Here is a 277360-nt window from a genome sequence, read left to right on the forward strand (position 1 = left end):
AAAGAATAAGAAAAGTAATAATTATTACGACGAGTTATATGTTTTTTGAAAAAACATTTTTTCAAAGCATGATCCCTTTTCTCTTTGAACTCAGGAAACTGTTACATAATACCCTCTGGGGCTCTGGAGGAGCCCAAATTCGACAAAGCTACCCGCTTGATTGTGTCACTGAGGTCGGTTTGGACTGAGCCCGAGGAATTTCACACCAGAAACACCAAAGTAGAATAATGAAATGTACATTTTGATTTTACAGCAACAGAGAAGCTACAAAAATATCTAACCTCTCTGCTATACATCATAAATTCTTGCATTGTGGAATTCTGTTATTACTGGTAATAGACTGGTAATAACGCCCGTTTTGCTATGCAAACAGCGTATCCACAAAGAGAGACATGCAGAACTCTACAAATTCCTGCTACCAGTTTCACTTTGTTCTTCAACAGTTGGTGGCAGTAATGTCTCAACAGGCAGTGTAGATAAGCGTTTTGAAAAGAAACACATGGAGATTTGTCACATCACGCAGGCTTATAGCTTATCCAGCTATAAAAGAGCACAAGTTCACTGAGGGGCCAAAATGTCTTAAATGAATTATTGTACACCGTATAAATGCAGTGCTGCACTCTGTCTAACAGACACACAGACATACTTTCATACAGTAAACAGTGCCATCTTCTGGAAATACTATATAACACTTAATTAGCTTTATTAAGCATTTCACAATGACAAGTGGTGCAAAACCGCTGATACATGGTCAGTTGCTTCCATTAGATGTAAAAAGAAAACAAAAGAAAGGCACATTCAAACAGCAAGATGTGTGAGCGATGCAGAAAGGAAGTATAAAAATTCATCGAGGGGACTCCTCACTATCCTGAGAGCAGTGTGGTACCCTGGAGGAGTCCTCTGGTAGTGTTGTCCCTCCCTCAGACCAGATGCAGAGTGGGACAGCTATGACACTGACTCTTCAGGGTCTCTGGGAGAAGTCTGACGCTGCTCAGCTTATGGCCACAGAAACCTGGCAGAACCTCAGTGTGTCTAAAATTAAATCAGAAGGGGTGGGGGTTGGGTGGGTGGGGGTACAGAAATAGAAGTCTGGTTCCAGTATTTTGTCCTCATTTTCTTACTTTTTTTTGGTGCATCAGAGACAGGGTTTCGCTGAGCATGCATGTCTCTATCTGGCTGCAGAACTCTCTTGTAATTGCAAACACTCATGCAGGAGTTGCACAGTACAACCTCTTTTTTTGACTGCAGCTGGAATAAATGAGGCTCAAGGATTTTTTTCAGAATTAATGGTTTTCAGCCCTAGTTTCCAACTAATCTGCCCCTTTCAGTCCCAACCTTTTGTCTAGTGGCTCTTCCTTTCCCTCTGTTCCACTTTTCCTAACCTCTCTCCATTAAGCAAACAGGACAATAATAAAATGAATATCTACAGTGATTTAGTGCAGACCCATAGCACCAGCCTGCCCACACACACCGCTGCTGTCGCCATGTTCACCCACTACTCGATGGGCACTTAGCATTCTGAGCTACTCTGACAGACCAAAGGGAATCATTAAGGCCTCAGTCAACACCCACTTGTCTGTGGCCCATTAGGATACAAAGTGAGCGTGTGTGTATGTGTGTGTGTTAGGGAGCGTACCTTTCATCTTCAGCCACAGGACCCATGATATTTTCTAGGCTTTTTTCCTGAATTTCATGAGCCACAATGACCTAATGTAAACACACAATCTCCATTACCAAATCTATTTCTTCTTGGCAACAATCACATATTTCCTGTCTCTCTATCCACTAAACACACACATAGCATATACCTTAGGATAGCACTGGCAGAGGCTCCACACAGTCCCAGCGCACACCATAGTGACACCCAGAACGCACAAAGTAGCAAAAACATGTGGCCGCTCCTGCATCATGATGAAGAGGCCAACTGCCAAGACACACAGGCCGGCCACTATCAGTCCATAACGATATGGTTTCCCCTCTACCATCGCACTGCTGCCTTGTCTCAAAGCGAGGCACCTGTCACGCAGAAAGGAAAAATTCTGTCTGGTACAGTTTCAGGGCTTGAAGGTGAGGGTGGAGAAAACTCAGTTAGAGTTCCACTCTGCTGCTTATTACAGCCTGCAGACAGCCTGCCCAGGTCGGGTATACAATTGCAGGTGTGTACTTGTACCTGGTAAGTCACCTTGCCTCAAGCTGCTGGCAAAATGAGTCTCACAGCTCTGCTTGGGAACAGAGTTGAGTCTACATTTATGTTTGCTTGGATTAGAAATGATTTTAAATATGTAGACATTTACATTCTTTGCCTTTCTGGCATTAATTTCTTTTTAAAATAAACAATCTCTCATTTATAAGTGCAACACCACTCGCAGGGAGCCTCGTGGCTAATAATTCACTCACATTTATAGTGAAATCACAACAGTATAAACAAAGCTGAGTGATGAACAACACTTCCCTGTTAAGGTTCTGCTGCTGTTTGGTAAGGCACTTTGCTTTGGAATATTCTACAGATACAAAGTGCAGCCGTGAGAAGGGGGGGAAAAGAAAGTTATTACGTGTGGAGAAGAGTGCCATGCAGCCACAGTAGTAGGTCACATAAATTCATGCAGGCCAATAAAATCCATCCATGAACTTGGTTGTAAAAGTTGAGCCTACAACATGTTGGTCTCAAGAAAGCCCCCCCCTTAGTACAAAGAGTAAAAGCAGTTGTAGTAATCATTTCAATTTCTTTCACAATCAGTCAGAACACACATAGTTATTAGACAAAAAGGCCAAACTGGGGCCCAGTCTGTAAAAATATTAAGTTGTTAACCAGCTGCAGTCTGTCGCTGTTTTTTGTCTTATGTTTGGGATCAGCGTGTCTGTGCTAAGGCACCTAAACGTCCCGCTGCAACGAGTTCACTGATAGCACCGGCTGTTCTTTCAAAGTCCTTGTGGAGAACCGCGGACACAAAAGGCACTGACATGAATTTAGCATGTCCACCTGAGCTTAAAGCTGTTCATTGCGCTCCTGGCTTTTCATCACTGCGTCGTAGGATGGAGGCGGCTCCATGGTCCACGGCGGAGGGGTGGACGGCATGGTGGGTTCAGGCTCTGGTGACCTGTTGACAGTGTCCGCCGACATCTCGCGACGTATTCTGTCCAATCTCCTAAATACATGGAGAAAGAGAGCCAATGAGAAGTTATCAAAAATAAATTAATTGAAAGCTCTGTGGTCGACTCTTACTTCACTTTTCACTTCAAATGCTTTTAGTGGGTTACATTTGATCTCCTTTCACACTTTCACACTCCACAGCTGCTTCTTATCTCACTGCTTTTCCAGCAATGTGTTTCAACTACAGGTGTTCGCTTCCTTTTGGGAAACACATTATGTAGATAACATTACTGCACGTAGAACCCCGAATTCTTTAATCCCTCAGACAGTACGCTGTCACAATGAAGCGTTACTTTGCGTTTAGAAATACTTATCAGTCTGAGTTTTGTCAGTGTCTGGGGGGAGAAAAGGCCCTGATGATGAAAACTCTGCTCTTGTCATCTCTCTTCCACAGACAAAGACCAGACTGTATCTTGTTTAAATTTGCAAGCTATCATAGATTACTGCAGACAGTGCCAAGGGGAGTCATTTCTCCACATTTACATGTTTGCTGTTTTCTCCATGACCTACTTCTACAATCAGCACATAATCAGAGAATCTGTTGCTTTCCAGTTCTTGGCATGTCAGACTGCACACTAAAACTAACACAAAGAGATCTGTTCAACAAAAAGACACTTGGATGGTGTGTTTGTGTATTGTTTGGAAGTGTGCTCATTTGTCACCAGCAACAGAGAAAGGGAAGTCTGAATAGCGACAGGATTACAGAAAAAGAGAGTTTTTCTCTTTCCTGAGATAATGTTGCTCCCTTTTAGCAAAGTTTTTACAATCCACCGAATCCCCTTTAGTGCCATCATTAGGCCCATTTGTGGTTCTGAGATAAAAATCTCGACAAAGACTGGACAGATTAGCACATAAATTGATACACACACGCTTCTCGTTATCAGCAGAGCTGAATCATTTGCCCAACTCTGGCTTATCAAGTTCCTGCAAAAACTAATGACAGCACTGTTATTTAAGATGGTCAACATGTTACACATACCTGCTGACTAAAAGCATGATGAGCATGTTTGCATGCTGACGTTGACACTCAGCACAGCCTTACTGAGCTGCTACAACTGTAGATTTCTAGTATTGTTGACTTATGATGCTGTCACAAGTTGCCATGTTTTTTAATCTTCGTTAGAAATATCAAATATTTTACACTCGACAAACAAAAGCATGTCTTGTGTTCTTTGCTGTCCTTATTTCTAATTTATCATCACAAATGGAACTTGTATTGAAAACCACTGCTCCAGGATATCCCTCACACTTTTTTTTTTTTTTTGTTTTGTTTTTTTAAAGGTAGTTTATAAAAGAGACTGGAAATACCCTTCCGAATATGATCAGGGATGGACTGTAAAGTGCTGAGTGGACAGTAGTAAAAACCTAACGACATGGGACCTGTAAAGAGGTGGAGGGGAGCTCCCCCAGACCGAGCAGATCTGCGGGCTTCACTGTGCCATTATGTTATTGTTAGAGCGTAGTATCTTTGTTTGTTTGGGGGTTTTTTCCTGGGGGGGCTGGGGGGGGGGGGTTGTTTGTTTGTTTGTTTGTGTGTATTGCTAAATTAAAGTACCTTTTTAAAAAAGAAAGAAAAAAATATTACAACACCACAAAAGAACATCTGTGTCCAAACGACTGTGAGCTTCTGTCTCTTTCAGCTCTGTAGGTACCTTTGTATTGCCAGAGCCTGCTGTGGGCTGAAGCGTGTGCCTGTCCGTGGGTGCAGCAGAAAGTGTCCAGGCACAGCAATCTGAAGATTCTTCATGGCCATGCAGAGTCCACTGACCAGCAGACCTATGCCCCCCAATCCCAGGAGCAGCCCAAGTCCAAAGAGCAGGCCTGGCGGCTGGACCCCTCCACCAAGGGCCATGACCGCCCCAGCAGTCATCATCAGCACGCCCAGACAAAGCAGCGTGCCATGGTGGACCGACATCTCCAGAGCTTCTGCGTTAAGGTGTTTACTTCTTCCAGCTACAGCTGTACCTTCACCTCAACCACAACCTGTCTGAGGGGAGAGAAACAAAAAGGCTAAGATGCAAGACTACAAAAGAGAAACTACACAGATGCAACATTACAAAATGAAAGCGACTTGAAGAGGAAAAACCGGATTGCGTGCAACATGTAAATGATCTCTCGTGCGTTCTCGTTGTGATAAACATCGATCCCCTCTCTACCTGATAGGAAGTCGCGGTGAGAAGATGTTCAGCTAATGCGTGGACTGAAAGTGTGACCATCACTCTTCTCCTTGCCATCAACTTTAACACGTGTGCCTGTTTCCCGATCTGTGAATAAAATGTGGGGAAAGCAGTCCGTCCGGTTCAGTCCGTATATCCTGAGAATCCGCGGCGCCTCTCTCATGATGTGCTCCTCTGCGTCTCTGCTTTATTCCCTCCCGGAAGAAGCATATCCGTTTTTGTTTTTTGGAGGGGAACGATTACGATACCGAAAATCTGTTGGATAGCAGCTGATGTCGCATGCTTGAAGAATACTGTGTGGCTTTCATCTGGCCCCAGCAACAGCAGCAGCAGCAGGGACGTGCGCTGTGAGGAAGTGTGTTTTTTCCCTCCTCACTAGGAAGGGTTTCGGTGACGAGGAATGGAGGGCAGGGCGTCCACTGGGTCTGAACATTGTCACTTAGCCTATGTTTGGTAAAGCTGTTTGCACAGAGAGAGAGAGAGAGAGAGAGTTATAGCCCTCTCTTATACACGGGGCGATAAACTCTGCGTAAAGCAAGATATATAGGGTAGGCTATTAAGCCGAGCTGAAGAAGCGCCTGGTGGGGAGCAGGATGATCACAGCCTACAAATGAAATACAGGCTGATAGTGGAGGAAATGACTGGCTTATTATTAATGATTGATTCGGAAAAAACTGAAAATGCAGCTCCGTGACGCACGACTGCGTTAGTAATCGCTCCATTACTGATCATTATCTTTGATCTAACTTGTTACCTAAAGCACAAGTCTTAAACAAGGGTGTCAAACATGCAGTCCAGGGGCCAGAAACTACCCGCCCAAGTAGACCAATTTGGCCTACTTGATGCCTGGAAACAGGGGCTTTAATGATATGGGGAGAAAGTAGGTACACTGAAAAAAGTGATATTGTCTCCTTTTAAATATAGCATATTATATTTTGGTATATCTTTTCAATTCAAATGAGTAATTCCTGTCTACATATATAATTCGAGTAACTCCAGAATACATTCCCTGCGTTTTAATCCAATTAATTTTAGTTAATTAAATGTAGCTCAAAATGCTTAAGTATGTTTTTCATAGCCTCCTGCTGGGCCATTTTGCGCATGCGTTAGGACAGGCCACCATTTTGCGCGCGGACTGAAGAAGCGGACTCTTTGTGTGCTGCAAGCGGGCTTAAGTTAATCGCACAACTTCATATAAAGGTGGTCTAGCTTCGGTAAGTAAACCTTTTACGGTCGTTTTTGTTTTATTTTTTTACCTCAGTCAAAGCATGTTGACTCTTTAAGACGTGTGCACATGGAGAAAGAAGTCTAAGTAGTTGTACACCTCTGAACTTTGTCATGAATTTGACTTAAGCTAGCTATGTGCTCTATTAGCTACTGCTCTATTAAAAGAGTAATTGTATTGATGCGTTAAAATGTCATATGTTTTTAGCTTAGTTCTTGTGGCACACTTTGTACTAACAAATTATGGAACGAGGCAATTTCTCTGTAGTTAGCTGTAAAGTTCACTGTACAGTCGCCTGCAGTTTTAAGTGGAGAAATCGTCCCTCCCGCCACAACATTGGCATTAAGGAATAGTCGGGCGGGGGAGGGGGCTTCTGAACGCACCTGCACAGTCAGGGGTGCAGTAGGAAATAAGTAGGATTGGCGTTGCACAACGTCTTTTGTGCAGAAAAAAATAATGGTTGTAAACTGTGGAGGAGAATAACTCAGTGGTTGCCAAAAATGTGAGATCAAAAGGCACTGAGAGTGATGTTTGTCAGAACTGAAATTAACTCAGAAAAGAAGTTGCTTCACTTGATAGAGCTGTTGAGTGCAAGACCTGTCAGCGGTCTGGTTTAGCATTTGAAGCCTCGCTACGTGCTTCCAAACCGCTGCATTTAATCTCAGAGAAAACTAACACAGAGAAGTAAAGCAAGTGTGTAAGTTCATCTCTTTATGTTTGCATAGTATTTCCATGTTGAGCTTAACAACCGATGTATGGAGCCACAGCTGGACTGGCTGTCGGAGTTTTGTATTGAGGGGGAAAGGAAGCGATTTGTTTTATACTTCAGCTAGAATGAAAAAAGACACAAAGCTGGAGTTATTCGGTGTCTTCATGCTGAACAGCTAAAACTTCTTCCCTCATTCTCCCCCCTCCCTCTCCTGTTGCTACTTCAATCATGAAACTGATCGATTATCAGGTGATCGGCTTTTCTGTCGCTAGTCTCTCTCATTTGTTAGTCACCCAGTTTGCGCTAGAAAGAGGAAAACGGCAGATAAACAACAGCAGCACGTTTAAGCTTGATAAGCTGTTGCTAGAATTTTTTTAATATTACTTCTAGTATCCGCTTATGTTTTCTGGAGCCACAGCCGTAATAGCTGCTGGTCATGATAGTTTGGATATGTGGTGAGAAGGAAACATGAAGGTGAAACCAGGAGAAGTTTTTACTGAATCATTAGAGCTGAACAGGTAATGAAGAAACAGGTTTACATTTTAGGTCACATGAATGAGTTGAAGGGAAGTTATGAACTGTTTCTGAGAGACAAATAACTCCAGGATCCTTTTTTAGGTAGCTGACAGCTGGTAACTGTGCAGGGGCGGATCTAGCAAAGTTTTGCCAGGGGCCAGGTAGGGCATTAACAGGGAAAGGGAGACACAAAGACATAATTTTCTTTCTTATTCTCATTTAAAATGTCTAGCTTTTAATAAATAATTATTCTAAATCTTACTACCAAAGTGGTGATCTGGTTAAATGTATAGAGATCCATTATTGTATGTAGTAAATATTAAGTTTAATATATGCCCTAGTAATAGTAGTACATATAGCACTTTTTCCTTTGGGAAGGTACGCTGTCTGCGCTGTCTGCAACTGTATTGAAGAAAAATGTTGAATCAAATTATTATAGAAAAATAATTGATTTCTGTGCATTAAAGTAGATTACGTCAATTAAGCATTATCAGGCGGAGGGTGCGGGGTGGTTTCCTAATATTTTTGCTGGGAGTTGGCAGTCCTATTAGTTAGTTTAATATTTCTATGTACTGTTTAGAATACCTGAATAAGGAGGATGGTGTAAGTTTTTTAGGTTGATCAGTATTGCTGAAGTATAAAATATTTTGGGTGCAGTGTATTTTTTGCATACAGGTATAACAGAATAGCTTTAATGTTTTGTTTTTAAAACTGAGTATGAACTTATACAAAATGCAGCAAAATATTTATAAAAACAGTTTTATTTATTATAAAATACACTATCGGATTCATATCGGCATCGGCAGATAATCAAATTTATGATATCGGTATCGGACATAAAAAAGTGGTATCGTGCCATCTGTAGTTTGCACAGAGGCACAAGTAAGATTTGTTTTGTTACAAGGGAGTATCATGAAGTAATGCACTAATGGCTTGGAAACGGTAACTGTTTGTCTTTCTAAAGTTTTTTTTTTTTTTTTTATTTGTCTTCCTTTTCTGGCAGATTTTCTTCCCCTTATGTGTTACTGTTTATTCAAGAAGATGGTGTTATTTTGGTAAGTACATGCAAATTCCTTACATATTTATCACAACAGTATTTGTCACAGTATTGCAGGGACAAGTTTATCTATCTCATCTTAAGGGTTCTTGTGATTATTAATATTGATATTAATTAATATCAATTAATATATATGATTAAATTTCTTTTATCCAGGACAAAAGAAAAAAAAAACTTGCGAAAGTGAAATGAAAAACAGGAATTTAGTTCTTGTGAGTTAAGAGGATGCAGAGCATAGGGTTAGATGGAGGTGGATCATTCACTGTGGTGATCCCTGAAGGAAACAGCCAAGAGAAAAAGGATCAGATTGCAAAAAAAAATGTGGTTTGTTTGCATACATGAGTCTTTACGGTACCCACAGGACTCCTGAAGTATAAGTACTCTGAAGTTTGCAGAGCAATTTCAGAGATGTTTGGGGCTTACATGGCAAGCATGTTTTTAGTTGCACATCTAAATTTTCTCTGCTCTCTGTTGCTGATGGCAGAGTTCTGCCCCGCTGACCTCACAGGTGAGACACTCCCACCAGTGGACAAAGAGCACAGGAAAATGTGTTGCCAACCACCTGAAACAGACAAATATCTGCTTTTTAAAACCCTTTAAACCCGTTAAATGGACTGATGCCATTCATTTCTTCTTTGATTAACAGTAGTAACATCCTTCATGCACTGTATACTAACCCATATGATAATCATGCTTTATGAAGTGATGGCAATTGCATTGTAGCATTTAATGAAGAAATAACAAAATAATCATACCAATGATTAAGCACCAGTCTTCTTTTTTTCGTGTGTGTGTGTGTGTGTGTGTGTGTGTGTGTGTGTGTGATACAGGTAAATGCTGAATTCCAGTGTATTACAACACTTCAACTGGAGATGACCTTCGCGGCACAGTTAGACAGAATTACACCTCAGTTGATGACAGTTTTCCAGAAGAAGGGCGGTGTTTCTGGGCAGAAACTTGCCCACCACTTGCAGATCATGCAAGAGGTAAATCTGAATATTGCAAATTCTATTTGGATTTCTTTTGTCTTAAGTGGCAGGTCACTGGTGAGTCCAATAAGCCGTTTTAGGTGACCAGCCAAGCAATCTAAATTTTGAAATTTCATATATAAATTTTATTTACTATGTTTGAACTGACATATGATAAAATTTACTTATTGCGAATGTCAGACATTGTTCTTTTTTCCAAATTGGTTTAATCAGCAACTCTCTTTAAACAGGCTGAAAGTGATGTTAAAGTGAAAAGGGAAGCAGTTCTCAGGGCACTTTGCCTCTACCTTGGTGAAGAGGACGGAAGCCTTATTCGGGAGTTCTTTGTAAGTCATTTAAGTCATTGTAAGCAAGTCATCTATACACACACTTTTTAGATAGATATCTGTGTGTGTGTGTGTGTATTACACACACACACACACACACACACACACACACACACACACAAACGACTAGATTGGAATTTAATTGTAGAGTTAATTGTTTTTTCTTTTACCTTTTTATTAAATGTTTAGGACATTGAAGGAGATGATATCCAGAGAGACCTGAAGAAGCACACCATGGGCATTTATGTCATCAACAGGGAGGATGGACAAAATGGACATTATGATGACATTGGAATATTTGTTGAAGGGGAGATAGTCATGGACAACATTGGATCTCTGGCCCAAGCTTGTGCATTGATGCTTGGAGTAATCTATGCACTAAACCTAGCCTTCCCCAAGGAATTGAAGGACTATTATGAATTCATTTAGAAAGTGTTGATGGGATTCGATGGTGAAAAGCTCTCCCCCAAAGTCTTTGGGCTGAAGAACAAAATTGCTACTGGATAGGAAGATTTCTAAAATAACACATCAAGAGAATGCTGTTATGTAAATTACCAATGACTGGTGCTCTTGTGAATAGGAGTGAAACTCTTGTACAACCATCATTTGTTCTGTGTTATGTTTCGATTGAACATTTTAACTTTCAATAATGAATGTTTCACGTGTGGTACATTTGAGTAGCTTGAAGAGCAACTTTGTAATTATTCAGTTATAGCTGCTGCCCTGCGTATAATCAGTGTTAACTCAACCGGATAAAAAAAAAAAAAAAAAAAAAACATTCATGATTACCACACTGCAGCACACTGGTAACACTTTAAAGACTATTAATTGTTTTGAAGCGAGTATGTTAGGTCCGAAAATATGTAAAACATTCAGAATCTTCAAGGAAGGACTAGAATGGAAAGACAGTGGTCAATAAGCAGTAAGGAAAACACAAGTTTAATTTTAAGTCTAATTACCTTATTAAAATGCAATTTCTAAATATGGATCGCAGAACAGCAAGTCTGAAACTGGTTAGTTTGTGGATGCATCAGTTTCTAATTGTGATACATTATACTGCTGGTAGTGTTTTATTCTTTTATGTAAGGAGTTTTTTTTTTTTTCTTTTTTAGAGGAAGAGAAACATTGGTTAACATTTCTCTTGTCTGTTGTTTCTGTTTTGTTTGAATACAGCTTTTTAAAGCTACTAGTTCATAGGCAAAAGTTTTGTAATTTGTATTATACAAATTGCAGCAATTTCCCTTAGAGATGTGGATTCTTATTCTGTTTGCAACAAATTTTGCATTAATAAATGATGTGAAAGAATGTTGTAGTTTTCATTATTGACGTTTTTAAAAACTACAAATCAGGGTAAGCAATATTTTTTAAGTAAACTTAACTTAATTGAAATAGAGAGAAATTAACAATTTGATTGATTTGAATATAAGTTTGGGACATAAGTGTAAAGGAAACAAATTATTCTGGTACATTTAACACGACCTTAGTTGGACTTACTAATAATATTTGACTAAGATGTATCCACAACAGTTAAGTTAAAGTAGCTTAAAAATATATGTTGGTTTTACTCGCTTAAATTAAATTCAGTGTACTTAAAAAATATTTCTGGATTCAAACAAATTTATTTCGTGCAACCACTTGTCATAAAAAAATTGAGTAAATTGAACAAAACATTTTTTTCAGTGTAGGTCAGACTACCCAGGATGATGGCAAGAGGGGCCCCTGCAAGCCTGTAATAAAAGTTTGTTTTTATTTTTCTTTCTTCTTTTTTTTTTTGTATTATTATTTATAAATGGTTAGGGTCATAATTAAATTCCCTGAATAAATCAGTTGGGTGACTGAACTTTGATTCCAAACAGATTAAATGGAAGTCTCAGTGCAACAGAAACGGTGAGAGCCAAATGATGCAGCACTGTGTGAGTAAAAGTTGCTCTAAGCAATCACTGGTATTGATAGTGGTCTCAGCTGAAAGCTCAGCAACATCAAGCTGCATTAAGATTTATTGAAAGTTAGACCAGTGGCTCTCAGCCAGTATGCTGTGATGTAAACAGGGCATTTTGGGGAAGCCAGTGTGTTTCAGGCTGATAACACTGTTTCCTGATTAAAAGATTAAAAACATTCATTTTGATAGTTTTAGTGAAACCCCATCAGACAACACATCAACATACATTTATATGCTCGTCTGCTGCTATTTTTTCTGATCTGTTCTCTATCAAATGTATCAATCACACAAAAAAGTCTGCAAATTGCATTTATAAATGCAGTATTTTGGAAACACGCTTATACTTGCCAAAAAATGCTAAATGCTTTATTTTCAGTTATTACACGGCAGTGTGGCAGTACAGCCTTAAATCCTGTCATCTTTCCTGGTTAATGAGACAACCAAACATCTGAGACTGTCAGCTTTTTTGTTTTTATTAAACAAAGTTGAAATCACACTCTCACAGAGACTGAAATCAATGCACAGTTCTCTCTTGAGTTGCCTTTTCCAAGCGCATAGCAGATACATGCATATTCAGAGCTAAACAAACAGTTCCAAGCTACACGGGGAGACAACCATGATCCTGTGACTCATGTAAGCTGAAGCCAGCTGTTCCGTTTGAGAGGTGCTCATATGTCACTGTAGTTTATAATATAATAAACTGTGAAGAATAAATGACGAGCAGTCTGATACGCGGCAGATGACCAAGAACAGAAAAAAAATCCAGGGCTTTTTTTTTTTTTTTTTTATTTTACGATAGAATGAAAACGAACTTGGAGAGACAAAAGACACAAACATAATCATGATTAACACCATAGTTTTGTCTAGTTTACTATCTTTGATTGATATGTTATAAACACAGAAGGGTACTTTTCTGCTTCCGAGTTTGAACTGTTCTGAAAAGTCTTTCTTGCTCAAAGTCTCCTTTCCCTAACTTCCTTGTTCAATTTTTATTCTATTTAAAAAACTAAAAGCATATAAAGGCATTTGGGGTTTTTCCATTCCTCAAATCTTTAAAGTTGTAGATTTCAGACAGCACCTGAATGTCACATGCTTAAAGAGAAATATGTTTAAGGCCTCTAATAGTTGATTTCCATGTTGCACTGTATTACAACAACAGTAGTCATGTTAAAATGTTTTAAAAATGCGAACGCACAAAGGGATCCTACTAATGACAGCAACTGTGAGGGCACAATAGGTCATTTTGTAACCCTTGAAACTCATGCAGCATTGCCAGTGAGCTGCAGTGGTCTATCAAGCAGTGGAAAAACTCATATGGTTAGACGAGTCATCGTTCCCCTGCCCTCACCGAGCTGATGAGTACATGTGTGGCACATGAACTGAAGGATTGCTATTCCCAGAGAACATCTGCATTGTTTGAAAGCCACAATCCCCATCCCACAGAGGAGGATTATCCAGTTGTCCAGATCAGTTAAACAGAAATTTAAAGAAATGATGAATACAGCATTCCCAGTACTTTGTAGGTTTTCTTTTTCATTAAGTCTCCATGGCGCTTAATGTTTCTGGTGTGGGAAAGCTTAGCATAAAGGCTGGAATTTAAACTAACATGTAGCCTCTCATAAAACCATGACTTTTGTGTACATTTTGACTCAACAAAATGCAATATTGGCACTATTGGGTGAACATGTTGAACAGAGGCAGCCACAACCATGGACGACTGTGCAGCTGCAGACTGCACTCATCCAGGAATGGAGAGCAATTCCTCAGCAAAAGATCCAGACATTTAGGTAGTCCAGGCATAGATGGGTGACTGCCTGCATCACATCCACAGGACCTGGCATTGAATTTCTTGTGTATAAATATATCAGTGTTAGTTTAAAAAGCTTTAATTTGGTCAAATAAAGATGAATTTGGTATCTTATGCATTTAACCAAGACCAGCACAATGGTGCTGTTATTCAGATTTTACTTTGCAGCAACAAGGTCCTGGTTTTGAATCTAGCTGGTGCCTTTCTGTGTGGAGTGTGCATGTTTTTCATGTGCCTCCCTTTGTGAGTTTTCTCCTGGTACTCCGGTTTCCTCCCACAGTCCAAAGACTATGAAAGCATCTTAGCTTAATGTTTCTTTGTGTTAGCCCCACCTCTTGTCCCAAGACCACTGAAATAAGCTCCAGCCTCCAATGATGGATAGAAATTTAACCAAGTGGCAACACCATGGGTTGAAAAATGAAGCCACATGGAAGTTCCTTTAAAGACTACATAAGGCTGGCTCCAAACCTGAGGGGTCCCCATGTTGAAATGCTTGTTGATGAAATATGAGAACATGAGAGGAAAAAGTAAATGTTTTCATCGTGGTAGAGCAGACGGTTTTGATCTTCATCTCTAAATCTCGCCTTTTATCAACTGTACATGTTAAGGCTTAAAGTTGTAATTATTATTGCAGGTGGGGGTGAGCAGATGGCGCTTTGGTGTTTGGCTTCAGCTCTGATAATTCAAGTCACTCCATTGATCTAAATCTCTCTATGAGGTTTTGTGCCTTTTGGAGCATTTTAAGCAAATTATTTGTGCTCGTTGTGCTAAAGTTGAGGCTTCAAAATGGGACTTTGCAAACCAGTGTGTGGCATCCCTTCAGCCCCTTTTATATATACTCTCAATGCATTTAACCTTAGCATCATTGCATAATTTAAATTACAGGAAACTTGCAGAAAGCATGCTAAGACCAAGAAAGACCCATGCTTCAAGTGAGTGAAAAAGTTTGTTACTATGAAAAGAAAACTACAGCATAGTCTGAGCAGGATCCCCAGTCATCACACCTCAAAGCTGATCTCCCTTGACTGTCCAAACAAGGGCTCTGATGCCAGGTGTGTGTCTGAGTATGCACGCCGCAGGTGTGTGGAGCTACATGTTGTCTTGATGGCAACCTCATATGGAGGTGGGGGTCCCAGCCATGGAGGAGGATGAGGAGTTGGACTGAAACCACCAGATTCCATAATCATTGGGGGGTAGTCGAAATCTTCACCTCGAGCAGCATGCCTGTGGCGCTCCATCGTCCTACATTCAGAGAAAGTAAGACATCGTGTGAGATCATTCACATGTAACCATAAACTGATATGTATTACCGAATTCTGAGGTATCAGGGGTTGTAGAGATGATATGCAAGACTGTCTCTAGTGCTGCTTCCTGCCAAACAGAGGCCTAATTGTCACATTGACATGTTTAAAGTGATGAAAAGCTTTTTAGTCACCTCTGTAGCCTTGAGTCTTGCACATGTTTATTTCACTAACCGCCTCTAATCAAACAGCAGCAGCAGGTTGGCTGCCTTTGGATCACTAAGGTGCTTATTCCTGAGGCATGCTTGATTAAAGAAATAGCATAACTTTCTAAAATAAAGCAATATTTGAAGCTTTGCACAACACGAGTATTCATACTTGGAGAGAGACATCTAAGATCAGAATATTGTCATTTCTGATGTATAAATGTAAACTTAGACACTTAGTTCATCATAAAGACATAAACGGGGAAACTGTTAGTCTGCAGGTAGCACATTTTGCACACACTTTGCATCAACCAACCCCCTTCAAGACACATTTCTCTGTCAGGTTAATTGTAGATCTTTACTTGATGTAGGATTAAATCTTAATAAACAGACAATTGCCTTGAGTTGCCCAACATCATTAACTGTGACTTCCGTGTTCATTTATCAGAGTGCAAACAAGTACTTATACTAATCAGTCAGTAAAGCTACTTCCTTTATCCCCTGGTGGATTGAAAAAGCACGTTCTCCATAGGCCCACCTCAGTTCGAACACAGTTTCTCTTGGGATGTTTTGTGGTGTCTGGCACTGGGGTAGTGGATCATTTGCAACCTGATAATTATGGGTTGGGTTTTTAGTGCTTCTTCTGGCCCATCCTTTGGATGCTTAAATGCATCTATATCTGGGAAGTTGGAGACCAATGCAAGCCTTAGGTCTAGGACTAAGGGAACACTGTCCTGCAACAGTGTGTCACTGTTGCCAGGTGTGCTTGTTCTGCACCTTTTAGGTGGCTGGAAAATGAGGAAATAACACACAAATGAATCAGAGGATTCGGGTTTTCCCACCAAAAACACTGCATTGTAAGGAAATTATCTGTGCAATTCTCAGTGGAAAAACCCATTATATTTATACACAGCCAAGTCATGAGTCAGCATAGCTGTAACCAACATGTATAGTCTTTATAACAGGCAGTAGGGTGTTCTTGTTAAGTCTGTACCTTACACTATAAAGCACCTTGAGGAGAGTGTGTTGTGAAGTGGGGCTATATAAATCTAATAGAATAGCATAGAATTGAATTGAATTGAATTGAATTGAATTGAATTGAATTGAATTGAATTGAATTAATCTCCTGGTTCTAAATGTACCTTTAGCTACAGACACCAGTCTGGAGTCTGAGTCTTCTCATCTAAAGAGCCTGAGAACAAATAGTCTGTTTCTTTTAATTTGTAGTCACTTTATTTAGACCATTTTCTATCTTGTCTTTATGGTGTTAAAGTAATCGGGTATTTTGCAAGGTTGTTCACAGTCATCAGTGTGAAAGATGTCATTTCTTTCTCTTTAGATTTATTCGACCTTGTTTGTGCTTTTTGGCTAAAATAAAATTAAAAAACAGTACAAAAAGGGTGTGTCTAGAATAGACGACAATGTACTGTCATTGTATTTAAGCCTCTTTGACATTTAATTGTATAGAAGGATGCCTCTGTCCAAAAAGGACATGGATGACTGGGAAGTGGACAACAAGACAAAGCAGACATTAGCTGTGTAGATAACTGTCTCACGATAAGATCTACTCTTTGGATTAAATAAATGTCTTTTTTCATTTCTTTGTTTGTTTAGAAAACCTGCTATGAATAGTTGGACTCATAATTTCTAGTTTATGGTAACAAGATCAACAAAAGCAGATCTAATAATACGAACTGAGCTTATTTTTCTTTCACCCACCTGGGCAGAAACACTGACTGGGACTCTGGGAACCGATTCCCTGGGGAAGTGAAGTAGGCTTGGCCGGGGTAGTTGGTGTATTCGTACGAATAATGCGGGCACTCTTGGTCGTACTCGCTGTGGTTGTAATTAGCAGCACTTTTGCTGTTCATAGCCCAAAATAACCCAAGGATGAGCATGACCACCCCCAGCACCACACAGCAGAGGGAGAAAGCCTGCAGGCGACTCTGGGATGAAGTCAGGAAGGCTGTGGACCCCCCAGTCACAATGAGGAAGGCTCCGGTGAAGATTGCTCCATGATGCAGGGAAGGCATCCTTCTCCAGGACTGTTAACTGTTTCAGAGGTTACTGTGTGGCTGTGACCGGCTGGTTAGTGTCACTCACACATAAACAGACTCACAAAGTGTGTTCCCCATGCGCTCTGACACTGACCAGGCATCCAAAAAATTTACTCCACAGTTCCAGAAATCCTGTGACATGGAATTCCTCCTAATTTTTACTCTTTTGATCCCGTCATTTCCATCTCCATTACTGATAAAATACTCCTGATCATTCACCATGTGTGTTGGTTCTTGCTTTGTTGGTCTCCAGCAGCGGAAAAGTCCTAAAAGTGACAGTTTGTTGAAAAATAAAGAGAAATAAAATGTCGACTGCTTTGAGGCGCATCAAGCTAATGTTGAGTAGCTGTGTGTTTATCATCAAGGCAGATGGACGAGAGAGCGGCCGAGCCCATTAAGAAATCTTTACTGGCGCCCCACCCTCCCTCTGTCTAATGTGTCTGAAGGCTGAAGGGTACCACTTTAGCCCTGTGTGTGTGTGTGTGTGTGTGTGTGTGTGTGTGTGTGTGTGTGTGTGTGTGTGTGTGTGTGTGTGTGTGTGTGTGTGTTTCAGAGAGAAAGAGAGTAAGAGGGAGAGAGAGAGAGTGCCAAAACCACTTCTCTAAACATAAATGGACGTACTGGATGTAAAATAGACACAAGTTCAGTCCTATATCCTGTAACAATAATATGTTTTCCACATTATGAAACAATCAACATCACAGCAGCAGATCGTGAACAAGTTAGAGTGACATATAAAGGATGCTTCCTTTTAAAAAAAATTACTTGGAAGAGGATTTTCCATTTTTGCTTACCACATAGTTTGATGAAAAACACCTACTGAATTTGTTACAGGGTTAATTACTGACCAATGTAAACTTAATAATGGACACATTATTAAATACACCTTGCTGGCACCATGTTTGACCCCCTTTTGCTTTAAGAGTAAATTTAGTTCTTTATGGCAAAGGTGCTGGAAACATTCCAGAGATTTTAACCGATGTTGACATGACAGCATCGCACAGCTGCTCCAGATTTGTTGGCTGCACATCCATGATGGGAATCTCCTGTTCCACCACATCCCAAAAGTGCTCTATTGGATTGAGATCTGGTGACAGTGGAGGCCACTTGACGAGACTGAACTTATTGTTGTGTTCCAGAAATCATTTTTGAAATGACTTGGGATTTGTTACATGATATGTTATCCTGCTGGAAGTAGCCATCAGAGGATGGGGACACTGTGGCCATTAAAGGATGGCAACAATACTCAGACAGGCTGTGGTGTACAGATGATGCTCAGTTTATACTAAGGGGCTCAAGATAATGCCCTAATCATTAAACCATTACCTCCAGCCCAAAACAATGATACAATGCTGCATGGATTCATGCTTTTATGTCATTTATGCCAAATTCTCACCATACCATCTGAATGAAAGCAGCAGAAATCAAGACTCATTAGAGCAGGCAGCATCTTTCTAAACTTATGTAATGCAGTTTTGGTGTACCTGAATTGCAGCCTCAATTTACCATTCTTAGCTGACAGGAGTGGCACCTGGTGTGGTCTTATACTGCAGTCCATCTGCTTTAAGGTTCGATGTGGATGTAAAGTGCATTCAGAGATGCTCTGCTGCATATCATTGTTGTAACGAGTGGTAATTTGAGTTATTGTTGCCTGACTATCAACTTGAAGCAGTCTGGCCATAGTCCTTTGACGTCTGATATAAACAAGCCATTTTCACCTGGACCTTTAGGTTGTTGTTATGGACTGAGACCTGTCAATCTGGTATTATATTGTAGGAGGTATTTGTCAGGAGCAGATGAGGTTCAGATGAGGTTAGGGCGCTCAGATCAGAAATGACAATAGAAGCTACTTGATTTGCCTTTATGAAGACATCCCAGTCATTTGCACCAATGCATCCTAAAACTTAACGTGATGATAGATTTAGTCATAGTCTGTCTAAAAGTTGGCTGTTAAGCTCCTTCCCCTTCTTCTTTTCTCTGCTCCTTTTAAATCCCCACTGCAGATCATCTGCCTCCATCTAACCCTATCCCTCACATCGTCTTATGTCACACAATCTTGTGGATTGTCCTCCTTCACTACATTTTCTCTGTGGTCTTCCTCGTCTCTTCATGGCTGGTAGCTCCATCTTTTACATCCTTTGTCGAGTCTATCTGTCCTCTGCACATGTCCAAACCATCTCAGCTTTTCTTCTCTAACTTTGTCTCCAAACCGCTGGAACCTGAGCTGGCTCGATGTCATTTCTAATCTGTCCATCTTGACCACTGTAGAAAAAAGCCTTAACATCTTCAAGTCTGCCATATCAAGTCCACCACCTATTGCCCCTCAGAGACAGAAAGTTCGAACAGCAAGTGTGTGGGGCTTGTGAGCTCACAGACACAGCTGTATGGCTGAGAGGACCAAAAAAAGGGATGTCCAATCTAAATGCCAAAAATAATCTGAAACTGAGTGTCTACTTTCATTTGGCTTCAATTTTTATTTTAAACTCCAAAATAAAATTTAAAAAAAATGAATTTAAAAAAGACCACACTGTGAACCTTGGTGGCCTCATAGCTGGCTAAGCGCATGCTTGTGAAAATGTATTCAGATATAGGTCAGCTTTTATTTTAAAAGGTGTAATTGTGACAATTTTAGCTTTTTAATTTTGCTATTAGTAGTAAACACAAACTCCAGACATTTAACCTAATGATGCCAATACTGTGGAAAGGTAGGCTGCTTTGATTCGACCAGAAAGGATCATTAATGTCTCTCCTTTCAACAGCTAATCTGCACCAAAGGGGGTAGGCGCACTTAGATTTATTACTATCCACTGATTTACATGCGCACACTATAAATGAACATGTATCAAATGGACCAGTTACTTTATAAAAGATGGGGAAAACAATGCATGTAACTGACCTACAGCCATGGACATGTTGGGAGTGCATTCATGCACTGATTATGACAAAGCCTGCTTCTGCAAGAAACTACAGAAGTTAATTTAAACTTAAAGTGTCCGCATTAAACTACAGGGTCCAACCTGTGATACTGTGTAAATACAGTGTTGTAACACAGTCTTGAGGACAGGGTGCATGGTGTGACAGCCTGCGTGCTCCGTGATTGGGTAAACAACAAAAAGGCTACTTTTCTGGCATTCCCTTCAGTCACTTAGTGGACCAGTTAACTTAAAGCTTACATGACAGGTTCCGCCCCTTTGGTATTATCGCCCAATCAATGTTAAGCAGGGGAGGGGCTTGCCTACCACCTAGCCGTGCTCACCTATCCCAGCGAAGGGGTGATCAGAAATCGAGTTTTGAGGGTTGGGATAATCAATACAGAGTTCACCAAAGCGCTACTTAACCAGCTGAGAAGTGAAGCGGATATCTTTAGTTTGGAAAGAGAGGAGAGTGAGTGCCGATCTGCCCGGACACGATGGTTCCACTGTTGTATTTAGGAGGTTTGGTGGTTTTGTTCCTGCTGTGGATCAAAGTCAAAGGTCTAGATTACGTGATAGTTCACCAGAGGTGGATATTTGTGTGCTTGTTCCTGCTGCCGCTCTCCGTTATATTTGATGCGTATTACTATGCGAGAGCGTGGCTCATTTTCAAGATGTGTTCTGCGCCCAAACTGCACGACCAGCGCGTGCGAGACATCCAGAGACAGGTGAGCGTGTCCGCGTGAACAGGTGTCAGAGCTGCACTGTCCTTTTCAGTCATTACTATATAAATGCAATCCATCATTACTAAACTAATAAGGCACGCAGCTTCATTTCTATTACATCTCAATGTTTCATTCATGTTGCAGAGTCGTCCCTTTTAATTTGGGCCACCGTGATATTTAATGATCAATAACAATTACAGTCAAATAGTTAGTGATCATAAAGTTTCATGTGTTGTTTGCAGTGAGTCATGCTTGTGAAAACTTTAACAGGCTGCTTTTGATTCAGATGGGATAACATGTACTGTGTGTGTATATTCTGTGGATTACAAGCAGCTTTGTAAAGTTAAACAGTGGTGTGGCTTCACCTCAACTAATTAGACTCATTTAAAGGGAATCAGTTATTCAATAACTTAAACTTATTAACTGATCACTCAACAGCTGTATCACTAAAAGGATTTTGCTTATCCCCATGTCATGCAGGCTTTCATATACAGGAAAACTATCTTAGGAAAAATGTCCTCTCATATACATTGTCACCTAATGGATACCAACCATGACATCTCCATATGTGACATTTCAGGTGCGCGACTGGAGAAAGGAGGGCACTAAGACCTACATGTGTACAGGTCGCCCCGGCTGGCTCACCGTGTCTCTCAGAGTGGGCAAGTACAAGAAAACCCACAAGAACATTATGATCAACATGATGGACATTCTAGAGGTGGACACAAAGAGGCAGGTATGAGGGGGCAACAAACTCAACTCCAAGTGTTTCGTATCTGTGAACTCAACCAGAAATATTTGTAACTGATGAAACAGCATCAACCTGGGCTCAGTTCTGTCAAGTTCCCCAGATAGTAAGTCAGATAGTAATGAAAATACAATAGAGGTATTATTTTAAAAAACTGCACTTTGACATCTATCATTAAAACATATTACCGCAATAATAAAAACTTTCTATCTGTAGGGAAAAGAATGGCTATGTTAATTTACCACGTCTTGTTTTATGATGTGAATGGCAGCTATTTGATTGATTTTGTCTGTTTATTTATAAAACTCAGCAACAATGAGCCAATCAGATAAAAGTTGAGTGAATTACTGCAATATCTTAACCAGACATTAATGTTAAGTGTTAAAACTTTGAGAGAAATTGAAGACCTAATTAAAAGTGGAAAACTATTCTCGACCAGCGACTGAAAATTATTGATCGTCCTTAACCCTTAGTCTTTAAGGTAGACTGAGCAGTTTATAAATGTCCATGTAGTCCATGCAGTCCAAATAGTCCAGACAGTGTTGGAATCAAACAGTTTGTACATGGATGGATAGACTGAGGCCATTTCTTACATTCACAGAAAGTGTTTATTTCTGCAAGGCAGATTGTCTAATTATTTGGCTCAATACTTTCATGCAGGCACGAGTTCCACGTAAATTGTGAGGATCTATCTTTTGAGACAAAGATAGAGAGGCAACATGATTTGGACATGTGTTTGAGGAGGGATAGTGTTGAATATAGAGTTGGCAGGCAGAAGCAAAAGAGGAAGCTGTAGTGAAGAATGACATGCAGAGGGGTTGGTGTGACAAAGGAGGGTGAGATGGAAGCAGGAGAACCTGCTGGTGGATTGTTACTTAAAAATATATTTGTTTTTTAGGTGGTTAGAGTTGAACCGCTGGCAAACATGGGTCAAGTCACCGCTCTCCTCAATTCCATCGGCTGGACATTGCCAGTGCTGCCAGAGCTGGATGACCTCACTGTGGGTACGTTGTGCTTTATTTTCATTGGAATCATGGATCGGCACCTTCTGTGGTTTCTGCAAATAGAGAGATGTACCGATGATGTCGACACCGATTTCACTGATGTAAATCCTGCATTTCCTCTGTCAGTCACTGCATCCTGTTTAGAGCCTCAACGACTTTTCTAATCGCATTAGAGGACTGATGTTGTAGCTCAAAAGACGAAACTGGGAGGAAATGGCTGCAGTGTTGGAAACACCCCTGGATTGGGTTTCATAATGGATTTCCTGATGTTATAAACAACGCATCAACAGTCTAATGTTTTCCAATCAGGCCGCAGTACATTCATTTATCCTCATGTCCACACACGCGCGCACACTCACAGCAGGCAGATGTTCCTGTCTGCTCATGTGTCCGCCTGGTGTTGTACTCACCTGGGTAGAAATTGAATTAGTAAAGGACGTTTATGATTCTCTGTCCTCTCTCAGGTGGGCTAGTGATGGGTACCGGCATAGAGTCGTCATCCCATATTTATGGGCTGTTTCAGCACATCTGTGTTGCCTATGAACTGGTTCTAGCTGATGGCAGTTTAGTACGCTGCACAGAGGTGAGTATTGATTTTGTGTTAAGTATATAGATGATATATGTCTGAGTCCAGGAGCTTGTATTCTAAAGAGAGTTTTGTGGGTTAGTATGCCATCCTTGCACTCATGCGTTACTAAATTATCTCTGCTTTTTGAGATAACAAAATTATGATTTCAATTACGCTGTCTCTGCTTTTATATTTGAAGAAATATCCATAGGCAGTGAAATCAGCTTTGCTCAGATGGAGTATCTGGTGTTCACTATATTAGCATGGTTTTAATTCATGGTAGAAGGTTCATTAGCAAGAAAGCACTAAAATTCCACCATGAAAAATAACTATGGAAACTTTTACCCTCAGTTTCAGTGGATAGAAACATTTCTCCTTCTTAGCTCACCTGGTCAAAGGACCAGTGAGCTAATCTGTTTCTGCACAGTTCACAAATCAGTACTCCTCCTCAAGTTATGATCAGATTTTAGTGAAACTTGTGCACACTGATCACCTAATGCAAGGGTGGGCTATTAATTTTCCTAATAGGCCACATGAGAAACTACGACTGTTTCTTCCATTCTCTTCCACGTATCCTTAGCAGGGTCGCATAGGAGGGTGCTGGAGCCTATCCCAGCTTAAGCTGAACTCAGTTCTGCTAAATAATAACTTCATCTCTTTATAAGTTTGATGGTTTTGCCCTCTGCAGCAAGCCTAGTTTTTCATGTGGCCACTTGGGAAAATTAATTGCCCACCCCTGATGAGTCTTCATCCCAATTGTGCTTAAGATCAGTGTCACATTGGTCATTTTACAGGCAGTTTTACATTTTTCATAACAATCGCTAGTAGTCCTAGATTTTAGCTAAAGGAAATTCATTTGTCCTGGATATGATTCTGAGCCTCAATGACAATAGATTTGTATTCTCATTAGTTTGTGTAATACAGCCAACCAATAACAACACAAACTATAGTTTTCTTTCTGTACTTCATACATTTCAGTAACCTCTGAATTGGGGTGAGCTACTATGTCACTGATGTTATGATTATCATTTTTGTCTCTGTTTAGTCTATTCTAGTTAATATTATCTATTTTAAGTCCTTCTGTTTACCAGAAATGGGCAAGAATTGAGTAAAAATTCCTGCGTAATTCCCTCTAACGCTCTCGAGCTAAAAATAGGCTATTTATCAGACGTTGTTCTATAATGTAGAATCAAAAGATGACAACTGTTTGCTGGTAAAATAAAATAACTAAACACAGTAATGTGGTTCATCAAAGACAAATACACTGTGTTCCAAGCCCCGTTTCTGGTTTGTCACACTTGCATGTTATGATTTTTCACCCCAAAAGCAGACAGCGTGATCTTTGTGAGAAGATAAACTGGTCGCTACTGTGAAGTATGTGAGAAAAACTGAGACAAATAGCCTAATCTCAGAAAGCCTGGCTCTTCACCGTCATATTCAGAAGAGGGCCACACACTTTTGAAAAAAATTTTCTTCTTCATAAAGGAGGAGAACACGGATCTATTCCACGCCGTCCCGTGGTCCTGTGGCACTCTGGGCTTCTTGGTTGCCGCTGAGATTAAAATAGTCCCAGCTAAGCCTTGGGTGAAGCTGCACTATGAGCCAGTCAGAGGGCTTGAGAACATCTGTAAACGCTTCACCGAAGCTTCTGCGAACAAGCAGAACACATTTGTTGAGGGACTCCAGTATAGTCTGGATAGTGCTGTTATCATGACAGGAACCATGACTGACCACGCAGAGCCTGACAAGGTAAGGCATCTTTGACTGTGCTTGCGATTTGTTTTCATTTGTTTTATCATATTAACCTTCCCGTTTCCTCTTCAACATCAGATTAACAGAATCGGCCTGCACTTTAAACCCTGGTTCTTTAAACACGTGGAGGGCTACCTGAAGAAAGACTGCGTTGGAGTTGAGTACATCCCTCTGAGACACTACTATCACAGACACACACGCAGTATCTTCTGGGAGCTTCAGGTACTCACACACAACAGATTTTATCTGCTTTAGGATTATATTGAGGGGGTGCATAAATCTGTCACATTTTAGCTTGTCATCATCTTACCAATTTGCTGTCTTACTTCTCTTTAGTAGGCTCTAATGCATTCTCTTTGTCTCTTTCTGTCTCTCTATCCCTATCCCTCACCCTCACACACCATTAGCCATTAGTGAGGAGGGCTTGGCATCCTTTGTTTCTGTAACAGTAAATGGTGTGATGAATTATGCATTGTATTGGTTTGACAGATTTAGTTGAGTCACCTCTGGGCTTTTGGATGCTCTGTTTTCCAAAGGATTTTGTGTTTGTTGACAGTGCAGGGAAAAGCAGGCAGAAACAGGGCTTAATGATGATTTGATTAAATCGCTAACTGACAATCTGTGATAGGAATCGTTTTTGTTGTTGGACATGGTGGCGTCAGACCGTGATTGGTAGGTTAACACTGCCCTCCGGTGGAAAGTAAGAAGACTAAAGCCAGTACTGATGCTACCATGCTATTTGACACACTGATCAGGCACAACATTATAACCACCTGCCTAATATTTGGTCGCCCAGTCGAGACATGGACTCCTCTGGACCCCTAATGTGTACTGTGGCACCAAGATGTTAGCAACAGATCCTTAATCCTGAAAGTTGTGAGGTGGGGCCTCCATGGATTGCATTTAATTGTCCAGGATTTGCTTGTCCCACAGATGCTTGATTGGATCTGGGAAATCTGGGGGCCAAGTCAACAACTGAAAGTTTTTGTTGTGCTTCTCAAACCATTCCTAAACCATTTTTGTTTTATGGCAGGACGCATTATCCTGCTGAAAGATATCACAGCCAGCAGGGAATACTGTTTCTATGAAAGGCTGTAAATGCTCTCCAACATTGCTTAGGTAGGTTGGTACCTGTCAAAGTAACATCCGCATGGATGGCAGGATCCAGGGTTTCCCAGGAGAACAATGCCCACAGCCTCTGCCGGCTTCCCTTTTCCCTATACCACATTCTGCTGCCAGGTATTCATCAGATAAGAGATGCACACACATCTGGCCATCCATCAGAACCACCATTAAATTTTTGGGCAGTTTGAGCTACAGCTTGTCTGTTTGATCAGACCACATGAGCAGGCCTTCGATCCCCACATGCATCAGTGACAGTGATTCTTGGCGGCCCATGACCCTGTCGCTTCCTTGGAGCACTTCTGATAGATACACAGATTTGGAGATGCTCTGACTCAGTCGTCTAGCCATCACAAACAGTTGTCATAATGTTATGCTTGATCAGTATATGTCAGAATCAATAATATGTCAAATGTAGGGTCAACAGTTATCACAATATCCTAGTACATCTGGTCACAGCTTGCTATTCTAACCCTGGTCTGTGATTATGAATCAGTTCTCTGTGCAGCTTACAGTTTCAAAGCAATTACTTTTTACTTCTAATTTTGGGCTACAGACTGTGATTAATAAGAAGAATCCTAATGTTAGGTTTTGTATTGTTGATTGTCATTTATGCTTAGAAATATTTAACCATATATGCTTAGAGGTGTATAATCAATTGTGTAATGATAGGACTGTGATCTTTAGCAGGCTGCAAAGGCTTGGTGTGTATTCCACACTGGAATGCACACCTACATCCTAGGAGCATGGAGAGGTCGTACCTTGTTTTATTGTTTTATGGTAGGATTAACGTAGCTACGTCTGTTCTAGTCTAAGTGCTTTTTGTTTAGATGAACTGTTGGATTTTCCAGACCAGCAGGTTAAGAAAGTCGTTTATGGGGTCACACTTTGACCACACACACACACACACACACACACACACACACACACACACACACACACACACACACAATTCTTTGTTTACATGTATACCTATGTAAGATGTTATATGTTAATGACCCTATGCATATTCATGTAACCACAATAAAAGGAGTGCTATGGGGAACCTGGCTGAGAGTCTGACGGAGGTCGAGTGGTGGAACGACACTTGGCTCCAGGCAGGACTCCCTCATGCATGAGTAACATGAAGAACTTTGCCTACTTGTGTCTTGCTTTGCAGTGTAATTATATTGTCTTCAACGTTCCAGCGGATGGGTTCAAGCTACAAACCTATCACCTAAAATCCTGTTTTTATATATTGTAACTTATTTTGATAGCAGAGTCGTGGTATACTGTATTTTCAGGACTGTCATATTTAATTAAAATTCTCACTGTGATAGAAAGAAAACTTTCAAGAAAGAAGAGTTTTTTAAAACCTGATTTTCTTTTATTTTTACGTATGTTTGTGTGTCTACATGTTCTGTTTCTTTTGAATTTTAAATTTTAAAAATATATAAACAGAAAAAAAAGGATGTGATCTGTGATTTTAAAATCAGACATTGAATCATGAAAATCAAGTACAGGGAATTCTCCACTTTAAAAAAAAAAAAAAAAGAGTCAGCACTCTATTACAGAGGGACGTTTTAGTATCTCTGCGTACATTTGTGCCTTTTCTGCAGGATATTATTCCGTTTGGCAACAACCCCGTGTTCCGCTGGCTTTTCGGCTGGATGGTGCCTCCCAAGATCTCGCTGCTGAAGCTCACCCAGGGAGAAACCATCAGACGTCTCTATGAGCAGCACCACGTGCTCCAGGACATGCTGGTACCCATGAAACATCTGCAGGATGCCATCACACGCTTCCACAAGGACATTGAAGTAAGATGTGGATATGGATATGGATCAGTGTGCCGGGCACTTAGTTTATGTATGAGGTACTTGTGCTTTAATATTGAAATTGTTTGTGTTGTTTTAGGTGTACCCACTGTGGCTGTGTCCATTCCTGCTGCCACCAGGCAGAGGGATGGTTCACCCCAAAGGTCAAGAGGAGGAGCTGTATGTAGATATCGGGGCTTATGGGGAACCTAAAGTCAAACATTTTGAAGCTAAATCGTCAACAAGCCAGCTGGAGAAGTTTGTCAGAGATGTTCATGGGTGAGTCTCAAATTAAGCAAACAAATTGAAGCATCTGAAACAAAAGTGATATGAAATATTTTGCTTTAATTCACACTGCTTTTGCTGTTTCGTTGGCATGTAGATTCCAGATGTTGTATGCAGATGTCTACATGGAACGAGAGGAGTTCTGGGAGATGTTTGATGGACAGTTGTACCACAAATTGAGAGATGAATTAGGTTGTAAAGAAGCCTTTCCAGAAGTCTATGACAAAATCTGTAAATCTGCCCGACATTGACCCCTATCTCCCATCACCTGGTGCCTGAATTCAGCCCCGTGTCGCAGATACACGAAGCTTCTGTCGGCAGCTCACGCTTTCGTGAAAGCTGCTACATTTTGAATGTTTCTAGGAAAAAAAGAGAGCTCAAAATTTTCTAAAGTGGGACTAATCACACTGAAATACTTATTTTGGAAACCAGCCTGTGGGGACATTTTTATCAGTGTGACAAAGAAGCAGAAGCATTTTATTATGAAGGGTTTTTTATGACTTTTTTGCCTTCATATGAAAATGCAATGCTTAGTTCATCTTCAAACTGTTTAATACTGCACATATTATGCAACTTCTCCCTGTTTGGCAATTTTGTCTTATTGTTCCCCTAAGTGCCATACACTTTGAAGACATGTATAATACATGGTTCCTGTTTTTCAGTTTTAAAAAGTATATATTGTAACTTATTTTGATATCAGTGTATGGTTATACTATATTTCCAGGTGTGTATAACATGTAATTATAACTTTTCCTACAATAAAGCTCATTGCCATGCCTTTTTCCCATCAGTTATTTCACATTATTTGAAATGTCAGATAAATTATAGCCACCCATTTTATAACTAGTTTTTAACAAGGTTATTATAATCAACTGAAACTATACTAGGAATTAAAACTACGTGTGAAAAAATACTATCTGAAATAAATACATTAAATAAAAATACAACAGAAACATATTTAGTTTTGTCATTCTGGTAAAAGTCTGTACAGTGAGTATGAGGAGGCATTGTTGTTTTTATTTAACATTGAGGCTGGAATGTTTACTTTAATGAGTGTCCAAAATACGTCCCGTTCCTCTCCTTGAGGAAAAGACTCAAAAGAACAGGTGTGGTTGTGAACTGCTCCTGTGGTTGTGAACTGATCGTGGCTCAAGAGTTGGAAGTTCGCCTTGTAATCGGAAGGTTGCCGGTTTGAGCCCCGGCTTGGACAGTCTCGGTCGTTGTGTCCTTGGGCAAGACACTTCACCCGTTGCCTACTGGTGGTGGTCAGAGGGCCCGGTGGCGCCAGTGTCCGGCAGCCTCGCCTCTGTCAGTGCGCCCCAGGGTGGCTGTGGCTACAATGTAGCTTACCATCACCAGTGTGTGAATGGGTGAATGACTGGATGTGTAAAGCGCTTTGGGGTCCTTAGGGACTAGTAAAGCGCTATACAAATACAGGCCATTTACCATTTACCCAAACCTATGCACAACTTTACAGACTACCATCTACATGCTGTAGCTGCTTACTGTCACCAGAGGGCAGAGCATGTAAAGCTGATAATCGAAACAGAGATTATACTGAAATGCAAAGTAAGACCTGATTACATTAAAGATAATACTGCAAGAGGCATTCCAATACAATTACAGGCTACACAAGATAAACGAGACACTTTAAACCACATCATAGATAAATGTAGCCGCAGCAAAATATCTGCCTTCAACTGCAAAGTATACAAAAGAAGACATGCAGAGGTAGATTAATGAACTCACCACATACTTAGACAGTTGGGGGTCACCGACTGTGTCTGCAGAATATCCAATCCTACATTCCTATGTGGTCTGTAAATTTGTGGTTTGCCAATTTTGAAGATCATGCTTTAAAACTAGTGTCATGAGCTATTAAATTACATCGTTTTACTTCTAGAGGGACACGAGGAGTGGGCTATTTTCCAAAGTCATCCTAGTTACCACAATTAATTTTTTAATTTATTTTTTTCTTACTGCAGAGTGTATGGAAACTTTTACCCGTTGAGGGGGAACGAGTATCTGCTGTTAAGACTACACGGGAAGTTTTTCCAGGGGACATCTTCGCGGGTCCGCCCTTTCTACAGACAGCGATAGTAGCTGCCAGCCGGTTTGGTAAGTTTACTATAAAGTGAACTGCAGCAAGGCGCCCGCAGTCTTTTGCCAGCACAGGTAGGTTCTTCACATTGTTTATAGCATTAAGTCTTCTTTCTTTTATCATTATAAAGCTCTCAGTTAGCTATTCAGTAAACGTTTTATAAAGTGAGTCACACAGTTAACCTTAGCTACCTGTTAGCTGTCAGTCAGTGTAGTTTTGTTACTACAGCTACCCAGCAATTTTCGTTAGCCGTGACTTATTATTGTAAAGGTGACTTTGACGATTTGTAGAAGCCACACGACTCGTTAAAACTTAAAGCTATCGAACCACCTTCGAGTGAAAAATTATCACAGCACTTCTGAGTTGTAGCTGAAGTTCCCTGTGTAGTTTTATGTGCAACAGAGGTGTTCCAGATTAACTGAATATTTTCATGCCCAACACATTAGACACCGCCTCTGCAGCTCCTTAAAATAAACTACGTATTAAATAAGATGTATCTGTTGTCGGTTTACTGTATTTAGTACGATTTTCGTAATTTTATTAATTTTGAAAATATATTAGTTTCCGCAACCTAACAGGAAAGTTTCTAAAATCGTTTATTGCATGTATTGTTATTTGGAAAGATCGATAAGCTTTGTTTGTAAAGCTGTGTCAAAAGTTTATTGCTACTGTGGAAGATTTGCCACAGTAGCAAATAATTTGCTGATAATTCGGCATTTAAAGCCAACATTTGTAGCTAATGGCACTTTGATTTTGCATGTTTGCAGCTGAGTACTCCTGCTAGTCCTCCATTCAGGGGGGAAAAAGAGGAAAACCCCAGGTGGTGGGAGAAAAAGCATTACCTGTTTTGCACACTTGATCCTAGAGGAGAGGGAGGCCGTGGAGAAAGCATGCCCACTGACCAAGAGCCCACCTTCACTGTGAAGCTACTGCAGCTGATTCTGATCTCCACTTATTGGGGGATGCAGATTTGGGTCACGTTCGTTTCAGGTGGGTATAAACATGCACACAAATACAGGATAAGAGAATGATAGGAAGTACAAGTGGTCAATAAAGAGATACCTGTTTAGTTTATAATCATTACTGAAGCACAGTTTTTTTTCTAGTGAAAACTGGAGAAAAAACCCTGGTATCAGTGTAGTCTCAGCCATCCTGAATGTGACACAATTGGATCAGAGTGTGTGTTCAGTATGTCCGGGGGCAGGGGGGGTTGTAACAGTTCTGCAAAACCCCAATTTATGTCATACTTCGGTTTTTAGGTTTTGGTTCTTACAGGCCCATCACTTGGCCATGACTAAAAGAAATTAGTGCCACTATTCTGACATATTTGAATTTCACTTGGTAACTTTACAGTCTCTAAACATGATTGCTTTCACCAGATTACTCATTAACACCACCACATGCATATCATGGGACAGAAAGATGAGGACAAAACGATACCGTGGATGTTTGTGACACACTTTTAGTTTCAGAATCATCAAGCATACAATGCTTTTAAAGTGCAATACATTGGTTGCACCTGGCTTTTTGTAGCTTGCAAAGTTTACACATATTGAATTTGTTATTATAAGGTGTGTACATTCCTTGCTTATGGAGGAATGCCCTTCACAAACTTGTGACCTGACCTTCCTGTTAGCTTTAACGCTGCAGTATGTTTCTTTTCTTTAGTATAACTGTGGTCATATTATGTCAGTGCCACTAAAAACTCTTCATGTAAATGTATTCCTGTATCTATATTATATAATTATAATTTTGAGATGAAACTTGATTTCAGACTTTGTTGTTACTGCTGTGAGATAATAAAAAAAAAATTTTTTTTCTTTAAATAAAATAGTATTGATTTTGCCTGTGGAGTTAATGTCCTCGATTCTGCTCAGGTTTTGTGATGAACAACCACCTGAACAGACACACGTACGGCTTTATTCAGAGTCGTCTGGTCCCGTTCTATCTCCACCTCGGTTCAGCCTGTGCTTTCTTTAACCTCACTATCTATGCTGTGTATCACCCAAGTGACATGTTGGATGACAAAGAAGCCTTTCAGGTATGTTTTGTTTTATCATATCATTACATTGCATGACACTCATTTTGAAACATTTCCTAAATCTTTTTCTCTGCTTTTGCCACCAGATCTTCATCTTCTTTGTGTCCGTGACGGTTTCGGCCGTCAATGCTCAGTGGTTTGGCCAAATGACATCAGAGATTATGGCTGACATGCATCTTATTGAGCAGGCATGCGGACTGGGTCAGGATATCGGGCTGTCATCCAACCGTGAAGCTTACGCTAAACTATGTGAGACGGATGTCAAATACAGACACCTCAGCAGCCGCCTTTGGCTCTACAGACTGCTGTCCTCTCTGTGCAACCTCTGCTGCATTGGCTGTAACTTCTACAGCCTATGTTACATGGCCGAGAACCTTGTTGCACTATAAAGCTGACACATCAGGACTGTTGGAACCTTTAAATCAGTCCCTTACAAATCGACAAACACTTCATTTTTTAATTGAACCTATAACTTATATATTTAATTCATATTGTCTTCCTCTGTAAAGTGTGCAATGAAATGTCAGGTAAGCCTAGTTGCCCCTCCTAGCGCCAGAGGTGTGGACTCGAGTCACATGACTTGGACTCGAGTCAGACTCGAGTCATTAATTTTATGACTTTAGACTTGACTTGAAAAAATGTTCTAAGACTTGTGACTTGACTTGGACTTTTACACCAATGACTTGGGACTTGAATTGGACTTGAACCGGTTTACTTGAAAAGACTTGATATTTTACCCCAAATATAAAATTTAACATGCATATTATATAGAGATTGAAAATGTGACGTCATTCACGGGTAGAACCGCAAAGGATTCTGGGAACTCGTGGCAAGCGGTACTAGCGCACGCAGGCTTTCAATTGAAATCAGTTATACAGCGATAAAAAGAAACACAAAAATGTCAAGAAGCCGTTGTATTATTAACTGCAATAGCCGGTCGCATGACAGCCACGGGAAGCCGACGGGTAAAGAGATCGGTTGTTATCGGATTACGTCGTTGAAGAGAAATTGTTCGAGCCGTGTTTCCGAAGTAACAAAGACGCGACGGATGGCCTGGATTGCAGCCATTCAAAGATCAAATATAACGTCCCAGAACCCTCCAGCTCATAGGTTAGTCTGCTCCAAGCATTTACACAAAGGTCAGTCTGCTGTTGTAGTTAATACGTCATTTTCATAACATAATTAGTGATATAGGTTACAAGCAAGTCTGGCACTGAACAGAAATTGTCGCGCTATGCTCCTTTGTTTATTGTGCATAAATAGTGAATTGTCCTGACACAATATTGCGTTTTGCTTCTGTTATTATGGTACACTGACAAAAACACATACTTTTATTCACAGGATAAAACAGGTTTTTTGTATCACTAATTGCCCAGTACGATTACAGCATACAATATTGTTGTCACTGCTACATTTCTGTGATGCTACCAGAAATTATTTCCACTACTAATTAATTACCGTTGAGCTCAAAGGTCCTATTAATAAACGGTTAAGGAATGTGTATTTATGACGATTTGTGAGACTGGTAAACTTATGATACGTACGATGGTCTTTCGTTCTACACCAGGGGTGTCAAACTCAAATACACAGTGGGCCAAATTTCAAAACTGGAACAAAGTCGCGGGCTAACGTTAATATTTATTGAATGAATCTTTTCTTATGGACTCAAACACGTTTTGCTGAAAAACTGAATATGGAACAAGCAAAGCTTAATACTAAACAATATATATATTAGCTGTATAATACCAGTAGGCCAGCTCTGATAGTAATTTGGTATGGCTTCGCGGGCCAAATGTAATTAGGCTGCGGGCCAAATTTGGCCCGCGGGCCAGAGTTTGACACCTATGTTCTACACGGTGCGTTTCAAGGTCCTGCACCCATCCGTCGGTAAACTGTACCTGGGCTTGTTGCAGTGACCTGAAGTTACTAAACTTCATGAGTGTATGCACTCACTCCAAGAACCGTATGATTATAAATATGCATATAAATATGCTACGATGAGATAGCTGACTTCATCTAACTAGCAAATGTTGTCCAGGCTACGTTGGTGATACAGTTTTTTTTAATGTGTATGATATTTTTGTCATGCGATTTTAAAGCCGGTCCTACAACCGCATCCAAGAATAACATGCAGCTTATCTCAGAACTGTCGGTGAAAATTATTCTTGGAGCTAGGTTTAATTGAGCTGCATTTTAAAGAGGTGCAATTTCACAATTTGTGTATATTTTCTAAGTTCACTATTTTGTCATGTGTTGAGAAAAACACAGATTTTAAAATTACATGGTCTAATATTTACATTTAGCATATAACTGCAACATTATTTTTTCGTTTTGTTTTTTTTAAAGACTCGAAAGGACTTGAAATTCAAAGTTTCAGACTTGTGACTTGACTCGGACTTTTACACCAGTGACTTGAGACTCGACTCTGACTTGCCTGACATTACTTGAGACTTGACTTGAGGATAAAGACTTGAGACTTACAAAACAATGACTTGGTCCCACCTCTGCCTAGCGCCTTTGGGAGTAATGAAAGGACACTGCCTTGTTTCTCTCATAAGGCTTGTGGAGAGGTGAGTCCGTGAGTGCAGTGTGGAATGCCTCAACTTTCACCTAGTTTGCGTTCACGGTGTCGGCAGCCTGTAGATTTCCTTTCACTACAACAGTTGCCTTAATAGTAACATCGAGCCAGTGGATTTTTTTTAAGCTTTGTTGTAGCAATACAGAAGAGGCCACATCAGAAAACAACCCAATCCACTTGATATTTTTATAAGTATGCAACAAAAGGGCCCCTTTAGTTAGGGAAACTGCTCCAATTCTGCTCACTCCCACTCTTTCTGGTTGGGTGGAGTTTTTATCCCATATTTAGGGTAGTGTCACAGGTTTGTTTAGCTTCCCTTTAAATTGCTTTAAGATTGTGTGGGTGTGCGTGTGTGCTTCATGCTTCAGAGTGCAAGGTTGTACTATCTTTAGTTCTCCTAGCTCCTGTTGAGATGAAAAAACACTTTTACTGTGGTATGCATTCGGCGCTGCTTTTAGCTGTGCTGTGCATTAGTTAAACTGTAAACAGCTCGTTTGTATTTATTGAGGCGAGGGAGGAAGACTATTCTGCCGTACAGCAGGTCAGTCTAGTTGTGAGAGTCGTCTAACAGGTAGACCCTTGATCTCCTGCTGAGATAATTGTTCTGTTGATCAGTGTAAATCAGTGGTGACAAATGGCATTAAATAACTATTTTTGTTTAACAGCTTTGATGGTTGTAGTGATCTGCTGTCTAGTGATGCATTGATCCAGAAAATAGTGTGGGGACATGTTTTTTGATGTGGTTGAAAGTATTGGAATTTGCTGAGTTGATGTGGGTCTACTTAGGCTAAATGTCTGTAATAGTAATAATAATAGTGCCCCCAGAATGTCACAATGAAACTGAAAGACGTACATTAATACATGTGCAGTAACGTTTCCATTACCCCTTGAATTTCCCTTGGCCGATAAACATCCTACAAGGTGTTGCATCCTACATTACTTGATATCATGTGTTCAGTGTGAAAGGCACTTGTACTGGCACTTACCAGAGGTGATGCTGGTTGAGCAGACACTCATTTGACCCCTTTTCTTCTATCCGATATGGCAGGAGACTTGCTAGTACACACGGCACACACTACTATGGTTCTAGTACATCTAGACTTGTAGCTCAGGCAGGTCTGTATTAATTTGCCAGCAAGGGTTCTGCCTACTTGTGGTTATAATCAGCAGCTCTAACACTTTACATAATTATTACATCATAATACATTCAGACTTTCTCTTTGGATCAAATGGGGAAGTGATGCATAGCATCGAGCATAAGAACACCCATTGTGACCTTCCGGGAGCCCCGTAAGCAAATGTCTGAAGACCTGAATGAATCTCTGCATTTGATGTTTTCACTTAATATCCAAGCATGGCCTCTGTAAAAATTTGAACCTTGCATTTTGTCTAAAAGGAGAATATTATTTTGTATATAATGGTGAAGATTTAAAGTATTGTTTGGTCTGTATCTTGAATTCCTTGTGCTTTATTTTATAAAACCTCAGTTTGTTGTACATTAGGGTGTTTATGCACTCTCTTTATGGGGAAAATTATGTAGGCTTGAAGTGAAATCAATTTATATTTAAGTTGTGTTTTTCCACTACAGTTTTATCAGGCTGTTTTAGTCATAGTTTGAATATCTCTGAAGTCTTTGTTTCACACTCTGAACACTGAGGATCTGTGCTCATTTCTTTTAAGCTGTGTCTTTGCACATTGAAATGTTAAATCCCTTCCTGCCAGTGACGGTCGCTCCTTTTTGTACCTGCCTGGTTGAAATGCATCAATGTGTTTCATCTTTCTTCTGTTTGTAGCACATGTCTATGTAAAACTGCCGTTAACACCAGCACTTCCATAATTGAGAATTTACAGCATAGTGTGGATGTTAAAACTGCTGTTTTGTTCAGACTGGACTGACGAAGGTGCCTTTTTATGTGCCCATTTGTGGGACTTTAAAAAAAAACAAAAAAAAAAACAAAGCAATGCAACATTTGATAGCTGCACATGTAAGACAGGACACTGCTGTCTGTAAGTTCAGCCGATTTTTAATGTGTATATTGTATATCAATTTAAATGTGGTATGAGTATTTAGTTTAGGTTACCTTTTACATTAATTTGTGGATATTTATGACAGTTTAAGTTTGAGGTAATGGGTTTAGTTGTACTCATTTAAGTTATGACCTGCAAGGTCAGAGAAGGTCATGAGTTGTTAATGGTAGTGGGTTTGTATCCATGATGTTTCAGCATGTGACTTTTTGTATTCAAATTATTTTCTATAAATTTCATGCCTCAACCAAAGCTTGCTGGTTTTTTCTTTTATCTATCTTTTATCCCTCCAAAGTTGTACACTAATATGTTGCACACAATGTAAGATGTTTTCCATTCAACTCACTTTTATTTTATTTATATAGGAGTAGCTTCAAGAGGGGAAAAAAAAAAAACCTCTTAACAGGAAGAAACCTCAGACAGAACCAGACTCAGGTAGTTGCAACCAACTGGTGCAACTGGCTGGGGGGAGGCTAAAAACACACTGGAGAGAGCAGAGCCTCAGCCTATGACTGAGGGAGGTTTCAGTGTCACCTGATCCAGCCTCAACTATGAATTGAATATTGGAGAAATATGCTCTCTTCTAGGCTCTTTGGGTTGATTAAGATGTTCTTTGTGCTGGAAATACATTTGATTTTAGGTAAGGGAGGTCCTTTGGCAGATTCCACATTCAGCAGCACACAAGGCCCTCTTCTTAGCTGTGGTGATCTTGTGTGGTACTGCCCATCAGACTTCTTGTAGTTTGCCAATGTAACAGTGAATATACTTATTAAAAAGTAATTCATAACAGCTCAGCTGCTGTGTTAGATCGTTTTTCTCCTCTTGGCCTTTTATATCCGTGAGAGAATATATCCTTAATGCCTGCTTCTGTGCTTCATGCACTAGATTGAAGTATGACTGAAACGACTTTGAAATTACTGACTCTGGGAGTCTTTGCATATTTGGATTGAGCAGCACTGGTTTACAGACTTGTACCAACCACATGCTTCCATAGAGTGCCAACTCATACTTCTGTACTGTCTGGTCATTAAGAGGAGTTAATAGTGGGATTTGTGAGGGCTTTGATGGTAACTGAAAAACAAAATCTTGCTTTCTACAGCATTTGCTGCCTCCTAGTGGTGGCAAATTAGAAAATAATTAAGGTAGAAGCCCTTTTGTTAAGCTTAGTGCGTACTAAACTCTACATTTATGCCTTTAAAATGCTAAATCGTTCCTGAGGAAAACAGTGTTTTAGAGTAGATCTCAGTGCACATTATCTAGTATAAAACTTTAAAAGTGAGCCAACAGCATTTTATTAAAGGTGTTGCAGAAGGGGGCGCCATCATGCTACTGTAGTTTGTGAAGAGCTGGAAACGTAATATTTAAACAGTCAGTTATAGAGCCGCGCTGAATTTACTTGGAGTGAGCATCAACATTTTTAAACTTGTTTTTGATAGTTTCTGTGAAACTAGAAAATGTTTTTACTTTAGAAACACAAAATCTGGCTAAACAGGGAATGCTAATGATGCAGATGTTAAAAAACATCAGTTTGGCTAACATTTTTATGGTGTGTCATAAAAAGGCACACAGCTAAGAGTCTCTGGTTGGAGCTGAACTAGAGAAGCTGGACTTAGCCTTGGAGGATAACTTATCAACCTGTGAGGTAAACTGGCAGATATTTAGTCTTTTCATCCTGCATTGCTGTAATCAATGTGGCACTTTCCCCACCAGGGAGTAACAAAGTCTGAAAAGTACAAAGACTGTAAAGTAACTCATCATAACTTTGAACATTTACTCAGCATAAATGCTATCTTACCACGCAATCCTACAAAACACTCAAGTGTGTACTCTGAACATTCTGTTAGATGCTGGAATGACATTACAGCAATGCAAACAACCACTGCATTAAGTCAAGAGTTTTTAATGTAAAAAATACATTGTGTTCCAGCTACAAGATCATGGGTACTGTGTTTGAGATGTGATCAGCATCTACAATTCACTAGCCACTCCACCTACAAATTAATAAGTCTAAAAAAAAAAAGTAATAAATATAAACTGATGATATTTATGTTTTGTTTTTTTTTAAAAGCAGACACTTGTACCTGATAATTGAAAAAAGAAGGGGAAAAAAGAGTTCCTCTCATAGTACTTAAAAAAACAACAACAACAATAAAAACCCTGAAACAAATTTCAGGAACATACATTAATCTCAATGACTGTAACAGGAGGCGTGGCTGTTAGTCACTCTTCTGCAGATGCTACCTCAGTTAAAAGTGCGATCACATTTTGTCAAAAAACACAAACGAATGATCCCCTTGTACAAATAACAAACCATATATACTGTTTGTTAATTCTGCATAGAGAGAACCAGTTACAGCTTTAAGAGTCCACAACAAACTTTCTCTAATACTGAAGGAGCAAAATGTAAACTGTCATCTCAAATTATCACCCCAAAAAAGAAGGCGATACTATTTAAAGCCACAATCCTTGATGAGAACTGATGGCCTGCTGCCCATCCGCTTTAGTTGTTTTGAAGGATGAGGTCCGGTCAGTGTCGTTACGTGTGTCTTTAACAAGCGTGTGACAGTGTTTGCGCAAAAAATAAAATAAAGTATGGAGACAAAGAGTTAAACGGAAAATGACAGTGTCAGTGCATCTCACTGTGCTCAGAAAGGCATCTATAGTTACATTCCTTGTAAACAGCAAAACTGAAAGGCAAGAACAAGGATTGTGCCTTTTTAAATAACTTCCTTAATATTCCCATTGACTCATAAGTACACACCAATGTGTAAAACCAGCTGATCGCGCCTGTGTTCCATAATCTCAACATTTAACTTTAAATGTTCTGTCTAAATATCAAATGTTTGTATAAATATTTTTCACCTAATGTTCCCTTATTCTCAAAGCTCACAAGAACAGTATCAAAATACAACATAAAAAAAAAGAAAACAACAAAGAAGCTTATCTAAAAATCAACCTACAAACACTTGGGAGGGTTTCGTCACCATGGTAGCAGCAGAGAGGCATGGCAATGGTACTGCTCCATTTCCACAAAAACACACTGCGGAAGTGTCTGAAACACTGTTCCCACCAATCCCATGCCTTTACTGCCAAAATACTCCATAAATTACACTTTTACTAAAAAATAGAGTTTTTTTTGTTCATCAGCATAAGAATAAAAAAAACAAAAAAACAATCCAGTGTCTGTCATACAACCACCTTGCCCTTGATATCCAGCTTGGTGTTTTCATTTGCTTTGCTGGACTGTTCCTCTGTAAGAGTGATGTACGAGTACACCAGGCTGCCAGCAATACTGCAACAAAATTGAGAGAGGTGACATGAAAATGTTGTATCAAAACAACATGCTACAGCACATCAAAGTTGTAGAACTAGAAATAAGATCCAGCTGACACATCTGAATTCCCGCAGGGCTGGAATACAATATTATCTGTGTTAACAGAAACTTTTTATTTTCCCACCAGAAGAACAGATGCTGAGAACAGTTTGTATTTAAACTGAGAAACAAGAATTATCATGCTAGTGCTCATCATGCTATATTTAATCAGACTGTTTCATTTCTGATTCTGTATCAGATTTTTCATACTTCAACAGAAGTAACATTTTGTGCACCACTGCCCAATCTGCATAAAACTGAACCCCTACAGCCCCTCCTGTAGGTGGTGGGATCACAGGAGGGCAGACTTGTAACTACTTCAGGCTAAGTCTGTTCAGGCCCCTGTGGGCCATTCCCAGTTCCATGGTGGGACCCTGGAAACCAAGTCCCAGGCAGGATAAGCTGGTCCATTGATCTTTTGGCTCATATTGGTTTTCTGAACCACTCCAAGTTTCCTTTAGGAGACCCAACCAGGGGAAGATTGCCATTCACAACATAGTTTCTGGGATATTTGGAAAACACAAACCCCTCTGCCACATTAAGGTGGCAATTCACAGAGGGGCAGTGGCCCAATCCTCAGTTTCTAGGACTAGCTAGCAATACATGGACTGTAACTTCTCTGGTGACGCTTGTGGTGTATGGGGTTGAGATACTGATTACATATAGTTGGGATCTGTAACCAGTTTCTTACAGAAGAGATATATATATATATATATATATATATATATATATATATATATATATATGCAGCTGGATAGCGTAGTGGTTAAACTACACGCCTTTGGAACAGAGGATCGCAAGTTCAATTCCTGCCTGGGGCGTCTGTATCCAGTAAGGGTCCTAAGGCTAGACCCCCTATGCTAAGCAAGCCTACCGCAGACATGAGCGACACAGATAAATATGAAGGCATGCCGGCTCGGACGTCGCCCGGATCAACAAGGTCCGCGTCAGGTGTTGAGGAACCAGGGCACCCTGACGAAAAGTGGGCTACTGGACGAAAACAGGGCGTTGTTGGAATGCTACTACGCAAGTAACCCCGGCGGAAGGGGCTACATGAATAGGATGAGGGACCTATGGATTCTTCGATACCCAACATCCACAATGACGGCGAAACAACTAGTAGCTCAGTGTTCCAACATTCGAAAGAAGGGACTGCTCTCACAGCTAGAGATTGACGAGGTACAACACAAATGCTACGGCAAGGAGGAGTCAGGACGCCAGGTCAGGGGGGAGATATCATCACCCCCACCCGAGATTGGGTACATAGCCCCAAGTGCGATAGGAGAAGGATCGTTGAGTGCGAGAGGAACTGACCTGAAAAATAGGATCATGGCCAAGCTTGAAACCTGGATCCCCCGTAGCCGGTTACCAAGATTACGTGAAGTACCCTCAGAAGGTCTGCTAGATGATGTTAATGCAGCACTACGGACAATACCTACAACCACGGTTACCGACACTAACAAGCTGATCTACAATACGGCAGCAGTGATCAGTGAGATGCTTGGCTACAAGTTGAATAGCCACAAGGGGCAGTACCCTCCATGGAGAAGGAGGCTAGAGGGCAAGATCAAAGTAGCACGGAGGGAGGTTAGCCAACTAACGGAGTTGCAGAAAGGTGCGACAAATAAGGTGCCTAAGAAATACAGCAAGCTGTCCATACCTGAGGCCTTGGAAACTGCCAAGCAAAGACTCACAGCCTTGGCCAGCCGCTTGAGGAGGTACACCAGAGAGATAGAAGGCAGGAGAATAAACCAGCTGTTCTCCACAGAACCAGCAAAGGTGTACTCTCAGTGGCAAGGGAACAATAAGAGAACAGCACCACCAAGGCTGGAGACAGAACAATACTGGAAGAGCATATGGGAGAAGGATGCAACCCATAACGGCAATGCTCAGTGGCTAGAGGATCTGAGGGCAGACCACAGCGACCTCCCTGAACAGGGTCCAGTAACCATCACAGTGGCAGATATCCAAGAAAGGGTCTCCAGTATGAAGAGTTGGACAGCACCAGGGCCCGACATGGTTCACACCTACTGGCTGAAGAAGCTGACTGCACTCCACGAGCGTCTGGCAGCACAAATGAACCAGCTGCTAGTTAACGAAAGACACCCGGAATGGCTAACTGAAGGCCGGACGGTCCTGATCCCCAAGGACCCCAAGAAGGGACCGGTCCCCTCCAACTACCGACCAATAACCTGCCTCAGTACTACATGGAAGCTCCTGTCAGGTATCATATCGGCTAAGATGAACAGGCACATGGGTCAATACATGAGCGGGACACAGAAAGGAATTGGCAAGAATACCAGAGGTGCAAAACACCAGCTACTGGTAGACAGAACAATCAGCCGAGACTGCAAGACCAGACTGACCAACCTGTGCACTGCCTGGATTGATTACAAGAAGGCCTATGACTCAATGCCCCACAGCTGGATACTGGAATGCCTAGAATTGTACAAGATCAATGGGACCCTAAGAGCCTTCATCAGGAACTCAATGGGGATGTGGCGTACAACACTAGAGGCCAACTCCAAGCCCATAGCACAAGTTACCATCAAGTGCGGGATCTACCAAGGAGATGCTCTGTCCCCACTGCTGTTCTGCATAGGCCTGAACCCCCTCAGTGAGATCATTAACAAGACTGGCTACGGATACCGACTACGGAACGGAGCAGTTGTCAGCCACCTCCTGTACATGGATGACATCAAGCTGTATGCCAAGAGTGAACGAGACATCGATTCACTGATCCACACTACCAGGCTATACAGCAATGACATTGGAATGTCGTTCGGACTGGAGAAGTGTAGTCGGATGGTAACAAAGAGAGGGAAGGTAGTCAGAACTGAGGGGATTGAACTACCAGAAGGCAACATTGCAGACATAGAGGACAGTTACAAGTACCTGGGGATCCCGCAGGCGAATGGGAACCATGAAGAGGCCGCTAGAAAGGCTGCAACCACCAAGTACCTGCAGAGGGTCAGGCAAGTCCTGAGGAGTCAGCTGAATGGTAAGAACAAGATCCGGGCCATCAACACGTATGCCCTGCCCGTGATCAGATACCCTGCTGGGGTAATAAGCTGGCCAAAGGAGGAGATAGAAACCACTGACATAAAGACAAGAAAGCTCCTTACCATGCATGGAGGGTTTCACCCCAAGTCCAGCACCCTGAGGCTGTACGATAAGCGGAAGGAAGGGGGCCGGGGACTGGTGAGTGTCAGCACCACAGTCCAGGATGAGACAAGGAACATCCAAGAATACATTGGGAAGATGGCCCCAACTGACCGAGTGCTCAGTGAATACCTCAGGCAGCAGAAACCCAAGAAAGAGGAGGGAGACGAGGAACCATCATGGAAGGACAGGCCCCTGCACGGTATGTACCACCGGCAGATAGAGGAGGTGGCTGATATCCAGAAATCCTACCAGTGGCTGGACAAAGCTGGACTGAAAGACAGCACAGAGGCACTAATCATGGCAGCACAAGAACAAGCTCTGAGCACAAGATCCATAGAGGCTGGGGTCTATCACACCAGGCAAGACCCCAGGTGCAGGCTGTGTAAAGATGCCCCAGAGACAATCCAGCACATAACAGCAGGGTGCAAGATGCTAGCAGGCAAGGCATACATGGAACGCCATAACCAAGTGGCCGGCATAGTGTACAGGAACATCTGTGCCGAGTATAACCTGGAAGTCCCGAGGTCAAAATGGGAGATGCCCCCAAGGGTGGTGGAGAATGACCGAGCTAAGATCCTGTGGGACTTCCAGATACAGACGGACAAAATGGTGGTGGCTAACCAACCGGACATAGTGGTGGTAGACAAACAGAAGAAGGCGGCCGTAGTGATCGATGTAGCGGTTCCGAATGACAGCAATATCAGGAAGAAGGAACACGAGAAGCTGGAGAAATACCAAGGGCTCAGAGAAGAGCTCGAGAGGATGTGGAGGGTGAAGGTAACGGTGGTCCCCGTGGTAATCGGAGCACTAGGTGCGGTGACTCCCAAGCTAGGCGAGTGGCTCCAGCAGATCCCGGGAACAACATCGGAAATCTCTGTCCAGAAGAGCGCAGTCCTGGGAACAGCTAAGATACTGCGCAGGACCCTCAAGCTCCCAGGCCTCTGGTAGAGGACCCGAGCTTGAAGGATAAACCGCCCGCAGGGGCGTGCTGGGTGTTTTATATATATATATATATATATATTTTTTTTTTTTGCACTAACTTGTCTTGTAGCACCTTGGTTCCTGGAGGAACGTTGTTTCGCCTCACTGTGTATTTTTAAACTGTATATGGTTGAAGTGACAATAAAGTTGAACTTGAACTTGGATATACTTGCATTCTACTACTACCAGAGAATATGCTCCAACTACACGGGTCCTGAGTTCTCACTCCCCTAGGGGAAGGTCTATGCCAGGGTATCAGAGAGGAGGGGGTGACATTATTTAACCCTCAGATTCAGGAGAAACATGAGATCTGTTTACCTTATGTTCAAACCTAAGAAGTTAGTCCATGAGAAAATGTAGTCTCCACTGAGTACCATTCCAATGTATGTCACCAGGACATTCTGTAAAAATGGAGAAAACATTAACAAACCTGAGCATTTTGCATTGTTTTGTATTCAACAGTTCCCTCAAGCACGCAGCTCACCTTAATACAACCCACGATAGTAGTTGTTAATGCTGAGTTGTACTGTGTACACAGCACAGTAGAATACATCAGAATAAACCTAGGAAAAATAAATAAGTAATCATGTTGTAAATCACTCAACGTTTATTGGAGCCTGAAATTGGATTTCAAAATGTTAATGCAACATTGTAGACAAGCTGCAAGACAGAACTGAGACTGCAATACCGATCTAAGAGCAAATCACAGAAATTTGCCATCATCCAGATGTTGCACTGATAGTGAATTCACGCATGCCACATTTAATCTCAAGCCTGTAACTTACCCCATGACACACGACAGGGTGAACTGGGTGAGGAACAATGCATCCGACCAGCCCTCATATTCCACTGCCTGAAAGGAGAAGCAGAGTATGGGAAACAAACTGACAACTAACAAATACATTAAACATTATATTTGTGTCAGCATTAAAAGCAAAGAAAAAAACGATTGAAACACGTTTGATTAGTAAAGTAAAATATTACATTAGTGGTTTTTGATGTGTAATGTCACGCATTCACTTAAAGAAAGTGAGCAGCCTAAAAACTGAGGCGTTTTAGTTTATATCCATGGTGGTTGCTCAGTCAAGGGAAGTACTTGATGCTGCTGTAATAACTCTGCTAGGTGCATAATAGCATCTTTGTGCCTTTCTGGCTGCTGGGCCCCAGCTGGGCAACCCAGAATGTCTGCCAACACTGACCAAATGAAAAGACAGCTCATATTTACGGCACACACCCATGCTTAGACATATGTTCGCTCACTTAAATGCAGAATTAAACCAAGCAATAACCGGTCGGTACTGAAATCATAACAGCTCTGGTAAAAAAAAAAAAAAGCATTAATTTAACAAATATAGTGTTAAAGTAGTAGAAGTAGAATAATAAATGCTAACTCCTCACCTTCTGCATATCTCCAGTCACATGAGCCAACAGCAGAGTGGGAATTATCATAAATAATGCATTGTAGTACAATAATCCATATTTCCCCAACTCCTGAAAAAATGAAAAGGGTAGAAAAGCAGGTGGGAAGGGAGCAACAGGAAAACACAAGTAATATGCAGAGCCAGAACAGAGTGCTATTCACAGGTCTTTCAGTGCATTCCTCACTAAGTAGCATACAGATGTCATGCATGGCACCACCTAAGACTTCTTGTGTATGCTCTGTTTCACATGGCTTCATCGGCTTCACCCCCTCACTCATACACACCCCTCTCGTAGTTGGAGCTCAGTCCTAGGAGATGGCGCTCCATAGGCGTCATACACTAAATTTGGATCGGCCCTTGCAGAAACGTGAGAACTGAGTAGTTCAGTTTGCCCTTGTGACATTAAATATGACTTGAACGAGCTTAAACAAGACATTTCGGAGTCAGTCCAAACAGATCTGAAGACTAATCTAAAAAAAAAAATGTTTAGTTAAGCACAATGATATTTTACCAAAACAATGAATCACAAATATTTTCTCTTAATCTAATCAAATTAGTGGGAGTAAAAAGAACTGACTCAATGTATTTCCACACGCCAAGTTCTTTTGAGCAAGATACTGAAGGACAGTTCGAGTTCTCTACATTCACACGTAATCAGCTCAATGCCAAATACAGCTCCCACCCAACAATGGTCACTATTCATCAGATGCTGCCATCACATACCTTTGCGTCTAATTTTTGCTTTACATAGGCTCCGTTGGCTGCAGTCAGGATGTCGTTCAGGAGAATGAACATGTAGCCTTGCAGGTCAAATGATAAGTCAGCACTAGGATCAGAAAGAAGAAAGGGCAATCGAAAGTGTCAAGAAAATAAATAATGTGTTCAGTTGGCTAACATTTAACATTTAACATTAGTTAAGCTGCATTTAGGCAGGGCTCCTTTACAACTTCCTTGAAGATAATGGCAACTAAACTTGGACCTATATCCCGACAAAGCACCTCTTTGTAGTGAAGGTAAATCTTGGTTAACAGCCAGCACACCTGGATTTAGTAGAACTTACCTCGCGGCTATAAATGCCCCAAGGATCATTGTAAACACTGTCAGCTGAACTGGTCTGGAGAATTTCTTCCTGCCACAAATTAAATACAGTAAAGAAATTCAATATGACCACTTAGAACTGGAACCGAACAAAAAAAGGACCAGTAAATGGCGAAGAAAAGTAGGTTATCTGTTGTGTGGGATCTTACTTGAGCAGAAATCCCTCGGCCAGCATAGTGAATAAGATCGAGAACCTCCTGAGGACTGTAAACATGGGCAGACTGGTGCACCAGGGCGTAAACGGTGACAGAAAATCCATTAAACGAAAAACATCAACATTAATAGCCAAATAGTTTTTAACTGTGTGAATTTTTACAAAATGTGGAGCTTACTTTAGCCTTTTGGTTCCAAATAAACCAGTGATTTGATTTCCCACATACAGGAGAGGTAGAGGAAATGTCTAGGAAAAAAAAAGGAAAAAAAGGATAGGGAGGTTTTGTTAAGTAGGAACAGCTCCAGCATGGTTAAATGAATTTTCTGATGGACAGGCAGCGATCACCATAAACCTGACCTATTCCAGTTTCTGGGGGGGGGGCAATGCCATTTTTCAAAGGGTGAAGAAAAAAATAAAGGCTAATATATCTAATGCATATAGAGTATGCTAGTTTTCAGCAATATATTTCAAAATCTAGTTAGACACAGCTTGACTTAATGCATAAATGCTTTGAGGTTACAAGCCACTTACTCTATGTGTACAGTGCTTAATGTGTCACACAATTTGGGGTTCAATATTTAGCCCAAAAACATTTATACCTTTCCAATTAAAAGATAATAACTCTGTATACTTTCTAAACCACAGTCACTTCAGGTACTGCAGACACTGCTAAACTATTTCTAATGAATCTGTTTTCTTTTTTTTAATATATGTCAATACTGATATGCTATTAATGGGAAAATAGTTGCTTATATTGGCCAAATTATACATGTTAGGCCTCTGCATTTGATATTTGGACTGTTTATTAAGAGATGAACAGACTGCATATGGACCTCTGGAAACTAGTAATAAATGACTGGTACTCTTCATTTAGAATATCTCACCTTGCGAGGTATGGTCTCATCGCAGTCTGGGAAGCTGATCACCCTTGCAGCCTTGCCCACCCACAGCACAATCACGGTGGCTAACATCTGCACAGAGATTCATGAAGAAATCAGTGTCGATACCTGCCTGGTTTTAAGGTGTGGTGTCAGCTTGGTTAACGTAAAAGAAGAAGTTACACGTATCACGTACTTGTCCTATTCCGACACATATCGACGACGGGAACCTGAAAAAGTAGATGAAACTCCAGTAAATTTTAATGCTTTAGAAGTTCAGCACACTGTAGTTAGTAAGCTAACCTCGTACTTAACACTCAAGGGTTAAAATGTTGCCCAACACAGGCAACAGAAAGAGAGGCTCCCTGCAGTGTGAACCACAAGATTACCATCACTGGATAAAAGTTGCCGTTAGGCTAATCAGCACCGTGGTGTTGCCTGCTCTGCTCAGCCTGCACAACTTCCACAAGCTAGGTTAGCTAGCATGGAAACAGCTTATCGACCGTAACCGTTACAGGCGTTACCGCTATGCCGTTACCTGTAGTTAGTGAGGACACTCTTGTTCACCACGACGATCAGGAACGAGCTGAGACCGTAAAACCCGGCGGCAAACAGCTTCACGACCAGCGTCGGAGGTTTGTCCGCCATCCCCGACAAGTTCTCATTCCTCTCTGAGAGTCGGCTCTTCCCCTGCCCATCACTTCTTCACTGTAGGCTCACCCACCCACCTACACACACACACACACGTTTCACAACTTCCGCCCCAAGTCTGAGCATCACATTACGCGCAACAAATTTAACCACGAAATTTAACCATGAAATGAACGAGTTTTTTTGTTTTTGTTTGTTTGTTTGTTTGTTTGTTTGTACAAATCTAGCACTGCGAATGAAATCACCAGCCAGGCTTAGCTTATTTTTTGCATTCTACTTTCTTTTGACATGGAGCATTAAACTTAAAGCAAGAATCGGACGGATATTTGATCTTTCCTGCAGCTTTATTATCCCCCAGCTTTCACAAACACATCTGATTTACAGGCAGGTCGGCACTTCCCGGTTTTTAACCTGACATGTGATGCGATTAGTCCAATCACAAATTAGAAGGTAGGCGAGATAAGTTATTTATTCACCACATTTCAAACACCACAGCTAGTCAAGATAAATTCAAAATCCAAGATAAAAGATAATAACGGCAATAACAATAAAAACAACAAAAATTAAAACAAGGGCGATGGCATAGCTACACTGTTAGTTAAAAGCAACCGTGAATCTAAAGCTGTGCTCTTTACAAAATAGCTAGGGTTGGAGACGATGTGACCGCAATGGGTAGCTGGTTCCAAAATGCCCAAATGCAATAGATATTTATTGAAAATGTTTATGGTGGCAACTACGAAGGCTATAACTAGGCATTGCCTCCTACAGGGCAATGGGTTGTTTGGAAGAATTATAATAAAAATACATTTAAAAAACAGAAATGTACATATGTGAACTGCTAGGTAACCAGATCTTGCAGACCTTGAGATCTACTAGGTTTGTATACATTAAACACTATAGATTTATATTTAGGGCCAAAATCATTCAAAGATGTATAAACAATCTGTAATATTTTAAATTTAATTCTGTATTTTACTGGAAGCCAATGCAGGGAGACGACAATTGGAGTGATATGGGAGGCCAAGGAAAAGATCATTGCAACAGTCTACAGAAAAACAGGCATGAATGAGCTTCTCCAGATAAAAATATCCCAGTTTAGCCAAATTACTAAGATCCCAAAAGGCTGATTTAGTTACAGCACAAATATAGTTAGTGAAACTAAAGCCCTCTTTTATTGTTGCACGAGGAAATCAGATCGTCCGAGGTGGTTAGGCATCTAATCAGGATGCCTCCTGGGCGAGGTGTTCTAGGCATGTCCAAACGGAAGGACGCCCCAGGGTACACCCTTGCCACAGAGAGATTACATCTCTTGGCTGGCCTGGGAACACCTCAGTATTCACCAAGGTGAGATGGAGGAGGTAGCTGGGGAGATGAAATCTGGGTTTTATGGTAACCTGCTTGCAAAAATGTATTTTCTGTGCAATAGCTCACAGTAGCTTGAGTCCCTCAGGGAAAAAGGTCTACACTGATTCAGTGTTAAAAATTATAACTATCTCCAATACATGCTTCAATTTACTATACAGACTCCAAGCTGTATAATCCTCATATATTAATTTTATCTAAAAATAAAAAAACAAAAACAAGAAACCCCCCAAGACTTTCAGTATCAAGAAATTCACAGTATATTTATTTCTTCTAGACAGAGTGGGGAGTCATTTTAACCTGAGCTTTTACAAAATGATGATAATAAATGATCACTGAATAAAGGCCAGCTTCGTGACCTTACCTTGAAAAAGCCCTTGTGTATTTTGGCAGGTGGTTGTGGGATAAAAACCCTGACGTGTCTCTGATAAGAATTGTGTCTGTGCATGTGCCACGTTGTCAAACAGCGAGTACAGTGGTAAATTCAGCCCCTCACTAATTTCATTTTCTTCAAAACACAGAAGGGGACATCTCGCATGAGCCATGTCTGGACTGAATGCGTCTCTCGGATACTTTGTGGCTGCTGTGACTTTTGTAGTCTCAGTTCGATTTCTCCTTAAAAAACGGCCACGGTTCAGCTTCATCTCAGAGTTTACATCTTCTTTTATGCTGGTGGCATGTTGGCTGGAGGTGCAGACCATCGTGGAGGTGGGCGAGTGGGCCGGGGGTTTGGGCCCTGATGTGACTTTAACCATACTGTTTGTGGTATTGCTCACACACGGTATAATCTGTGGTGATGCATCAGGGAATCCCAGCCTGGCTGTGCAGAAATTCATGAAGCTTGAGGCCACCACCGTAACCACACTGCTTGATGTTGCTGCCCAGTTTATTGGGGCTCACCTAGGCCTTCTTGCAGCCAAATACTACTGGAGCCTGGAGCTGACAGACATGCACATGATCAAAAACCTGATGATCAGTGAGTGCAGCACATCTCTGCTGGTTTCTGTGCTTCAGGGATTTTTTACCGAGTTTGCCTGTGCCCTCGTCTTGCACATCATCCACTTAAACCTATGCCGCCGATCTGCTCTGATCCGAGTGCCGCTGATTGCTGTCCTCCTAACATTCCTGTCCCATTCAGGTAAGCCTGGGAATAACTGGCTTTCCTTTTCCTTTCCTTTTATTTAAACGTTTTACCTTCTGCTTTTTGGGATCCATTATTTGCATTTTTTTTTTTTTTACTTTGAAAGTTCAGAGGACTTAAAGCTGGAAATTTAACGAAAACTGTATTTTCCTATTCTTTTCTTCAGCCAAAGGTTATACCTCAGCTTACATGAATCCATCACTGGCATATGGACTCACCTTCCACTGTTCTGGATTTACCTTTGCAGAGTATGCAGTGGTTTACTGGCTGGGCTCTCTCACAGGTAAACTGATTAAATGTGCATGTCCTTTCAGGTCTTAAAAAATTAACACAATACATAAAATAAACATTTGATTTCTAGGTATGACTTTGGCTGTTCTCCTGTACATGGGCCATATTCCCAGAATCTTTGCCAAGAATCTGCTATACTCCCAGAAGACACGTTTCAGAGTGCCCAAGACAGACAAAGCAGAAATGCAAATCTTTACTTACCAGTGCTCAGCTGTAAAGAGACGTTTGTAATTTAACAATTTATCAAAAATAAAGAAAGAAAGAAAATCTTCAAATTTTGTCCTCTGTTTCTTTTTTAATCATGACATAAGTTTTTATTTGAAAAAAACAAAAACAAAAAAAAAACAATTTACAAGATACATATGAAAAAAAATTTAGCAATGTTAGAGTGTTAGCATAAAAAACAAAACAACCCCCCCCCCCCCTTTGTAATCAGAAAAGTAAAAAAACAAACAAACAAGCTGTCAATAAAATGAAAAGAAGTAATTTCATTTAAATAACATTTAAAAAAAAAAAACCTTCTCTAGTCTGTGGGTGGATGTGACACAACAAAACTATATATTAGCTTTTATTAAGAACAGTCCTTTGTATGTTAACCCCTCTTAGGCCCTGGGACCATTTTTGGTCCTTTTAGTTTTTCAGTTACAAGCCATTTGCACTGTGTTGAATGGAATATAGCCAAATTCTCTAGAAAAAAGTTTGGCATAATTTCATGTCAAAATTCAATCTGACTTCCTTAAGCAAATAGAGCAGAGCCATGGCTGCTACGTGCTGGTAGCACCTGGAGCAGAACTGAGTTTTGATGTCTGTGACCCGTCATTCTTTGTGTCTTTTGGCTGATTTTTAGCAGAAGTGATTGAATCTGTATGAAAGAAAGAAAAAACAATCAGCACAAATTTTTTGTCATAAAAGTCCCGTGCAAGCAAACATGAATTTCTTAATTACTGAATTTGGCAGCATGCTTATATAAGCCATATTGTGTTAGGGTATGTTTCGTCTTAAATATAAGTTTTAAGTTTGTCACCTTTCTGCTTTTGCTGCTCCAGCTGAGCCTCGGCTCGGTCTGCCCATAAACAGTAATCTGGATTATTCAGTAAGGTCTTCCTCTGTCCACAACTGAGACATCTCATCACGGTAAAACGAGTCTTGCTGTTTTTTCCTTATTAAAGAAATTCAGTTTAAATAAATAAATAAGTAAATTTTTAATATTTATTCATTATCAACCATTTCTGAAACAAGAAAGTGACAGCCTACATTAAGTAGGGATTGAAAGATAATAGGGGCTTACGTTTTTGTCTTGTTGTAGCAGTTACACCTGGAATGAGCAAAGAGCAGCACCTCTTGCACAATGTCCTCTTCACCGATGGATCTCTACATATATTGAAACATTAAAATGTTAGTCCATCTTTAAGTACATTCTGATTTTACTACTGTCCATCAGCTCCTAGACCAGTCTCATGTAAATATATGTGAATCTTCACACAGCTACACATTAACATCATAACACTTGTCCACACATTGTCAGTGTGAGACTGCTCTCATTTGTTAATACAGCAGGGTAAACGTGGCAGATGTTCCAGACAAATGCCAACTGAGCTGCTGGTCTGTGAGCACAGGGCCCACTAAACGATCTCTGGTCCTTATGTGTGCTTGTGTAGTTCGTACGGTATCGTATATTTAACACTATTTCAATAACTTGTGTTTTTTTTTGTTTTTTTTTTAACTGTGACATTTTCATCTCAGTAGTTCAATACTTGATCTAAAGGGAGCTCTGTGGCACGCCGAAATATCCTGCATTACTCTTTTGCTCCCCAGACAATGTGATCAACGGGATTTGTTAAAAATCAGTATTTAAGTACACGTGATTATCATCTCAACTTACTGTCTGAGAACGAGACGCTTTGCAATCGTCTTCTGTGAGAAGCAGTAGAAACGAGCCAGCTCCACATTTTCCGGATTTTGAGCTAAAACACAATGTGCAGCCTGTGGACAAAACGTAAGAAACCAGCTGAGCGACCACATTCAAAACAGAGAGCATGCTAGCATTTATGTAGCATGTGACTGTAGCTGGAAGCATCGTGACGATAATTAACTAAAACTTTCTCCAACCTGGTAAAGGTAGTTCAGTCTCTGGTAAGCTTCTTTGTCTTTCAAGTGGAGCGCCATTACACACAAAAGTCAGATAACAAATTAGCCCTAATAGTAACAGCGGATTACTTCTAACCACAGCAGTATGACCCTCTGCAAGTAGCTACAACTGATATACTTCCGGGTTAATCCTTCAAAATAAAGGCACACAACGTGATTCACACCTCGGAAAATCAAAAATACAAAATCATCCGATTAGGAATTAACTGTCTACAACCATTCAAAGACCCGACAAGCATCTTGTATCTTTGTAGTTTAGTTATATCAACATCAAACGATATCACAGAGAAATTATTCATTGATTCTACAACCAATTAATTGCAGGGCTTGTCATTCTTGTTCTATACTACTTTGACTTTGTGTGGTTTAAGAAGTAACGGATGATCTCTTTACACATCAATCACATTCACATCCAAATCACAAAAGTAAAAACAGTTGAATTTATTTGAGTGTGCAGACAAAGTTGTTAGTTGTCCAGAAGAGAAACCGTTAACAAATTGTCTTTACCAGCCTTTGTATCCAACCAGTATCATATGGTCACGTTTTTCAAACTAGTTAAGTACACAATATACACATGGAAAAACAAGAGCATTTGTTTAGTCAACACGAACACAAAGGACAAAGTTCAACATACAATACTCATTTTTAATAACAACAGAGAAGAAAGTAGAAACCCTGTCAATCTAACATTTTAATTTACCTGTAAGGTGCGCCTCTGGTATCAGGAGACTATAAAGATACAGGGGAAGAACAGGTACAGTAGCTCTGTTGTGTGTAACAAATGTAGAACGACATAATCACAACACATGTTCATGATGATGACTCCACTGAAATCTTTCCTATAAAACCAATAAAAGAAATGTCCTTAAACAATGGGTGGATGTGGAAATAGCACAAGTGTTCACTGAATGAGACAATATGTGACAAGAAGGGGGACAAACATAAAATTCAAGTATCAAAATAACTAAGACACCAACAAGCTGAAAAGATCAATTACAAAGGTAGTAAAAATCACGGGAAGAGAGACACTGAGACAATCAACAATACATTAGGCAACATTTTGCATTTGTTTAAGGCAGTTGATTAAAAAAAACTAAGTAGAACTAGGCATCTTCTTCATTCCAAGTTAAATACAAGCCTAGCCCTAACTTATCACCAGAAGAGTTGATGTACAAAATTAACTATGCCCGACTCTGATACTACGCACTTGAGTTTGACTTGTCTTCTGACATCTGAGAATGAATAGAGTTCATATGGACAGCGGTGGGGTTGTGCTCTAGATTTTTGGTCTTCTTCACAGTGAGGTTTGTCAGGGCTTATAAGGCTGGTGCATCAAGAGTGGCACACCACTCTCAGCCTATTGTCTGGCACAAAATCTAAATAGTTGGCACATATCTGTGCACAGCATGGGAAGGCAGGATAGCTACTTTCATCAGCTAACGATTGCTCTTCATGGCCTCCTTGGCTGCCAAGATGAGAGGTGTGAGACTGGAGAGGGGTTTCGCCAGCTTCAAAAATGGATGCTGAAAAAGATGTGGATGTGAAAAGAGAATATTACTGGCCTGAAACACAAATATAGTAAAACACTGAAGAGTTCAAAGAGTAGCCAATAACTGGAATCGTTTGTAACCTGCAGGAGCTCTTTGCCACTGCCTCTTTTCTCTACATCCATTTCCAGGCACAGGTTTAGAAAATCTCTGAAAATTGGAGACAGCTTCTCAGGATTCTGAAGCTCAGGTGTGCCATTTGTAGCAATTAGGTATAATGCCTGCCAAAGGGGAAGAGACAAACAAACAAAAACTTTAAAAGCAGAGTTTTGGGAAACAACACACTTAAAGGAAATGAATCAAGTCAAACTGGCTGAGAGGGAAATGTACTACAAAAGTTAATGCTGCACAACTTTCTATATTTGCCTGGGGATATTCCAATCCACATGAGCACATTCCACACAAGAAGTGAAGCTTGTCACTTATAAAGTAAACAGACCAAGAGCGACAAAGTCAGAAAAAGCAAAGTGTGAAATATAGGGTAATAAAGTTCATTATAGTGGTAAAAAGGAGCAGGGTGTAAAATCAGAAAACGTTAAAAATAAACAAAGGCAAGTGTTTATCCTGCTTTTCTGTTGAATCATGGGAGTCTATGGCCCACAGTTATTTTCTAACTACACCAAAAGTCCGACAGACACAAATCACCGATTCAGTTTTAAGTGATTTACTGTGACCTTGTAGACACTGTACAGATGAATAAATTGGAAACATTTCATTTAAAAATGGTATATATTTCCCTACGCTGCTCTACACTATATTAAAGGTGTCTAAACTAAAATGTGTGAAAGTGTTCTGCACTCACTCGTAGTGGATTCTCATTCAGGTAGGGAGGTTCTCCTTCAACCATCTCAATGGCCATAATACCCAGTGACCAAATATCTACTTTAGGCCCATAAGCCTTTCTGGTCACCACTTCAGGAGCCATCCAGTAAGGCGTGCCTACCATGGTGCTGCGTTTGCTCTGCTCTGGAGTGATCTGGGCGCAAAAGCCAAAATCGGCTGTCGAAGACATGAAGAAGAGTGAAACAATTTACACCGGAAGGATTTAACAATGCAATATTTATCATAATTACAGCACAGGACTCACTCAGCTTGACAGAACCATCCATCCCAAGCAGCACATTGTCACTTTTGATGTCTCTGTGGATGACCTGATTTGCGTGTAGGAAATCCAATGCTTGTAAACACTGGGTGAAAAAAAGAATTGAGAGAGGGAAAGATGGCGTTTTTTATTATACCTTTTACATAAAGTGGGGGTCAGTTTGTTTTACAGGACTGCAAAATGTAACGTACCTCTCGGCAGACAGCAGCTATCTGGGCCTCATCCATGCAGGTCTCTGTAACCACATCTGTCAGCGAGCCACCAGCAAGATATTCCATCACCACAAATAACTCCTCCCCCATCAGGAAACTGGCACATAAAACAAACGCATGTGAACAATCAGACAAAAAGTACTGTAAAAAAGTTTAAAAACCTGCCAGGCTGTAGGTTTACGTTCACTCTCACCTGTCTAAAAAGTTGACAATGTTTGGGTTCTTGAGCTCCTTCATCACTAGAATCTCGTTGATGATCAGCTCCTTCTTCGGCTGCTTTTGTAAGTTGATCTGTTTAATGGCGACCTGGCAGTGTGAAAAAACATATATGACCTTTAGTTCACTCAAAAATGTTCAAAAATGTTTCCTCCTAATGTAAAGCGTCACACAGTAACCTATGAAAGACAAAGTAAAAAAACACATACGCATATGCCTTTAAGAGATAAAATGAGTTTCTAAGCAGTTTAGTGGATTTAGTGGTTGGTGCAGATGCTGGACTTTAGATACTTCTTGTTGCATAACAGATAGCTCTTGCTCAGTTTAACTTAATTCAACTTCTTCATTTTTTGTTTGCTACAATTAAAATAATAAAACTTTGTTTTTTATTGAGCTAGATTGTTTTTCATATTTGTGGCTACTATGACACAATAATTTATCATTTCTGGGGATAAATAAAGTACATCGTTCATCAGATCTACTTGTCAGGTGCATTGATGGAGACCCAATGCACTGCAGTTCTCACTTTAAAGTTGTTTGGATGGGTCTCCCTGTTATTCTGGCTACACAGCCAACTACTCACAACACTTACAAAATTCCTGGCAACCCAGATCATTACAAACTTCACTCCACAGCAACGTCTCAAATGTACCACCTGAACACCTTCACCATGTTATCTCTCTAGTAAAACTCCCTAAAAGCTCTTTCTAGCTACAACATGTTCAGTGTTCATCTGCTCACTATAAACTAAAACTGTGCACCTACGTATTACCACCCAAATAATCTTTTTAGTAACTACCAGCTGCCTCACAATCATTTTTATAAGCGAATAATAAAAAATAAACAAAAGGTGCAGTCCAATCCTTTCAAAAATGGCTTTAGCTTGTCACTCAGCCCCGCTTGCTATGATCCATATTATTTTTCTTTTTTTTGACACCACCTAGTCCATTACTGATTTAGTCTTTACCTCCTGTCCTGTGGATACATCAATGGCTGTGAATACTGTTCCTGATGCCCTGTAAAAAGAGGAAGATTATTTATTTACTTCAACACATATTCTAAGAAACTATATACTCACAATTATTCTTCAAATGCATTTTTACTCACTAAATGTTTTACTTAAGGTCAGTAATACTGAAGAGAATTTATGTTTGTATGAGTTGAGAGGAATCACATCTTGATTAGGAATGTACTACCTGAGAAAAACAAGTATTCATGTGTAACTTATAAATAACTTGTCAATCTTATAAACTAAACTTTGACATGAAACCCGATGCTGAAGATTCTCCGAACTAAAAGCTGGTTGTGAAATTTCACTTTGTTTTTGGGTGGGATGATCAGAAGTAAAAACAGAGTCAAACTGCTATACTGTTTTGTTTTTATAACACCTTCTGGAAAAAGCTTTTAAAAATCCTGCTCTGGAGAAACAAGGGATTTTAAAACATTAAACATATTAATCAACATTAATAATATGACACATCTGCTATTAATAATGAAAGTTATTAGTCTACTACTATTTTTTCTCATGGTAACATTGCTCCAGGGCCTTTTCACAACAGAAAAAAAGAACTTGTCAAACTAGAAATGGTGAAACTGTTACAGACAAGACCGCCCTCCTGGCAAAATTTGCCAGTAAATAACTTCACCAGTTTAAAACTCAGCTCCTCCTATTGTGAGTATCTACAAGAGACTAAACAATACCAATCTCTGGTGATTTAAAAATCTCATATCGCATATCAACTGATACCGTTTCTTTCAGATACAGCAAACAAACTTTCATTGTTATTTATTAGTTAATGTATCAGTCCCTGCCAAGATAATATAACAGTCCATTTTAAAAACAAACTTGTTCATACAGCTACAAGCAGATGTGAATTACTCCTTTACGTTGCTTGTGGCATTCCAAACACTTGCTCCCAAGAGGAAACTTGTAGAGCGGCCTCTGACGAATAAACTATTCAGTATCAGCACTACTAACGTGGACCAAGTGTGTTTTGCCTATCGCTTCCTCACTTTCTTATTTTGCATTTCAGTCATTCGAAATGTTATGTATATGCAAATGGATAATATTGATCAAGCCCTACAATCTGATATCAAAAAGGCTATTCGCTGTAAATATTTACTTAGGTCTGGACAATAAAGATTGAAAATCAACTGCCTGTTTTATAACATAAACAATTAAAACTGTAATATAAAAAGTAACTCACCCCTGGCCAATCTTTTCATATCGGGTGTACTTCTTCTTGGGATCCCCAATACTGACTATGGTTCCTGTAAACCACATTTAAAACGTGTTAAAAGAAAATGGCAAATGGAAGTGACAGGAAAAATGAATTATGTCTACTGTATTTATGCGAGACTAATGATGAAGTAAGAAAAATTTACTCAGTTTGTCCATGATCTCTTCGTCTGACATCTTGCCCTTCCTTTTTTGCCTGTCTGCAGCCTTGGAGGCCACATCTCCGTCCGGACACGTGCTTGGAGCAGGGATGGGGTCGATGACAGAGCGAGTATATACCTGCAAAATACAACAAACATTAGCCAAAGATTAAGATTATTTTTAAATTGTTATTTAAAAAAGGAAAAACAAAATCATTAGAATTAGAAGTTGAAATAAAAATATCTTATAATGAATTCTGATAATAATCGTTACGCAGTAAGGCCAACATCTGGCAGGTGACTTACACTCTTTGTGTGTTCTGGTCTTGGTGCCACAACTGGTGGAGGCGCTTCATCATCGTCATCATCATCTATGTCCTTGATGTTTGGAGATGAGGGTTCAGTGCCTTTTTTGGCAGCCTTGTATAAAGTCACAGCAGATTTTGTTAACATGTATTAGACAAAACAAATACATAAAAAAATACCTTTTAAAAGTCCCAAGATACTTACAGACTGAGGCCCTACTGTGAATGTGTCTTTTTCTGTGAATTTAAAAAAAGTGTGTTTTTAGTAACCATGGAGGTATAGTCAATTTAAAACTTAAAGTCTGAGTGTCATTAAGCTGTGACACTCACTGATCAGTTTACCCCTAAATAGGGTACCAAAAACATAACATTCTCACCAGAGGATGAGAAGCTGAGGTACTTCTGACGACCGTTGCCTGTAGAGTCATAGAACTTAAGGACATCAAGCACAGCCTGTGGGTTTTTCTTCTGCTCTGACTTGGTAATGTTTGACGTCTGGAGTAGTCGAGCCCATTGCTCTGGCATACCCTATGTATTAAAAACAGAAAGGAAAATGTGTCCAATAATGTAAGCTCTAATCTAAAGGACATGCTGTGCTTTGGTAACAAGAGAGCAGAGTTTAGTGAGTGAAAAATGAAAATAACCAAACAGCGAACTCACCGTGAACTCCCCTGTTACAGCGTCAAACCCAACATGTATGGTATGTTCAAAATCTGAAGGCGGTGAGATTTCTGGTCGCTCTTTGTCTCGATCTTTCTTCCTACCACCTGAAATTAAATGAACCTTTATCCAAATTGACCAGGACAACACTCGCTACAAACACTAGACTTGAACTTATTTTAGGCCAAACTTTTAATCTTTTTATCTCACTTTTTTCAGCCCCAGAGAAGATTGAGATGATCTTATTGCGCTTCCTCTCCTCAGGCACAGAAGGCAGCGGTTTAGAGCTGTGGTTGGCCGAAAGTGAGTCTTTGCCAGAGCCAGTGCTGAAGATAGTGCTGCTCATCCTGACCGGAGGGGCAGGGGGTTTATCCTCAGGATCTCCGTTATCACACATGGCCAGGAGGTGGTTACAAGCCTCAGAGGGCTAACCGGGACAGGAATACAGCGTGTGAGGATAGTAAGTGGTGAGGGAGGAAGGCGGCGCTCACATCAGCATGAGACACTAGTGTGTTCATGCACTGCAGGAGAAAGAAAACACCAAGAAGTACCTGGATAAAAAACAGATATATGAAAGAGTATAACTACGCTGTAATAAAGCTAGAAATACAACAGGGTGTAGTGACAAGAAAGCAAGCACCCTCTATAATAAAATAATAAGTTAAATTTGCTACAGAGGTTCAATAAGTAGGAACATTGGAAGGTGTAATGTTTCGTAAGAACCCTGAGCAGACAGAAAAGCCTACACAAAGCTTGACATGTTTTCAGAGACATCACACTTTCTCTGTACTTGTGAAAAAGCTGCTGCAGAGACCTGCTGCACCAACTTTACAAAGTTAACTGCGCATAGAGTCGACAGGGGTACCCAAGAATAAACATAAGCATGATACACAGCAGACTAACTCGAATAATCAGTTCGTATTCTAACATCTGAAAGGTGGAAGAGGAGCCCAGATGACAATCAAAGAACGAAGTTGCTCCTTATCTAGTGCACAAAAATGAAAAGCTTGCACCTACTTTCTTCATTTTAAGGTTTATAAAGTACGAGCACAACCTCATGAATGACCCACATATTTCCATATAACGGTGTTCCTACTGTAATGTCTACTCAAAATGCCCTTCAAGAGAGTAACAACAGGGGCGGCTAGCGGGCTAACGCTAGGATAACTACTTGGCCAACAAGTGTGCTAGCCAGAAGCTAACATTAGCAAGCTATAACAGCGACTGCAAGCCTTAAATAGAGCTTTCAGCTAACGCTAACTTGACAACCAAGCTTGAAGGTTCCTCCCCATGATCCGCCAAAAATAACACTGTTAAGCGGTGCTTTAGAAATCACTAAACATACCAATTCACAAACTATTCCGCACAAATGAGCTTTATTTAGCTAAAGAAGGCGACGCAGGAGCAGAGAAGCTTACCGGAGAATCCACACCAGTTAAACTTGATTGGAACTTCAGTCCAGAACGATCCTCGACGGTGTGCAAAACGTCTGTATATCCTTTAAAAGTTATTCCCCCGTAACAAGGGCTCCCCGGTGGTACAGCCGGCGTATAAATAACTTAGTACAAAGGTTATTCCAACTATTTACAGTGCAACTTTTCTTCTATCTTTTCGGCCCTTGGATAATTCCGCTATGGCGAAGGGGAAGCGGAACTACCGACCCAGCCCTGGCCTGTTCAATAAAATGTTTCAAATGAATGGTGTGTGAAAACCAGTGTTGGGCAAGTTACTTTGAAAAGTAATTCATTATAGTTACTAGTTACTTCTTCAAGTTAGTAACTGAGTTTACAGTTATGTTTTCATTTTGACATGCTGTATTAACACAATTGATCTAAAATCAGACAAAAAACATAAAATCAGAGTAGAAAAAAGTTATATTTTTTACTGTAACAACCACAAACTTGTTTAATGAATCATATTTCATAATTTTAAATGCAAATATAAATTGTCAATTTTAAAATCCTATGCACAAGTTTTGCAAACAACAAAGATATTTGCATCCATTTACCTTTTACCTTGATTTTTTAAATAACCATTTCAAACTATTTACAGAACAATCAGCTGTTCTGCATTCAATAAGATGCCACACAAATTATTTGAGCCACTCCAAATATTTCTGTCCACTATAAAGGAGAACATCACAGCCTGATATCTGCAGGTCTGACAGCAGCAGGTGTATCACTCCTTTTTGTACCTGAAGACAGCAGTCGCCTCATTGTTCTGACACTACACGCTAACCACACAAGACAACACATTAACTACATGGCGAAGACAGTCAGCTATCTGAAGCAAAGAAGAAAAAAAAGAAAGAAAGGAAAAATCAGAGCCCGTGTGCAAAACCACACGGATCATACCCGGAGCTCCAATAACACGTTTTTAAGCATTAAGAATAATAAAAATGTGAAACATGCTGAAACCTATTAAAGTGGACGTTTAAGGTAATGTAGTTCAGCATTTAAAGATGTAATTTTCCAGCTGCAGAGCAATTATTTTGTAAATTATGAATGAAATGTGGCAGGTTTCTCTCACTAATCTGACATTAATGTAACGTTTGTTTATTTTCCTGCCTTAAGAAATTTTAAATGGCCTAATTTTGAAAGCCTAATTTTACTCAGATTTTTATGGCGTAAATGAAAAAAAGCAAATAACATACTAGCAAATTTACTTTCTATACACGCATCATTGTTTCTCAAGCTGTGAGAAACGACAGAAAAATGTACAGACTTATGTTAAGTAACAAAGACTGAGGGCAAAATTTTTATAACAACAACAAAGGCCTATTTTGAGAGAGGAAAAACAATATAGACATATAATATATTAGTTATATTGAAAAAGGAAGATGATGGGTTAACTACTTATTAGTTTTCCTGCAGTATAGTTCATAAACTACTTAGAACATAAACTAGTTAGAACTTATAAGGTTCTTCATCTTCTTTCCCCTGCTTCCTTTAGGGGTCGCCACAGTGGGTCATCTGCCTCCATCTCACCCTATCCCAACATCCTCCTCAATTTCTGACTGTGCACTTCCTGGTCCCTTCTAATGACAATCTAAACATGTTCAGCTCCGCTACCGCCAGCTTGGCCTCCTGACTTTTTATCAGTGCCATCTCGTCTCAGGTCTCTCTACCATCATGTAAACCTTCACTTTCACTCTACTGCTATCCTTCAGTCACAAATCACCCTTGACACTCGTTTCCACCAACTCCAACAGATAAAACTGACTTTATAACAAAAATGTCTATATTTTGTGCATATAGTTATCAACTGAAGTTAAAATAGGGCTAGATCGTACTATTCTGTATTAACAGTTTGTTCCACAAGATGGTGTAGAAAGTCAACATGAGAGGAAGAGGAAATATGGAGAAGCAAAGGAAGCACCTGGAAAGTAACCGTTATCAGCAGCAGCATCACCTCCCAGAGGGAAATCAAGTAAAACAAGAGGAGGAGTTAATGAGGATGCTGAGTATATTACTGGTATGATAAAAGCTGTTGGTGCTAATTTTCCCAGTCAAAAATAGCTATGAAGCAGATGCTATTTGCAGTGCGTGTGCTCTTACTGATATGTGATTTAGACAAAAGACAGTTGTGATCCTCTCAGGTAGAGAGCATATCCAGATCTTTACTGGGGGATCTCAGGTACATTTTCTTACTACACAGGAGCTGATACTTACATGAAGTATTTCTAGTAAAATGCTGCACCTGGTGGTGAAAGTTCTAGTTAAATTTTACAGAGGGTGACTTCAAAAAACACTTCTACTGTGTTGACACTGTGTGACTATGCGCCTCTCTTTGCTCATTGGTGATGCATAATATGTTGCAGACTTAATTCTTTTTAACAAACTATGTGATTATACAATTTCTAAATTACCCTAAGCATTTTCTCTGCAAAACAAGAAAAATATTGGACTGGCTCTTCATTGACTGCATTGTTTGAAGGCGTTTCCATGTTCCATGTTGTGTAGTGCCACATGCACTACCCAACAGGGTCAAGAACATACAACTACAAATGGAGCCTTGTAGGAGACCAAAATTGGATAACAGATGTAATAAGACAAGACATAAGCTGAAAGAATAAAAAACTTAGTTTTTCCTGACAGCATGCACGGCAGCACAGTTTGTCACTCATAAATCAAACATCCAAACGTTGGCACAGGATGACACCTGGTACTCTGTCTCAAATGGATATGACCTTTACCTCATCATGGCATTCTTTAAACTGCCACAAGAAAAGAATACTGATAACATTGTTGTTATATTGTATTTATAGCAATCTGAACTATATACATTTTATTCAGTGTTAAAATACAGATTATACTACTGTAGACTCCAGTTTTATAATTGTGTTATTATAATAGCCCATTTTACAGTCAAAAATAAATGAAAATCACAACCAAATAGCCCAAAACTGAACAAATTAATTGATAAAAACATGTTCCTTAATTAGGTGCGCTAAACTGAACAGATAAAGAATCATGATCCTCCCAAAATGAGGTCATAGCAGGAAAAATGCTTGCACAGGTTGCAGGATTCACAAAGATAAACATAGTTACATTAGCTGGAATGGAAAAAGATAAATTCTGATATCTTTCAGCATTTATCTGTTGTTTCAGCAATATCTCAGTATTCTTTCCCATCTCAATTAGTCCTGTTCTCTGCTTGCAGCATTTCTGCAGATAAGATGACAACACTGAAAGTGCCTCTTCCTTGTCAGTTTGATAAAAAAAATAAATAATGCCAGTACAATTTTAGCTATTTAAATGACTTGATGTTTCCACATGTATTTGGACAGTGCCACACAGCAGATCATTGTGACAAGAAGAGTCCCTCCACATACGTGTGCCACCAAAGACCCATCACCCACTGGGAGCTGGAAACTCACTGGATTGAGATCCTATAAGGCAAAAGGGAAACAAGCGAATAATTGAGTTTTGTTGTTTTTTTTTTTATCACCTTTTCACTCAAGATTTGTTGAAATATTGTTCACAATCACCTGCTGAGGCTTGACTTTAACCCAAGAACAAGTGCTTGAATTGCTGGCAGTGCATGGTGCATCCACAACTGTGTGAGGCTCTAAGCTGCTGAGCTGTGCGCCTGGATAAGAGAAATAGTTTTAGAAGAAAGTGTTTCAGAAAGCCAACGTGAAAAGGCTTTAAGTCACGTTTTTGTTTTCACACTATAAAGTTTTGATCACTAAACTTATTATATGTATGTAACCTATGACTGTTGTATCCACAACCACAAAAGTGAAATAATTTGGTAATATTCATTGACACTCCACTTTCATAGAAAACAGATACAGATTTAGGTTTTTACGCTCCCACATCATTTAGTTTAATTATGCAGTCAGGTAAAATTGTATTGTGAACAGGTTGATTTAATGTATTTAGTTAATTTGTTTCATTACACATTATGACACAAAATTGTATTTTAAATATCACATTTGGTTAACATTGTTTTCCGTCTGTATAGATTTACACAGTGTCAGAAATTGCTATAAAATGAAATGAATCCACTTACATTTTTCTGACCGCAGCAGCAGCTCTGGAACTTCTATGTCAACAGATTTCAACATTTTTCCATCAAACGAGGGCTTGTGGTAGCGACCATGTATTGGAATTGTTACTTTGAATAACTTGGAAGTTGGTCCAGTGGAGAAAGGATACACATAGGTGACAAATCCTGAAGCTTTGTGAGCAGGAACCTCAAGGTCAATGGCTGAATCTAGTAATATCTTACAAAGTTTAACACAGAAATAATTAAATAAAAAAATATATATATACTATACACATGTTTTGTACATGACTGTGGTTTGTAGTAGAATTTTACACTGTGTTATGCTATATCTAGTTGCTCAGCATCTTACCTTCCAATCATTTTGATCACTAAGGGATGCAAGTTGATATGGATCAACATAGACATCTCTGGGCCATCTATGAATCAGCAAAACTTTGACACTACTGAGCTCTTTGGATCTGAACTCAACTGTAGTTGTCACCTCCCTAAAACATATTAGAAAATATCATTGGTTTTCCTGACAAGCATCCCCAAAGGCAGAACAGCTTTCTTTTGAGAAAACAAACAACCGAATACCTGTGGAAACCCTTTTTGTTGAGCTCCACTCTCACAGATGAGGGCGCAAGCCACTGCCTCAGAAGATCACAGTGGTTCTGAATCTCATCTGCACAAATTAGCAGGTTACACTGATCAGGTAAAAGCTTTTTGAATTTGAACAAGGTGCATTTGTTTTTCAAACTGTGCTAGATTATATAAGTCATGTTATCCATACAGGGGTATATTTACAGCACTTTTTTGTCTACTGTAAAAATACTATTGCTTCCTTCAAACTTTAACCGCCCCGCCCCAAAAAAAACAACCCACAAACAAACAAAAACAAAAAAACCCAACAACTTAATTTAAATGACCTTCAATCAATAATAATGAGAGCTTATTGAATGACTATCGAGTTTTCACGTAAAACCTAGTTCACGTACCCTTTTCGCCCAAACAGAGACATTTCGAGAATAAGCTCAACGCAGAAACAACATAGAACAGTTTAAAATACATTAAAAAATATAATGGCCAACGCTGAGGCGTGTTTATTTAACTCAAGCACAGCTACTACCGCTTAAGCGCTTCTTTCAAGTGTTTACGGAAGAGGATTTTTGAAGGCCCCTTTTGTAGTTTCAAGGAGCCTGCAAATGTGCCTGTGTAGAGATTGAAAAACACAAGCTTTTAAGGAAACATTTAGTAACATTTATAGACATAGAAAGTAGTTTTCAGGAATAAAATGAATAATGATGATACGTGAAAGTTAAATGATTTTATATTATTTTTTTAAATCCGAAATTTAACGTCAGGCATCCCAACAGACAGAAGCGTCTTTACGTGAAGGCTCTGCTGGCAACCTGGCAACGCGTAATCATCCCTGAAGCCGCTGCTCAATTTTTTAAACATGTTTAAATTGATGGTCGGATTGAGTTAAGTTTGTTTGTTGTAATAGAAGTACAGGATGCGTTTTGCGGCAAAGCGCTGCGGGGTGCAGTTCAGCCCTCCATCCATAGTTTTAATTTATGAGCACACGGAAACCAAAAAGGTGCGAAAAAGAATAATACCTGTGCGAAATTTCTCCAAATACTCCGGTAAGGCACCACGGACACGTTGGGACTCGTTCTCTTTGCTCCATGTCACATGTTGCTAGATATAAGAATAGAAATAGCTAGAATCAGTGTGAGAATATTATTTTAGCCTCGTTTGCTGTATATTAATAATTATATGATACTCTAGTAAATCTAACAAACCTGTCAGAGTCATGAGCCCCTGAAGTTTTAATTTCTATATCTTGTGGATAGCAGCAGGTAGATTACCTGCAAGCTGTTGAGCCTCAGGCTCCTATTTTTGACTAAAATAGGAGCATCTTACTTTGTTTAACTAAGGTCATTGCTAGTGAATGTTAATAATAAATAACTAATATGTAATACATGGAAATCTACCTTTATCGTACTGCGTTTTTTCCTTCCTGTTTTTGTTTTGTTTTCTTGTTAGCCCATTTTTTGAGACATAGTTGCTGTGATCAGAGCTGGAGTCATGAATGCACACTGCATTAACATATGTATGTAGCTTAGTTTGTTCTTGTAGATTGCCACAAAGTAACTGGGCAGGACTACAACCAACCTATTACCTCATGCTGTCTCTTCCAGACTACAGCATGGCTGCTGAAAGGCTGAAGAACAACCCTCGGCACAGGGACTACCTGGAGGGTGTCTCTCAAAGCCAGCTTGAGAAGCTTCACATTATCCTGCGCGATCACATGCAGGGCTTCAGTCTGGAGCACAGCCTCTCCTCGTTCTGTCTGGACCCTGACGAAGACCTGAACAAACTGGACGATGAGGACCTGGCACGCAAGAAAGGCCAAATGGACGAACTGTTTGAGAAAAACCGGAGACGCAAAGATGATCCTGACTTTGTTTACGACTTTGAAGTTGATTTCACTAAGACCACCTTAGAAAAGTGCAGCTGGGATGATGAATCAGATGATGGATTTTGAAACTCTCTTTTTACCAATGTTTTAATTAAGAATGTAGATTGTAAATCTATATTGAGACTGCAGGAACATACAACCCAACTGATGTAGATGGCAATGCTTCAATAAATGTCAATATAGTAGAAATACTATGCCTTTAATCAAACAAAAAACCACCTTGAACCTCCGTTAATGGCAAGCAAAGACCAAAGCCTGTTAATCAAGGGAAACTAGAGCTATGATTTGGTGTCTGTGTACCATAGCATTTATCTGTAAAATCTTCTCGGGCGCTGATAATTGGCATCTGTCTTGTGTCAGTGACGTAAAAGACTGATTTAATGCGACATGACCATTCAAACAGCAGTCGCTTTCTAAAACATCAGATATGTATCGGATTCAGTACCACATATGAAAGTGACCCAGATCGGATGTGAAAATATCAGATTTGTGCTGTTTACACTGTCATACCATAATCGGATATGGGTCACATAGGGTCAAAAAAAGTTGGATTTGATGCGCTTTCGCCTGCAGTGTGAACGTAGCCTTTGTGACAACCAAAAGACAGATATTAAATTTATGACATCCAGTGACTGCAGTCTCTAACACTGATGACAAAGCACCCATGTTAAGGCAAATTACTGCACCTGAAATACTGTTACCCAACTAACTAACCCATAGTTTAAGTTTGTTAAGAGTTTCCCTCAGGTCAGGGTTAATAAACTCCATTTTAACAACTTGCTTTTGGGAACAGGCCTCCAGCAACACCTAGACTTCATTCATGGAATGAAACAGGCAGAGTTTAGAGGAAGATTTCTAAATCAGGGGAAACAAAACCAAACAATGTTTGAGAACAACCTGATAACAAACATTAATTCCATTTTAAGCTGCAGTAAACAAAATCATGCATGGATAATAGTGAATCTTTATTTGTTATAAAATACTGAATTTTACAAAATACAAAGACTTTGGTTCTTTTATTTGTGGCTTACACCTAGATGAGTGATATTCACAGTTGAATATGAAGATTCTAAAATCCTATTAAATAAAATCTGAGTGTACACCAGGAAGTAAGCAATACAACAAATATATCTTTGGGGGAAAAAATGTGTGCACAAAATAGTTTTATATCATACAAAATATATATATACACTTCCATATATATGGTCTGACATGATGTTCTATGGCAAAGTTTTAAAAGAGATAAACTATAACATAAAACTAAGCCTGCATTATCAAACCTTGTAAGGGGAAAATGTCATTCAAAGTGCTTAAATACCTCATTCAGTTGACAATAGACACTGACTGACTGACTGACCATAAGTACCACAATACATTCAAAGATGTCGCAGGTTTTTGTTAAAATGCAATACAGAATGACTTTACATTGCTTTGCTAGTTTGGTTTAAGCTAATCAAAACAGTTTTTTACATTGTTATCAATTGCAGTCATTTTTGCAGTGCCGATGTATTCCCTAAGGAGGTAGTAACAAAAAAACTGACAATTCCTTTTCCCATCACCATTTACACATGGATTAGGGCATCTGAATTGTAAATTCTCAGCAGGCTGTTAATTTATTTTAAAAAGTCATTTATAAAACTGACATTTCAAGTATGCTTAAGACACAATCCGGGTTTTTGAGTTAGTCTTTACACATGCACACGCGCGCACACACACACACATACACACAAAGCAAATGACTTAAGAGGAACAACTTTCTGAATGACAATTTGTGAAAACTACACCCAGAAGATTACCCAGATTTACCCAGATTAGACAAATAATACATAGGTAAACTAGTCATTTTAGAGCTACTGGACAAAGACAGGCATCTTGAAATCCAATAACACGGACATAGTAAAGCAACAAGTATAGATATACTCCAACTCCGGATTAGGCCTTTAAAGAAAGCTTTATGATCCACCATTTATATGGTGCGCTGTACGAACTAAAATATTTTATATATTTATGACATTACGAAACTCTACCCAAAGTACAGATGTTAGAGAAGCACTTCTGGAAATATGAAAACTCATTTTTTCTTCCTGTCCTGGGTGCATCTCGGACAAAACCTGACAGAGTAAAAGGAGGGGAATATGTTAATTTGCTGCAGAAAGAAAAAGCGTAAGATTCCATGAATAACTATATTCTCATCACAGACAAAGAGAATAACACTGTTACTACTCAAAAACGTACCATTTTCCTTTGGGTTTTGTGGCGAGATCAACACAAGCAAAGTGAAACCACTCAATGGGGCACTAAAACCAAGAATAACAAAGAAAAATGTCAATTTAAAAATTAAACCTAAACTTGCTCAGTCAAAAAGGTTCTTACAATAAAGCTTAAGAAGAAATTATAAGTGAAAACCTACATCTGGGTTATCACATCCTATCATTTCTCCATATGACACCTGATGACACAGGCAGTATGTAGGTTCATTTGGATCGACCGGCATGTCCAACACATCTGATGGCTGCATAGGCAGGAGAGCGTCACTCAAGTCTGGGCTAAAAGACCAACATACAGAGCATGGTTAGAACTAAATATAAACATGAGCCAATTATCCAGTAAACTTGAGTTTGATTGAAGCACTGGTTCAAACTTACCTGTTTTTCATCTTTTTCTTTCTGGGAGAATCTTCATCTGAACCTTTCCTTCCTCTTCCCCTGGATCCACGCTTCTCTCTCAGCCCCCGCACATCATTTTCTGGGGAAAATATTTGCATTATTACACACTTAAAACTCTTGTCTTTTGTTGCGTTTATGATCAAAGGCGTGCAGTCACTCAGCTTACTTTTCAAACCTCTGCCCTCTGTACTGTCATAGCTCACTTCTAGTTTCTCCTTGAGTTCATTCTCAAACCGTGCCAGATCTGCATCCAGCCTGCGGATATGTTTGTCCACCTACGGTAGAAAGATATTGTGCATATTTAAATCTGAGTACATGTACACATTGATGATGTAAATCTGATAAACAGGGACAAAAAACAAAAATAATATGACATTAGAATCTGGACAGTGACAGGAGACACATTGTTTCGGACTAACCATTTCATATGTCTGCATTGCGAGCTGGACTTTGTCATCACTGAACTCTTTGCACTTGCTGTAGGCATTCTGGATCTTTTGCAGGTGTTCAACTCTCTGCTCAGAAGCTAGATTCTTGACATTTGCGATGTACTCCTCAGCCAGTTTGTCGATCTCTCCTTTCTTTTCTGCACAACAACATGATTATTAAAGTGCTGAATAAAACTAGTGATAAAATATTACATGTAAGCTTCCTATTTACAGTTATGGTCAGAAATTTTCATACAGTTATTGTAGGCATGAATGCCATGGTAAGTTTGCATAGAGCTAAAACAGGGTCAAATGTTTTATTCATTTAAGTTTAAATTTTGATATTTAAAAAATATAAAAATATATAAACTATTTTTTTAAAAAAAAATCAATTATTTTGTATTGAATAAATTATTTGTTTTCATGCAAATCTAACATATCAATATGTTGCAACCTAATGTTTGTAACATTGATATACATTAAGGTGGGAAAAGATTTACCACAGCAACAAGGAATACTGTTATCTGATTGGTTTGTAGGTCACTTTCCCACAAGAGCTCTGAACTCCATAGCAAAATCTAATAATTTAATAATCCTGTTCATTTCTGTATATTATACTGAAATTAGAATCTGCCAACTTAATATGCCTTTAACCTTAATGTATATATAGAGTTCGTATCTCTTGCTATGAATTAATAATTTCCTTTAAATGATTTCCTTGAACTGTTCTTATTCCAGGGTGGAATGACTGCATCGCATAAATCTTTAATACCCTTATCAAACAAGACTTGGATGCACAAGTTTGAATATATTTTGGATTTTCTCTAGTCACAAAGGGTCGAAAGTGAGTGGATGTAAACTATTGACAACTGTTTGTCTAAGACTACTGGTAAGTGGCACAACCTAATACATAAGGAGCCTGGCTAAACTGGGTTTTCAGGTATCACAGATTATACTGTCAGAGCCATTTGTTTATTTTGTATAAGTCCACAGAGCGTTTTATTGACTGTAATGTTAAGAGATTAAATGATCACCTTCAGTTCTGTTGTCCAGGTCCCGCATCAAAGTGAAGTTCCTTTGTAGCTCACATGGCAAGTTTTCAATACCTAAAGAAAAGATTAGACAATATTAATGCCTAACAGTTCATTCCAATTACATTTTCTGAACATAATCATCACACTTAATTAATTATAACCTGTGCTGTAATGCCTTTTAAAAAGGCAAATGCACAAACTCAACTGAATGCTTTAAAAATCAAAGAAATATAAATAAGAAGTAAAGAGCAGAGGTTATTATGACATTAATTACAACTTAGAAATCATTAAGCTTTACACTGAAGCCCTTCTTGTTCTACTTCCTCTCTTTATGAGTTTAATTCTGTCCAACCTGGTCACTCCCAATGCAAATCATAATCTTTTTGTTAGCGTTCACTACCACCTACTCAACCCTTTCAGTCTTCCTGCTATCCTTCTGTCACAAATCTGCCCTGACACTTGTCTCTGCCCACTCCATCCTGCCTGCATTCTCTTCTTCACCTTTAATGCTAAAGGCTAAAATTACTTTTGTCATTATACTTATATAACATTTCATACAACATTTAAAATACTTGAGGTCAAATCTGCACATTAAACACAACACAAATACCATCACAACCATACACTCACGTGTGCATGAATTGCAGAATGTTGTCGTGTAACAATCTGTCTGTACAAAATAACGCTTCACATGTATTACATTTGTCCCAAAAGCAGACATTATTAAGGGCTCATGATAACAACAACTGTCAAGTAAATACACTCTGTATGCCATGTGACACACTTCAAACACCCCGCCCAGGCGCGTAAACTGTTACGGGAAACGCGGCAACCAACAGGTTGTAAATGATTTCCTATATAAAAACACAAACTGTGACTAAAATGAACCTAGCTTAAATATAAAGACTGTTAATATAACAATTTATCTCTAAATGCCCTTATATAACTAATGCTAGTTGCGTAGCTACAGGCTGCTCCAACATTGCTAGCGCATGAATCAGAAACGGTTGCAACCTATAGTCAGTTTTCCTAAATATGTGAAAACAGTTAATTATTACATTCCCCTTTGACTGAATCTGACAAGACACATTAAGATCTTACCTACCCCACCTTTATCACTCCTAAGGTAATGCTAACCAGTTAGCTGGCGGGCTAATGACCTAACAGCTTGTTAGTTGCAAACGCACTGCATTGAAACCGCCGTCCAAAAATGTATAATAAATTAAACCTTTAAAAGTTGCATTTTCTATCTGTTGACAGAAATTTACCACATTCTGGATACTTACTGTCAAGGTAATGTTCCAAGTATATTGCAGTCGCCATTTCGAATTAGCTGTTTAGCTTCTGCGTTACCCTCGTTAGCTCCTCAAACTGTTGGCCAGAGAGGTTGGGTTTGTTTTGTAACCCTGGGTCGCCCGTTGGTCAGTTGGCTTGGCGTAATGCGAGTTTGTCTGCAGTCACAGGCTTCGCCGAATTAAATGAAGCGAGGCTCACAAAAACACAGGAAGTGACAGTTTACCCCAAGCGTGCCTTCACTCCGAACATGCGTGCTGGAGGACAGGGCACAACTTTTTAAGTTTGGTACCTCACATGTAATTAAAAAAAAGTTTCTAAGTACTATTCATTTACTCAAGTATTACGAACACGTAACTTTGCTCCCAATCTCCTCAGCTACTGTGTTTATACTAGTTTATACGCGTTCTATGCCAATTTAATGCATAATTAACCAAATGTATCATCCAGACATGAAGAAACCAACAGGCAAATTCGTTACACACACACACTCCTAATGGAATCATGTTTAATAAACATGAGGAATATTAACACAAGCCTCGCCGTCGGCCATGTGATTACCAAACGTTAGAAACGAACTTCAACAAGCGCGCCCTCGCTCCGTTTGCTAGCACTTTCCACCACTGTCAGCTGATAGGTTACGTCAAAACAAAAACCTCCCTCTCGCGGAAAGACTGAACATTCGTGAAGATGCTCTGTGGGCGTGGCTTAAGGCCTCCGTTGTGGACAGTAACAGTGTCAGCTAAGTTTAGCGGTCAGGGTTTTTCCTCTCCGTGGAAGGAGTCTTCTTCTTTTTATTTTTTTTGCATCTCACTTCCGTGTTTGCTGTTTCTCCACGAAAAGCTTGATATCACTCTCCCCCCAAAAAGCATACAAGAAATCAAGTAGGTAACTAATTTATCCAATGCGTTTACAAGTACGGGTAAAACGACAAGTTGTGGTGTTTTAGCGTATTATAAACACGGTTAACCGATAGGTCAGCTTTGTAATGGCGACGTGTTTATATTAAAAAGCCGCTAACGGTTAGCGATAACCTACATATCAAATAACTTATATCATATAAAATCCACATTATAACAGGGTTGCTATGGGTGGCATAGCAGTTATTAAACATGAGGACGACCTACTCACAACTGGCCTAGTCTGACTTAAAACCAGGATGACATCTAAGTAAATAGCCTAAACATTGGTTAAAGCAGGAGAACTGTCAGTTATCTGGCTTCCACCAATGTCATGTCCTAAACATTGTCTAACTAAGCATGGGGGGACTACAGAGTAACTAAACATGGTGTTAATATTTCTGGCCATGTGGCCATATTACCTTGAGCTGTTATTGTAACCTATCCTATCTTATCTTATATAAGCTTATGTTTCTGAAAATAGATTTGTGAACTTGCTAATAGTGCTAACAGTCACGAGGTTTGTGTTGGACATGCCACACCCAGTCATATGCTCCTAGTGTCTCAGTAATAACAGATGCGCTCTAATGTGTTTACATTTTATTCTGTAGGTGTTACTTCCAAGATGGCTATGGTAAAGAGTGGCTGGCTTCATCGACAAAGTGAGTATCCAGACACATTAAAGGAAAAACATGAATGCTTGACCTCCACAGTAATGGATCTATTAGTGTTTATGCTGTAAGTGGGGGCAATTGTGTGGTTTAGATGACCTGTATCCTACAATGAAACATTTTTAGCCTGATAGTAGTGATGAGATATGAAAATGATAACACAGGAGACTTTGGATCTCAACCTAATCGCAGAATATTTGTTGGAAGAATGATATTTCATTACTCCAGTAAAGAGGGGTCTTTTTTTCTTTTCATTTGTCACCCATCTATAAGAAAGCAATATAGCCATAAATATGTCAGATACTCAGATGGTTAAGATGATGTCACATTAAAAATAAACAAACTACCTTTACTATGTCAGGTACCATACTGCGTCGATGGAAAAGAAACTGGTTTGACTTATGGGCTGACGGACGACTTGTGTTCTACAACGATCAACAACGGCGCGACATGGAGGACGACATCCACATGAGGGTCAACTGCATTAACATCCGCAACTCCGCTGGATGTCAGGGTACATGTCTTACGCTTAATGTTGATCTCATGCGGCTGATCCCTATGCTATTATTACCCACCTCTTTGCACTAATTTTAAATGTTTCACCACCCCACTTGCATTTTTAGAGCTGAACCCACCGGAGGGAAAGACGCGTGATGCCTTGTTCCAGATAGTGTGCAGAGATGGACGGGTCATCAGCCTGTGTGCAGACAGTGCAGATGATGCTCTGTAAGACTGCACATACACACCAAGTCATAAAATTAGTTAGATGTATTTGAGTACAGGTAATTAGAACAGACATTTTTAACTCAAGATGACATAATGTCTGCTTTTGTTGCAGGGCATGGACAATGGCACTTCAAGATGCCAGAGTTAATATGGTGAGATTTTTATACGTTATTTAAAGTTAGTGTTGTTGTAACTGACGGTCTGTCATTTTCTGTCACATTACCTGAATAAGCTCTGAATAAAGCTGAACTAAGAGTGACTTGAGCACAGCAGAAGAACTGTCCTCCTGGGAGGAAAACTGGATATTTTTTTTATTGTTTTCACTTATCTTAATGTTATGTGCTTGAGTTTTTTTGGTGTTGGCAAGCTTCAGTTGCTGATTTTTGTTATTTGATACTTTTAGGTGGTCACTGCTCCTCAGATCGGCTTTGCACAGGAGGTGATTGCATCTGCTCCTCCCCCCTACTCGGAATATCCTCCCCAACCGGTGAAAAACAGTATTAATACATCTCTTTTCATGTTCATAACTGAATAAAATTACTTTTTCAGGTCTAAAGTCTTTTATGAAAATAGTGCTACTTACAACATTTGTCTGTGGTTTAGCATGACTATCTCAAGTGAAAATCAACTCAGTGATTAATGTAAAACAAAACAAAAACCAACAAATCCAGTCTTTCTTCTATAAGCCATCTAATACAAAGGGTTTATTAATACAGTAACATCCTTTGTGTCACTTTGTTAAATGTAATTTTTTTTGCCAGGTTTATGCCCCAGGCCCATATGGAGACTACACTGCACCGCCCCCACAGGCCACACAGGTCGTATACTCTGCTGATGGGCAGCCCTACACAGTTGCTTATCCTTATCAATACCAAGGTAAACAGCTGGACATTGCCCACCACTAGTTTATAGGAATCCTGGTAGCTAGAATAGAATAGAATAGCCCATTATTGTCACTGTAGATGTACAACAAAATTGCGGACTAACTAAACTCTGACCTAAATTTGATTGTCGACAAGCGGACATCTTCACAATATGCATATCCATAATGCAGTAAAGTGGCTGGATTTGATCCTTATAAAAGAAGTCTTCAGTATAAAAGTAAAATCTTTCCACTTTGAAAGGCCTAATATTTGTTTATCCGTAACTGGCTCATTTCAGAACGTGACTGAACTTAGTGGTTGTCAACATACTTCTGAGATTCCCATACTGAGGAAATGGTGCATAGAATGGGATTTCTGACGCAGTAATTACCAGTGCTGTCATCCTGATGCTTAACAAGAGTATTACATACCATCTTAGTTACTATAAGAACATTTGCTCATTAACAAATAGAAAAACATGCAGCTTAGTCTAAAATCTTTATTAGTTTTTCAGGTACTTAGATAAAAATGTATCATGGACTTTAAATTCATTCTTAAACAAATGGGTCACAAAAACCCATCTAGATGTTCTTATTTGTGACCAGAGGATAAAGTGAAAAAGTAGAATAGTTTAACAGAGTTTAAATTGTATGAACTTACCATTATAAAACTTGTGTTTTGTAGGTGGGTACGTTGCTCCTGGAGTGAACCATGTCATCATTCGGGAGCGACAGCGTGACGACGGAGGAGATGTGGCTTTGGGCATGCTCGCTGGAGCGGCAACCGGTTTAGCACTCGGCTCTCTCTTCTCTGTATTCTAGCGTCAGAACTAATGTACTTCTAGCAGCCAGTGACTCCCTCCCCCTGTATTTATATGGCCTCCTCTCTGTATCATCACGTGAGTTAGAATGAAACGTGTCTGATGGGCTACATCTATCTGACGCATAATTGTGATGTGCAGTGAATTACTCACCATGTATACTCAGCACTTTCAAATACAGTCTATGTTGCTGTTTACCAACATCTTTGTGTTATCTGAATATGAATATTCTTAACCAAAAAACATAATGTAATATAAGCATTACTTAATTTTCAAAGTTGTCAAAATGACAGAAAAGACACTACTCCTTTCATGCACATTTCAGGTTCTCTCCTGTCAATTTGCTTCCACTTCACGGTGCACAGATGTTTTTTTTGTGTTTATTTCCGTTTACTGTATGTTTTTCTATTTTAATGTTTTGTTGTTTTGATTGTGAATTTGCATCGTATCTTTGACTCCTGAGGTAATTAGTGGTGGAGCTAGCTTCAGATGAGCATAGTTTTCTGAGGGACCCGTTTGATGAACATTGGTTTGATTATATAGTCTGTTATATTGTAACCCTGGCATTTACATGAAGTGAAATGGGACATCACTCCTTGAGATTTATAAGTTCTTGGTTTATGTTTTTTTCATTGGCAGCTTTTCAGTCATACCTTTCATTTAAAGTGTTTTTTTAAATCTCCATGGACTTAAAAAACCCTTAGCAGGTAAATCTCTTGAGACATTTCACTTGGCTAGGACCCTTTTTTTCTCAGCATATAAATTATGACCGCTTTTAAAATCCAAACTTCTGCTCAATAGAAAACATTTTGGTCTACATTTCAAACAGATTTTTTCATCACTACTGACACTGAATTAAGAGATGTATAAGAAATGTTTTGCAAGCAGCTTATTGATGTAATTTTTTCTACAAGTCTTAATTTGTTTGTTGCTGTGAAATTAATATTCACTTATCATATAAGGAAATTAAATTGTGATTTACACTGCATTAGAAATATAGAAATATGATAGTTAACTAAGAGATGTATTTTAACAAATAAACATATTTACAAAGTTAATGTTTTAATTCCTTTATTTAGCCCTGAGACTTCTGTTCACAGAACATATCCAGTAGAATACAAGAAAAGTACAAGTTGACCTTTTTTTTTATTAATGTAACCCCTGTAAACCCAAAGGAAATTCTTAAATACATTTAAAACCCAAAGGCAACACAGCTAGAGCATAATCATTTATAAATAAGTCAGAACATAACTAGAACACAGTAAAGTGTCAGTAATCTAACAGGAGAAGGCTGAAAGAAAATGTGCAACGGCATATCAGAATTAAGAAATTCTTTCATTTTCTCTACATCAGTTTAAATCCCAGAAGATCCTTTTGGATGCCATTAATGATTTGTATGTAGTGAAAAAAAGATTGCCAGTGTTCACAGACTTCATTGCATAAATTCCTGTTAAATGTCAACCACAACACCAGTTCTGTTAATCAAAGTATTAAAATCTGCCTTAGACTACATAAAGTATGTAGTGATGGAAAGATGCCAGGATCTACCCACTGTAGCCTTTGCACATACTTTTCTAACAGTGATGCAGTTTCAGAAAAAAAAAAAAACGCTTCAGTTTGAAATATAATAAGAAAAACCCTTAAAAAAATAACGTAAACACAAGCCTCGGTGGATCGATAGGTTAATGTGGCTGAAAGAGGCGATTCCTCAACTGGTTGGTTGATTTAAAAAAAAAAAAAAAAGATCTATGATTGTGACAAAAGGATAAATGTTTTTTTGTCAGCTGTAAGACTGATTTGCTGCAACCTCTGGTCCATTAAACCTGTGACATTTTCCACCATTTTTGACACAGCAGTTGAAAAGGCGAATCAAATGATCTGAAGCATAACTGAGAGTAAAGATAGTTGTTAAGTACAGTCCTATTTTTGAGTACAAAGATATTATTAGCCTTCTTGACCAAAATCTTCAGTAAACTTCTTCAGCTTCTCCAAGTCCTGCTCGTTCACCGTAGGCTTGGTGTTGCTTTGTGACCTCAGCATGTCAGCCTGTATAGAGAACATTAGGTAGGTCAGAATAGATTACAGTCACTGGGTTTGTCAATAACACAGCGAGAGAACTGACAGAGACAGATTGCAATTCATTGTTAACCACAATGAAGGAAAAAAAAAAAAACATTTCATAATTGTTCACTGACTTTGATGGTGCCTTCTGGTCAATTTCATCCACAAGCAAAACACTGTTAAATGCCAGTAAGCTGCTGTTATGTGACCAACAACTAACAAGAGGGCAAAGAACACAATAACCTGTAACTGAAGATTTTTTTCTCTGAGCAATAATAATGTATGATGCAAGCAGAATCCTGACAATCAGCAGGATCCAACCAGCAAACACTGTGTCACTGGCAAGTCAAATATGCAAATGTTAATTTCATTTCAATGTAAAGCATTGAAAATGATGGGTAACAGTATCCATGCTAACTGCTTAGACTCCTCTCTATAACATTACAAAAATGTACAAAACAGACTATGTTTTTTTTCTTCCAGAAAGCAGACTCTGTTCATCTGGTTTCAGTGAGAGAAATGTTTAGTCACTCATTCGAGATGCATTTTAGAAAAATCAAACATTTTTAGCCACCAAAAATGACTTTGTTAACCTTTCAGCTCTCGGTTACATTTTGCTGGGCTGGATTATTTTCTATCCAGTGGGTGTGGTTTTCCGAATATCAACTGATGAAAGAGCCCTTTTCTTACCATGGATACAACTGGCTCTAGAAGTTTCTCTCCAGGGACCTCCATCCATGTCATTTCAATGGAGTTGGGCTCTCCAGGTGAGCACGGAGTCAGCAGGTCATCGACCACAACGCCAGGATTGTTCCATGTTGACCCTCGAACCTGAATTAGTATGGGCATAAGGACAGGAATAAAAAATTATAAAAAGAAACACCACACAGTGCTGCCTCCCTCTGGTTGAATTTATATTTTAGATTGATAAATTTATTATGAGCTGGGATAGTCTCCAACAGCTATAAGGATAAGTGGAAGTGGATAGAAGTTTATTTTGGAGTTACAAGAAAGACTCCTGCCCAAAGGATGAGCTTCAAGAAAAGTTGCAGACATAACAACACAAGTTATAGGCATAAACTTGATATGTATACAATTAAAGTACATGCCTGACTGTTTATTGTGAGCAGCTATGTGTCTCAAAACACAAATTTGGGGAAGAAGTCACAATGCCTTTAACCAGCTAATCCCAAATGACCACTCCTCTGTCAAATACACCCAAGCCTATAAAAAGGCACTACGGCTTTGGAGAAAATGACATCTGTAAGAATGCCACGACTGGTACAATCTGACTGGGATCTTCCCACTGGAATGCTGGAGGCAGGGTGAACCACCAGACAAGTTCAACTCCACAGAAAACCAGTGGAGTCATTTTAGTAACAGAGTAAAACAGTGTAATCCTCCTACGTGGACTCAGCAGCAACTCAGCGCAACAGTGACTGAAGAGTAAGCTGCCATCCCACAGGATGACACCTGACCATGAGGAGGCATATTACAGCCAAAGTCAGTGCAGACGGGGGGTACACTAATTATGGATTGCCTTTTTTTGTAACCTGTAGTTATATTACACACAATATATAGTGATATATCAAATTTGGACATTTTTTTGGTCTTTTTTCCAGGTTGTTTTTATCACTGATTAAGTTAAAAGGTAATGACAAGCAATATATGAGTGCTGATTTGCATATAACACAAACTACACCAGTGCATTTGCAAAGAAATGTAGTGGTGCGTTTTTAAATTCTTTGAGTACAGTTGTATGTAAAGATGAGATAAGCACCTTGTCAGGTGTATGAATTTCAAGTATGACAGTTAGTTTGATTTTGGAATAATATACTTCCACTGGATCCCTGAACCAGGTTTTCTTGCATTTAGAAATATGACAAAAAGAGCATGTCAAGCAACTGTTACTGTGGTTTTACCCTTTTGAAGTGCGTGGCTGTCTGAACCTTCCTGACTGGCTGCATCAGGGCGTCCCTGACAATTATACTGATGTCAGCTCCGGAGTAGCCATCTGTCTTTTTGCCCAGAGTCACGAAATCCGCCTCTGTCAGGTTATTGGGGGTGGAGCCCAGATGCAGTTTGAACATGGAGGAGCGGGCATGTTCCTCCGGCAGAGGAATGTAGATTCGCTTTTCAAACCTGAGACATAAACGAGCATTAAACCTCTTAAATCCTGGTTGTTAGCCCAAAAACACTGATGAACAGTACTAGGTAATATAAGAGGTGATTAGGTAAGTAAAAGTAAGTAAAATGTATTTATATAGCGCTTTTCATAGATAAAAAGGTAGGGATCATTTGTATAGAAACAAGTGGATCTGACCTTCTCCTGATAGCTGAGTCCAGCGACCATGGTATATTAGTTGCACCCAGGACAAGGATTCCGTCATTATCATTACCAACACCTGACAGGAGAAAAGAGTTGCACAATTAGTCAACTGAGCACTAAATATTTTCAGGTTTTTGTGATTTTGTTGCAACAAAATAAAGAAAAAATAGGTGACACTGGGCTGCGGGCGCTTACAGATGATTTTTAGACAAATAAATGCTTAAAACAATCAGTTGTCATGAATAACTGAACTATGAGCCATAGTTCATGACACTTCGTATCGTCTTTCCAGCTGTTGGTTCAAATCTGTAAGTATCTTCTTTCTCACCCTGCATCTGAACGAGGAACTCCGTCTTGATTCTGCGAGCTGCTTCACTCTCATTCTCGCTCCTGGAGCCACAGAGGGAGTCGATCTCATCAATGAAAATGATCGATGGTTTGTGTTCTCTGGCTAAAGAGAATAAGTTCTTCACCAACCTAAAGACAGACAGAAGTGGAAAAAATAGATTCATTTTTCTTAACAGTAACTTTGTCATAGTCTTAATTTTGCCCCTAGGTAAAGAACTTGGGCCTCACTTTTCACTTTCTCCTAGCCACTTAGACACAAGATCGGAGGATGAGATTGAGAAGAAGGTGGAATTGTTAGCTTCTGTGGCCACGGCTTTGGCCAAGTAGGACTTTCCTGTTCCTGGAGGCCCAAACAAAAGGATCCCCCGCCACGGTGTTCTCTTGCCTACAAAAGAAGTTTCAGTCTTTAAAAAAACAAGGAAACGAAAAACTTCACTTTCACAAAACTTTTTCACAAAAAAAAATAAAAAATAAAAAATCCCTGCCTGTAAACAGATGTGGGAATTTGATTGGCAGGATAACAGCTTCTTTAAGGGCTTCTTTGGCTCCTTCGAGTCCAGCTACATCGTCCCACTTTATGTTTGGCTTTTCCATAACAATGGCACCTATAAAATAAATGAGGTTCAGAAATACCAACACATTTGGCTTTTCAAGAAATTTTATGTCAGTGATATGCACCTGACAGTTGATTTTGGAACTTCTTTTTTTCTTGGTCTTCACCTTCATCACTTTCATTCCTAAAAGGTGGTGGTGGGGAGAGGTGGAGGTCAGGGGGTTATAAGCATAGGGCAAGAAGAAGACAGAACACTTCTGTAGAACAACTGTAGAACCCATGGGAGTAAGAATAAAAACAAACTTAGTAAAGAATATTACAAATTAATTGTAAAAATAAAAAGCTGTACAGATCCACCTAAATTCGGGAATCATCCTTTCTTTACAAACTACTGACTAATGGTTCTCTTATGTGTGACTTCTAAATCAGAACACCAGGTGGCACACTTTACCAACAAAGGCAGAGCCATACAGTAAACCAAAATTCAACAAGAAAAACATGTTTAGATAGTGACACTATGTCACTTACACTTTCATAACAATTTTACAGCAACAGTCACAGAGTTAGACACTTCTGGGGAAATTATGACAAAGATTTAAAGAATAATACAGTTAGGTCTAGGGCTGTGCGATATGACCAAAATCTTTATACCGTTATCGGGACGATAGAATTCGTCCCGATAACGATATAAATCACACAAATGTAACATTTTCTGTAAATTCTGTGAATCTCGGGCAGCTCGTCTTGCGGGAAGTGTTTCCAGCTGCGCGTCATGTAGCTGGAGTCGAGTGTTTTAACAGATGCATGAAACAATACATTTTTTAGACATAAGTTGTAACGGCCGCCGTTTTCTTTGTGAGTATTTATTACACAGCGTGCTGCGGGGAAAAGCCTGTTCTAACGTTTGAGTCTAAGGTTTATTTTTTAGCGCCTGGCGGCTCTTTTTTACTTCTCATCCGTAAATAATCTGCTCTTTCATGCGATTCAGTTTATTTTGAAAAGTCTCAACAGGATCTTGAGCTTTATTGTGAAAGGTTTATGTGAAACATAAACAAGTGGACACGCGATGGTGTTACCGTCGTTGTTGCTAACGACAACGCATAAAAACAGGCGCTGTGGTTATATTAAATGTAAGAAAAAGAGAGAACTTTAAGAAATTAATATGGCCACTACAGTGATCATCAAAACGATGAAAAAATATTGCTGTAAACAGTTTATTTTGCGACACCACGAAACGATAGACGTTTTTATATCATCATCCGATATATATCGTTATATCGAACAGCCCTAGTTAGGTCCATATATATTTGGACACTGACTTACAGCCAAACCCAGGCGTTTACTAAAGCAAAGATGTGTAATAATCTTGAATGGCCAAGTCAGTGACCTGATCTTAACCAAAACAAACATGCATTTCACTTGTTGTAGACTAAACTTTGAACAGAAAGGCTCACAAACAGCAACTGAAATCAGTGCAGTAAAGTCTGGGCAGAGTATTAAAAAGGAGGAAACCCAGCATCTGGTGATGTCCACGAGTTCAAGACTTCAGGCTGTATTTGCCAGAAAAGGGTTTTCAACCAAGTATTAGAAATGAACATTTTAGTTTCAATTATTTAATTCAACTACTTTTGAGTTGTATTACAAAATGCTTTAATTCCTCAAAGTATTATGCAGTATTTTTGTTAAACCCACTAAATTAAAGCTGCTGAAGTTAAATAGAGATCAGAGCAATTGGAAATTAAGAAAATCCCATCCTTAGACCTATTTTTTTTATAAGACTGAGCTAATCACACAGCAATGCTGCAAATGATGAAAAGACATTTCTTTGGTAAGTCGTGTTATAAACCAGATGGAACCGAGCACATCAAGTAATAACTCTGTATTTCAGTGGTTAAAATGTTATGTAAAAGTGTTTATATGTAATGCATTTCAATAATAAAGCATAACTGGTAGAACAACCTGGCTGATGTGTATACAAGTGAGTGTGATTAAGTTATAGCAACCGGCTGACATCTGCAGGTGATTTAACAACTGTAAAGGTAAGTGGGTCGTCATGCAAATTATCAGAGCAACACTTCAACAGATAAATAATAAATAAAAATTCAGAGGCTTCAAATTCATTAACATACATGTTCTGCTGCCTTCAGCTGAATGGAAAGGTTTAATGAACTGAATGAAACATTTTTCATGCAGTATAAAAACGCTGTTGACACCTCATTAAATGGGACTTACTCATCCATTTATAGATAAATACAGGCTGGTTTACAGATGTTCCTGCTTCAGCTGCATTAAATGTTCATTAAATGCATCTGCTGACTGGAAAGTGATTCATTAAAATGGTTTATTTACGCGTTAAGTGTTATACATAAGTATTTACTGTTGAACAACTGTTCCAATAACTTTGCTTGTTTTTATTGATTAAATCCGCAAAGTGGATGCAGATTGAGCAATGTGCTTCTGAGCGAACGATTGTGAGAGTAAAGTTTAAGACTCAAAGAAAGTCCGCTGAATTTACAATGACGCAAAAACATTTTAAAATATCTGTCACAGATCTAACTTTAAATTTAATAAATAAATGGATATATATTTGTACACATTTAAACTGATCTCTGTCTCAGTCCGTTAAAAAAATTGCACATGGAATTTCAAGGCAACTAACAATAACTCTCAACTTTGTCCATTATTCAGACCAAATTACATTTAGCTTTCCTTTCAGGAAATTACCCAGCCTGCAGAACAAAGTCTAAACTGTAAACAAAGCAACAAACATTGTGAAATGGACTCAGATTTATTGATTGCTCCTACCCTTTGTCACCAGACTCTTTGACGGGTTTGGCTGGAGGAGCGTTCTCTTTCTTCTTCAGATATTGCTTCAGTTGCTCAGCTCTGTCCAGGTAGTCAGCACACTTTGCCCTGATGCTCTGCTTCGCCCGATCGCCTTGGGCCTCATCTGCAACGCAAAAACTGACTTAGATCATTCATGCGGAACCGAAGTGGAGTTTAAAACAGCAAAAAGGATGTACAAATCTAACAGTGGTACAAGTTTCTCACACTTCACAACATGAAGGAAGTATTGCACTGCGTGCTGATAACATCTGAGGGCCTCTTCATAGTTTTTGGCCTTGTCTTCCTCTGCGGCCTTGCTGGCCAAATCTATGGCTTTCTGAAAACAAACAAGATGAAACAGAAGGATTTATTACACATTTATAGAACTTATATGAATTTTTTTGGTTCTTGTTTGTGCTTCTTGTTTGGTCATATATGCAGGTAAGTTGTTTAGCATGGTGGGGCGATCGTGGAGAAGAGTTGGCAGTTTGTCTTGTAATCGGAAGGTTGCTGGTTCGAGCCCCGGCTCCAACAGCCTCAGTCGTTGTGTCCTTGGGCAAGACACTTCACCTGTTGCCTACTAGTGGTGGTCAGAGGGCCTGGTGGCGCCAGTGTCCGGCAGCCTCGCCTCTGTCAGTGCGCCCCAGGGTGGCTGTGGCTACAATGTAGCTTGCCATCACCAGTGTGTGAATGTGTGTGTGAATGGGTGAATGACTGAATGTGTAAAGCGCTTTGGGGTCCTTAGGGACTAGTAAAGCGCTATACAAATACAGGGCATTTACCATTTTAAACTTATAAAATACACTTTAAAAAGATAGTATTCAAAAGTATTACTAACACCATAAATTAAAATTCTAAATTGTGGTGTCCTGTGATTACATATGCATTTTAAAATTAGACATAATTATTCTATATTGATAATTCAGTCTAGGCTGTTCCATCCAATGGGTGGGGTCTTACTAGAAACACCTCAGGGCCAAAAAACAAGAAAACAAGAAAATGATTACATAAATGTTATACACATTCAGGCCTCCTTGTACATCATATTTGTTCTGTTTGTGAAATACTGGGTAATTTGGGGGATATTAAAGCTACTTCAGTGACTTGCTAACAGTTCATGGACAGCTTAAACAATGAGCCAAGTTTTGTTTTTGTTGTTTTTGCTATCCATAGCAACAATTACCTGTACAGTTTAAGTTATACATTGTTTTCTAATTGTAAAAAGTACAACTCTGCCCATTTAAATTCCCTGAGACAGAAACAAAGTAGCAAAAAGCTAACTTTTATGTAAATAAAGTAATTTAGTTCTTTACTTTCCTACTTTTCATCACTGGAAAAGGGAAAACAGCTAGAAAATATGTTTCACTATGGGACAATAAAGCCCCAACTAAATATTGTTAGAGTTTCTTCATCTATGAAGCATTAGTAGTGATTTACACTCCTTACGCAGTAGTGCCATTTTTTTCCATTACTTATAATTGAATTTATGGCTAAATACATTCAAGTTGGCTTATTGTTAGTCTCTAAATTAGACATTCATACAATATAAAATCCCTAGTTGCTTATTTAATAAAAGGCTGAGTTTATTAAAAGCCGAGTTAACATCTCTTTGATTTGGGCAGTCTTATGTAATCATTGTTAGTAAATGTCTGCCACTTACCTGTAAATTACCGCCCGCCATTAGATGGTTTTCTGTCGGTCAAAGTTTAGTATTTGACTTTAAATAAAACCGTAAACTCGCTCACTTCTTCTTTTTCTCTATTATCTATCACATATGGTTTACTGTCGAACAACTTTAGAAGCCAAACATCCCAAGTGTCTCTCTTCCGCATCAACAAGAGCTCCAGTCACTTCCGCGATGGTCACGTGACATAAAGTAGCTTAACAGCGGCTGTAATTTCTCGTGTTTCATCCGTACATTTGAAAGTTATTTTAATTAATAGAACTTACCATATAAACGTGTACGTTCATAACCGCTTTAACGTTTTTGAGGGAAAAAACGGAATTAATGTAATTAAATCACAGCACAGGTGAGCTACAGGTGTCTGTTAATAGGGATAATAGTGACCTCTAGTGGGTATTCGTCACATAACTAGCATACCATTGTATTATTAAAATGTGTACGTAATATCTGATCCTTATTTTATCATGACTGCTCATTTTCCAACCGCAAATAAAATGTAATTCAAAAAAATATTACACATCCACACAGATACTCCTGCATTAATAAATAAAATTACACTTTATTACATTTATTAAAAAGGCAAATAAAGAGTGCAAAATATATAGAAATCTGACAACACTTGGGATAAACACAAATAAACAGGAGACCAGTAGGGGATGATGCACATGGAAGACAAATGTTTTTTGTGTTGCGCTATACTTTGTCCAGGTTTGTTCGGCATACGACAGCTTAATTTCAACCAAAAGCAAGCACCGTGTACAGTACATGTTGTAATTGGGTGGATTGGACACTTGTTTTCTTTCCCCCTCCTTACACAGACAGGCGTGAAGGCAGGAACCTGTGCCATTATCAGCTGTGTCCATTCAGGATTTTTGGACGTAAAACCTTAAGGATGCGATCATTCTTTGTCAGATCTGCAGGGAGTTCACTATTCTGCAAAAGATACATGGGAAACACTTTGATTATAATATCTAATGAGATTATATACTTAGGTTGTCTGCTGTTTGTCTGCTATCCCACCTTATTGAGTAGCGTTGGGTCAGCATTTGCTCCAAGTAGCAGCAGAACAGATTGAAGATTTCCACTCATAACAGCAGCATGAAGGGCAGTATAGCCATTCTGTAGACAAGACACAAATATGAACTACCCTTCTTTAATATTATTACTTTTCCTTTAATAGTATCTGGTATTTCACAAGCATGCATCTTCCTTTTCTTGTTCAGCATTAGATTACAAGATTGATTAACAGCTCTAATATTGGGACACTAAATAAAAAGAAAGAGCCAGCAGCCAGATAATGTAGTTTAACACAAAAAACGGAAATGGGGATGGCAGGTCCACTGACTTTCTTTTTGTGTCTTTTTGTCTTTTAGCGTCATCAGTGCAGGTCTTTAAGTCCAGATTGAAAACCTATTTTTATTCCCTGGCTTTTAACTCTGTAGGAAACTGACACCTTCTTATTTATTTTATTGTATGTAATGATTTTATGGTATTTTTAATTTGGTTGTTGTTTTGATCTGTGTTGTTCAGCACTTTGGTCTGCCTGGTGTGTTCGTAAAGTGCTATACAAATAAACGATGATGAATATAACGATGATGGAAGAGAGCTGTCTCTGTAACCATGTTTCAGGCCTGTCAGCCATGACCCACTCTGACTGCCCGGCTGCCCACGGAGGAAATTCATCTGATTGTTAGTGGAGCTGGATATAGAGCCTCTGAACCAGTGTTCCTTGCTATTTGAGCACTGAGCTACTCGTGATGTGGGTGGTATTTTTGGGATTGTCTGACACTACTAGTAATATGTTTTTAATAGTATTTATTTGATAGTTCAGCTTTTTTTAGATCCTCTTTTGTTCTGTTTATGAGCAGTTGGAAATGTAAAAATAATTTTTTATCTAGGTATAAAATTTAGCACCGTTATTTTGGTTTGACACTATAGGCTTATTCATTTTTTCCTAGACAGTGATTTTTATTGTTATTATTATTTTTATTTGATTTCCTTTTTACTGATTACATTCCAACAGTACTGTCATGTGCTGTACATACAAGTTACTCATTGCTACATAAAGATATCAGTGTTGTTGGTTTTTTTTTAAACCTTTTTATTATTAGTGTCCATGTATAAAAAAAATTATATCACTGTTGTATATTGTATTAGATTTAGCTATTAGCCATTTTCCATCTGCAATCCCTGGGAATGAAAACACAGCTTTACCTGCCCAGGGATGTTGTTTCTTTGGATCAATAGTTTGCAAATATTTTTAAGTTACTCTCTGTGCTTCTACTGATGTCAAATCTTCAAATCTTTACAAAGAGGAAATCACTATCTTGACTTTCTCTAAGCAGGTAACATCCATCCTACAAAACATGCAAAATCTATCTACAAGCCCACTAAACATTGCTGATAAAACAATTTGTTCTATATGTTTAAGTTTGTAAAAGAACACACTGTGTTTGTGCCAGACTATTTTTTTGGTGTTGAAGAAAAGCTTGAGAGCTTGACAAGTTGTGCCTTAACCATAGCTATTTCCCAAAACAGACATCTACAGCAGCATGTTTTACCTTAAGAAGGCCAAGTGATGGAGAAAATTTGAGGAGTTCCTCAATGACGCCATTGTGGCCTTTCAGCGCTGCTTTGAACAGCGCTGTTGATCCATCCTTGAAAGACACAAAAAAAGCATACAATTGTTAAAATTGTCACAAAAATCACGAGTCCATTTTCAGTTACTCACATCCTTAAAAGCCTTTGACTATATCACGTTTCCCACCAACAGATAATCTCTCATCCAACTTTGAAATGTTAAATATAAGTGTAAGTATCTGCATACAGTTGCAAATTCAATCTATATGTCCATATAATTACAAATCAAAAACCTTTTATGGTGAAATGTTTCTATAAAGACAGATCGCAGCCTCCTAGTCTTATGTAATGTCACACTTTCCACACTGCAGAATGGCAGGAATCAATAGTAAAAATCCCTTTATGTACACTTTGATGTACTTTATTAATCCTAAAAGATCAATGTACTTGTCTGTCAGCATCCCGATCAGCACCACGTAAGAGCAGCACCTTCACCACCTCACTGTGACCCATTTGGGCTGACATCCACAGGGGGGCAGTGCCATCCTGGAGGAGGGAATTGATGAAGAGGGGGGTTGTAGGTATTGAGGGACAATTAGCAGGAGTAGGTGACAACATGTTTAGAGCTCTGTTTTAAAGAGGCAGAGTTTGGCGAGGACATTACCTCCCTTGCTTGGTTGACCTTGGCACCGGATGACAGCAACTGACGAATCACAGTCACATGACCCTCTTGGGCAGCAAGGAAAAGAGGGGTGGCACCATCCTGCAAAACAAGAATTACCTCACACTAGATTTTCGAAATCTGCTTGGAAAATCTTCCAATTAGGCATAGACTACATCACTAAAACAAGATTCCATCAGTACTATTTATAAGCACATTTTTGTGTAAGCAGGTTGTTTTTCCATGGCACCAAGGAAACACACAGTTATCCTGCCCAGTATGATTCATGTCTGACTCAGCAGTCTGCAGAAACCTGAGAGGCTAGATTCCAGTTGCTGGGACAATGTGTGCAGCTAACCATTGTGTTTCTGACAGACAAATAGACTTAACAGACAGGACAGTGACGGCGTACTGAGAGCGAGAGGCTGCAGACGTAAATGCAAAGAGCCTCACGTTCAGCTGGTCGTGAACATTGGCTCCATTTTTCAGCAGGATGTCCACCACTTTGGAGTGACCGTACTGAGATGCGACAGTGAGAGCTGTGCCACCATCCTGCCACATAAACACACATGGATGCACAAGAATGACTAAAGTGTTCGGCAACAACAAAAATATCTTTAAAGTCACAGCAGCACTGTTTGTGCATCGCTGTCTCTTTATCTCCACATTCTGAAGTCTGATGATAGCACTGCAGCATTCTCCTTCACACCCAGTATTCTAAAGGCCATGATACACATCATTGCACCCTATTGCATACCTTTGTCTGGAATTCAGTGGAGGCACCGAATTCAAAGAGGAGCTTTACAACTTCATGGTGTCCTTGCTGGGAGGAGAAGAACAAAGCGGTAGAACCTGTCTGGAAAGTTTAAAAAAAAAAGACACCGCTGTTTACCTCAAATTTACCCTAATGGTGTACACAATATAACCTTTCATGAATATCTGACATGAGGAATAGAATAAATAAGTGTCCAATTGGGGGAATTTTGCTGCACATATGGCCCTGTTTTCTTACAAATAAGATTCTACTCAAGCATAAAACTAACATTATAGAAAGTTTTATTTGGCGGGGAAAAAAACAGAAAAAGAACTTAGCACAAAGGTTGAAATATAACCAAAGTGTAGGGCAGAGAGTTAATGAGGACTATATGCACCAAACCTATAGCAGCAACTTGCTGTCGCTTCCCAGTGAAACACCAGCCGGTTAGCATAAGAACGGTTGGAAAAAGGAAGAAAACTACCTTGGTGACCTACTGCCTGTAGGTGAGAGAAATCCGCGTATAAACACATCCAAAAGATACTAAATTGATAGACTACACTCCCTGGCCTCTTTGTTGTTCAACTGCTTATTGACAAAAATATTGAATCAGCCAATTACATGGCAGCAACTCAATCTTTTTAGGCACGTAGACCTGTTGAAGTTCAAATCAAGAAAGTCAATTTAAGTTACTTTGTGCAAGTATTTAAAAAAAAAAACTGCAGATTTCCTGAGATTTTCTGGCACAGTCATCTCTAGGGTTTACAGAGAATGGTCCCAAAAAAAAGAGCAAGCAGCAAGACCTCTGACATCAACAAGAATTGCTTTCTTGATGTCAGAGGTCAGATTAAATGGCCAGATTGCTTTGGGCTGAAACCAAGGCAACTGTAGCTCAAATAATCACTTGTTACAACTAAGGCGTTCAGGGTATGCAAAGGTTGCATAAACATGTTGTGCATCTCTGAACACAAAACCTTAACTTTTAAGCAGATAGAACTAGCACCCGCTGCTGTGGCCTATCAGCTATGAACAGGTAATTGAGGCAACAATTCACATAGGCTCACCAAAATAGGACAACAGTCTGCTGTAACTTTCAGAATGTAGAGTTAGAATTTAGTACGAACAACAACAGCATGGATCAATTTCTGCCTTTTTCCTCAAACAACCTCTAGTTGAGTCACAGGATCCCAATCCAATAAAGCACCTTCGGGATGTGGTAGAACTGGATATTTGTATCACGGATGTCATATCTGGAGCGACTTGAACGCTGTCATGCCAATAGAGAGCAAAATCTCTTAGGAACGTTTTCCAAGGCAAAAGGGGGTCCAACCCAGAACTACCAAGGTGTAACTAATCAAGTGGCCAGAGGGTGTATAAACAAATTTAAAGCACATGAATTTACATAATACAAGATCTTAAGACATTATTTACCAGATGATGCAGTACTGGCTTAGCGTAGCACAACTGCTGGACAAAGGGAGTAAAGCTAGCCTGGGTCTTCCAGCAGAACAATCCACATATGCACACCTTTGCTCAGTAATTAACAGTTAAAGGCACAGTGTTCCAGACATGGCGGAAGTCTAGTCCTAGACTAAAAACTTTATTCAATTTAAAACTTCAATATTTTTCTTTTGGTCTGGACGAATTTCTAATCCATGTCTGGAAAACTGGAAAGTGTAAAAACAACAATTAGTGGGTTTTCAGGAGCTATGTGCCAGCAGGTTGTAGTGACCTTCTAAATTCACCGGCGGTAGCAGACAGTGAGTTTCCTTAGCTCAGCACAAAGGCTGGACAAAGGGGGTAAAGCTAGCATGAGTATGCTTCCATTGAAATAAGATAAATCCATCTGTCAACACATCTAAATTTAAAGCCTGGACAGTCAACATCTGTCAAGTTCATTCACTAATATTGTATTTGCCTAATTCTGACAATGTAAAAACACCTTTACCAACACTTTATGTTTTGGAGTCTGTAAGAGTATTTAGTTAATTCATTGGGTTTCATTTCCCCAGCATACCTCTCTTTGGTAGTTGATATCAGCCCCTTGCATGATAAGCTCTTTAACACAGTCATAATGGCCGCTGTATGATGCCACCATCAGCGCTGTTGTTCCATACTGGAAAGAAACATTAATGAGCATATTTGTTTTGTTGCAATGACCTGGTAAACAGTGTAGTGATGGCAGGGATGAAACCACAGAATTCTGCATATTTCTGGCTTAACATGCAAAACTTTCAACTGTTTATAGGACAAAGAGAGAGAGAGAGAAAACAATTAATGGATGAGGAATTGTGATGGTACACACATGCACTACATGAACCCCACAGGTAAGGCTTGAAGCTTTCTGTGTCCCTACCACAGGTGGAATATGGTTAAAGTGTGCATCTGAGCAGCCACAGCATGCAGTGTCCATACACTGTCTCTGCAGTCTGCGTCCACTCGCCCGCTGTTGAGTAGCAGTTGAAGCAGAGCCAAGTTCCCCTTCCTCGCTGCCCAAAACACAGCATTAGCCAGGGGTGTTTCCTTCTGGAGGATAAATACACACAACAACACAAAAACTGACCTGAAAGTTACCATTAGAGCATTAGGAATGCTGAGAGCAGACAGTAAGGACAGCAGAGTGCATCCAGGTGTTACTGTTCAGTGTTGTGATGCACCTGAATATGAATGACAGGTGAGTCATCAATAAAGTGTGCCAAGAGATTAATAATCATATTTATGACATCACATCACATCTCAACCAAAGTTAGGGTTTAAAGTTTGTGCTAACTTTAAGTCTTTACCATAAAATTTAACAAGTTACTCATGAATAATGGGGACTTGCTTTTTGTCCTCAGAAGAGGGGGACATGTCCAAAATGTGCGTAAAATGATTTGTTTCCTCTCAGTACCGGTAATAAAAGGTATGTGGACATACTTGTGCACGCACATTCACGTGCACGCTAGTACCATGGGCCGTTTGACATGCTATTACATCAGCAAATCCGGATGCACACACACCGAGTTGGACTCTATGATCGCCCAGGCCAGTAAGCAGCCATTCAAATGTCAGAGCAAGTGCTACCTCACCGGGCTCATAGTGAAACATAGCAGATCGTTCAATAACCCCCAAATAAACAAGTCTGCACTTCAAGAGGAAGCGGGTGCGATCAATTACCTTATTGCGGCCCTCTCAGGCTGCGTGCACAGAATGATGGACGGAGAAAGCTGGTTTACCTTGAAAGACATCCTGCAGACCTCATTCGTGACTCATACTTCTTCCTGCGCACTCATTCATTAGACGAGATGTTGAGCGCCACTCGCCTGTTTTGCCGCACTGACTTTGGGTGTTGGCGGCGCCCGATCGCGGACATAATAACGGGGAGGCACAAAATCAGCTGAGCTCATCCTCTGCAGTGTGTCCTGCGAGGGAGCAACACCGTGGGCCAGCAGAGGGCGCTGCTGCTCACACTGATGAACTGTATATAAATATAGATTTATGGCGTGAAGCCATGGCTATTAAGCAACCTACATTTACTCAATACTGCACTTAAGACTAATTTTAAAGCATTTGTGTTTTACTATACTTCACTGTAATCTACATTTCTGAAAAAAAAAAAACTTCGCCTTTTACTCCACTATTGACATACATATAAGGAGATCATTGTTAAAAATTAAACCAAGGATCTAATCTTAAAGTCTAAATAAATGAAATAACTATAATTATTATTATTATTAATAATAATAATAATAAATAATTAATAATGTGGTTCGTGTTTAAAACGTTAAAACTTTGAACAAGTGAGCAAAGATTTGGAGCAACTGAAAAAGAAATCCCTCTCTGTTAAGCCCTTGTATTGATCTTGGGGATTTTTCTCTGAAACTTTCTGTTTGTGTTTTAGTCCTAAATTATTTCAGAGAGCAAAAGTCTGCTGTGGTTATCCTTAGTTCACATTTCTAAGAAAGAAAGGATAAATCCCTCATCTTCTCAGAACAAAGATCCAAAATGTCTAAACAGAATACAAATTTGTGTAGCAGAACTTTGCTAAAATAAACTATTATACCGAGTATGAATGACTTAAAATGAAGCCGAATATGGCAGTGAAATCCTGCTTACACAACGGATCTGTATGCCTGCAAGCTCTGTGCTTTTGGTTAAGTTTTAACTACTGTTTATTGTATGCACTCTTGAATGCAGAAATGTTACCCTCAGCTTTCTTACATCAGTTCACTGGCACTTTTATTTAGATAAAGTTCCCCTTTCACAGTTTGTTTTGCACAGTTATGTGACGGTTGTTGTGCTCAATTATAAACCAGTATTTGAGGGATTTACACAACTGCTGCTTTAGCTGTCTCTAAATGATTACAGCACTATGGCCAAGGAGGAGCATGATAAGCATCTTATTTTTGTTGACTAATGTCCTTCTCAGCTGCTGTCATGAGTGTTGATTTAGGGATTAACTTAAAGTATAGTAGTAACATGTACTTACTGACAAGCTTTATAAGGCAGGTCTGTTTCGGTGTCACTGTTCAGAGTTGCTCTCAGAATATGGGACCAAAACAGACTCACATGCATGAAGGTAAGCTGACCAGAGCTTTTTGTTTAATATCAAAAGAACAACTAATCTTATATAATGTTATATGTCTCTTTTATATGTTGGTTTGTTCTATAAAATCCCTTAAGTCTATTTTCACTGTTGATTTTTAAAGAAACTAACCTAAGCTAACATAAGCTCAGAGAACACTTTTTATATTGACTAGATTTCCATTTTTCTTTTGATTGATAATACAGTTGCAGTCAGAGGGCTCATGAGGCCATCCTTTCAACATGATATGATGAAATATGATGAATTATACATATACACAATGCAACTGTGCAATGCTCTGGTCCTTCTAGTCCAGCAGGCCAGCTTTCTGCTGAAAGCTGCTCTGCTGTCCGTCCTGCTGAGTGGACTGCAGCACGTGCTGGCAGACTCAGATGAGGAGGCCCCGACTGAGTGGGAGATCTGGAAAAGCAGATATGGCATAAGCTATGATGAATCAGTGAGACAGCCTCCACATCTAAAATCCTCACAACAACAATAAGTGCAAATGTTCTCTAACGAAAAGTCCACATGTTCTCTAATTTATTCGAGTTTTTCTTGCGTGTGCTTTTCCTGTGTTAACCATCAGGATGACATGGAAAGGAGAGCCATCTGGGAGGAGAATAAGCAGTTGATTGAAGACAACAACCGAAGGTTTCTCATGGGGATGAAGTCATTCAGTATGGCTATGAATAGATATGGAGACCTAGTAAGGAGTATTGTTTTGTTCTAGTAGAATTTAGTAGTAGAGTAGAAGTGTTTTGTTTCAACAAAGAACTTAACCGGAGTTAACCAGCTCCTAAATGTACCTACTATTTTCCACAAAGACCTTAAAAAAAAGAATTGTCTGATTAATTGCTGTAACAAACTGTGAATACTGTGATACTGTGAACAAAAATTGTTTTACATTTGCAGACACAACAAGAATACCGGGTTTTGCAAGGTGCCAAGATGAATGCTCAGTTTGTAAAGAGAGGGAAAGAAGTCTCAGCTCGAAGACTGCGTAACAATGCAAGGCATTTAGATGGCTATGCTGTTGACTACAGAAACATGGGTTTTGTGACTGAGGTTAAAGATCAGGTAAGACTGTCCCTCCATCACATGAGTGGGTATATTCAGACTGAATCACAATCAGATCTTTGTTTTAAATGTTCTTTGCAGGGCTTTTGTGGGTCATGCTGGGCCTTCAGCACTACGGGAGCTATAGAGGCACAGCTGTACAAAAAGACAGGTCAGCTGATATCCTTGAGCGAACAAAACTTAGTGGATTGTTCTAAATCCTTTGGTACCTATGGGTGCAGTGGTGCCTGGATGGCCAATGCTTATGACTATGTGGTCAGCAACGGGCTGGAGTCTTCAAACACCTACCCATACACCTCAGTGGTAGGACTCTGCTGTCTTATCCTACATCATAAAAAAGTAAATAATTCTGCGGACATGCTGTGGTTAACATTTATTTCTCTTAACAGGACACTCAGCCCTGTTTCTACGACAGCAGGCTTGCAGTTGCTCACATCAGGGACTACAGGTTCATTCCCAGGGGAGATGAGCAAGCTATGGCTGATGCTCTGGCAACTATTGGACCAATAACAGTTGCTATTGATGCAGATCATGCAAGCTTCCTGTTCTACAGCTCAGGTTAACTGCCTTAAAAATAACAGTTATGTTATCGTAAGTCGATTTTGATAAGAAGAGGACTTTTTAAACTCAGAGCTGCTATAATGAGAATTTTTAGATTAACAAAGCCACATTAAGCCACATATGACAAGAGTGACAAAGTGCAACTTTGTTGTTGTTAGTTGTTTTTGTTCTCATTGTATGGCAGCTATTTTTTTCAGCAAAAAAGCTTTGATAATCCCATCGGATACTCAGCAACAGTGAGCAGACAAACAAAGTTAGCAACTATCTTGGGGACACAACAAAGCTTTTAGTAACTAAAGACCCAGAAATTCCCATTAGGAGTTGTTGGAGATTGAACTAAATGCTAAACAGGACTTATTATGGTAATTTTCAGCTTCATGTTTTTTATTTTTGGAGTTTAATTGAGTAACTCTGCATGATTAATGGTTCAAGATGAGCCTCATTTGTCTTATACTGGTGCTCTGGTTCATAAATTGCCTTTAAAAAGTGCAATTTAAGCACCTCCCCCTTAAAAACCGTATTCCCTTTAGGTTAACTTTATTCTGAGTTGCCTACACCTCACAAACATAAAATGTGAAGAGCATGTGGGTTGCTCATCAGTTTTCACAACCCAAGCTGTGTGCCATACCGAGGATATCCTCTTCTTCACATCATACAGATCCAAGAATAAAAAAACTTCCCCAAGCAAAAAGCTTACATTCACAGGACCTCATTTTTAAAAAATTTGGGCATTTTATGTATAAGAAGCCACCATGTAAAAAGTAAGAAATACCATAAGTAATGTTCCCTAACAACTGGTCACTAAGAATTTTCCTTCTCTGAGTTAAGGGTTATTCTATGTCACTGTTGTGTTATCAGTTTGTTTTTGCTTCCCACAAATTTCCAAAAGTCAGTTAAGTAGGTTCATGTTTCCTTTGCAGGAATATATGATGAGCCCAACTGCAACCCCAATAATCTGAATCATGCAGTGCTGCTGGTCGGCTATGGCTCACAAGAAGGCCAAGACTACTGGATCATCAAGAACAGGTTTGTTCAATATTGTTAAAAGAAAAAGATAGCATTTGACCAAAACCTCCACTTTTTGTCACCTAAAAATGTCTTTTCCCCCCCCAATAGTTGGGGAACTGGCTGGGGTGAAGGCGGCTTTATGCGAATCGTCCGGAATGGCCAAAACGCTTGTGGCCTCGCCAGCTACGCCTTGTACCCTATTCTATGATTTAATAAGATGTGGCAGTCTCAAGGATACGCTCTTCCATTGGACCTCATCTCCACAAATCAACAGTCAGTGCTCATACAGCCCAAATCACCTTTCTGACAGTTTGGTAAATGTTTATGAAAAGTTGAAACCTTTTAATAATGAACATGTCGCTTCTCTCAGGGACATCTTTGTGAGGTAAATAAAAAAATATAATAAAATAACTAAAATAAATGTGTGATTAATACCAGGATCACCTTCAGCAACTCAAAAGATTAGAGCCGCCTTTGATATTTTCACTGGCTGATAGGACTAAACTGGAAGCAGACCAGTTTAGATTTGAACTCTTGCTGTTGCATTATGTGCAAAATGTAGTTTGTCAAAGTCTTACCTGAAACAGACATCCTCTAGATGGCGATATTGCTCCAAAACCTTTAGATGTTGTCCAAAATTAGTGGAGCCTTTGCCCTGTCCAGTAATGCCCCCACCCTCAACATATCATCATATACTGGATTTTGTTTTGTTTTTGTTGCCCTCCTTTTTGTGTGAACTTCATTCATAGACTTTGTGTTAAACATAGATGTAGTTTCTTAGTCTGAAAAGTGAATTCAGAGTGAAAGTAACTAAAATCTCCATTCTTTCTAACAGCCAGAAGGGGGCGACTCTTCTGGTTTAAAAAAGAACTCAAAATTGTACAGAAGTCAGTAGGAAAATGGTCCTCGGCTCCTGTGTTCTGTAACCTCAATAAACACTTTCCTCATGGATTAAAGGGCTACCTTATACACACTAACATATAGATTTTGTAGATTAGACCATATAAAGCAAATCAGGGTACCCTGTGTAAGCAATATTAGTCACAGTTGATTTGTAACTTTCATTGCCAGACTGCAACTTTTTGTTATTTTTGTTAGGTTGAAATGAGAAAAAATTGAAAATCTAAAAAGAAAAAACTGAGCCTGGCCTCAACAAGAATCTGTGAGCAAACAGAACAAATGTAATGGTTATTTTAAAAGTGAGTGCAAATAAAGCTTTTACATCTGTGGTTTTTTTTGTTTCTGTTTGATATTTTTGGTACTCCTGTTTGCTTTAATAAACTATATTCCATATGAGTTCAAAAGTTGTGATTTCTTCTAGATTCATTTGTCACTTATTTCACACACTGCGTCTTCCTTCGTGTGCAACCACACCTCACTGAACTTTGATCTTAAGTCACACATATAGTTACACTCTCAGTCACTTATACAATCCAGCTTTTCTGCAACTCTCTCGCACAAAAAGCTCCAAGGTTCAGTCGAAGCTCCCTCCTAGCAGGGAGGATTTTTTTAATACACTCACAGGGCTCATTGAAAGACTTAAAATGCAGTGGGCTGCTTCTTGGCTTTGCATTGCAGCGCCTTTGTTTTTGCTCTGCTTTGCTCCAAGTTGTCCCTCTGCTCAGAAATATCCAAAGTGTTGGCATGACAGACGCACTCAGATCCGTCAGAAGCAGCACAGCAGGAAAACGTTCTGTGATCCTTCCTTCAGCAACCAGCCAGCAGGTGCTGCCACTCAGGTAATGCAGCTGCTTTTTGGCTTATCTGTTACTCACTGTGTTTTTCCTTCTTATTTTCTACTGTTTGTTATTACATTATGTGCAGTGAGAGAAAACAAGGTCAAGAAATCTTAGTGACTCGGTTTTTGTGATCTGAGCATATAAAGCTACTATTAACTCTTGTGCAGTCACTATCAGACATGAGTTTTTTTACGTGCCAGATATCCTAAGCTCACCAGACCTTTACTTGGATATATAATAACCTGGAGCAGACTCATTTCCAACATGCACATGCTCTTCAATACGTATCTCTATGTCGCACACCACACTGTTAAAGAAAAAAAATCCTAGAAAAACAGTAATATTCCGGCAGCTGGGGCGCCAAAATAATACCATGAAATAACAGAAAATAACTTTCCCATAAAAATATGGTTATTTTCAGTAATGACAATACAGTTTGTTGCCCTAATTTTACATGGGATTTTGCCTTTTTCATGTGCTTTTAAACATTAAATTAGGAGCATTTTAATGTGATCAAACAATGAAATTACCTATAAACAAGGTCAATGAATGTGGCAATATGAATAATAATACTTAAATGTACAGAAATATACAGTTAACAGTTGGTTTAAATAATAATGCATTGCATGCCCTGGGACAGAGGCGAGGCTGCCATATCGCACCATCGGCCCCTCACCAGTAGGTGAAGTGTCTTTAACAAGGACACAACGACCGAAAGTGTCCGAGCCGGGGCTCGAACTGGCAACCTTCTGATTACAAGGCAAACTGCCAACTCTTGAGCCACGATCACCCTAAATAGCAATAATAGTAATAATTATTTGATGTAAACAAAGTTTATAGGAATCATGTTATATATTTTTCCATAGCATTACATTTGAATTTAACAGTTCAATCCTTCACATAACGGACAAATATTTGTGCAATCATGATGCATTTGTGAATGTATTTTAACAATCTAAATATGCATATGTACAGACAAATACATTTACAAAACAAGGAAATTATGTTTTATTACATTACAGTGATTTTACATTAATTTACATTTGAAATGTGAAATCACAGTCTATTTATGTAAATTTAATGATATTCTAGAAGAACAGATCAAAACTGTAAAATACTTTTATATTAGGACTTTTTCTTACAGTGCACTTTACAGCAAATACTACAGCAAGAACTGCATTTACACCTTGTATAATGATTGATTTGTGGTAATGCATTACTTTAAAGTAGGTCAAGCACCCCTGGAGTTTTCCATTATGTTAATCGCCCCATAGTCGACTGTTCATCTCGCTGTGTCATTACAGAAGTGCAGCTCTGGCTTCTACAGAGAGTGGGCCGGACCGAACAGGGGCCAGTGTGTGCCATGCAGCTGCAACGGGCTCTCCGATGAGGGTGATGAGCGTACAGGGAACTGTGTGGTGGGTGCTGACTCACACATGCACACACAAAAAGACAATAATTACTCAGATACAAGTGATGTCTCTGCTGCTGAGAAACAATATTGTAGCAGATGTCAGTGTTGTAGCATTTGTAGTCACGCTGCTGGGCCAGATGGAAACCATGTTCCTTTTCTTTTGTTTGATCTAACTGGCCTCTAGAAATGTCAGTTCGACACTGCAGGAAATCGCTGTGAACGTTGCAAGGAGGGTTATTTTGAAGATCCAGTGAACAGAACCTGTCGTGCCTGTCCATGTCCCTTTACAGAGAACAAGTCAGTATCTGTTTATGTCCTACTCTTCCTGCACAGCTTTCCTTTTCCTTGTTTTGCGTGAATATGAAGACCTTCACTCTTTGTTTTAGTTTTGCACTGGCCTGCCTCGATGTTGGCTCAGGAGTGGTGGAATGTTTGTGTAAACATGGTTACAGTGGAGTCAGATGTGAGAGGTAACCGTACATCATTTGCATCTTCATCTTTGCAGCAAACGCCCCAACCCTCAAACTTATTTACTTTTCTCGTGTTTTTTCCCCCTTTTAAGATGTGCATTTGGTTATTATGGCAATCCCATGGTGCATGGGGGCATGTGCAAGCCCTGCAACTGCAAGAAGAATGGTTTGAACATGTGTGATTCTCTGACTGGAGGTGACTATTTATGCAATAAAGAAATACATAATAAGTAATGAATAAATAGATAATTACTCATTGAGAAAAAAAAGATCTCAATCCCTTTGTGCCAGAAGTGCACCGATGTTTTCTCCAGGTTCACTTTGCAATGCATCTGTAATGTATAGTCTACAAATACAGCTGAGGAAATCACCACTCAGTAACATAGAGTGAAAACATTGCTGAAGGACGGTGTCTGTAGTCATTGAGCTGTGAGAGACTAAACATGACCTCCATGGGTACAGAGTGTCTGGTTGCAATTTATTTTGCTTTAATGAAGGTCTGCTTTCAATTCTTCTCATATTTCTCGGGCATGCTCCTCAGCATCTAATTTAATTACATGTTCTTGATGTAATTTTAGTTATTTAAGGCATAAAATTAATATTATTGTATATATACATTTTAAATGAAATTGTATTTATTTATTTATTTATGTATTTTTGGTTGTTTGTTGTTTGTTTGATTTCCTACAACTTACTTATACTTACTGTATATTTTTGTAGCCTGTATCTCCATATATGGATTTGCATACATGGGCTAATATGAAAGCTAAAGTGGCCTTCATGTGATGAGATCCAACTTTACTATTTTTTCCTTTCAACAGAGTGCATCACATCTGGTAATAGTAACTGTGGGGATCACTGTCATGGTGAGTCTGTGTTGAAAGTTCATCTTGCAGTCGTGTTTTGACCTATAAAACTAAGACTCACTACATTTCATCTTGCCTTTACCAGCAGAGTGTGACAGCTGTACTTACACTTTGCTGGTGGACTCGGAGAAGATGGATGATGATCTGGTTTGGCTGAAGCAGCAGCTGCAGAACATCAGTCATAGTCCTGTATCACGATCTACTCTGAACAACCTGGAGGCTAACATATCTGAAGCAAAGGTAGCGATTCACACAGGGAATAGGTGTTTTTCTGAGAAAATACACTGCCCTTGAGAATATTTGCTATTTCAGATCATGCAGCAACATTTATCCAAGTTCAAAGTACTTCTTATCTAATGTTTCTTAGGTACAGATGGGGAGGCACAGTACTGCTGTGAGACTCCTGGATCCAAAGGTTGAACAGCTGGAAGCAGATGTGGCTGCTGACAGATATGACTTGTCTCAACTGAGTGATGAGGTACCTGGAGTGAATTTTCCCATGCTAATCAAAATGTAACTCATCCAAGAGACTGATAATTTTTCCTTTTTAATTGTAAATGCAAACTCATATTAGAATAGTAGAGGATAGCCAAATAGAATGAAAGACAGAGAACCCACAGGGAGCTTTCCCAGCTCTTTATGTTGGCTTATTATTAAATATATTTAAATATTTTCCAAAATTTTACCAGAACCTTGACATTACATCATATTTGAAGAAGACCTTGGAGTCTGCAAATGAAACGAAGTTAAAGGCAGAAGATCTATTTAAAACAGGAGGTCTTCTCACACCAATACAAGGTACATCTCTGAAATATGAAAATATATGTGGTCTTATCAGCGTGAAGTTGGAGTGTTCCTAACTTTAATAATTTCTGCTCAGTGATATCAGGTACAAGCAGACCTTTCCTGCCTCTCCTGCCAAAGACTTTGTGACACTTGTTAAGGAAACCGAATTACCTGTTATGTCAAAGTGGGCATCGGGCTCAAGAGTTGGGAGTTCGCCTTGTAATCGGAAGGTTGCCAGTTCGAGCCCCGGCTTGGACAGTCTCGGTCGTTGTGTCCTTGGGCAAGACACTTCACCCGTTGCCTACTGGTGGTGGTCAGAGGGCCCGGTGGCGCCAGTGTCCGGCAGCCTCGCCTCTGTCAGTGCGCCCCAGGGTGGCTGTGGCTACAATGTAGCTTGCCATCACCAGTGTGTGAATGTGTGCGTGAATGGGTGGATGACTGGATGTGTAAAGCGCTTTGGGGTCCTTAGGGACTAGTAAAGCGCTATATAAATACAGGCCATTTTTACCATTTATATCATTTAACAGCACTGTCTCTCCTCTTGTCAGATCTGATAAAGCAGCTAACTGAGGCGAAACCTGAAGATTCAGTTTCTCTCTCTGAAAAGGACAAAGGCAGGATGATGGAAGAAGCTCAGCGCATCATGCAGGAAATGAGAAAGAGAGGCTGCACTGCTCAGAGGGACAAAGCAGGAAGCGAGCAGGAGAAGGCACATAAATGTTAGAGATCTTTTTTCCTTGAGCATAGAGATTACAGTATGCTTATGAGGAGAGAGAGTGGGGCTGAAAATGGACACATTGGCATTTAGTATTTTAAATACAAACATTGTGTTTCATGTTAAATTATTCCACAAAGACCAACCCCCTTTCACCAGTTGAGAATTCACTAATGTTTTTATATAAAAATGACTGTATAAAGATTTAATTGACATTTTAAGAAATAACCAACTGGCATGTCCGTTTGCTAAAAATGAAACTGCAGCATATCTGCTGAAATCAAATGGAAATAGGAACAAATACCCACCAATAACTAAAAAGGTGACTACTTTACACACTACAGATGTTCTCTTCTTCCTCTTGTTTACGGTATTTATGCTAGGCTAAGTAGCCAGCATGTACCTTTATACCGAATGGGTCGATACATCCATCTATGCCCAGATAGCAGAATTATTCTCATGAAAACATCAGGCCCAGTATACTTCCTTGGTTTGACCTATACTTCCATATTTGGGGTGATTCTCACTTTAATCCTCCACTCTTGACTGACTGGCAGCAAGATTAATCTGTGTGTGCAAATCAAATAGTCTGGATGTGGAGATAGTTTTGACTCCCATAGTGTATGTGACCCAGGCTCTCACCGTTTATTGAACCAGAGCAAACACAAATATGTGGCAGATATACAGTTAGCTCCATAAATATTTGGACAGAGACAACTTTTTTCCAATTTTAGTTCTGTACTTTACAACAATGATTTCCAACAAAACAACTCAGATGCAGTTGAAGTGCAGGCCTTTGGCTTTCGTTCAGTAGGTTGAACAAAAAGATATGGAGAGCTCCTCTGACCGCATCTTCACAGGAAAATCTTCCAAATTCAAGCATCACACCTCAAATTAAGTCCAGGTCTTTTCTCTGTTTAATTGATAATGACAGTACGAAGAAACTGCCCACACCTTCATCTGATTTGAATGTGGATACCCTCAAATGAAAGCTGAGTCTACAGATAATGTCCAAGTCCATGATGTAACTATGATTGGAATATGTTTCAGTAAATGATAAAACCTTGTGTCAGTGTCCAAATATATATGGACCTAACTGTAGTGGCAGGAATGCGTCTCAGATCTTTAAACAGAACAGAGGACATGAACAATCAGCCAAACCATTTCAGAAACACAACTGCAGATTAATAATTTCATCATTAATGAAAATATAATTGTCAAAATTAGAGTTAGAAGACATTCTGTGGCCAATATCAAATAACTCTGATATCTAAATTTTGCACACTCTCTTCAGTGTTAGAACTAATCAGCAACGACATGATAGCTGCTGCAGAAATGAAACAACTCATCCTGATTCAGAGTGGAGACTCTCTCATGGCCTCACATTCTGCTGTGAGAGAGTTGGGCGAGCTGCTGTTGGATGCAGAGGACAGAGTTGACAGAGCAAGGGGTCTTAACCTCAAGAGTCGTACTGCCCTACAGGAGCTGCAGGTAATGAGAAATAAAGCTCTCATTGGCCATGTCATACATTTCTGATGACACACTGTTTTATCTTTCTTCTTTTTCCAGCATCTTAAAGCTCAGCTGGATAAAGAACAAAGCACTCTCCATCCTGGGACTGAAATGACTAAAGATCTGCTAAAGAACATTACTGACAATTTGTCGATACTTAAGGAAGTTAAAAAAGTAATAAGCAGCTTTTTATAACTTCTCAAAAGTATTGGACTTTGCATTAAAGTTTACTGTTTAAATTGCAGGAATTTGAGAAGCGAGCAGCTCAGTTGGATGGTGCCAAGCTGGAACACTTTCAGCAGTTAAACAACAGTTTAAAAATAGCAGAGGTGGAAGCTATAGCCCAGGCAGAGGAGCATGCAAAGGAGCTCAAAAGAGTGGTGACAGAATTACAACAGTGAGTGTGAATCCCAAGAACAAATAAAGAAGCAAGGCAGATTTAGATTAGCTTGGGCCCCGTTTCTTGTTTAACATAATAGACCATCTTGGATTTTGTTACAGAGCGCTTCATACCGCTACTAACAGCACTTCACTGGTCAGCCTCCTGGGTATAGGGGCCTATGACAGCATCATTAAGGCAGTAGAAATGGCTGAGAAGGCAGCAAAGGAGTCCAAAAGGGCTGCTGATCAAACCTTAAAGGTAACTTCAGTGCTGTTAGTAAGAGTTATTAAAAAATCTACGTGTTTATAGAAAATATTAATGCAATATTTGAATGATAAATTAGGATGTGAAGAAGGGAGGTCTGATCAGCAGGTCTGAACAGCTGAAAGATAACTCAAGTTATCTATGGAGGGAAACCAGAGACACTCAAAGTCACCTTAAAAGTATGTAAAAACAAAACAAGTATCAAGACAAATATATTGAGTTTGAATGTGCAAAATGAAAAGGTGTTCTAATTTCTTTTGAACAGCGGTGTCACGTACAGTAAATGCTCACAGGAATCGTGTAAATAAACAAAAGAAAAAAAGAAGATCACTGAGAATCGACACCTCATCCATCGGTGACAAACTCAAAGAGATCAAAAGAGGTTTGTAGAGCACTTGGAATTGATGCAGATCAGAAAATAAACGTCAAATTAGTTATTGTATCTGCATATGATAGTTTTTCTTTTGTATTTCAGATGACACAGCGGCACTGATAGTGTCTGTGAAAACTGCTGCTTCTGATGCTGACGCTACAGTCAGCAGTGTGAAAGAGAGACTGAGAAATATCAGCGAGGAAGTGGGAAGAATAACTTTAACCAATATCAGTGTGAATATAAATGACATGTTGACAGATGCAGACCAGGCTGGTAAGTGTTTAAATTCCTTAAACATATTCTTGCAATTAAAATACAGTCATTTAAAGGTTTTATGTGTTGTTATTTTATCCGCTTAAGTAAAAAGCTTCAACAAAGCATTCCCTGTGATGAGTGACAAGCTCGCAGAAGTCAAGGCTCTTGGTAGGAGGATGTCACCTCACCCAAACATGACAGAAAGCATCCAGAGAATCAAGGACATAATAGAGGAGACAAGAAACTTTGTTAATAGGGTAACATTTTCTTTTTAATTTCATCTTTCCTATTAATTTCTTAATTGACTTGTCAGATTTGATTTAAAGCTGGAACAGCCTCACAGTGTATGACAGTACAGTGTGCATATGAAATGTGTAGCTTGCAGACTGAACCTTATGAAGCTGTCGGCTGTGTCTGCAGTTTTCCTCAGCTTCATGGTTCTTTGCAGGTATCTTCAAGTTTTCAAGAGAAATTAGCACTGCTAAAATGTAAAAATTCACAGTATTGCATTGCTTTCATTAATAAATGCAATACAAGAAAATCAAATAACTCAGAAAGGCCAAACAAATACACAAAAGTGAAATAAAAAAACTAATTAAAAAAATCCACACTTCTCAAAAAAACTTTAAAATAATAAAAATGAATAAAATAAATAAATAAATAAAATCATGTCACAAAAAATTGCACTAAATTAAATGCTTGACTCCAAGACATTAAAAGACCATGTGGCAACAGAAAAATGAACAACAGGTGGTACATATGCTGGGGCGAGTGATTAACTAGTTGAATAAAAGTGGCACAGAAAATAGAGGGAAGCAGGATGTTATTAACGATCACAAAGAAAATATTATTCAATAAAACAGGAAGTAACTCAAACAGGAGTATTAACAATACGAGCAAAAACAATAATACAAACTTTTGATCTAATTACAAGATATTTACAATTTTTTAATGATTGTTAATGTAAAGTGTTACCTGCTATTACCGAGACAGATATTTTATTATGTTTGCAATTTACTTTTCAAGTCAAGGGACGTTCATTTATTTCACACATTAAAGCACAGCAGACCCTGACAAAAGTGCTGCACAACAATCGATACAACAATTAGGAAAACATAATAATATGATGAAAGGTTATTAAAGGTTAATAAACTAAACAAGAGGTTTGACTTTCATTATTAAAAGGAGCTAGCTATAGTGACAGATTTAATCTGTCTTTAATTTCAGAGAGGAATCACAATTTACACCAGGTTTCTTTACATGACATTAAGGTATGAAGCCTGAGACAGAATAGGGCCTTTAATCGACCCCTGTGGTACTCCACGGGTCAAAGTGGACGCTTTAGAACAAATCCTACTGGAAAAAGAACCGTTAATCAGATATGACTTTAATCAGTTTGGAGCAGTGCCATTGATATCACTACACTGCTGAAGATAGGAAATTAATATTTCATGATTCACTGTATCAAATGCAACAGTAAGATCAAGTAATATAAGAACAGATGAGTGATCAGCATTGACAATATAGAAGAGTCATTATAAACTCTCAAAAGTACTAATATATTGCTTAAGGCTGTTTCAAATTAACACATTATATATTAAGTGCTATGTAAGCACTATCCAAAGAGAATTCATTTGGCCTTGGAGTGTGCAGAGATTATCTTCAGTATTTCCCTTGTTTTTGGTGAAAGGAGGACAGAGCATGATAGCTGGATTGTATTTTGGCTTGATTCATAGACAAAGCTGAAAGTATTTTCCCCTCTGATCAGGAGTAACAAGGCTGCCAGCTATGGGAAACTAAATTTTTGCACAGCCCAGACTGACATCTGTTGTCTGGAGGATCAACCAGGTTACAGAGTCAGCTACATGCGACTGCTCTCAGGAAGTTTTAGATAATCTGCTGAACACAATACGGCCTTAAATGCTGGTGCTGAGTCAAAAAGCTAATATACTTGGTTACATTTTTTTTTTTTGCTGAGTCTGACCTTTCAGAAATAAACAGACTTTACCAGCTAGAATTACTACTTGGATGGTGACATTACAATTATTTACATGTGGGAAGCTGCTTCATTTAGTAACTCTGATGCAAACATTCACATTGGAAATACCAAAAACCCCCAGAAATTCTGCTTGAGTTGGTGGACCAAAAATAGAACTCAAAGTAGTGCAACCTTGTTTCCATTACCCCTAAGTTGTAAAAATAAAATAATAAATGTATGAATACAATAGTTTATTTTTTAAAAACACATAGATCATCTGTTTTTGTGACACACACGATTTCTACCGTCTCTTGTCACAGCTCTCTCTTGGCACCACTTTCAATGGAAAGAGCCACATTGAGCTTCATCCTCCAAGAGACCTTGAGGACATTAAAGCGTTTACAGCTGTCGATCTTCTCCTCAATCGGCATCACAAAATCCCGGCTAAGTCTGATGTGAGACGAAAACGACACCAGGATGAACACAGAGATGCCAACCTGTTCGTTTTCTACCTGGGCAGCAAGAATGTGAGCGTGCATACCGGCCTACACAGGAAGCATGATGTAGTTTTTTGTTTTTTTCTTTAATATACCTTAGGTTTCTTTTATTACATTTCTAGGCTTCTGGAGACTACATTGGAATGGCTATCAGAAACACTGTGTTGGTTTGTGTCTATAAGTTGGGTGGAGTGGTTCATGAGATAGAAACCAGCCAAATAACACTCGGAAGCGTGAACTCCTCAGCCGTTGACAGAGTTATCTTCCACAGGTACTGAGTACATATGGTAGAAGTGTATTTTAAAATGAACATGGATTTGCTAGCTGAAAGTTTACATGATGTCACCAACATGTTTCTTATCTTCGTGCCAACAATTCCTGCAGGGTTTACCAGGATGCTGAAGTGAACGTCACAAAGAACTTCACGTCAAAGGAGCGTGTCAGTCTCCCTCCTAAACGTAACCTCCCAAACACAATGACAGGCGTCTTCGACTTGGATCCAGGCAGTGTCGTTTTCTACGTGGGGGGCTATCCCGATTACTTCACTGTAATAAGTCTCTGCTTTCATTTCATCCTGCCTGCAAATTTATAGTGTTTAAAGGGGTAGAGAGTTGAAAGACGACTCAAAGCCAATTCAAACTCATTTAATAAGCTTGTGTAAAATTGTAAACGTTGCAATAGCAATGATAACTTTTGTATAACACACAAGCAAGCACACAGAAAGTTTAGACACTGTGTCTTTCATTTGTTTAGCCAAAGATAATGGGTTTTAAATAAAGGAAAAGCTAACATATAAAAACTAGTTTCCAGCACACACAGCTTCAGTTGACTTGATGGGTGGAAGAAGTAAAGAAAAAAGTACGGAAAAAGGTTTATTGTATTGTTTATTGTCAAGATTTTGACTCATGGGGTAACTCAACGTATTGCATGATTTTCTAAGTTTTCTTTGAAAACTATTTGGAATTTATTTGATGCTGAAAGAAGTGTTTTGATGGAAGCCATGATCTCCCAATTTTGATATGGATTTGATTTTATATATTATATCACTGTTTTATAGTATATATGACAATATTTGTTTTGTGGAAATAGGGTTCCATAGACTGCATGAATGACATACAACAGTCTTATTCAGAGACTGAAATTGAACAATTTAGTGAGAAAGGTACTTTTTGTGAAGAAGTTGAAATACAAAGTCCCTATCACAGTCTGTCATCATCCTTTTGTGGGAATGGGTTAATGAAAAATAGCTTAGAGCTTCTGAGCCCTAGAGAACAGGAGTGTACTCAACAAAATCATTTGCATTAGTAAATGACATGTTCACTTTTTCAGTCCAATTTTCAGTCCTCTTTTGTTCTCATAGCCTCCAGTGGAGCTGCGTTACCCCAAGTACAGAGGAGCCATAAAACTCTCCTACCTGAATGATAATCCTGTCTGCCTTTTTAACTTCAAACATGCTGTCAATATGGATGCAAAACAGCACACTGTGAAGTAAGCATAAAACAAAAAATTAAAAATAAAGGTCGGACATTGTGTTGACTAGAAAAGGTCAAATAATGATTAAATTATGTGTTTAGGATTGCACAGGAAGAGGTGTCTGATTATTATGAAGGAAGAGGTTACCGCATGGCGTTCATAAAGGATCCTGACTGGAAAAAGAGGCGACTGTTCAGATTTCACACAAACAGCCGAGAAACAAATGCCTTGTTATTCTACATTGGAAACAACGTAGGATTTTAATTTTTGAATAGATGCTTGAAGCACTTATATAACTGCATGTTTAACAAAAAAACAAACAAAAAAAGATTTAAAATTCATGTGTTTCTTCTGTTTTAGGAGTCCTTTTTCTGTGTGTTTGTGGAGAGAGGCTTCCTTGTGCTACAAGGTCAACAAGCTGACAGAGAGATTAGACTTCGGAGTGCTGAAAGAGTGTCTCTGTTTGTAAGAACAACAATACAATTAGTTACTTTAAAAAACTTGAAAGTCTTTTTATTAAATTCATGCCTTTCTAAGCATATGCTTCCTGTTTCAGGACACGCAGTTTGCAATTGCCATTGCAGATAAATTAATTGTGTACTATGGGCAAAATACGGTCTCCACAGATCACATTCAAACAGACTACATCAGTTATTACATTGGGGGTCTTCCAGCAGAGCTCAGAGAGAGGTAATGCAACACACGATGCTTTTAAAATCATGTCAAACTCAGCTTCCTCTGGGAGGGAAACAAATAATTCCCTACTGAAAGACTTACAAAAAAATCAAACCACTCTCATGACCATTACTATATGGCATATAAATGCCAGTGCCAATGTGTGTGTTGAGTAGTCTAGAAGAAAACAGTATCAGCTAATCAAACTGACCTTTTCTATGAGCCTGTCTGCCTTTGAATCTCAGACACAACATCACAGCTGCACCGCTCAGGGGATGCGTGGATAACCTGAAAGCAGATGCTGAGATTGTCGAGTACAACAGGACAATAGGTGTCAGCAGTGGATGTCCAGTCTCCTCACTGGTAAGTCTCGGTCCGGGGCTCGGACCGAGACTGTCCGAGCCGGGGCTCGGACAGTCTCGGTCGTTGTGTCCTTGGGCAAGACACTTCACCCGTTGCCTACTGGTGGTGGTCAGAGGGCCCGGTGGCGCCAGTGTCCGGCAGCCTCGCCTCTGTCAGTGCGCCCCAGGGTGGCTGTGGCTACAATGTAGCTTGCCATCACCAGTGTGTGAATGTGTGTGTGAATGGGTGGATGACTGGATATGTAAAGCGCTTTGGGGTCCTTAGGGACTAGTAAAAGCGCTATATAAATACAGGCCATTTACCATTTACAAATCTGCATTAAAATTTCTCTCAGATGATCAGAGGATAGACTTTTTGAAACTTTTTTTTTTTTTTAAATAAAAGATGGACTTAACCGCAGAGTCTGAGTAGTGAAGCCAGTGCAGAAGTGCACGGCACCTGCCTGGTTTCTAATGCACAGCAGGGGGGTAATTCTCCTTAGTCAGACTTTTAAAAAGTTTATGAGAAATTGTACCTACTTCTCACTTCATTTTAGCTCTTCAAGAACTTGTTGTTTTGATAACTTTGTGTCTTATATAATAACGCAGAGTGTTCCTTTTTAAAATTATGGCCCAATTAAGTATCTAAGTATGAGAATTGATGCCTGTGCAGCGGTGCTTCGAATGTGCCTAGTTTCTAATGCACAGCAGGAGGAAAACTCCTCGTTAGTGTGTTTGTACCTGCTCGTACAAATGTACTTACTTCTCACTTTTAGATCTCAGTACCCCATCAAATTGTTGCCTTATTAACTTTGTGTCTTATGTAACATAGCAGCGTGTTCTTTTTGAAAATTATGGCACCATTAAGTGTAAAATAGATGTTTAATTGAGGCGCTTCACGGCAAGGTACCTTGTGATTGACAAACCCCTTATCTCAGTTTTCCAGTCAGAGACACCCCTCACTTAACAAATCCATGAACCATGATGAACCAATCGTTATTGTGAAGAATAATCATGAAGTCAGTAGCATGATGTGGCCAATATTAGCTATCACACCTACCTGGAAATAACAGGGGAAAAAAGACTGTAGCAGCAGTTTGTTTCTTATATTCATATTAAAATAATATAACTGTCACGGGCTTAAATTAGTTGCCAGTGGTTACTCATTAAGGATATAGTAGTGTATTCAACTTCAACAATAGTGCGCTTTATTACTTAAAAGGTTAACTTTTCATTTGTAGGTGGAAAAATGTGACATTTCCTATTTCAAAAGTCAATCTCTGTCTAGCTTTAAAACACTAAATGAATAGCCTGTAGACACAGGGGTCTAATACTAGTGTGTTTCTGGCTTGTGTATAGGGTGTTCGTGCAGCTACATTGAATTCGGCTCTTTCTGTCGATTCTCTGTTTGCCTGGGACGAACAGCCAGTGAGAGTCTCGTTAGGCTTCAGGAGCACAGGCAAGCGGGGCGTTGTTCTGAAGAGCGGCTCTCAGGTAAATCTCGTGTGCCACACTTTTTGATTTAAAAGAAAATCAAAAGGAAAATATCAAGATGACTTTAGTAGTACTCTCACTGCAGGGCTCCAAACCTGTCCACAATCTCCAGTTGTCCCTGGACGATGGCTTTGTGGTTTTTTATAGTTTTAATTATACCCTGAGGTCAAATGAAAGGTATAATGATGGAGTCTGGCATTACGTGTCTGCAGTGGGGAAGCCATCAGGGTAAGATCTGTCAGCTTTTTGCTGATACCTGGATTTTATTGCAATTAAAATTTAAAATCAGCACGTCGCTAATGTTGTCGTGATTTTCTCAGGCTGCTGCTTAGCATTGACAATGTAAATGTGAGTCCGGCACATTCAGACCAAATCAGCATGCAAAGAGGAAAATTCAAAGGCTGCATTGCTAATCTTTATACAAGCAGGTTTGTTATACATTCTTTCAGTTGCTTTATAATATATCTCACAATATATATCTGTTTATTAGAATAACACGATTCAATTTTGATGAAACAAAATCTCCTCATTTCACACAGGCCGAGTATTTTACCTGCTGATCTAAGCTCATTATCGCAAACTGGAGACATTATCTTTGGTCAGTGCAGTCAGCCTCCCCCACCGCACTCCACAATGAAAAGGCCCCAGACGCACAACCTTGTAAGCACATCAAACTATTATTTTTTTCAGCTCCCCTATTGCTGGATAATGACATAGTAACAGCAGTCATTTTTCTGCTGTGTGTCAGATTACGACTCCAGCTGGCAGTCAATGTAGACCCCAGAGAGCATACCAACTCTATGAGAAAGACAGCTGGGTCAGTTACAACCTCCCACAAGAAAACCTTAATTATAGGTAAAATACTAAAACCTGAAAATTATAATGGCATTTTCCATGACTGGTTTGGTTTGGTAACCTTTAGAGTGCCTCGTCAAACCTTCATCCAGCTGTGAATTCATTCATAAACATTTAAAGGGACTTTGTTCTTGTTCTCATGTGTCTCAGGCCTCACTTCTCTCTTGATATCAATACCAAATCGTCCAAAGGGCTCATCCTCCATGTCGCAGGAAGAGGAGCCGTCCCCCTCCTGGCTCTGTACATGGCCAACGGCAAGATCAAGATGTCACTTGGTCAAAACAGAATCATCCAGCACAAGGAGAAGAGCAATGATGGCAACTGGCATAGAGTTTGTAACCAAGTCTCATTACAAATATTAAGTGATAAAAGCAGCAAAGCTCTAAACATTGGACTCCTGATTTCAAAGGAACAGTTGCAGATATATGGGAATTTCGGTTGCTTATCTCACATAGATTTTATCAGCAGTAGGATAAAACTAGAAAACTAGAAAACCAGCAAAATGCAAGTCAGACTAATCGGATTGAACAAAGAAGCAAAAGAAACACAGGAAAAAGGCAAACACTAAGAAACATGAGGGAGGAGACGATATCTCTAAAGAGGAGATCAATGGAACAAAAAAAGGTAACCAAAACTAAAAGAATAAACAAAATAAATAATAAAAAAAAATAATAAAGAAAAACAATAATTAATATTACTACTGTTGGCAGCTGGGCAGCAGGTATCTTTCATTAGAGCAAACAAATATAACCTTTACAGCAGCACCAATTAAGCTTTGATTGGATGACAAAATTAACAACAACAAAAACCAATTTGTTTTTTGTTGTTCCCAAGTGTCTCACAGGCAGAGAAAATATATATGTTATTCTTCTCAAAAAGTAAATGTATTTATTTCCCTAAACAACGGGCAGTGCCAAAATGAAGCGTTAAGGATTTAAATGGTGCAGAAAAGAAAATTACTGATATCAGAAAGCTTCCAATGGGAATTCAAACACCGCTAACAAATATATATACAAAATATATAAAATACATTAAAAAAAAATAATGACATAGTGGGCAATTACATAATGGAACTGATTTTTGAAAGTTTGTTGGAGCATAAATGGAAAGCAGGAGGAACAACTAATTTCTAAATCACTTTTATCATAAACAATCAGGACATAACTCTTAATATGCAGGGGAAAAAATGCAGTAATTCTTTTCTCATATCTGTGTGTCATATCACAATCATATCACAGTGATGGTGAAGTTATATTCTGTGGATGGCTGAGTTTGTTTGCGTGTGCGCAGGTTCAATTCAGCGTGGAGAACAGCACTTTTCATCTTCTGGTTGATGGGATCCGTGTGACTGATGGCCGCTTACCAAACAATGAGGGATCATCTTTAGACCTGCACAACCCTGTGTATCTGGGAGCTGGTACAAAAAGCAAAAACACTAAAGTCTGTATCAGACTCAAGCTATGGCAAATATTTTCCCACATCTTTTTGTTTGCACACTGACCGGCTTCTCTTTTCTCTTCCTGTCCTTTATCAGGGACACAACATCCCCACAGACAGTGTTATCAGCTGTATAAGGGAATTCAAAATGAATGATGTATTTGTTGGTGCAGCTGAGGTGAGCCATAAAGCCTTACCGTGCTTTCATGGGCTTGCAGAGGAAGGGACATACTTTGGTGGCGGTCACATCGTCTTAGGTTTGGCCTTGTATTTCAAAAGTCTTGATGCTGCTGATGTGTTTCAATCATCCGCACACTCATAAAGAACATTTCTATTCTAGATAACTACTTCACCGTTGGCTCGCACTTTTTGTTGTCCTTCAAGCTGCGCCCTCAACACCTCACGGGTCTTCTCTTCCACGTTCAAAGTGATAAGACCAGCCTTAATGTGTTCTTAATGGAAAACAAGGTAAAACCTCTCGCTCTTGTGACAGCTAATTGGGCAGCAATTCAAAAGAAAAGCTGCATGAGATGACAAAATATGTTATGTTTTACCAGGTGGGCGTCAAAGCAAATGATGGTAATGGAGCTGTTAGTGTCTCAGTAACACCTCGTAAAAGCCTCTGTGATGGAAAATTTCACGAGGTTACAGGTAGGACATCGTGTATTAAAAACATTCAAGAACGTGAGTCACATGTTGATAGTTGTGCTTTTAAAATTCTTCTGTTATTGTTGTTTCTCAGTCTCCAAAAAAAGGAACGCATTCCAACTAGTGGTTGACTCCGTGTCCAAGGAGAAAGCAGGCCCCAAATCCACGTCATATTCAACGGCCCTGGAATCGCTTCACATTGGGGGTAAATCCATGAACCGCAGGGCATTATATCTTTCAGAGAGTTTCAGCTTTTTGTCGTATAATCTGATCAGAATCTCTTTGTGCTTTTTCCTTTCCTGAATTAGGGACAACAAATCAAAATGGAGCCCCTGTGCCTTCACCTTTTGTGGGCTGCTTGCGAAATGTGAAGCTTAATGGAAAGCCGGTTGCATTTGCGAAAGCCTCCAGAGTGGTCGGTCCAGTGAGCATCAACAGATGCCCCGCAAACTAATGAAATACATCATTACAAACAGGGATGGGAATAGTAAACCTAGTTAGGCTGAAATCAAGCAACAATTTTTCCAATCTAACGGAATTGTATTTCTCTAAGCTTCAGTTCCTTTTTTCCACCACAGGAATGTTTTCCTGATATTTGCTCATTACAAAGCAATGACGCCAAACTCATGATAGCGAGTTGTAAATCACCTGCAAGCTTATTTTCTACTCTCCCTACACTGTTCCAGACTCATTGATATTAAAATAGTCGCCCTGAAGCTGAAAACCTGTTACGGTCTACTTTTATTTCCCCACAGAACACCGATAAGGTGAGAAAACTGATAGAGACTCAGTTCAATGCAGCCACAACACCATCTAAGAGCACAACAGCAAAATTTGCCATAAATTTAGCAGTGGATTTTAAACAAATCCACCCCAATCCCATCTATTAGCTGCGCTAATCACCCTGCCTCGCAGCAAGGTCTTGCGTTTGAATCCCGAGACTCTGTGGCTGTTCCCCATGGAGTGTGCATGCTCTCCCCATGTCTGTGTGGGTTCTCACCAGGTACTTTGTCTTCCTCACACATTCCAAAGGCATCCATGTTATGTTAATTGGTCATTCTAAATTGGCTGCAGGCGTGAGTGTGAATGGATGTTTATCTATCTGCGTTAGCTCTGTGATCTGTCCACAGTGCAACACACCTCTCACCCAATGACACTTGTGATAAGCTCCGGCATTACCATGACCCTGACTTCCATACACTGGAGAAAATAGATGAATGAATTTTAAACATCTGATATATTTATCTGTCGCAATATCAGTCGCTTCACATTAACACAAAACCTTATTAATCAGTATAGGAACAGACAGGATCCATAAGAAACAGCATCAGTTCATTCCCGTGTTTAAAATTAAGGTAAATATTACATACACACGCACCTTACTCATACTAATAGCCTTAATTCTGCCCTACGTTTGACCAATAGATGGAGTGCTTCCCTTCATGTAATGCGAGCTGTTAGTTCACATTTACTCTCAGCTGGTGATGGCAGCAAAACATTACCAAGAACTTGAAGGTGTCAAGGTTCAAGTGAATGACATGGATGGATTTCCCCCCACAAATTGCTTTTTATTTTCTGTCTGTAGCAGTAGTGGTAGTTAGCACACACAGGCTTGAAGACTGTATTCTGCCCTGTAATTCAAGTGCACTGTAAAGCTGCTCAAGTCATATGAAATGAAGTTTGTCTTTTTTGTTTATTTTTATTTTTGCCCTTTGATATTACTATACAGTTCACACACATAGAGAGTGGGTAACTAAGTACAGAAGAAAATATATAGTTATTATTTATAGTGTAGTTATACTTTTATTACGAAAAATATGAATAAGATCACTTTAAATGTCTAATAATCTGCTCTACGTTTAAAATAAGTGAGATGTCATAAAAAGTAATAACAATAAATGTACAGCAGATTATTTTAAATGATACTAAACACTGCAGTCAATTACAATAATGTGTAACAGATATAAATATAAATGTAAGTATATTCTGATATATTTGCAGTTCATCAATATGCATGTGAAACTTTACTTTAAATGGTTGGCTAATTAGAAGTGACTCATAGAGGTCATTAAATGAGTGACAGAATATTTTAAATGTCTAAGAAATAGTCATAAATTATTCTAAATGTGCAATATGGAAATTACTACACATTCAAGCGGGCTGCATTAAATGACTAATCAATTAGGGTTACAAATAGATTATTATATAGGCAACAGATGACTTTTAACAAATAACAGTTCATTGTGAATTAGTATAGTACAGTTCTAGTATTGGGACCCACCCAGTTTGCGTTGTCAGTGGTTATTTTGCCCCTTAAAGTTGCTGGATGTCATCAAATTGCTATGGTTTATGGGGTGGCTGTAGGTCAGGAGGTTGAGCAGGTCATCTGCTAATTGGAAGATTGCAGTTTGATCCCTGGCTGCTCCAGTCAAATATCCTTGGCGTTAGCCCACATCCATCAGAGTATGAATGTGTGTGAATCTTAGATAGAAAGCACTTAAGCATAGAAAAAGTCTGACTCTAAATTTTCTTTTCTCATTACTCATCTTTTTCTAATTTACATTTTAAACATTTTCAGCTTTTTTCCAACTTCTTCTCTGTGTGATTGTCAGCTTTTAGCAGTTCAGCTTTTTTGTTTTCATGTGCAAATTTCTGTATTTTTCATCTCGTTCAACATTTTTAACTTAAAATTCAGCAATTAATTCATTTCAATGCATACATTCAGATTCAAGCATTCACACTGCAGTTTCTTCAGAAAATGCACTTTCTAGTTTCCCCTTAAAGTAACCGTATGGGGGCACGATTTATTAAATATCCATCTATTCAGATTCTGTTGAGGCCTAGCATTAGATGTGTGTGTTCACTTTATTTACAGGTGGCTGTGGACCATCACTGTAGAAAGCTTCATCTCTGCTCAAGTTGAAGCACTGAACTGGACTGCACTGTATTTGTGGCCCATCCCCCCCAAAATCTTAATTTTTGCTGAGTAAAATTATTTTCTTTTTGTTTTTTTTAATGTTAGTCTCTTTTCTGTGCTCAGTCAGTTGCTCAATAAGCTTGCATGACTTCGCCCTCATGTCTAAATATGGATATTCTGGCTCAAAACGCAATCACAGTGGCCAAACTGCCATCACTGAGGCTTTGCTCATGGTTTATATCAATCTGTGTCTTCAGCAGTCAGAAAAAAATAAACACAAATAATAAAAAAATCATATTAGTCAGTTCTTAATGTATCTTTATAAGGTTGAGACTAATACAGAAAATTTACAGTGGGTTTTGTTCTGTAATCTTTTTTCCTTCACAAAGCAAAATACAGGAGAAAATAATCACAATCCACATTAGACGAGTAGTGGGTTTTCGAGTGCAATGCGAGTCCAGAGCGAATGTAAATAACATGAGGTCACTGACGGCTGGATTTATGGAAAGTATATACAGATATACAACTGGAGACAAAACACTATTATGAATATTTAAAAGAAGACAGGTGGACAGTAAAAATCACAAACCCTATCCACTGTGCTAAAAGTCCATTTTAAAGAAAAACCTCTTTAAGTCAATGCAAATGCTATACTGTCAAACATTTCCTGCACAGCTTCACCTCCATAAAGTAGATTAAGGCCACACTGTTTAAGTACACTTTTTTCATATTGCTTGGTCTTGTAATTTTCCAATAAAAACAGTTCATGCTTTGTGCAGAGAAAGTCCTTTAATAAATGTCCGGCATCTGGCTGTAGGCCCTGTTCCAGTATCCACCACAGAAGAGCCAGTCCTGGGAACTGGTGTGGGGATTTTGCCCCTGTTGAAACCACCTAAAAAACACATCACAGAAATATCAGCATTCATAGATCCCAGCAGGGCGAGCCAAAACTGAATACAAACAAGAGAAAGTGAGAAAGAAATGTATGATTCGGAGGGAAGATGGGGTGATTGAGTAATTGCATTTGGTGCCATTAAGAGGAGCTGCCATGCTGGTGGAAGGAAAAGCGGATTTATTAAATTTGTCTCTATCATATCTGGATAGAAAATACACACAGTGGTAGATAATTTAGAGACTCAGATGTGTTAAGGTCACGTGATCACATCAAACATTTCGGATGCGAACAGCGAACAGCTCTAACCTCGGGCCAAGGGCAGGGCTTCTTAACGTCAAAGCGAGGATGCAGCAGAAAAAAAAGACAAGTGAAGATAAAATGGAGATACAACTTGAGCTTTTTCAGCACACAAAGTATGACACCATATAGATAAGAACTGTTAATTCATTCATACGCCATGAAAACTTCATATGAGGTAATAGAAAGGCAATGGTATTTTATCTGCACTAACAAAGGCTGATGGTTTAATATTGCCTGGAATTAGTCAGTCCTGCATGGTTTCATGTTTACTGCGTCAAAGTATAAAGAAAGAAGAACAGTCTCACCTCGCCTTCCACTCTTCATCCGCTTTGGAGCGGTTTTTCCGAGCAGCTCGCTGTTTTTCCTCGAGTCGCTTCTTCTCCTCGCTGGCGAGATCTATCAAAATATTTGACATTTTTTGAGGAAGCAAATGAAAATTTACCCCCAGTTTCAGTTTAGGTTAAGTACCACCAATCATTACCGATGTCACCGTTCTCCATGGCTCGTATGTCCGGTCTGAGCCTGCAGTCAGTCTGAGGGATGACTCCCTCCATCTCCTTATGCAACTCATTCAGCTGCATCGCAAAGCATGTGAAGTTGTACATCTGCAATTAAAGATTGCGTTTGTACGTTAAAACATTGGATTTCTTCTAAGAGTACCCAATAAAGATCTAATGGTGCATTAATCAGCAGGACCTGGACAGAGTTAGCTGGTCTGGGTGCTATTTTCCACAGCAGCTGGCTGCCAGGAACCACCTCCACAGTGTCTGCAGGTGGTGAAGGAACCTCCTCCTGATCCTCAGCGCAACCCTGAACAGCACGACAAACACAAATAATGCTGAACAGACAGATGAGCTCCAGCCAAGATGCATCATTACAGAACGTGTTAAATATGAACACTAATGATCTCGGTCGCTTGCCATTTTTACCACTGGATGATATTACTCATGCAAACATCACAACAGTAAAGTGAAGGGATTCCACAGTGTTCAGTAATTCATACCGCATTGCTGCCCTTCTTGTCCTCTGCCCCTTTTTTGTTGTTTTTCTTGTGTGCTTCAAAGGCAGATGGGTCAACAACATAGAGGCACTCTGTCCACTTCCCATAGAGAGCACACAGCTTCTTTTTGCTGTCAAACACACACAGACTTCAGAGGAGTTGTTGTAATTTCGTGAATACGTACTCTAACCTTAACCATAACCAGAGATGGGCAGTAACGCGTTACTTGTAACGCGTTACTGTAATCTGATTACTTTTTTCAAGTAACGAGTAAAGTAAGGGATTACTATTGCAAAATCAGTAATTAGATTACCGTTACTTTCCCGTAGGAACGCTGCGTTACTGCGTTACTAAAACCGTGATTTTTTTTGCGAGAATGTCTCATGACAGTGACGTAAGCAAGTGCGACGTTGGTGACAGCAGCTGTGTGCAGATCAACAATGGATAATATATCGAGTGCGGGAGAGAGTATGAGCGTGCAGCGTTTAAAGTGTGGAAGTACTGACCTTACTTTGAGTTTGATTCCATAAAAAGTGACAAAAACATTAGCGTCCATCGTGCGTGGGAAGAAAACTTCTTTTTACAGCGAAAAAAAACCCCTAAACTTCCGAGCAAGCACCGAGTAGCTACGACGTGATGGGAAACTCACAGAGACACTCGCGCGGATTCTTCAACTGACCGCAGCACACCTGCACCAGGGTAACCCTCCGCCTACCCTGCTCCTGCTTTACAGGTGAAAATAGAGCAAAAGGACCGCTGAGTCTTTGACTTTATTTATTTTCTGCTGTGTTTTACTTGCATCTGTTTGAAAGAGTGAGTGAAAACACAAAAAATATTTTATTTTATGTGCTGGAATGTGTAGAAAATAGGTTTAAATGTTAAACTAATTTATTCAAGTCAGAGAATGTTGCATATAATTAAATGTTTTGCTTGATGCATAAAGTTAAAAGATTAAAACTGATAAAACAAGTTAAAAAAAAGAGACTTTTCCATTTGATTACATTTTGTATGATGGATTATGTAGAAAAAGTAGAATTGGGCTGAAAGATCTATCACTTTATCACCTCTTCAGGTTGTAAATCGTGTTTTTAAAAAGTAACTAAGTAACTAAGTAACTAAGTAATTAATTACTTTTGAAAATAAGTAATCAGTAAAGTAACGGGATTACTTTTTTGGGGGAGTAATCAGTAATTAGTTACTGATTACTTTTTTCAAGTAACTTGACCAACACTGACCATAACCACACAAACACACACGAATGTCCCGAGGCACAAACACTAGTAATGATTTCAGTTGTAATGATTTTTTTCCCCCATTCTGTTTTTAGTGTCAACATAACAAAAGCTCAAAAAAAGAGAGAAAAAACCCACACAACACTTTTGCGAGTGGGAGACTTCTGGAAATGTAATGTTTTGAATGAAACCAAAAATCTAGTTTTTGGCCTGGACATCACGTTGAGATAAAAAACAACAAGAAAAAACACAAGCTCTTCCCATCTTCTTGCTTGTTAGCATCTGTTATTGCTGCACATTATTTATCAGCATATAAATCTGGTCTGGCTCTTGTGATCATGCACACTAGTTATGTTTACGATGACTCACTGGATTTGCTTATCCTCCATCTTTAATCGAACTGCCCCCGTTTTTGTTTTTACCGTTTGCTGATTTTAACCGCCTCTCCCACACTCGAGTATTTTGACTTTTATTTTGTCAAAAAGGCAATTAACACTGCAATGAGTTATTAACCATATGAATTGTTAAGTGATTATTTGCACAATGATTCAATTTTAAAATAGGTTGATACTACATTTTGTAGATCCTAATTTACAAATGAAGCACCTTTAAAAAAACGCTGCTTATTCAGACATATCCACCCAAACATATGGGGAGGGGTGGATGAGGGAAAAATTGATAGTATAGGCAGATAAATAAGCTATCTGACACTCACTGTCATTCCATGTAATATGGAAGAAAACTAATGTTTCACAGTGTCCTATGGTATGTTTCAATGTGTGATGTAGATTCAGACTTAAAGGTTAAAGAGAAGGCATTTTCTCCCACTCTCACATCACTATTTTATTCAACATTCAAGACTGAAATCAGTCTTCTCTGCAAAGATGGCTCATTATTTACATCTCTGAACATCTTGCTCTACCTTTTATCCAGAATATATCCTTCAACTTTGTGTAGCTCTTTTCCAAAAAGGCCACATGGTTTGAAGTTCAAGTAGCACCTTTCACCAGTTCTAAGTGAAAAGAGAAACAGGATGAGTCACACAAGACTTCCTCATTTGCTCTGTCTGTTTTCTTCAAGAGCAACGCTTCCCCAAAATATTTTATCAGTTGTATCACACTTTTTCTTTAGCCGTAATTTGAAACACATGATACTTAGATATTAGGTCAGTGCTACGTGTTCCTTTTCATGGCTGCATGCATTGTGTTATAATGGAAGCATGAATAAAAGGAACACGTTATTAAGTAGCGTAGCTTAGCTGGCTAATGAAAGAAGTGTTTGATGTGAAACATCATGGCTTGAGGCCACTTTATTTTCTTTACTTGCCTTTATCTAAGAAAGAAAAACCTCTGTTATAAATTCCCATGAAAGTTAATGACAGCATTTTAAATCTTGTAACACAAACGTCAGACTGCTCTTAACAATACAACATAAAACACAGTTCTTTTGTTTGGTTGGCTAAGCATTGTTTCAATTTAACTTTACTGCATGTGCCAGTGATAACAATGGTTTCATTTTGTTTTTCATGAAATAATGTAATAAAGACCAAAGGCTGCTTCCTATTTGATTATCGCACATTAAAACATGTTTAAAATGCAAATGCAGACAGTATAACACTGTGAATCACATTTCCCTTTATTTCTTTGCCTTATTTTAATTAAGACATTTTAATGCTTCAATAATTCTCAACAAGTACTTTATGTACAAGCATTTTACATGCTGATCCTCTTACCTGTGGTTGACCACCTCCACATTTCCATACTGTTCAATCCACAGCTGACCAACAATGATATTGTGAACACAACATGTGGGATTTGTCCATGTGTAGGCTTCATTGTGCCTGGAGGGGAAAAAACCAAAACAGTTTGGCACAATGTGCACTTTCAAAATGGTAATAGAAAAGGCGATAGGCGAATTGGTAAAAGGATAAATATTGATACAGGTAATATTTCCTTTTTAAAAACAGCTAGCAGCTCTTACTTGGGCAGCTCCAGTGTGATTGTGCCTTTCGGCTCAGCTTCCACACTCTTGCCCCAGAACTTGAGTTTGGGATAAATAGAGCCATGAAAAACAAAGTCCTGCTTCAAGCCCTCAGCATGGAAGGCGCTGACCGGAGGGTGATGGCTCACCTGCTCTGAGATGAGCCTGAAGCCCAGATCCTCCCTGAAATAACCAGGGACACAGCTATGATGAATGGAGGCATTTGAAGACAGCTGTGTATGTTTGGTAAGCTGCACAGCAGAATTTAAGAACTTGTTGCTAGATAAAATACACTCAGTGGCCACTTTATTAGGCACACCTGCTCAACCACTTGTTAGCACAAATATGTAATCAGTCAATCACACTGAAGCAACTGTGTGCATTTAGGCGCACGTGACCTGCTGAACTTCAACATGGCATGATCGTGGGTGCCAGATGGGACTGTCTGACTGTGTCGCAGAAACTGCTCATCTACTGGGATTTTTTTGGCCCAAAACAGAGAAAACATCCAGTTAGCGTTAGCTCTCTGAATGCACAACATGTCGAACATTGAAGCAAATGGGTTACAACAGCAAAAGACCACACCAGGTACCACTCCTGCCAACTAAGTTTAAAATTCCCACAGCCAAAATTGGACAATACATGAATGGAAAAATATTGTTTGGTCTGATGAGTTTCCATCTCAGCTGTGACATTTGGATAGTAGGGTCAGAATTTCGTGTAAACAACACGAAAGAATGGATTCATCCTGCATTGTATCAACAATTCAGGCTAGTGCTGGTGTAATGGTGTGGCAGATATTTTTTTGGCACACTTTGAACAATGTTTAAACTCCACAGCCTACCTGAGTATTGTTGCTTACTAATTCTAGCTCTTTATGACCATAGTATACCCATTTTCTGCTTCCAGGAGAGTAACGGCCCTATCACAAAGCTCAAATTATCGCAAACTGTCTTTTTGAACATAAATAATCTGAAGTTAAAGTGGGATCTGATCTGCTATTCGCAATATGCACCTAATATAGTATCCAGTGAGTGTATTTTGTTAATTATCATCATAATTAATATCCTACACTAAAGACTGGGTACTTCAAAATGTTTAATTGCAAAGATATTGCTCAGATACATGTCAGGTTTGGACATAATCTGGACCAGCTCACTTACCTGACTAGTTCATAGGTTTCTCCCAGTAGAGGGTTGAATGGTTTACCTGTTCGCTCCCACTGGGAGGCCACAGCGGACACTGCAAACGCAGCCACACACTGCCACAGTAGATAAAAAACACACACCAAATCAGAGAAACTAAACTAGAAGCAAAAAATTGTTAAGCTGTGCCTGTGGGCAGTTTAAGTAGAAAACCTATGAACTACCTTCATTCTCTCAATAGAATCTGAAGATGCGTTGGCCTGGTGAATGAGGTACGTGTGCTCCATGTACTCTGTGAGACGCTGCAGGAAGCTAAGCGGCTCGTTGAAAATCACTGGCATTGTAATCTTGGAGAGCTCCTGAAAGGGACATCAAGGAGAATTGAAGGACAAGGTTTCATTACAAAGAGGAAATAAGGTCTTTTGACATGGCAGTGCTCCGAGCTGCTGAGTGTTAAAAAGGATCAGTGTTTGGTCGTTTGGTACATACAAGCATTTACGTTGCTCTGGACCAAAGTATCTACCGCATTAAGGTGAGTATTTATTGCTGTATTTGCTGGTAATAAAAGAAAAAGCTTCAGAAAATTCTTCAAATAGAAGAGTGACCTTGTGAGATGAAAGTCATCATGATTCATGAATACCCTGACACTTAACCTGAGACTTTCAGAATATGTGATTTTTTTTGCTTGATCTCCCAAGTTCTGCTAGGAGTAGGTTAGTTACACAGATGTCATATTTTTTTTTATAAAAAAGGGTTTGGAATTATGTTTTTGGCTACTTGATAAATATAGAGTCATTCTCCATTAGCTCTTCTGGCCTCTATTTGGAATTTAAGTAGCTAAACGCTCAACTATTGTCACCACCAGTTGTCTAGCTTTCTTCTTCTTCTCTTTAGTGCTGAGAAAATAGTGTACATTGTGTTTTTTTCCACAGCTGCTTTCTGCGGTGCTTGGAAACTAAACCTAAGGGTTGGTTCAGAGCTGCAGATTTATAATACAGTCAATTTAAGTTTAGTGTGCACTAATGCAGCTTAGGCTAAAAAAATGTATTTGTTTTTGCTAGTATCAGGACATAAATCAACTTACTGGCAAACTATCGGAAAAAGAGTCACCACAAGTGTAACTAAGTGTTGTCTGCACCTGCACAAGGCTATTTTGCATGACAAGACCATAAATACCAAAGCAGTGGGTGGAATGATCCTCGTCATCATAATGGATGGGCAATAAAAAAAAAACTCTAGAAAACCATTCTCACCATTCCAATGCAGTTCCTCAGAATACTCCAAATGCTGAAGTCATTTCTCGAAAACATTGGCGCCGGTAAGCTTGTCCTAAAATGACAAAATTACAGTACTTCTAAAAAGTGTATGTGATGCTTTCATTTTGTTCTAGTGCACTAAAAATATTCCACTGGAGTAAATGTGCCAGACATACAATACCTGCTGCAAGCATCACATCAAGTGAATATAGTCAACAATAGCCTAATGTATTATGTGACACACTGGAACAAAGCCCAGACAGACAATACCAGCAGCAAAGGTGGTTAGCAGGAATCATCCACCAGCAGCACTTATGTCCTGTCTGTCTCAAACTGTCTAATAAGGTGTGCAGGCTGGAGATTCGTTTAAAGTACAAAAATAAAATGTAAAAACTGAGGCGTTAGCGTAATGATGACATTTAAAAAATCACCCAAATAATGTGAACCGCACTCCCCAGCTGCCCGAGGGATCAGCCAACAAGGGATCATACTGCAAACTGATTATTGCATTACACTGTGACCTTATCAATATTTAACGGCTCCAACAGAGAGCGGAGTCCTTTCTATACTACAACTCCTTCTTGTGCCTTTACCAGGCTGCCCATGACTCTAAATTATTCACACGGTGAAGTGGAAACACCTCAAGAAGTTAAAAAGATCACTGAAAAAAAAAAAAAAAAGGACTGTTCGAGTGGGTTATTAAATATCTAACACTGCATAGGTCTAACAACAATATAGATTTGATGAAAATAGGCTTATGGAAAAAAGATTATAGATTATAGTGGTAGTAGTAAAGATTAAATGAGAGTGATACATTTAAGAAAAAAACCCTCAAATTTTTTATACTTTTATACTTTTGTGAAGACACTTTTTAAATTGATTTATTTTTGCTTTTTATCAGAAAACCACATTGTTTTGCTTAGCAACGTTGGATTAACGTGATCACACCCCTTACGCCATTAACAATGTCACATAAACTCAAATGGGAGGAAGTGCAACCATATCAATAATGTTACCAAGAACATCTTTGCTTCTTTACTACTTGCTTTGTAGTTCCTAATGAACAAAAAATATCATCCCGGCCAAATTTTCGTTGCTTTTCAGTTACATCAACTAAATAAGCTTTTAATCCAACCAAGTGGTGACATCGGTGGTACGATGAGGTTGATCCATCCTTGTAATGTGAAGCAGTGACTAAAATACATTCACCGTGTTCTTGAAAATATTTGAATTTAAATTTTTAAAATAAATTTACAATGTTTAAATAAAAGAAATTTAATTCATTTGACAGGAGTGATACATGTAAACACTGTTACATTTAAATGAAAGTGCAACTGACTGTTATACCTTAGGCTTTTAAAGATACAGCACTCTAATATAAACATAAAGACCATCTATAAACTGAGACAGACAAACAACCACGCAAACAGTAATTATAACAAAAATGATAAAGACTGGACATAAAGACTGAAAACAAAAACAAACAAACAAACAAACAAACAAACAAACAACCCCCCCAAGACATTGCATGCATTAAAAACTGATTTAAGTGATGAAATATTTGCTTTAGTTTAAACCATAGTGTTGTACAAATATAGAACTTTAAAGTCAGTGAATGTCGTTATATGTGATGGCAGCAATAGTTTAGATTTTGCTTATTTACACTAGCTTGTCTACATGTGAGAGACAGACACGCTCTCTAGTTTAAAGATTAGGCTTAAAGCTTTCTTTGTTAATAAAGCACATAGATACGGCTGGATCAGATGACCCTGAACCCTCTCTTAGTTATGCTGCAGTAGGCTTAGACTGCAGAGTCTTCATGTGATGTATTGTTTCTTCTTTACTGCTTTCTTTTCACTCTGTGAGTGTTTATACACCTGTACTCCATTTAATCATTAGTAATCATTAAACTCTGGCCCTCTCTCCCATAGTGTTGTTTCTCTTCCCTTACCTCTAACTGGTCCCAGGTGGCTGCCCCTCCCTCTTTCTGCTGGAGATTTTTTCCTGTTTAAAGGGAGATTTTCCTTCCTACTTTCGCCAAGTACATGCTTATTGTGGGTCATGTGAGTGTTAGGGTTTGTTTCTAATATTGGAGGGTCTTTACATTATAATGTAAACTGTTTTGAGGTGAACATGGTTCTGAACTGGTACTAGTAAATAAAATAAAACTGATTTTAATTGTAGTGGCCCATTTTTAAAGTTTTATTTTATGTGGGTAAGGCCCTTCACAGATTTAAAAAAAGATTTTATGAACAAGAAATGTATCAAATTCTCAGAGCTGAATAAATTATATATCTTTTGAAATGCATAATAGTTTATTTTTTTTTTATTAATGGTTATATTTAGTCTTATTTTGGTTACCTCCACTCAAACATACAAAATGAAAAATATTTCCCAAAGTCTGACTGGGATTCTAATTTGGAATCCTAGACAACACCAAGCTATACAAAATTATTATACATACATAAATTACTTTATGTATTCACTTATCTATTGTCTTATTTAGTCCCTTCTCATCAGTACTGACTGATTTTCAATAAGATACAAGTAAATATTTTACTTTAAATTATATTTAATATTTTGCAAACTAAAAACAGATCACTGAAAAACTCTTCAGCCTTCTGTGATGATACATAAATGTTTGCATCATCAGCATAGAAATGACACTTTATACAGTAGGCATCTGATAATAATAATATAATAATATATGCATAATATATCTGCAAGAGATTGTTGGTCTTAGAACAGAACCATGCAGGCATTCCACAAAGTTCCACTTCATAAGAACGGGCACTGGAAAAGGTTTTATTCTGGAGTGGAACATCCGTTTGACAGTAGAGCGGACATTCCAGAATGCTCATGATGTGCAATTTCAACTTCCTCTAAGTTTTTCAAGCATGCCTCAAAACTAGCTTAAAGCTTACTGGGAAGAAATAATCTCTTTAAGATTATGTTAAAGAGACTCAGAATTCATAGTATGAGGATCTTCAAGTAAGAAAAATACCAGTCCTACTACTTTATCCTTACTTTCTGTTCAATTACAGGTTGGCACTTGAATTTCTTGGTCAAAACACAGATTTTTTTAAACCAGCTGTTAAATCAATTTTCATAAACCTTCACAATCTCAAGAAGAATTAGGTTCTCTTAACTTAAAAATAAGTGTTGCTTTAAAATAAAATAAAAAATTCTCCAATTCCTGACAGACTGAACATATGTTAGTGGTTTCCCTCGGGTATGTTTTTATTAGATTAGCATCAGCTCTTTAGTCTTTAAATTACACAGTTGACTAAATATTCCCTGAACTGGACAAGTGTTTAAGAAAGTGGAAGGACAGCTTAATAAAATACTTTCATGTGTTAGCTAATGGAGTCTCTGATAACTCTATAAATTTGCAGTCAGTTCTTCTACTAAATGGTCAAATTAGGCATTAAGTGCATTTGTAATCTATCGTACAATCAGAACCTCAGAATCAATTTTCTGAGAATATGACCCATTGCCTAGGCCACCCTAAATTTTTTCTTTCTTTTTTTTTTTTAACCTAATATGCTGTTACACATATCTGACACTAATAACAAATTTGAATTAAAGAATTAAAAATTCAACAATATTAGGCTGCTATGTTGTATGAAAGGGCAGTGACTTTGATGGGCTTGTTCATCTTTGGATGTGAGATTAAAAGAACCAGAGGTCAACAGTCCATTTAAGAAACTGTGATGGCGTATTGCAGAGCTGACCTATGCTTTGTTATCCCATTGGGTTGAGTCTCAGCCTTGTCACCATGGTGATCCTGCTCCAGCGTGCTGGCGGGGCTGCTGCAAGTGCTGCTTAACATGACAGAGCCTTCGTCCTCGTCGTCGTCTTCCTCACAGGATTGGCTGGCTACCGTCTCAAAGCCGCTCAGGGAAAGCTCAGATTCTGAGTCTGGTGGAGACAAACACATGTAGAGGAGTCACTGCAGGATTACTGTTCAATTGAATATCCTCTGAGTATCTAGAAAAAAGTATTGCTATTAGATAGTTTGTCAATTAGAAGGCACAGAAAATTGTGTATTATCTCAAAATTAAGAAATACTTTTTGTTTATCAAATGTTAAAAGGACAGTATAGTTTCCTTCCCATTACTGTAAGCTGACCGATCGATGTAAAACACCCACCATTCAAAAAAAACATTTATGGGCATTATGAATGTGCCTGTAAATTTGAGAACAGTGTTGCCGTGAGTTTGATTACAAAACACCAAAGACAAATTTAATTGATACGGATATATTGTTGTAAAATTTATATTGTTTTCCAAAACTAAATTTATAAGCTCAGCGTCCAAAATTTTGAAAAAAAAAAAGAAAGATGTACTACGAGTTGGAAGTATTCATTTTTGCAACAGATACACAGCACAAAAAATATGAATGACTTTTGGTTGAATGCATCAAATAGAAATTTAAAAAGCTGATCAAGGACCAAATCTGATTTCACAAAACAGCTTTGTGTGATTGAGAAGTCATTCGCTTCCTTGTGTTACACTTGACTCAGTAATTGAAGTAATGAAAACGTGAGCATCAAGTGAAATATATAAGAATGCTAAAAAAAGTGACTTTCACAACCTACAAAAAGGAAAGCTATCAACTTACGAAAGAACAGATAAATAAAAGTCTAACAAGCGCTCTATCTTATAATTTAGATGCAGTTTGGAAAATTAGAATTGCAAAACGCATCATTAGCAGCTTAACTTTGCTGTGAATGATCTAAAGCACTGACAGCTGACATAACTTCATCACATGGGGGCTGCAGATTTGTCAGCTGCATATCTATGATATGCATCTCCCTATCCATCACATCCCAAAAGTGCTCTATTGGATTGAGATCTAGTGGCTATGAAGGCCATTTGGGCTCATTAACGTCATTGTCATGTTCAAGAGATCATGTGAATGGTTTCTGACATGTTGCATCAGCCTGCTAGAAGCAGAAAGGGTGGACATGGTCAGTAACAATGCTCGGCATAAGCTATAGTATTTAAGCGATGTTCAAATGGTGCTAAGGAGCCAAAAGTGTGCCAAGCCCAAACTGCCATAACCCATCTTCTACAAGGTTCACAGTATTTTGCATTTAGAGACATTCTTCTGCGTATCTTGGTTGTAACAATTCATTAGTTGAGTTACTGTCGCCCCTAGTACCAACAAGGCATTTTCGCTACCACATTTTCTCTTTTTCTGACCACTCTTTCTAAATCCTAGATATGGTTGTGTAGTAAAATCCCAGTATAACAGCCATTTCTGAAATACTCAGATCAACACATTCAAAGTCACTTAAATCATCTTTCTTCCCCGTTCTCATGCTCAGTTAGAACTTCAGCAGGTCATCTCAACCATGTCTACACACCTAAATGCATTGAATTGCTGCCATGTGATTGACTGATTAGATATTTATTTAGGCAGCGACTTGTTTACTCGTAGCTGCCCGGTAAAGTGTGCGATACAAAGAAGTTAGTTACTTCCTGATGAAGTATATAAAATCAAATCAGATCTGTGACTCGGATATTTGTTTCCCAGTTTTGCATTCAAAATAAAAAGACGAAAAGGAAAAACACTGCATTATTTGATTTTTCTCTGTGCCGCATTTATCATTTTCTGATTTTTTATTCTCAGTTGAAAAGAACAAATTATACACTGATTACTCAACAACCACTGTTAAGGGAGTAACCAAAAAACAAAGTGTAATTCTGTCACTTTTGTGTTATTAGTATACAAAACATACAATTATTCATTTTTTTCTTGTTTGGATGCTTTCTTTTTTTTAAAACTAATTTTATGCTAACACTTTGATTGTGCTACAAAAAAAGACAAAAAAAAAACAACCCTAAACCATTATTCACAAAAAACATTCAGTCATGCTCCACAACAATCAGTGCAAATGTCCCATGCAGCTCTGTTATTATTTCATTTTCTTCAGCCATGACTCCCTTTTATCTATGAAAGCTGGTTAGATAACTCATCAGGAAAATCAAACAAATGAAATTTTAAAAAAAAGTTTGAATAAATTCAAAACAAGCGAAAACACCACCAAGTCCGAAATTTTCTCTTTTGTAGATTTTTATTTTTTATTTTTTTTAAATCTTAGCAAGCATTACGGGTATATATTTTTTATGTTTGTAGAACATGCAGGACTTTTTCACAGCATATTCATTTTCAACAGAACCACTTGGGGCTCGAGGAGCGGCAAACATACCGAAAGCATTCACTGACAGGAAAAAGTACTCCAGTGTCCTATAGGTGGATGAAAGAGCATTGAGCGTGAGTAGGAGCTTGCCACAAAGTCTCCTGCGTGTTTAATAACCTGTCAACTCACCAGAAACGGCGTCGTGGAACTCATCCTCGCTGAGGGCACTCCGTGGTGAAGATCCCTTGACGACGGATTGCTCAAGTTCGTGGTGCTCTGTGGCGAGAGTCTGCAGTGCCTCAGAGAGGATCTTATTCTTCTCCACCTCCTGCTCCAATTTCAGACTGCGCACCTGAGCTCACCACACACAAACACACACAGACAAAAGGAAACACGCTAATCACTCTCAGAAACAGAAACCATCATGAATTCTATCCTCTGCACTCGATAACCACGAGCAAAAGATGGCCAAGCGTTCTCCAGGCTACCAAAATTTTATTCAAAGTCTCATTAAAAACAGAGGACAAATGTGCATGACTATGAGACAGGCTTTGATGGCAGCAGGTCTGCAAGTAAACACCATGTTGACTGACTGATCCCCCCTCTGTTCTGTCCTCTCATTATCAGACCCATGGCGAGAGAGACAGAGATGGAGCTGAGAGGGTTGAGCCATGTTTATCTGTAATGGAGGCCAGCAGCCTTGATGCTGCCGTCTCAAATAGCCTGCCGGAGAACACGAGTCCCGTAGAAGAGAGGGAATCAAATGACGGATAATGGACTCCGATATAAACCATTAGCTAAACCTTCCTTTTACACAAAACATTAGTGCTGATAATATGAAGGTGTGCTCACTTTTACTTCACTATTTCCACGGAAAGGCTGACATTGTGCAAATGCAAAATTAAAGTCCACTGACGAGGCAGGGGTTTACTTTGGATTGTCAAAGTAACAGAAGAGGGAGAAATGATTATAAATGATCATCCACAAGAGAAGAGAAAGCTAAATGAAGTGGGGTGGAAGTGCTGTATGATGACAGAGTGCAGATCACTTGACATCTCTGCACAATTATGAACTTAGAGAGGAAATTCCTCCTGCTGACCCCTCCACAGGTGGTGTTTAAATACAAAGCAGGGCTGCAGGGCCTGGAAGTGAGTCAGTATATTTCCTTTGCAGGGGGAGTAAGCATAGGCCCAACTTCTTCATTTAGCCGGCGAACCATCATTTACAGACGGAGCTATACTGTATAGTTTGAATTATCCCTATTGAGACTAGGCCTATTCATGGTGAGTTCTGAGATTCTGTGAGTCTTTTATCATGTGCTCTGCCTCTGCAGATTGCAGTTCAAAAGGCTGTGCAGCTGAGCGATCGAGGCCCGGCCCACATGTAAAGACTGAATGCACTGGACTGGCTGTTAAACTCAGAACATTCAAACTGTTCCTGGCAGCCCCAGCTTCATCAGCTGCTGTCTTCTTCTTAAAGATCCCCACAGAAATTATTGAAGTTGTGTTACTGAGCATTTGTGAAGAGACGGAGTCTATATAAAAAAGGGGGGAAAAAAGGACATACACATTGTGACTGAAGAGAGGGTTTTTTTCTCCATCATCTAATGATTATATTCAGGGTTTGGTTTTGTCTGGTCTTTTCATGTGCTGCAGAAAATGAGCAGCAGTGGGAATGTCATGCATAAAAGGGTTGAATCTATGCATTGATGTGAAGGTAAACATGCCTTGATTTACATAGCCAGCATCTCAAGTGTACATTTATCACAGCAGTGCATCAAAAGCAGCAGCACTACGAGACATCATTTTTCACAATCAAAAGAGGGACAAATTCTTATTCTGGTGGAACATTCAAACACAAATCTGATTCAGAAAGTGCTGCAAATTAAAACCGCGACAGGATGCAACTTAACACTCTCACTTTTACAGATTCAGTGCTTTACTGCACAAAAAAAAGAAAAAAGATGGCACTTTCACATTACGATAGTAATCAGAAATGCAGTCGTTGACATGTTGTAAATTATATGCATCATCAATGAATAGTGGTTTTTCTTCTGCATCAAAAACCAGATTAAATCGGAATTATCTATAAACACATCGGCCCCGTCTCTGCTGTATCCACATATATCTGTGTTTACATCATTCATTGTTTCGCTGCCAGTTCTAAAATCACAGCCAAAACCCTCTTGCTTCCACTGAAGAACTTGCACACATACCCACACAGATTACAGAGTTCGACTGTTAAATAAACACTGAGAATTATTAGTATTTGCATTAAAGATATGTACTGCAAATGACTGTGCCGCACTGTTTATATTGTATTAACTGGCTGCTGATTTATGTAATAAAAGTTTGAGCCATGCACACAGCATGGATATAGGGATGGCAATATGAGGCTGGCAATCCATTTCTTTTACCCAGAATATTATAGCAGTGTCATTGCAATCCATTCATGACTTCTACTTACTTTGGTGACTCCTTTGACTTTTGTCCTTCTCACAATGCCATTATCAGCCCCTTAAATATTTGGTTTAAGACCAAATATGTTTAAAACCATTTCTTCTAGTTTAATCGTGCATAGAAAATGAGACATTCTAGTCCTGTTTTTTTAACCACACACAATTTTACATTTGATTGACAATATCAGTTTCACTGAACCAAAATATTCTGTGGCAGTATATCCCCTTACTGAGAAATTATCAGTCTACTGCTTTGGCTTATGTTTGACCTTGAATACAACCGGGCTTTACGCCAGTGTAATAACTTGGCTGAACACCCTGCTCGTCTTTGCGCTCCTAATCCAATTTTACAACCTGATGCCTTCAGTTTAGTTTCAACTGAATTACTCTATGCAAGTCTGCAATTCATTCATAACTTTTCACAACTCAAAAAAAAAAAAAAAATCCACATCAGCTGGCGAAGCCTCGTGCACTAAAGAGCAGATTATGAATTGTGTTACATGTTTTACAAACTTATTTTAATCTGAGAAAGATGAGAAGTTGCATAAATGTAACAAAATGGAATTCAATTACTTTCAAATATATAAAGAATGTATTTAAATGGATATAGTGCAAAAAAAAAAAACAAAAACCCCCACCACATCTGCAAGACTAGCATCTGAGGCTAAGAGTGCTATATATATACTCTACACATGGATATATATTTATTTGTTCTATAAATTATCTTAAAAAGCTACTAGGTTTTCCTTGTAATTGTGTTCAGGTAGAGCACAATAAAAGTGATCATCAGCTCACACGCTTCAGTACTTCAAATTATCTTATTACATCTTAGTAGAGGGTGACATTTCGAGCACACTCACTCTTCAGATAATGAAACACAAGGCAGTCTCTATCTTAAATCACCTGTGATTGGCGACATAACCACACCCCATAATACCCAATCAGAACCACATGTTACTTAGGTCAAACAATTTATAAATAAATTCAGAATCCACTTCAAGATTTTGACTTTGACATTCAGGGCTCTGCATGGACAAGCACCAACCTATATCAGAGATATTTTACATTCTTACATCCCCAGCAGGTCCCTGAGGTCATGTGACCAGGGCTTGCTGGTCGTCCAACATATGAGACTGAAAACAAAAGGCAATAGAGCGTTTGTAACTGTGGCCCCCAGACTCTGGAACTCCCTTCCTTTGAGCCTGAGATCTGTGGACTCAGTGGTTTCACTTAAAAAAAAAAAAAACAGCTAAAAACTCATCTTTTAAAACTTGCTTTTGGTTGATTTCTGTTTTTATGTTTTATCTTGAAAGGTGCTATACAAATAAAATTTTACTTACGTACATATATAATACATATTTTAAAGTAATATATTTTGGCTCTGCAATAACTTTGAAAGGTTAGTGCCTAGAAAGACAAAAATAGAAACTCATAAAAAAAAAATCTAAATACCAAGTAACAAACACAAAAAAAAAAAAAAAAAAAACACCCATAATGTCTAAAGCAGAGGTTCCCAAAGTGTGGGGCCCGCGGTATGAAAAACAAAACAAAAAGCAAAAACAAAGAACGAACCCTTGGACACTGCTAGCATCATTCTCCGTTTTCGGTGATTCGAAACGCCGTTTACGTGTGGACGAAAGGTCCAAACGCATAGAAACAGCTGCGTTTTCAAAAATACCCGTGTAGGTGTGGACGCAGCGTAAAAGAGTTAGTAGTGTATTTTATTGCTGCCTGTAATTTATTGCAGTTTACTTGTATTTGCTTAATTGTTTACTAAATGTTTGAGGTTTGAAATAAACTGCAATGGAGTTTGAAAACAAAATGTGTGTGTGTGTGTGTGTGTGTGTGTGTGTGTGTGTGTGTGTGGGGGGGGGGGGGGGGGGGGGGTGTAACAGTTTTCTTGTAAAACAAAGGGGGGCCCAGCAAAAAAGTTTGGAACCACTGCTTTAATGGAAAAAGTTTTTTTCTTGTTGTTTTTTTCTGATCTCGTTCGAAGAGGATCAAATATTCATTAATTTATTGATGTGTAAACAAACCGTCCCCACCTGACAGTGTTTTTGTAATTGTTCTGAGCCCAACAGCAACAAAATTCAAATGTGCTGCCTGAGAGCCTGACGATCACAGCCGTTTCGAATCTGCTTTCAGCCTTGTCCCCGGCGTACAGAGATTTTCAATTTTTCTCTGAATCTTTAAAAATATTATGAAGCACAGAGGCTGAAATCCCCCAATCTTTGTAGGGTCGATACTAATATAAAAAACAAGTTTTACATCATCAGGAAGGCAAAATTTGTTTCAAACACTCTGTTCCTTTTTTTCTTTGCTCTACATAATTTAAAGAAAGTGTATATCGCCAATATTGCCAATTCAACAGCATAACCCCTAATTTGGAGCAGAGGACATCCACCCAACTGCTGTTCAAATCTTTTGTTTGTGAGGAACAGCTAATGAGAAGAAAGCTGGCATAACAAAAATGTGTTTATGAAGATAGAACAGCTGTTTAAAACAGCTTTTGAACGGTCAGTCATGCAAAGCTACTTTAATGTGGTTCAAGAGTAATAAAAAATATGCATACATAAATGAGCTTTATAGGTCAACGTGTTGCTTGGACTTTTGCAGAATGGCGAATCCCTCCCCACATTTATTGCTGAAAGACTCATCCTTGCTGTAAAGCTTTTCTTTTATACCAGTCATGCACTGACCTTTTGCCATTTAACCTAATTAGCTGTGAGAAGTTCTTTCAGGTGTTTTCTTCTTTGTTGTCGTTGCTTTTAATACAACTTTTCCAGTGTTTCATATGCCGCCCCTCCCAAATCACTTTGAAATGTGTTGCTAGAAGTTCATAAATTAGCATATTTCATAAAAACAAAACAAAAAAAACAAAAAAAACAAAAAAAACCCTTCTCCTATTCAACATGTGTTATGCTTTCATTGTCTTTACGGTATTTTGAATCAATTGCAGGTTTTAAATGATTATTGCATTCTCTTCTAGATTGTTGCAAAATTGAGGTTGCTATAAGCGGTATAATCTACCTGTTTTCATGAGGGGGTGTATTCTAGCCCCCGAATCCTTCCATTTTAATCAAATCCATTGAATCAAAAACAAAGAAAAAAACCCCATGTGTAAGCATATAATCACTTCCACTCAGTCCGCTGAGCTGCTTTTGTTAGAGTGAATTTTTCCAGCATCTTTTTGTGTAGGATAATTTCTTTTTACATCCCAAAGATATACATCATCTTACTGAGCCCCAACAGTCTCAATATAACACTTACAGATATCAAGTTATTTAAAATGTCACTGTAATCTCATTTATCTCCTTTCTATGATCCAAGTAAACTTAGATAATAACCGTCTTCAGTTAATGGTGACTAAAATGCTGATAATCAGCTGAAAAACAGTCACAGTCACTAGGCTCTCAAATAAAAGTTTAAATTTGTCTTTGGAAGGTCACACTCACCCCTTCCTGTCTGGAGAAGAGGCTGAGACAAATGTTGAGATTGGAAGTGGTTTCGCTGGATAATTCACATATTTCTTGCATCTTTTGCAGTATTGTTGATGGAAATTCTGAGGGGATAAAACACATAAAGTAATGAATGCAATGGAAAAGTCACAACTTTGAGCTATTACAGTTTGTTTGTTTTTTTAAACGCTCTTAGAACATGTATAAAGAGCAAGCACACTGCAGAAACCTCTAATGACAGTGCCAGATGGCTGCGTCTTAATTAACAGTCTTTCAGACATTACTGTGCATTTAAATCTGTTTGAAGACTCTTGTAATTTTAAATCAAAAGGTTTTCATTTCACCTCCTGTGTAAGTGTGTTTCTCCTCGTCTACGTACTGTATATTACATAACAAAGAAAAGTGAAATAAAAGGCTTTACTTTCTGACAGCTCTTCATTCTTCAGCATGGACAGGAGCGCTGCGACCTCCTTCTCCAGATTTTTCTGGCTGACATCTGCAACCTGGTGATTTAGAGAGATGGGAGAAGACTGCAGATCAACAAAAAGTAGCACGGGGTGGGTGGACTAGTTCACAGAAAACACTATGGGTCGTTAAGCCAACATGCTAATTAGGCTCGCTTTCTGTTTGCAGCCACCTGTAGTGAACTTGTTAGCTCTCCAAGTGACATCACTTCTTCGTATTCCTCCTCTTCGCTCCCTTGCTCTTGGGAGCAGTAGTATGTGCTGTAAGCTGCGTGCTCCTCCAATGTATCAACCCATGCCTTAAAGAAAGACAAACAAAGGACAGAAAAACCAAAAAGCTTACTTAGTTATTTGACTGATCTTGACCTTTATGTGTTTTTGAAATACTATAGGAAACATGTTTATTATTATTATTATTTCTTTTTAGAGGAGCATCAGGAGAGAAGATGAAAATAAGCTAGCCAGGCTCTCTCTGTAAAGGTCATAAAATATATAATCTGCCTCTAAAATTTACTAGCTGACAAATTTTACTGTGATTTGTTATATATATTAAAAACAAACAAACTTGTACTTATTTCCAGCTAACGACTGTTTTCCCAAATTGCCAAAATTTTCTTTTAGAACACAGCTTGCATTTCAAATTTTAGTAGTATATTTTACATAATGGCCGGGACTTTTAATTACATTCTTTATCAGCTACTTACGCTGATAGATAATTCATAGCAATGCAAGAGACAAAGTAGACAACGATTTCTCATCTAGAGCGACAACGTCTTAGCATCTGAACAGCTCGCATAACAACTACAAAAGTCAAGTAATAATCCTGTGAATAACTCAATGTAATGATGCAAATTCTCACACCTGGGTTGTTATAATGACTAAACAAACAAAGAGTTAATTAATGAGCTTGGGGTGCATTTGAGATTTTACACTTTTGCATAAAGCCTGAGAAAAGCTAAAAATTACATTTTACTTCAAGATTTCAAAACATATGATTAGAGAACTGTTAATAAATTTCTGTTTGTTTAAATGCACTTAAAGAACACTGGGGTAACCCAGTAAAGAGAAGAACTTTATTCATCTACCAATGGATTCCACACATGTGGAACATTTACAGTGTAAGGAAAGGTAGTAAGTTAGGTTATTAGTTAAGATTGCAACTTAGCTTTTTCCCCATTTCAGAGCTATTGCAAAAACTTTGCAGAAAACGAAGGTCAGGAGATAACAGGAATTTTTAAAAAGTGTTTGAAATGACAACCTGAGGAGAAACCAAACTTACTTTTCTTGTTCCCTCTGGGTCATTTTTAGGTGATACTTTAAAGTGGTGCACACTGTCATCAAAGCACTTGAGAGTGAAAAAGCAGTTATCTTTGGCTCTTATCTGGAAATGAGAAACATCAGAAGCTTTCATTTGTGGAAAAGCAGAAGCTACACAAAGACAAATTCAGCACAGGGGTCAAAAAAAAGGGAACGCAATGTTGAATGTTGGCTTACCAAACAGTGAGCGTTTGTGAGGGACTTACAGCCTTGCCTTCTTTCACCGGCAGCTGCTTCTGACCTTCATAGAAGAAAGAAAAACAGATTGAGGCCTTTTCCATTTCACTTGGAATCTCAACAGTTGATAGATGATAGAAGGAAAGGTATACGGGAAATAATTCTCCTCTTCTTTACTCATTTGTCTCTCATCTATAGCAGCGGTCCACAATCTTTTTTGCACCACCAACCGGTTTATGATCTGACAATATTTTCACGGACTGGCCTTGTCGCGGATAAATACAACAAAAAAGAAGATTTATTCATAACACACGGGAAAAGACCGAGGGAAACCGAGTTAATGATAAAACAGACAAAAAAAAATAATGTTAAAAACCATTAAAACCCCTAAAAACGATGAATTTCACACCCGAGCCTAAACTCTCGCAGCCCGGTACCAAACGACTCATGGGCCGGTCCGTGGCCCGGGGGTTGGGGACCGCTGATCTATAGCACCTTTCTAATCAAAACTGTGCAGCACTTCCATTTATCTCTAGCTAAGACCTTTTCACACGTCTGATTCAAGGAGCACAGACAAAATGAGGGATGCACCTACTGTTTTGAGTACCAGGATATAACACCATCTTGAAGGACGACCCAGTAAGAGCGCCATCCAAAAAATCTGGAGCTCTGCAGGAAGCCACACAAGTGAAGAATCAGCAGTCTAATTTTTCAATTAAATATTTTTTAGCCTTTTCTGATTTCACTAGTGGCTGAAAGAGACTATTTATTACAATAGATTTCAGCAAAGTGGACCTGTTATATTCATCTCCAGCTTGATATTTTCATTGCTGCAAACCACTAAATCACACGATTCACATTTAAATCATCCTTATTTATCTTATCTTGGCTCCTCAGTTCATCCACTAAGTGAAACAGATTTCTTTGCCGTCCCAATGTTAACAACAAGTCTGAACAGCAGTGTGTGTGTGGGCATCCTACAATCACACATTTGCACCTGTAAAGCCACAAAACAGCATTTTGTTGGAGCTCTTTTAGCGTTGCAGCGATGCAACATAACAATCTGGGGATCTTGGATTGGTGATGGAAGTGTCGGACCGGTGCCTAATGTCTTCACCAGCACATCCCAAAGGTTCCATATTAAGCTCAGGATTCCGTGTCGATCAACCGATGCGTGAAAATGATTGATTTCACTGTAAGGCACTCAAACTAATCCATGATCATGATCATTCAATATTTTGTTTTGACTGCATTTCTTCTTCTGGGTTTTAATAATGTGATACGCAGTTCTTTGTAGTTTTAAAACGTTTTCTTTGTGTGATGCAATAATGTAACCTTTGTTCACATGAACGCAGGATATGGTTGTTTAAGAAATGAGATGCTATTCTCTGAATCAGATTGGGTTAAATAACATTTTACCAGGTGAAACATATTAATCACAACAGTAATTGTGCAGTGGAAGTTTCTTAGCTGTTTGCATAGGCAGTTTTTATTTATTTATTTAGTCTGGGTATTGTATATTGAATATAACTTAAAAGCAAAATGAGCAATAAATAAGTTCAATGTAAGTTTAATAAACTTAAACACAGGATTCTTCCAGATAATTTAAAAAACCTGTAAGGTTGAGTTTTAAATATTTCAGTTTCAGTTTCACAGAATTTATGTTTTGACTTTGTTTCTCAGAAACAGAAGCCAGTCAGAGGTGTGGAATGCAAACTGTGTTTTTCTCCAGTACAATAATGTTTGGCTCACACTGATCACTGATGATTTGATGCTTGTGTCTGTTTTGCTTAACTCAAAAGCAGGCATCACTGCCACCCCAGAGGCGTAAGACTCTTTAGCAATTCTCTTATTGATTCTTTATCGGTTTTTCAGTGTGGAAAACGCTCTACACATTTTCTGTGTTATCATCTCTGTGTCTGCCGGACTTGCATAATTGTCAGGTGCACAAAATTACACTGCCATGAGCCTGACGTCAATGTTTCACAATGCACAACTGCCAGGAAACATTCCAGCAATGATAAAAGGGAGTGATAAGAATGCAGGAAAATTCTGCAAAATTCAGCCTGTTCTTGATTTCCTTCCCTACCACTATGACATAACTAAAAAATGATTAACACTTAGATTATTCTTTAGTTGTCAGCTGACAATCGCAATCTCTGTAAAGCCTGCTGTATCTGCTACTGTGATCTTTGTCTGCGTTCACGGTCACGACATTTGATGAAGCAGCGAGCTGATGGTGTAGTTACACACCGCACCTCTGGAATTCTGGATTTTTAAATGCTCATTTCAATTTAATGACAAAAAAAAAACAGATTTCTGGACTACATGTCAAAGTTATTTTTATAATAAAAGCATATAAACACTGAGTATGATCGGTACTGTAAAAGCAATCAGGAGTGAGTTTTGGCTCTCAAACTGTGGGGCAGGCCCCCCTGGTGGGGCTTAGAGCCAGTGCAGACAGGGAGATGGTCAACCGGAGGTAAAATACAGACTGAAATGAAGTTGAACTAATGTAATTTATTTGGGGAAGATTAACAAACAACAATTTGCTGATGCTATCTTGTTGACCTTTATTTCTCCAGTTTTCAACTTGGATGCTTTGTTATTGTTAACTGACAAAAATTTGTTTGGTAGGAGGTGAGAACGTTTTTTTTCTTAACTCATTCACTGCCATTGACGTCTATAGACGTCAATTGAAAAACTTACGTTGACTGCCATTGACGTCTATAGACGTCAATTACGTTTTTCAATGGGAGGGGCCAGAATACAACCTCGGGCAGCTTGTCAGTGAATTTTATTTTTTCATATATTTGTAAATAAATTGTTTTGATAAAACATAACCTTTCGCAGTGTTATTTCTGTTTTATAGAAGTGAAAAACTATTTTATATGTTAGAGGTGTCACAAAGCAAGAAATATTAGTGTCAAAGGCACTTTTCTGCTTGAAATGTATTTTTCACAAAAAGCTCATTTTCTCCCTTTTTTTGGTCAAAACAGGCATTTTTGGTGGAACCCACCTCTATTCTACAGCTGATTACTAAAGAATGGAAAATGGTAGAAACAAGCTTTTTTTTTGGATGAAAGAAGAGGGTCTGTTCTTCATTTTGGTAGGTTCAGCGTTTATATGATCATAACACACAGTTTTCTGTGGCTCTTCAAAAATGAGTAGAAATGCTCAAAAACCCTGGCAGTGGGGAGTTACCTGATTTGAAAATGGCTGGCAGTGAATGTGTTAAGAGAAACGTGCCAACAAAGTTTAAGAACCACTGAACTACATGCTGTGAGGAGTATTTTAGCAAGGAAGAGATATATATGCCTTACTCCTTTTCTTTAATTGTGCGTTTTCGTTCGCTGATTGGATTTTCAGAGCTACCAAAAAAGCCAGTTCCCATATTTTACCTTCCAGAGAGGTCCTTCATACTTCTTGACATGTCGGGTCATATCCTGCCAGGCAGACAAAGAGCAAAGATGAATCCGTTTAAAAAAATAAAACATAAAAAAACAGAAGAGAACAAATAGTTAATTAGGACAGCAACTATCAGCTGGATACTCACTCGATGAATGTTGCCCTCAAGAATCTGCTTCATTGCTGTATCACTGGCCAGATCAAATACTGTTTGGCCTACAAGTTATGGACATACAAGACAAGAGGAGCTTTAACACAACAGAGCACATTTTTACAGAGGGAGAAAAATACTGCAGGATTCAAGAATGTTTAAATGCTGGTGACAGCAATTATAAATATCAAGGACTCATTTACATCCGAGCAGCTTGTGCTTCTCATGCAATCACAGTTTCTAAATTTTTTGCCTCGATAATCATGTTCGAGTCACAGGAAGAACTGCTGCAATTGCCAAAACTGATTAGAATTTTAAACTTTGAACATTTTTGGAGAAACCGCCTAGGCGTTTGCTATTTTTGTTTGGGTGAAAGAATTCAGACAGACCTTGTGAAACATGCTGAAACGCATTCTCAATAGTTTCCATTTCCTATCCTGTCTTTGGCTGCCAGACCTGAGGATTTCCTTTTTTACTGCACATGTACATAGATCATTTTTGGGTGGACTTTTTATACCTGTGTATTCATACGTATTTGTCACCGTGTTATTTCCAGCAGCAAAACGATTTCAGATTGATTCAAAATAATACAGGGAGTGCAGAATTATTAGGCAAATGAGCATTTTGTCCACATCATCCTCTTCATGCATGTTGTCTTACTCCAAGCTGTATAGGCTCGAAAGCCTACTACCAATTAAGCATATTAGGTGATGTGCATCTCTGTAATGAGAAGGGGTGTGGTCTAATGACATCAACACCCTATATCAGGTGTGCATAATTATTAGGCAACGTCCTTTCCTTTGGCAAAATGGGTCAAAAGAAGGACTTGACAGGCTCAGAAAAGTCAAAAATAGTGAGATATCTTGCAGAGGGATGCAGCAGTCTCAAAATTGCAAAGCTTCTGAAGCGTGATCATCGAACAATCAAGCGTTTCATTCAAAATAGTCAACAGGGTCGCAAGAAGCGTGTGGAAAAACCAAGGCGCAAAATAACTGCCCATGAACTGAGAAAAGTCAAGCGTGCAGCTGCCAAGATGCCACTTGCCACCAGTTTGGCCATATTTCAGAGCTGCAACATCACTGGAGTGCCCAAAAGCACAAGGTGTGCAATACTCAGAGACATGGCCAAGGTAAGAAAGGCTGAAAGACGACCACCACTGAACAAGGCACACAAGCTGAAACGTCAAGACTGGGCCAAGAAATATCTTAAGACTGGTTTTTCTAAGGTTTTATGGACTGATGAAATGAGAGTGAGTCTTGATGGGCCCGTGGCTGGATTGGTAAAGGGCAGAGAGCTCCAGTCCGACTCAGACGCCAGCAAGGTGGAGGTGGAGTACTGGTTTGGGCTGGTATCATCAAAGATGAGCTTGTGGGGCCTTTTCGGGTTGAGGATGGAGTCAAGCTCAACTCCCAGTCCTACTGCCAGTTTCTGGAAGACACCTTCTTCAAGCAGTGGTACAGGAAGAAGTCTGCATCCTTCAAGAAAAACATGATTTTCATGCAGGACAATGCTCCATCACACGCGTCCAAGTACTCCACAGCGTGGCTGGCAAGAAAGGGTATAAAAGAAGAAAACTAATGACATGGCCTCCTTGTTCACCTGATCTGAACCCCATTGACAACCTGTGGTCCATCATCAAATGTGAGATTTACAAGGAGGGAAAACGGTACACCTCTCTGAACAGTGTCTGGGAGGCTGTGGTTGCTGCTGCACGCAATGTTGATGGTGAACAGATCAAAACACTGACAGAATCCATGGATGGCAGGCTTTTGAGTGTCCTTGCAAAGAAAGGTGGCTATATTGGTTGCTGATTTGTTTTTGTTTTGTTTTTGAATGTCAGAAATGTATATTTGTGAATGTGGAGATGTTATATTGGTGTCACTGGTAAAAATAAATAATTGAAATGGGTATATATTTGTTTTTTGTTAAGTTGCCTAATAATTATGCACAGTAATAGTCACCTGCACACACAGATATCCCCCTAAAATAGCTAAAACTAAAAACAAACTAAAAACTACTTCCAAAAACATTCAGCTTTGATATTAATGAGTTTTTTGGGTTCGTTGAGAACATGGTTGTTGTTCAATAATAAAATTATTCCTCAAAAATATAACTTGCCTAATAATTCTGCACTCCCTGTAGTAATAAAAATTATGCCTCTGACTGGTTTCTGCTCATAAACAAAACAAAAAAATAAACAAAAACCAAAGCTTAGAAACTGTTGAAATAATTAAGGCAACAAATGAACCTTTGGGCAATTATCCAGCTGAGTCCTTTGTTAGATTTTAGAACATTTAAAGTAAACCTGCAAATTTTCTTATTTTCTGTTACATACATGTTGTTACAAAGATGAAAGGTCATATTAAACAAAGCAAATGTTTCATACAATGAGGTCATTGCATGTACATGCAATCCCTGTTAAACACTCACATTTTTTTCTACATTTGGCTCTATATGATGTCAGAGAGAGAGAATATTTCTAACATGGTCATCTCAGACACACAGCTCTAGCTGTGAGCACAGGAGCCCCGCCCCCACATTCTGTCAGGCCTTCTGTTTTTGAGGGACAGCCAATCAGAAGAAAGCGGGTTTAAAAGAAAGGCGCAGGAAGCTCAAAAGCATTGTATCTGACATTAAGTGAACAGATGGGCTGCAGAGAAACCAAGAAAAGCCAAATAAAGATTATTCTAAACTTTGAACCATGTAATAGTCTACTGGAGACCAATAGAGTCCAAGAACCATAAAATGGAGCTGGAAATTAGCATGACAAGTTCCTTTTAATTTCTTAAGTTTGGCTGTGCAGACAGTCCTGGCAAGACAATAAGTTCATTGTTGCTTCTGGTATTTGTGACAAAAAGGAAAATTATTGAATATCTCCCAGTTATTCATGGTTGCCAGCTGTGGCTGATGAATCATACCATTCTTGTTTTGGAAGTTGGGGTTGGCTCCACCCTTGAGCAGCTTCAGGGCACACTGCCTCTGGCCTCGATAGGCTGCACAGTGCAACGGAGTGTTACCTAGCAGATCTGTGCAGTTGATGTCTGGAGGCTTCTTCCTGCAGAGCTACAGAAAACACACAGGACAGAAACAGGTGTGCTGTGTGAACCCAAGTGCCCTGATGCTCCTTATTATTCTGTTAAGAACTGAAGCATGACTCCTTAGATTTCTGATGCAGCCACAGAGAGCTGGAATAGTTAAGACTGCAATGGCTCTCTAAAACTGAACTGCCACTGTTCCCTTTATTTTTCTGAACACTGCAATTGAAAATATTGATTTGTGTCCAGTGGTTTCTCACTTCAGGCTTTTGTGAAGTATTGGATTTCAAAGGGCGTAGCTGATGGCACCGTGTTCACATGGTCTTGTGAACACGGTGTGATACTTTAGGGTGTAACTGTCAGTTAAGGCACAAAAAGTCTCTGTAATCACGCTAATCTGCTTACAGTGTGAGTGCCAACAGGCTGTTTAACAAGTACTCTTACTTGCTAAAATGTAACATTTTAGCTTTATTGTACTAACCTTCACTTATTACGCCACCATTTACTTCAGTGAAGCATACCATTATAAAATACAAGTATATTTAGGCAAATGCACTTAAAGTATTACATCTAATACAGAAAAACACCTCTGTGTTTGTGTTCTGCTCAAGATTGATTTGATTTGATATACCTTTATTAGTCCCACAATGGGAAATTTCATAATTTCATAAGGCTGCCGACCTATTGCACGCAATGGCGGCGCCATCATTAGATGAATGAATCTCTGCGATCATCCATCAGGTCATGACTGGGATTTCTCCTATTTCTTACTTTCATATGTTCAAATACTGGTAATCTGCTGTATTTGTTTTTTAAGCTTGCAACATTTGTTTTTACCCGTTTTCTCATTTATTTTAAAGACACACTTTACACATTATGAAGATCATGGGTTTTTGTGACAGGCAGGTAGTAACAAAGTGCCTAAAGACACTGTTTAAATGTTGTCAAGTTGTCTGTTGTTGGGTTGTTATTTTGTAACTATCTGATACACTGATACAACACAGTTAGACGTCTTTTTGTGCTTGAATGATTTATAGGTGTGTTCAGTTGCTTACAGGAAAAATAAAAAATTCCTCAGAAAACTGTCACGTACGAGGACTGGAAGTGACGAAGCAGCTAATGTCCAAGAAATCTGAAAGATCTTGAAAAAAAACTGGAGAAGTATTGCTAAAAAAATCTGCCTGCCTGGAAACAACGTATAAAGAAATAACGTGTCTAAATAACAAAATATAATGTCTTGTTATAGTCTAAAACATGTTGATGTTTTGGTTTCGCTAAATTGTTAGAAATGCCATCGCACTGATTCCAAGCCCCAGTGTGATAAACTCGTATTACTGATATGTAGATTGAAAGTAACAAATGTTGCTTTTTAAATTCAAAGATTATTATAAAGAGAGAACTGCAGAAAATGTCCACTGAATGCTGAAGTCATCAATTTTCAGACATTTGCAATGATTACATAATTATGATAGTTGTCAAGTCATTTAATGGCAGTTGTCCTCATATATCATGTTACTGCATATTTTAATTTGTAACAGTTTATGAGTTTTGCTTTCACAATATGATAAAATAAAAGTAAAATGTACACCGTTTAAGGAGTGTCACAATGTTACAGAGGATTTATGAATCATATTCTAGGCATTACTGAACAGGAATTTATCCTCATCTGTCCAAAAGCTTTAGTGAAACTGAGGTCTGTGGTGGGTCTACAGACCTCAGACCAGGGCTAACAAGCTAGAACTGATTTTAAACACATTCCTTTACCAAACTTCCATGATACCCAAAGATCTTTGCCCGGATTAGCTAAAGACATTCCAAACTATTTCAGGACAGAATGTAAAACTCAGACTTCTATTTTTAAGAGTTATTTAATGATAAAGAGCCTGGCGCAGAATCACATAGTGGGGAGGACACAATCTGCAGACTATAGGGCGCCCCCTATAGCTGCAGAATCTGCAGCTATAGGGGGAGCCCTATAAGACTCAGACTTCTACATTGTTAGGCTTCAGTTATCTGGTACTTACCAACTGAGTTAGCGTTGAAAGGTCTCCTTCCCGTGCAGCATCCAAAAGTTTCTCCTCCAGCTTTCTCTCCTCTGTTCTCTCAGCCGCTGTTTTCAGTGACAAGGCAGGATTTAAAAGAAGAAAATGTAGGTACTATATAAGCATTTTGCATGAAAAAAATTAATTAACACATTTCCATCTCTTTGCTGACAGAATATCTGGCTCACCTTCCAGCATGCTTCTGATCTCTGCATTTTGTGTCACGTCTTTGGGAATCTGTGCTGTCCCATTGATGACAGTAGCACACGCACCATAGTGCAGCAGCAGCATGACAACCTCCTGATCAATATGTGATTGATTGATGAACAAAATATTTGCATAAATACTACTGTTAATGATATGCAAAGCATGAAAGGACTCAAAATCTGAAATGAAAATTGCTGACACATTAACATACCTTTCTTCCTGTGAAAGCAGCTTTGTGCAGCGGCGTATCTCCAATATTATTGGGCAAGTTAACATCTGCCCCTGCCTGGAGGGGAGGGTGTGATGACACATGTGTTACCTCTGCAGTTACTCAAAATCTCCATGCTTTGAAGAAAAGAAACATTACCTTGAGCAACTCCTCAACTACATCTTTGTGTCCAAAATAGCAGGCCAAGTGAAGCGGTGTCCATCCCAGGTTAGATTTACTTTTTCCTGAAAAAAAAAACAGGACATAATGAAATAAACCAGCCCACAGCAGGCACATATATTTTCTCGATATACACAAATCACAGACCTTTGCAATTGATATTGAGCTGTATCTCTTCCCTTATCTTGGACAGGAGGAGCCTTTGAACCCCGGGCAGATCTCCATTCCGGGCATATCGTAGGAACTGCTCCTCTGGCTCCAGCTCCTCCATAGACCCCTGCATAGAAAACCCCCCAAAAAAAGAAAAAGAAAAGGAATGAAGAAATTAAGGCTTTTTAATTTTTTTTGTGAATAAAATTGTGCTTCAAGGAAAACCTATCCACCTAAAAGACACCCAGGAACTAAAGAGAATTGCTAATCATAGCATATACTTTGAAATCATTGCATTGAAACTGGAATAAATTATTATTTGGACCATTCCTGCCTATAATTTCTAATGCTAAAAAATGGGTAGTGTCTAAATTCAATAAAAAGACCTGATGACATACGTGCGACATTCAATTAAATTCATTTCACCCGATTCATAATAGAAGTCATCTTGAGGCAAGTTACAGTCCATACAATATCATGTGATTGGGACAAAAGTAAACTGAGCTACAAGTGTAAAGTCAGCGGTTGGCTCATATTGCTTAATAAGTCATCATTTCTCCTGCTTTAGGACATGTGAAGAAAAAGTCACAGGAGTTTGTTATGTCACACAATAAGGGAGAAGAAGGAAATCCAAATTATTGCAAAAGGCAGCAGTCACCAGACCAGCCTTACAAGAAGGAAGGCAAGAAGGAAGGCTTTCTCTGAAAAAAAGTCCACATGACATGACATTCTAGTGTATCTGCAATTAAATCCCAGTATGGAAAGAAAAACAGATAGACAAAAAGCTTAGTTAAGCAATGTTTTTAAATGTCATGTGGCTGTGAGCAAGGATTCGTGAATCACATTGACAGGACAAGACAAAGCAGACTGTGCAATTATGACGTTGGCAGGGCACCGGGGTGGTTTGGAGAAGCAATGAAACAGGTTTACCTGGGATTGAAAAGCATGTGACAGTAACAGTTAAGTGACCTGACTCAAACTGCACACTGCAATTTCAGGAAAAGCACGTTTTAAAAAAACAAAACAATCATTTGCCAATCCTGATCAGAAAACCTGCAAAGCCTGGTTTGATGTCTCTTAATAAAAAAAACAAACAGAAACATTTTAAGTCAATCAGCTTTTTAAAATTTCTTTCACTAATGCTCAATCCACTCTCTCATTTGAGGTTTATTTTTGCTGCGGTAACACCCAGGGCTGATTATAATCTTTTAATAAGATAAACATATCATAAAATATTTTTTAAAGGCTTATGTTTCAGTGTGCAAAGAAAGCATGTTTACTTGTGTATAATGAGGTTTAATATGGATTTAATTTTACATTTCCATTTAGTGTTACTTTACACTTCCACGCAAAAGTACTACATTTACCAGGCAATTTACTTTTTACAGTTATTCGAAAGATTTTACATTAAAGAAATAAATGCAACATTTTTTTTCCAAAGTTGTCCTCTTCTTACAACCCCTTAAAAAGCATTGTCCCTATGGCTGTCTAGGAGTTGTTTGCGATTCCAAATAAACCTTTTTGATGAACAAAATCCAATCCCATCCACTATTTACCCAAAATATTAATTATTGGAACAGTAATAATAATAATAATAATAATTTGGAGAAAAGTCGGCAAATGATCACACATTTGCGGAGGACTCTCCCCCCCCCCCCCCCCCCCCCCCCCATTCATTATCTCATGACCCCTTCCATTTATCTTACAACTCCTCAGACGAGGCCCTCGGTGTGGATAAAATACCTGAGTGTACAAAAATTTGTTAAGACCGTCTCCATGTCGAGCAGCTACACTGTGAAACCACTGATAAAGATAACATATTAGTCGCAATGACCAATTTTCTACAGTTAGACTGAATTTACCTGAACCTTTATTTCCTTACTTGATGTAGTATTTTACCCTCAAACCTCACTTCTTGCTCAACTTAAATCGTCTCAGTTGCAAGCTAAATTCCTCATGTGTCATTAGAATAAACACAGCAGCGACTGAATAAATACCGAGCGCGCGCACAGAAACACACACACACACACACACACACACTTACTACTTAAACTAATGCAGTCCCGTGAAGGTAAAATCCAGTGTTTTCAGGCAGAGCTGCTCACACAGGCCCTCTGTGAAGCTGCATGTGATATTTTAAGCCCTTCCTGCTGTCTCACTGCAGCGCAAACACAGCGGAACACATCACGCTGTCGCTCTTCACTTCATACGTTTCCCATTTATCGTCCAGCTGACCGACAGCCGAAAACTATCACTGCCCCTGTCTCTTCCCCCAGCACATGACACAACCTCCGTGCACTGTTTACACTTAGATCAGCTGATTATCGTGCAGCGGAACTCGCCCTGGCCCAATCCCACTCCTTTCAAAATAAAAGACTGTTATTGCAAATAAAGAGCATGAATAACAAATAAATAAATAAAATTGATGAACTGCTGTCTTAAATTAAAATAAAACTGAGACGCTCTCGGTTTTTTATGTTCTTTCTTCTTACGATTTTATTGTTGTCCTGGTTTCCAATGCAAAACCCGGAAGTTAAAATACGCATAGACGAGTCAAACTGCTTTGACCAGGAAGTAGTTTCTCAGAGCTGGGCGTCAACACATAACTCATGTACGTGTGTCTTATGAGTTTTGTGGTTTACTGAATAATCAACACATTTAATATAGGTGACACTTAGTCATGAGAAGAATAAATGGCGGATATCATAACTCCGGGGGATGATGAGGATCTTCAGACTCAAGTAAGCACAAAGTACTTCCTTTTTTAATCCTCAGAAAAAGTTAGGCAATCCTGTCAGTTTGTGCGAAATGTCTTGTTTGTTGTAATATTTTCAACTGGCCTGGTGAGAGCACGTAAGCCAAATGCGGTAGATGTAGAGCTGACAGGTTGAACAAGCCCTGCTGCGTTATTTAAGATAAAAATGAATATACATGAGCAGCACATAAAAAACTTGAATAAACATACATACACAGACACACACATATACTGAAGGTTGTTCCCAAGGTGTCTGGATTCATTAACACTTTTGGAAGTGATGTTTGAAGCGCAGCAGGTGCAGCAGGGTGCACAGAGGCCACACATCAACGCAAAGTGTCAAAACAGCAGAAAAAAAGGGAAAAAAGTGAACACCATCGCAGGCATACATAATTTAATTTTTGTTGCTATACAGTTGTGTACCCACTGTCTTTATATTCAGGGAAAGTAAACATTGGCATCTAAGTTGGGAATCATAAAGAAAATAATGACATATACTGTCTTGAGATCACTAACTGTAATCTCACAATGTGTGTGTGTGTGTGTGTGTGTGTGTGTTGTCATTCAGTTTACAGCTCAGATTTGTCCCATTGCTTTTCTTCACATATTCTAAGGGGACATATTGATACTTGTCTTATTTCATTAGGTACACCTATTTAATGACTACTTAACGCAAATATTTAATCAGCCAATCACATGGCAGAAATTCATTTTAATTAGGTATTTAGACATGGTCAAGATGACTTGCTAAAGTTCAACCTGAGCATCAAAATGGGGAAAAAAGGTGATTTGAGTGACTTTGAATGTGGCAAGGTTGTTGGTGCCAGATGGTCTGCTCTGAGCAGTTCAGTAACTGCTGATCTGCTGGGATTTTCTCACACAACCACTGCTAGGGTTTACAGAAGATGGTCTAAAAATGAGAAAATATCCTGTTCTCTCTGTGTGAACGTCCCTTGTGATGCCAGAGGTCAGAGGTGAATGGCCAAGCTGCTTACAGCTGATAGGAATGTAACTCAAATAACCGCTCATTAAAACCGAGTAATGCAGAAGAACATCTCTAAATGTGCAACACACCAACCCTGCAACATTCGGCTGGTGGGGTCAGAATAAAAGCCTGGATCCCTCCTGCCATATATCACAGTTCAGGGTGGTGGTGGTATAATGGTGTAAGTGAGATTTACTAGGCACACTTTGGGCCCCTTAGTGCCAATTGAGCATCATTTAAATGTTATAACCCCTTTATGACCACAGTGTACCCATCTTCTAACAGCTGCTTTCAGCAGGATAACGCACCATTTCACAAATCATCTCAAACTGGTTTCTTGAACCTCACAACGTCACAAAATCAAATAGCCTTCAGAGTCACCACATCTCATCCAATAGTATCCACATGCTTTATGATGTGCTGGAACAGGAGAGTTGGTTGGATGTGCAGGTGGAACTGTGTGATGCTGTCATGTCAATACACACTAAAATCTCTGAAGAATATTTCCAGCACCTTGTTTAAATCTATTTCCCAAAGACTTAACACAGTTATGAAAGCAAAGGGCTTGAAACTAGCAAGGTGTAACTAATAAAATGGCTGCTGAGTGTAGATACTGTTACAATAACAGCTGCTCATATTAAGAAAGGCCAATAAGTTTTAATTATTGAGATCAATCTAAGTACAAGTAATCCCAGTGAGACAATGGCCTTCTTAAAACAGCTCTAAGGACTCAGTTTACAGCCGGGCTGGCCAATTCAATTTCCCAAGTGTACACAATTAGGGCCTAATTGTAATATTTACTCTTACCAGTAGCATTTACAAAGAGATAAAAATTAACATTGAAGTGAATTGAGTTCAACTTTTTTGCAACAGCCCAATTTCCCATGTTGCCCCTTGGAAAAATTAACTGCTCACCCTTGGTTTAGTCTTGTCTATGTATGATCAAGAATTCTCCTGCTATTATCATCTCAGACATACAGCTCTGCACCTCTGATGTTCAAGTCTTCTTTGCCTGTCAAAAAGAAACTGACGTACGCAGAGTGGCATGAGAGCTGCAACAGCTAATTTATGGCCGAGGCCAAGCTGAGGAGCTGCTCCAGGTCCCAAGGTTATTCCAAAGTTAGTCCAGAAGAGTGTAAAAACAAAAACATTAATTTGAATATTCTTATTAAATACACTTCATCTTTGCCCCTTTCACTTGGTAAGTTCCACCACAGTGATTAATGAACTCTCTGTATGTCCTCATTCACGACATCCTTGAACCTTCTCTGAGGTCTTTCTCTTTTCTCCTGCCTGGCAGCTCCATCTGCAGCATCCTTTGTCCAGTATATGCACTATCCCTCCTCTGCACATGTCGAAAACCACCTCAGCCTTTCCTCTCTTAGTTTAGCTCCAAACTGTTTGACCTGAGGTGCTCATGTACTCATTTCTAATTTTGGCATCTTCAGCTAGCATCTCTGACACAGCCTCCTGTCTTTTTGTCAGTACCAAGACCACACTCATCTCCACCCACTCCACCCTGCCTGCACTCTGTGCTTCACCTCTCTTGTGCACTATCTGTTGCTTTGGAAGGTTGACCCCAGGTATTTAAACACTTTACTGCCTCTACTCAAGGGGTAATTAATGCTTTTTTGAAGTACCTCTGTGAATCAAATTAAATGTCAGTTACACACGGATTAAATAAAGTGAGTGAAGCTTTCTGTGCATCCATGGTCCAAACAATCACCACCGAGTCTGATATGATTAATCTAATTGCTTTGTTGTTCTTTGTTCTCTCTTAGATTGAAGAGGTTGAGGCTTTGTCTTCTATCTATGGTGATGAATGGTGTGTGATTGATGAAGCATCCAGGATATTTTGCATTAAAATATCCGCCGACTTGGAGGAGCCAAAACTGACGGCGTGTTTGCAGGTGCAGAAAATTGCATATTAGTGTCCATCATGCATTTTTGTTTGTAATGCTGTTCTGATTTTTTTCCCCCTTTATTGATCAGATAATTCTCCCACCTGATTATCCAAGCGCAGCTCCGCCCATATACCAGATCAAGTAAGTCTGATTTGCCTTTCAAATTTAATATGGAAGAGCTCTGATGATTTGAAAGAACAGCATCCCACTCAACGGCCCACTCCTACTCCTACTCAATAACCCCGTGTTTGTTCTCGGCTGTTGTAGTGCAGTGTGGTTGCGAGGCCCTGAGAGGGCCAAATTGGCAAACAGCCTGGAAGACATCTATGTGTGAGTGCCTTTCATAATTTTTGACTTCATGAAGAGATACCGTAGAGGGATATTAGCCACATCAAAAGCTTTCATTGTCATTGTTTTCCATGATTTAATATCACTGTAGTTTACATGCCTCTTATTTCACCCACCCTCACATAAAAATATTTCATTTTTATAGGGAGCACGCGGGGGAGAGCATCCTCTACCTGTGGGTAGAAAAAGTTAGAGATTTCCTCGTTGAGAAGTCCCAGAACTCAGAAACAGGTGAAGTGTGAAAAAAGGAAATTCCCACTTGAGGTCCCACTTTATGGCCATTTTTAATGACTCGGAATAAGACCTGACAGACCACCTCAGTCTTGACCTCTCCAGAAGTGCTTCGTTGAATTCATAGAGTTGTAACTGTAGACATTTTAGTCTCAAACTCTCAAAATAATTATATTTACACCCTGGTACAAAAATTAGTTGTTGAAGTTGTTAAAGTTGAATTCTATTCTATTCTATTCTATTCTATTCAAAAAGTAAATAATTTCCACCTTGATAGTGAATGCACTTTGGTTAGTTTTTATATAATTCATCCATGGGAACTATGTTAAGTTATGCAGAATTAAGGGTGTGGCCACTTTAGGTTACAGGGGTTTCTTCACGTTCTTGTCTGGTTTTACTAAAAGATGCTAAGGAGTCAGCTGTTCAGTTTATAGTGTCTTTCTGTGAGTATGTGTTGTTTTGGTTTCGTTTGTATCCCTTAGCTGTAAAACACTGGGGTATTGTTGTCACCCTGCTGGGTGAGCGGGTGACGGCGACACCCAAGTTTGAGAATGCTTTAGCTTCAGCTAATAACTCACCAGTTAACATATCATTAAACTGTGTTCACATATGTTAGAAAAAAACAAACAAGCAAAATACAACAAAGTAAAATAACCACTAAGGCCTCAGTCACACAAGCCTCTTGACCTGCTGGCAACTACAGAGAGCAATGTGCATTCTCTAACTGGTTGGCAAGTTATTGCTGGAAATGAGAGGGTGCTGCCCCAGAAGCCTCCTTGTCATTGCTTTGGTTGACAGGGGCCAATATTTGGTTGACAGGGGTCACCTGCCAGTCTGTAGGACGGTGTAATTAGGGCCTTACCCACCGGTGGCATTACAGCGGCTATGTCAATCTTTTATTTACAGTCTGTGTGTATGCACTGTCTCCTGTAAACTTGCACGTGATTCCTGAATACATATTAAAGGACTGAGGCTTAACAGTCTCTATATACAAACTGATGAAGTTAAAGGTGTAAAAACGACACTCCATGTGCTGGATTATAGAGTTAAATGACCCTCCTGGGCTGCTTCACCCAAACAAGCTGTATCATTTATTGCTTTTTTACAGCATATGGGTTTTGTAGGTTATTTTTGGTGAGACATGTCGGATAAATTGACTTTGAAATATCACATTTTAAGCTTAAATTTCTTATTTTATACTTGCATGTATCTATCCTTGACAGAACTGTACTCCTTTTTTTTCTTGGCTTTTTTGTGTTATCTCATTGACTAGTTGTCTACATAGTGTAGTGGTTTACACATTCACAGGAAAAGTCATGTCAGGAAGGGTACAAACTGCCAAATCAAACATGTGGAGCCACCACATGAATAAGTGAAAGTAGCTGAAAGTAGCTCACTGTGTTATTAATCTGTCAAGTGGTGGCTGCGACTGATAAATTAGAACAGAATAGAATAGAATAGATCTTTATTGTCATTGTTCACAAAACAATGAAAAACCACTCAGCGGCTCTAAAGCTCTTTCACAACAAAAGACAAACAGCCTGCAGTATAAACATAAAATAAATAGAAATAAAGATAAACACAGTGAGGTAGCACATACAGAATAACACTGCACGGTGCAAGAGATACGAGTAAGATGCTTAAAACTAAATTTCCAGATATTAGAGGACAGTCTATTCTTACTGAATAAGAAAGAGTTTTTTTTAAGGTGCTGATTTTGGTCCTGATTGATCTGAATCTCTTCCCATAGAGCAGAGGGAAGAACAGGTGAAGTCTGGTTTGGGTGTGGTACATTATAAAACAAAAGGCTTTTCTTTGGAGTCAACCAGTGTCACAGAGGGAGGGTAGAGTGGCACCGATAACACATTCTGCCACCCTCACCACCTATCGCAAAGCCTTTCTGTTCTCTTCTATGCAGCTGACGAACCACACTGTGCAACAGTAGGTCAGGTGAGCGTGCTTTAACTTCCCCAAGAAGTAAAACCTCTGTTGGGCCTTCCCCACCTGATGGGAGATGTCTGTGGTCCCGGTGAGGTTGGCCGAGATGCAAACATAAAGGAACTTAAAGCTTGCTAACCTCTCTATTTCTTCTTTGTGTGGTAAAGGGCAGAGTGATCAGTGTGTTTCAGAAGTCCACTTTGATTTCCCTGCTATTTTTTCTTGTGTTTAAGTCCAGATTATTGGGATAATATCAGTGTGTGAGATGCCTGACCTCCTCCCTGCAGGCTTTTTCATCACAGTCATATATCAGATGGTGGTATCATCATCAAATTTTATGTGTCAATGGGAGAGCAGTCAGGAGTGAACAGCGAGTAGAAGAGGGGGCTGAGAACCCACCCCTGTGATGTGCCAGTGTTCAGGATAAGAGTATCATCCATCCTGACATTCTGGGTGCTCAGGATGTCCAGTGAACACATGCACTACTAACAGCCTAAGCTTAGGTTTGTGAACTAGTTTGTGATGGATAACTATATTTACAGCCGAGTTGAAACCCACAAACTGTGTAAGAGCTGTGTGGAGAGCTGTGATGACTGCATCCTATGTTTATCATTTTTCTTGATATGCAAACTGGCGTGAGTCGAGGTCAGCAGGGATGGCTGCCTTAATGCGAACAAGGATGAGTCTCTCAAAGCATTTATTTATAGTGGGGTTAGAGCAAGTGGGTGACAGTCAATGAGGCAGTTCATTTGACCTTTTCTTTGGACAAACTTTTTGGCAGTGGGTTTAGAAAAATGTCAGTTTCAGTCTTTCCAAGGACTTGTTTACACGATAATCCACACATTGGACGGGATCTAGACCACTGATTACCAGCAGGTCAGTTATTGGATCAACCCACTTACCCACTTGATGCTTCTTCTTTTTTGTTAGAACACTCCTCCGTTCCTAAGACAACTGTAGTGCGGTCTAAAGCTGTGATAAGATGAGGCCTGTAGGGGCATTAAAAACTCCTCAAGACTCTGAGTGACTGCGCTGAATTGAGATCGATATCAGTGTAATACCTTTGGTTACCCCGGCAGAGTCTTTTGAAGTGTAAAAAGACATAAAGGTACTCAAATTAAAGATTCTCTATAAGTGTCACACCGAATCAGATTTTCAGAAGGGGGCTTTCTTGTCTGTCTCAATTATCTAGCGCTGAGCAGCATCTATTATTGAGGCAGACGGTCTCTTTTGAGCAACAAGCTTGAAAAATACTAACTGTCCTCCCCATTGTTGCGTGTCATAATTCCCCTTTCTGCAATTCATGTGGTAATAAGTATAACTGGTCACAGCACTTCAGCTCAGGAGCGGGATTGACAGCTCATTCATTCAAAAGACAGGGACATTGTGTGCAAGAGGAAGAGGGGGATGATGAGTCTGAAGATGTACACTTCACAGAAAAGGAAATGAAAAGTGGGTAAACATGAGAAAAGACATGAAAAGTACAGACAGAATATTGTTTCTGATGATGAAGTTTGGATTCATTAGATCGCACAGGAGGAAAAAAGGTAGAAAAACAGAATTTATTCATCTAAATATAGAACATTTTAATGATTTGTAATTTTGTGTGTGTGCTTCTGTCCTGTTTGTGCTGTGTGCAGGCATAGAATAAATATTGTGAACCTTTATTAGCGTAAAACATGCTAGATCCATGAGCAGCTCAACTTTGCCATTTCTTCTCTTTATTCTGGTCCTCTAAGATTTGTTAGCTTTTATTTCCCTGAAAAATATACTTCTACTACACACACAAACACACATATTAAAGTCTTTATTTGCCTTTTTATCAAATCCTATTAGGAAAAGACACACACACACACACACACACACACACACACACACACACACACACACACACACACACAAGCAACGATGGATTAATTCTACTAAAAAGTATTGTGTATGCCAAGCCTGCTGCAGCAAATCCTCTGTGCCACAGACCCCTGTTGTTGACAAGGTTGTTTTTTTAGTTCCCTTTAAAGGTACGTGCTTTTTATGACAATTTTGCATTTGCATATTTTCTCCAAGGCAATGAATTGTAGCTGATATACTCTTACAAATACTAGAGTGAGTCACACTATCGCACTTGGTGACATGTTCCACTGTCTGTTTTAAGTAGTTCATGCGTACAGAATACTCAAGAACACCTAGACAAAATGTGCTAATCCACAGCTGAATATAGTGCCCAGCAAACACACAGAGTTCTGTCATTTTTTTGAGTTAAAAATAACTTCTAAGATAAATACTAGTGGATGGAAAAAAACAAAGTAGAGAAGTTCAGACTTATTTGGCATTGCTGAGTTTAGCATCAGCTGAGTGGTAAAAGAAAATGAACAAGAGCAGCTACTTTACTACCACTAACCTCTTTAAATGGATAACTGCAGGAAGATGTAGGTCATTATATCAATAACTGAAGGAACATTTTCAAGTCAAATTTTGAAATTAATTTAAATGTATAATTATAAGCTTGTAATGTTTTTAGTCTTAAGGCTATTTAGGCTTAGAAATAATTAATTGTGATGATTTGTAGCATAGACATATGTATTTTAATGCTTTAAGTAATTAGTTCAGTTTATTACCATTCAACAATCTATATTTATCTCCATGTGCAGCTTACAGTTAATTATCATAGAGTGATAACGGGTCTAACTACATAAATATCTGCCTAATGGTTTTTATTTTGTCAGTTCTGTGTGCTGAAGAATAAAGAACCTATAAGAGACATCGTTACCTGCACTGACTGCTAATGCTTGAAAGTCCTTGGACTGCAGCTTTTTTACATGTAGGTGCTCTCACGCTAATGGAAAATTCACAGTGTGTGAAAAACACACATGTGCTCAGAGAATTCAGCTGCACTTACACTAGATGACACGGTCGTGCATTTGAGAATGACCTGAGTCTGAAGCATAGACTGTATACAAAAGAAAGGCATGGCCACTGTACCTTGGGACGACAGCTTTGGCCACCGACACCTTGGTGTTTGAAATTCAGATGCAACGGGCAAATGAATCTATGAAAAACTGACCAAGAGGGCTTTATTGTGCTGCCTGACTTCTTCTTTTTGCAATTAGAGGTGATGCGTCATACAGCTCATTTATAATAAATACAAGTTTCAAGCACTTGTACATTTGTACATGTTTCAGGCCTAAAAGCTACATGCTTCTTATAGATACATCTTATGGTTTATTAATCAGATTGGTGTGGAAGAACAGAAACATCTTTCCTGGTATTTTTAACAAGAGCATGCCCTTTTCCAAAGGCTTTCCAATTGATTTTGCTTAACAACCCATCTGGCTCGCCATGGTTATTATTAATGCATCGCTGGTTTGATATTTTCATGGGATTTACAAAAATATAGACAGGTAACAAAGCTTATTCTCTAAAATCCCAACTTTTGTTGGAGGATACTTAAATATTAATGCTGGCAGACTTTTCAAAGAGCAGATTTTATTAACTGCTATGGAACATTTATTTATGATTGTGTTGAAAGACCGCGTATAAGACATGATCTATATGTGCATAGATTATCAGCTGATGAAGGCCGTCCTCACACATGGCACACCTTTGTTTCCATAACAACAGGGTTCTAATGTCAGCACCTTTAGATCGGCTTTTGGTGTTTGATCTCTCGACATTGGCTTGTTTATTAGATGTTGTCAGATGTGTTGTAATTAATTTGCAGTCACATCCTTCCTGTTTTATCGATGGCACTTTACTTAGTCACGTTTACAGTATTCTGGTTGAAGCTTATATTAGCATTATCATGCATTCACATGCCAATGTTAAGGTTATGTAATGGTAATTTGGGGATGATTTGCTCAGTAGGTGTCATTTCAGTGCCAGGCACCCTGAGACTACAGACAGCTCGGTGAAGACCTTTACAGGCATCAGGGACATAAAAAAATCAACTTTCTTATTAACATGACATAACATTTCTTATATTACCTCCTTCAGTGGAAGAACCAGAAAAAGTGAACATGACGGCTGAGAAGGATGTTGATGATGATGAAGACATTCCAGATCTCAGCAGTCTCAGACTGAATACAGAAAATGTGCACCTCTTCCTGGAACAGGCAAATGGTAAAAGCACATTTTAGTCTACGATGGCATCATTTCTGACAAAATCAGTCTCTGTCTTATTACGGATAATATTTTATCTTGTAGATGAGGAGCTGCCTCCAATTAAACATGGAAATCCGATCACAGACCGACGCAGTACCTTCCAGCCCCATTTGGCGCCTGTGGTGACTCCCAGACAGGTACAGCATGGAAATGAGCATAATAAAAAATGATATGCATAAAAAGATGGAGCTCCAACAGTGTACAGTTTGAATTTTGTGCCTCGTTTTTTTCATGAATGATGAATCCTCTCTGCAATCAACAATTCATACAAAATTCAACAGAAATACTTGATGAGTGGAAGATAATTTATATCTGAAACATCATCTGGTTCCTTCCTGCATGCTAATCTCACTCTCTGAGTCTCTGGTAACATACCAGCTTATCTTAAAAGCTTCCACCTGCTGTGAATTGCAATTTGTATAAAAATATTTACGCAGACAGCTGTCCTCTTTAGAGGACATAAACCAAATAGACGAAGAGCTGGACATCATTTCCATAATTTTATATACTGATCTGGAAGTGACTGATTTCATTTATAGATATAAAGAAAAACAAATTGGGCACGTAATTACTTTTTTTCAACTTCAGTATAGCCTATTTTTTTGTTCTTCTAAATTGGTCAGTACTAAATGGCATAAGATAAAAGGGCTTTCATTGTCATTGCATTCAGGAGTGAGACTCCCGGTTGGTGCATATGAGAAAATATGATATTAAAAAACATTAAGGACTCCATAAAACCACTTGCACACAATATAAAGTGCTAGAGCCAATGAAGTCCCAGAGTCAACAGAGTTCCCAGTCTGCAGTAACTATTGCACAAATCTAATCTGAACTTATTTACTGTTTCTGTATACTGTGATTATCTGCAGTTGTGTCCTCTAGGGTCATTTGACCTGTATAAATATATATATATGAATATATCAGTAATCAACCCACAGTATCCATAATGAAGTCACCCGTTGGTGAACCTGTTGTGCTGCTTTCACTCTTTGCATTTTGGTGTTATGGAAATGGATGTGACCAGTGACGGTGGATTTGACTGGGTAACTGAGGGACACTGTACACTCATATGGTGGCAGCCTGTAACTTTCAAGGTAGCCCTTCCTTAAAACACACCCTGCTTTATCTGAAATTTTTAGACTAATGCGGACCATGATGTCTGAAATGTTGTATTTAAGAAGATTTGAGACTAGTGATTAACTCATTCCGACAGCATTTACAGAGGTCATCGATTAAATGGGTTATTTAAGCAATGACCCCCTTTGCCCCCTTCTGGTCATTAAAGGGAGTGCAGGTTTAAGGCACGATGCCATCATCTTTCAGAGCTGAAAGCTACGTCTCTCTGTTACATACAGTGTGTTAACTGTTTTAGAGTAACTTTTGAAGTGTTGCTGTAGCCTTTGCCAGCACAGAAGCCAACTGGCTAAATTTGGTAACTAACTCGAAGGTGACACGACGGTGACAGCACTACAAAAATGGAACAGGCAGGGGAGGCATGAATTTAAAACCAATTTTTGTCACACTGTAGTCAAGCCTCAGTTTTATTTTGAGCCTTTCAGTGTCTGTTTAATTAATACATGAGGTGATTTAGCTTCATAAACAGTTGAGTAATGCTGCTTTGTGCATTAGTCAGCAGTGTTAGACAGCATGTTGACTTGACAAGTTGTCATCTGCATAAATACAGCATCATTTTTAGTCTGACCTTCTTTTGGACATCACTGCTGTTTTAGTATGCCTTCAATCAGGATTTTAGCATGAAAGCAGGTTCCAGCTAACACAGTGCTGAAAAGGAGATGCCTTGCTTCTGCAGTAAAGTCAGTGTAAATGCATCTGAGAGTGACATTTCATTACTCCCCACATTATTTGTTACAGGTTAAAATGGTCCTGGAGAAGCTGTACGAAAACAAGAAGATTGCCAGTGCCACTCATAATATTTATGCATACAGGTTAGTAATGTCACATATTGCTTATACAGTTGCTAAAAAAAATGTATAAACCCTTTGTAATGCTTGGATTTCTACACTGATTATTCAAAATGTGTGGTTTGCTCTTCATCTAAGTTGTAATTATAGACAAACACATTCACACTAAAGTAGTAACAGACAAGCAGTTATACTGTTTGAGTGTGGGTTGGAAAAATAATGAACCACTGTGCTAAAGACTGCAAAGTCTCAAGTGTTCCAGTAGATCAGATAAGATTGGGAGTGTGATTTGTAGACTTGTCCTTCTCTAAATGTAAAGAATGATGATGTGATGTAAACCGTGCCTTAAACATGAATTTCTCTGAACCTTAGAAGTGACATTATAGAGAAAGCATTTCTAATGCCCTGTGAGTTTTATATTCCACAGTATGAAAAACTGCTGCTTTTCTTAGCAGTTGATCACAGCAGGAGCACAATATGGAATCCTATAAGAGGTGTAAAAGAAAACAATTGTAACAGTAAAGCATCTTCAGAGATCTGTGCAAGAAAAATAGTGAATAAGAATTTTCTAAATAGAGGAAGACCACAAAAATGTTGGGAAATTCAGCAACAAGCTTATGATGAGCTTATGATGAGACAGGCAAATAGAACGAAATCAAAAAAACTAAATGAAATGACTTTGTGAACTTAGAAAAGCCTTAGTTTAAATATTTGTTAGCTGGGTAGCAAAATTTTACTACAACTTGCCTGATTAATGATCGATGAATGTGTTCATTAAGACTGAGATATCTACATGACTGTGAGCCAGCTGCTTTCAAATCCTTCTGTGTGTTTATTGTAATATCTTCACTGATTCTCCTCACACATAGCATCCGTACGATAATACTACAGTAAAATTAAACATTTTCAAACAATAAAAACTAAAGTGAAACAGGAAAATCTATTCTGGAAACCAGCTGAAACTAATCTGAACTAAAATATCACGACGGAGTACCACAGCGTGGACCTGCTTTGCTATTTCAGGGCCTGCACGTCTTGCAATCACTGAATTTAAAATTGTATCAACCAAATTTTTCTCTGAGAATTGAATGGCAGCTTATGAAAGGTTGGCTGATTCAAAAAGGCAATTACCCAAACAGCTTCAATGGGAAAAGAATAAAATTCAAGCTTTTGGATGGCAAGTGAGGGTCCAACTTAAAAGAGACATCCCAGGTGTGGGTATAGAAATGTGAAATGAATCAGTTGTGATTAAAAGGACACTACAGGAAACATCTAATAAAGGGGGTTCAATCTAATAAATTAAATTAATATACATTATTTAGTTTAATATATAATGGATCTAATATAAATAAAGTATATATGTCTGTATGTGTTTACGCCCACAGTGGAGAAGAGCATGAGATAAGTAAAGATTCAAGGCTGATCTGTCTTCCCCAAAGGGCTCATTGCTGCAATTAAAGGTCAAAAAAGCACCAGAGAAAATGACGGCTTCTGACAGTACTGTGCATAATGTGAAAAGATGTGTGTATGTGTGTGTGGCCTTTCTCAGTGTGTGTTTGTGTTTTCTCAGGCATTGCCTGTGTGTGAGATGTGTGGTGTTTTTTTTTTTAAAGTGTCGTCTAATGAGGTCGATGTTGCGTCGTTGGTGCACTGCCTGGGTGGTCATTACTCACGGGGAGGATATTGTGACATTTAGACCACTGACAAAAATGTTCCGGTGAAGAGGCTTTAAGTGTCACAGTGTCACACTAACCACAACGTCTTAATGCTCTCCCGCCTAAAACCAAGCTGTTGTGATTCTGTCTGTTGTAGGATTTACTGCGAGGACAAGCACAGCTTCCTGCAGGACTGTGAAGATGACGGCGAGACAGCCGCGGGGGGGAGATTGCTCCATTTACTGCAGGTTATCATTTAATTAAAAAAAAATGCTGGCTTTGGTCCAACAGATAACTCTTTCAGCTTCATACCAAAACTGCATGTTATGTTTGTTAAAAAGGTAAAAATCCCCAAAGAACTAGTCAGTTAGCCAAAGCCGAATGCACAAAAGCGTCCGCCCAGTAACGGCAGCCACATTGTTAAATCTGCTGGCTGCCTTGAGCTTTCCTTTGGCTTTTGCATTGCTTAATTGGAGTCTGTGCTGCCCTGTTTATTTTCACAGTATGCATAATTTAGTTTATTTCTAAAGGACACTGACAGTTGTGTCCGATCTACATAGCCTTGCATATAGCTGAAGCTAATACCCAGCACCAGTCCCTTGATGGATGAAATTACGTGCTACCATTTACAGTTTAATATGGAAACTGCTGTGATTTTGCAATTAAGATTGTTATCAGTAAGGCACACTCCCACAATCTCAACCTAAATGTTTTTCACGTAATGCACGCACTTGTAGACATATAGTATGGTAGTGGTGATAACCACCACTTATTAATATCATATTTTGCAGCATAAATTGGAAACTTGACACTTTTTTCGTGTTTACTGGCATTCAAAATAAGTTACTCTTAATGAGGGTAGCTGTTGTGACAGTTTTGACAGTTTATGTCACACCACCAAAGCAGATTAGGCCTTTTTGTTGAAAATAATAACATGTCACAGCGGGAAAGGCATAAGTGCGAATAATATGAATAAAAAACACGGCCGAATTACATTTGGCTTCTCCAGTTCCAAGGTCCCGGTATTGTAACCTATATCCTCTGTATCAGTAAACAATGGGGGCATTTTTGGGTGAGGTGTTCTGAAACTAAAGACAGATTTGATGTCATTAAGTGGTTTGAGGGTATTTTAATGTATTTTATGATTTATTTATATAGTGCCAAAACATAATCTTGATTTTCACGACACACCTTATATTGTAAGGTAGACAATGCTACAACCTTGCTAGGAGAAGCTGACTGATCCAGCGATCCAGTACGAGTGGCACTTTAAATTGGTGTGGAGAAAAAGAATACTCCCTTTTAACAGGCAGAGATCTCTGGCAGAAGGTGGGTAAGGCATCTGCAGTGACCAGTTGGGTGGTGAGAGAAAGAGAAGAGAACAAAGAGAAGCACAGAGAGACCGTGATCAACAAACAGAAAAAAACCCACACATCAGAAAGATTAGTTAATGACATGCAGTAGAGCCATCAACAGTGAATGCATGTGTAAACGAGTTGGTCAGTGCATTATGGTAGATTCCTTAGCAGACTGGGAACATCGCAGGATATTTGACTTTAACCTAAACTGTGAAATTAGCCTAATAAATGAAGGTTCTACATCTATTTCTGCTTCTCATAACAGCAAGTAAGCCGGCACTCCTGAAAGCAGAGAGCTTTATTTTCATATTATAAGGCATTTTGAGGTATAATGGAGGTTAGCATCATAAACAGTACTGTTTGTACTTTGTCAGAGAGCTTTTAGGACATACTGACATATATATTATAGCCGTGAATCCTCAAAGTAGCAATTTTCAGCATCATTCTGAAACAGGATGCTCCTAATTTTAATGATAATGTTTTTTTAATGCCTTTCAGCTTAATGGACAATAAGGATTATAGAAATGTCACAGCTTATTGAGCATGCTAGTCTCTCTTGTTGGTATAAAAATGTTTATACACTGAATGCTAGGCCTTATTTTAAATTCTGTTGCAGTTTCTTATAGCACACCTGCCATTTTTTATTGAAGTGACTTCATTTATACTTTTAATAGCACTTTTTCTAACACCTTTTCAGTCCTACCACTCAATCAATCAATCAATCAATCAATCAATCAATCAATCTTTATTTATAAAGCACTTTTCATACAAAAAACAATGTAGCACAAAGTGCTTTACATAGTTAAAAACAGCCCACCCCACCCTCCAACTCACTCCCCACACTCTCATTAACATAAATGATGTGAATACACACATATCCCCCCCCCCACACACACACACACACGAGCACACTTAAAGAGTAAAAATTGGGCTGGGCCAAGTGAGGAAACACTATAACAGGGAGCCGTCTGCACCGGGAGCCGGTCACAGACCGCAGCCTCCAGGCTGGGCACACAGCAGGAGGGAGGCCAAGGAGCCCCCCAGCCAGGCTGAGAGGACCCCCAGAGACCCAGCAGCCACAGTCGATCACAGCCCCGGTGCAGAGAGCGCCCTCTGAGGAAACACTGGAGATATGACACAATAGGATATATACAGGGTAAAATGATAAAATAAATAAGAACAGGATACAATATAAATATAAATATAAATAGCGTAAGAAGATTAAAAAATGAATAAGAATAAAATCAATAAATATTAGGTAAAGTCTAAATTAATAATAGAATAACAGGATAGAATAAATAAGCATAAAATAAATAAACGCTAAGTAAAAGCTAAATTAAAAAGGTGCCTTATACTGTGAGTGTTTAATATAAGTATAATCTGTACTCCTATCACATACACACACAAACAGTAATGTGTCAAGGGCATTGGCATTCAGGACACTGAAATTCAGAATGGAGGAGCCCAGGATCGAACCACTGACCTTCCAGTTATGGCCTTAAACCACAGCCAACTGTATAGGGAGGAAGAAGTATTAATTCAGTTTTGTGAAAAGTAACCCTTCTAATAGATTAAGTAAGTAATCTACTGACGGTGTCACATAAAGCTTTAAGAATATGTATTCAAAACTCCAGTGAAAATCAATTCAGGACGTTTATAAAATTCAGACTAATGTCCATAACAGAGCGTCAAAACTGCGTCTCTTTTAAATTAGACAGGCTATCTAATGAATTTCTTTGAGCCTGTCAGGGTTGATTTTGAGACACTGAGATGATGTGATGTGGAAATACTGAAGCTGCCGGTCTCTAAGGCAGAGCCGAACATCGATTCAGAGAAGTGTACTTGCTGAGAAAAACAGAAATGAGATTGTTTTGTGTGGGGATGTGGCTGCAGTAGTATAAACCACGCTTCTAATGTTTAAATGGTGTTTAGGTTTCCTCCACTGGGAGCTATGGTCCCACTATAATAATTTCACGCAGTCATTAATCCTTTTATTTCAAATATCAAAGAAGCCCTTGTCACTGGGTTTTACTGTCAGATGGCCCTATGATTCACACACACACCCACATCACACTAAAATGTGTTATTGTCCACACAGTTTTTGTTTCCCTGTAACGTTGAATGAAAGCCAGTAAAAGGTTTGTGACCAAACAAAAAGTTTCCTATAACACAAAGCTCAGCAGTGACTTGTAGTAGTTGTGTCATTACTCATTACTCCTAGGTGCTGCGTCGTGTCAGAGCTTTTCCAGATGAAATCCATGACTCGTGTCAAAGTTCATTTTCATTCATAGGATGACAGCAGTCGCCGCTGCCAGTGTGGCCCTGTTAGAGAGATAAATCACTGTGAAATGGTGCATTGGATTATCGGTGTGGATATGTCAGAAACTGAGATCTGCTACACTGAATTCAGATGAATCAAGCGCTCATATGTTCGCTTTAAAAACTTGCTCAGCCAGTCTTTGCTTTAAATTATCTTTTAAATGCTAAAAGAATTCAAAGAAAATCTAATTTACCTGCATCTGTGTTATTATATGTTCTATATTTGCTATCAAGGAAGCGCATTAAGCTTTATTTCTTCTATTCTAAAGCTTTCTTGACACCAACAGAGTGTAGCTATAATCAATATAATAATCTATATATTTATATTGAAAATAAGCAAGAGAATAATGTGAGTGATACAGGAGTGCTTCATAGTGACAGATCCAATTTTACAAGGGAGGAAAGAAGTGCTATGTGGCTCTGGAGGCTGATCTGATGCAAAGTGATGTATGAATGGAGGTGAATGAGACTTGCTGTGCAAAGTGCTTTGTGTGCTCACGTAGTAGAAAAGCACTAGGTAAGAACCAATCCATTAACTATGATGCTAGATATTACGAGGTGCAAGTAAAAGCTAAGCTGCAGAGGAAATATTTTTTAAAGTGGAAAAAAAGATCATTCTTCAGTTAGGGAAAATGGTTCTGAGTTAGAGCCTTGGCCGAGCGCAGGGGCAGCTTTAAAGCTCCTCTTCGGTTTCTTTCATCCAAACAACGCTAGGCTAATTTTGCTGTCACTGTGTCCTTGACCAACGACTGGCTCACATCAGAGGTCAGTCTCCAGGCGCTGCATGGAAGCCACCCACTGCTTCTAATTGTCACGGTCTGCGGAGGCAGACCGTGCGGAAAGGTGTGTGGTGGACCCAGGTGCGAACACAAACGAGGATGCAGGAGTGGATTCCAACAAAACGAGCCTTTTATTATGGCTGATGAAAAGAACAAAAACAGAATGAGGGCAGCATACGTGTAGTACTCAACAGAAAACCTAAACTGGACAAAACTAAGGAAAGACTATGGCTGGAGGTACAGAACACAGGAGGTGGTAACACAGACGACGCGAGACAGACTGTATGAAACACAGAGACTAAATACACATGAGGGATGATCAGGGGAAGTGGCCACACATGGGAACACAGCTGACACACATGAACTTAACGACAGGACAGAAGGAGTGAAACTGAATACACTGACCGTGAATACAGACTTTCAAAGTAAAACAGGAAACATGGAGATTAGACAAGACACATGAACCGGGGAGACGTAGTACAGGGGAGATGACATAACCGACAGCATGGACTTGACAATATAAGACACGCAGACATAAACACACGAAGGGCAAGGGAGACTTAATACACGGGTAATATGTACAAATGGCTGGACTGCCTTAGTGACCCTAAACAAAGAATAAACATCAAAATAGGCTAAAACACAAAACACTGGGTCGCACGACCCAGGACCATGACACTAATATTCCTAATAGTAAATGGGGAGAATGATAAAGGAAAATCAGTGCTTTTAATCCTAAAACCAGATTGATTCAAGCTATCAGCCTTTTATAGATTTCTTTTCTAACTCGCGGGCATGAGAGCAGATTTAAGAAATCAGGTAAATTCCTGTAGCTGTCTGACCTGTAACTGGATCTGCTGTCCTCCATCTTTCTGAGCAACACAGTGATTAATCTCCTACTCGCAACACTCTCAGCATAGTGAGCAATTTACATGAAGAGCTTTTCCCAAATCTATTTTCCTCTAATCTCATTCCTCTTCATAAGGCTTTCTTCCCATTTCCTCATTTAAATGTGTGCACGCTCGCAGTGAATGTGGAAGTGTGTGGCGATGAATAAAAGTGGGATCTTATTGATAGAGCTGGCAGTCAGATGTGGATGAGTCCCTTCAAATGACAGATTGGTTTTTGTGGCAGTGCAAAGTAAAGTTCTCCACTTCATTTTAAGACCACAGTCTGGTGTTTTGGAAAATATGCCTTTTGCCATATACTGGGAATTTCATTAATCTCAATTTAATCTTTGTGCGCTCAAACTTAAGAGTTGCAGAACCTGAAGAGGAACATGGGGAAACAGTCTCAATTAAAAAGAAAAACAATCTTAAGGCTTTTCCTGTTTTATATATTTACACATTTGTTATATTGCACATCTTATTTGCAAACAAACTTTAGAGATATGAGAGTGCACCTTTGACGTTTCTGGCTGCTCCTGTAAAGCTGCAGTAGCATTTTTTTTTTCTTTTTCCATCTGGAGGTATCAAGATGACAAACTGTAAACAAACTGTAAACATAAAACTGTTATTAGACTGGTAGAGAGAGAACAATTAAATATTGAACTTACTGAATAAGGCTAATATTCACTCTTTTTTATGGGGTTTTAGTTTATGGCAAATCCCGAGGGGAACAATGCACTCGTTGGCTGCCAAGTACTTCACACATTTGCCAAATTCATGTCTGCAGTTTGGTACTGGTTCAAGGCAGGTAGCGCTGCAAAAAGCTACCTGCTGCAGCTGGACTTGACAGTTTTTGACAGGAAAATCAAAGCAATCATGTAAAAGGTGCCAAAATGCTTTTTATAGTTGAACGTTCCAGCACAGCAGGGTGATAATTATCCATATGTTCATTGCAGGGTGCAATGCCATTCATGTAGATGTAGACAGTTGATTTATTGTACTTTTTCTGAATGGTCTTTTAAACGTTTCTGTTGTTATGGTATTTTATTGCTTAGAAAACTGTCTTATTTCAGTTTTTTGAGATGATATTTAGTTTTATTGTAGTTTTTATTTCATTTGTGTTTAAGTAGAATATTTCAATTATGTGATTTAATGAATTAATTGAACATCAAGCCCTTCTGTTTCTGTCCTAATGTAAGTTAACTGTGTCCTTAAACCACATATTGAACACACGAAATTGAACGTAAAATAAATCTCTGTCTAACTCTAAGAAATTACACCACAAATACATCCATTTTAGATTTATAGGTTATTGGCTTTAGACTGGAAGCTTAGTCAGATGCATTTCATGAAGATTCATCTGTTTATTATAAATCAAATATAGTGTAAAATATATCTGATGCAGTTTGAAAACAGCTATCAAAGCTTTCAGCCAGCTCATTTTACACGTTTATTTCTCACAACAGATCCTGGACGTGCGTAATGTCATGGTGGTCGTGTCTAGGTGGTTCGGGGGCATTTTGTTAGGTCCCGATCGCTTCAAACACATCAACAACTGTGCTCGTAACATCCTGGTGGAGGAGGGATACACTGCCTCTACGGTGAGACACACTCTGAGCCTTTTACACATTGCTCTGTCATCTTCTGCTGACACATCATCAGTCAAATTTGACTTTGCTGCCAGTTTTCTGATGCAGGAGACCGCCTGGTTTCTTGTAGTTTAATTGACTTACCACCAGTGTTCCTCCAATTATCTGGAAACAAAGAGATTGACTGCAGGCGAGGTTTTGCCTTTCTGGCATCCAAAGCAGAGTCAGAATGCTGGGGTTGTACTGTTACACAGTATAGTTACAGTGAGACGTCAGTTTATTACAAAGTGTCTGGTTGCAACATGTTCTGGAGATCAAACACGCTTTCACCGGCCTGAAGTTAGGTCCAGTCTGCTTTGAAGTCGCCTTTGTGTTCTCCAAAGTTATTCCATTGATACATGATTGACCTTTGAGTGGCTGCAACAGATAGATTAAAGGTACTGCAAACCTACATTTTTAAAAGTTTGTCCTTCTTCCAAACCCCATCAACTCACTGTAAAACTCAGCACTTTATTTTATTCCAACTTATTAGAATTTGCTGCCTGTGGAAGGAGAACTTAACACCTCTGCAGAATCACTCCATTTCATGAAGTCTACTAAAACTTTGTATAAGAATTTAAGATGATTAGATTGGATTGAAAACAAACACTTTATTTTTAGAACATGTGAAGTATGACTCAAAACTATTTTTTATGACATTCAAATAACTTAAGTCATTCAAACCTAACAAAAATCTAGAACAAGGGTCCTCCCACAGGCCAGTGCCAGAATTCATGAAAACTATACCGCTTTGTACTGTATTTCATTCGACCATTTCTATAGTAAGACACAGGAGTGGAGCATTGGGGAAATTTGTCCATACATACTAAGCTTTTTTTAATATTTCCAGATTTGGCTGGTGTGACGAAATGTAAGTCATCTTACTTACAGTTAAAAAAACAATTTTAACGGACAATTGCAAATATAATTAAAATTAACACTTGCACTTTGAGACATGAAAGTAATGTCATACCATACATTTTTTTAACACTAGTAATACACTGCTGCTTTCAAACTGTGCCCTCTGAAACTCAAGCACCAGGTCATTATAATGATCTATGTTCAGGTTGTACTGTGCTGCTAAACAGATACATTAAATCCAATAATGTATCTATTAGGCAGCACCAACTTGACACTCAGTTACCAAAGCTTTGAGGAGCCCTCATCTATATAAGGGAGGGACATGAATGCATTTAAGGAGGTTTCATCCTTGTTTTTAAAATTGGCTCTGTTTAAATTGAATTTAAAAAAAAAATATCAGCTTGAGTTTAACATTGTAGCCTCCTCAATATCTCGTACTGAGGTGTAATTTGTGATTACCTCATGAGCTCATATATGACATTCTTATTTTTCACTGTGCCTGAGTATTATTCAATCAGAATCAGAATCAGAATACTTTATTAATCCCGAAGGAAATTATAGGTTGCAGCAGGCAGCATGCTAATGGCGCTTGCGCACTTACAAAGAAACCTTCTGACCAAACTTTACACAAACATCACATTAGGAAGACATGTCAGAGAGGTAGGCTGATAGGAAAAAACAACAAAAATACATAACATGAGGTGAGAGGAGGAGAAAAAAAAACTCCACTCAGACTGAGCACCTAATGGGAGAACAGTTTGAGAACAGAAAAAATACCCCAGCACAAAAAGCACATGATTGTCAATAGACCATAGAAACACAAGATAGGCAACAGGGGCGGGTAAAGGTAAGCGAGAGCTGGTGTAGACAGTGCATCCGGTCCTCCAGCATGTCTGCGCTGGTCCAGTCAACCCGCCATCTGCCCCGGGAGGGAACAAGTATTGAGCCTCCTTTATGTTTTGAAGCCAGACTTTTCTGTAAGTAAATAGTTTTAAGGCTTTCCTGAGGTTTTTGAAAGTTTTCTTTTGAGTTTGACCATTTGTTTTTAGTTTCACCTACCTATGATTTGTTCAAACATAAAAGAGACACCAGTTTAAAGAGTGTTTACATATAACAGAAAATTTTAAATGATATCTTTAGGTGGTTTGTTGCTAGCAGCCTGTCACAAAACCACATATTTTTCCAGTTTCTTTAACTGAATCTATAAAAACAAATGCCATATTTAACAAAGACAGTGATTCCCAAAGAGCTGTTAGCCTGATAATTCTTTGGGAATCACTTGGCATGGTGTGCTGTGTGTCCTCAGAAAATTGAAGAAAACTGGAGGATAAAAGTGGCAGGCCTAAAAAAAGATTTTTATTTTCTTTTATTTTTTTTAAATCAGATGAGCAGTAGCTGAAAGCCATTACGAAATAGGAAGAAATCCAGCAAAGGCTTGACACAGGGCCTGAGAGATGCTTTGCTGAGGTCTCATCATCGACAGGGTGGCTGACAAGAAATTATTCTTAGGAAAAAGGAAGAAAAAGCTGAGATTCACCAAATTATAGAAGAACTCGACTGAACATCAGTGGCAACAAATTTTGTACATGTTTAAATCACTGTACCCATTTTGCATTTTCCTAGCAAAATGTAAAGAAATGAGGGCCGATTTTTGCACAGCACTATATTTCACTAAATATGGAGAAATTTCACAAATGTCCCCTTGGCGGTAGGATGGATTGTTTAAGTCAGATTCATCTCAAAGACATGATGAATTTAAAAAAAATGTCACATTAACCTCAGAGTAGCCGGTTATTTTCTGTGCCGTGTGTACACCGGACACCGGAAAGCAATAAAGAGAGAAAACGAGGAGGTCTTCTCAGCTACAGCCTCATAACGTCCCTTAAACTCATAACTGTTAAGAATTTCCTGAGTCAAGCTTTAATGATGGGTTGATGTGTATGTAAAAAATACATTTAAAAAACAGGACCCGAACCCTTGAGGCACACTTATTTAATTTCGTCTATGAAGATATGTTGGTGGAAATCTGGAACTTTTTATTCTTTGAGGAGGAAACAGTCAGTCCCTGAAATCAGTGTCCCAGGGCTCCTTCTTAACAGTGTACAGCCTTTACAAAAGTCAGCATACTTACCCAACAACCAATGAGACAATATCGAATGGGAGAAAATCATTTTTGGTAAGGTGAGTGAGATCAGTTTTGCAAAAGCTAAATCCAAAATTGCATAAAGTCTCTGAATACCTGGATAGGATTTGATTTATGAGAAAAAGAGACTACAGTTTAGAGGGGGAAAAAGAGCTGAATCAGTCTCACACCTGAGGAGGAACAGGTCACTGCCAGTTACTTTGCAGTATATGAGTCACTTATTAAAAATGGTATCAAAGCAATTTCCTGCTGTATAAAGCTCTACGCCAATATGAAAAACAAACTCAGACAAAATTGATGCATCAAGACAGACTCAGTGAACATTTGTTCACCCTGTACTATGTAACAGAGGTTCCAGAGTTCTCTACAAGTTGGCAGTCTGGATTGCCAGACTAATAATTAGCAGAGGATGTTTCCTAAAAGTACTTAGGATGGCAATGTTTTGTTTGATGCAATTACAGGAATACATTAAAACAGCATGGTGCATGTCAATCAGTACATTGCAATTTGCACATTTGCAAACACAGCGGGAGTTTTAGGCAAAAGAGTTTATCATGAGCTGTAAAGAAGCACTCAGATATTAAGCACGGAAAAAGCTCTGGCACCATTAAATAGGGTGCTAATGTAACACAATCATTCTTTCTCTAATCCTCCCCTCTTGGTTCACAGGATGAGGCCAACAAATCAGGACTAAAGACCAAAAGGCCAAAAGGCAAGAAGACAAAGTGAATTTCAGAAGAAAAATGAAGAACTTTTTTCAAGCACACGTTCAGTATTTGATGTCGAATTCAACGAAAAGCTCGTTTTTAGAAAGAGATGTGAGATGTGTCTTAGAAGACAAATGGTTTCTAGCAATTTAGTTTTCATTCAAGGTCATAAAATATCATCTGGGATTTCAAAATGACGTCTCAGATGACTGCTTTAACTCTGGAATGTATATTTTTATATTTAGTTTAAGAAGCCTCGAAATAAAATGTGTACAGTTCACATTTCATTAAAACAAATTATGGGGATTTGTGTAATGATCATGACTTTGAATGTACCCCACATGTGAAGATTGTTGATCCACGTCTGAAGAATACGCCAGTATTTTTAAATCCTCGAATTACTAATTTTTTTTCTTTTCTGCATGCACTCCCAGTATTTTTAAAATTGTAATGCTCCATCATGATGGAGATACAGTAACGAGGTTGTCCCTGCAAGCCTTAATTCATTTCCCTGTTGAATCTGCATCTCAATAGCGATCTTTCACAAATAATTTCATCGTTTCCAAGAAATGCGATCATACATCACTGCTTAATAAAATGGAGTTTACTGAGTTGCAACACAGTCCACATCCATTTTCTCCAGTGCATTTGGCACACACTTCTAGCCTGTTAAATAGACATCCTTTTCACATTTTGAATGTCTTTCAGAGCATTTACCACTCATTCCCTCCTGTGAGATTTTGTCTCACCTCACCTTTTTGTGTCACTCGATCTCTGGAAAGACATTCTGCATATTAATGCTTTGAAGTGGGTTTTAAGCACCAAAGGACCACTATCTAAATATATCCAAGTCTCATACAGGCACTTTTTAATTTGGTTCCACCAGCAGAACCTGACTATTATGATGCAAAAATTTTTTTATCTGCGCTCATTATCTTCAGAAAATATAACTGATAGCATACAAATGTAGAGAGATATTTTGATTGAATGAAAGCGCAAATGATAACACATTTTAGAAAAGATTTCCTCCAAGTCTGTTTACAAAGCCGCCTGCTCATTTCAGCCATTAGAAATAATTACAGCTAATTCACTTAGCAGAGTTGTTTCTCCCTGACAAGCTGTCATCACGCTGAACCCAATCATCTCAGCCCTTAATCATGTTTTTCAGGGGCTTGCAAAGAACTCAATTTCATACTCAAGGCTGAGGAGAATAATTAGAGCGCTTGGTTTCAAATTTCATCTGCACAGTCCGTACCGATACTGCCACGCAAGCCTGTTAGGTCATTGTTTCAGTAACTGCCCAAGAACATTCAGTGCAGATCATATATTTTTTCACACTGTCACGTTATGTTTCAAGCTGAGGTTGTATAATGAATCTGGTTTATCTGAAGTGGTCAGACAAAAGTATTCACCATTGAGGAATTGCAGCCATTTTTGGTACATTTTAGGTCTGGGGTATTTCTTTATGAACTTAGCTTGGCAAAAGATTTGAAGTGGAGCATTTGGAAGCTGTGAACATACAACAGACAGATGAGCTCAAAGGAATCCATCACAGAAAGAGATAACAGGAACATTTGGATTGGCAATTTGGTAAATTTGTAGAAACCCTGTACAATGTCTATCAAAGTGACAACCACTCTCCAAATGAAAAGCAATACCATTGCTCACAAGAAGAATTGCAGATATTTTATCACAAGGTGCCAAAGAGTCATCATCTTAGAGAATAGGAAAGACAGATTAGAGTTAAATAAAACGCATCTTAAAATAAAAGGTAAAGCTGTCAGAGCAGGGCATGCTTGACATCAAATTGCACTGGGTCAGTAGTGTTTACTGATGATGTGCCAGAAGCGGCGAGAAATCTGAAGAGCTATAATTTTTGCTCTCTTCAGCAAAACTGTCTTGACTGCACGTCATAGTAGCAAATGCAGTAAAAAGAGAGAAAATCCATTGTTTGGTGATGCCTTTAGCTTCCAGACGGTAAGCAATCAATGTCAAGGGTCCTTAACTGGGAAAGGTTTAGGAATAAACACTTTGTTATTATGCTAATTTATCTTATTGCACCTAAGCTCCTGAAAACACAAGATTGTATAAATATGGAGTTCCTTATGAGTTAATGCTGTATTTTTGTTCAACACCTGTTGCTGAGATGAGAGTCGGTGTTTTAACCCCATATTCATCATATAACTGTAACTTGAACATGTTTTTACAGCCAAAAACCATTAATTTCATAAATGATGAAAAATATATGTGGACTTAGCACCACTCGTTCGATTTAGGTGTAAGACAAAGTTTGTCACCCCAGAGTTCTCAGTAGTTTTAAAAAAATGATGATTATTGACTAAATCAAATTGTTAAATATATATATATATATTTTAAAAAAGCTCATAAAAGTTTCATATAAAGTTTCAAATTCCTCATTTTTTAATGACAGATGTTGCAAAAAACTTAAAGACACCCTGAAAACTTTTCACTGATGATGTGCAGATGTAGCCTACAACCAGAGATGGGCAGTGACGCGTTACTTGTAACGCGTTACTGTAATCTGATTACTTTTTTCAAGTAACGAGTAAAGTAAGGGATTACTATCGCAAAAACGGTAATTAGATTACAGTTACTTTCCCGTAGGAACGCTGCGTTACTGCGTTACTAAAACCGTGATTTTTTGCGAGAATGTCTCACGACAGTGACTTAAGCGAGTGCGCCGTTAGTGACAACAGCTGTGTGTAGATCAACAATGGATCACATATCGATTGTGGGAGAGAGTATGAGCGTGCAGCGTTTAAAGCGTGGAAGTACTGACCTTACTTTGAGTTTGATTCCATAAAAAGTGACAAAAACATTAGTGTCCATCGTGCGTGGGAAGAAAACTTCTTTTTACAGCGAAAAAAACCCCTAAACTTCCAAGCAAGCACCAAGTGCGCAACGACGCAATGGGAAATTCACAGAGAAACTCGCGGATTCTTCAACTGACCACGGCACACCTGCACCAGGGTAAACCTCCGCCTACCGTAGTCCTGCTTTACAGGTGAAAATAGAGCAACAGGACCGCTGAGTCTTTGACTTTATTTCCTGCTGTGTTTTACTTGCATCTATTTGAAAGAGTGAGTGAAAACACAAAAAATATTTTATTTTATGTGCTGGAATGTGTAGAAAATAGGTTTAAATGTTAAACTAATTTATTCAAGTCAGAGAATGTTGCATATAATTAAATTTTTGCTTGATGCATAAAGTTAAAAGATTAAAACTGATAAAACAAGTTAAAAAAAAGAGACTTTTCCATTTGATTACATTTTGTATGATGGATTATGTAGAAAAAGTAGAATAGGGCTGAAAGACCTATCGCTTTATCACCTCTTCAGGTTGTAAATCGTGTTTTTAAAAAGTAACTAAGTAATTAATTACTTTTGAAAATAAGTAATCAGTAAAGTAACGGGATAACTTTTTTGTGGAAGTAATCAGTAATTAGTTACTGATTACTTTTTTCAAGTAACTTGACCAACACTGCCTACAACTCATATTTTCTGATGGGTCTGGTTTTCACATAGCAAACAGTCTTAGGCTCATAAAATGGACAGTCTTCTTCTTTCTTTCTTTCTTTCTTTCTTTTTTTTTTTTTTTTTTAAATTTTTACTACTTTTTTTTTTTTAATTTTTACTACTTTTTTTTTTCTTTTTTACTAAAATGACCAAGAGGTATGGCAGTCATGATAAGAGCTGGTCAATTTCCTTAAATTAAAAGCGCTTCAATTTCGCTTTTCTCCTTATCTTAATAAACATAAGACAAATTTCCTGTACAAGAAAGGGAGATAATGCCATCCTATAATTCTTTGGCAGCTTTGTCATAATTTTTTTGTTACTGGCAGGATATTCTTAAATAAATCAATCTCCATGTCTTTTCTCTAATGCCACGGCATTTGTTACTGAGGTTAAGTAATGGTGTATAGCAAAAGATGCAGGATGTTAATTTTTCTTTAGGCTTTCCAACCTTACTTCAAGAGTATCACATATATTATTAAAGAGAAAAAGGATCACAAACTCAGAGTAATGACATTATCCAATAAAAACAAATGCACTTATAAAAACAAGAGTGATTATTTGATAACAGAAGATATTGTTTTCCCCCTTTATGTGATATTTTGGGACTCGTTAAGAACAATCTCATCCCCAGTATCAGAAGGCTGACAGCTCATTTCAGAAAACAAACGGATTTTTCCGTTTGTGCCCGTATTTGTGTTCTGATATTAGTCTGGGTACCCTGTGTTTAATAAGAGGGGCTATTTGCATAGCTAAGTCAGTAGTAATTTTAGATAATTACGTAATTTCTTCGCGAAATAAAGGGATGGGAGGGATAATATGGTAATTCACACTGGACATTGGCCTCTGAGTCACGGAACTTGTTGCTTTGTGTAAATATCTGCTGGCTGGCTTATTGCGATATCCTGTTGCATAAAGCTCAGATCGTTTCATCTCAGCCTGCTTCATGCGCCTGGAGCACTTCAGCTTTTGATTGCAGACATGAGCCTTTGATCAGCTGTTGGGTGGGCAAAAAAAAAGCAAATCGTCCAAAATAGCAAACATCGTCTGAAAAAGGCCGGAATTTGTTTTGTTTTCAAAATAAAAGTTTAAGAATTCGTCACATCTGTTGGAAAACATACAAGAAGGACGTTTTATAGAGAATTTTATATTTTAATCCGACAGCCAACAATAATATTGTTATGTCTTAAAGGGGGTGTTAAACGGGGCAATTGTTTTAAATGCCTTGTTATTTAGGTTGCTCATTAAGCTGCATGCTGGCTGTCATTTTTATATTTTCTGCCGACGGCAGAACATCAAATGTAACTTGTCACATTAAATGTGCATCTTGAAAACAGATTTAGAAAACACCGATGCGCCTTGTTCGTCTTGAAACCTTACAGGACTGGTTTTATTTTGAAAAACATCCGGATTAAGTACTTTATCTCACATCTGGTCAGTACTGACGTTGTTAACAAAACCAACGGTGCGCTCCGCAGTATCAGCACATCCAGCATCAGCTGAGATTGTAGATGACAGAGTCCAGAAAGGAGAGAGGACCCAGAGGAACAATAATCATTATTAGTATTACTATTACAGAGTGTTCTTAACTCGTGTCTGTAGCTCGGAGACTTATTCTAGTGTTTTAAGAAATGGAAGATTTGGGAAAAGTCTTCAACGATTCACAGGTCTTCGTGTTTAACTTGTCTTCATGAAGTGGAGCGGGACGTTTAGGCGCGTTTTTGGACTTCTCCGGTGTTTCTGTGCGTGCGATGAAAAAACCCTACAATGATTTTGGCAGTCAATTAATTATGGGCGCGCACATCCTGGAGTCCAACTCCAGCGGCAACTTGACGCCTGCGGTGTCGGAAGCTGGGGCTGTCCTGCCGGGCTACCTGGTGGTGATCTTATCGGTACTTATGGTGACTCTGGTTGTCGTTGTTGTGGCAGGGAACGCACTGGTCATCATGGCTTTTATTGTGGACAAAACCCTGAGAAATCAAAGCAACTACTTCTTTTTGAACCTTGCTATATCCGATTTTCTAGTGGGTAAGTTCTCCTTCTTTGTCACTTTATCCGTTCGTGTTGTCTGAGTCCATTCTTATGAATGAAACCCTTTTTTTGCGCGCGCCCCAAGCACATTGTAATTTTCCCACACTGTAATTAGCGTCTAACTATTGATTAGCGGCGAGTTCATGATGACCTTTACAACCCTTTTGCGTTATTCACATGTTAAATTACAACGGACTACTCCGCGTAATTGTGGCATGCCTCCGTTTTATTGAAGAGCACTCACGTCCCTCTTATAGTGAAAGCTCCTCTTATCTACAGCTTTAGTTAAATTATACCCTTGTCATTAATGAAAGAGACATATTAGATTGTTCTTGTTCGTACAATGTCACAGGTTTCCTGGAACTGCGTCTTTTCGCTAATTTTCTGCCGCATGTAATGCATCTTACACCCAGAAACTGTGAAGGTATGGGAAAGTGTGAATATTGATGCTGGTGGCTGGTGAATCACCAATGTGATGTGTGTTTTGTGTGTGTGTGTGTGTGTGTGTGTGTGTGTGTGTGTGTGTGTGTGTGTGTGTGTGTGTGTGTGTGTGTGTTCCAGGTGCCTTTTGCATCCCGGTGTACATCCCCTATAACCTGACCGGCAGGTGGATGCTGGGCAAAGGGCTCTGCAAAGTGTGGCTGGTCATGGATTACCTCCTTTGCTCAGCCTCTGTCTTCAACATTGTCCTTATTAGTTATGATCGCTTCCTGTCAGTCACAAGAGCGGTAAGTACAGTCTGTGTGGTAATGAGGCGCTCATTACCACACACACATACACACACGCTCATCAAGTTCACATAGGCGACCACATTTAGGTCCAAAATGTGTTACTCCCTGAAATAGCTTGTAGTGTGCTTAGAATCATTTGTATTCACAGCTTCGTTCTTTCACCAGGGTATTGCTGTCAAGTGAGTGCTTTGTTCATCAGCTTAGCCAAAATATTATCAGTGCAAAAATTAGCCCTGGCTCAACAGTCAAATAAACTATATATTCCATCACACAGCTCAGTTTTCTCATCACTTTTCAGATTTATCCTGTGAAAACAGCTGCAGAATGTCTTCTCTGGATCTCCAGGGGGTTAAATAACAGTCAATATGTCACAGTGATGTCATCATGGTTTTGTGATTGGGTTTTTGTTTTTTTAGGTTTTTTTCAGGGGGTGTAAGTCAAGTCAAGTCAAGTCAAGTTTATTTATAGAGCACATTTAAAAACAACCAAGGCTGACCAAAGTGCTGTACAGTAAATACAGATAAAAATACAATAGAACACAATTTCGTAATAACACCTCGCTGATAAAAATAAAATAAAAATATATAAAACAAATAAATTAAACCTTTCTAAAAGCCAATGAAAAGAGGTGAGTTTTAAGAGCGGTTTTAAAAGTTTCTAGGCTTTTGGAGAGTCTGACGTGAGGAGGTAAACTGTTCCACAGTCTGGGTGCAGCCACAGCAAACGCCCTCTCTCCCTTTGTCTTTAATTTATACCTGGGAACATCTAAAAGCATCAGGTCGGCTGACCTCAAAGATCTCCTGGGGCGATAAGTACTAAGGAGTTCTGACAGGTAAGAAGGTGCAGTGCCATTTAAAACCTTAAAAGCCAGCAATAAGATTTTAAAATCAATCCTAAAGGCAACTGGGAGCCAGTGGAGAGAGCAGAGAACCGGAGTGATGTGGTCTCTTTTTTTTGAACCGGTCAACAGGCGAGCGGCAGCGTTCTGCACCAGTTGAAGGCGATGTAGACAGGAACGATCTAGGCCAGCATAGAGGGAATTGCAGTAGTCTAGCCGTGAAGTAATAAAAGCATGGACCACTCTTTCTAGATCGTTCCTGCAAAGGTAAGACTTGACTTTGGCTAAAATCCGCAAATGATAAAAAGATCCCTTAACTACAGAGCTAATTTGTTTATCAAGTTTAAAAGCATTGTCAAAAATAACACCAAGACTCTTAATGGAAGAAGTGCAATCGGAGGTTAGGGGTCCCAAAAAGTCAAGAGAGAAGTTGGGATCTTTAGGAAGCCCAAACACAATGACTTCAGTTTTGCTTTCATTAAGGTGTAAGAAGTTAAGAGTCATCCAAGTCTTAATGTCAGACAAGCAGGAGAGTAGCGGCTGCAAAGAAACATTGCAGTTCAACCTCAGAGGGAGGTAGATCTGAATATCATCGGCAAAGATGTGGAAGGACACATTATGTTTACGGAGCACATCACCCAGAGGGAGCAAGTACAGAATAAACAACAGGGGGCCTAGTATGGACCCCTGAGGTACGCCACAGGTTAAAGGAGCTCTGGGAGATGACAGTTCACCAAGGTGAACAGAAAAACTCCTATTATTCAAATAGGACTGGAAAAACTTTAAGACAGTGCCCTTTAAACCGACACAATGTTGAAGGCGGGATAGCAGTATGTTGTGATCAACAGTGTCGAAGGCTGCTGTCAGGTCCAGGGTTACTAAGACAGCAGCACAACCAGAGTCAACAGTTAAAAGCAAATCATTAAAAACTCTCAGAAGGGCGGTTTCTGTGCTATGCCGAGCTCTAAAACCAGACTGGAACTTCTCATAGAGATTGTTATTGTCAAGAAATAGCTGGAGCTGCGTGAGGGCGGCTCGTTCCAGTACTTTAGACAGAAAAGGGAGGTTGGAAATGGGCCTATAGTTAGAGAGTAGGGATGGATCTAGATTAGGCTTTTTAAGGAGAGGTTGAACAACAGCGTGCTTGAAGGGTGTTGGAAAACAACCAGAACTGAGGCAGGCATTGATCAGGACCAGAAGGAAAGGTCCGACTGAGTCCAGAACCTGCTTCAGAAGCCGAGAGGGGATAGCATCGGTGGAACAGTTGGTAGTCTTAACCTTGCAGACTATTTCATGCAGCTGAGAGAGAGAGATTGGTTCGAACTGATTAAAGGCAGAATGGCACAAAGACAAAACACAGGGATTGGAAGGTGAAGATGGAATGACAGACTGCAGGGAGGAAATCTTGTTTACAAAGAACTGTAAGAAGCAGGGTGAGTCAGAGATGTGTTAGCGTGCATGAGTAGGCACTAATGCTCAATCTTAAAGCTAGAAATAAAGGGAAAGTTCACCCTAAAATCAAATTTTTACAGCCTGTTGTGACAGTTACGTTGGTATGAGCCGCTCAGTTTTGGTGATAGTAGCTATACAGAATCTGCCTTCTGTTGGAAAACAATGGAACTAAATGTGTAATTAAAAATATTATTAAAAATCAGTGACCAAAAAACCCACAAACATTGTGAGCAGTTTTATTGTTAGCTAAACGAAGCCTTGTTTTGCTGCTCATCATATCATGTTGTGTTATATTCAAGTGAAGGCAGGCAACTCTATAGGGATATCATACCAGTCTAGATGAATACAGGCAACTAACTAGTGAACTGTTCCTTTAACTCTTTCTCAATTAAAGACAACACATAAAGATAACATTTGACGACTAAATGAAGAGATTTGATACTTCAGTATTTGTCATTAAAGTGTGGTTTGACGAATATTCGAACAGTTTCTGGATTTTTCAAACTCACTCACTTCTGATGCAAACACAGTCATTTTAATCTAAGCAGGCTTGAAATATGACAAAAACCTCTTAAGTATATTTCACTGTCTGCTGCTTTGATCTTTGATCATTCTTTTCAGTTTTTGGCAGTTTTTTCAGTTTTTCCCTACATTTTGTACAAGATGAGTAATTCTTCTGTTGCTCTAAAAGAGTCATTGACTTTAATCATGGGGGGAAAATAGCCAGTATTAGATATAAAAGCAAAAGAAATATTTGTAAAACCTAAATATTTCAATGTGAATATTTGTATCCTCTTGCAGTCTCTTATTTTTAATTTATTAAAACTGTTAACTTTCTGTCAACTGATACGAGATTTACAAAAAAGAAAATCTGGCTGATGATTGGTTCGACTGCCTATTGGTCAGTTTCTTCACATTCAGCCTGTAGGGTGCAGTATTTCTTTAATTTACAGTGGAAATAGGGAGTCTTGTGCTTTTGTAGTGAACACTTGAAACTGGGGCCATAATTATTTATGAGCATCTTGTATTGGATCTGTTTCACTACTGATTTTTTTTCCAGTTGCTCTTGAACCACAGACATGCTGGCAGCTTCACTTGACATATATCCAGCTGTTGAATCTGCAGAGAGACATTCTGATTGTGTGAGAAAAAGAAAAGATTGAGAAAACAACAACAACACCAAAGGGGAGAGCAGCAGATAGAGAAGCCCTGCAAAATGATAGCATTTAGACCGAGAGGAGGTGAAGTGAAAATGGAGTGAAAGCAAAGAGAATAAGCGACGGTGAGGGAGGGGTAGATCGGGAGAAACCAGATGTCTCTTTCATACTAGTGTTGCATCAGTGAATGTGGCTGTCAGCCTGACATTCCCCTTCTCTCTTTGGCTTCGGAGACACACCGTGGTATAAAAACTCCATGAGTGGGTTTTATTTACAGCATCTCTCTCCTGCTCCAAAGCCGCACAATGCAACAAGGGGTTCATTTGGGGAAGATACTCTGAGCAGCTGTGGGTGTTTGAAATGTAACGTGCAGTGTTATTATGATGCAGAGTTTCTGTTCACGGCACATCACTGTGAGTCATACTTGTGCCTCTCTTTTGACACAGGTTAAATACAGAGCTCAGAGGAACATGACCCACCAGGCTGTTTTCAAGATGGTGGCGGTGTGGGTGCTGGCCTTCCTCCTTTACGGCCCTGCCATCATCTTCTGGGAAACGATCGTCGGCTACAGCATTGTCCCGGCCCACGAGTGCTATGCTGAGTTTTATTTCACCTGGTACTTCCTGCTGAGTGCGTCTACCTTTGAGTTCTTCACCCCGTTTGTGTCGGTGGCCTTTTTCAACCTCAGCATCTATCTCAACATCCATCGCAGGAATAAGAGTGGGGCTGCCTGTGCTGAAGACAATGCCAAGCCTCAGAAGAACAATGAGAAGCATAAAGATGGAGCCGGCTGGTCCGTGTTTTTTGTCAAGACTCGGAAGGTGATGTCAAGCGAGCCTGTTGCGATCTCTGCGGTCATCGAAGATGACGACATCTTGTCTCCCTCCTCCAGCGGGGAGCCTAACGCCAGTCAGATATTAATGCAGCGAGAGAAGTTCTCTCCGCACAAAAAAAACTCCAGGTTGTTTCAGCACACGGCCTCCTGCATGGTGCCTGGCCGTAGGACACCGGGATCTCGGCTTTCCAGAGACAAAAAGATTGCTAAATCTTTAGCCATTATAGTCTGCATTTTTGGGATATGCTGGGCTCCGTACACTCTACTGATGATTATCCGTGCCGCCTGTAGCGGTAAATGTGTGGCGAACTACTGGTACGAGATTACCTTCTGGCTTCTGTGGCTGAACTCTGCCATCAACCCGTTCTTGTACCCTGTGTGCCACAGCAGCTTTCGAAGGGCTTTCTCAAAGATACTGTGCCCTAAAAGACAATCAGTTCAACCACAGATTGAAGTTCAGTCTTGTTAGATGAACTCAAATGAACTTGCATATTTTATGAATGGAGTAAATGTTGCTGAACACTGTAAAAAATCCATTTGATGTTCTTCTATAAAAAAAAAAAGGCCAGTTTTCAAAAATTAGGTAAATGTTTGCATTTAAATGAGGATTGTAACATACCTGACAGCAATACGATGACACAACACAGCTGAAAATAGCACAACATAATATTCTTATGGGCAGAACAATAGACTCTTGTAGTACCATTGGATAAATCTGCCCACGATTAAACCACCTCTCAAAGCCAGTTTCAGATTTTTCTAATGTTGTTCTTGTTCATTTTAAAACCTTCACACATTCCCTCTAAGAAGGCTGCAGAAGGCTGTGAAATGATGGCATATGCAGTCTTAAAGAAGGTAATTACAATAATTTAGTCTAAGATATCACACATATATGAGAACTACTGATCACCAGGTTGTTAAATTGTGTTCTGTCTGAATGGAAGCACGACGCAGACAGAAATGACATCTTCACCCAGCATCCAATTTCATAGCGGCCGCCGTGAGAACATTTCAACTTCTATTTAGATGAAGCTGATGTGAAGCAAGAACTCAATGGTCTTTTGATGGTTTCAGAATATATCTGCACATGAAACCCTTTCATGTTACAGTTTCAAATATACAGCTGCAAGTTTGACTTTATGCTCATGCCCCTAAAAACTATACAATGCAAATCATGCAGCGATAGACTCACAAATGCAGAGTCCTCCATGTTTAAAGCACTAGAAAAGAAGACAAGAGTGTGCTTACTGACCAATGAGTGTACTTTTATCAAAGTAATTCTAAATATTTTATAGTTTTAATCTTATGGCAAGGAAATCTACCTGACATCTGTCAAAATGTTAAGAAAATGTCAAAGCAAAATGTGAAGCACAATGAAAAGAGAGCTGATTTAAAACTTATGTACAATAAGATCAATGTCAGGCCAGATGGCTGAGTTAATTATTTATTTCAAGGCTCGACTGGTTTACCTAAAGCTGTTTTCACACATGCAGTGCAGTCTTGAATTTTTGCCGAAAGGTACATGCAAGGATTTGCTTGTAAGACTCAGTGGAACATTAAACAGTTTTTCCTTGATGCAAAGCCTGCGTGATGTCTGACTGAGCTCATGTGCGAGCAGAAAAACGAATCGTCCAGCGAATTCATGATTCAGGGAATCATCGTGTTCTGCCTCCCTCTCGCTGAACCCAGACAGCTCGCCTGCCTTAACCAAACAAAGTATTTCCAGGAGTGAGAAAGAGTCTGACTGTCTCCTGTTGTGTTCTACAAAGGAGAAAGAACACTTTTGAATAATAATATGACCTGATTCTCCCAACATAGTGCAGACATGTGAAAACCGCATATTTGATTACTTTGTGTATTGGTTATGAATCTGTGCAGCTGTAAGTCAGATGAAAAAAATAAAATAAAATAAAAGAAGACTGCCAACAGGCTTTTTTCCACTGTATGTTATTGGTAAAATCTGGAGGAGTAGTTACATCTATAACCTACTTTGTTGTCAAGGGTTAGATGTGAACACTGCTTTTCTTCTGGTCTCTTACTGTTTTTCTTTTTTCCCCACATCAGCTTTGATATGAAACCTTTCTTTCATTCATCCAGAGTCTGTCTCTGGAGACAAAACATCCATCTCTCAGTTCCTGCAGCCCAAGTCACTCTTTTTATTTTTCAAAGAAAAGCCATCATCACTCCTGAGGGAAAAGTAAACTTTCTGGTGTCCAACTGAGACAACTTGTTCAGTCATGAGACTATTTTTCTCTTTTAATGGAGTCTTGCTATTTTGTCCACTCGGCACCTCTGTTTATTTCCTTCCATCTTTCTTCTTTTCTTTAATTCTCTCTGCTTTTTTCCTAAACAGGTCTGTAGGGTCAAACATATATTCCTTAACTAGTTGCTGAAAATTTCTGTCTGTCATTTGTTGAAATCAGTCACAATGAAGGTGCAACACCGAAAACCTTGCTGCAATTGCTTCGATTGCTAGCATATCACCATAGCCGACGGGGGTTTCCATGTAAAACATGGACTTACCTGCAACACTCACCAAATGCAAAAAAACTCCAGGCGACCAAGCCAATCTGCCAAAGACCACAGCAATTGGCATGGTTTTTGGTGTATTCAATTCAATTCAATTTTATTTATATAACGCCAAATCACAACAAAAGTCGCCTCAAGGCGCTTCATAGATACAGAGAAAAACCCAACAATCATATGACCGCCTATGAGCAAGCACTTTGGTGACAGTGGGAAGGAAAAACTCCCTTTTAACAGGAAGAAACCTCCGGCAGAACCAGGCTCAGGGAGGGGCGGGGCCATCTGCTGCTACCGGTTGGGGTGAGAGAAGGAAGACAGGATAAAGACATGCTGTGGAAGAGAGACAGAGGTTAATAACAGATATGATTCAATGCAGAGAGGTCTATTAACACATAGTGAGTGAGAAAGGTGACTGGAAAGGAAAAACTCAATGCATCGTGGGAATCCCCGGCAGCCTACGTCTATTGCAGCATAACTAAGGGAGGATTGAGGGTCACCTGGTCCAGCCCTAACTATATGCTTTAGCAAAAAGGAAAGTTTTAAGCCTAATCTTGAAAGTAGAGATAGTGTCTGTCTCCCGAATCCAAACTGGAAGCTGGTTCCATAGAAGAGGGGCCTGAAAACTGAAGGCTCTCCCTCCCATTCTACTTTTAAATACTCTAGGAACAACAAGTAGGACCCTCTTTGCAATGGATTTCACCTGGCAACAGCCAGGAACCTCCAGAAACCACTTGCCAGCTGGTTGGGGAATGCTCATTTTTCCTTTACCACTGGGGGTTGCCAGATAGTGATGGCCACATTTTCCCCGACCAACTAGAGGTTGCCAGGGAATCATCGACCTTCTCTAGGCCTGAGGCGTTATATAGAGAAATTAGTGCTTGAATAGCTGGCATCTGTCAGTCAGCTTAGAATGATTTTTATTTTCTAGCAATAATAATAATAATAATAATAATAATAATAATAATAATAATCTTTATTTATAAAGCACACTAAAAACCAAGGGTATACCAAGGTACTTGACAAAATAAGATAAGATAGGAAAAAGAAGATGGGAGGGAAAAGAGTAAGAGAACATATGTATATCATAATACATAAAAGTAGTTAACAACGCATAACGGATAAAAATGTATCATCCATCCATCTTCATCCGCTTTGTCCGGGGCCGGGTCGTGGGGGCAGCAGCCTAAGCAAAGAGGCCCAGACCTCCCTCTCCCCAGCCACCTCCTCCAGCTTATCCGGGGGAATACCAAGGCGTTCCCAGGCCAGCCGAGAGATATAATCTCTCCAGCGTGTCCTGGGTCTGCCCCGGGGCCTCCTCCCGGTGGGACATGCCTGGAACACCTCACCCAGGAGGCGCCCAGGGGGCATCCTTGTCAGATGCCCGAACCACCTCAGCTGGCTCCTTTCGATGTGGAGCAGCAGCTGCTCTACTCTGAGCCCCTCCCGGATGGCCGAACTTCTCACCCTATCTCTAAGGGAGAGGCCAGCCACCCTTCGGAGGAAGCTCATTTCTGCCGCTTGTATCCGCGATCTCGTTCTTTCGGTCACTACCCACAGCTCGTGGCCATAGGTGAGGGTAGGGACGTAGATCGACCGGTAAATTGAGAGCTTCGCTTTTACACTCAGCTCCCTCTTCACCACGACGGACCGGTGCAGCGTCCGCATTACTGCAGCGGCAGCCCCAATCCGTCTGTCGATCTCCGGCTCCCTTCTCCCATCACTCGCGAACAAGACCCCGAGATACTTGAACTCCTCCACTTGTGGCAGGAACTCATCCCCGACCCGGAGTGGGCACTCCACCCTTTTCCGGCTGAGAACCATGGCCTCAGATTTGGAGGTGCTGATCCTCATTCCCGCTGCTTCACACTCGGCTGCGAACCGTTCCAGTGCGAGCTGGAGGCCCTCACCCGATGAAGCCAACAGAACCACATCATCTGCAAAAATCAGAGATGAGATTCTGAGGCCACCAAAGCGAAAGCCCTCCGCCACTTGGCTGCGCCTAGAAATCCTGTCCATAAAAATTATGAACAGAACCGGAGACAAAGGGCAGCCCTGGCGAAGCCCATCACCCACCGGGAACGAGTCCGACTTATTGCCGGCAATGCGAACCAAGCTCTTGCAACGGTTGTATAGGGATCGAATGGCCCGTAGCAATGGGCCAGACACCCCATATTCCCGCAACACCTCCCACAGGACACCCCGAGGGACACGGTCGAATGCCTTCTCCAAGTCCACAAAACACATGTAGACTGGTTGGGCAAACTCCCATGCACCCTCAAGTATCCTGGAGAGGATAAAGAGCTGGTCCAGTGTTCCGCGACCAGGACGAAAACCGCATTGTTCCTCCTGTATCCGAGGTTCGACTAACGGACGAACTCTCCTTTCCAGCACCCTGGCATAGACTTTCCCAGGGAGGCTGAGGAGTGTGATCCCCCTGTAGTTGGAACACACCCTCCGGTCCCCTTTCTTAAAGATGGGGACCACCAACCCGGTCTGCCAGTCCACAGGTACTGCCCCTGATCTCCACGCAACATTGCAGAGGCGTGTCAACCAGGACAGCCCTACAACGTCCAGAGCCTTCAGGAACTCGGGGCGGACCTCATCAACACCAGGGGCTCTGCCACCAAGGAGTTGTTTAACTGCCTCAGTGACCTCACCCCCGGAAATTGGCGGGTCATTCCCCTCATCCCCAGACTCTGCTTCCTCCTCGGAAGACGTGTCAGTGGGATTAAGGAGGTCCTTGAAGTATTCCTTCCACCGCCTGACAATTTTCTCAGTCGACGTCAGCAGCGCTCCGCCAGCACTATACACAGTGCAGGTAGAGCACCGCTTTCCCCTCCTGAGACGTCTGACGGTTTGCCAGAATCTCTTCGTATCAACGCACACCAAATATTAGCTAGGTGGAAAAGCAAGATTAAATAAACAAGTCTTTAACCATGATTTAAACAATAGCATAGAGTCAGACGCCCGGATAGCAACAGGAAGATTATTCCATAAGACTATGGAAAAAACAGAACAGTGAGTTCTTCTCTTAGTTTGTGCTCAAAATTGTAATTCTGCACACAAAGCCTAGTGAATGAGGGCTGCGAATTCCATCACTTAACTGAAAGTCACCACTTAACACTAAATCCCTTATTTATGATTTCAGGTAGTCACTCCATTGACCTAACCTGACTACTGAAATTACTCTCATAAAACTATAGTTATTATTTGTACATTTTGTACTGAAGTATAATGGATTAAGCTGGAACCTTCAGAGCCTCTGTTTTCTGTTTCAGACTGAATGGTGCCAAGTGCCTCTTGGTACTTCCAGAAATGTCATACTACTTCTCTGAGTGTTTCACGATTGGTTAAAGGTTTATAATTGTTTCTGGCTCCTGTGAGATGGGATATGGTATGACAGATGTTAGCTGGTGTGAATGGGTGAAAAGCATTCTTGTCTTTTTATGTTGCTGGTAGCTGTTGTCTGTGTTTGATTCACACCTGCCAAAATAAAAGAAAAAAAACTTTGCAGGAAAAAAGTGAGTTTTCTGTTTTGAAGATTGCTGTCAAGCTCTCATTTTATCTAGCAGCAAACACACAGTGTATGACAGAAGTGGCATTGACTTAAAAAATTTTCACCACAGATGAACATGATCAAAATATATCCAGAAAACTCTCTGGGGGCTGTCAGAAAAATAAAGGAAGTAACAGTATCGCTTTCCCCTGTGGGAATAACATGGGACATTTTACTTAGGAGGAAAGACCCTTGGAGACTGTTTAGCCTTGAGGATACACACAGAATTTATTGCACTGAAAGAAGAATCTTTGGATGATGCTGTTTTGTATCTTTCTGCCGTGCCTTATCGGCAACAACAAATTTAATTTGATGTCCAAAAGGTCACACGAAAGTCATAGCCCTACAGAAGCAGCTGTATAAATCATACAGTTTGTTGCCGTTCTGCAACATCTCAGTTAAACTCTGGAACAGCTCATATGATTAAACTTCCTGTCTCTGCATCTTGTTTTGAATACAGCCCAAAGCATTAAGTGGCTTTAAAAAAAAGACCCTGCAGAAAAAAAAGCTGTTTCCTCTGGGGCAAACTGGATAAATAGATTGTGGTGGTGTGTTTTCCCACTGACCCTATTTAATAATAGTCATTTAAATGCAATGGTTACTGTGGGTGCATGGATACACATTTTGTGCCTGTGAAAACCACAGCTCAAGAGTGAAAATGCTTTTGCTAAACAGATCCAAAAAATCTGAGACCCATGAGGCACGACTGTCATCTGTGTGTCTCAGAATTCAAGAATAGAAACGGACTAGTCGAGGAGTACAAGAGACTTTTTCCCCTCGGCCAAAAACAGGAGTCAATTTGGAAGCATTTCATAAAAGGTCAGTCGAGAATGAGATGAATTGGCAGTGGTTTAGGTGACTTGCATAGAGACGCAGGTGGACTTGCAAATAGAAACCAAATTGCTCAGTGCCAGTGTTGACATCGTTTCTATGCGCTGTGGGAAGCCCAAGAACCAATGAAACAGCCTTTCAAAAAGAAAAATTGGAAGCAGTTTCCATCCTTCTGGTTCATGTTGGGGTTGCTCTGGGATTCAAATATGGTGGCGGTAATTGTTAGTGAAACACATATCTGGTGAACAAAACAGATGAGATCCTTGGGGCTGAAGACAGAATGCAGACCCCTTCTTTTTTGTTCGTTTTGCTTTTGTTTGAGAGAAATGTGAGACGTGGGAGTGAAAAAACGGTGGCTGCTGTTAACCGGACAACATATGTTTGGTGGATGATAAGCTTCATGCAAAACCAAGTCGTTTAAAGAATGTAAAAGAAACACGTCCTTTGAGTGTATTTCACTGACTCTGAATGCAGCCTCTAGCTGAGCTCGCTCTTTTGATTTCAAGTCACTATGAATATTTACAGTTAGAGCTGAGGAGTCTGTCCTGAAAGAACTGGTGGCTTATAGAAGCTACATTTGATGCTCTGTTGTCCAAGAAAGCGATTTAAAATTCAATTTAATTCAGGATATGAACACTGGCTGCAAGGAGATGATTTTCCATTAGTTTTTTACTGTATAGAGTACACTCTACCACAGTGAAGCCTGCCTGACGCTGATGATGCTGATGACTCCTTAACGGGACTCACACAACATGGAATAATTGTTTATGGTGAAGATGTGGATAAAAGCATCCAGCGGCTCATGCTCATTGAGATCAATGGAAAAACAAGCATTTACTCTGCCAGAGCTCTTAATTAACCCACATGCCCTACACATGATAATTGCTTTCAGGGAAACAATCTACAGATGGCTTTCACCACAAGAGTTCTATCAGCTATGCCTTAATTTCAGCACTGCATTAATATGTATCTGTTATGTTGCTAATTGCTGCCAGCCACTTGTCTATAGGATCAGCACTGTTGCTTTAAACTAAAATAAAACTTTAAAAACAGGTTCCTAAAAATCTGGTGGTATATGCATTCACAATGTTTACATGAAATAACCACCAGTGACCAATCATCCAATCACAGTTGCAGAAATCAGCAGTCCAAAAGCTTGGCAGAGAAGGTATGTTTTTAGAAAAATAGTTACAGCTGATGCTTGTCTGAGGTCACTTGGGAGGTCCTTGCAGAATTTTGGTGCAACAACAGCAAAGGTACAACCCTCTTTTGAAATAATCTTTGAACCTGGGATGATAAGGAGTGGTTTAGAAGCACTTTATGCTGGATTCTGTAATGCACCAGAGTCAGTATAAGGCTAACTCTGGAGTATTTTGACCTCTCCAATTTTCCCCTGAATTAGTAATCAGCATTTTATACAAATTTTAAACCGACAAGAGATGATGATGATCGAGTATACACTGCATTGCATGGTTACATTTTAGATACAACAAAGGCATGCATAACCGGATTATAATCCAGATCTAAAGGTGTAAAAAACCTTTTTAGGACATTATTCAAAGCTGGAAGTAAGATTATAATTTGGGATTTCAGAAAATCCCAAATGTTTTAAGGAACCTTGTAGAGCAGATTTACCAGTTGCATGGCTTTTCCTTGTCTGCTGTAATTAGTGACATCTTGTCAGCCTGAGGGGCAGCCAGTGAAAGGACACAGACAGGAAATGTCCCGCTTGTCCTCTTGTTGACACTGGGCAGTTTCATGGAAAAAAACTGTCACAGGTCATGAGCCTTTTCTTAACAACATTTTCATTCATATTCCCACAACATTTAAACAAGACTCTGTAGGTATGCCGGGCAGTTAAAGCACTATCCTTTAGGAAAACGAAGGTCAACATGGAAATGTAAAAAACTGCAGTTTTTATAGTGACCACATGAAGCACCAAAGTCTAAAAAAGTGATATCTGTAAGAAGTGGACTTCATTGATTTAAAATGACCAGCAGGATTTTGCCTTCCACCTTTCTTCTCCATGGGGAGCTTCCTCTACCTGTAACCTGGATCTTATACTCAAGTGCTTCTACGATTACTGTGGCAGTTTTAGTTATGAGCTCACTGGCAGTGGGAATCCAGTGTTCACATTTGCATTTCCTCTGATGAGACTCAGGGCCACAATCTTCATCTTCACCTTAGTAGATATATCTGTCATTGCTGGTGGCTGGATATCGTCTAAAATTGTTACACACACACACACACACACACACACACACACACACACACACACACACACACGGGAAACAAGAATCGGTTCTTGTAGAAAACTGTTTTCTAGTAGTCCAGTTTCTTGTTAGTCTGCCTGCCTATCAGTCTTGCTTATCTGTTTGTGTGTTGGAGGAGGAAAATAGTGAAATGGGAAACTGCATCCAGGACAGAAACAATTGCATTATGCTGCTAACACAACTTTGGTTCTTTGCAAGCATCTGCCAAGACAGCATGCTAACGCTATGCTAGTGTGGAGCAGGGAAATTATTTTACTGCTATTGTTAAATAATAAATATAATCTGCAGCATGGATATTGCATTCAGGGGTTGAACAGTGTGTGTCTTTCAGAAAGGCTAAAAGTCACAGGCTGACAGGAAACAGGCTTGCAGAGAGTTTGCAGAAGCAGGAAGTTATTTTGAGCAGCAGGCTAAGACGAGGCTTTAACAATGTAACAGATAGCTTTAAGATGGCCTTAAGATGTTTATGATGATGTTAATTTTGTATTTCAGGTGCAGTTATGACTATTTTATACACAATGCATATCTGTGCTTATTAAAGAGTTGGAGCTCGGTCAATTAATTGGGGGTTGGAAGCTTTGTTCGGCGCGATGTCCGGACAATCTATTGTGCAAGTGACTTGGAGCCATAGAAGGAATTGCAATACATGCTTACAAAACACTTATATATCAGGTCATTTTATATTAAGGTTTTAGTAGAGGTTCTTGGTTAAAACATTTATTTAGTAGAAGACATACACATAGTCTCAGTGAGCCTCTGTCCTGGTGAAAGGTCAGAAGTGCAACAGGTGAATTGAGAAAGAGCATTTGAGGACGAGACACAGACAGTTAGTAGGTGAAGAGGTGACACAAAGAGCATGTGGGGTCAACACACACACACACATGAGTTAGATTTATTTAGAGGAGAGATTAGTCGTGTCTCGGCAAGAAAGAGGAACAATTCACTTTAAGACAAGAACGGAAAGTACCAGCCATGAAAATAGAAGATGATCTTCTGGGTTAAAAGTCATTGTGGTGTTGATCTGATCTATGTATAAAATGTATCTGTGACGCATGAAGGGGCGTCAGTAAATCAAACCCTGATGCTATAAAATATCTGTTTATGCTTTGATTAAGTCGAAGATTAATTCCTGTCTGTGTACAGATTATTCTTCCCACACGTGTGTATTCATTAAAATCATTGTTTGACCAAGACCTTCTGGACCAAGGGTGGTTTGTACTCTCCCTCCTCAATTTTGAACCTTAACACTAGCCAATAACCCAGAGTGAAAACTGAGTGAATGTCACCACAGCAGCCAGACCCTGAAGTTTAACAGGTAACATGCAGCCTCCCTTTCTACCTGTTCACGTATCTAAAGCAGAATCACTGTGGTGACCACTTTTTTTCGTCTTTGCTTTGTGCGGCCAGCTTTGTGTTCTACTAAGAGAAAGATCTTAGCCGTGTGTCCACATTAGGGATTTGTGTTGGTGTGCAGGGTTGTAGCCTCAGGTTTATATTGTTAAATGGTGCCTGTGAGAGTGTGTTTCAGCTATTTTACAGAGTAACATGAAAGTAATGTAATGAGTAGTATAATTAATTATAATGAATCAATTTAGTTAGTGTTCTGTGTAATAATGTCTTTTTTGAGTAACATCTCCAACACCGATCACAAAAAAAAAAGAAAAAAAAAAGAGGGAAATACCTCAACAAACATGCACTTGCATTTTCATGCATTTGATCCACAACATGCAATTAATTTGCATGAATGTAATTTCTTTATTGCTGCTTAGCAGTGTTGGTGACTCTCGAAACGGAGCCAATGAGAACCCAGTGACAATCAATAAGCGAACTGATAAGGAACTGAATCGATAAGTGATATCAATAATGGAATCAGAATTGCTCAATTCTTATCTGTTCCCATCCTTAATCACATAATGTTACAAAGATATTCTATTTGATTTAGGTCAGGTGACCACGGGGACCAGTCAATGGTATGAATTTCCTCATCCTTCAAGAACTACCTGCAAACTCTTGCCACATGAGGCCGGCCATTCCTGTACACCCGGAAGAACCCAGGTCCCACTGCACCAGTACAGGGTCGGAAAATGTGTCCGAGGATTTCATCCCAATACCTAGTGGCAAGTGCCGTTACCCTAGCCTGTAGATATCAATGTGTCTCTTCATGAATATGGCTGTGTCATGCTGCCTGTTAAAAAGCAAACAAAAAAACCCTCATAGTTTTGATGCTTTCAGTGAGAATCTATAATGAAAATAAGGTACAACCATTAAATGAGATGGTGTGTCCAAACCTTTGACAGGTATACATATATATTGAATGAGGCAACAAGTTGTTTGCGTAGAAAAAAAAAAAGGGTTAAAATACGATGTTTACCACGTTTCAAAGCTCTGCTTTTTAGGTTGCTTAGGTCACGAGTCTCAGAAAAGTGTAATCTTAGAAAAATATGTTGTACAGGCTAGAGATGGCACGATACCACTTTTTTATGTCCGATACCGATACCGATATCATAAATTTGGATATCTGCCGATACCGATATGAATCCGATATAGTGTTTTTTAATCAACAAAACTGTTTTTTAAATATCTTGCTGCATTTTGTATAAGTTCATACTCAAGTTTAAAACAACAACTACACTAAAGCTATTCTGTTATACCTGTATGAAAAAAAAAAAAAATTTCATAGTTCAGCAATACTGATCAATCTAATAAACTTAAACCTACACCATCCTCCCTATTCTGGTATTTTAAAGAGTACTTAGCATAAATATTAAGCAACCTAACTAATAGGGTTCCAACTCCCAGCAACAACAAAAATAAATAAATAAAAAATAGGGAACCACCCCTCACGCTCCACCTCATGATGCTTAATCGACGTAATCAACCTTAATTTGATGCAGTGTGAAAAAAAATACACAGAAATCAATTATTTTTCAAGAAATATTAAATAGATTCAACATCTTTCTTCCAAAATTGCAGACTGCACAGATGGTACCTTCCCAAAGGAAAAAGTACTATAGCTTACTAGGGTATATTAGACTTAACAGTTACTATATACAATAATGGACTTCTATACATTTTACATCAGATTAAAACTTTGGGTGTAAGATTCAGATAAATATTAAATAATTAAAAGCTCGACATTTTAAATGAGAATAAGAAAGAAAAGTATGTCTTTGTGCCCTCTTTTCCCTGTTAATGCCCTATCGGCCCCCCTGGCTAAACTTTGCTAGATCCGCCCCTGCACAGTTACCAGCCGTCAGCTACGTAGAAAAAGATCCTGGAGTAGAAAGTAATAATAAATAAATTCTAACAACAGCTGATCAAGCTTAAACGTGCTGCTGTTGTTCAGCCGCTGGTTTCCTCTGTCTGGTGCAAAGTGGGCCAAAAGCAAACAAGAGACAGGGACTCGCGACAGAAAAGCCGATCAGCTGATTATTAAGCAGTTTCATGATTGAAGTAGCAGCAAGAAGAGGCAGTCGCTCGTTAAGCTTAATGCAGGAATGCTTTACAAACATTCAGAGATGGACTTACACACGTGCTTTACTTCTCTCGGGGATAACTTTGTCGGAGATGAAATGCGGGGTTGCTAGCGAAGCTCCAAATGCTATCCAGACCACCGACAGGTCCCGCATGCCACAGCCGCTCTATCACGTGATGCATACTGCTCCGACGTGCTAACGTTCTGAGGTGAGTTACAGCGTGTTGCAAGTTTTGTGAGGTGCTTTCGTGATATTTAATGGATCGGATTACATTTTTTATTTTTCTCCGATATCCGATCCAGTAATTTAGGTCAGTATCGGACCGATACCGATACGTAATATCGGATCGGTCCATCTCTAGTACAGGCACACAGCATACTTCCATTAGTATTTCAAAGTCCGTTAGGTTCTGTGTCATGCTGGGTGTCAAAAAACAAACAAAAAAAGAAATTACCCTTCTGTGTACTCAAACGGGTACACGGAAAGATTAGATAAGCAGATTAAAGGTTTTTGGCACAACTTAACCTACTTCAAGGTGCAGGTAGGAGAGGATAAAATTTTAATAAGTCTGAACTCTGGCATTTCTTGTAGTAACTTTATTAGCTGACTGACTATTGATTTTGGCTTTTGGCCTTCACTGTGGTTAAAAAAAGCCCAACCCAAAACCAAAACAGAGAAGAAAAAAAGTTTTAAAAAATCCACATTCATGTCAGCAAATGATGCACCTATAAGAATGGGTTGAGTGCATGGACATGCCATGTGGCTTCAGGAAAAACAACGTCCTTGGAAATGGGGAATGCTGAATATAAAAGATGATAAACTAAATAACTTATTTAGTAAATCAACAGGAGAAATGAACTTAAGAGATGGTATTTCCCCCATTTGTACTGGGCTACAAGCTGACATTAGTCAGTAAAACAATAAATTTGTTCTGAATCTTTGAGTTTTATGAAATGCATCATTTCGAGACTGTTTCAGAGTTTGCAATGAGACCCGGTCTGGACCTTCAGTTAGGCCAGCTAATGCAGAGTAATTGTTGCCTTTTAAATTCAAACCATTTCCAGTTAGATGATCTTTTCTGGTGATTAAATAGAATTTGCAAAGGAAAGGCACTGTCTAAGAGAATAAAAAGCATTATTTAACAAGAGAAGTCAGATCTCAGCTGTAGAAATAATTATATCAAGGCCGTTAATGTGCAGCATTTTGTAACAGCAGAGGTACAGAGAGCTACATGGTCTTTGCAAAATAATGTGTTTTTATATCAAATACTATTCAAAATGAAAGACAAGGGATGCTGAAATATGAATTTCAAAGAGAAGTAAATGTACAGGAAATATATACACATCCGGAAGTCTTCCCAAAAAACACATTTTCTGAAACCACAATATTTCATGTTAGCTTTCAACAGCATCCAAATACAATCAAGCAGCACTGATTTACTGGTTGATCATCTTGGCATTGCACACACAAAGAAACATTTTATTGTCAAACAAGAGACCTGAATTGTCTCCAAGGTGTTGCAACAAGCTCTATTACTATTTCATATTCCATCCATCCATTCGCTTCCGCTTATCCTTTTCAGGGTCGCGGGGGGCGCTGGAGCCTATCCCAGCTGTCATAGGGCGAGAGGCAGGGTACACCCTGGACAGGTCGCCAGTCTGTCGCAGGGCCAACACACAGGGACAGCCAACCATTCGCACTCACATTCATACCTAGTGACAATTTGGATTATCCAATTAACCTATCCCCACAAGCTGCATGTCATTGGACGGTGGGAGGAAGCCGGAGTACCCGGAGGGAACCCACGCAAACTCCACACAGAAAGACCCCAGCCTGGTGTTGGAATTGAACTCAGGACCTTCTTGCTGTGCGGCAACAGTGCTAACCACCGTGCCACCGTTTAAAACACCAATGATAGGTTTGTAGCTTGAACCCATCTGCTGGAACGTTGAAGACAATATAATTACACTGCTAAGCAAGACACAAATAGGCAAAGTTCTTCATGTTACTCGTGCACGGGAGAGACCGGACAGAGCGCCGTCCCTTCGCTTGACCCCAGTCGCTCTCGTCCGTCCTCCCGATAGAGTCGGCCTCTTTAAACTTACTTGGCATTGCTTAGAGTGTAATATCAGCCCGAATCCCGCCGACCGTCATTCATCGAGGAGAAAAGACAGACCGCGAATCCACAGGAACTTCCTGGCTGACGTCAGTCTTTCAGCGTGCCTCTCCTCCCCTCGGTGAATGCGATTCCAGGGCTCCGGCATTGAAGGACCAATTAATGATAGGTTTGTAGCTTGAACCCATCCGCTGGAACGTTGAAGACAATATAATTACACTGCTAAGCAAGACACAAATAGGCAAAGTTCTTCATGTTACTCGTGCACGGGAGAGACCGGACAGAGCGCCGTCCCTTCGCTTGACCCCAGTCGCTCTCGTCCGTCCTCCCGTAACACTGTCCTTTTATTGAGGTTACATGAATATGCATAGGTTCATTAACATACGACGTCTACATACAAACAAAGAGTACCTTGCCTGTGTGTGTGTGTGTGTGTGTGTGTGTGTGTGTGTGTGTGTGTGTGTGTGTGTGTGTTGCTGATCAAAGGGTCAAACATCCTTGGTCAGGAAGAGGGTAGACTAGACCCCCCCCCCGGTGAGGAAGTCCAGCAGTTCATCTAAACAGAAAAGCACTTAGACTAGAACAGACGTAGCTACGTTAATCCTACCATAAAACAATTAAAACAAGATGCGACCTCTTCCCGTGCTCCCAGGATGTAGGTGTGCATTCTAGTGTGGAATGCACACCAAGCCTCTGTAGCCTGTTAAAGATCACACAACTTATCACTACACAATTGATTATACACCTCTAAGCATCTATGGTTAAATATTTCTAAGCATAAATAACAATCAACAATACAAACTCTAACAACCAATATTTCATATTGGTGTTTTAAATTTTAAGGCGCAAAAAACCTCTAAATTCCACATTATTGATCGTTCCCTTAATTCACCAAGATAACAGCATCTCAGGAAAATCATTTCTCAGTCCCTAAAAATGAGATTTTTTCCACCTCTGTTATCTTCATTAGATTTTGCAGCCCCTGGGATCTAATGCTTCATTGGAAGTCATTTCACCAGTCAGGAGGCAATTTACAAAGGATAAGGTTCAATTGGTAATTTTTACTTGCGAGCTCAAGAGAGCAGATCCTCTAGTGTAACGCTCATAATGCTCTGTGTTCTCTGTTAAAAGAGGTCCTGTTATATTTAGATCAAACCTTCCAGAAACACACATACATGTAAGTAATGAGTATGATCAGGTTGCAAAGCAGTGGTTTTGACAAAGCACGATGCCATAATATAGAATTTTCTGGTCTGCCAACACAAGACCAACCATTAAAGGAACAAATTTCAGCCACTTGATTTGCTTTTTCTGAGTTTCCCATTTTCAAAAAACAAAACAAAACAGAAAACCCATCACACTTTGACATCTGTCTCTTTTATATAATTGCCTGTTACCTTTACAATGTTGAATACTAACTGTGTATTTAGTACTGTCAGCTTCCTGACATTTGCTTTCTGTCCGGGTAATACTGTAATAGTGCTCAAACTGGGTGGTAGGGTGATTATGATCATGACAATAATGATATATGAGTATGACCCACTTTTAGGATGTGACATTTATTTACAGAGTCACAGCGACCTGTGAGGAGCTCAAACATAAGTCATATTCTTCTTTTGCCTCACAGTTTACGGTAACTTCTTTTCTCCCTTTTGCTGTCATTGTAATCATGTTTAGATCTGCGTTACAGTCACATTTCACACTGGGTGCATCAATGTTATGCTCTGAATATTAATGAGAAAAAAGTTTTACTGACATTATTTTTAAATACAATTGAGGGATCCTGGGGTTTTCAATTCATTTGAAACACAAAATCAACACTTTGCTGTTTTTGTGAATTATTTGCTATGAAGAAATAAAAAAACCAAAACAGACAGGCTGATATTTTTTGCCCTAGATTACCTGTCACATATATCACTCACTTGTCACATGCCACCCACTCATGCTGTCACGACGCCATTCTCCAATTGGATCCTGATTACGTTTGCCCTTGTTTTATATGCTAATTCAAGGCTCGGAAATGAGAACCCACCCCCACCCTAATCGAGAAAAAACCCCCAAAACAAACAGTTCATCCAGATGAACACACAGAAAAGTAATTTGCCCGACGTGAATACATAGATGCCATTCAGGGTGATGACTCACCTATTTCCCCCCTACCTGGAATCTGTCATAAGAAGTCAAACACAGAGTTGGAGGAGGTTCATTCTGACTGTGGTACATTAAGCAACTCCACTCATTATCAGGTCTAATGCAATCTTCTAAATGTCAGCTTTCACGTTACAATGAGAGGTGGGTATTTTTTCTTTTTGTTTTTTGGCCAGATTCACTTAATTTGCTGTCCTTATTGCCCTTCACTTGGTAATTACTTTTCCATATCTGATTGTTTATATTTATCTACATGTATATATATATAGCAATACTTTTTTAAAAACATATTTGAAAGTGCTGTTATTGATATTTTTCTTTATCATCAGTGGATTACATGACTATGTGCATATGGCAGATGCTGTTTGTACTGCTGAATTCACAGAAATGCCTGCCTCTGCTGTTCTTTTGAGCTCTGTGGACCTTTATGATGTTTTTTTATTGAACCTGTTTTGGTTGCTTGGTCTGTGACTCTGCTCTTTTGATTCACTCTCAGCTTTCTGATAGCAGCAGAAAATGGTCAGCTCAGTTTTTATTTTTGCACTAGAAGAGCTTCAGCTCTTATTTTTGTAGCTTAACACTGAGACTACTGCACGATTACTATGAGAGTCCTGTGTGTCTGACACTATATGCGACTCCAATTGACTCCCAATCAAAGAAATACTTCTGTATGTAAGTAAGTCAACAATGTTTATCCAATGAGTCATTATGGACTGAACTGCTTTGGCTTACTGCTGTCTGCCATGTGCCCACTCATTTACATCTGTATTTGGTTGTTATCTTGCCTGCTGCTCTCCCCAGTTCCCGTTTCAAATTTCAAAAGTTCCTTTAAAAGAACAAACAGAGATGTTTTTAACCACTGAAGAAAATATCAGTCTACACGTGGATCTTCTGGTATTTCGGTGTGATTCATAAGCCTTAGTATTGAAATTGTCGTCATGTTCTGTTAAGTTTGCATACTACAGTATTAAATAATATCTTTAGACGATTATTGGTTAAAGTTTCATACTGAGGTTTCTCACATAACATGAACTTTCACTGCAGCCACCTTAAAAATCATCTTATAAAGAGGAGTGAGCATATGGGAGTAAGTCAGGTAATTTTAATATAGAAATTATTATCTTCCAAAGTGATTCTTTCTCCCACTCTGCACTACTACAAATGATCTTAGGGTTACCTGCCATATTTGATGCCAAAAACGTTTAAGCTAGGTGGCTGTTACGCATTTACATGTAAATATGTTAGTAAAGTCACTTTAAACATTTTCCCATGCCTTTTTTCCATGTTGGAAATAAAATATAAGATATTGCTCACTGCAACTTAAGCATGCATGTCCATTTCACGCTTACATGAAGCAAAGCGTGACATCCACCATTCACACGGTGGACCTTTTACATGCGCTTACATCTTTTACATGCTTTGCCGTGATATCAGGTTGGCATAACAGATGTTCAAGCTGTGTATTTAAATTGAAATTAAATTGAAAAAAAGAAGAAGCTTGAATTCTCTTCTGTTATATTTGTTATTGTAATCAATTTCACAAGTGACACTTCAGTTATGTTTTCACAAAAAAGCTCATACAAGAGCCACGGGTACCTTTAATTCGGTTTAAATAAAGAATGTGTGTACTAATGCCAGCTCTGTTAAAATACATGTATACCCCCTCACAACATCTGCAGCATGCTTTTCCAATAGACTCTTAACTCCATTCTACGGACTTAAAAGTCATTCTAAAGAATAGGTTACGAAGGGTCCTCTCCAAGCGTCAATATATGGCGTTTGGGGTGAAAACCAGTGGCCACATTACATATTAAAATTCGATTTATTTTTGGTATAAAATATAAAACTGAAATGAATTACTGAATAAATTAAGTGGAAAGATCATCTTTCCTTTCAAAGTGGGTTTTAATCAAAAACTATTGATGCGTTTTGTGTGTTTGTTGTCTGTCAGTCAGCTGAGAGACTCTCAGCCTGAAGTGCTGTTTTACAGCCCTGCTCTAAATCATTGCAAAACTGGGGACTGGGCTTAGACCTTATTGACTGCTATGCGCTGAGTGTTTGCTACAAATAAACAGCACTGTGCTTTGGTCATGATGGACCTACATCCCTTTTACACTACACTGTTTTGAGCTCCAAAATGTAGAGATTCAGAGAGATTTTTGGAAGCTTTTTCCTTTATAAAAAGATTTCCATACTAGATATAATTCCCACAAGTTGTTTAACATTGTAGCAATATATAGTTTCATTACTACTCCAGAGATTATTTATTTTTGAGAAAGCTACCTATACCTCCATGTATTTGCTTGCCGAATTCATGTCCTGCTACACTCACTTGTTACCTAGAATTTAATAATTGCGGCTACTTTGTCTTCAACCTCAACCCCAGCAATTCTGAGCTATATCTCAGTTCGACTCCTGCTGGAAAATCCATGAGTGCAACACAAACAGCCTAAACCCAAACACGCTTGAAATCTTTGTTTTTAGTTACTATTTATCTTTAACACATACTCGAAAGAAAAATTTCCCAAAACACAAAAGTATAGTTTCATGCAGAATTTCGCTGTCATGCTGAATCTTTGTAAAAGTCAGAGAGACAGTATATAACCATATAATTAAGTGGATGCATTTTATCCTCAGGCCTGGACAGAGTTTTCTTGTGTTGAACCTATTGGAGCTAGACAGCACTTGCCTTGTGCTCAGAGCAGGGTAAGTAGGGGTGGTGCTGAGGGGTGCTCCATAGGTTGCTTGTTATTTTCAGTTATATGGAAGTTGCAAGTTGTCTACCAATCCAAAGGTCAGTGGTTCAGTCTCCAGCTACTATAGTCTGCAAGTCCAAGCACCTTCAGACAAGATGCTGAACCCTAAGTTGCCCTGGTGTGTGTCTGTGTAGGTGTGTGTGTCAGACAAGGTGCTCAGGTATAGAAAAAGAGCTTCTATAATTGTGTGAATCAGGCTTGTAGTAAAAAGTGCTTTGGGACTGAATAGTGTATCTCTGCCAGTGGTTGTTATTTGTAGATAGCTTGGATGTGCTGGCTCTTGGCAGTAAAACTACCGTTAAATCTTCTTATATATTACCGATATTTGACTCATGCAATAATCCGTATGTTTGTGTTCTTTTTCAGCTTTGCAAAATTGAAATATTTTTCACTTGACTATTCTCACCTGCTTCCTTGTCACCATAACAGGCACCTCAGGATGTTTAATTTGACACAAGTTTTATGCCAGATGTTCTTCCTGATGCAACCCCATATCTTGTTACATGGGAATGATGTTTTACTCTGGTTTAGCCTGGGGTTTTGGCTATACTGAACCTGCTATGTGACTTTTCTCATATTGTTTGAGATATTTACATTTTATATGATCTCAGTGAAAAGAAAAACTTATTTGACATGAGATTTCTTAACAATAAGTCACCTGTAATTAATGGATGTGGGTTTTCTTATTTAATCTTTCAGTTATTTTTAACAGATTAGAAAGGAAGAAGCCACTTCATGCAACAAATACATTTTCTGTTGAAAGTAGAATAACCTAGATGTGAGTTAGAGCTGAAATTTTCTGCCTGTTATATTTTCTCCTTGAAAGCATAGGCGGTTTCTATCAAGATAATTTAATAAATTTGGAGCACGGTATGCCGCTCTCTTTCTGCAGACATGAATAAATGTAGTTCACCCACCGACCAGTCTCTTTCTTTGCCTCATTCTTTCTCTCTCATCTGTAGAGCAATTATCATTTAAATAAATGCACAGATGTCCTATATTGGTCCTCAGAATCCATAATAGAAATAATAATGATATTTCTTAAATTTATACATGCACATGTACCCATTGTAATAAACAGAAGCAATGACATTCAAAATATCAACTTTTGTAATCATAAGCCCCAGCCCAAATTACTTTGGCCCATCCAAAAAATCCAGTGCGTGGGCTACAACTAATTCCTGAAAAATACAAGGAACTGTTTGTTCTTTAGAGGATTTAACCTTCTGAGAACTGAGGAAAAAAGAATCTTCCCATCGAATTTTTTTGTGTGATTTCCTGCCTCTCTAAAAGAGGCCACCCAAACACATGAGATATCAATATAAAGCCCAGGATGTCCATTATTTAGCACATCAGGACTTAGTAGTGTGGCTCAAATAAGCCAAAAGATATAGACCAAACAACAAACATAAAATGTTCATTACAGAGCACATAATGCTGAAGCATATCATGTTTATGATAGCTGTAAAGCTGAAAATACATTGCCTGCAATGGGTGTCAGCATAAATGATGGTGTTGTATGCTGTGGGTGTTTGTGGGCCTGGTAAAATTTTGTTCATTTGGATATTATTTAGTCAGTGTAAATAGTTGTATGTTCTTAACTGTGTTTTTAGGTGTGTATAAATGGAGCTCATACTTTTTCTTTCTGGTTTCAAAATGAATTTGCTCGCGCGCACACACTCCAGGATCATCAACATCAAGGCGTTTCCCACAGCTCTAATTCAGAATGGGAAATTAATGTTTCTTTCCAAAACTCATGACTCAAGACAAAAATCACAAACCTTGCTGCAAACACTTTTGTGTAACAATTATTTTCTGTCTACAGGCGTCAAATTAAAGAATTGTGCAACTAGCTGACATTACAAGAGAAAGCCATGCTAACATCCTTTCAACTAGTTTGAGCCTCTAAGTTCTGTTTGATGCACACTTCATTCTGCACAGGGACATGTTTGATGGTTGTAACTTGATTTAAAGAAACTGCTTACAACACGACTTTTGTAAACAAAGTCCATTTTTGGCACTTTGAGCACCACAACTCAGTCACCATAGAAGGTGACCCCCCAGAACTAACTCCCGGGTGGATTTGAGTGACAAACAACTCTACAAAAGCCACTGTTGTTGTGATTTGAATTGAAATTAAACAATTTTTCGATTTACATTTATATATGATATTGCACATACAGTAAGATGAGTTTCTACCAAACCTGTCAAAAGGTGTGAGATCTCTGAGATCTTTATCTGAGAGTGAAATAAAGGACTTCATCCAGCCTCTTTATGGTTACAGTAACACAAAGTGCTAGAGCAACCTATATGAGTATAATCTATACAGTGACTCCACTAATAGCAATCATGCACAATTTTAATCAGCACGGTGGTGCAGTATTTACCACTGTTGCCTTACAGGAAGCAGGTCCACCATGAGGTTTTTCTGGTTGGAGTTTGCATGTTTTCCCTGTGTTTGCGTGGGTTCTCTCCGGGTAGTTCAGCTTCCTCTCACAGTCCAAAGACATGGAGTTAGTGGGGTTAGGTTAATTGGTGATTCTAAATTCCCCATAGATTTGTTGTCCATCTCTGTTAACCCTGCGATAGACGTGCCCTAAGACAGCCTGACTGGATAAGTGTAGAGTAGATGGAAATAAACCTAATTAATGTAATGAATGAGGAAAGTATATACATTTAAGAACATAATATGCAAGCGTTGAAATGAGAAAGTCCAGTAAAGCACTGTGTAGACATGTTGTGTGATACAGGAAAGTACATGTGTAAAGACGTGTGGCTCAGAAAGTATGAGAGAGAGAAAAAAAACGGACACATATGGGCAGTTAAAAAAGCCGCTATTTAGCAAGGTTCAGGTTCCTCCTCTAGTTTCCTGCCGATGAATCGAGAGTAACATCGGAAAAAGAGATTTTTTCAGTTCACAGTAAGAAAATCTCTGGGAAAGCTGCCAAAGCATTAACCGCTATCCAACCACTGTACTGTACTGATTCACTGCTTCCCTATTTGGAGTTCATCAGGTGCAGCCCAGAGAGGATTACATTCAAGGTCTGGGCATTGCATCAGTTACTCTACTGTATCTCCTTTAATAAATTACAAGTACTGCATATACGAGCTCTAAATTATTTTTGCCGGATGAAATAAAAACGGCAAAGGTGCAGGCTGATGTAAAGGTGGTGATCTGGTTAAAACGACACTGACCTTTTCCCCCCCTCCAGATCACCACCTTGTACTTGTAAATACTGAAGAAAACTTTGTAAATAGTGACTTGTTATTATTTATCCACTGTAGTTGAAAAAAAAATTAGCTTGAAAACACTTTTTTCCTCTTGGTAATTGGTTATGTTTATAAATCACAAGTAGCACAAATAAGAGCACCTCTAAATTGTCTTTGGCAGATCAATTAAAATCTGTCATTATACATTGGTGATTCTAAATTGGCTGTAGATGGGAATGTTAGCAGCGTGGTGGGCTCGTTTGTTCATTGATTGGTTGGTTGGATGGATGGATCAGTTGATGTCCAAATAAAGTGCAAACAGTTTTACAGCATGCGGAAAGCTCAAGGATGCCTCAGGATAATAAATATATTATGATTTTTACCGTATTCAATAACCGTAACAGAATTAGCAATAGCTAATAAATATAACATGGCATTTAATTTATTAGGAACTCCTGTACAATTAATTGCAATTCAACATGACGACTCTGCTGTAACTTTTACCTGTACGCAGCTTAAATTGGTCAGTTTGGTTTACAAGTACAAAAAAAATTAACCTTCAATAAATCTAAATTATGATTGCGTGTAAATACAATGAGACAGATCTGTATTCACTCGTCTGCCTGGATTCCTGAGTGTCTATTCTTTCGCTTCGGCTTTCCCACGCTGTCAAATTAAATTTTGTCACCATCGCTCTGGCAGACTCATTTACTTGCATGTCTTTCTCCAAGCTAATTAGCCTCTGTTCCATGTGCTTCAAGTCTCAGTGCTCTTTTTCCATTCTGCCTTTGACTTTCATTTGTGCTAGGACCATTTCCACCTCCTCCTGGTCAGTTAGAGATTCTGATCCAAAGCTCCACCTGCTTCATTTCTGCTACCACCAGCATCTACACTCCATGGGGTCTATGAGGATCAGGCTAAAATATGCACCATTGTTCAAAACACCACAATGAAGGGTGAGCCCATGAGAAAAGGGGAAACTATGAAAGAAGTGTGCACATTGTCTGGCTAAATCCTCTGGGTGGCAGCTTGCATTTTATCCAAAGACTGCTCCTCTAGCTCCTCTAATGAGAGGAGGGAAACCAACCAGAGAATAAATCCATATAAAGAAATGTCTAATGACCTCTGCACACACACACACACACACACACACACACACACACACACACACACACACACACACACACACACACACACACTAGTATTAAGCATGTGACTTCACATTTTGGATTCATACATATGGCAGTTGCTTCCATCGCCTGCTAGTAGTTTCATACAAATGACAATCCCTGATAATTTAATGCTGCTGAACAAATAACACTGATTTTTCTGACATTCATAAAAGCTGTTTTTGCTATGATTTTTTTCTTATTTCTCTCCATCGGCAACAAATATGTCACAAGGTCCAAAACTCACCAAATACTCCAACATACAAAAAGCTGATGTTTGATCAGCAAGTTCAACCAATAGAAGCTGCTACATGAACAGCCAAAGGAGCTTCTTTTGTGTGTGAAGTTATTTGAAAGGTCATCAAAATGTCCAACAAGCCAAAATAAGGCTATCTGCTCTGTCACTTCCAATAGCTCACTGAAGCGTCTGTATTTTAAAGAGATCAGCTTTTGGCAAATGGTTGTTGGCATTCTGGTGAAACGGGGTACACAGGCACAGCACAGATTGTGTGCACAAATCAGTCCAACAAGCATGACAGATTCAGTGGAATTAGTGGCATATAGCTGTTCCACAGAAGTAATGAATGCGCTCCAAGACCCCTTTTAATCAATGGCATCTTTGGAAATTAGGAAAAAGTATATTGGTCCGTGCAGCATGACAATCTAATGGAAAAAATATAAATGAATAACCCCACTGAATGATAAAAAAGAGCAATATTAACACCGAGCAGCCATGGGAAAATGTCATTATTGAGTGACATTCAAGTGAAAAACATAAAATGTTATGGAACAGCACAGGGTTCAATGATGTGAGGATTTTAAAACCACTGTAATTTAGAAAAAAGATTAATGTACCTTCAGACAGTTTCACGTACTTCCTCTGGTAACAAAGTCTACATGAGAAGCAGTAAAAGAGATATAAATAGGAGAACAAGTAATGAATGTCTTACTGTGAAGCTTTTATCACAGAACCGGCAGATTCTAGAAGTAGCAGCAGAGTGTGTGCCTGAGAGTGTAAATGCTGAATTGTAATCATTTATAAACTGTACATATTTTGCACTGCAGCAGTTGAGTAGGAGTGAGAAGCCCTTTTTAAAAAAAAAAAAAAGACTTTTTCCCCCTCTTGTTTAATGGTTACTGTAAGAGCTTCGGTTGGAGAATTTTTCTTTACTTTCTTTGTTAAGGAAGGGTAGGGATCATTTAAAATGTTTGTTATTCTGGCATTGCTTACTTCCGAAGCAAATAAAGCTGCTGTGTAGCCTCTCTAATTGCTCTGTACTGGTCTTGGGGGTGGTAGGAGTAGGACTCACACCTCCTGCTATGTCTATGTTATTCCTAAGCTGGGTCATACATAAATTGGCAAGCCAAGGCAAGTAAGGAATGATAGAGCTGGTGTTAAAATTCAGCAGGTAGGTGATCCTATCTCCCTGGTGGGGAGCTGTGTGTATCAAACATTCTGGTGTGTGTATATTATCATTTGCTTTCTGTATTTAAGGAGTCCAAAATTAGTTCTGAAGGACACCAGTGTCATGTTTTACCTACCAAGGCCATTTGTTAGTAGCACAATACGATTACAGTGTTTTAGATTTGCAGCAACATACATTTGCATGGGAATACATCTGAGTAGGAAATCATGCAGCTTCTTTCCCATCCTTTTTTGTTTCAACTAAATATTGTTTTGAGGGTACGTTTGTTGATTATCTTGCCCTTAAGTGCAGAGGATGTCTCTGGTTGGAATGAAAACCTGCAGACAGTTCCCCTGGGGGCACCTTACAGTGATAAACAGATCATCTGCAAGAGTATTTTTGAAAATGCCAACCATTTAGCAAACAATTTATGATCAGCATACACTAGCACCTTCCCTGTAACTACAACTAAAGGATATTTGTATTGATTTATCTCAGTTTTGGAATACATATATTGTGGAGTCATTGATGTAGGTTTTCTTTCTTTCTTTCTTTCTTTCTTTCTTTCTTTCTTTCTTTCTTTCTTTCTTTCTTTCTCTCTTTCTTTCTTTCTTTCTTTCTTTCTTTCTTTCTTTCTTTCTTTCTTTCTTTCCAATTAATTGTTGATGATCTCACCAGTAACCTCTAAGTTAACTGCACCAGATTTCAGTACAATGAGTTGAAAATACCTTATGTTTATGAGGTCAAGAGGCTAGAGTTTGGCATAGAGACACAGTCTCGATTGAAAATAAAAGACCAGCTGAGTGAGCGAATGCTTTATGCCGATATAACATCTGACACAGGTTGGGAGTTCCAATGCGGGGAGTCTTCAAAAGAGGAAAATGTCAAAAAAACAACCATCTGGAACATTGTGAAGAAGGAAACCAGAACCCCTGAAGGGACTGTATTGATTCCAAGGCAAGACACACAAAGCATAAATGTTGCTGTTTCGCTATTTGTGCAAACCTTTTATCAGTGAAGAGCATATTGCACCGTTATTGATGGGCGCTTATCACCCACTCTGTGACTCAAGCAACTGCAGGCTGAAATGACTCTATAGCTCCCATTTTGCAAGATAAATGGTTGCTTGACTGTGTGATAAATCAGTCATCTTCTCAGAGTTAGGATAACAGTTACAATACTGACCTTTTTCCTAGCTTAAGACTTTTTCCTCTGTTGTGGTAATGTCGCTATCTTAGTTCAAAGAGAAACCAATTATTTATAGTCTGCTTTTGAATGTGTGTCTCAGCACTCCATTCAGTTCCTTCTCAGGGAATCCATAATATGATGTAAATTGGAGATATCAAGATTCAGGAGCTGTAAAACACGACAGGCTAATATATGAAACACTGAGAATAATCAAAACGTCAAGTGAGCTTTGTGCAATAAAAATGTAGGAAATTCATCATCGGCTTACATGCATTTTTTTATTTTATTTTACTAAGAAAGTTGACAGAACTACATTTTAGCTCTCTGTGCTTCGCAGCAAAACTGTTAACATACATACTGAAAGAGCAGCGAAGGTATTTGAGGAAATAAACTGTTAAATATCAGCTGCATATAATAAAATCTCTTTTTAGGGGAAAATTGAGTCACATAATCTGTAAATCAGATAATTTGATGTGCATTAGGAGTTCTAACCTTTTCACTGACTGTGTTGAAAATGCAGCTTGAGTGCTGCTCTTTAATAGTGCCACACTCTGTCTCTGCAAATGCTCAGGGACGGTCAGTATGAGAAATTGCTCTGGATAAACAGCAAGGGGTTCATCAGGTCAACAGTGTCTGTAAAAATGCCCTCAAAATACAGCGGACAGATTTAAGTGAATTTGCTGAACAAAGTGCTACTGTTACATGGAGACAAATAACTACTGTATGTCACAGGTAAATTGATTTATTACTCAGGAGAAACATCAGACAGAAAGATGAGCATAGTGGCTATCAGAAAAAAATCAAATCTGATCAAAGTGCAAGCAACCTGCCTTTTCAAATCACAGCCAGTGACTGGCTTCTGTCTAAGCAGACAAAGGTACAAACCAGAGAAGCATTAGACCACAGGAGTAAAACTGTATAATATATGCAGTCAGAGATCTACACTTAAAATTCTGTAAATGGAACAGCTATGAAAAAAAGCCCTCATACAAGCGCTGCAATTTAGCCACCACAATATTAAATGCACTTGTTATACCGAACAGCCTTTACTAAGAGTCACCACACCATGTTGGTTGCTTCATATACAGGCAGGGCCACCAAACATTTATACACATATGAAGTGGCAGAATCAATTTGTTCCACCTTGAACCACTATAAACAGTTTTCCAATGTCTTCCAACTATTAAAACTTTGGCCCTGACTTCCACTTGCCTTTCACAGTGTAACCAATCAAATGACTGCTACACCTAGAGGAAACTGTTAGAAACAGAGATAGATTTCTGTTATTTCCCGTTTTATTTTCCCGTCTTTGCCCCAATCCCTAAAACTAAAACATCAAAGACTTGAATGCTGTCGACAGTGTGCGCAGCCTGTATTTCGGTTCTCATTTCATCTTCGACTTCATAGAATAAAAATTACATAATGATATACTGAGCCAAGCTCTTACCGCGGACACCTAAAAACACACCAGAATTTGGCCTCAGAAAACTCATGTGTAGTAATGAATAAATAACAAAAAAATGCAGTATTTTTCAAGCTTTTAAATGTTGACTTTTTTCTATTATGACTTGAGGGTCTCTGAATTTTAGACTAATTGTTAAAAAAAGGAGGATGGACACATTACACTGTTCCCTTGAAACTTGTAATGGACATTTCAATATTTGTATAACTTTTAAAGCTAATGATTTCTTAAGTGACAGATAAATTGATATTAAAAAATGGTTTAGAACAGTCCTAAGAAAACCAGTAATTACAACCCAGAGCTCCTCACCACTCATAAGCTTTCAATTAAAGGAAGTAGGCCTTGTCTACATTTTGTGTTGCATAACAAATGGGAAACTGGGCTGCTTTAAGTTTCAGAAACAACAATTCAAAATGGAACTTCATTATGTAAAACAGCAAACTCAATTGCACATCTCTGCGGGGGAAGCCACTCACATTAATCAGCACACATCCCATCAGCATCTGACACACAACAGCCCAACAATGAGTGTCAGACATGAGAGCTTAATTACCTCTGCTCGGAGTCGGGCTCAAAAACTGCTCCACAGACATCACTGAAACTTCCTGTATGATCAGGCAATGGGCCAAGGTAGAACTTAACACTACAGTAACACTAGGGAAAACAATACTCGGGGTCAGTGGCACATGTTAAATTTTTGCGGCCATCTGCAGTGAACACTTCTTGCTTTTGGATTGGTTGCTTTAAATATAGGGACCAGGTCTGCAATCATTTGCAGTCAGCTGGCAAAGTGACTTTGATGTATCACAAACATACTGCCCGCAATATGTTTGTGATTAGCTGTGATAAATTAGTGAAACCTGTTGCCATCTACACACATATTCACATTAAGTACTTAGATTCAGTCCATTCAGAACCACAGATTTACACATTCAGGAAGCCTTCTATATCCGCAGTGCTTTTATACAGGAGTAGAACCAGAAGTTCCCTGATGCAAGTTCCCTAATGCAAAGAGACACATCCCAGATGGGTTGCTCTCTGTGACAAATTGCCATTGAGCAGCAAAGGTCCAATCACTGCATGCAGGAGACAGGATTCAGCACAGCCCAAGTCTGTTATTTTGATTCATCCAAGCCTCAGTTCTACAGCTTAACAATTCTAAGCTCTTTGGAGCACTAGTAGCTTCTACCAGCATCAAACTAAAGTCCCCCTAATTGGCAGTTGGCAGCACTTTATACCCAGGTGCTGAAAAGCCACATCCTCCTCATAACCTGGGGTGTTTCCACACCTTCCCAAAAAGACAAATGGTGATAATAATATTTATATGTTATATTATATATATATATATAAAATCTATTCATCAACCTATATTTACATTTAAAACATATAATTTATTTTATTTTATTTAACATTTATTTATACAGGTAGTCCCATTGAGATCCAATGTCTCATTTGCAAGAGACCTGTTACAAAATAACACAATCAACCTACAATTACCAAGCAACACCTCCACCCAACCCTCCTTGGTCTCTCCCAGAACTTTTAAATAGAGTTCAGACCCTCAGGGACACATTTTCCCAAACATCCTGGAGAACACAAAGGAGAGAAGTGATTGCTACACACACACAAAAAAATCTGTTTGCACTAAAACTCAGCACCCATATTCGCAGTAATTGCACAAAAACAATTACACTAAAACACAAAAATCAATTAATCTGGGGCCAATCTCATTGTTTTAGCATCTGTCCACCATACACTAAGTACTTTCTCATTAAGCTAAAATAACTATGACAAAAATATAACACTCCTACAGATAGGAAAACAGATTAATGCTGCAGAAAATCCTTAAACTTGGGCTCTTAGCACATAGATCAGTAAAATAAAGATTTTAGACTTAGTTAATTATTTTATCATTTAGTGCATTTATTTGTAATGTGACAGCTGCACATTAGAACTCTGAAACTTTTAATTGTAATTATTTAAACATTAATTTTTGCTGTCTCATAGCCGAATCAAAGAGATGTTAAAAACACTTTGTCAGCAGATCAAACTAAAATAGATTTTATTGACTGAACAGGTATTCTTCGTAAGTGTGTTCTGTGTTCCAGTAGCTGCAATTTCACCAGTGTAAAAGAGTCTCAGCAGCAGATTTACAATCAAGTACAAAGGGGTTTTTTTTGTTTTTTGTTTTTTGTTTTTTTTTTTCACCTGTCCCATTTGGTTCTTTAGCCATCAGAATTGTTGTCTGAAGACCAACAAGGATACCCAATGGATTTACTTTGCCAAATGGATCATCGTGGCATTGCCGTATTGGTCCATTTGGTCGATCTTTGTTTTTATTATTTATTATATTTTATTTTCAGATGTTACAGACGGGACAGACATGAGTGAGAGATAGGAAAGGGAGAAAGAAAGAGGAAGGAAAGGAAAAACAGAAGGGGAGAGGGACAGTGAGAAAGGGGGGGAGAAAAAAAATAAAAATCTCCTGGATCACCTGTTGAGAGAAGAATAGAAAACAAGCAAAAAAAGACAAAAAAAACAAAAAACAAAGCAACATACTAAACACAACACCATCGCATTAATCTAGCTAAGTGTAAACAGCAGTAAATACTAAATATTCAATGTTGTTGTGCAGCACGCAGGACAGATGTGCTTCGAAGTAGCAGCCAAGAAAGGTGTAATTTGGGTCTACGAGCAGTGAACACCCGTGTACATACCTGTGTGGATCAGCGCGCTTGTATTCCAAAGGTTTCTCCATGTAACGATCTGCTAGGGAGTGTGGGGGGGCCACAGACCCGTCCTCCAGGGTGTGAAGCAGGTATGGAGGAGATCAAAACTCCAGACATCCAGAGGCCCCCAGAACACAAGAAACCATGGAAGACCAACAGAGGGGCAGCCGCGCCACTGTTCCAGTAAGAGCTGAGGAGAGTCCCAGATGAGGGTTCACTCAGCAGCCGCGGAGCAGAAGCCAGGGGGAGTTGCAGTGACGCGCCCGTGAGCTCCGCCGGCCGCCAGGCTGTGCCTGAGTGACCGAGCCCCAGGCCGAGAGGCCGGGGGCACCCCACCCCCGAAGGGGCCCGAGCGAGCCCCAGGCTCCAGGCCCCGATAAGCGGCCGCCAAGGAGTGAGCCGGTGTGTACCTGGACGCCCACCCCCAGACACAAAGAACCACCAACGCACCGACACCTGAGGGGGTCCGCCACCGGCAGGGGAAGTGGTGGTAGGTGGAGATAGGCCTCCAAACCTTGGAGGGCCTGAGGTGTCCCCAGAGAGGTGGCGTCTGATACCCAACCTGACATATAGACACAGACATACAGGCACACACAGACACAAACATCCATTCCCCCCCTCATGCTCTCATATGCACTCACTCCACACTCAACCAACATGGAGACAGACATAAAGAGACGCTGTACACACGATCACACTCCCCAAGCATACTCTACAAACCGGGTCTAGGTACCCTTGCTCCTGGAGGGGGGAACTGCACCCAGACCCAGGTGGTGTTACCCTTTTCCCTGCGGTGGGGAGAGGCAGACCACCCCGACTCCGTAGCAGCACGGAGGCCCCACACTCCAGACCGCAGTCGGACGGCCATCTCCACCTAGCCCTCCCGCTCCAGCAGGCCGCAGAGAATGGGGGTGGGAGAAGACTCCAAACCTCCCTCCACCCGCTCATTGTAGTGTTGATGCATGTGTGTTCTAAGGTGCAATTAAAACCCAAGTACAAAGGTTTGCATTTTTACATTTTCTGCATCACCAGCTTAATTAGCAATACCATTTTGCCTTGACAATGCAGTGCTTCATTCAGTGGTTTTAATAAGGTATTGCTTAACAAAACAACTTGCACACATAAAGCATATTTCCCCTGGAGGAAAGTCGTACTGTGCTTAAAACACTCTAAATGAAAGATTCATTGAAAATGTGGCACTTCTTGCCAATTTTAAACTGAAAGTCAGAACATAACCTGCTCCTGGCCAGGTAATGTATTCAGAATAAGTTACCACGGTGATTTAGTAGATAAAAAGGGACCGGCTTTTGTGATCCAGAAAACTTTGGCATTGAGGTCGACAAACCTTGCTCAACCATTAATCTATCTTCTTAGTACATCCCTCAGGCGATCAGTGCAGTCACCTTAAGATTGAAAATGATCACCCAGATGTTAAGGATGTTGCATGCTCCACTTCTGAGCCACTAGTTGGTTGCTGCAACTACTTGTCACTGAATGTGAAATAATTCCGTGCAATCACTGGGCCGCATAGGGTCAGTGATTGCTCCGGAGCCCTATGCGGCTCCAGAGCCGCAGGTTGCCGACCCCTGCACTAGTGTATAAGGTAAACAAGTTTATTTATGTATGTAAAAGCAATTTTATTAGTTTGACTTGACCCTTTTGATTAGCAAGTATTTTTTACAAATAGCCATTACAATGCGTCTTTGGATATATTCACATTTGTTTTATTTTTTTTTATTCTTTTTTTTTCCTTATTGTTCATCTTTTCTATAAAAAAAATTGAGACAAATTAAATTGTCTTTGTGTGGTTTGGTTCAGCAGTCTGTTTCCCACATTATTGTGTACATTACTAATGTTGCATAGAATACCATTACTCTTGCGTGTCCTTGAATGCACGGGTTCTCTACTTGTCTGGCACTACATTAAGAGATTTTAATGGCTTAGCACAGTGGGCATGGGTTAGTCAACCTTTATGCATATTCAAAACATGTAAAGATAGATTTAGAGAACTCTGCAGCCTTATTGAATGCATTTATGCTCTGAGTGCTTTTAGTTCAGTGACATGTAGGACATTTGCTTTTACCTTTGAAGGTTTTTTTTCCCAGGTGTTGCCCACATGCTGCATGGTCATCAGAACTAAAGCACTGGTTAACCATACTATTAGTGAGTAATCATTCACAAAGTGGTGGATTAGCACTCCTTGCACATGCTCACATTTTTCTTTTCTTTTTTTCAGACAATAGATCATGACAGACACTTCTTAAACACTTTTTCTATGCACTTATTAATTATTAACATGTACTTAGTAAAATAAAAGAAAGGGTCATGTTGGATCTAATAAACATGAGTAGAATGGTCCAGCAAAAAAAAAAATACACATTTGTATATTTGGTCACAGCTGTTCAGTGTTGAGCTGATCTTAATATATTAACATGTTGCTTTTGTTTTTGTTCCTTTGTTTCAGTAGGGTCCTGCTGACATGCATGCTGGCTTTTAGGCACAGCTTACTGGCCTCCCAAGTGCAACAAAGCTACCCCTAATGTTACGGATCAACTGGGCTTGGTGACCTTGCAAATAACTACAGTGAACAAAGTGCATTTTTTTGCTTTTGTGGATATATAATCAGTCAATATAATATATGCAGTCGAAGTCCCATTTGTAAAAACCCCTGGGCCATGTGGGTACTAAGGGTATGTTTTCTTTTGTTGTGCTGTGCTTTGTCCTGCAGGTGCTGATCAGAGCATGTATAGCTGCATGAGCTACGCCTGGGCCTGGTGTGTTCAGCTGTAAAAGCTCACTCATTCCTGCACTATGCATCTAAAAGACTTGTCCAGTTCTATGACAGCATGTGGTTTATTTTTTTGTGCTTTCCATAAGCACTAGCAACCACCCAGACCTGCTTTACACTTCTTTTTCTTTTCTTTCTATACGTTTCCTTTTGCTGGAATCATTCAATCTTTTAGGGACATTTTACCAACTTTATGCTGATGACATTCAGTCCTAAATCTCTTTTAAGCTTCGCTAGCAGAAGGTCCATCCTTGTTGATTGCTTAATCCAGGCTGGTTACTTGCAGTCTAATAATGATCTTGTTTTAAATTCCAAGAAGACTGAGACTATGATTATAGCTCCTCCTGAATTACATCCAAACATCAGTCAAGTGATTGCTTCCTTTTGCTCATCTGCAATGTCACATGTGCAATATTTGATTCCTCTCTGGGCTTTGGCTTACATGTAAAATCTATTTCTCATTCCTGTTTCTTACAGTTAAGTAACATTTGCAAATTGTGAGCAATAGTCTCCTCAGTGGAACTGGAGAAAACTATTCATGCATTTGTATCATCGTGCCTAGATTACTGCAATGCCCGTTACCAGCTCAAACAAATAATCTCGTTCACACCTCCTCGCTATACAAACTGACAGACTATTAACACTTTCTAGTAAGTGAACTCACATTGCTTCTATTTTATATTCTTTACATTGGCTCCCAGCAGATTTCAGGGTTTGTTTTAAAATTCTTGTACTTATATGCAGAGAACTAGTTCCAGTTGATTTATCTTAGCTTCTTATCAAACACACCACTGCTTCCAGTCTTTGATCACAGGCTTGTGGTAGTCTACTTGAAGAAGATGGTGTGAGCTTTTAGGATAATCTTAGACAAATATGTCCATTCCCCCAACTGCTGACTCTAGTTGCTGTCCATGGTGCTGATCAAATCTAGAATGATGCTATAGTTAATATTGAGAATTGCTATATGCTATATATTGCTTTTGCACCTACTGTGTGTGTGTGTGTGTGTGCGTGTGTGTGTGTGTGTGTGTGTTACAGAGAGAGAAAGGGAGAGAATAAGAGAAGCTCGATTGCTCCAGTACAATATGGTGGTATGGGCCCAATAAGAAAATCTGCCCTGGGACCTAACTCAGAGTTGTTACACCTGTGGAGAGAAAACTACTGGGAAAGCAAGATGAAAGTAGCCTTTTGTGAAGGAAGTAGTTTGTGTACAGGAGGTAACCTTGGGAAAAAGACAGGACTGGAGCCAAACACTGTACTTGATATGTTTTCACACCACTGCAAACAGCACACTCCAGTAAACAAATAAAACTGGAGTGGCTGTAGGCTATGTGAACACCTACAAGTGGTTTGGCTGTGGAGAGATTCAGTTTGCTTTTACCAGTTTGTTTGGATAGTTTGATATATAAACAGATGGTCTGTAACTAACCATAGTGATTTGAAAACTGCTACATTGGAAATTGATGGAAATACTGAAGGTCTGTGAAAGCAGGGACAGCAGCATCTACACTTCCTCAGAAAGCTAAGATCATTTAATAGAGAAAGACATTGATGAAACAGTTTCATAAATCCAACAGACTCTGTCCTTCCGTGTTATTTGTTGATTTAGAAATTTCTATGTGAAAAGAAAACCTCACTGAAACCTTCGGAAAGAGTGAAGAGCTCAGAGGAAGAGCGACAAAGCGGGTGACGTTTTCCAACGCTTTTATGTTCACCACATGTTAATTTTACACACCACAGCTGTAGCTGTATGTACTTATTTCCTGTGATGTGCCATTACTGAGTCAACATAGCTTCACTGGCTATTCTGGGTCTGTGCTAGCATTTTGTTGTAGTTAATATCAAAGCAATTGACAGCGTTAAAGCAAATACACAGTTATGTTGTTTCAGTTTCTTTATGTTGCATTTCACAGTCTGTTTCTAGGTTTGATTGACAGTGTGTAGAACAAACTCCCAGAAAGTTTAAAAGTCAGCAGGAACAGCAGCAGCAGCCACAGCAAGCAATTCAACAGATAGTTTGTGGGAATTTTTTTGACAGTGAAACCCACCCACACTGCAGCTGCTGATGCCACTGTAAAGGACAAAAACAAATACTCCACCGATGCATTTCTTCCAAGGGCACATAATCCAGTTTATTGGCAGAGACGATGCAATGCATATCCTCACCTTTATAGCGCTCTATAAGTGCAACTGCTATGTTGTGTAAATGGATTTTTGCCAGGGTTGAAGAGGCAATTTGCAAAAAGAGAAGCCAACGCTGTGTTAGACAAGGTGCTTATGTATAGAGAAGAGCTTGTATGAATGAGTGCGAGTGTTTGAGTGCTCAGTTAGAATGAAAAAGAGCTTGGTAAATGGCCTAAGTAAATGGCCTAAGTACTAGGCCATTTACCAAGGCTGTAGAGCAGTGGACTCAATACACACCCTTGTGGGGAGTCAGCACTCAGTGTTTGAGTGCATTCTTTGCATTCTGATGGTCTTTGGCATACTTTTAATTATAACAAGTAGTTATTTGAGTTACCATTGGCTTGAAGCTGCCTGAACGCTCTTCTCTACATTCATCATCAAGAATTTTCGTCTAGAGAACGGATACTCACTGGATATTTTCTTTTTTGTATAATTTTCTGTAAACTCTAGAGACTGTTGTATGGGGAAAACCCAGTAGATTTTTAAAAATACTCCAGCCAGCCTATTTGCCACCAACAAACAACATTCAAGCACATGCTAAATAGTTTAACACTGGCAACTGGCAACATTGAAAAAAAAAATTCTTAGCAGAGACACAGAGAACTTTTGACAGCAGCTGCATAACAATGGGCACACGCTGACATTAAAAATCAATAAATCACAGAATAAAACATAATTTTAATAAGTGGCATTTTATTAATATAATAGCATTTAAGTAGTGATTTGATATTTAAATGATTCTTTTGGCATCACATAATAAACAAAATAAATATATATAAAAATAGAATCAAAGACATAAACATAACGCCAGTCTTTACATAAGCACATCTCTTACATTAAAGCCAGCAGATGGTCCAACCTCAGCATCTACTGTGGGTCCCCAGACTGTTTCCTAATCATAGTAACCACATACTTTCATATGCATACTTTTTGCATATTCCAAGAAAACGTGAGGTGCTTATGTGGTGTGTCGATTATGTCTCTATTGCACTGGTTGGTTTAGAATAATGTTCAATGCTTCTTTTTTTTTTTTGCAAGTCTAGAAGCATACAAGATGAGGAAATGTGAGCAATTGTCACTTTAGTTCAATACATCAATACATGTCAGTGCTAGCTATAGTGCTTGATCGGCTGTCAGAGCATAATGATGACATTTACAATGCTTACATAAGATTTCATAAAAAGTCATGATAAAAACTTTCTGGTTCCACATGGACACCTTTGCAAGAGCAAACATGTTCCAAAGAGGTTTTATGGATGCTGCCTTGTTCAATGCATTGTAGAAGTATGTTGCAAGAGTTTGAGCATTAAGATGTAAAGAAATTTTTATGCAGTTTAATACTGGTTTTCTTATTGTAGAAACAGTCTATTCTCTGTAACAGCCCATAAACGCCACCATGTTATCAAATATTTTATGGTTACGCGTGGTTATAAGTAATTTCAATATTCTACTGCAAAAATAAATCAGTACTGTGCTTTGTGAAAAAAATACTGGCTTATCATATAGAAAGCAAAAAGCAGAAAAAAAGACACAATCAATGCCTATATAAATGAAATAACTGTCAGCATTCAGCCTCAAAGTGGCTCTATTATCACTATAGAGGGGCGTTGCTTTTCTCCTCCACAGTGATGTCACTCACACCATGAACCTGCGTCAGCTGCTTACAGTCCAGTGAAACTAGTAATTTTCTCGTTCCAGAAAGGGTGGGGATGAACTGCTCAGTGAGAGACACAGAAGCGTGGCTGCCAATATCTCTGAGGGTAGGACAGGAAATGACAGTAGCAATCACAAAAGAGATAGCTAGACAAGGTATTTAAAAAAAACACAGTATAAAGTATATTATTCCTCCTTACCCATAATTTATCATTCGAGCAGTCAGAAGGCCAAGTCCTTCCACATGGAATATCACTGCTTTCAGCACTTGTGGCAGTGGATTAGTAAATGAAATCTCTACTGACATCTTCTCTCCTACCACAGCCTTCCCCAGTGGCTATTTGACAAAAAACGGAAAGAAAACAACTTTAGATATAGATTTATATCTTAATCTTCTTTCCTGTAATAATCACCTGATTAACTACGTGGCTTACTTTAATGATGAGGTCTGGTGTTCTGAGTCGGAAACTGAACTGAGTAGCAAGGATCTGCTGTGTTTCTGTGACCCTGCCTGATACTGTAAGCATCAGGGCAGCCTGATCTATCAGTTTGTCCTTGTAGTCTTTGTATTCCAGGGCCCACTCCAGAATCTTTTCTGTAGACAACAGAATAGTGAAGATGGCCTTTATAATTAGTGAAGATGGCCTTTATAATTAGTGATATATATATATATATATATATATAGTTTGTAATTATTCAGAGTTTGTAATTATTCAGGTGCAGTCGGTACCTCCCACACTACCCCTCAAAGTCACTCACTGGTTTCCTGTATTCTGCCTCCTTGATCCCCTCAATGAATGCGAATGCAACTGTATCATCCCAAAATTTGACAGAACTTGGTATTGTAATGTTAGGCACCAGTACATTATAATTTTTTACAATAATTTACCTGCAACCATTGTCAGCAGATGTTTTCAAACATATTTAGCTTCATAATATTATATCAAGTTAATCTTTTTTTTTATATATATATATTTTGGCCTTTTTTGGGCTTTATTGGACAGATACAGTGAAGATTGACAGGAAAGCTACACCTAGACATCATTGATTCCTTTTATAACATATATGGATACAATGTATGGGCACCGCTGAGGGCAGAAAGCATCTCCAAGTCTCAAGCCAGCTTGAAAAGACTGGATTGCAAACTGTGGATTAGGAATGATTGAGTTTCTCTCTGGAGTGGAGGAATTCAAGTAATCTAGGGATTTGTTCACAAGTGGGAGAAGAATGGACCGTGTATTGTCAGATATTTCGGTGTCATGTCTGTGTGGTGAAGCAGTGGTAACGGCAGAGATGAGCCCAAAGGCTTCCCCTCTTCATAAGTTTAAGACTATGGAGTCACGCAGTGGAAATTGGCTTCTTCAAAAAGGTGTCTGCCCTTGCCCATAGAGATGGTGGTGGAGGGAAAAAGGACTACGATCCAGACTTCAATAAATAATAAAAAAAATATTTATTCTGCTTGTGAGATAAGCCTTGTGATCTTGCTGATGAAAAAAAGTCATCCAAAATGAAATGCTCCACTCACCCTCATTGGGAAGTACTTCTATATCTGTCGTGTCAGTTCTGACTGTAGCTTTGTGGACACCGGTGTAGTACATGACTGACACCTGGCTGTGCAGACTGACACTGCGTTGCTGTGAACTGCTGTTTTTCAACGTGATCATCAGCTCTGCATCTTTTCCCATTTTAGGACCTTCACCATCTAGCGTAACTTCTAAAGAGACATCCTGAGCTGTAGGAGATGAATAAGCTTTTGCTTTGGAGCCAAAGCTACATGCTGTTTCCACAGCAATGCGTTCCTCATTTGAGCCTGAGAATGACAAGAAATGTTGAGATATTTGAATAAGTTATCCAAAAATAATATCTCAGTTATAGCCCTTTTTAAATTTTTTGTGATCTCCTTTAAGTCTAAGTAAGTGTCTGCTTTTTTGTTTGATGCTACCTTCAGGATGTTTGTAAAGGTGGGTGATATCACTGCGTTCATTAGAGCCAACTGCTTTGGTGCTGATGGAGATGCCCACAATCTTTTTCTCACTGTATATTTGAGTGAAGGTCCCATCTGCATTCTTCTGCCAGTAGATTTTATCACTGTTCACCTGAGATATCGATGAGACAGACCATGAGAGAGAGATGGGGTTAGAAAATAAAGTCCCCACCACAAAGGAAGCTGTCATGCATATATTTAATGCGTGCCATATGAATCCTTATCAGTATACAGTGTTTTCATATCTACTATGATAAATGTCTTCTACCTTCCCAAAACACAGTAAAGAAGAATATTTCACAAACCTCAGCAAACACAAAAGCTGTGTCACTTTTCAGGTAGACCTGACCATAGCGCACAGCGGCGAGAGAAGCAGGGCCACAGCAGTAGGTGCCCTGGCTGGTCTCTTGAGGCGTGGCGTCGACAGCCTGCCATCCTCCGTGGCCAGGAGGTAAGTCCTTACGAGCCATCCAGCAGTCATTCCACACATGGAAGTTCCTTCAGAAAACAATTATGGTTGGTAAACTAAAGTTATAGTGAAAACAGCTGTGGAAATTTTAGTTCTGCGTAAATCTGTCAAGTACTATGAGGTTTCTGTGGGTAGTTTTTAAAACCTGTTGTAACAATTTTAAAGTAAATCAACCACATACCAATGTATAAATGAAGACACATGTGCTGATGTTGCCATCTTTGTATCGTCAGACTTAAATTATTAGGCTATACCACTTATCTTTTAGTTGTTTCCAAATACTGGTACTTGTACCACTGAGGAGTAACTTTAGATTAAGCCACTAGAGTCATGCAACGCTTAACCTCCTTCTTTGTAAGTCAAGGTAAATGTGACATATGGTGAACATACCAAATTGAGTCCACATTGAGGTTCTCTATAGGCTCCAGGTTCTCATCCAGGTACACATCTGTTGTCAATGAAACATCTGTGTCATGTGCTGAGCTGAAGTTGGTCACGGTTCGGGTGGGAATGCCTAAACACCGTAAAACTGAAAAGAAGACAATGGGTTTAATATCGTATCAGCCACTTAGTTTGATCAAATAAATTTATTGTTAGCTGAAAAAAGTCTAACCTGTAGTGACTACACCAGCAAACACCCAGCACTGGCCATATTTAACAGGGGTTCCATTCTTTTTGTGGTATTCCTCAAGGATTTCTACACTTCCACTCCACACTGTTGGAGAAGTTCCATTTGAATAATCTCCTGACCAGTTTCCCTCCAAAACACCTTGGTCATCAGGGGAGTTTACCTGAGAAATAAAGGAAGTGTTTCATGTTTTCATGGTTGACTTTAAGGACAATACCCGAAATACCTTAAGTTAGCTAGGTTTTTTGTTTATTAATTCAAATCTGGACATTTGTTTTTTGCATTTAATCCATAGCAGGTGTAAGCAGAAGTGTGCAGCCACCATTTGGCCACTTGGTATCCACTCCAGCTTTCAGCCACTGCCTGCGTTTAGGGGACTATGATATGGCATATGCGGTTTAACATATTTTACTGTTTGTTGTATGTCCAGTGATGTCGTTGTTAGTTGGGATCTCGTCTCACCATTGCTGAGATGATTCGCACCACATTAACTGGGTCACCCCACCCAGATGGAGAAGTTCCACTCTTTTCCATGACAAAGAGGCAAGCAGCCAGAATCCTGTCACTAAACTGATATCAAATGAGAGGAAAACATGAGGAGACCATGTCAGTTTCGACCGCTAAGCTTGGTCATTAAACATTAAGATTCAGAGCACCCTCACCTGTCCGTAGTTCCATGTCCTCGCTCCAATTTGATCCTTTGTGCCATAGTAGATTCGTCCAGTGTCATTTAGGATGTACTCTTGCCTTTCATCTTCAGAATCCATGTACACAATGTCATCTGACAGAAAATAGGAAAGGCTAAATTTTTAACTGGAAATAACACAAGGTCACTCTGAAGCATAGACTCTACAAGTAGGCTTTATCTTCTAAATTTGGTTTCTTTTCTATCACAGTTTCATGGTATTTTTACCACCCTAAATATCTTTTATTAAACTGTCTGAGTCATTCTTGAAGGCTGTCTGTGGAGATTTATTTTGAACTGATGACAAGGGTATATCCATACTGTGCTTGTTGTATAAGAGCACCTCCTACACATATATTTGGAAACGATGGCATACGTCTGTTGTCGTCTGGTGACGCTTGTAATTTTTGTACTGAACTTTTGAGAGGTTCAGTAGTTGTCATTTTAGGGGCTGTCACTGCTTTGTATAGGGCATTATTTCAGAGAAATAGTGTGGTATTTTTGGAAAGATACACTCACTACAACATAAGAAGATGAAGCTGAACAGAAGGAGGGAGATGCTGGCAAGAAAAATACTCTTGCTAGCAGCATAACCTGAACATGTTATATTTAGTGATAACTGTGGGAAGATACTGCTATTTAGCACAAAAGATAGTAGCACCATAAGTGACCAGCCTACCACAAATAACAACACTGCAAACAAAAACTAACCCTTTAAAGCCTAAACAAAAAACAAATTTGTTTTTTTTTAAAAATACATTTTAATTTCCATATATGATTTTTATTTTGTGTTGTATTTGATACATCTGGCATTTTTTTCTTGTTGTGTAACTTCTTTAGATTTATCAGGGGGGAAAATCACACCGATGATTTTGAAGTCACAAAACACTCACAAGAAACTGTATGTATCAAATATGATACACTAGGTGATTTAATAATTTTTTTATTTGCCATTCTCAATATGAGAATTTGATTTTCTTATTTAACACTAATGCCAGAGGACTTTATTCCAAAAAACTCCAAGTATGCAATTTTGTATGTACACAATAACCTACACAATAGCCTGATGTGGCCCAACCTAGAAATGTAACTGCACATCACCATCACCACAACCCACACAGGTATAAATACTGGTAGCAGGGTTGGCCACTTGCATAGGCTGCATTATAGGCTCTGCATAGATTCATTCCAGAAGTATAAATTAACCATAAGATGTCCATATTTACCTTGACACCAGGGGTTAAACAATATGTAGATGTCATTGGCAGGGTCATGTGTGGAACTGGCCGATCCATTTTGATTATTTGTTTCCACTGTGAGTTGATATCGGCCAATGACGGCTGTGGCTGGAGAATTCACCAACAGTTTTATCTTTTTGTCCTCCTGTTTCACAACAGCAGCCTCCCAGCGATCACCCTCCAGCTTCGCCACCAGTGGGATGATTACATGAGTTCCCTTTGCCACTACTGCCAATGGACCTTAGTAGGTGAAAAAGAAAAGAAAAAAAGTGTTACTGGCTGTTATTCATAACATGCCCAAACAGTTACTGTGCTTTTTTAAGAATCACTTCCCTCAATTAAAACCACACCTGCATTCCCAGAGTATGTTTGAACAACAGAAACTAAAAAGAAGGAACACAGAAAGCTCTGTCCTGACAAGCTGTCTACACACACACACACACACACGCGCGCACACACACACACACACACACACACACACACACACACACACACACACACCTTGCGTGACAGCATTTGATCTCAGCGCAGCTGTGCTATAAAAGTCTCCATGTTTTCAGCTTCACTGTTACTGCACTATCTTGACGTTTGAAGTTAGTGTGGCCTCATCATTATCAAAAGAAAGCTTGATCTTCAAAGACAACAAAAAAAATAGTGCTTTCTATAATATATAAACTCACAATTTCCCACAGTACAAACAGCTGAAATGTTCAATTTGTTGCCACATTAAGGAGCTCTCCTTCTAAAGTGATAGTGGAAAACAACAGCTTTCCATGGCTATCACTCTCTACCCTCAGTGGGTGTGACCTTGTCTTGACTGTGTTTTCAAATGCCTTAAGAGAACTGATTTGCTTTTCTCCAGTTTCACCCTGAGATGTTTATCTGATTCAGTCATGGACAGACAGGCCACTGATTGTGTGTGACAAAAGGAATCGAAAGCGGCTCGCAAAGACATGAGGAAAATGAATGAAACGGCCATTGTTAAGGAAAAAGTAGTTGCCTCTGCATTATAGTGACCAAGAGGGAGGGAAAAAACAGACAGGAGATGCCAGGACGCCATAATGACTTACTGGCTGATGGGAAAGCAGCAGCTGTGCACCACTAGCCACCACGAGTGATAAAGATAGCAAGTTCATTAACATGGACAAAGACTACACCTTTACATAACCACTGAGGGACTCTAACCCAGTGACAGCTACTCGAGACTCTAACTCTGGTTCAGGGAAGACTTTATGATTTTCTTTTATAAAAACAAAAGAGAGCAAGAGATAAACAGAGGGAGAGAAACATAACACTCTCAGGCGCACAGCTCTGAGTGTGAACACATAAGCCCCTCCCACCTGCTGTCTAAACCTTCTGTTTTCCTGAGGCTGCCAATCAGAAGAAAATTGACTTAAAGGGATGTTACCGGGAAAGGAGAAAAGTTAATACAGCTTTTTTGTTGTTGTTTTTTCCCAAACAGTGGATGAAATGTTGGGGTTCAACATAACTCATGAGAAGATAAATTAGGATATTTTAAACTAAGAATCAAGAAAGAGTTACTAAGGCCTCTGTAGCTGAGTCCAAGAATGAAAAAATATCCTTGGAAAGGAGCAAGACTCCTTTATAATTCGACAAGCTTGTTAAATCTAACAGATAAATATGCATGATAAGTGCTGTAGATATTCAAGGAGACCAGTTGATGAAGCCTTCTGTTTTCGGTGGCTATTGCTCAATAATTGGGACATAAATTATACCAGTGCACAAAAGAACTGTAATTAGCAGATGGCCATGACATTTTCAGACACTTCAGGGTACAAATGAGCAAAACCCCAAAAGTCTGATGATAATTGTTAAAGAGTTTACTCCTAATTGATGAGTAACTGCCACAACTTGACATTCTTAGACTTTTGTTTTGTATCTTCAGTTTATGGTTTCCTGCTGCGCACGGCCTGCATTTCTGCAAAGCAACAGTAAACAGCTGCTGGCTAAAGATTCTAAAGACAACTATTCCTAGAAATATTGAGATTTGATAGTTCCAGGGTGTATTAACCCTTTTGTTTACTGCCAGGCCTTTTCTCTGCCTTACAGGGGGAAAGAACAGAGAAGAAAAAACTGTCAACGTGCAGTTCACTGTGCCTGACACTTTCATTTTGTCAGGTGTGACAAGAATCACCTCCTTAAAATTTTTTGCAGGGCTTCCGAACCAAAAGGTCAGAGCATCTGTCAACTGTCACTCTCTTTCGCCTAAAAAATCCTTGACTATTTAAAACAGTGTGTCGTTTTAGGTTGTGCTGTGATTAGCTTTTGTGCTGTGTGTCTGATGTGTCTCAGAGTACAGTCTTTAGACTGAATATAGGGTACTGTAAGCATGCCTGAAAACAGAGAGCTGGGGGCAATTTAGTTAGTAATGCAGTGCCATTCTGGAGAGCGGTGTTATGGTTTTCAAAAGCATAAAAACTGGCATTGTCTGCTGCTTTTGTTCTCCTGCTTATTGCTGGTATTACAGATGGCTTTTTAAATTAGTGTTCACGTTGAATGTCGCTGTTGTTTTTGTCTCAAATTATGGATAAAATAGGTTAGAACTATATTTTTTTCCCTCTAAATGCAAAATCTAGAATTTAAAATGTATACATTATTATTCTGTCACTTTACCAAAACAAAACCTTTCATTAAACAGTGCATTATAGAGCCCACCTTTTCTGTAGCAGCAGCACTGTAATTATTCTGCTTAAGTGTCCCTAACTTGCTATCACACACAGCTGTAATTGTAAGATCTATATTGGTTTTCCCTGTCTGACAGCATTCAATTCTCACAAGCAGTGTGCAGAGACAGGCATGCACACTGGGTAAACAGGTGGCGTCCGAGGCTCATGCAGCTGGCAGTGGCAGCAGTGACAGTGAATTCTCAGTAGAAGGGATCTCTAGTATCAGCAGGACTGAAGATTGCATCTGTAAAACACTCTCCCAGGACCATAGCAACCCCAACTGTTACCATAGCAATCTGAACTAAAAAATCCCCTTCTCTCATCCACAGCCTTCCCATATATCTATAAGTATCTATTTCACACATCTATGCAGCCTCAACACACAATCAGCAAAAAAACACAGTACAAGATGTGAGCATAAAAGAAAAAAATGTATTTTTTTTGTAAATTAGAGAGCTTCTACTCTCCGGAGAGCCATTTATAATGAATGAATGGGCCCTATAAGACCTGCAGTCCAAAACCTTTGATGCAATCCCCAGCAACTTCTTGAAATTGGCACTAAAAAAAAGTCAGCATGTGTGCATTCCCATGTTAAAATGCCCAATTTCAGCTGTGAGAACAAGTTTGGAGCCTGCAAAAGAAACAAACAACTATTGTGGTTTCTAGGGCTAGCTTAACTTTACAAAGCTGTCCAGTGGATTTTTTAATTTAAATACCGTGCCTTGACTTCAGATAACACAGGAAGCTGTTGCTGATAGTGATCTCCTATTTTACTGTAATTATTTGAGAAGTAATATCATCTGGTTTATGGATGCATCTTGGTGCTTAACTACTGCAGAAAAGAAATACTTCACAGGAGAATAAGAAAACAAAATTTCACTGCATTTCATTGAGTTTCATTTCAGTTCAGGAATATAATCAATACTGTAACTACAAACAATTAAAAATGGGGCTGCTTTGTCTGGAAGTGCATGTAGAAAAAAGAAAAAAGAAAAAGCAATTTAGCTCCATTCATTCCTATTCACAGTAGACTATATTAGAACAGGCTCCCCACTATATGCACTGTATCATGTGCTGCTCTGCACAAGATTTCAGGAAAACATGTGAGTATGTTGTGACCAGTTTGGATCCTTCCCATCCAGTTTCATACTCTGGCTCTAAATATTTCTGGCTAGTCTTGGATGAAATTCAGTCAAATTTGAAATTTTCTGTTGCCCCAAAAAACAAAACAACACTATAACATGTATTACTTTTATAAAAGTTTCCATTCACTTCTCACAAACCTGTTTTAAGGTCGAGATGAAGCTCATCGGAGGAGGGGTTGAAAGGTCGAGATAAGGTTATCCACATCTCGAAACTCTGCCCCCTGCGGATGATTAAATTATCACTTTGGTAGAGATGAGTGTGATGCTCTGTGCGATTCGCCCCTGATTTGCTTTTCAGGAGGTCTATTGACTTCACTTTGAGAAGGACTTCTGAAGAAAAGAAAAGAAAAAACATAGGACACGTTGAAGTATTTCATATTGTTGGCATTTCTTCCCTTTTGGGGGGGGGTAAACAGTGGCTATATGGAGTCTCTCTAATCACCGTCAAGCTCTTTGTCACCAGGCACAGGTTTCTCGCCGTTTCCCCCGTCCTCCTTACCCGGCCCATCAACCAGCGTGACCTCAGTGTCTATGCCATCATCATGCTTGGGACAGCAGCATGGGCAGACCTTACGCAGCCACTCCTTGCATGCATTTCCTTTTTTAACATTGTTTTCCTTTGGCTCTTCTTTTTCTGCCTCTGTGTCCTCCCCAAATCCAAAAGTGACAGATGGAAAGCGACCTACTGCAGATCTGCCTCTTGCTGATCGCCTCTCTGCAGGCATTCTGGAGAAAAAAAAATTATAAAGAACAACAATTAGATAATCAATGACTTTGGTATTAATAATAGTTAACATCCCAGCCTTTACAAATGCTTCTATGCATATATTTCTTTTCACAACTGTTCACAAAATGGTCATAAATGATTAAGGTACCACAGTAAGTGATCTAAAAGGTAATCCATTGTCACTGTGAACAAAGACAAGAAGGGTCTTTTCATCAGCTAAGTTCAGCAGTATTTTTAATCCATCAAAGCTTCAGTATCTTATGATCTAAGCTCACCGGCTCATTACTGATGGATTCTATGCATCATGTCTTTGCTTCAGTGTGAGAAATTGCTGATTTAAGTCCTTTGAAATAAATTTAAAAAACCGGAACATAATCTTGCAGTGAAACTCTACCCTAACATATTATTTCCCAGAGTGCAACATCTGGGCAGGGAAAAAGAAGAAAATGGTAATGGCATGGTAATCTCAAGAAAGTATTATAAATATTACATGTTATTCATATTAAACTGCAACCATTTCTACTGTTTATTGGCGATCGTGGCTCAAGAGTTGGGAGTTCGTCTTGTAATCGGAAGGTTGCCGGTTCGAGCCCTGGCTTGGACAGTCTCGGTCGTTGTGTCCTTGGGCAAGACACTTCACCCGTTGCCTACTGGTGGTGGTCAGAGGGCCCGGTGGCGCCAGTGTCCGGCAGCCTTGCCTCTGTCAGTGCGCCCCAGGGCAGCTGTGGCTACAATGTAGCTTGCCATCACCAGTGTGTGAATGTGTGTGTGAATGGGTGGATGACTGGATATGTAAAGCGCTTTGGGGTCCTTAGGGACTAGTAAGGCGCTATATAAATACAGGCCATTTACCATTTACCATAGTCAGTGATTTCAGTGTTGCTTGACTGCTTACAGATAGTCTTTCAACAATTTCTTTATCTTAGCTAACCATCTGAACGACTGAATGGCTGCTTTTAAATGGAGAATATTCATTATCCATTACCATTATCCATAAGAATGTCTATTAACTGGAGAAACATGTCTGGATTTCTGCTGCAACATTCGGTGTAAACAACATGAAAACGTCCATGATCTATCTTGCCTTGAAACAACAATTCATGCTGCTGGTAATAATGTCATAGTGTGCGTGATATTTTCGTAACACACCTCAGGCCCCCTTAATACTGACAACATTTTTTAAATGCCAGAGTCTACCTGAGCATATTGCTGACCACGATCGCCTCTTTATGAGTCAAATTGGACAGTGATTGGACTCATCTCGGACGGGGATGAGTCTGCCTACAGGAGGGTGGTTGAACGTCTGGTGTCCTGGTGCAGCCACAACAACCTGGTGCTGAATGCCCAGAAGAGTGAAGATTATTGTGGACTTCAGGAAGCACACAGCCCCACTCCCCCCCCCCATCATCCTGACTGACACCCTCATCACCACTGTGGACTCATTCCACTTCCTGGGTACCACCATCACCCAGGACCTCAAGTGGGAGCCCACCATCACCTCCATCATGAAGAAGGCCCAGCAGAAGATGTACTTCCTGAGGCAGCTGAAGAAATTCAACCTGCCAACTAGAGCTGGGCGATAGAACGATAACGATATGTATCGCGATATAACTTTTACTCGATAGAGAAATTAAACTATCGCGATAGACTTCACCGCTCTTGTCCTCTTAAAAAAAAAAAAAAAAAAAAAAAGGTCAGCCAATCCAAATTAAGTAGCGCAGAGCCGAACCAATCACAGCCGCAGCGTCACGTCGGTGACTTGTTATGTACAGCACAAGTGCCAAGCCGCACGTGTGTTTGTTTGGGAAGCAGCCAGCGCGTAATGGAGGAAATGAGTGTGCCGACTAGAAAAATCAACCGAGCGTGACCGAAGAGAAAACAGATGATGGTTCCAACGCCGGAGAGATTGTCGAACGGAAGAGCCATAGAAGCTCCGTAGTGTGAAGGTATTTCGGCTATTTCAAGTCTGACAAAAAACAGAGTAGCGTGCACTGTAAATTGTGCCGAAAGCAAGTCTGGAAATACAATAAACTGGTGCATGCGTCACACTGTGCGCCACGTTATTGTTTCGGTTAAAAGAATTTCTACAATACTGTTACTGTTAATTCTACTCTCTGCAGTGTTTAAATGCTTACATATACAGACAGTTACTGTCCGTCCACACATACGACTCGGTTCTGCTTCTATGCCGCAGCTTTGTTTACTTTTTCCCACCGAGGCTTCTAGACTTCTGATTGGCCAACATTTCTGCACGGTTAGGAATCTAGCGCCACCTGCTGCTTTGGCATGTTCATAGCAGCGTTTTCCTTCATTTCTGCCTTTATGTGTGGACGGGATTATTTTTTAAAACGAAAACGGAAAATCTCAGTTTTCAAAAATACCCGTGTACGTGTGGACGTAGCCTCAGTCTCTGACTGGAAGCGCTAATTCGTCATTCGGCTTTTGTCAGACTAAAGTAACTGTTAAAACTGTTTGAAAAGCTAAGCTATACAACAAGGAGAGATTGAGAATTTCCTTTTAGTTCTCAGTTTATTTGATATTGACAAAAGTTAGTCAGTTTTGTCTGTTCTTCTGTAAAACAAACTAAGATTTATTTTTAGAATTAATATTTTGTTTCTAAGTGGAATTGACAATTTAGTAGTCTGTTTCGTTTGTTCTATTTTGAAACTTAAACGCTTTAGCGGCTGCCTTTTGTGTAGTTTGTAATATTTGCCTTTATTTATCTGAAAAAGTCTCATGTTCCTTAAGTACATCTACCCTGTTGAACTTATTATGGGAAATAAATATTTAAATAAAAACAAGCTGCTGATTATTTCACATTTTACTTGTGAGCAACGGCACATTTAAATCTTACAAATATAGTTATTTGGCTTATATCGTGATATATATCGTTATCGCCTGAAATGAAAAAAACATATCGTGATATGAAAAAATCTCGTATCGCCCAGCTCTACTGCCAACACGGACGATGATGCAATTCTACACTGAAATCATCGAGTCCATCCTCACCTCCTCCATCACCGTGTGGTACGCTGGAGCCACTATCAGGGACAAACAGAGACTGCAGCATGTTGTGCGCTATGCTGAGAAGGTGATTGGCTGCAGACTCCCATCTCTGCAGGACCTTTACACCTCCAGGACACTGGGGTGTGCAGCTCGGATCACAGCTGACCCTTCTCACCCTGGACACAGTCTGTTTGACCTGCTCCCCTCAGGCAAAAGGCTCCGGTCCATTTGAACCAGAACCTCTCACCATAAGAACAGTTTCTTCCCCCCTGCTGTTGGACTCATGAACAATAACCATATGACTGTTCACACCACAAACACATGACTCTATACTGTGTTCTCTGCATCTGTTCCATTTTTGCACTGATCATCACTTATGTTTATTTAAGTGTTGTCTTACAGTATGTTTTGCACTACGTACCGCAGCAATTTCCCAATGCTGTAAACCTGCTCAACATTTGGCAATAAAACCCTTTCTGATTCTGAAATGGAGCACCAACCTTGAAAATGTGGTGGAATGGGAGCTTTTAATCACACCCACAAATTTGTAGGAGCCAACGATGCTATCACATCATTATGAACCAAAAACTGTGAGGAATATTCGTTCCTTCATTTATGAATCATTGATTTGTTTTCAAGGAGAAACTCAAACGTGTGTTTTGATTCAGCCTAGTCTGTCTCTAAATCTTTAAACTACTTTGTTCAACTTAGTTCTGTATGCATAAAGAATGATTTTCTTCCTTCGAAGAAATACTATAAACCTTCTAAAAGCCTTTCACACCCACACTTTACATTCCTCGACATCAGCGACTGTTTCATTTTCACCAAATAGGTTCAAACAATAATAAGACTGACAATGAGTTCGGTTCTTATTCATATGTCAAGAATCTGAGGGGTTAAAATAAATTGCAAGCAGCCTCAGCATTGGTGACGAAACACCTCCACCCAGGTAGGAACTGGGCGTCATATTTACTGCTGGCAGATAGCCAACTAAAAACTGCTTAACAAAACAATGTAGAAACAAAGACACACATTTATCTACACACACATTTAACATTATGCACTCCACACTGTATATAAATGCCACTTGTTTTGCACATATTCAACTCTGTATATTTTATATATTTTATTATTATTATTATTATTATTATTTTATTTTATTTTTTTACTATTTAATTTGTAAAAATGTGTATACACACACACACACACACACACACACACACACACACGTAGGAAAATATTTAGTATACACATCCAGAAATGCATACACTATTATATATTGTACATATATTTATTAGTTTCAGGTTGGCCATTCTTGTATTTTGCTCGTTTGTGTTGTTGTGTTTGCACATCTCTGTTGCTTGTGGGGCTCGCACACAAGAATTTCACTCGCATGTGCTGTGCCAGTGTGCCTGCACATGTGATGTGACAATAAAAAGTGATTTGATTTGATTTGATTTGACACACAGAAACTGATTTATTGCCTAGCAACAAAACACTTTTTAAAAATATATGTATGTGTATATATATTGTACTCCACACAGCTACATTTATTAAAGATACAGTGGTTTTTCCCCCCCTTTTTCTACAGTCAATACGGCAAATCAATTTGTTCAATCAAGGTTCAAGAGAAGTAACCAGAATACCTACAATGTTGTGCCATTACAGTTTTAGCAGACTTGTATTCTACTGTGGAGGTAAGCATCAACGACACAGCTCTCAGTTCTCACTCCTTCTTTATTCGTCTCCAACATCAACTGCGCATATCGCGCCACAAAACACAGGAACACACTTCCTATACACTGGGTGTGAGTGGAGCCCTCTAGTGGTCCACCACACATGCCCCCCCGAACACCCAGCAGAACTAGTCCAGGACCCGGGGCTTAAACAAACGGCCGGAACGGCTGAACTGGGGGGGTGGGGAACTGACAGAGGGCAACCCAGCCCGGGAGCGAGGCTGGCACTGGCGGTCAGAAAAAGCTGCAGACGACTCGGATTCCGTTGATTTTGGGTCGCTCCTGGGGGAAAAAACAGAATCCATCAGCCCGGTGGCAGGTGGGCGGCCGCGGCGAGGGGCCTGGGCCGGGACCACCTGATCCTCTTGCATAACATGTGCAGGCTTAAGTCTGTCAACAGAGACAACTTCCTGCCGACCGCCAAAGTCCAAAACGAAATGTTTGTTGCCTGGTTGAAGAACCCTGTATGGCCCGTCATATGGTGGACGCAGCGGAGTCCTATGGGCATCGTGCCTGACGAAAACGAAACGAGCAGAGTCCAATGAACTCGGAACAAAAGTGTCAGGCAGGCAGTGGTGCACAGGACCAGGAACAGGAAATGAGTCTCTTGGGGGGCGAAAAGGCAACAAAGAGGTATCGAAACATGGGGGAGGGCTCTCAGGTAAGAATTCCCCGGGGACCCGGAGAGGCTGGCCGAGGACCAGTTCAGCCGGGGAAACCCCGAGGTCTTCTTTAACCGCGCTGCGCAATCCCAGCAAAACCCACGGAAGACGGTCGACCCAGTCGCCACTTGTCAAGGAAGCACGGAGCGCGGCCTTAAGTGACCGGTGAAACCGTTCGCACATCCCATTAGCTTGCGGGTGGTATGCTGTGGTGCGGTGGACCTTGACTCCCAGGCCGTCAGCCATAGCAGACCAAAGCTCGGAAACAAACTGGGGGCCCCTGTCCGAGGTAATGTCAGCAGGGGGGCCGAAACGTGAAACCCACGTTGACAAAAATGCCCTGGCCACCGTCGCCGCTGTCGTGGACGCCAGGGGTACCGCCTCCGGCCACCTGGTTGTGCGGTCCACCACAGTCAAAAGGTGCGTGAAACCCTGTGACTGTGGCAAGGGACCAACCAGGTCCACATGAACGTGATCGAAACGCCTACCCGGGACACGGAAAGGTTCGAGGGGTGCCTGTGTGTGCTGGTGGATTTTCGAGCGTTGGCATACAAACCGCCGCCCATTCTTTCACCGCCTTGCGAAGGCCCGGCCAAACAAACCTGGCGCTGACCAGCTTGACCGAGGCCCGGACGCCGGGATGAGAGAGGGCATGCACCGAGTCAAAAACACGACGACGCCACGAAAGGGGAACCACCTTTCGAAACGTCGCAAAGAAGGTGCGGACCGCCGTCCCACACCGGGGTGTCCTCCAGCACGAGGCCCGTTTTTGTTGACTGAAGGGCAAGGACGTCCGGGTCAGCACGTTGCTCGGCGGCCATGGCAGCGTAGTCGATGCCGACATACACCGGAGAAACCAACACACGTGAGAGACAGTCAGCGACGTGATTGGACTTACCAGCCACATGCTGAATGTCTGTGGTAAACTCAGAAATGGCCGCCAACTGGCGCTGCTGGCGTGCGCTCCATGGGTCAGAGACCTTGGACATCGCAAACGTCAAAGGTTTTTGGTCAACGTACGCAGTAAAGTTGCGACCCTCGAGGAAAAAACGAAAATGTCGTGTCGCGAGGTGCAGGGCCAGCAACTCCCTGTCAAAAACACTGTACTTGCGTTCAGCATCCCGGAGCGTACGACTGAAAAAGGCGAGCGGTTGCCAGAGACCTGAAACCCGCTGTTCCAACACTCCACCCACTGCCACGTCCGAGGCGTCGGTGGTCAACGTGATCTCCGCCGATGGAAGCGGGTGGGCCAGTAGGGCGGCGTCAGCCAGCACAGACTTGGCTGCGGAAAATGCACGGACGCGTTCAGGCAGCCAGTCAACCGGATCTTTGGCTGTTTTACTTTTTAAGGCAGCATAGAGTGGCTGTAGCAGGTGGGCAGCTCTGGGGAGAAAGCGGTTGTAAAAATTTATCATCCCCAAGAACTCCTGCAACGCTTTAACCGACGTGGGACGCGGGAAAGCCGAAACGGCCTGGACTCTGTCGGGCAACGGAACCACACCTTCAGCGGAAATGCGGTGCCCGAGGAAATCCAGAACAGGCAACCCAAACTGGCACTTGGAAGGGTTGATGATCAGGCCGTGCGCTGCCAAACGCTGGAAAACCTGGCGCAGATGGGACTCGTGCTGGCTCGCTGAGCAGCTGGCCACCAATATATCGTCCAGATAAACAAAAACGAACGGCAGCCCACGCAAAACGGAGTCCATCAGCCGCTGAAAGGTCTGGGCGGCACCTTTCAGGCCAAACGGCATGCGCAAAAACTCGAACAAGCCGAAGGGGGTAATGACAGCGGTTTTAGGAACGTCTTCGGGGCGCACGGGAACCTGGTGATACCCCCGCACCAAGTCAATTTTAGAAAAAATCTACGTTCCAGCGAGATTGGCAGAAAAATCCTGAATGTGGGGGATGGGGTAACGGTCATTCTCCGTGGCATTATTTAAACGGCAGAAATCTCCGCATGGCCGCCACCGACCGTCCGATTTGGGCACCATGTGAAGCGGAGAAGCCCATGCACTGTTCGAACGCTGTACAATGCCAAGGCGCTCCATGGCTGCAAACTCTTCCCGAGCGATGGACAGTTTCGCGGGGTCGAGGCGGCGCGCGTGCGCGAACACCGGGGGCCCGACCGTGGGAATATAATGCTCAACCCCATGCTTCGTTACCGTGCTAGAGAAATTAGGGACAGACAGCGATGGAAACTCTAAAAGCAAACGCTGAAAAGCATCCCCGGAGGTAACTACATTAGCCCGAATCAGGGGCTCGGCGGCCCGAGTAAAACAGGGTAGCGAAGAAAACGAGAGAGCATCGATTAAACGTCTGTTAGCAACATCGACAAGTAGTCCATGAGCACACAGGAAATCAGCACCCAAAATAGGTACAGAGCTAGCAGCAACAACAAAGTTCCACTCGAAATCCTGGCCATGAAAACAAACAGTCACCAACCTTTCCCCAAACGTTTTGATGGGAGAGCCGTTAGCTGCAATGAGCTGCGGCCCACAGTTCTCTGCTAGTCCGTCGGCAGCGGTAGGGGGAAGGAGGCTCTTCTGGGAGCCGGAGTCTACGAGAAAACGTCTCCCGGAGCGCGAGTCCTCTATGAAGAGCAGCCTTTCTGTATTGCCAGCGGTCGCGGCTGCTACAGCGCGCTGGCGGGTCCGTTTCCCTGGGCCGTGAAAGCGCAAGGCGGCAGGCAGCGACGCGCTCTGTCGCCAAAACGCTGATGGTAGAAACAGATGCTCTTTCCGCGGTGCCGGCGTGTAGCAATCCCTGCCGTCAGCAAGGGGGCGGATGCTCCGGGGGAGGCAGGTGGAGGCCTGGAAGGTGCCGCCGGCGTGTCCGTAGCCAGGGCGTGAACGTCGAAAGTGCGGCTAGCCAGGAGAATACGATCCGCTTCTTCAGCCAGTGAGCGATAATCCTTCGCAGGCAGAAGCGGAGAGTTCGCGAGGACAGCTCTCGCGGCGGCCGGTAGTTGGCGGAGGAAGAGGTGCACGAAGAGGAAACCACCGTCATCCGGCCCGAGCAACGATAGCATGTTCTCCATGAGCTCGAGCGCGGTACCGCCACCCAAGCCTGACAGGTTGAGGAGCTTTTCGGCTCGTTCGGCGTCGGAGAGGGCATAGCGCCGAAGAAGCAGCTCTTTGAGGGCGGCGTATTTCCCTTGGGCGGGTGGGTCCCGGAGGAGCGCCATCGCGCAACGGGTGGCCAGCGGGTCGAGCGAGGCCACCACATGGTGATACTTCGTGTCGTCAGCCGAGATGCCGCGAAGGGCGAACTGAGCCTCCACGTGTACGAACCATGACGGGGGGTCATGGAGCCAAAAGTCCGGCAGTTTAAGCGCCACGGCGAACGTAGCTGCAACAGGAGGCGGAGGTCCGGCGGCCGCTGATGCATCCATAGCGGAGTGTGCGTTATCTACGGCCCGTTGCATGCTCGAGTCAGGGGTCACCAATGTCGAGGTAAGCATCAACGACACAGCTCTCAGTTCTCACTCCTTCTTTATTCGTCTCCAACATCAACTGCGCATATCGCGCCACAAAACACAGGAACACACTTCCTATACACTGGGTGTGAGTGGAGCCCTCTAGTGGTCCACCACACTACTGATATTTTCTCTGTTTAAAGAGTTTAATTTGACACAAACAATGTAAAGCTTCAGCTGTTGAACTAATTTTCTAACTAAATAAGTACAAACATATAAAAACAAACTGTTTTCATTCTTGTTTAGAGAAACTGAAGATCCTTTTTGCCTACAGAGCATTTTAACAGCATGTGCTGAAAGGTCTGCTAAAACGCTACTTCTTTTTAAAATGTTTGAAATTGTTATAAGTTAATTCAAGATGGGTCATCCATTCAAGTCATCATTTCTAGTAAAAAAAAAAAAGTGAATATCGACACATTTACAAAGTTATAAAGTTATCTAAAAATAAGCATGCAAATAACCTTTTTTTTTTCCTAAATGACATCAGAAACAGCAGTATGCGACATTACGTGATGGCAGAGCTTCAGTTCATCCTTTGTCATGCAAATAACCTAAAATAATTGCAGAAAATCCTCCTGCACTGAATAGCAGGAGTTAATGTAAATGTCAATAGCTTTGCATATATTTGTTGAAAACAAAAGAATTGAATAAGATAAAAGTTATCCATCGAGATTGGCCCACAGTGGGTACAATGGACCAGACAAAATCTATATTCTAGATGGCAGCACTTACTAATTACTCTCGATAGACTCGCTCTAGATTAGCTGGGATAGATTACAGCCTGCCCGCGACCCTGCTAAGCATAAGCAGAAGAGAATGGATGGGTGAATGGATAAATGTACTCATTGTCTATACTTTCCTTTCTTTTAGAAAACAACACATATTCTCAAGACTAGAAATTTAAGGATAAATGACAAAGGATGAACTGAAGCTCTGCCATCACGTAATGTCGCATACTGCTGTTTCTGATGTCATTTATAAAAAAAAAAAAAAAAAAAAAAAAAAAAAAAAAAAGAAATTTAAGGATAATAGCAAAGACGCCTTTGATAAAGAGCCCCAGAAACCTTTTATGAACTTCATATCCAGATTTTTGTGATGAACTAGACTATTGTTCTGCAAAATTTAGTTAATCACGCAGCGGCACAACAACATATAAGATATGCTTAACTTGGTTTTTGGAAATAAATCCATTTGGATGTTTATCTGGTTAGAGGGCAGTAGCCCAGGCAAACTCATTCAACCTCACCACTACACCTATGTCCAGTTTAGAATCACCACTTAACTGAACATTCACATCTGTGAACTTACCAAAAGAAAGAATGCACGTGCACACAGGCTTGAACCTTGAACGTTACTGGGGTAACAGTGCTGACCAGCACACTTTTATTGTTTGTTGATTTAGTATAGTAAAAATCCCATGCCAGCAGAATGGCTAAAACGTTAAATTAAGCTGTTTTTTCACCCTCCACTTGACACTTAATAAGCTACATCTGTATAGTAGGCCTGTATGAGGGCCTACTATAGGTTTAGGAGACACACAGAATAGACATAGCTCCTGTTAGTTTGCTTGCAGGATGATGTTATATTAAATAATCTGTCAAATGTAAAATTTTGAGATAAGGGGAACTTTCATGAAGCTGCCCATCAGTGAGAAGGAGACAGCCGATTGTCATTACTTCTTCAGCTGCTGTTTTACACTCTAACTAATCAGAGCATATTTTCTCTGGCTGGCAGTGGCACATCTTGGATGACTGAACCAATGAGCAACTGAAACTGGCATTTATTTAATGATAGTCAAATGTCAGATTCTTAGTTTACCCTCATGACTTTAGCAGTTGATGTAAAAGACCCGAGTGTTATTCATTAAAGCTGGGTATTTTCCTTCAGGAGGGTGCTGAGCAGTAAGCATCCACAGCTGCACTCATGACCTCTTTGACCACAGGACCGTTTGTTTTGAAACACAAGGAGAAGTTCTGATATCTATTTCGCATTACAATTAAACTGACAGGAAATGATCACTGTATTTATTGAACTGTTATGCGTAATTTGGCAAATCTAATAGCTATTAAGGTGCTACTGTGAATCATATCTAATATGTACAGCATACAGATATTTTTTGAGGAATTCACTGTGAAGAAAAATACATTAATGCAAAAAATTGATTGACAGCAAGAGCTAATTTCGCAGGAAATAGAAATGTCAATGAACCTTTTCATTATTTTTTCATTAATACACAATCCTGACATGGCAACTGAGGTAGCAATACGTAACTGCGTTTGAGCCATACTCCTTTTCCCTATTAATGAATTACTTGGTTGAAAAAACTAATGTTTAGAAGAACAATTGAATGAATGTGAGCTAAATACAGTAAACATTGTTAGGAACACAAAGTGTAAATCTGTCTGAGCTACATAGCAAGTATAGAGTTCAAACTCACTCAGTTCAGTTTGAGAAGAAATGTGAAAGAAATGCAGTCTGGAGGGAGAAACCTTGTCTTCGATGTGCCTTTCCCTTTCTTAAACAAGCTCCAACTTCAGAGCTGCTTTAAATACTTGGCTAAGACTCAGGGGACACGCCTTTCTGTTGCACATGGAGCAGTCGGGCCAGATATTTCTCCAGACGCTGAAGCAACAACAGAAATTATTTAGGCATGGCACAAGCAGCCTTTTAAATATTACGAGAGAAAATAAATTTTTCTTGTCACTCTTGGTATGAACTATATCGGATAAGTTATGCAAAAACTGACACTGTCTCCTGTTTCAACGATTTTAGTTAGTAACAAATTTTCACCTGTGCCTCTCCCACTTTCACACAAAACAGGTTAATCCTCAGTAAGACAGTGAGGACACACCTCCCTGCTGCACTAGCATCAATCATGTCAAATGTTTAACCAGAAGCCAACGTCAGAGCAGGTGAAATCAAACATCCACTTAAAAATTTTTCCACTATTGGAAAATATGACAGTTTGAGAAACTGAGCTAGTTTCTTGTTCTCTTTAGTATTTTTCATCTTAATTATGTTAAAAAGTTCATTGTTTTTTAACATATGGAAAATGAATAAGTTAAGAAGAAGTTTGAATGGTTCTCTGTGTTGTTGACCCTGCGACAGCCCTCTTCCTCTATGGCAGCTGACACCCTCGTGACCATGAATTGGATAAGAGGAGAAAGCTGGACGAATGTTTTGGGACTTTTTGCTTGTTTTGGACAGTTAAAGTTACAAACTCTGTACCCCGTTATATTTAACGTGATTAGCTGTTCCAGTAAAGTAAAGAATTCTTTATATAAAGATGAATGCACAATAAAAAAGATGACATTTTCTGCTTTGACACATGACAAAAACCCATCCTTCAGCAAAGTGGCATGATCTGAAAACCTTTGACCTACCTGATGGCACATGTGGGATGCCTGCTTCGAGGAATATGTGAACCGGAAGGGAGTGGATGCCCACTCACTTTTATGCAACAGACATGACCACTGACTGGTTGAGTTGGTTTTCACTGATTGATAGGTAAATGAATGCTGAATAAAGCCTAATCCTATTAAGAGAGCAATTAATGAAGCGTAAAACCCCAATGAAAGTCATGTAACAATATTCTTCCTGATACCACTGGATACAAGAATTCAATAAACAGAGAAGACTTCACTATACATAGTGTGGAAAATGTTACCGACTGTGGTTCAGATGCTACAGGGTCCAGTAAACAAAGCACTGGTAATTTAGTCCCCTCCACATCCCAAGATGACCTTGGGTAAGATGGTGGACCCCCTGAAATCTCTGCAGCCATTACTGCTTTATGACAATGTGTGGGTGTAAAAGGTTGAATGAGAAACACACTCTAAAGCACTTTGGACTGTTAAGCTTTAAAAGTACTTTACCAGTGAAAGGCATTTAGCATAGCATTACAGGCAAAGCAGAAACTTCTTTGCCGTGCTAAAGTAGATCTTGAGATGATCAGTCGATTCAAGAGGCTCCCAAAACCTTCCTTTCAGGAGTTTACATTGGGGGCGGGGGGTTATTCATTGATTTCCAACTTTTCATGTTGCTCAGCAGATTAATAATAACAAGACTGACAAATGATGTGATGATTATTATCTTGATTAGCTTTAAGGCATGGAAAAATGCTCATGTTAACAGCTTGTGACATCATTGTATGACTGCAGAATTGTTTACATGAAGATGAAAACATAACACCGTTATAACCCTTACATAGTGTTCATATTTGATGCCTGCATATGGTCCAGGTTAATTTTGACCCAGGATGAGAATTTGCTCATAAATTTTCAACTGCAGATCTATTTGAACCATATGCATAACCTATGTGACAATAATAAATGGATGATTAATCCTTAATTAATGTTTCAGAGACCAGGGAGAGTGTGTTTTTCTTCATTTTTATTATTATTATTATTTTTTTTTTTATTTCATTTTTTGATACCCCGTCAGTCAGTTTTAGGAAGCAGACTCGTGGTCTGAATGCTTAGTTGTGAATTTCAATTAACTTCTGCCTCTAAGTTGTAATTTTCAGAACACCTTCACCACTTCACTACAGTCAGGTAACATTAGATATTTAGGTATAGATCTCTCAGACTGGGTACAGGTAAAATACATTTGTCTTCTTAAAACGGTAGAAGATGATCTCACATGCTGGAAAACTTTACCTATATTTTTGAAGGTGAAAACGGGATAAGAATTTTGGACCTTTTCGGACTTAGATACATGTACTACCATTACAACGATTAAAGCCTATCCTCGCCACTATCATAAAAAATTGTTGTAATACCATTTATAAATAAGAATATGAAATCAACAGTAATAAACATTAAATTTATATTAAAAACACCAAACAACTAGTCTGTGTATTTAAAGAAATGATAAGAAAACGTGTGCTTCTGTATGAAATCTGTTCCTTATGTGTACCATACATAATGACTTTATGCTGTTTTACTATTTCACTGTTGCCAAGGCCAAGAATTAAAGTCCTCTTTGAACTCTGTCAGCTCTCTCCTATATAAAATAGACACACAGTGAAGAGTATATGAAAGTCATGTCCTTAAGAAATATCCAAAAACACACAACATGTTCAGTTTCTGAAGAATTTCTGAAACCATAACTGTCTTTGACTTTGCCCAGACACACTTTCACATTACATACTAATTTGGTAAGGGTCTTGAAATGCCCTCTTAAGGTAACTAGTAGCGGAGGTAAACTAGCAGCACAACCTTGCCCTAAACCTAACTTTAAAAGCCCGTACATGTAACAATTAATGTCAAGTAGGCATAATGTGCAGCTATATACGTATCTTGTCTATACTTCTTAGCCAATTCAGAGACAGCTGCCAGGGGGAAAGAACAGTTGCATTGTAAGTTACAATCACAGCTTGAATGCCTAAAACTCCTTACAGCTTTTTGAGTGCAGCATAACCTTCAAGAGGTGCCAGGCTGACAGTGACTATGACAAACATTTCTTTCAGTACAAAGGTGTGCCATGTTTCTAATTTTTTCTCAGCTTCTTTTATTGTTTTTAGACACTCCCAAAGAAAAGTTTTCGCCTAATGCAATTCCTTCTTAAAAATGACATCACAGTCAAACAAACCTGATGTGTTGCAAAATCCCAGCTCTTCACTCGAAAAGGCAAACGAATGAACAATGAAGGTGGCATCAGTTAAGGGTGGACCGGGTGACACACTGCTAGTCGCTCTGGCACACCTGAGTTTGGAATCATACATAAAAGTAGATACATATTTTTTCAGGCCTGTCATATAAGCCTACTCAAAAAGAAAAAAATGATCAATGGAAGGAGTATAATATCTACTTAATTTTCCTAAAGATTGCTCAGACCTCCAGTTGGGTGTGAAATTTAGGTGCTTCTGGATTTGAAGTTCATCCAAGAATAATATAGACTCTATGTTTAAGTGCCCAGCTTTACATTAGAAAAAATATATTTGCAGCCAAGTAAAACAATTAAACAAGAGGACAAATACAACTGTTTTGGTCTCTATAGCTATTTTCTCTGTTTTTTATAATCCACCTGCTTTCATTTAGTTTAGACTTAAAGTTAGCCTTGGCCACCTTGACTGACAGGTGTGGCAGCACTGGCAGCTGAAGCCCAACCCTTTCTGCACCCTGTCACCTTTGCTAATTGGAGTCACAGAACTGAACGTTCTATACCTGTGGTGCATTTCAAAGCTTCTGTAATAGAGTTAACTGACAAATAACATGCACAACCCAAGTACAGCACATCTAAAAAGTCTTTGCTCCAGTTCCAGTGAGTCGGATATTTCTTTTGTATGGTCATTTCCACTATGCACCTGGCAGTTTATAATTAATAAATACTGCTCCTAAATATGGCCACATCTGGGTAAAAAAGAAAAACTAAACACCAAGGCTTTAAAATGAAGATTTCGGGAGTTTAGAGTAAGTACTTTTTTTTTTGTCTTGAAAGACATTTAACGCTCTTTTTTGGGATGTTGGCTGACTTTTCCCCCCAATTCCTGTTAAAATGATCCCATACTGCTTTAATACTTGCCTGTGCCCTGGGTATGAGTCTACTGCTTTGGCAGTGTGTTTGAGATCACCGTTATTAATGAAGTCGTCGCCAAATAGATGCTTTTTTGCATGGTGGCTCAAAATCTGACTATACTTATCTGCATTCATAATTCAATCAACTGTGCTTTTCAGCCACTGGCTGAAATTCAGCCCCATAACAGAACCTCCACCATGATTTACAGACGGTAGACACACCCTTATACCTATTTCCTGGCGTCCTGTGTATATACTGACAAAAACTTGTGAGTCCAAATTTTTTATTCATCACTCCTTAAGACCTGCTACCAGCTATTCTCAATCCATTTCTTGTGTGATTGACTTCAGCACACAGTAGATGAATCAACTAAAGGCCAGATGCACCTCTCCTGTGTCAGGTCTTTGCTGGATTTTTGGATATTTCTTAAGGACATGACTTTCATATACTCTTCACTGTAGATGTTTTTTAAGCTTCCCACTTCTTCATTCTTTACAAAAAATCTTTAGGGATACCCTACACACCATCCTGATATATATAACACAAGCTTTCATTTAATAATGTTTTTGAAATCACCTTGGTGGAGCAAAAATGTTGTTGTATACCTGCCAAACTGCATTATCGAACTACTGTTCAAGACCAAGAAAGTCTGGCTGGTACTTTACATTGTAGTTGAGCTCCACCACATCCTCACCAGTATTACAGAAATGAGACAGTTAAGATCAAAATGTGAGTTAACCATTATGAACCTTTACTTTAAGGCATGCATTTTTCTTTCAGTGGAAAAAAGTCACAAGAGGCTTACTGGAAGGCAGTGACACAATGTGTGCTGTTTATTACTGGATCTGTGACTTACTGTGCAACAGTATAATGTCATAAATCAAATGCATTAACCGACCTTAAAAAAAATCTGTAGAGAGTGATGCAATACTCTGATCACCCAGTATAACGTTTTCTTTAAAGTCAGCCATTAAACTTTTGGAAGCAATAAGCCATCATCGCTGCCAATCCATAATTAGTTTACTTCATTATTAATGTTTCTGCATGCACTGGTCTGTTGCATTAAAGACATTTGTACACACACACAAACAAAGAAATGCAACATTGGTTATTACGCACTCACTCATACACACACACACACACACAGAAATGTTGACTTTTTGCTGAAGATGCTAGAGAGGGTTCTGACATTTGCTCCGAAGTATGAGGCTTTCAGACCAACAGGGTTCACTGTGACTGACATTTTTCCAAAACAGGTGGAACAGACACAGTCACAAGATGACACCCACTCACCACCAAAAACAGCTCAGAACGTGAAGGACAACTGAACGACAGAACAAAGATGGCAGTGATTCCTGCCCTGCGTTGGATCAGAGCAGGAGGTCTGTGACTGAGGGCAGCAGTTCGGCTAACTCCGACTCGACATTGGCCATTTGAGTGACGGGGTTTCCACGGAGGTCAAGGCGTTTCAGCTTGGGGCAGGATGCCAACGTCTGAAGATCTGCCAATGTAGAGATTTCTGCATGTTTGAGTTAATGAAAATCCCTTGCAGTGTGCTGTGGTAACATCAGTAACAATGAATAACATGAGCTCTGATGCACATATTCCAAGCACCGGTGTAAAAAGTAAGATCTAAATGACAAATATGACACTGAGATATAAATTCATTTTTCTAAAAATAGCAACTGTGATTGCCAGAGGAAAAAAAGAAAAACAGTAACTATCCTCATCATAACCTGCAAATCACATTAATTCCTCCCAAGTGTAGCAGGGGAAGTGAAGCATGAAGAGGAGGGAGTCTGTGGTGATGATGTGTTGTTAAATGTTTCTTCGCTTCTTAATGATGCTGTTTGTTCGGTGAAATTGCGGTGCTGTTTTTATTTACCCGATCGATTCAGACGTAGGTAAAATAAATTATTCATGTATTGAGCTGAAGAGTCTTGTTAAAAGTGCAATTTTCTAAATGCTGTAAACACAATCTTAGTGCGTAGCGTGTCTTTTACATCAGCTGTTCGCACTCTTTACAGGATTGTTTTGAAGCACTGAGCCACTCAGAACTGATTAACGCATTTCTTGAGTCACTAGTTCCCTGTGAAAAGACAAACAGACAATATAAACTGATCCCTATGACACTAATTCTGAAGGATGACTGGAGATCCAGAACACACTACTAACTTAAGGATACTGTTGTTTTTCAAGAGGACTTCCTCCAGTTTGGGAAGGTGATAAACTCCCTCCAGGTTTTCTATGGCGTTGTTATCAGCCTCCAAGACCTGCAAATATGAAGAAGTCATTGAATTGCAGGAGAAGAATTTCATCAATATCTGTCTTTCCTTTTCTAATCTATTGGTGCAGACACAAAAGAGGAAAAAAATCACTGTCCATGCAGGAGAGCAAATTGGATTTCAATTGCAGCTTCATCACCTCGAGACACTGCAACATGGCAAACTGAGGAGGCAGCCGCTGCAGGTGATTAGAGGACAGATTGATATGGGTAACCAACAACAGCTGGTCCAGGTGGCATAAAGTGGTCAGGTTCTGTTACAAAGAAAAAAAGAAATCAAATTTAAGCACCTCCCTAATCAGCAAAAAAGGTTTCAGGGAAATCTGATGTCTTGTTATTCTGACCCAACCTTGTCAGAAATGCTGAAGACGCGCACTTCAGCATACTCCATTTTCAGGATGGTGTTTTCAATCATAAACTTGCTGCACAGGTCACTGTAATATGCAGAGCGCATGGAATCCACTTCCTAGTGAATGAAGCCATTGAATTAGTGATTGCTGACTGCATTGTAGACAAATGCATTTATTGCCAGTCCCATATACTGTACTGTATGTGGTTTATACTCACTTTGAGTGTTCTAAAATGAGCAAGCATCTCCTGTTCGTATCCCAGAGGGTCTAGTGCCCTCATCAGGAGAATAATGGTCAGTAAGCACCCTGCCGAGGCAAAGCTAGCAGTCAGTGGTTGTATAAGACCTTTATCACCAGCAACATCAAACTTCAATACTCAACCTAATCTTGTAATGGGAACAAGCACACCATCTCACCAATACGTTCCTTAACTCCCATCATCAAAGCTGCCTTTCATGAAAATGTCAACTACACACCTGCAAAGTTTCGCAACCACATTGCACACAGTTATAATGCTAATGTATTATGTAATTATGTTTATAGGCCAGAGATTCTTAAAGATTCTCCATTTCAGAAGCTGAAAAAAATACTCACACCCCACAATTTTTTATCAATGACAACACAAATGGATAGAAATTGACTTTAGTGACGTAAAGGTCAACCAGATAGCATCAGCAAACATTTGCTTGTGTGTTTTTCCTGCAAATCATATTTATTTTAGTTAGTTTCACTCCATAGTTTTCCCCAGGGTCAGCCCAAGTAGTGTCTCTATGCCCTACCAGTGGGCTCCACTTCTTTTAGAGAACAATTACTCAAGAGATTAGTACTTAAAAACAACAACAAAGCCATATTCTTAATTATGCAGGAATCAGATTTACATTTAGCATTATTGTTCTGCTCTGATCTGTCATTCTGCACGCATACATGAAAAGCCTGAGGCAGGGGATCGCTTCTGCAAGCACAAGGACATAAAGGCTGCATAAGTAGGGCACAGCGTGAAAAAGAGGGGTGAATGCAGGTCGCAAAGCAGCTTGAAGAACAAGCAGCAAGGGTAGGCAGGCTAAAACACCTAAAATAGCACACTTTATGTGATATTTCTCAGCTGGTCTCAGCTGATATGGGCTCCTGTTTTAGATCACCTGTTATCAGCTGATTGTGGGCTGAGCTCAACTTTGTGGCCTGTCTGAATCGAGGCTTTGCTGAGTTTTACAAAATTCATACACATGCACACATTGTAAAAAAAGAGCCACAGATCTGTTTCTGTGCGAAGCTGGTGATTTCCTGTAAACCCTGTAACATACAAGAAAAAGCACTTACATTTATTGAGTGGCTCCAATTCTTGTAGCTGCTTGACCGACTGTAGCTCCGACTGTAGCACAGAAGTCTTTTCTACTGAAAGTTCGCTCCTGCAAAAAAAGACCATATCTAGTTCCTAATCCCTAAAGAAGGCCAACTACAAAATGTTTCAGTTGTTCCAAAAACAAAAGTACCTGAAAAGTTCCTGATCTGTAGCAGAGTCCCTACACCAACTCTCAGTTCGACCTACGAAAGTTAAATGTTCACAGTGTCATGAAGGTCATCATCCTGCCTTTCAAAGAACACAACATGGTAGATATGTATATGTGTCACCTGTGTAGAGAGCACAGTCCCTATGAGTGTGTTTTTCAGTCCAGTGCACAGTCAGGTTGCGTTCATTGGTGATGTCGCTAATCGTTCCAGGAGGCAGATTGCATATCTAAGCCTTTGCTAAGGAGAGAAAACCTCCAAACATGAATTATGTATTCCAAAAGTGAAACGGAAGTATTTGATTTGAACATAAATTAGTCACTTTAAAGCAAACCCGCGCAGGCCCACAGTGTGAGTGTGCATACTAAGTCCATGGCTGATTTCCAGGGCCAATACGGCAACCTGGTAGAGCTAGGCATTATGACTAAAATATTAAATCTCCAAACTTTATTGAGGCTTTAATAAGTTCATTTAGATTTACAAAGAGCACTGAGCACTTTGTTTCAGACAAAACATTTTAGAATATACCAAAGAGAGAAGCAGCCTAAGGTAAAGAAGACTCCTGTTTCTGAGCGAATGACTGCATCTGGTTTAAAAAATAAAATATTCACGTGGAACTGTGAATGAATATGGATGTGAATGACAGATATCGAGGACATTTTACTAATTACTGAGCTTGCATATCAATGAGGGTCATTTCCATGACTACTGTGCAAATGCCATCACCCTATGAAGACAGTGTTAAGTGTGCCCACTTACACATTGCTTACGACCAATGTGTTACATACTGCACACTTAGAAGAAAATCCTGATTATTACTCCAAAGTTTTTCTCCTTATATGCCACTCCCATTGCTTTTAACTGCTTACCGGGAAACATGTATCAATTTGTATGGTACTGGTATTTGCTTTTTCCCTACTCTTCACCCAAATGTAAAGGTAACTCTACAGTCACACAAGGAAAACCAGTAGTTTGAGACTGAGACAAGACAGAGGTGGTCTGTGACTGCTTGTTGTCAGCTGCCATCTTCAAAAAATATATATAAGTGATAAAGTGGTAATAAGATGGAATGAGTCTGCTAACAGTTTGTGATTGAATTGGTTCACATTGGCATTTACAATGTGACCTGTTGTGGTACTAAAACTATAAATAAGGTTGCCTCACATCAAGCAAACCTGTGCAAGGTTAAAGCTGCTTGACATTTAACCTCTAGGCAACCAGTTGGTATTGAATAAATCCCAGGCAACCACCAATTTTTCCCAGTCGCCAGGAGGTTGCCATCCTAGTTTTACTCTAGTGCCAATGAACCATAAAGCAATGAAGTTGTTCTACATACTAATACAGTTGGAGTTTTAACCATTTTTCCATCTTGTTAGCTTGGCCTCTGAGGTCAGAAACAAAGCTAATCTTAGAGATACTCTTTCCAAAAGTATTAACTTCAGCTATCAACTTTAATAGTCAGTCTAAACATGATGTCATGTATTACTAAACTCTGACAAGCACTCTGACAAGGAACTCCCTTCACTAGTGTGCTAAAGCCAACATAACATTCCACTGCAGTGCACTGATCAAAGTTTCATGATGAAACCTTTTCTCTTGATGCACATACCACAGAGTCTTAGCAGCATGAGGTACGTGCAGAATGATAAGAGCAGAATGCTAAACCAGTATGCTGTTCAATCAGCAGCACACCAGGAAAAGTATTCTTATTCTCTGCAGGGGTAACCTGTCAGTTTTAAGTCACAATGGAAAAGGATACCCAGACAGGGCTCTGTTTAAAGCGCGGATGGACACTCCTCCACTCCACTCTCTGGGGCTGACCGTCAAGGACGAGGAACAAGCCGACTGACTGCGCCTGACAGGACAAAAGCAGGGAGAACGTTCACCAAGAATAGACAGGGTACCATATGAAGGCAACTTTGTTTAAAAAAAAACAACAAAAAACTGGTCAGACACATCTTACCAGTCTTCACTTTTCCAAAACTGTCACAGTCTCCATGACAGCAGAGGAAAACTCTTTTCTTGCTCACACACAAACTCCACTTTGCACATGATTATATGCACATCATGAATACCTAAATCTACACTCTCCAGTCACTTCATCAGGTACACCTGCTTAGTTGCTTTTTTAGCTAACATCTAATCAGCCAATCACAAGGCAGCAATTCACTGCATGTAGACATGGTCAAGACCATAAGTTAAAATTGAAACGTGTTTTTAAGTGACACCTATTTGAGTACCAAAGTTGTTGGTGCAAGACGGCCTGGTGTAAGTCTTTCAAAAAGAAATGGTCCACTGGGATTTTCCTGCACAGCCATCTCTAGAGTTCGTAGTGAATGGTCTCAAAAATAGAAAATTCAGACAGCTTCAAGTTGATACAAAGGCAACGTTAATTTGCAAAGACTCACCAAAGTTAGACAAGTGGCAAATAAAAAACATGCCTGGTCTAATGAGTCTTGATATATGCTACAATATTCATATGATAGGTTCAAATTTGGCATAAACAACATGAAATCACAAATCCATTCTGCCTTGTACCAACAGTGCAGGTTGGTAATGGTGATGTAATGGTTTGGGGGGCATTTCCTTGGCACACCTTGGATCCCTTAGTGGAAAGGAACATTGTTAAACACCTGAGTTCGTCCCATCATGTCCACAGTGTACCCATCTTGTGATGGTTGCTTGCACCAACATAACGCACCGTATCATGAAGTTGAAATCATCTCAAACTGTTTTCCTGAAGATGACAGGAGGCTCGCTGTACTGAAATGGCCTCCACAGTCACATCTCAGACCAAAACAACTTTTGAGACGTGAGGAAACGGGAGATTCATATCACTGACGAGTGGCCAGAAAATCTGCAGCAACTCTATAGACTTCTTTAGACCTAAATCTTTGAGAAGGTGCTTCCAGCACCTTTTTGAATGTGTCATAAAGGCTTAAGGGAATTCTGGAGGAAAAAGTACTAACAAGGTGTAGCTAAAGAAGTAGATGGTGAGTGCATATTCATACCCTTACATATCACAAATCTACAACATCTAACTAACTAAAAAAAATAAAAAATAAAAAAAAGAGTATATAATTTTCTAAAAGGACAAATTAAAGTACTTATGTGAAAAAAATGTATCTGCAAGTCTACTTTAGAATATTGTCACATTTAATTTCTTTAGGACAATGAACCCTAAAATGCCAGGGTATTTATTTAGGTCACCTTATTAAAAAAATAAAATAAAGAACAGCTCATCCTGAATTCCATTACAGCATTTTCTAAGTGAAGAAAAAGTGGAGATACTGACATTCACAGGCCTGGAGAAGGCCACAGCCACTCTCTCCTCATCCCGATTCACATACACACAGCTTATCATCTCTTCACGCTCCGCTGTTAAAAAGACAAAGAACTTGTGATTTACAAAGCACAGCAAAGCTGAAATGTATTCTCGTTCATACTTACAGACACTACGACCAATAGACATACCTCTGCCTAACAGCCAGCGATAGTAAAACCACGCGCTCTGGTCATTAGGGTCAGTGAAGAAAGCGTTCTGTACAAGCTCATATTCTGAAAGTAGTTAATACAATTTCACTGTAATAGAATATACAATCTGACTTCATTTGCAAAATAACACCTTTTACTTAAGGATAATAAAGACTTACACTGCCCCCTATCAGTTGCTATTGGGAACTGCAGTTTACCTTTTAGTAGTTGCTCTTCACAGACCCGATGGGAATGGGTTTGAGGAGAAGGTGGGGGGGAGGACTGCGGAGGCTCACGGCATGGTGAAGGGGGCTCTGGAGACTCTGGGTGAAGCAGAGGCAGAAGGGTGCTACGGTAGTGCCAGCTGGAGTAGTTGGAAAAGTTGGAGCCAATAAGACGATCAGTAAATGCCAATTCCTGATCTACAGGCACGCCAGACATCTTTACAACCATTCGGCGGTAATCCCAGCAATGGACTGGGCAAGACAGAAACACAGAACGTGCCAGAAACATGAGTAAAAATAATGTAGTGAAGGACAAGGTTTAGATCGATTACTTTTAAAAAATGCATTATTACACATCTTTAACATTCAGCTCCTTTTTATTTTTTTCTCCCACTCACAGTTGCGGTCATCCAGGCTCAAGCAGCGATCACACAGAGTCAGCTCCCTGGCCCAGTCCGGTCGAGGCAAACGGGCGGAGACCCAACCTCGGTGGTGCCAGCTGCCATAAGATTTTGGGTTCACTTTCAGGCAAGACTCAGTAAACGACAGCTCAGCCTCGTAAATCTTCTGCACTTCATCTTTGTCTCTGCAGAGGATATTGGGAAACAAAATCGTCATTCTCCTGTGACACCGCAAATGACTTACCATTCAGTAAAAAGGGATTCAACTATGAATCTGTGAGTACTAACTTCACAGTCTCCAGGTGCATTAGGATTTCTCTTCTGTAGTTCCACAGGGTTGCAAAGTCAGGATTGGATGATAGGAGCTGCTGGGTGAGCTGAAGAGCCTCATCATCCCAGATACCCTCATTTCTCTGTCAAACAGGAGAAAGTGAGGAGGGTGAGGAAAATACATGGAGTGAAAAGCAGGCGGAGAAAAACACAACACATTTTTATCTGTTAAAGACACACACCTGAGCCACAAAAAATTTTACATATGAATATCACATTAAGTTTAAATCCTGTCCATTAGTTAACTATTTACAACTGTTAAAAGATGACTACATTAGAAGACAGATGAAAATTTAGAAAGGGATAAAAGGGGGCTGATATCCAAATGTGGACAAAATTGAATTGGTTTTTTCCTTGTTCTGACCAACCACCTATGGAACTCAAATTTCTGTCAATGTATAGAAGTAACTTCACATTTAGTTCATAAGATATAAATAAAGAGAAGCAGAATTTTAACAAAATCTTTAGATTTTTTCCCCCAATTTTTGTACATGATTTAAAAAAATTGCTGTTCTTTACAGAAAATTCTCCTTTTTAAAAGACCCACTGTAAAAGAAAAAAAAAGGTGAAAAACCTTTCTGTCATTTAATTGTTTAGTTATTACTTAATGTTGGTGTAATCAAGTGGAGTACATTGGAGTCTTTGCTGGACTGATTCTGGCCCCCAGGTCTTATGTTTGACACCCCTACACTAACCCAAAGACATGCTGCAGTATTGCTACTAAAACATAAGGGAAATTTAATATTCCACCTTAGAAAAACAGGCATCACGTGCTGCTACGTATATCTTGAGCTTCTTCTCCCTCTCCTTTCTTTTCTCCTCCTCCTGCTGGGCTGTAGTTTTAATTTTCACTCTGCCATGCTGTCAAAAGCAAAAAGAGAAGGATATACCAGCAGAGTACAGTTTATTCTGCTGGCTAAATGTGTAAATAATTGACCTACTGTAATTCCACATGCACTGGAAATGCCTAGATTTGAACAAGTATAGTAAATGGCTCATCTCTTACCATCGTTGCTGTTAGTGAAGGAGGCTTCTTTAAGAATCTGTTTATGAGGGGTGACAGTCATGTTTAGGCCAGAGTAATGTTCACATGACATACAGAAGCAAAGTGCTGACAGACTGACACAGAAGCTTTAACAAGTTAACGTAAAGAGCTCTCAGTATTCAGGTATACAGTGCTCAGTAATGCCAAAACACTGAATACAAGTATCACTGAATGTAAACTTAGCATGCTAATTAGCTCCGTTGTGGGCTGGGCTCATTCAGTTCAATGAAACGAGCACAGATTAAGCACAACCGGCGGTATACAACACTTCTTCATTAACGCTGTACACTGAACGCAGCACAACCTATCCCATTAAATACATACCTGGTGTTTCACTGACGCTGATTGTGTGTTTTAGAATGCAGTTTGATTTGTCATGTCACCATCAGGAGTGCTAACGACTACAATTTTTTCACTTCCGTCTCATGACATCTACGTCACTGAGAGGCTCTCGCACAGCCGCCGCGCTTTCGTTGTCCTCTAGTGGCGAAAACGGCTCACAGCTGCGGAGTTACAGGGGCCAGTTCAATTCAGGTTTATTCACAGCAAAAGTCGACTCAAGGCGCTTTACTGTGAGGTAAAAACCTACAGTTTGGGAGAAAACCCCAACAATCGAGCGACTCCCGTGAGCAAGCACTTTGCGACGGTGGGAAGGGAAACCCCCTTTGTAACTGGGAGAAACCACCGGCAGAACCATCCCCTTCAACTGGTTGGTGGTGAAGGGAAAGAGAAAGGAGAAAGGGAAGAAGCGATCTTAAAGAGACTGGACAAAACACACTATGAGAGAGAGAATTTTAATGACACTCAGCAGTGGCTCTACCATCCAAATGTCACAGCAGAAATTGAGATTCATCAGACTAGGCAATATTTTTTCAATCTTTCCTTGTTCAGTGTTGGTGAAGCAATGTGAATCAGTTTAACTGTTCTTAGTGGTCTGCTTTAGCATAGTTCAAGGTTTTACATTTTGTACTTACAGAGATGCTTTTCTTCATAAATTGGTTGTAATGGGTGGTTATTTATTCATTACTGCTCCCCTCTTATTAGTTTAAAGGTTTCTCTCTTTTTTGAAGATTCTCTGTAACCATAGAAATGGTTGTGAAGGAAGATTCAGTAGATCAGCAGTTTCTGAAATACTTAGACCAGCCTGCCTGTCACCAACAACTATACAACATTCAAAGTCACTACAGTCAGTTTTGTCTCCATTCTGATGCTTGGTTTGAACTTCAGCAGGTCATCAGGTCTACATGTCTAAATACACTTGAGTTGCTGCTGTGATTGGCTGATATTTGCATTAACGAGCAGTTGAAGAGGTTAATGTAATAAAGTGGCCAGTGAGCGAGGACTGTCTTCCTCACTATTTAAAAGTAACTCAAAAAGACCTCTTAAAAATGTCTCAATATCATATCAAACTCACTCTCAATAGTGGGCGAGCACATGGTGTGGCAGCATCAGAGTGTCTGAGTGGGTGAATGCAAAACATACTAAAAAGCACTTTGTAGAATGTAGCTAAGGTTGAAAGGTTCGTCATGAGTGCAGAGCATTTTATTTGAGGACTAGAAAATTTACATTTTTTAAACTTACCAGAAAATGTCTCTTGATACTGGCTTGCAGAGAGGCTCTTCAGATAGAAAGGTCAATGCAATACCGCTTGCATTATTTATAAGAAACCAACCCTGAATATGACCTTTTTAAAATGTAATGCCAGAAACAAGCTCTATATACTCAAAGTGTCTCTTTAAAGTTGTTCCAAATTGTTCATGGCCTGCACTATAAAGAAAACTATGCATGTATTGATTTTTAAAGGAAAAAATTACTGACATCTTAAGATAGTTTCAGGGCCACAGACTTGATGTGTCCTTTTAAGTTAGGACATTCTTCAGAGACATAGCAACTTGAGTGGAAAATTGATTTGTTATCATAAGGAGAGACTCCGACAGCTTCTCATGTCACACTTAACTGTCAAGATAGTTTTTTGTGAAATGTGGTGAAGTAAAGGATCAGAATACTTTTTTTTATTCCTAGAGGAGATTATGTAAAATTGTGTTTTTTAATTATCATTTTGTAAGAAGTATAAAAAGAAATCCATCATAACAAACTGATGGACATAACAACGATCTGTATCGTTTTAAACACAAAAAATAGAAAAAGGAAAATCATAACTTTGTACAACTTTGTACTTTGTTTTTATTTTCATTGTGGGAAATCCCAGCATGCATGGAAGTGAAGTGATGATTTTTATCTTTCCTTTTATAAAGATAAGGGAAGAAAATACACCGATAGATAGATAGATAGGTAGATAGATAGATAGATAGATAGATAGATAGATAGATAGATAGATAGATAGATAGATAGATAGATAGATAGATAGATAGATAGATAGATAGATAGATAGATAGATAGATAGATAGATAGATAGATATTAATCTCAGCTTCTGCTAAATCGAGTGAGAAACTTTCCACATTGTTGTACCTTCTCCTGAAATTACTTTTTCTAGCAAAAAAAATAAAAATCCCATAACATGCTAAAATTATCATAAATATAAAAGTATTGAGAATTGGCACAGTTTTTCAGTTAATAATAATTAATGAAGACAATTATATTTTTTACCTTAACAAGGAATACAGAATCATAAGATTTATTGGAGTCATTTTTAAAATGTAAATATTTTCTAAAACAGCTACTCTTTAAAATCACTATTAAACTGAATCATGACATCCAACACAAAGCATGGAGTTAATAAATAAATAAAAATGAAACATATGCTTGACAAGACAAACGGTATACCTCTCTCTAAATGTTTATTAATGCTACTGAGCGATCGTAGGTCAAGAGTTGGCAGTTCGTCTTGTAATCGGAAGGTTGCTGATTCGAGCCCCGGCTCGGACAGTCTCGGTCATTGTGTCCTTGGGCAAGACACTTCACCCGTTGCCTACTGGTGGTGGTCAGAGTCCGGCTGCCTCGCCTCTGTCAATGCGCCCCAGGGCAGCTGTGACTGTAGCTTGCCATCACCAATGGGTGGATGATTGAACATGTAAAGCGCTATACAAATACAGGCCATTTACTACTGCTGAATATGATAAGGTAAAAAGCTTTTAACATACATCTCAGATAAACTACTGTTTGTGAGGATTAATAGTATCTTTTGTACCATCTTCACAATGTGACTCCTTGGGAAAAAGAAACAAGAAATTATATAGTGTTTACATGAAGGTCCTTTTATTTATCAGATGTAATACCTGAAATGATTTATTTAACTGAATTGAAATGATTAGGCTCTGATTACCCTGAGTTCTACAATACTCCTACAAAGGGAACTGGCCATCAATAAAGGTGCAGATTTGGCTCTTATAGTGCTGAAATGTGTACACCATTACATCTAATAATGCTTAAGCCAACATTTGCACTTGCATAGAACAACTGGCCAGGAGCACTGTGGAGGTGATTTCCAACCTGGACAAAATTTAGCACACTTTGAGCTCCCTCTGCTGTTTCAGGAACTCACTCTAGCATAAGCACATAGGCTTTAAGGCATGTAGACATGGAATTGGCAACTCATGTGACGGTGCTTATCAAAGCATATGATTAAAACAATATAAAAATAACATACAACATTAAAAATCGAATATACATTCGTCCAAATTAATTACATTCTATGTGCTCAAATGTTGCACATGCTGGACGTATTTCCCCTCTTTGTTGTGACGAGATTTTGGGGTCATTAATCAAACAAAAGTAATCCAGTACATTGCTGAATTACTCCCAGGAGAAAGTAATTTGTTTAACATTACTCTTACGTTTCTCTGTAAAATGACCTGAAACACATTGTCTCATGATTACCAGGTAACAATATAAACCTATAGGCTACAGTAACACGCGCCAACAAATATCCCTACAGCCTGAATGCACATCACTACTTTTACCTGTTGAACTTCCGGGTCTGGCTGCTGGGCTTTGGGCGGCATTGAACTACTAGGAGAGAACCAGTTCTCCAGTCCCATCCCTAATAATTATCCCACTCTGACCTACAGCGTAGCACTCCTATACAAGTGATAGAGCCAGTGTACCAAAATAATTACCTCTTCACTCTACACCCACCCACAGCCTCACTTCAACTGACATTTTTCAGTTAGTAACCCCTGATTTGTTATTCTTGCATCTTAATACTCACTCAGTGACTTGTATTTCATGCGTCTCACACATTCCTTGATGTCATTTTGCAGCTCAGGGAGTGTTTCCTTGAACCCCATCATCAACTCCAGCTCTCTCCTCCTGTTTCGGCCACTTCCTCTTGAACTTCTCCTCATTTCTCAGGTGGATGTCGTCTCTGAATGTCAGGTCCAAAGGAATGACTAACAGAGTAACATGAACTCCTACTGGGCTCAGTGAAATCTCAACTCGTCGGCCCGAAACCTCCTCCTCTTGCACTTGACATTGTTCATTCTGACTAGATGCAAAGACTTCTTTATGCAGGAGAGTATTTCCTGTTGCACTCTTCCCAACAGTCTTCTGACCAAGCAGTATTATTCTCAGTTCCTGTAGCTTATTACTGGAAACTGAGAAGAAGACAGCTGTCAGAGCAAAGTGAAATGGGAAAATGTCATGTTGCATATAATCTGAGTGAGGATGCTCTGTCACTGGTAAGATTATACACTTCTGTCTATATTGTCCATTTTGAGGGGTGAGGGGTGGTCGTTTCTGAGTTCGGTAAGATGTAATTACCTGGACATTGTGTTAAAGCCAAGTTATTTGACATGTGACAGACACTATACTGCTATCATTACTGAATAACCATACTGTGTCTATTACAGTCACTCATATCCTCTAGCATTTTCTTTTTTTTTTTTTTTTTTTTTTTTTTTTTTTCTCTAAATGACATCAGAAACAGCAGTATGCGACATTACGTGATGGCAGAGCTTCAGTTCATCCTTTGTCATTTTTTTTTTTTTTTTAATAAATAGGACAGGGGGAATGAATGAGAGAGAGAGGGGGAGAGAAAGAAAGAAAACCAAAGGGGAGAAGAGACGGTGAGAAGGGGGGGGAAGAGAGAGAAAAAAAAAAAAAAAAAAACTCCTGGGTCACCTGTATGGAGAAAAAAAAACAAACAAACAAACAAACAAAAACAAACAGAGGAGACAGCAAACAACAAAGAGCAACATAATAATAGAGAAAACAAAGCACCATCACAATAAACTAGCTAGTCATAGATATCAGTATTTACTAAGTAATAAACGATATTGTGCAGCACGCAAGATAGACAGCGCACAGTGTGCTTTGAGGCAGCAGCCAAGAAAGCTTTAGTCCGCGTCTGTGAATACCCATGTGTGCATACCTGTGTGGATCAGCATGCTTGCATTCCAAAGGTTTCTCCATGTAATGATCTGCTAGGGAGTGTGGGGGGGCCACAGCCCCGTCCTCCAGGGTGTGAAGCGGGTATGGAGGAGATCAAAACTCCAGACATCCAGAGGCCCCCAGAACACAAGAGACCATGGAAGACCAACAGAGGGGCAGCCGCGCCACTGTCCCAGTAAGAGCTGAGGAGAGTCCCAGATGAGGGCTCGCCCAGCAGCCGCGGAGCAGAAGTCAGGGGGAGTTGCAGTGACGCGCCCGTGAGCTCCGCCGGCCCCCAGCTGCGCCTGAGTGACCGAGCCCTAGGCCGAGAGGCCGGGGGCACCCCACCTCCAAAGGGGCCCGAGCGAGCCCCAGGCCCCAGGCCCCGACAAGCGGCCGCCAAGGAGTGAGCCGGTGTGTACCCGGACGCCCACCCCCAGACACAAAGAACCACCAACACACCGACACCTGAGGGAGTCCGCCACCGGCAGGGGAAGTGGTGGTGGGTGGAGATAGGCCTCCAAACCTTGGAGGGCCTGAGGTGTCCCCAGAGAGGTAGCGTCTGATACCCAACCTGACATATAGACACAGACATACAGGCACACACAGACACAAACATCCATTCCCACCCTCATGCTCTCATATGCACTCAATCCACACTCAACCAACGTGGAGACAGACATAAAGAGACGCTGTACACACAATCACACTCCCCAAGCGTACCTCTAGCATTTTCAACAAAAGGTACTGCTGTTCTTTTGAAGTATATTTCTGTGTTTTGTTCATCTCTAATATTTATTTAATATGAGGGTGTGGAAACAGCTCTGACATTGCGGCACGTTTTTACTTGTGACACTGATGCTAGGTGATAGTGAAGCATACCTCCAAGGGATTCTCGTGTGGCCTTGACTTGACTTTGCCTCAGCATTGCTCCTTCTTTCACCTTCCTTCTTCTCTATTCGATGGTCTGAAATATCTGCTGGTCTGGAACAAAGTAGCTCCACCCATTTGCTGCCACAGTCTCAGTGATTTTTTCCAGCAGCTCTGAGATTTGTGTACCATCACTTGCATTCTTATTATCAACTACATGATATCTATTTCCACATTGTTCAACTAGAGGCTGTAGGGCCTCCCCCTCTGCTTCGATGTACTGCTCTATGCTGTTTGTTTCTAGCCAGTCTCCTCTGGTAAAAACTATAATAGTGTGTCTCCACACTCCATCACCAAGAAGCTCCACATGTGATGTCACTGCATCTAAGTGTTTGGCATTAAATGATGCATCTGCATCTATCACCAGGAGGAAGACATGGGGCCCAGGAGGGCACAAAAACATGCTGCGCATCAGTTCATCTTTGATCGCTTCAGGAGTGTCGAACACAGGGAAGCCTTTCCACCAGCCTGGTGTGTCAACAAGAATGATTTCAGTTTTAGCCACAAAACCCCGGCAGGCAACAGACTTTGGCGTTCTTTTTCCATCTTCCTGGTCTTTGTACCCCAAGATAGTGTTCCCTACAGAGGTTTTCCCAACATTACGGCTTCCCAGAAGAATCATCTGCAGGAGTAGTTTATCTCTTCTGTTATCGGACAAAACATTTATTAGGCTTGGAGCTCACAGATCATGTAAGTTATTAAATTCAGATACAATGATTAAATTCCCATAGTTCCGATATATTTTAGTGGACATTTGCAATACACCATACTGACATCTATAACGACATTGAGAAAAGAAAAATCACTTTTTTTTAATTCATATTTTTTGTGGCTTCTCAAGATATTATTTAACCTGACATTTTATAGATCAGTTTTTCATTTTCTGTGCTTTCTAAAATAGTTTTTAAGTTTTTAAGTTAAGTTTTAAGTTTTTAACATTTACAAAGTTCCCCTATGACATCTCTCCACCTGTACTTAAAAAAAAAGTTTGTCATTTTACAAGACTTTCATGTGGTGGATGTTTTCCTGGACTGAAACTATGTACTGTACTGCCTATGCAGTAATCTGCACAAGGATGCAAGAGCATTCAATACAGGAAGCTTTTGCTCGAGTGCACCTTCTGTCAAACTCACCTGGAATGAGTGCTTTGATGTGTTGTCTTTGGTCCTCGGCCTTCTTCCTTCTCTCTTCTGCCCTCTCAGCTACCTCCTTTTGCTTCTCTTTGATGACCCGGAAAATGTGCTCTTCTACCTTGTAGTAACTGCCACCATTGCCATCTTCTGCAGCAACTTTGTGACCTGAGATAAGTTACTCTTGTCCTTGTTGTTAAATACATGGTACCTGTTCAAACACTTTTCTATTAACCACTTGAGTGCCTCTCCCTCGCTTTTGATGTGTTCTTCTATTGTCTTTTCCCAGAGGAAATCCCCAAAGGTGAACAGCATAGTGCATCGCCAAACCCATTCACCCAAGAGCTTCATGTGCTCCCCCACACTCATCTTTTGCTCCACAGAGAAAGCTGAGTCTGTTGGAATAACGAGGAGAAAAGTATTTGGTCTAGGCAGTTTAAATCTTTGATTGTCCCTGTCTGGGATCTTAGAGAGGGAAACACAACTCCTTCATCCAGGAATAAGATAAGACAAGATAAGATAGAACTTTATTAATCCCTCGGGTGGGTTCGGGTGGGTTCCCTCGGGTGGGTTCCTCTGGGAAATTCGATATCAATATCAATCACAGTGAGCTTCCTGCCTTCCACAACTTCATGTCTCACTTCAGACTGAGTTGATCTACTTTGACCACACAACCTAATCCTAACCATTTAAAAACAAAACTAAATTACCCGTTTGTTTATATCCATACCTTTAGCTGAGAAGATCAAGAATATAACTGCAACGTCAACAAGACTTAAGAATAAAGAGAAAAAACAAAAATTGCTTTGTTGAAGAAAGTTTTCATTGAACTGCGTGGCAGTTTTTCCTCTTGTTTATGTTCAAGGTACACAAAACTGTTTGAAGTGGAATTTTGAGTCATTTGATATGTGTGTGATGTGTTTTTGATAGCCTGCAGGAATTCAATCCATTTTGCCCTTCTGGCCAAACATAACTCAGGTTTAACTGGTTTTATTGTGTTTATGACATTTATTTTCCCTGTTCCATAAATGCTAATATTATTGCACAAAAATAATAGCAATAATGGGCAATAAACAGTGTAATCTTAATTATATCAATGATTTATTATATTTAAGATTTTAAAAAATTATTAATGTAACATATCAGTATTTTATGCATGAACTTATCAAGCTTTAATCTATGAAAGCTAACTTTTCATGAGCTTGATTTACTTCTTTGCTTATATCTCTCTCCTCAACGTCCCCGAGCTTTCAGCAGAAGTCAGAATGGACAAACTCTATCTCCAGTTAAAATATTTGAGGAAAATAGGTATTCAGGCATATTCTACTGCCAGTTCACACAGACTGTATGAAGTGAAGCAAAGCCAGCAAACACAGTGTATAGATTGGTGTAACAGTGCAGTCTAACTGGTTTTATAGATACAGTAACTTGAGAACTTAATCGTGATATCAGTGCAGACTTAAAATGAAGAAACCAACACGCCAGCGACTGTAAATAATAGAAGTTATGCTTAAGGTAATTGCTTTCAAAAGTTTTATTTTCCTATTTATAACGGTTAAGATTATTATTTATAAACTTTAGTAGAAAAAAGTCATATTTGCCTCAATGATTTTACTTGCTGTGCAGCACTTGGGTTCTAGTCTGTTTTGTTTAAATCGTTTTATTTATGCTACTAAAAATAAAATGATTGACGTGAGTTATATTGATGAACAAAACATTAATCTCATAGCACATAACAACAGCAAACACAAGCAAAGTAACATTGTGTCTGTTATCTCAGCAGAGTTCAAGGTCCCACACATCCCAGCCGCTTCTTTGAACCAAAGAAATAACTGAAAAACACAATTTCTTCTTAAAACCATGAGATACTTTCACCTGTGATTTGGCAGACATACAGCATGAATAATTTAGATTATAGTGATTTTGTATAAGGTTTTTGGTTGTCAGTATCAGTCTGCTGAGTTCTTGCACATGATACTCCAGTAGCATGAGAGTCCCAGTAGAAGTAAATTTAAATAAAGTTCTCGCTGTCATTGTCTGCATTTAGGACATTTTTAGAAAGTGAAGCATTTGTTTTACCATGAAAAAAACTCATTTATATATTCTTTTTCAGCCCAAAAGAAGATAAAAGTAGGATAACAATATTATAACAAGAATACTCATCATTTGATTTAATTTGAATAACCAAGTGAAAATCTGCGATAAGCTATATATTTATTTTTGGGTTTTTTTTTTTTTCAAATGAATGGGGTACACTTTATCTTGATATATGATGATGTAATACCTTGTCAGATTTCACACAGAGAAATTAACAACCGTTTTTAAAATGTTTTGTTTACATTTTGAGATAAACAACATACTAAATGGCCACAAGACCAGTGTTTTACATTTGGGTTAAAAAAGTCACACAGATTTAACAGGAGCAGCAGTAATGATTCCCCATCATCAAAGTGGCTTCAGAAGCAAAGTGTCAGATAGTATAAGTGTGCATTGTTTTGGAGTCAAATTAGGGTTGTTTTTTTTTGCTAGTGTTAGAATGAGCAGGTTACAAAACAGAAAAGAAAAGATGCCAGACACCACAAGGATTTAGGTTTATGAAATATTGTTCAGTATTGTTTAATCAAGGGAAAACGCAGTATTCATGTACCAGCAAACTCAAGAATTTAATTCAGTGAGAAGGCAGAGTGTTTATCCATAAAAATAACACATGGAGAACCAGTAGAGTTGAGAGAGATTCTGAAACACAGGCAACAGAAATGCAAACATTCCTGTTATAAAGTAGGGAAGTTAAGTAGGGGGTTGGTCGCACTCACTTAAACATCTCACTGGATATTGCATCAATTTCATGAAACAGAAACAGTTGTTATTCTTATGTAATACAAAAGGCATGAAGATGCAATAACAGTTATTGTTAGAGGAAAGCATAAAAGGGAGCAGGGCTAAAAATATACTTCATCTGTTAACTTAGTAGAGGGATCAAAATGAACTATTTCCAGAAACTGTAAACTAATTTGGACATCTGCAAAAACAATTAATAATTGTTAACTATTTATAACAGAAGGAGGCAGTAATGCAAATGTAAAAGATGTGAACTGCCGTAAAAACACAAAGAAAAAGAACAACCTGCTGTGCTTTGTGGCTCTCTAGTGGAGGAAATGGCAAACAGCAGAAACTTTAACCCAAGATAGTTTTAGGGAGATACAAAGATGTCTGAAGTGTTTTAGTAGTTTATGGTTGAGCTGTAAAATTACTTTAGAAGTTATTTACAAGGTTATTGGACAGAGAAATGAGGCACCAGGGACACACTTGAAATAAAGAAGCTCAATAAATTTTATCTGGTTAAAAATATAAAACTACAGATCCAGTTCTAACAATGGTTCCTTAACAATTATTAGTTCCTTAATAATTAGCTAATTAGTTGCATAAAAATAATTTTAAATCACTTTGATATTAAATGAAATTTGCATATAGGCCTACTTGTGCTTTGCTTAATTCTTTTCTTTTCATGCAGTTTTCTACTTTTACTCTGCTGCAGAGACAAATATTGTGCCTCATTATATTTATCCGAGAGCACAGTCATGCCATGAGTTAAAATGTCTTCATGTGAAACCTATCCAGCACCGTAGCATAAGAAAATGACTCACCAGAAAAAAGCCACATAATTAATTTTATTGTGAGCTCCAGACTGCACTGGCTCTAAGGTCAACACTTTGTCAATTCATCCAGCTATATAAGCAGATGTTACAGCACATGAGCCATTGTGGCTGCTTTCAGCAGCACTCATGTCTGGTAATTATTTTGAAGCGTTAACTAACTAAATATTCAATATTGTTTATTACATTATATTTCAATACTCCATTTTTCTCACATATCATGTCTCCTCTGCTAAACAGGACCTAAGCTGGAATTGCCCTGCACTAGTCCAGCAATCCATCACTATAAACATCTACCCCAACACTGCACATTACCTAGTTTAATACCGACAGTAAATACAGGTCTCGTATAACCTTTGAATAACATGAAATTATCCATTTGTTGTCAGAGACACGTCTCAATATGAAATAACTAAGTCTGTACTTTATCAAATGTCACTAACTGAGGATTAAGTACCTTTAAAAATAATATCACCTCTTCCTCTCCTGTCCTCTCTTTTTCACATCTTTGTCTCTCTCTGAGTGTCACACATTTCATTATTACTTCTGCCTGAAAATCTGTACTTTTGTGTGTTTGCAGATATTTGATGAGGTCTTTGAAACTTTATAACCACCACTGGGTCGTACTTCTAACTGCAAAAAGAGAAGGCTCTGTGGAAGACTGTGGGAAAATATCTCTAGGACTTGACCTCTGTAAACTCCAAATCCAATGTATTTATATAGCACACATAAAAAAACTGAAAATTTGCCCAAAGTGCTGCACAAAAACAAAACAAAACAAGAGATAAAACGAAAGATAAAACCTCTCACATTAAAACTCTCACATAAAATAAAACAAAGAGAATAAAAAGAGCATATCAATTCACACCGGTCCGAATGCTAATTAAAAAAAGATGTGTTTTCAAAAGAATTTATAAACAGGAAGTGAAGAGGCCTGTCTAATAGTTAAAGGCAGTATATTCTAGAGTTTGGGTGCCACAATTGAAAAAGCTCATTCTCCTCTAAGTTTTCGCCTCATTTTTGGGACAACCAAAAGCAGCTGGTCGGCTGATCTAAGGGCCCACGAGGGAATATAAGGCTGAAGTTCATCAGGAAGGTATGGAGGAGCAAGACCATTTAGGCATTTATAGGCCAACGTTAGGACTTTGAAATTAATTCTGTCATTAACAGGAAGCCAATGAATACAGGACAGGATAGGTTAGATATATTCATGCCTGTGTGTGCCAGGTAAGAGACAAGCAGCAGCATTTTGAACAAGCTGAAGACGTGAGAGGGATGCTTGGCTGACTCCAGCATAATGTGCATTGCAATAGTCAAGCCGAGTTGAGATAAAGGCATGTATTATTTTCTCTAAGTCATACCTTGACAAAGCTGGCTTAAGCTTTGCTATTTTCCTTAACTGGAAAAAGCTTTTTTGCAAAACAGAACTGATTTGTTTATTAAATTTAAAACCCGAGTCCATATTGACTCCCAGACTTGTGACATGCTGTTCGATATGTTGTTGGCTTGTATGACCCAAGCCAACCATAATTAATTAGTGGGTTGCATAATTACCTCTGATTGAAGCTCAAAAGGTTCAGAGCCATCCAAGCCTTGACATCTTCAAGGCAGTTTAAAACGATTGGATGGGGCCTGGATTATTAGGTGCTAAAGGCAGGTAAATTTGGAAGTTGTCAGCAGTGAAGGGATATCTCATGTTTTCTAAGAATAGAGCCCAAAGGGAGCAAGTACAAAAAAACAGAAGAGGACCAAGCATTGACCCTGAGGAACCCCACAAGAAAGGGGGGCTGAGGTGGACAAAACATTTTTAATATTAACACTGAACGTTCTGTCACTCAAATTGGAACAAAGTCAATCCAGTGCTGCACCTTTAAGCACAAGAATCACAGAGCTTCCAGAATCGTTTGCTATAAGGATGTCATTAAAAACCCGTAAAAGTGCTGTTTCAGTGGAATGTAAATGTTTAAAACCAGACTGAAAAACCTCCATAATGTCATTGGTGTCCAAAAATGCATTGAATTGGGTAAAAACTATTTTTTCCAATAACTCTGAAAGGAATGGGAGTTTCGAGATCAGTCTAAAATTTGAGCGGGGAATAAACATGGATGGGTCATATGCAGGAAGTACTATTGCTGACCTGATACACTCAACCTTGTTTACGAAGAAAGAAAGGAACTGATTACATATGTCAGCAGAGGCTTTCAGGGTGGTAGCTTGAGGCACATTTAGAATAGAGCTGATGAGGGATTATGACAATTTCACGCAATGATTTGCGAAAAATATTAGTTTTCTAATTTTTCACTGTATTCTGATAAAATTTCCAACAGTAAGCTGTTGCAGTTTATTTGCTCGGTTGCTCAGTGTCATGTTATATTGACTAAAACTTGTACATTTTGGTCATTCAAGTTTCAGAAAGCATGATTTAGTGTTAGTTCACTGGTTAAAGATGTGTCGAACCAAAGTCTTCAGCCAGGGTGCAGCTCATAAAAAAAAAAACCATCTGCATGACAGCATGTTGTAACCAACTGTAGTATCAGATTTAACAGACTACGAAATGAAAGTAACAGAAAGCTATTCCTGATGATTAATTTTAAACCCTGCTCATGAACTAACTGCAGGGTGTGACAGATAAATTTGCTGTACTAAGGGATGGCACTGAAACCCACACTGTTTCCATCAGCAGGCAATGGGCGAGCACCTTGCATAGCAGCATTGCTGCCACTGGAGTGAGCACAATTGGAGTGACAGGGTAGTCTCTTCAACTGTGAAAGGTCACTACAATGCCTCTGGGACTGCATTATAGATAGGAGAGCAGCTCTGAGCTTTTTCACACACAAACCATCTGCACATCCAACAGGAAGGGAAGGGGTTTTATTATGTTTTGATTAAGAGTCTCTTTAAAGTTGTTACAGTTAATATATGTTTTTGTAGTGATAGAAAAGTGGACAGCCACACTCTACACTGCTGTTGCGTAATGCGTCTGTGAGTAAACAAGCGAATAAGGCTCATAATAGTAATTTATGAAGGGAAACTGCTCTTGAAGCACACTGGTATATGGAACTTTGCAGGAAATATGGTTTAATCGTGGTGGATTAAACACCAAGGTGAGACAGAATTCATGCTAATGTTATTCAAATATGAAGCATAACTTTGGTCTTCTTTTGCTGCTGGCTGACACTTCCAATTTTGAAATCTGTGAGATCTATCCTTTCATCACAGACAATGTCTGTCTGTGTATATGCTGTGAGGTGAACAAGGGAATCTGATCTTTGTTTACATCTTTTTGTAGAATCTGTTTACCTGCTCTTTCATTCCTTGTTGTTTTAGCTGTATCTGGTGGACATGTAAATGGTTTAATGAGTATTAAGCTAAGATTCTCATGTTTCTGTAAATACCATACATGTCTATATTTAAATAACAGGTCTGGCGCCTCAGAAAAGTTGAAAAATTGGGCACTTCAGTGTCACATAAAAAAAGAAAGAAAAAAGTTGCAAACCCAACAAACTGTACTACTTACCATTTAGAAATGGAAATGGAAAAGAAATCACTTCAGGTCAGCAGACACATAGCCACAGATGTTCTTTTACATAATGAAAAAAAGCTGAAATTTCATGCCAAAGCAAACCCATTGTAGGCTTGGGCACAATATTAGACATATACCATATTTCTCCATCTGCATGCTGATGGAGAAAAGCACTACATAATTTTAAACCTATAAAGACAGGAACCTGAGATACAGACTGAAATACCTTGCCACTTTAGCATCCCCAGCAATCTTAAAGTGAACAAAAAGCTGGCAAGATATTTCAACTTTAATCTCAAGTCATCACTGACAATGGAATGGGGACATCTAGGTGATGCATACCAATGCACACATTACCAATGTTAGGGTTACAAATGAAGTTGATGCATTTGTGAGATGGGGAGGAGTAGCATTGCAGTCTAGTGCTAGTGAGCTAATACTGTAGGTACTGTAGGTCGTCATACCCCGCACCCCGCAGCTTGATTTAAATTGCATGGAGGCGGAGGGAACAGAGGTAGAAAGCGAGGCAAATGTGGAACCACAGGACAAAAAAACCCCATGTGAAAAATCAGAGGTGTGGACTCGAGTCACATGACTTGGACTCGAGTCAGACTCGAGTCATTAATTTTATGACTTTAGACTTGACTTGAAAAAATGTTCTAAGACTTGTGACTTGACTTGGACTTTTACACCAATGACTTGGGACTTGAATTGGACTTGAACCGGTTTACTTGAAAAGACTTGATATTTTACCCCAAATATAAAATTTAACATGCATATTATATAGCGATTGAAAATGTGACATCATTCACGGGTAGAACCGCAAAGGATTCTGGGAACTCGTGGCAAGCGGTAGTAGCGCACGCAGGCTTTCAATTAAAATCAGTCACACAGCGATAAAAAGAAACACAAAAATGTCAAGAAGCCGTTGTATTATTAACTGCAATAGCCGGTCGCATGACAGCCACGGGAAGCCGACGGGTAAAGAGATCGGTTGTTATCGGATTACGTCGTTGAAGAGAAATTGTTCGAGCCATGTTTCCAAAGTGACAAAGAGGCGACGGGTGGACTGGATTGCAGCCATTCAAAGATCAAATATAACGTCCCAGAACCCTCCAGCTCACAGGTTAGTCTGCTCCAAGCATTTACACAAAGGTCAGTCTGCTGTTGTAGTTAATGCGTCATTTTTCTTAACATAATTGGTGATATAGGTTACAAGCAAGTCTGGCGCTGAACAGAAATTGTCGCGCTATGCTCCTTTATTTATTGTGCATAAATAGTAAATTGTCCTGACACAATATTGCGTTTCGCTTCTGTTATTATGGTACATTGACAAAAACACATACTTTTATTCACAGGATGAAACAGGTTTTTTGTATCACTAATTGTCCAGTACGATTACAGCATACAGTATTATTGTCACTGCTACATTTCTGTGATGCTACCAGAAATTATTTCCACTACTAATTAATTACCGTTGAGCTCAAAGGTCATATTAATAAACGGTTAAGGAATGTATATTTATGACAACAATTTGTGAGACTGGTAAACTTATGATACGTACGATGGTCTTTCGTTCTACACGGTGCGTTTCAAGGTCCTGTACCCATCCGTCGGTAAACTGTACCTGGGCTTGTTGCAGTGACCTGAAGTTACTAAACTTCATGAGTGTATGCACTCACTCCAAGAACCGTATGATTATAAATATGCATATAAATATGCTACGATGAGATAGCTGACTTCATCTAACTAGCAAATGTTTTCAAGGCTACGTTGGTGATGCAGTTTTTTTTTAAAATGATATTTTAAAAAAAAAATCATTTATTTATGTATGATATTTTTGTCATGCGATTTCAAAGCCGGTCCTACAACCGCATCCAAGAATAACATGCAGCTTATCTCAGAACTGTTGGTGAAAATTATTCTTGGAGCTAGGTTTAATTGAGCTGCATTTTAAAGAGGTGCAATTTCACAATTTGTGTATATTTTCTAAGTTCACTATTTTGTCATGTGTTGAGAAAAACACAGATTTTAAAATTACATGGTCTAATATTTACATTTAGCATAACTGCAACATTATTTTTTTCGTTTTTTTTTTTAAAGACTCGAAAGGACTTGAAATTCAAAGTTTCAGACTTGTGACTTGACTCGGACTTTTACACCAGTGACTTGAGACTCGACTCTGACTTGCCTGACATTACTTGAGACTTGACTTGAGACTTGAGGATAAAGACTTGAGACTTACTTGAGACTTGCAAAACAATGACTTGGTCCCACCTCTGTGAAAAATACAAAGCTACATAGCTGGTCTGTTTTCAGAAGCCTGATGGTGTCAAAACATTCATGTCCCAAGGTTTGAGTTTATGTGGCCATGAGGTTTGCCACTTGGCTTCAGTGTCTGAGATTTCAATCTGGTGGTATAAGTTTTGCAGGGTCATCCACCTTGAGGTTGACCTGGGTGTTGGTGCCATCCATGGTTGAGGATTTCTGCAGGCTGCAATCCTGTTTTGGCCTGCAGAAATCCTCAGAAGTCCCCCACTGACCCTGGCTCTGAAAGACTTCTGTACCACAGATCGGAGCATGAAGAAATTCCACCTTTCTCTTCCTCCCTCATTTCCCATGTCTGCGCTTGGGTTGGGACTGTGGGTCTCGGGTGCAGCAAAGAGAGGTGCAGGATGCAGGTGAAACCAGTGCCTGCAATGAAGACCCGGTGAAGAGTAGGGACTAATGCGGGGGGGTGACGTTAGGGGTAATGGAAGGGGTGCTACCT

At 39.5% G+C, this 277360-nt stretch overlaps 24 protein-coding genes across 36 annotated transcripts; 10 read left to right on the forward strand and 14 right to left on the reverse strand.

Moving 5' to 3' along the window:
- Positions 1–679: 679 nt before the first annotated feature.
- On the reverse strand, positions 680–1985 carry bsnd (barttin CLCNK type accessory subunit beta). The gene is made up of 3 exons (XM_085448262.1): positions 1809–1985; positions 1637–1707; positions 680–1032 (listed from the first exon to the last, which is right to left on the reverse strand). Exons 1-3 carry the CDS (start codon positions 1983–1985, stop codon positions 921–923), a joined length of 360 nt encoding a protein of 119 aa, XP_085304388.1. The 3' UTR covers positions 680–920.
- Positions 1986–2986: 1001 nt separating this feature from the next.
- Positions 2987–5778, reverse strand: LOC146680202 (uncharacterized). The gene is made up of 3 exons (XM_085448261.1): positions 5308–5778; positions 4804–5138; positions 2987–3146 (listed from the first exon to the last, which is right to left on the reverse strand). The coding sequence occupies exons 2-3, from the start codon at positions 5064–5066 to the stop codon at positions 2987–2989; spliced, it is 423 nt and encodes a 140-aa protein (XP_085304387.1). The 5' UTR covers positions 5067–5138; positions 5308–5778.
- Positions 5779–6321: 543 nt separating this feature from the next.
- On the forward strand, positions 6322–11455 carry LOC146680203 (uncharacterized). 3 transcript variants are annotated; one of them, XM_085448260.1, is made up of 5 exons: positions 6322–6542; positions 8782–8833; positions 9666–9821; positions 10055–10150; positions 10340–11455. In XM_085448260.1, exons 3-5 carry the CDS (start codon positions 9708–9710, stop codon positions 10577–10579), a joined length of 450 nt encoding a protein of 149 aa, XP_085304386.1. In that variant the 5' UTR covers positions 6322–6542; positions 8782–8833; positions 9666–9707; the 3' UTR covers positions 10580–11455. The 3 variants fall into 3 exon arrangements, with proteins under 3 accessions (XP_085304386.1, XP_085304384.1, XP_085304385.1); XM_085448258.1 differs by having other exon boundaries at positions 6325–6542; positions 8782–9821; XM_085448259.1 differs by lacking the exon at positions 6322–6542 and adding an exon at positions 7881–7939 and having other exon boundaries at positions 8782–9821.
- Positions 11456–14829: 3374 nt separating this feature from the next.
- On the reverse strand, positions 14830–17385 carry LOC146680204 (uncharacterized). The gene is made up of 2 exons (XM_085448999.1): positions 17063–17385; positions 14830–15138 (listed from the first exon to the last, which is right to left on the reverse strand). The coding sequence occupies exons 1-2, from the start codon at positions 17374–17376 to the stop codon at positions 14895–14897; spliced, it is 558 nt and encodes a 185-aa protein (XP_085305125.1). The 5' UTR covers positions 17377–17385; the 3' UTR covers positions 14830–14894.
- Positions 17386–20650: 3265 nt separating this feature from the next.
- On the forward strand, positions 20651–29114 carry dhcr24 (24-dehydrocholesterol reductase). The gene is made up of 9 exons (XM_085449010.1): positions 20651–21040; positions 21618–21773; positions 22684–22789; positions 23254–23372; positions 24843–25106; positions 25188–25331; positions 27830–28027; positions 28125–28303; positions 28407–29114. Exons 1-9 carry the CDS (start codon positions 20810–20812, stop codon positions 28558–28560), a joined length of 1551 nt encoding a protein of 516 aa, XP_085305136.1. The 5' UTR covers positions 20651–20809; the 3' UTR covers positions 28561–29114.
- A 1266-nt stretch (positions 29115–30380) lies between these two features.
- Positions 30381–37290, forward strand: LOC146680206 (transmembrane protein 205). The gene is made up of 4 exons (XM_085448884.1): positions 30381–30484; positions 31178–31400; positions 32288–32451; positions 32538–37290. The coding sequence occupies exons 2-4, from the start codon at positions 31301–31303 to the stop codon at positions 32838–32840; spliced, it is 567 nt and encodes a 188-aa protein (XP_085305010.1). The 5' UTR covers positions 30381–30484; positions 31178–31300; the 3' UTR covers positions 32841–37290.
- A 1648-nt stretch (positions 37291–38938) lies between these two features.
- On the reverse strand, positions 38939–49169 carry slc35d1a (solute carrier family 35 member D1a). Of its 4 annotated transcripts, none has more exons than XM_085449595.1 (12): positions 48663–49169; positions 48321–48354; positions 48131–48217; positions 47425–47492; positions 47242–47313; positions 47055–47123; positions 46718–46820; positions 45972–46064; positions 45359–45426; positions 45058–45136; positions 44892–44974; positions 38939–40346 (listed from the first exon to the last, which is right to left on the reverse strand). In XM_085449595.1, the coding sequence occupies exons 1-12, from the start codon at positions 48770–48772 to the stop codon at positions 40241–40243; spliced, it is 972 nt and encodes a 323-aa protein (XP_085305721.1). In that variant the 5' UTR covers positions 48773–49169; the 3' UTR covers positions 38939–40240. The 4 variants fall into 4 exon arrangements, with proteins under 4 accessions (XP_085305721.1, XP_085305726.1, XP_085305722.1 ...); XM_085449600.1 differs by lacking the exon at positions 48663–49169 and adding an exon at positions 48514–48617; XM_085449596.1 differs by lacking the exon at positions 48663–49169 and adding an exon at positions 48435–48507.
- On the forward strand, positions 48699–52252 carry aqp12 (aquaporin 12). The gene is made up of 4 exons (XM_085449601.1): positions 48699–48759; positions 50659–51275; positions 51445–51561; positions 51640–52252. Exons 2-4 carry the CDS (start codon positions 50681–50683, stop codon positions 51798–51800), a joined length of 873 nt encoding a protein of 290 aa, XP_085305727.1. The 5' UTR covers positions 48699–48759; positions 50659–50680; the 3' UTR covers positions 51801–52252.
- Positions 52253–52326: 74 nt separating this feature from the next.
- On the reverse strand, positions 52327–53829 carry rpp21 (ribonuclease P subunit p21). The gene is made up of 5 exons (XM_085449603.1): positions 53679–53829; positions 53452–53552; positions 52858–52940; positions 52594–52728; positions 52327–52431 (listed from the first exon to the last, which is right to left on the reverse strand). Exons 1-5 carry the CDS (start codon positions 53733–53735, stop codon positions 52334–52336), a joined length of 474 nt encoding a protein of 157 aa, XP_085305729.1. The 5' UTR covers positions 53736–53829; the 3' UTR covers positions 52327–52333.
- Positions 53830–54134: 305 nt separating this feature from the next.
- Positions 54135–61814, reverse strand: pak2b (p21 protein (Cdc42/Rac)-activated kinase 2b). 2 transcript variants are annotated; one of them, XM_085449594.1, is made up of 15 exons: positions 61557–61814; positions 60349–60659; positions 60139–60245; positions 59856–60006; positions 59684–59715; positions 59480–59593; positions 59180–59312; positions 59002–59065; positions 57762–57810; positions 56772–56884; positions 56558–56675; positions 56352–56451; positions 56067–56263; positions 55348–55485; positions 54135–55240 (listed from the first exon to the last, which is right to left on the reverse strand). In XM_085449594.1, the coding sequence occupies exons 2-15, from the start codon at positions 60533–60535 to the stop codon at positions 55154–55156; spliced, it is 1590 nt and encodes a 529-aa protein (XP_085305720.1). In that variant the 5' UTR covers positions 60536–60659; positions 61557–61814; the 3' UTR covers positions 54135–55153. The 2 variants fall into 2 exon arrangements, with proteins under 2 accessions (XP_085305720.1, XP_085305719.1); XM_085449593.1 differs by having other exon boundaries at positions 60349–60689.
- Positions 61815–63737: 1923 nt separating this feature from the next.
- On the reverse strand, positions 63738–66783 carry pigx (phosphatidylinositol glycan anchor biosynthesis, class X). Its single transcript, XM_085449602.1, has 6 exons — positions 66630–66783; positions 66229–66316; positions 66002–66137; positions 65656–65869; positions 65129–65229; positions 63738–65029 (listed from the first exon to the last, which is right to left on the reverse strand). The coding sequence occupies exons 1-6, from the start codon at positions 66700–66702 to the stop codon at positions 64892–64894; spliced, it is 750 nt and encodes a 249-aa protein (XP_085305728.1). The 5' UTR covers positions 66703–66783; the 3' UTR covers positions 63738–64891.
- Positions 66784–67024: 241 nt separating this feature from the next.
- Positions 67025–69246, forward strand: cep19 (centrosomal protein 19). The gene is made up of 2 exons (XM_085449674.1): positions 67025–67277; positions 67836–69246. Exons 1-2 carry the CDS (start codon positions 67148–67150, stop codon positions 68180–68182), a joined length of 477 nt encoding a protein of 158 aa, XP_085305800.1. The 5' UTR covers positions 67025–67147; the 3' UTR covers positions 68183–69246.
- On the reverse strand, positions 69063–74054 carry ing5a (inhibitor of growth family, member 5a). Its single transcript, XM_085449669.1, has 8 exons — positions 73531–74054; positions 72245–72316; positions 71202–71368; positions 70949–71057; positions 70762–70861; positions 70527–70662; positions 70352–70413; positions 69063–70227 (listed from the first exon to the last, which is right to left on the reverse strand). Exons 1-8 carry the CDS (start codon positions 73565–73567, stop codon positions 70188–70190), a joined length of 723 nt encoding a protein of 240 aa, XP_085305795.1. The 5' UTR covers positions 73568–74054; the 3' UTR covers positions 69063–70187.
- A 189-nt stretch (positions 74055–74243) lies between these two features.
- On the forward strand, positions 74244–78574 carry plekhb2 (pleckstrin homology domain containing B2). Of its 3 annotated transcripts, none has more exons than XM_085449671.1 (8): positions 74244–74425; positions 75048–75098; positions 75469–75621; positions 75731–75833; positions 75946–75985; positions 76237–76320; positions 76595–76709; positions 77381–78574. In XM_085449671.1, the coding sequence occupies exons 2-8, from the start codon at positions 75062–75064 to the stop codon at positions 77515–77517; spliced, it is 669 nt and encodes a 222-aa protein (XP_085305797.1). In that variant the 5' UTR covers positions 74244–74425; positions 75048–75061; the 3' UTR covers positions 77518–78574. The 3 variants fall into 3 exon arrangements, with proteins under 3 accessions (XP_085305797.1, XP_085305796.1, XP_085305798.1); XM_085449670.1 differs by having other exon boundaries at positions 74245–74421; XM_085449672.1 differs by lacking the exon at positions 74244–74425 and adding an exon at positions 74630–74707.
- On the reverse strand, positions 78571–87489 carry LOC146680215 (vacuolar protein sorting-associated protein 4B-like). The gene is made up of 11 exons (XM_085449667.1): positions 87294–87489; positions 85859–85970; positions 85613–85757; positions 82933–82991; positions 82740–82859; positions 82483–82639; positions 82235–82383; positions 81901–81982; positions 81500–81719; positions 80268–80408; positions 78571–79562 (listed from the first exon to the last, which is right to left on the reverse strand). The coding sequence occupies exons 1-11, from the start codon at positions 87312–87314 to the stop codon at positions 79461–79463; spliced, it is 1308 nt and encodes a 435-aa protein (XP_085305793.1). The 5' UTR covers positions 87315–87489; the 3' UTR covers positions 78571–79460.
- A 360-nt stretch (positions 87490–87849) lies between these two features.
- ankrd29 (ankyrin repeat domain 29) lies at positions 87850–94728 on the reverse strand. Its single transcript, XM_085449668.1, has 10 exons — positions 94528–94728; positions 93728–93838; positions 93330–93428; positions 91316–91414; positions 91012–91110; positions 90562–90660; positions 90345–90443; positions 89879–89974; positions 88338–88436; positions 87850–88250 (listed from the first exon to the last, which is right to left on the reverse strand). Exons 1-10 carry the CDS (start codon positions 94537–94539, stop codon positions 88167–88169), a joined length of 897 nt encoding a protein of 298 aa, XP_085305794.1. The 5' UTR covers positions 94540–94728; the 3' UTR covers positions 87850–88166.
- Positions 94729–95811: 1083 nt separating this feature from the next.
- Positions 95812–99809, forward strand: cts12 (cathepsin 12). Its single transcript, XM_085448253.1, has 8 exons — positions 95812–95870; positions 96188–96333; positions 96463–96582; positions 96789–96953; positions 97035–97256; positions 97343–97511; positions 98435–98540; positions 98631–99809. Exons 1-8 carry the CDS (start codon positions 95840–95842, stop codon positions 98728–98730), a joined length of 1059 nt encoding a protein of 352 aa, XP_085304379.1. The 5' UTR covers positions 95812–95839; the 3' UTR covers positions 98731–99809.
- On the forward strand, positions 98740–118472 carry lama3 (laminin, alpha 3). Its single transcript, XM_085447469.1, has 40 exons — positions 98740–98795; positions 98893–98907; positions 100132–100261; positions 101566–101679; positions 101860–101972; positions 102062–102145; positions 102238–102341; positions 102967–103011; positions 103097–103251; positions 103379–103489; positions 103701–103809; positions 104346–104516; positions 105807–106003; positions 106082–106198; positions 106270–106421; positions 106526–106664; positions 106750–106849; positions 106936–107052; positions 107146–107316; positions 107404–107555; positions 109597–109803; positions 109896–110044; positions 110158–110320; positions 111134–111261; positions 111348–111498; positions 111607–111711; positions 111803–111936; positions 112167–112284; positions 113622–113756; positions 113842–113984; positions 114077–114184; positions 114296–114416; positions 114505–114611; positions 114762–114942; positions 115902–116051; positions 116146–116305; positions 116389–116516; positions 116606–116699; positions 116791–116901; positions 117005–118472. Exons 1-40 carry the CDS (start codon positions 98740–98742, stop codon positions 117148–117150), a joined length of 5091 nt encoding a protein of 1696 aa, XP_085303595.1. The 3' UTR covers positions 117151–118472.
- A 1442-nt stretch (positions 118473–119914) lies between these two features.
- On the reverse strand, positions 119915–153314 carry osbpl1a (oxysterol binding protein-like 1A). 3 transcript variants are annotated; one of them, XM_085447358.1, is made up of 29 exons: positions 152869–153314; positions 150822–150951; positions 150654–150739; positions 150498–150572; positions 150268–150379; positions 150062–150147; positions 147921–148065; positions 145000–145067; positions 144845–144889; positions 142039–142112; positions 141444–141507; positions 141229–141330; positions 140123–140248; positions 139907–139988; positions 139483–139589; positions 133759–133921; positions 131156–131342; positions 127419–127494; positions 126390–126524; positions 126184–126281; positions 125021–125203; positions 124773–124880; positions 123963–124052; positions 121812–121938; positions 121505–121618; positions 121290–121413; positions 121114–121204; positions 120815–120835; positions 119915–120505 (listed from the first exon to the last, which is right to left on the reverse strand). In XM_085447358.1, the coding sequence occupies exons 2-29, from the start codon at positions 150943–150945 to the stop codon at positions 120403–120405; spliced, it is 2916 nt and encodes a 971-aa protein (XP_085303484.1). In that variant the 5' UTR covers positions 150946–150951; positions 152869–153314; the 3' UTR covers positions 119915–120402. The 3 variants fall into 3 exon arrangements, with proteins under 3 accessions (XP_085303484.1, XP_085303483.1, XP_085303487.1); XM_085447357.1 differs by having other exon boundaries at positions 121812–121956; XM_085447361.1 differs by lacking the exon at positions 120815–120835.
- Positions 153315–153363: 49 nt separating this feature from the next.
- Positions 153364–178020, forward strand: impact (impact RWD domain protein). Its single transcript, XM_085448196.1, has 11 exons — positions 153364–153565; positions 156346–156474; positions 156557–156609; positions 156736–156798; positions 156962–157047; positions 162976–163101; positions 163186–163280; positions 165016–165089; positions 166878–166968; positions 173530–173664; positions 177365–178020. The coding sequence occupies exons 1-11, from the start codon at positions 153518–153520 to the stop codon at positions 177422–177424; spliced, it is 960 nt and encodes a 319-aa protein (XP_085304322.1). The 5' UTR covers positions 153364–153517; the 3' UTR covers positions 177425–178020.
- Positions 178021–181098: 3078 nt separating this feature from the next.
- LOC146680221 (histamine H3 receptor) lies at positions 181099–188570 on the forward strand. The gene is made up of 3 exons (XM_085448640.1): positions 181099–182963; positions 183528–183694; positions 187591–188570. The coding sequence occupies exons 1-3, from the start codon at positions 182687–182689 to the stop codon at positions 188446–188448; spliced, it is 1302 nt and encodes a 433-aa protein (XP_085304766.1). The 5' UTR covers positions 181099–182686; the 3' UTR covers positions 188449–188570.
- Positions 188571–224470: 35900 nt separating this feature from the next.
- LOC146680222 (protein-glutamine gamma-glutamyltransferase K-like) lies at positions 224471–246431 on the reverse strand. 2 transcript variants are annotated; one of them, XM_085448978.1, is made up of 14 exons: positions 246330–246431; positions 234729–235012; positions 234425–234616; positions 230443–230694; positions 229194–229312; positions 228994–229101; positions 228517–228694; positions 228294–228432; positions 227740–227932; positions 227393–227546; positions 226976–227260; positions 225885–226045; positions 225651–225787; positions 224471–225551 (listed from the first exon to the last, which is right to left on the reverse strand). In XM_085448978.1, the coding sequence occupies exons 2-14, from the start codon at positions 235009–235011 to the stop codon at positions 225392–225394; spliced, it is 2361 nt and encodes a 786-aa protein (XP_085305104.1). In that variant the 5' UTR covers position 235012; positions 246330–246431; the 3' UTR covers positions 224471–225391. The 2 variants fall into 2 exon arrangements, with proteins under 2 accessions (XP_085305104.1, XP_085305103.1); XM_085448977.1 differs by lacking the exon at positions 246330–246431 and adding an exon at positions 236211–236382.
- Positions 246432–251216: 4785 nt separating this feature from the next.
- On the reverse strand, positions 251217–261085 carry rabggta (Rab geranylgeranyltransferase subunit alpha). 2 transcript variants are annotated; one of them, XM_085448704.1, is made up of 17 exons: positions 261000–261085; positions 259987–260023; positions 259731–259841; positions 258939–259063; positions 258648–258835; positions 258244–258501; positions 258026–258109; positions 257847–257929; positions 256311–256406; positions 254675–254780; positions 254536–254587; positions 254363–254451; positions 253263–253351; positions 253045–253161; positions 252836–252949; positions 252597–252684; positions 251217–251930 (listed from the first exon to the last, which is right to left on the reverse strand). In XM_085448704.1, exons 2-17 carry the CDS (start codon positions 259987–259989, stop codon positions 251782–251784), a joined length of 1752 nt encoding a protein of 583 aa, XP_085304830.1. In that variant the 5' UTR covers positions 259990–260023; positions 261000–261085; the 3' UTR covers positions 251217–251781. The 2 variants fall into 2 exon arrangements, with proteins under 2 accessions (XP_085304830.1, XP_085304829.1); XM_085448703.1 differs by lacking the exon at positions 261000–261085 and adding an exon at positions 260350–260511.
- Positions 261086–266309: 5224 nt separating this feature from the next.
- On the reverse strand, positions 266310–267783 carry LOC146680224 (GTPase IMAP family member 9-like). The gene is made up of 3 exons (XM_085447472.1): positions 267753–267783; positions 267418–267582; positions 266310–266863 (listed from the first exon to the last, which is right to left on the reverse strand). The coding sequence occupies exons 1-3, from the start codon at positions 267781–267783 to the stop codon at positions 266310–266312; spliced, it is 750 nt and encodes a 249-aa protein (XP_085303598.1).
- Between the last annotated feature and the right edge of the window lie 9577 nt (positions 267784–277360).

The sequence above is a fragment of the Copadichromis virginalis genome, linkage group LG23 (genome assembly GCF_057382275.1).
Source record: "Copadichromis virginalis isolate Kocher_CV1m ecotype Utaka linkage group LG23, C_Virginalis_male_GT1.1, whole genome shotgun sequence".
NCBI lineage: Eukaryota > Metazoa > Chordata > Actinopteri > Cichliformes > Cichlidae > Copadichromis > Copadichromis virginalis.

Bases quoted from the DNA above. Each gene is read 5' to 3' on its own strand.
- LOC146680203 (XM_085448260.1), top strand. From the start codon at position 9,708: ATGACCTTCGCGGCACAGTTAGACAGAATTACACCTCAGTTGATGACA. The intron at 9,822-10,054 runs GTAAATCTGAAT...CTCTTTAAACAG, and splicing joins ACTTGCAGATCATGCAAGAG to GCTGAAAGTGATGTTAAAGT. The intron at 10,151-10,339 runs GTAAGTCATTTA...TTAAATGTTTAG, and splicing joins GCCTTATTCGGGAGTTCTTT to GACATTGAAGGAGATGATAT.
- slc35d1a (XM_085449595.1), bottom strand. From the start codon at position 48,772: ATGGCGGACAAACCTCCGACGCTGGTCGTGAAGCTGTTTGCCGCCGGG. The intron at 45,427-45,971 runs GTGAGGAGTTAG...TTCTCCTTTCAG, and splicing joins TGACTGGAGATATGCAGAAG to GCAGTGGAATATGAGGGCTG. The intron at 45,137-45,358 runs GTAAGTTACAGG...TATTTTTCCTAG, and splicing joins ACCCTGTCGTGTGTCATGGG to GTTTATTCTGATGTATTCTA.
- cep19 (XM_085449674.1), top strand. From the start codon at position 67,148: ATGCGTTTTGCGGCAAAGCGCTGCGGGGTGCAGTTCAGCCCTCCATCC. The intron at 67,278-67,835 runs GTAAGGCACCAC...TGTCTCTTCCAG, and splicing joins AAATTTCTCCAAATACTCCG to ACTACAGCATGGCTGCTGAA.
- LOC146680224 (XM_085447472.1), bottom strand. From the start codon at position 267,783: ATGAGTGTGGGGGAGCACATGAAGCTCTTGG. The intron at 267,583-267,752 runs GTGAATGGGTTT...AACTTATCTCAG, and splicing joins GGAGCACATGAAGCTCTTGG to GTCACAAAGTTGCTGCAGAA. The intron at 266,864-267,417 runs GTGAGTTTGACA...AAACCTCTGTAG, and splicing joins CATCAAAGCACTCATTCCAG to GGAACACTATCTTGGGGTAC.
- LOC146680206 (XM_085448884.1), top strand. From the start codon at position 31,301: ATGCCCACTGACCAAGAGCCCACCTTCACTGTGAAGCTACTGCAGCTG. The intron at 31,401-32,287 runs GTGGGTATAAAC...GATTCTGCTCAG, and splicing joins TTGGGTCACGTTCGTTTCAG to GTTTTGTGATGAACAACCAC. The intron at 32,452-32,537 runs GTATGTTTTGTT...TTTTGCCACCAG, and splicing joins ATGACAAAGAAGCCTTTCAG to ATCTTCATCTTCTTTGTGTC.
- osbpl1a (XM_085447357.1), bottom strand. From the start codon at position 150,945: ATGGAGGAGCTGGAGCCAGAGGAGCAGTTCCTACGATATGCCCGGAAT. The intron at 126,525-127,418 runs GTGAGAATGGTT...TGTCCCTTTCAG, and splicing joins TGAGGAACTGCATTGGAATG to GAGCTCTCCAAGATTACAAT. The intron at 121,414-121,504 runs GTCCTGCTGATT...CTTTAATTGCAG, and splicing joins GACCAGCTAACTCTGTCCAG to ATGTACAACTTCACATGCTT.
- cts12 (XM_085448253.1), top strand. From the start codon at position 95,840: ATGGGACCAAAACAGACTCACATGCATGAAG. The intron at 95,871-96,187 runs GTAAGCTGACCA...TGGTCCTTCTAG, and splicing joins ACAGACTCACATGCATGAAG to TCCAGCAGGCCAGCTTTCTG. The intron at 97,257-97,342 runs GTAGGACTCTGC...TTCTCTTAACAG, and splicing joins CCTACCCATACACCTCAGTG to GACACTCAGCCCTGTTTCTA.
- LOC146680222 (XM_085448977.1), bottom strand. The intron at 228,695-228,993 runs GTGAGACGAGAT...TTTATTTCTCAG, and splicing joins TGCGAATCATCTCAGCAATG to GTAAACTCCCCTGATGACCA. The intron at 225,788-225,884 runs GTAAGCCACGTA...TTTGTCAAATAG, and splicing joins CACCAGACCTCATCATTAAA to CCACTGGGGAAGGCTGTGGT.
- LOC146680215 (XM_085449667.1), bottom strand. From the start codon at position 87,314: ATGGCGGGCGGTAATTTACAG. The intron at 81,983-82,234 runs GTGAGAAAGAAG...TTCTCCTGTCAG, and splicing joins GTTCCTCGTTCAGATGCAGG to GTGTTGGTAATGATAATGAC. The intron at 80,409-81,499 runs GTAAAACCACAG...ATACTAATTCAG, and splicing joins CAGCCACGCACTTCAAAAGG to GTTCGAGGGTCAACATGGAA.
- LOC146680221 (XM_085448640.1), top strand. From the start codon at position 182,687: ATGAAAAAACCCTACAATGATTTTGGCAGTCAATTAATTATGGGCGCG. The intron at 182,964-183,527 runs GTAAGTTCTCCT...TGTGTGTTCCAG, and splicing joins TATATCCGATTTTCTAGTGG to GTGCCTTTTGCATCCCGGTG. The intron at 183,695-187,590 runs GTAAGTACAGTC...CTTTTGACACAG, and splicing joins TCCTGTCAGTCACAAGAGCG to GTTAAATACAGAGCTCAGAG.
- rabggta (XM_085448704.1), bottom strand. The intron at 258,836-258,938 runs GTTAGTACTCAC...TATCCTCTGCAG, and splicing joins ATGCACCTGGAGACTGTGAA to AGACAAAGATGAAGTGCAGA. The intron at 252,950-253,044 runs GTTGGGTCAGAA...TCTTTGTAACAG, and splicing joins TCTTCAGCATTTCTGACAAG to AACCTGACCACTTTATGCCA.
- lama3 (XM_085447469.1), top strand. From the start codon at position 98,740: ATGTGGCAGTCTCAAGGATACGCTCTTCCATTGGACCTCATCTCCACA. The intron at 103,012-103,096 runs GTGAGTCTGTGT...TGCCTTTACCAG, and splicing joins CTGTGGGGATCACTGTCATG to CAGAGTGTGACAGCTGTACT. The intron at 113,757-113,841 runs GTAAATCTCGTG...CTCTCACTGCAG, and splicing joins TTCTGAAGAGCGGCTCTCAG to GGCTCCAAACCTGTCCACAA.
- impact (XM_085448196.1), top strand. From the start codon at position 153,518: ATGGCGGATATCATAACTCCGGGGGATGATGAGGATCTTCAGACTCAA. The intron at 156,475-156,556 runs GTGCAGAAAATT...TTTATTGATCAG, and splicing joins AACTGACGGCGTGTTTGCAG to ATAATTCTCCCACCTGATTA. The intron at 157,048-162,975 runs GTGAAGTGTGAA...TACCTCCTTCAG, and splicing joins GTCCCAGAACTCAGAAACAG to TGGAAGAACCAGAAAAAGTG.
- dhcr24 (XM_085449010.1), top strand. From the start codon at position 20,810: ATGGTTCCACTGTTGTATTTAGGAGGTTTGGTGGTTTTGTTCCTGCTG. The intron at 21,041-21,617 runs GTGAGCGTGTCC...GTGACATTTCAG, and splicing joins TGCGAGACATCCAGAGACAG to GTGCGCGACTGGAGAAAGGA. The intron at 23,373-24,842 runs GTGAGTATTGAT...TTCTTCATAAAG, and splicing joins GTTTAGTACGCTGCACAGAG to GAGGAGAACACGGATCTATT.
- LOC146680204 (XM_085448999.1), bottom strand. From the start codon at position 17,376: ATGCCTTCCCTGCATCATGGAGCAATCTTCACCGGAGCCTTCCTCATT. The intron at 15,139-17,062 runs GTGGGTGAAAGA...CTCTGAATGTAG, and splicing joins CAGTCAGTGTTTCTGCCCAG to GACGATGGAGCGCCACAGGC.
- LOC146680202 (XM_085448261.1), bottom strand. From the start codon at position 5,066: ATGTCGGTCCACCATGGCACGCTGCTTTGTCTGGGCGTGCTGATGATG. The intron at 3,147-4,803 runs GTACCTACAGAG...CCATGTATTTAG, and splicing joins CAGGCTCTGGCAATACAAAG to GAGATTGGACAGAATACGTC.
- ankrd29 (XM_085449668.1), bottom strand. The intron at 90,444-90,561 runs GTAATGTCCTCG...TCCCTCCTCCAG, and splicing joins AGGTCAACCAAGCAAGGGAG to GATGGCACTGCCCCCCTGTG. The intron at 88,437-89,878 runs GTAAAACATGCT...TCTTGTCTACAG, and splicing joins CATCACTTGGCCTTCTTAAG to AATGGCTATACTGCCCTTCA.
- plekhb2 (XM_085449671.1), top strand. From the start codon at position 75,062: ATGGCTATGGTAAAGAGTGGCTGGCTTCATCGACAAA. The intron at 75,622-75,730 runs GTACATGTCTTA...TTGCATTTTTAG, and splicing joins CAACTCCGCTGGATGTCAGG to AGCTGAACCCACCGGAGGGA. The intron at 75,834-75,945 runs GTAAGACTGCAC...CTTTTGTTGCAG, and splicing joins GACAGTGCAGATGATGCTCT to GGCATGGACAATGGCACTTC.
- aqp12 (XM_085449601.1), top strand. From the start codon at position 50,681: ATGTCTGGACTGAATGCGTCTCTCGGATACTTTGTGGCTGCTGTGACT. The intron at 51,276-51,444 runs GTAAGCCTGGGA...TCTTTTCTTCAG, and splicing joins AACATTCCTGTCCCATTCAG to CCAAAGGTTATACCTCAGCT. The intron at 51,562-51,639 runs GTAAACTGATTA...TTTGATTTCTAG, and splicing joins CTGGCTGGGCTCTCTCACAG to GTATGACTTTGGCTGTTCTC.
- pak2b (XM_085449594.1), bottom strand. From the start codon at position 60,535: ATGTGTGATAACGGAGATCCTGAGGATAAACCCCCTGCCCCTCCGGTC. The intron at 59,594-59,683 runs GTAAGTATCTTG...ACTTTATACAAG, and splicing joins TCACAGTAGGGCCTCAGTCT to GCTGCCAAAAAAGGCACTGA. The intron at 57,811-59,001 runs GTGAGTTACTTT...CTCTTTTTACAG, and splicing joins TATGAAAAGATTGGCCAGGG to GGCATCAGGAACAGTATTCA.
- ing5a (XM_085449669.1), bottom strand. From the start codon at position 73,567: ATGGCGACTGCAATATACTTGGAACATTACCTTGACA. The intron at 71,369-72,244 runs GTGATCATTTAA...GTTGTTGTGCAG, and splicing joins CCTGGACAACAGAACTGAAG to AAAAGAAAGGAGAGATCGAC. The intron at 70,228-70,351 runs GTACGTTTTTGA...TTACTCTGTCAG, and splicing joins ACAAAACCCAAAGGAAAATG to GTTTTGTCCGAGATGCACCC.
- bsnd (XM_085448262.1), bottom strand. From the start codon at position 1,985: ATGGTAGAGGGGAAACCATATCGTTATGGACTGATAGTGGCCGGCCTG. The intron at 1,708-1,808 runs GTATATGCTATG...TGTTTACATTAG, and splicing joins TCTGCCAGTGCTATCCTAAG to GTCATTGTGGCTCATGAAAT. The intron at 1,033-1,636 runs GTACGCTCCCTA...ATTTAATTTTAG, and splicing joins CCTGTGGCTGAAGATGAAAG to ACACACTGAGGTTCTGCCAG.
- rpp21 (XM_085449603.1), bottom strand. From the start codon at position 53,735: ATGGCGCTCCACTTGAAAGACAAAGAAGCTTACCAGAGACTGAACTAC. The intron at 53,553-53,678 runs GTTGGAGAAAGT...TTTTGTCCACAG, and splicing joins GACTGAACTACCTTTACCAG to GCTGCACATTGTGTTTTAGC. The intron at 52,941-53,451 runs GTAAGTTGAGAT...CAATATATGTAG, and splicing joins AAGCGTCTCGTTCTCAGACA to AGATCCATCGGTGAAGAGGA.
- pigx (XM_085449602.1), bottom strand. From the start codon at position 66,702: ATGTATTTTAAACTGTTCTATGTTGTTTCTGCGTTGAGCTTATTCTCG. The intron at 66,138-66,228 runs GTATTCGGTTGT...AATATGTTTTAG, and splicing joins AACAAAAAGGGTTTCCACAG to GGAGGTGACAACTACAGTTG. The intron at 65,030-65,128 runs GTGATTGTGAAC...TTTGCCTTATAG, and splicing joins TTAAAGTCAAGCCTCAGCAG to GATCTCAATCCAGTGAGTTT.